This window comes from Eutrigla gurnardus, assembly GCF_963514095.1.
Source record: "Eutrigla gurnardus genome assembly, chromosome: 14".
In the NCBI taxonomy this organism is placed as follows: Eukaryota; Metazoa; Chordata; class Actinopteri; order Perciformes; family Triglidae; genus Eutrigla; species Eutrigla gurnardus.
Genome location: NC_139937.1, coordinates 1,915,827 through 2,196,479, shown reverse-complemented (window position 1 = coordinate 2,196,479; position 280,653 = coordinate 1,915,827). Strand labels below are relative to the sequence as shown.

At 43.3% G+C, this 280,653-nt stretch overlaps 24 protein-coding genes across 51 annotated transcripts in view; 14 read left to right on the top strand and 10 right to left on the bottom strand.

Annotated features, from left to right (window-relative positions):
- Positions 1-16,908, bottom strand: part of fam131bb (family with sequence similarity 131 member Bb) — a gene marked incomplete at its 3' end in the record, with an annotated part of 25,010 nt that extends 8,102 nt beyond the window's left edge. The window contains exons 1-6 of one of the 5 annotated variants that reach the window (XM_084027593.1): positions 16,727-16,908; positions 7,713-7,750; positions 5,183-5,218; positions 4,694-4,787; positions 1,859-2,083; positions 1,586-1,726 (exon numbers count right to left, since the gene is read on the bottom strand). In XM_084027593.1, coding sequence (XP_083883719.1) covers positions 1,586-1,726; positions 1,859-2,083; positions 4,694-4,787; positions 5,183-5,218; positions 7,713-7,750; positions 16,727-16,754 — 562 coding nt within the window. In that variant the 5' untranslated portion in view covers positions 16,755-16,908. Of the gene's footprint in view, positions 1-1,585; positions 1,727-1,858; positions 2,084-4,684; positions 4,788-5,182; positions 5,219-7,712; positions 7,751-16,726 lie in introns of all 5 variants that reach the window. The other 4 variants (XM_084027596.1, XM_084027592.1, XM_084027595.1 and 1 more) reach the window with 4 other exon arrangements.
- Positions 16,909-33,720: 16,812 nt separating this feature from the next.
- On the top strand, positions 33,721-50,077 carry zyx (zyxin). Its single transcript, XM_084027056.1, is given in 11 exon segments — positions 33,721-33,978; positions 40,949-41,184; positions 42,704-42,891; positions 42,893-42,967; positions 43,710-43,805; positions 44,607-45,179; positions 45,412-45,553; positions 46,539-46,708; positions 46,968-47,146; positions 47,661-47,781; positions 47,875-50,077. Coding segments are annotated over 10 exon segments (1,881 nt in total). The 5' UTR covers positions 33,721-33,978; positions 40,949-40,961; the 3' UTR covers positions 47,989-50,077.
- Positions 50,078-50,528: 451 nt separating this feature from the next.
- kel (Kell metallo-endopeptidase (Kell blood group)) lies at positions 50,529-56,801 on the top strand. 4 transcript variants are annotated; one of them, XM_084027055.1, is made up of 18 exons: positions 50,532-50,747; positions 52,101-52,401; positions 52,493-52,783; positions 52,899-53,020; positions 53,107-53,265; positions 53,369-53,440; positions 53,543-53,731; positions 53,818-53,978; positions 54,078-54,195; positions 54,283-54,378; positions 54,454-54,552; positions 54,639-54,713; positions 54,900-55,006; positions 55,080-55,169; positions 55,253-55,320; positions 55,411-55,571; positions 55,649-55,738; positions 55,817-56,801. In XM_084027055.1, the coding sequence occupies exons 1-18, from the start codon at positions 50,721-50,723 to the stop codon at positions 55,961-55,963; spliced, it is 2,373 nt and encodes a 790-aa protein (XP_083883181.1). In that variant the 5' UTR covers positions 50,532-50,720; the 3' UTR covers positions 55,964-56,801. The 4 variants fall into 4 exon arrangements, with proteins under 4 accessions (XP_083883179.1, XP_083883178.1, XP_083883181.1 ...); XM_084027054.1 differs by having other exon boundaries at positions 50,534-50,747; positions 52,095-52,401; XM_084027053.1 differs by having other exon boundaries at positions 50,529-50,747; positions 55,649-56,801.
- Positions 56,802-60,981: 4,180 nt separating this feature from the next.
- On the bottom strand, positions 60,982-62,615 carry emg1 (EMG1 N1-specific pseudouridine methyltransferase). The gene is made up of 5 exons (XM_084026901.1): positions 62,438-62,615; positions 62,216-62,317; positions 61,836-61,977; positions 61,480-61,685; positions 60,982-61,395 (listed from the first exon to the last, which is right to left on the bottom strand). The coding sequence occupies exons 1-5, from the start codon at positions 62,585-62,587 to the stop codon at positions 61,282-61,284; spliced, it is 714 nt and encodes a 237-aa protein (XP_083883027.1). The 5' UTR covers positions 62,588-62,615; the 3' UTR covers positions 60,982-61,281.
- Positions 62,616-62,850: 235 nt separating this feature from the next.
- nop2 (NOP2 nucleolar protein homolog (yeast)) lies at positions 62,851-69,816 on the top strand. Of its 3 annotated transcripts, none has more exons than XM_084027088.1 (16): positions 62,851-62,958; positions 64,009-64,136; positions 64,259-64,301; positions 64,383-64,447; positions 65,082-65,407; positions 65,867-66,077; positions 66,166-66,365; positions 66,525-66,614; positions 66,972-67,059; positions 67,648-67,788; positions 67,890-68,029; positions 68,112-68,201; positions 68,283-68,405; positions 68,659-68,756; positions 68,863-68,999; positions 69,087-69,816. In XM_084027088.1, exons 2-16 carry the CDS (start codon positions 64,031-64,033, stop codon positions 69,518-69,520), a joined length of 2,292 nt encoding a protein of 763 aa, XP_083883214.1. In that variant the 5' UTR covers positions 62,851-62,958; positions 64,009-64,030; the 3' UTR covers positions 69,521-69,816. The 3 variants fall into 3 exon arrangements, with proteins under 3 accessions (XP_083883214.1, XP_083883213.1, XP_083883212.1); XM_084027087.1 differs by having other exon boundaries at positions 65,079-65,407; positions 69,090-69,816; XM_084027086.1 differs by having other exon boundaries at positions 65,079-65,407.
- Positions 69,817-70,328: 512 nt separating this feature from the next.
- ing4 (inhibitor of growth family, member 4) lies at positions 70,329-74,937 on the top strand. The gene is made up of 8 exons (XM_084027613.1): positions 70,329-70,439; positions 70,910-70,981; positions 71,640-71,806; positions 71,927-72,041; positions 72,122-72,233; positions 72,333-72,477; positions 74,376-74,437; positions 74,554-74,937. The coding sequence occupies exons 1-8, from the start codon at positions 70,403-70,405 to the stop codon at positions 74,591-74,593; spliced, it is 750 nt and encodes a 249-aa protein (XP_083883739.1). The 5' UTR covers positions 70,329-70,402; the 3' UTR covers positions 74,594-74,937.
- A 516-nt stretch (positions 74,938-75,453) lies between these two features.
- ncapd2 (non-SMC condensin I complex, subunit D2) lies at positions 75,454-97,023 on the top strand. Its single transcript, XM_084027575.1, has 32 exons — positions 75,454-75,581; positions 75,933-76,052; positions 76,164-76,239; positions 76,340-76,398; positions 76,496-76,671; positions 77,185-77,330; positions 77,794-77,921; positions 78,042-78,165; positions 78,300-78,447; positions 79,376-79,573; positions 79,666-79,800; positions 79,874-79,961; positions 80,914-81,127; positions 81,262-81,380; positions 82,595-82,795; positions 82,904-83,078; positions 83,447-83,531; positions 83,724-83,860; positions 86,621-86,753; positions 89,489-89,564; positions 89,655-89,870; positions 89,954-90,114; positions 90,770-90,881; positions 91,132-91,255; positions 91,545-91,700; positions 93,557-93,734; positions 93,887-93,981; positions 94,148-94,228; positions 95,351-95,534; positions 95,611-95,779; positions 95,895-96,014; positions 96,723-97,023. The coding sequence occupies exons 2-32, from the start codon at positions 75,935-75,937 to the stop codon at positions 96,803-96,805; spliced, it is 4,215 nt and encodes a 1,404-aa protein (XP_083883701.1). The 5' UTR covers positions 75,454-75,581; positions 75,933-75,934; the 3' UTR covers positions 96,806-97,023.
- Positions 97,024-98,510: 1,487 nt separating this feature from the next.
- nppcl (natriuretic peptide C-like) lies at positions 98,511-100,266 on the top strand. Its single transcript, XM_084026218.1, has 3 exons — positions 98,511-98,706; positions 99,249-99,387; positions 99,600-100,266. Exons 2-3 carry the CDS (start codon positions 99,289-99,291, stop codon positions 99,891-99,893), a joined length of 393 nt encoding a protein of 130 aa, XP_083882344.1. The 5' UTR covers positions 98,511-98,706; positions 99,249-99,288; the 3' UTR covers positions 99,894-100,266.
- A 4,861-nt stretch (positions 100,267-105,127) lies between these two features.
- Positions 105,128-109,431, top strand: gapdh (glyceraldehyde-3-phosphate dehydrogenase). Its single transcript, XM_084027607.1, has 12 exons — positions 105,128-105,239; positions 105,512-105,557; positions 106,460-106,559; positions 106,736-106,842; positions 106,958-107,048; positions 107,166-107,281; positions 107,526-107,607; positions 107,755-107,906; positions 107,998-108,076; positions 108,706-108,789; positions 108,877-108,974; positions 109,061-109,431. Exons 2-12 carry the CDS (start codon positions 105,535-105,537, stop codon positions 109,128-109,130), a joined length of 1,002 nt encoding a protein of 333 aa, XP_083883733.1. The 5' UTR covers positions 105,128-105,239; positions 105,512-105,534; the 3' UTR covers positions 109,131-109,431.
- A 10,417-nt stretch (positions 109,432-119,848) lies between these two features.
- Positions 119,849-134,190, top strand: iffo1b (intermediate filament family orphan 1b). 2 transcript variants are annotated; one of them, XM_084027589.1, is made up of 9 exons: positions 119,849-121,167; positions 124,813-124,873; positions 125,825-125,920; positions 128,561-128,701; positions 129,181-129,365; positions 129,502-129,628; positions 130,530-130,622; positions 130,955-131,085; positions 131,569-134,190. In XM_084027589.1, exons 1-9 carry the CDS (start codon positions 120,176-120,178, stop codon positions 131,666-131,668), a joined length of 1,926 nt encoding a protein of 641 aa, XP_083883715.1. In that variant the 5' UTR covers positions 119,849-120,175; the 3' UTR covers positions 131,669-134,190. The 2 variants fall into 2 exon arrangements, with proteins under 2 accessions (XP_083883715.1, XP_083883716.1); XM_084027590.1 differs by having other exon boundaries at positions 119,852-121,167; positions 130,533-130,622.
- Positions 134,191-135,951: 1,761 nt separating this feature from the next.
- On the top strand, positions 135,952-142,335 carry LOC311024761 (uncharacterized protein). Of its 2 annotated transcripts, XM_084027327.1 has the most exons (11): positions 135,956-136,067; positions 136,178-136,247; positions 136,370-136,403; positions 136,715-136,825; positions 136,939-137,070; positions 139,097-139,193; positions 139,372-139,424; positions 140,263-140,379; positions 140,582-140,604; positions 140,722-140,827; positions 141,044-142,335. In XM_084027327.1, exons 2-11 carry the CDS (start codon positions 136,179-136,181, stop codon positions 141,313-141,315), a joined length of 1,014 nt encoding a protein of 337 aa, XP_083883453.1. In that variant the 5' UTR covers positions 135,956-136,067; position 136,178; the 3' UTR covers positions 141,316-142,335. The 2 variants fall into 2 exon arrangements, with proteins under 2 accessions (XP_083883454.1, XP_083883453.1); XM_084027328.1 differs by lacking the exons at positions 139,097-139,193; positions 139,372-139,424 and having other exon boundaries at positions 135,952-136,067.
- LOC311024762 (CD27 antigen) lies at positions 142,062-150,675 on the bottom strand. Of its 8 annotated transcripts, XM_084027332.1 has the most exons (9): positions 149,570-150,219; positions 149,371-149,456; positions 148,122-149,286; positions 147,658-147,799; positions 147,452-147,577; positions 143,459-143,605; positions 142,547-142,594; positions 142,342-142,446; positions 142,062-142,199 (listed from the first exon to the last, which is right to left on the bottom strand). In XM_084027332.1, exons 3-9 carry the CDS (start codon positions 148,212-148,214, stop codon positions 142,099-142,101), a joined length of 762 nt encoding a protein of 253 aa, XP_083883458.1. In that variant the 5' UTR covers positions 148,215-149,286; positions 149,371-149,456; positions 149,570-150,219; the 3' UTR covers positions 142,062-142,098. The 8 variants fall into 8 exon arrangements, with proteins under 8 accessions (XP_083883458.1, XP_083883459.1, XP_083883461.1 ...); XM_084027333.1 differs by lacking the exon at positions 149,570-150,219 and adding an exon at positions 150,544-150,675 and having other exon boundaries at positions 148,122-149,456; XM_084027335.1 differs by lacking the exons at positions 149,371-149,456; positions 149,570-150,219 and adding an exon at positions 150,544-150,670.
- Positions 150,629-158,628, top strand: tnfrsf1a (tumor necrosis factor receptor superfamily, member 1a). 3 transcript variants are annotated; one of them, XM_084027326.1, is made up of 10 exons: positions 150,629-150,770; positions 151,845-151,965; positions 152,086-152,191; positions 152,275-152,400; positions 152,506-152,661; positions 154,669-154,747; positions 155,409-155,458; positions 155,901-156,073; positions 156,572-156,689; positions 156,820-158,628. In XM_084027326.1, the coding sequence occupies exons 2-10, from the start codon at positions 151,897-151,899 to the stop codon at positions 157,116-157,118; spliced, it is 1,176 nt and encodes a 391-aa protein (XP_083883452.1). In that variant the 5' UTR covers positions 150,629-150,770; positions 151,845-151,896; the 3' UTR covers positions 157,119-158,628. The 3 variants fall into 3 exon arrangements, with proteins under 3 accessions (XP_083883452.1, XP_083883450.1, XP_083883451.1); XM_084027324.1 differs by having other exon boundaries at positions 155,889-156,073; XM_084027325.1 differs by having other exon boundaries at positions 150,633-150,770; positions 151,861-151,965; positions 155,889-156,073.
- A 526-nt stretch (positions 158,629-159,154) lies between these two features.
- Positions 159,155-174,004, top strand: plekhg6 (pleckstrin homology domain containing, family G (with RhoGef domain) member 6). The gene is made up of 16 exons (XM_084027576.1): positions 159,155-159,258; positions 162,693-162,915; positions 163,696-163,830; positions 164,302-164,439; positions 164,535-164,630; positions 164,759-164,809; positions 165,069-165,218; positions 167,168-167,278; positions 168,169-168,318; positions 168,994-169,128; positions 169,207-169,326; positions 169,444-169,576; positions 169,655-169,770; positions 170,074-171,434; positions 172,916-173,096; positions 173,654-174,004. The coding sequence occupies exons 1-15, from the start codon at positions 159,239-159,241 to the stop codon at positions 173,094-173,096; spliced, it is 3,120 nt and encodes a 1,039-aa protein (XP_083883702.1). The 5' UTR covers positions 159,155-159,238; the 3' UTR covers positions 173,654-174,004.
- rbp5 (retinol binding protein 1a, cellular) lies at positions 173,656-244,972 on the bottom strand. 2 transcript variants are annotated; one of them, XM_084027615.1, is made up of 5 exons: positions 244,672-244,972; positions 244,116-244,300; positions 243,667-243,768; positions 242,783-242,883; positions 173,656-173,668 (listed from the first exon to the last, which is right to left on the bottom strand). In XM_084027615.1, exons 1-4 carry the CDS (start codon positions 244,745-244,747, stop codon positions 242,830-242,832), a joined length of 417 nt encoding a protein of 138 aa, XP_083883741.1. In that variant the 5' UTR covers positions 244,748-244,972; the 3' UTR covers positions 173,656-173,668; positions 242,783-242,829. The 2 variants fall into 2 exon arrangements, with proteins under 2 accessions (XP_083883741.1, XP_083883740.1); XM_084027614.1 differs by lacking the exon at positions 173,656-173,668 and having other exon boundaries at positions 241,787-242,883; positions 244,672-244,970.
- Positions 174,049-176,931, bottom strand: lag3 (lymphocyte activating 3). The gene is made up of 8 exons (XM_084027591.1): positions 176,783-176,931; positions 176,572-176,695; positions 176,213-176,433; positions 175,758-176,018; positions 175,351-175,668; positions 175,014-175,271; positions 174,758-174,879; positions 174,049-174,395 (listed from the first exon to the last, which is right to left on the bottom strand). The coding sequence occupies exons 1-8, from the start codon at positions 176,829-176,831 to the stop codon at positions 174,291-174,293; spliced, it is 1,458 nt and encodes a 485-aa protein (XP_083883717.1). The 5' UTR covers positions 176,832-176,931; the 3' UTR covers positions 174,049-174,290.
- Positions 193,195-201,117, top strand: mrpl51 (mitochondrial ribosomal protein L51). Its single transcript, XM_084027381.1, has 4 exons — positions 193,195-193,371; positions 193,545-193,646; positions 200,372-200,479; positions 200,689-201,117. The coding sequence occupies exons 2-4, from the start codon at positions 193,550-193,552 to the stop codon at positions 200,883-200,885; spliced, it is 402 nt and encodes a 133-aa protein (XP_083883507.1). The 5' UTR covers positions 193,195-193,371; positions 193,545-193,549; the 3' UTR covers positions 200,886-201,117.
- Positions 201,877-206,756, top strand: vamp1b (vesicle associated membrane protein 1b). The gene is made up of 6 exons (XM_084026509.1): positions 201,877-202,495; positions 203,446-203,593; positions 203,902-204,060; positions 204,447-204,498; positions 204,879-205,704; positions 205,782-206,756. Coding segments are annotated over exons 1-5 (378 nt in total). The 5' UTR covers positions 201,877-202,493; the 3' UTR covers positions 204,896-205,704; positions 205,782-206,756.
- tapbpl (TAP binding protein like) lies at positions 211,605-217,125 on the bottom strand. The gene is made up of 8 exons (XM_084026519.1): positions 216,776-217,125; positions 215,848-216,060; positions 215,482-215,751; positions 215,181-215,381; positions 214,150-214,317; positions 213,966-214,069; positions 212,270-212,495; positions 211,605-212,157 (listed from the first exon to the last, which is right to left on the bottom strand). The coding sequence occupies exons 1-8, from the start codon at positions 216,822-216,824 to the stop codon at positions 212,090-212,092; spliced, it is 1,299 nt and encodes a 432-aa protein (XP_083882645.1). The 5' UTR covers positions 216,825-217,125; the 3' UTR covers positions 211,605-212,089.
- c1r (complement component 1, r subcomponent) lies at positions 217,947-223,429 on the bottom strand. The gene is made up of 13 exons (XM_084027585.1): positions 223,281-223,429; positions 222,739-222,952; positions 221,605-221,788; positions 221,384-221,524; positions 221,022-221,227; positions 220,380-220,527; positions 220,148-220,266; positions 219,985-220,063; positions 219,711-219,845; positions 219,257-219,331; positions 218,963-219,168; positions 218,667-218,881; positions 217,947-218,400 (listed from the first exon to the last, which is right to left on the bottom strand). The coding sequence occupies exons 1-13, from the start codon at positions 223,394-223,396 to the stop codon at positions 218,034-218,036; spliced, it is 2,205 nt and encodes a 734-aa protein (XP_083883711.1). The 5' UTR covers positions 223,397-223,429; the 3' UTR covers positions 217,947-218,033.
- Positions 224,194-229,115, bottom strand: c1s.2 (complement component 1, s subcomponent .2). The gene is made up of 11 exons (XM_084027588.1): positions 228,957-229,115; positions 228,571-228,769; positions 228,310-228,490; positions 227,586-227,711; positions 227,159-227,352; positions 226,743-226,893; positions 226,521-226,636; positions 226,345-226,426; positions 226,113-226,247; positions 225,917-225,991; positions 224,194-225,225 (listed from the first exon to the last, which is right to left on the bottom strand). Exons 1-11 carry the CDS (start codon positions 228,971-228,973, stop codon positions 224,414-224,416), a joined length of 2,088 nt encoding a protein of 695 aa, XP_083883714.1. The 5' UTR covers positions 228,974-229,115; the 3' UTR covers positions 224,194-224,413.
- On the top strand, positions 229,242-242,554 carry LOC311024971 (tumor necrosis factor receptor superfamily member 5). The gene is made up of 9 exons (XM_084027602.1): positions 229,242-229,888; positions 230,035-230,160; positions 231,831-231,977; positions 233,452-233,545; positions 233,942-234,018; positions 235,622-235,729; positions 236,991-237,041; positions 237,299-237,442; positions 240,983-242,554. Exons 1-9 carry the CDS (start codon positions 229,813-229,815, stop codon positions 241,171-241,173), a joined length of 1,014 nt encoding a protein of 337 aa, XP_083883728.1. The 5' UTR covers positions 229,242-229,812; the 3' UTR covers positions 241,174-242,554.
- A 1,998-nt stretch (positions 244,973-246,970) lies between the features above and the next one.
- ptpn6 (protein tyrosine phosphatase non-receptor type 6) lies at positions 246,971-262,269 on the bottom strand. 3 transcript variants are annotated; one of them, XM_084027961.1, is made up of 16 exons: positions 259,960-260,474; positions 259,625-259,651; positions 258,423-258,545; positions 257,087-257,281; positions 253,341-253,524; positions 252,068-252,184; positions 251,670-251,807; positions 250,925-251,021; positions 250,733-250,812; positions 250,487-250,633; positions 250,210-250,341; positions 249,957-250,111; positions 248,982-249,049; positions 248,732-248,883; positions 248,392-248,456; positions 246,971-247,349 (listed from the first exon to the last, which is right to left on the bottom strand). In XM_084027961.1, the coding sequence occupies exons 2-16, from the start codon at positions 259,630-259,632 to the stop codon at positions 247,253-247,255; spliced, it is 1,758 nt and encodes a 585-aa protein (XP_083884087.1). In that variant the 5' UTR covers positions 259,633-259,651; positions 259,960-260,474; the 3' UTR covers positions 246,971-247,252. The 3 variants fall into 3 exon arrangements, with proteins under 3 accessions (XP_083884087.1, XP_083884088.1, XP_083884086.1); XM_084027962.1 differs by having other exon boundaries at positions 259,859-259,966; XM_084027960.1 differs by lacking the exons at positions 259,625-259,651; positions 259,960-260,474 and adding an exon at positions 262,120-262,269.
- An 843-nt stretch (positions 262,270-263,112) lies between these two features.
- The window catches only part of chd4b (chromodomain helicase DNA binding protein 4b), a 22,300-nt gene continuing 4,759 nt past the window's right edge, over positions 263,113-280,653 (bottom strand). The window contains exons 11-40 of one of the 5 annotated variants that reach the window (XM_084027738.1): positions 280,085-280,330; positions 279,658-279,861; positions 279,318-279,529; positions 278,796-278,927; positions 278,602-278,701; positions 278,240-278,431; positions 277,725-277,925; positions 276,568-276,705; positions 276,272-276,393; positions 276,000-276,173; positions 275,654-275,795; positions 275,310-275,559; positions 275,081-275,205; positions 274,901-274,993; positions 274,659-274,800; positions 273,662-273,831; positions 273,321-273,498; positions 272,521-272,607; positions 271,417-271,508; positions 271,174-271,307; positions 270,319-270,463; positions 270,069-270,225; positions 268,357-268,442; positions 267,968-268,226; positions 267,834-267,890; positions 267,504-267,674; positions 267,200-267,308; positions 266,343-266,475; positions 266,054-266,249; positions 263,113-264,430 (exon numbers count right to left, since the gene is read on the bottom strand). In XM_084027738.1, the coding sequence (XP_083883864.1) occupies positions 264,234-264,430; positions 266,054-266,249; positions 266,343-266,475; positions 267,200-267,308; positions 267,504-267,674; positions 267,834-267,890; positions 267,968-268,226; positions 268,357-268,442; positions 270,069-270,225; positions 270,319-270,463; positions 271,174-271,307; positions 271,417-271,508; positions 272,521-272,607; positions 273,321-273,498; positions 273,662-273,831; positions 274,659-274,800; positions 274,901-274,993; positions 275,081-275,205; positions 275,310-275,559; positions 275,654-275,795; positions 276,000-276,173; positions 276,272-276,393; positions 276,568-276,705; positions 277,725-277,925; positions 278,240-278,431; positions 278,602-278,701; positions 278,796-278,927; positions 279,318-279,529; positions 279,658-279,861; positions 280,085-280,330 (4,644 nt within the window). In that variant the 3' untranslated portion in view covers positions 263,113-264,233. Of the gene's footprint in view, positions 264,431-266,053; positions 266,250-266,342; positions 266,476-267,199; positions 267,309-267,503; positions 267,675-267,833; positions 267,891-267,967; positions 268,227-268,356; positions 268,443-270,068; positions 270,226-270,318; positions 270,464-271,173; positions 271,308-271,416; positions 271,509-272,520; positions 272,608-273,308; positions 273,499-273,661; positions 273,832-274,658; positions 274,801-274,900; positions 274,994-275,080; positions 275,206-275,309; positions 275,560-275,653; positions 275,796-275,999; positions 276,174-276,271; positions 276,394-276,567; positions 276,706-277,724; positions 277,926-278,239; positions 278,432-278,601; positions 278,702-278,795; positions 278,928-279,317; positions 279,530-279,657; positions 279,862-280,084; positions 280,331-280,653 lie in introns of all 5 variants that reach the window. The other 4 variants (XM_084027739.1, XM_084027735.1, XM_084027737.1 and 1 more) reach the window with 4 other exon arrangements.

Below are 280,653 nucleotides of genomic sequence, written 5' to 3'. Positions count from 1 at the left end.
ATATCAGCATTTTATTTCAGCTTAAGTTGCTAAATATCCTGCCACTAATGACCGACAATTGCACAGTGCCGTGTAACCTGGTTTCAGCTGTGATCGTACAATTAAGAAGAGTTCGAAGCACTGCAGACTAAACCAGCATGTTGGCTTTGATCTGTACAGGTTTGACTGGGAGCTCAATCAAAAAGCTCACTCTGCAGAGAAAATATCCACATTGGCTGAATAAGTGTTAAGGAACTCTGTACTTGATGTTTGAATGCTGGCACAACTTCCACTTTTGATTCATCACTTCTGTAACTCTATAATGCAGACACAGCCTCTCAAGAGCAAAGGTATGCCTGGGGTCCAGGAGCAAACAGCCACACCTTTGCCATGTCCTAACTACACTCATTATAATGGTCTGCACCTCTACCTTCACGAGAAGAAGTTTGCATTTGAAGTGCTGTGAAAAAGAAGTGTCCCAAATCACTATCTATACAGATGCACAGTCTGGGTTGGCCTTCCAACAGTCCATGTTGGAAATGTGAAATGAATAATGAGCTTCCCTCCAGCCTGGCGAGACGAGGTGGAACAGTATGTTCTCATTACGAAGCAACATGACACATGCTATATACTGCAAGCTGCTTATCTGCACTCACACCAACACCCGCATTTGACAAATCTGGTTAAACTCCTCCTGGACGTTTATTAAATGTACACTATTATACATTATTTCATTAAATACATACAAAATATACTGTATGCAAGTGGGGGAAAAGTGCATTTACTCAAGCACTATGCCTAAGCACTGTGATGACGTACTTGTATCATCATTCATGTTTATGTTGGATGCTAAATACATTTCAGATATTGCACTTTTTACTTCACTACATCCATTTGACTGCTGTAGTCACAGCATTCTGCTGCACAACCAGCCTTTGAACTTTAAGTGCATTTTGTGCCAGGCAGTTATTGAAGGGACAAATCGTAATTCTTCCTCTACAACTGGTGTAAGCCACATGTTCTTTTGTTAGTCCTTTTTTAAACACCATTTAGCTTTTATGCGGCGACTGTTCTGCACAAGAAACGCTCTTTTGAGTTTGAGCTGCAGTCTTAGGCCCAGTTTACACGAGGACGCTTGCGGGTAAAAAGTGCCTTTCGTTTAGACGGTGACGGCGTTTTGGGGGCTTAAAAACGCAAAAATCTGAAACCACCCTCCAGAGTGGAAAACTTGGATACGCTCTGCCGTAGCGTTTCCGTCTACACTGCCAAGACGCAAAACTCTGCTGAGATCTGCTCACGTCGTGTATGCGTTTATGTCCCGTTTTGGTTTTCACAGCGCAAATAAGAGAAGAAGGACGATTTGACGCATGCGCTCAGACATGGCGGCGTTGTGTGATAGTGTATCACAGCACCACCTAGCCGCCTGGCATGCATACCCAATCGAATTCCACACACATTTGTGTCACCGTATGCACGCAGATTCCCTCCCGGAAACGCTTGTCTAAACGCAGAATAAAAAGTGAAGACACAACGCCACTTTTGCGTCTTCTGTTCAGACTGTCATCATGTAAACATAGCCTTATTTGTAGTTCTTTGTAGTCTTTACCTCGACTGGTGATGCTCTCCTGGTTGACCTCACTCAGATGAGCCACACTGCCCTGGTTTGAGCCAGACCGCGGGCTGTCTCCGTCCATCGATGACCAGGCCATGAGTGTCGCCTCAGAGATGGCAAACTGCTGCAGGAGGCCTGGGGTCAAGGTTCAAAGGACAAGCCAGGATCATGAGGACATGCATTCTTTTTAAATGAGCATTAACTGACATATATCCCACAAGCTGAGGTGAGAAGCGGATCATTGTTGTCTTGGTGCGTGTTTCCAACCTGCGGTGAAACGAGCCTCCTTCTCTCCGTCGCTGAGGTCACTGTAGGCGTCGTTCTCAAGCCGCCGCTCCTTCTCCCGCTCCTGGGTACTGATGCGGGGCAGCGGGACGCCGCCGGCACCCACCGTATGCATGCCCCAGTTCTGCCATTCGATCATGTGAGCGACGCGACCCTGGGCCATGGCTGTGGGCTTGGTCACTCTCTCCTTCATAGTGCGGCTCACACCTGGTGGTGGAGACATGGGAGGGAGGGGGGGAGGATGAACATCGCAAGAGTGAAGTGACAGAAGAAAGAAGTAAGAGATGGCAGGTTGACGGGGGAGAAGGTGGTGAAGCAGCGTGGTGGATGGACAAGCAGAAAGAGAGGGGAGAGACATACGATAGACATGTTACCATCAGGAGTGTTATTGTTGTTTGATCATGGATGCTGGTGTGGGAGGATGTCATTGTGTTCTCCTTAAAACATGATGCCTTTTATTTAATTATATCTTTACTGTATGCTTGATCATTACTGTAGAACCCATTGGGAATGGTTGAAGTGTATATAAATATGAATGATTATGGTTTTGTCCCATTATATATTTATGAATAACCAAATCCCTCTAGGATGTTTGGATGTTTTTATAAAAATATATTGAATATTGGCAGCTTCAAGGAAGATAAAGCAGCTTCTATTGAAATATGTGCAGTTTCATGGGGGTCTTCATGAACATGGATTATGAGAACAGCTGAATGATAAAGGGTTGCGTAGGTGACATTCATGTGTCTAATGAGACTCAGCCGTCGCCTGTACAGGCTGCGAGGAGGAGGGGATGGATGTGTCTTGTCTGACAAAGGTGCATCATGGGATGGAATAGGTTAATTAGGGTGAGGTGGCAGTGTGGCGTGAGTAATGAGAGGTTGCCTTGTTGACATAATAGCTTTCACACCTCTGTTAGCTGTGCTGGAAGAGCAGAAGACGGCTCTCGCTGTCTGTCCCAGAGCTCGTCTTCTAAAGAAGAAACTCATCTCCCGCTACCGAGACCAGCTGATATCTGCATAATGGCCGGGCTCCATATTTCATGTGACCAAAACATGACGACATACTGTAAATCCCAGCGGTTGGTTTAATTCTCTCTGATGGTGGCGAATGGAGATGAGATTCATGAATGAACTGAATAAATGACTGTCCCACGCCACACAGCGGCTGCACTGTAATACATTCCACTGCACTCAACTGCACTGCACAAAACGGCTGGTCAGACCAACAACACTGGACTCACTGGGATCTGTTTACCACATTGCTTTACACGCTCAAAACATCCAAACTAATACTTATGCAGGACAACACAGTTTCACAACCACTTAAAGGGATAATGCGGAATTTTGGACATAAGACCTATTTTCCAACTCAGCCGGTGTGTTCGAGACATCTGGAGACGTTTTCAAGAAATTTAATTCAGTTCTTCTAGTTGTCGAGTTCGCTTGTGCTATGGCTAGCGCAAGTCAATGGTTCTAGTTAGCATGACATTAAAAACACTCATACCGACTCCACAGTGCACCCGAGGCAAATCAATTAAAACACTAGACTACCGATGTACATATCCATGTTGATAGAATGTTTGAAATAAAACCAACCTTGCATTTTTAAGGATTAATGTCTCAGCAGCAGCGTGTCATACTTCCTAGTAGGCTATGGCAGCGGCGGACTGATATCACCTAGCACTTATAAGTTACCGGTTCTATAATAGTTTGTTTACCTGCTGTCATTGCTACAGACGCAGAGTAGCCTGCAGTTCTAGTTTCTTCAATCTCACAGAAATGGACACTTTTGGAGAATATACTGAAACTTTTGAAGACTCTGATGAGGAGTTTTTTTCCACGCAAACCCAACCGTACCTGTACGAGCCTGAATATACAGAGGAAGAATATGCGCGAGAGGGATGCTCAAAGGGCAGAACGTGAACGAGCGTCTGTGGAGACGGAGATAGCCCCTGCTGGAGCTGAGAACCGGGACCGAACAAACGGAGACTGGTGGTGCCAGGAGGGAATCCCCCGCAACGCGTCCGAGGGTTTACGGTTCTCCGGACGGAGCAGAGGTTCGGGTTCGCGGTGCGTAATTGTGGGTTCGTGTGCTGCCCGGTGTTTGAGTGAGCTTTTCAGACAGCCTTGGGGGCATAAGTGCCGAAAAATCGGCGGTGTTCAGGTGTGTATTTACCGGCTGGATTCCGAGCAGCGCGTCTTAGAGTTTTGAGTCCGACGGAGCAAAGTAAAATTCCGCTGCTGCTGAGAAACTAGTCCCTCAAAAAATGGATGATTCATGCGATGCGAGGTTAGTTTTGTTTCAAATATTATTCTATCAACACAGATATGTACATCGACAGTCTAGTGTTTTAATTGATTTGCCTCGGGTGCACTGTGGAGTCGGTATGAGTGTTTTTAATGTCATGCTAACTAGAACCATTGACTTGCGCTAGCCATAGCACAAGCGAACTCGGCAACTTCTTGAAAACGTCTCCAGACGTCTCGAACACGACGGCTGAGTTGGAAAATAGGTCTTATGTCCAAAATTCCGAACTATCCCTTTAACACAGAAAACTACACTTCCCACTCACTTTGTCTTCCATGCTGGATGATGATGCGCCATGTGTCTGTGTGTGCGTTTGTTGTGTTATTCAGGTGGAATTCATTCCATCAATGACTCAGGAGGAGCCATTGACGCGTGTTAGTGTAGTGTGGAGAGGGAGTGATACAGGGGAACCCGTTTCGGGTACCATGCTGACTCCAGCGCCCGCTGAGGGCTGAGCCAACATGGGGTCAGTTTACCAGTTACAGCACAGACACACACCTGACACACCTGACAGAGAAGACTTAGCCAGAGCCCCGATGCCGTAGGCGTTTGAGTTCCTCTTGAGTCGAGGCAGGATTGACGTGGTGTCTTCCATAGACAGCTGGTGGGAGAGAAAAAAGAGAGGAATGGAGGAGGGGGGAAAGCATGGAGAAAAGGGTAGTATGGGAGGTGTGACGGGGCACACAAAGACATTGAGACAGTGTGTGTTAGAGAGGGGTGAGTGGAGAGAAGTGATGGAGATGTTGGGTTAATACAAAATCTGCATTACCCAATTCCTGATTCCAAGTTTACTTTTTTTTTCTCTGCACCAATAAGTATTCTGATTGTGCTCACTACCGTGCACCACTACGGTAAACCGAAAGAGAAAGGCTGTAAGGGGGGGGGGGGGGGGGGGGGCTTGTGGCTAAAGGGTGAGTTAAATCAAACAGGCGAAATAATGAATAGATAGATAGGACAGAGAAGTAGTAGATGAAGGAATGGTGTCACAACACTTACATTGATTCCTTCCCATGAAAATTCTGAACGTCCATGCTGAGGAAGAGAAATATAGGAGGAGGGAGGGATGGGGGAAGAAGGAGCGGGAAAGAGTAAGAGAGTGACAGGACAGAGAGAACATTGACGTGCATGGGAGGGAAATGGGAGAAGATGAAGAGAGGGGGGGTTGCACGTCGGACATGCAGAGGAAGAGAAATTAAGAGAAGGGCGAACGGGAGAAGAGATTCAGAAACACAGGATTTTCCAGGGACGACGTAAGGCAAGAGTCAAGGACCGGGATGACAGGGAGAAGGGAGGGGATTAAACAGGGATCAGTATATTTGCTTAGTTTGTATAGCAGAGTGAATACGCTACGGATGAATGAGTCTCCTCTCTGGTTACATGTGCTGCCAAAAACACTAAAAGCCAGCGGAAAATCGAGTGTGAGCAAGAGAGATGTCACTGCTGTGTCGAACGGTATCTGATGCTGCAGACAGACAGGGGACTGGGGCTATTAGGAGGAAGAGGAGGGTGTGTGTGTGTGTGTGTGTGTGTGTGTGTGGTTGTGAGAGAGAGATAGAGCAGATGCTGGGGACAAAGCAGATAAGCAGCAGCCTCTGCATCACCATTGGTCTCTATCAGACACTAACTAGACTGGAGACTGGTGGGTTAGTGGCTGTGCTGAAACCTTTGAAACCTTCCTGTCCACCTTCATCGTCAAGGCTGAGCAGAAATACATGAGTACATGAGCTAAACTGGGCTGGATTAGAACTGACTGTGTTTTCACTGGATATTATATTGTATATTTCATTTGAAACCCTGCAATGTAAGCAGCAGTGATGCAAGAAGGAATCAGATCCTTTAATCAACAGAGGGAGCTTATTTACCGCCTCACTTCGGATGATACATCACTCTCCTGTGTGGGGTAAATATGAAGCTGGATCCAGCTGGTTAGCTTAGCTCAGCACAAACACCGGAAACAGCTAGCCTGACGCCGTCGTCTTTTCACCTCTGAAGCTTTCTAGTTAACATGGAATATCTTGTTTGCTGAATCCGTACTGCTCTGCCAGGCAATCAGAGACTCCAGCGAGTTTCTATGCCAAGAATAACGTTGGCATATATCACTTCAACAAACGAGATCCACTGCAGCGTTTTAATTAGTACGGTTTTGATGTGCTGGTAGCCAGGCTAACTGCTTCCCCCTGTTCCCTGCCTTTACACTACGCTAACTACACGAGAGTATGAATCTTCTCATTAAATCATCTGTGAATAAGCAAAATGTCAAACTATTCCTCTGAGCTGAAACATTGGATTTGGGTTCCATGGCTTCATTCCTTCCCTCCCTAAACACCACTGCCCCCAAAAATAGTAGTTGAACAAATGTACCTTGTTACTGATCACTGCTGCTCAACATTTCATGATCAATGGCATATTAAGGGAGCGACTAACAGGGTGGTGTTCACTATCTCCATCATGCAGCTTGTATCCAGATAGCTCATGTAAATCAATACCAGCCTCTTCCCATACGCTCCTTCTTCTTCTTGTAATTCTATTCTTTACTCCCACTTCTCTGATCTCTGACTCTCTCTCTCTCTCTCTCTCTCTCTCTCTCTCTCTCTCTCTCTCTCTCTCTCTCCCTCTCCCTCTCTCTCTCTCTCTCTCTCCCTCTCCCTCTCTCTCTCTCTCTCTCTCCCTCTCCCTCTCTCTCTCCCTCTCCCTCTCCACAGGAGTGGGTCTGATGAGAGATTTAACACACTTGAGTGGTAGAGCTGGGCCACTTAAAGCAGCTTTTCCTACTTCCAATAGCCCTGACAACGGCGATGTGTGTGCGTGTGTGTCTGTTTGTGTGTGCGTGCGTGCGCGCGCGTGTGTGTGCGTGTGTGTGCGTGTGTGTGTGAGGGAGTCTGTGTGTGTGTGGTTGTTGTTTTTCCCCCTCTGTAGGACTGAAGGGCATTCTGGGGCATGATACATAAATAAATGATGGAATCAGTCCAGAGTGCATTTGGAGAAAAAGAAGAGTTGTCTACATTTTAGTCCAAAATGGATCCCTCTCCTGTGTCCTGTCTCAGAGGGATCGGCGTTAGAGGGCGGGATCAGGAAAGCAGCAGGAGAGGAGAGGACACGAGACGAGATGAGAGGTATATAAAGGATAAAGTCATGGTGAGTAAGAAGGTGGGGAAAGAAAGAGTGATGCTTCTGCTGTTTTGCTTTGAACCAGCGCTGAAGAGTGACTGTCCGATGGACATCAAGCAACAGACGTCATAGCAACAGCAACGACCAAACCAGCGGTGCTCAGTATTCCAGCTACTCCAGGCCGTCTCATGGGCGGGCCGGCGTAGTGGAAGTTACAGCGGCTGACATTGACATGATGTGTGCGCTACTTCACTACTTTACAAACATAAGCACTGATGGCACTTTGAGGTGAGGCGAGCTGCTGCCGCTCATCATGTAACTGTTTTTGAATAAGCAGCGGTGTTGGTTCCTCGGGTGGAGGTGACACCAGTCCACCTGTCAGAGGAAGTCAACGCGAGGGTGACTGCTGAAGTCTTACCTGCTCCCCATCCTTCTGGACCGGCACGCCGTCTCCCGCTGAGAGCAGGGAAAGGGAGAGAGAGGAGAGAAGGGAAATGAATCAGTCAATCAAATCATAAAAGGACCTGATTAACTGACATAGCATTCCTAACATTCATGGAGCTTCACTTAATAATGAACTACAAAGAGTCAGTGGCAGATCCTGCACAAAGCCATCCACCCAGCTCTCTGCAGACGGGAGTCATCTCGAATATACGCTCTCTGTTGGATAAATGAACGTTATTATCCCTCCCTCTTCCTGGCCGTCCAAATCCTAATTAAAACATTGGTTTAATTAGTGAGACTGTACTGGTAATGGAGTTTAAACACAGCTTCAGTCTCTAGGTGCCTGCTCTGTATCAGAGGGTCTGTGTGTGCAACTCTCGAGGGGGCTCACTCCTGTGTCAGCACAGTGTGTGTGTGTGTGTGTGTGTGTGTGTGTGTGTGTGTGTGTGTGTGCGTTGCAGAGCCAATCACGGCTGCATTTGGCACATCAAGAGCGATTCCTCCGCCGCTGTGAGAAAACACAGCAAGTTGTTGGCTCTCTCTACATGTCCAGTGATGTCTGTGACCCAGTGACCCAGTGATTCAGAAACATCAGCTCCACTCTGTCTCTGTTGGGCTCTCAGATATTACCCTTCTCTCTGAACTCCATCCAGTCGCATCAGATCACTGTGAGGGCAGGAGACGAGGGACAGACTTCATTCCAGAAACTCACCCCTTTGCCAGACGGGGAAGGTTGTGCTTACTATAAATTGGGACCACCTTGCTTCATTTGTACTGTTGATCTAGTTGTCAAACCTGAGGATCTTCTCATTTCAGTCTGTGATCTCTCATTCATTTGTTCCAGGAGTGACTGTCTGTGGTATTTTTCCTTTTAACCCAGCTTTCTCTCGACGTATTCCTCTTACAGTGTTTTCCTAAATAACTCTGGACATATACAGAAGGCACATTAAGTTCCTGCATGTATAAATAGCTGATTGGTTTGATATTTCTTGTACCGGGGTACATTTTCCTTGAAGGGACACCAAGTGTATGTGTCAAAGTCAATTTTCTTTTTTTGCATTGCATTATTATGACCCATTAGGTCCGTACCCCCCACAGTACCTCTGCACTGACTGATGCCAAAAAAGTCAACAAGGGCAAAGTTGTGCCACCTGAAATGTTCTCAGGTAACTGTATATCTCATTTAATTTCATTACAGGCATTCATTCTATGGCATTCAAGTGAAACAGACCTCTCTGCATGTTGCATAGCCCACTGATCTATTTGACCCGGCAGAAGGAGACATAGACCGTGTTTCCATCTACAAGGCTGAGGCTGTTCGATGCTGGAGGAAGGCAAAGTCTAAATGCAGACGCTGATCACCTTAAAAAAGTATCTAAAGACATTGGAGCCATTAGGAGCATTGGTAGTAGTAGAGTGATAAGACATGCTGTCTGGTCTCAGCTTTTGTGTGGGTAGCAAGAAGTAACAAAAGCCTAGCACTGCTATGCCCAAATGCATTGTCATCTGCCTGTTTTGTTTAGGTAAAAAATGGTTCCTCGGGTTCAAGAGGTGTTTTCATCAGCTTCTCAGTGTTCGACTGATGAAGGGCAAGTCGAACAAAATATGCTTTTGCACATTGATGTAACAGTGTTTCATATTGAAAACATTTCTTCCTGTGAAATTCTATTTAGGTTGTTTCTGAAACAGAAGGTACTTCACTTAAGCAACTTTAATTTGTGACAAATTAAAATATGCCATTCAAGAACAAATCCCAGCCCAGTCCCAACGCATGCCGGCCACATTTCCAACTGACGCTTTAACCGCGCTTGAAGGTCAACGACAGCAGCTGTTAGCGGTGCTCGCGAACAGATCCACCTTTTTGCTTTCAAACTGTGAGAGACAACAAACAACGTGTTCAACCGTTCTGCATCAGGACCATTGTCAGAGAGGATGGACACATTCATATTCCAGCGTGACTTTCGCTACTAAAAATGAACTCTATGTGATCTCGGCAGGATTAGTCGGCCGTGTTTGATTTTTTTACATAGTGTGGTGTGAGGTGGTTACTTATGGGCTGATATCACTTTCAAATCTGGCCCGCAAACACAAACTGGACATGGACATACTGTACATTCACACCTATGTGTGAGCCTACAGGAACATACAGCTCTATTTAACACACAGGGACACACACACACACACACACACACACACACACACACACACACACACACACACACACACACACACACACATTGCCACTCCATCTTTTACTCGGTTTCTCTCCCTGTCTCCCCTCTGCATCCCTCAGCCTCGTTTGGCCAATTAGTAGATTAGCAGTCACTCTCCCTCCCACATGAATCACAATATGGCTCAAGAGTTTGCAGTACAAAGTACCACTGGGAAGCCCTCCAGCCAGCCACACAGCAGTGGACCAGAAACATTATAGTTCAGTGTGTGTGCGTGTGTGTGTGTGTGTGTGTGTGTGTGCCCCTCTGTATGTATGTATATATATATATATAGTGTCTGCATCTCTTATGAGATTACATCAAAGCATGTGCTATTTATGAAGTGGGCCACAATGGTTTGAATGTCTCGATCATGCTGTGATTGGACTACTTGGCTCTACCTCGCTGGTGGTTCCTCAGACCTTCATCCAAGATCTCAAGATCTCTCAATTAAACCGTGGCCGCTCTGTATCACTCGGGTCGGTGATGCTCTTGAGCTCTCAGCAGCACAGTGGGTGAATGCGTGAGTCTGCCTCGGAGATGGCTGGCAGATATCCCTGCTTGAGGAAACAGCAACAACAACGGTGCACATGACCGCAGCTGTGAGCCAGCTTTTCTTCCCCCGGCGCTGCCCCCCCGCCCCGCACACACAGCAGTGCGGCGCTCCCCCCTCCGTGGTCATAGGGGAGCCAGGCTTAACTCAGGCGAGGAGAAGGAGCGAGGAGTCGTGGGGGGGGGGGGACAACAGATCTGCAGCGGCAGTCGGCTCCAGCTCTGACTGTGGTGGTCTGACGGCTCCCATTGGGGGTGGGGGGGGGGGGGGGTGCGTTTGAGGATCATCTGTCTGTTTTGTACTCCTGGTGCCCTGCAGCAGTAGCCCTGGAGAACCAGGGGGGCTTGGTGCTTGTTTACCGTGACAGCTGCAGTAATGCAGTAAGGCTGGTTGCCGCGATGGGGCACCGACTTGGAGAGCAGACCTCTTGCAGCGAGAAGCGCAGATGTCGCCGTTACTGAGCTCCGGAGTTCAGCAGCGACACAGCCGAGGACCAGAGCCCAGATGGTTGGAAGAGTTTGGTCCAGGAAAATTGAGCTAAGTGTTTCCCGGGAGTAATCCCCCACACACACATGCAGGCACTCTAGACACGAGTTACTGCATGAACTTGGCGAATAGCTCCAAGTCTACATGCCCCTGTCATTGGCAGGCCTGACACGCCTCATTAATCTGCCCTGGCATGAATGTGGCTGCCATCCTGTGCAGATCCCCATCACTGATACGGGGTAACTAGGTTACAGCCGTCATTGGTGCACCACCTGTCTCAAAAAAATGACAGCGTGTAGCATCTTAGCACAGTAGCATCACAACCCGATCACTTCCATAAACATCCTAATGGCCCGGTAAATATATAATGAATACTTAGACCAGATATGGAAAAATGCTGTTATCCTAATCTGTTCAGATGAAGGGAAGAAAGCCTGCCGAGGCGGAGGAAATCAACCGGTTATGCTCCTTGCTATTCAAAGGAGTCTTCCCGTCTTTGAGAACATGGCCTTTCTCTTTATCAGCACTGAAGTGGTTAAAAGCTGCAGATAACACTGAGACAACCAGTGCTGGTTGCACACGAATACTGTGGAGTGCATCCACAGATGCAGATACATTCACACACACACACACACACACACACACACACACACACACACACACATCAAATTGTTGAGATGAAATTCTCTCCTTCACAGCATTATGTTTCAATTTGGTAACACACTCTGGCTGAGTCACGTTGTTTACAGAGACGCCTGTTCCCACGCACAGGCCTCCTATTTCTTATCTGCCACACACACGTACAGGCTGAAAATGGTATGTACAAGGCTGAGCACACACACACACACACACGCACACACACACACACACATATATTTTAATCAATCCCCCTCCATTAAGGATTGTAACCTGGCTGGCATCTAGTCACAAGGCAAACCATTTAGCACACGGTGGAGAATGACACAGAGGCACTCATAAATCTGTTGGTGAAGAACCTATGCTGCTATAACGTTGGAGTCCTTGGGTGTATATACGTCACACACACACAAACACACACACATGCACACACACACACACACACAAACACACACACACGCACACACACACACATACAGGTAAGGGTCATCAGGTCTTCCTTGTCTGTGAAGCACTACATCACGGAGTCATTCACCTTGAATGTGTTCATGTGTGCAAGGCTTTTCCAACCTGGACGGAAGCCAATCACTCGGCTTCCACCTCGTTGCCACGTTGCCAGTTTACGGGCAATGGTATCCGTTTTTGACTGATTGTTTGTAAAGGCACACTGTCGACGCAGGTGTTTCAAATTCAACGACGGGAGTCCTTCCCTGTAATGGGGTAGCAAAAACGGAGAGATTGGACAAAACTATGAATCACCCGCGGTGCCTATATTATATTCACACCCACATATGGACCTATACGCACATTTAAATATAGACGCAAGCACGTGCCATATGAGAGGCGGATGTAAACTCGAGGTCATTCACAGGTCCATGCATAAAAACATACATATACATCGGTACACATTCAAGCTGGGTACTTGATTTAAAAAAAAAAAAAAAGTTATGATACCAATGTGAGCCTTTTTTCCACAATATCCTGAGAAATAGCAACACAATTATCAACCAAATTGTGATTTAGCTTTTCAACACAAGCTAGTGTAGCCTCAGCTCAGGAGGTAGAGCGGGTTGACTGGTAACCGCAAGATTGCCGGTTCGATCCCCGGCTCCTCCTAGCTGAGTGCCTGGTGTCCCTGAGCAAGACACCTCACCCTAATTGCTCCTGACGAGCTGGCTGTCGCCCTGCGTGGTTGACTCCGCCGTAGGTGTGTGAATGTGTGTATGAATGGGTGAATGTCAGTCATTACTGTAAAGCGCTTTGGATAAAAGCGCTATATAAATGAGGACCATTAATAACTTTATTATATAGTCAAAATGGGCAACATGTTTAACTGATCAAATAACAAGCACACAAGATTCTGAATATGACTGTTCAGCACACAAACACCAGAACGCACACACACAGACTGGGAGTCCTATTGAATCAGTAGGTGGTTTGGCACCATGAAGCTAACTGAGAGCAGGTCAAAATAGAGTCTACTTTGAGGCAGAACTATCAGGTGTGAGCTGTCATAATCGAAATTCACTTCCATAATTCCACCACATGCAGCCTGACCTGTAGCAGGTATCTTCACCCTCCACACCCTTCCAGCACTCACAGGTATAGCCTGGTAACTAGATACAGAACAATTCTTCTGATGTGCAGCTTTTAGCACAATTATGGGTAATAGCATTATCAACACGGCTTCTAGAAATGCAATGAACATGGTGGATCTGTGGCAGAATGACTGAAACTGTGTTTGGCAGCTGTGGAGATGTACTCTCAATGAGGCATACATAAGCTGTGTACTGCTCGCACAAGCTGAGTCACTGGCTGTAGTTATTTTGCAGTCGAGCTCATTGCTTTCTCCTCGCTGATGAGGTGAAGAATGGTGTGCGCCGCCCATCGTCTGCTTCTCAAGGCCCTTCAGCTCTCCGAAGGGGTGATGGATGCAGACATCTCATCTATGGACATCCCTTTGTGTCTTCACCTGACCCGCTAACCGCCGTGGTGAGGGCCGCTTTAAAAGGGTCTGTTTCAAACCCACATAAGCATTAACACACAGTGGACTGCAATATAGGACTGTATTTTCAGTGGATCATTTGTAGACTGAACCTTTTATCTGCACTGCAGATAATTATCACCTAACAAGTGACATGTCAGTGAGACATATGGATTTGTGTTTAGACAGTTCATATTTAATACTACTTTTGGACATTACAGGGGTGGCTGTGGGTCAGAGGTAGAGTGAGTCGTCCTTCAATCAGAAGATTGGTGGTTCGAATCCCGGCTCCTTCAGTCTGCATGCCGACGTGTCCTTGGCAAGATACTGAACCCCCCAGTTGCCCCCGATGCTGCACCATTGGCATGTGAATGTGTGTGAATGAGTTAGATCCTGATGTGCAGGATGCCATCAGTGTATGAATGTGTGTGTGAATGTAGTGTAAAGTGCCTTGAGTAGCTACTTAGCTAGAAATGTGCTATATAAATTTGTGTGTGTGTCATTTACCATTATGACACACGCCACTTCCTAATACTAGTGAAACATAGCTCAAGATACGTTTTCCCAGCTAGGCCTAAATATTACAGCTTATTTCAAGAAATCCTACCAAGCAAATTTTCACTTGTTCCATTGGTGTATTTTTCTTTTTAAAAGCATTACAAGAAAGTACACCTTATATTGATTGTTTGATGTTGTTTGATTTGAAAGTAGCCTTTTCTATGGAAGTTAATGGGAACTTACTCCCACCCTCATTTTCCAACTGGGTCTGAATTAACAGCTGGAAAGTCACACACCTACAGTATGAACAACATTTGTCATGATGCTGGGGTTTTTTTGGTCTCTCTCTGCTTTAGCAAATGTAAACTGCTAGCTCCTAATGGTGAGTGATATCTCGGGTAAAGCATTGTCCCTACATGATATAATAACATTTTCTACGTTGTATTGCTACGACTGAAAAGAGGCTTATTGTTAATGATCACCCCTGTGACATCCAAAACAAAGTCAACTATGCAGCATGGACTTTCTCACCCTGCTGGCCACAGACAGTATTATACCGAGGCATGATTATTTCCACAATACTACAGCAGGGTGTGGGTACACACGGATACTGCCGTCTGACCACGGAGCACACCCCCCGTTCTGATGGAGCCGGGAGAGATAGTGTTACCGGAGGGCAGACGGATGCATCAGGGCTCCTCCCGTACAGGGACACATCCAGCCCTGCTGCTGCTCCTCCTGTTGATCTCTGCTTGGCAGCGTGGACTGCAGTTGAGAAGGCCGATCGATAGCACACACTGAAGCCATTCTCATCAGGATAAACACAACCACGCCTCTAGACTGCCGCTCATTCTGACGGCTGCAAGAGAACAACAGGCTCAGGCACACCATTTGTTTGACAGACGCCTGCTCTTCATTCTCTTGACATGCTGTTTATCTACACATTTGTGTCTGATTACAGTGCACACAGCTTGGGATTACATTTGTGTTGCCTTAAGTGGATGTACAATCTCTACTACATGTCAGTGTGCTTTGGATGTGTGCTCCTCCTCTGTCACAGCTCTTTCAGCCCTGGTCAGAAACTGCTATGACTGGAGCGTAGGTATGGAAGCCTTTCTCCGATCACTCGTATAATAACAAGCATCAGTAGTCAGCTGGATCAGATTCATGTGGCACCTTTCCAAGGCCTTCTGTCCTCTTCAATCACGACATTTGCAGCAGCTGGAAACTCTGGGCTTCGTCGGGTCTCCCATCTTGACCCGAGTGTTGACAGAGATCCTCACCTCCACTCCTGCTATGCAATGTGTCAAATACTGTAACCCGGAAAGCCTGAGCTGCTGTAACACTGTTCTTGCTGAATTCAGTTCACACCTGCCTTCCTAACTGTGTCATGCACTGCTGTGCTACTTCTTCTGCACTTGCATATATATACTTGCAGATATATTTAATCTTCTTTAATCTATTTTTCATCTTTAATCAAGAATTTACATTTCATTTAAAAAAAATAAAATAAAAAATGGGGGTGCACAAGCACACTAGAGATCCCGTCTGTAACCTGGCTTTGGCATTCATGACCCCCGGAAAGGTTATTCTCTTTTCAGAGTGACGTAAAGTACGTGTTCAGACCGATGCTTTGCCACAAATACATTTCCAGGTGTGCTAAGGGTTTCATTAATATTTAACACCAAGGAGGTCTGTGTTTATTTTTACCTTTTGAGCGTGATTCATGCTACACCCCAAGATGAGCAAGACCCCGTCTATACACTGCAACGTATTTGAACTACATTCAACTATTTATACAACCCCTCCCAGTCTCTCCTCACTTAGCAGCAGTCCTTAACATGTCATCTACGGGGTTATCCAGGAGGGTCCTCATGCAGGAGGGTCCTCACCTGAAAACTACCAGCCCGATCCCATACAATCTTGCCTGCACGTATTTCCCCCTCCCTCCCCCCCTCTCTTCACCACCATCCATCCATCTCCCCTCCTCCCTGCCTGCCTGCACTGAATGTCTTCCTCCGCTGCCCATTTCTTCATCCCCCTCTGTCCATATTACTCATGCAAACAATAACAAACTGTGCAAATGCCCCTGACAATAGCATTATCCCATGTCTCTTTTTCCTCTCTTTCTCCAAGCCATACCGCCCTATAAATAAGCCATATCACAGCGTCTCCCTCTCCCGCCTCTCTCTCCTCTCCACCCCTCTCTGCCTCCTACTCACACACATATACATACTGCCAAACAGCATCATAAATCAAAGGATGGGAGGGGGAGGGAGGGGAGCAGGGAGGCGGGGGGATGCAACCACACACACACAGTAGCACATTTGAACACATATTGCCTCTGACGTCTTGCCTGTATGCTGTGCATACAGCTCCTGTGAGCATAAGTCCACAACTTGCTTACACACTGCGCTGAAAGAGAAGCAATCACCTCTCACACACATACACACACACACACACACACACGCATAGATATACAAAGCCTGTCCATACAGTCTCCACGCAATCCCTCGCTCCTGCAAGACAGCCATCCTCCTCATCCTGCCCCCCCAAACCCCCGCCCCCACCCAAACCCCCCTCTAGTCCGCAATGACAGAGGGAAGAGAAGCGGGGCTTACTCAGTGTCCTGGAGCCGATGCATCCCATGGTGTATTCACAAAGGCCCTGGATACAAGCGTGGAAGTGTTACCCAGACACCGTGCATTCTCCCTCTTCCTCCTGCGACTCTCTCCTTCTCTCTGCTCTAGCTTCTTTTTTTTAGCTCTCCTGTGCTCTCTCTTTTTCTCTCTCTCTCTCTCTCCCTCCTGCGCTTGCTCGATCACTCTCTCTCTCCCTCCCTCTCTCTCTCTCTCTCTCTCTCTGTCTCTCTCTCCCCCCTGCTTTCTCTCCAGTGCAGTGTCTTAGAAGATAACCGGTTAGTAAGTCAGTATGCCTAAGGGAGATAGATTAGGGCAAAATAAAGATGTAAAGAGGCATTATTAGCATTATTCAAACGAAAACATGTTCTTCTTCTTCTTCTTCTTCTTCTTCTTCTTCTTCTTCTTCTTCTTCTTCTTCTTCTTTAATGATAGGTATCACTTTCACCAATAAGTTACCTCTATATGAGCTATCCAATCTCATTTGCAGTCATTTACCTAAACAATTTGATTTATTGGGACTGGCAATGACATATGATTGTGTCATTTGTAAATGAGGAAGATCAAAACAACCACTGTCATTAATCTAACGAGAGGTTAAAACAGCAATTAGATTGACTGTGTGCGTATTGGGTTGCCACTACAAGATCAATAGCACAGTGCTGAGAGTGCCAGGCTGCCATTGTTGTAGATATCTCTGCACTGCCGTAATATTGTTGAGCTAAAATGGGGGATTCTCTCTCTCTGTCTCCCTCTCCCGTGTGCACTCAGCCTAACAATGCACTGCAGCTGTTTCCTCTCCCCTCTCCTCTCTCCATCTTCCTCTCAATCACTTCCTCCCTCCCTCACCCCAAACAATATACGCACATACACCGATATTAAACAATCCTGAAAAAAAAAACAGTCGAGGGTTTTCCTTCACAGTCAAGCTGCTGCCGAGTCTCCATCTCTTTCGATGTCGTCGCTCTGTATTGATCCTCCCCTCAGTCATCTCTGCACCTATTTCTGGCTCTTCTGTTCACTCTGGATCACAGCCCGCATCTTCCACAACTCCCCCTTTCTGTGTTTGCTCCCGTTGCCTCCATGCCTTTCTCCCCCATCATGTCCCTCATTCCCTGGAGAAACAACTGAGAGTGGCTCTTTTATCTGCATCTCTCTCTCTCTCTCTCTCTCTCTCTCTCTCTCTCTCTCTCTCTCTCTCTCCCATCTGTAACACCGCCACGTCAACATCTTCCACCTTCACACTAAATCTCTCTGTTTTGCATCAGTTTCATATCAACACTCTCTTCTCTCTCATCCCTCTCTCTGCTGATTATGAATTCATGTGTGGTGTTTCTAGAAGTGTTTGCCCAACAAATGACGCAGGAGCAGTCTGGACAGTGAAGAGGTGAATGTGACTGTGGGTGGGGGGAGGCGAATCCATGTGTGGTCACTCATGTTTTGTTGACTTTGCGGGCATTTGGGTGAAGAAGAGCGAGCGGAAGAGAGTACGACAGATGGAAGGACAGAGAGACAAAGACATGGGCAGCAGGGGGGCAAAGAACAGTTGAGTCATGTGCGGGAGATGAAGCTGTGTGAAAAAATCAAATGAATTTGCACTCCAGAATGGACAGAGGTCATGGAAAACAATCTAATCAGTTTAAGAATTACATTGATGCTTAAAAGATACATGGCTTTTCTTCAAAAGAGAAGCCTGGGTGTGATATGGCAATAAAGGGTGAAGCCAGACATAACAAATCATATAATCCAGCCAATCCCTGCACTGTGGGTTTATATATAGATGCGTGTTAGCTCTCTCTGTTGGGTTCCCACTGGGGCAGAGGAGATGAGGCTATAGGCTGCTGCAGGGGTCAGCTTCACTGGGGGCTGCTGGCTCACATGTGCTCAACTTGGTCGGGAGAAAATAAAGTACCCCCCCCCCCCCCCCATAATATGCATAATTACAGAGTTTGTATTGTCTTCGACCCCCATCTGCCTCTTTGGCTCTCAATTCCCTGTGCACATGCCCATCACTGTGTGGAGGTCTCTATAATCCTTCAGTCTCCCCCAACCCTCTCTCTCTCTCTCTCCCTCCCTCTCTCTCCCTCTCTCTCTCTCTCTCTCCCTCTCTCCCTCTCTCTCTCTCTCTCCCTCTCTCTCTCCGCACGGTGTCATGGCAATTCACTTTTTTTCTGAAATTCAATGTCAACACGATTCATATTGGCTCTCGTTGTCTTTGCCCATTCCTGTGTATTACAGGTAGGATGTGTTTAACCTTGTGCACAAAAGTGGACAGATTTCTGAGACGAAACACACTCACACACCAGAGCTGCAACGCTATGCCCTATGCCCTATGCCCTATGCATTATTTGATTGACTGAAGGAATCTATATTTCGATAAAATAATAACTGCTGAGGTGTGATGCTCCAGCTCATGAAATGGGAAACTTTGCCTGCATGCTTTTCCTTCTTTTACTTCACAATCAATTGAATATCATTTGCTTTTGAACTGTTTTGAACAATACAAGACATTTTATGATGTAACCTTGATCTCTAGAAAAGCGTGATTGGTATTCTTCACAGTTTTTCCAGATATTTTACAGACAAAGCAATTCATCGATTAACTGAGGACATAAACTCCATTAATGCAAATAAACTTTAGTTGTAGGCCGACCCCACAAACACGCAAAATACACCTGTGACCTGCAATATGTGCCATCAGGTCAACTGCAGAGGGAATACATTCTTGACCTCGCCCACGGGCTATTTACAAAGATGACTGCTTCGCCATCTTTGTCTGCCTCTTTGCGACTCCTAACACATTCTCTACACCGATGATAACAAAGGGTGTACAGCGACATGAAACGCCTTGCAATACATGACACGGGCGACTTCTATCATGTTCCTATCAGCACATCTCTTCGTTTCCTACCTGGGATGCTGATGCTGTGCTGAATTCAAATGTAGCAGTCCCTGTTAATATGATCTTGGGCACCGACACACACCTCTTTCATGTAATCAGTGACTTTCATGTAGCTGTCACCGTCTGTTGGCTCCTAGCTGTGTAGTTTAGACCATGAGGATCATGAATAACTGCTTTAATACTGTCTCGCTGAAGCTGGTCTAGGCTGATGAATGGAAAGGCCTGCCTTGTTTGCAATGTCATTATAGATGTTTTAAAAAAAAAACATACTCCGAGCATCGACTGAGTTACTTTTTATATGCACATGTGATGTCAGTCAGGTTTCTGAGGAGCCGTTGTGAAGCTCACGGTGGGCGGATCCAGCCAAACTTCCTTTTGCACCGGGCTATAAACATATTTATTTATGCTGTTATGGTGGACATTTTAACTAGTGGGTCTGGAAATTGACTAATTGTTGGAGCCAGCTTCAAGTGGCCATTTGAAGAAATGCAGTTCTGGCACGTAGATCGCCATGGTAACTTACACCGCTCCGGAGCAGGTTATGTTCCTGATAAGAGATCAACATATAGAAAAGCCCCGCCCACTGACCAATCAGCTATCCTGGAAAATGGCATCAGCTTTGTAAAAGTTATTTTTTGCCCTTTTATTGCGGGAGGACAGTGTGAGAGTTAAAGGGGCAAGAGCTTTAAAACTTAACATATTGAATTAGTCAGTCAGATCTAGTAGTGCCCTTATGATGGGGCAGTGATATTATAAGACTATAAACTTACGCATTCACACAGTCGGCGAGTTTTTGCCAGCTGTCCTTTCTGCATTTGGCAGATGAAACTGTTGCCTTTTGCCTGTATTATATGTTTAACTTCTTCGTATTTCTGTAAGATTATGGTTCGCTCCTCATACGTTAAATATGCTGCTCCGCTGCCCGTAGACTGATCCATGTTTGTGATTGGTCAAATGCTGCAAACCCCGCCTCTTTTATGTGCACGCACTCATAGCTGGAAAGGGAAACCCTGGGTTGACTTACCGATGATAACCAGCGTCGTGTGACTGCTGATCTCTGATTGCCTTTGTTAGGGTTACTTAAGCTGGATCTCGGTATAGGCCCCAGGATCCATCTGGATTCTGGTGTGATGCTTTAAACAAAGTTAGCTTCATAATTTGTTTTCAACTTTACAGCTATGTGTTGAAAGCATACCCTGATATTTCATCTATTTGACTCTAAAAGGACTGTGGAAATATGAGTCGAAGCAAGGAGACCTCTGGAGATAGATGTCTTATGCAGAAATATTTATTGATGCCCGATGGCCATTGTGGGAATCAAGGTTTGAGCAGTACAACAGCTATGAACTCAACAGTGCAGTGCCAACCCCCATTCTGCCTCCCATCCCAAAAGCATAAAAGCCTAAGGTATCTTGAGGAAGCCTGTATTATGTCTAGCTTAAAGGGAAGAACTTTGTGTTCGGTCATGAGAGACACACTACTGTCTTGTTTGTGACTTTGCCTCGACACTTAATAACTCAGATTAAATGTGAACCTGACATTTTTAATCTTACACCGAGGGAATCAGGTATAGAGAAAATTCCCTCACATGGACCTAAACTTCCTAACTTCCTAAATTAACATCATGCTGGATTGAAGACTTGAAACTAGAGATTAAGACCATAAACTCATTCTCCCTCTCTCTCTCTCTGCAGATTGCTAACTGGCCTGATGATGGAAACACCATATTGTAGCTTCACCTGCCCGCCGTGTGACTGCTCAACAACTACTGCTTTTTGGTCTACGGCGACATGGTTGGGATGGATCCATCCCGGCGTGACTGTGCCTGCTGTCATGGACTACTACTGTTGATACTCATGCTATTGTTAATACTAATACTACTGTAAATACTACTGCTGCTATACTACTACCAACACCAAATGCAGATGGAGCCCAAGGGCCTGGTCTGCTGGAGATTTCTGCCTAAAAGCCTATGCGGTTTTTCCGCTTGGACCCTGGTGATGTTGGGACTTTGAAATTGTATTGACTGTGAAAATCAAGAGCGTGTTCTAGTTCTGCTCAATGTGTTGAGTGCCCTGAGATGACTTCTGTTATGATATGACACTTTCAATACAATATAATTGAAAAAAGGTTAAAGGTTAAATGCAACAGTGAAAAGGTTGAAAAGGTTGAGGGCTGCTTGGGATGGAAGACTGTTGGCAGTGCGGATCTGGCTGGGAAGGGCATTCCAGCGGGAGGGGGCGGCTGCAGCAAATGTTCTGTTGCCCCAGGTCCGGAGCCTGGTCCTGATGTGTTGGAGGAGGTTGGCATCAGTGGACCTGAGGTGACAGGTAGGGGTGTGGTAGTGGAGGAGGTCAGAGAGGTAGGGAGGGGGTAGGTTGTTGAGGGCTTTGAAGGTGATCAGTAGTATTCTGAACTCAATCCGGTATTTGATGGGGAGCCAGCGGAGGTCTTGGAGGACAGAGGTGATGTGGTCAGAGCGGTGGGTGAGAAGAGCATACAGGCAACAAAATTCAGAACATATTGAAGTTTATTGAGGATTTTGTTTGATGAGCAATAAAGGATGGAGTTACAATAGTCAAGTCGGGATGAAATGAATGCGTGGACCTTACTTTCAGCAGCTGCAAATGAAAGGGAGGGACGGAGACGAGTAATGTTCCTGAGGTGGTAAAAGGCTGTTTTATTTTATAATCTGGTTGACGTGGTGGAGGAGTGAGAGGGTGAGGTCAAGGATGATGCCTAGGTTGCGGACATGAGTGATGATGGAACCATCAATATTGAGGTAGAAATCCTGGTGGAGTGGGTGAGGGAGTTTGGGCCGATGATGAGTATTTCAGATGTATTGCAGTTGAGTTTAAGAAAGTTGTGTTGCATCCAAGTGTTGACATCAGTGAGGCAGGTTGTGAGGGTGGAATGTGTGTCTGCAGTTATGGTCCTGGTAGAGAGGTAGAGCTATGTGTCGTCAGCATAGCAGTGAAAACAGAGGCCATGTTGTCGGAGGATTTGACCGAGTGGGAAGATGTAGAGGACGGACGGAGACCAAGTACGGAGACCTGGAGGACACCGTGGATGACTGGGGAAGTCAGGGATTTGCAGTTGTTGACGGAAATGAATTGGTGTCTGTCAGAGAGATACAACTTGAACTAGGTGAGAGCAGTGCCGATGATGCCAAGTGAAGATTGGTGGCGGGAGATGAGGATGGAGTGGTTGATGGTGTCGAAGGCGGCCATGAGGTCAAGGAGGACGAGGATGGAGAGGGAACCAGAGTCAGCAGAGAGGAGAATTTCATTGGTGACCTTTAGGAGAGTTGTTTCTGTACTGTGTCTGGAGCGGAAGCCGGATTGGAAGGGTTTGTCGAGGTTATTAGGGATGTGCATTGGCACTGCCCTCACAATTCGATTCAATTACGATTCACGAGGTAACCATTCAATTCAATTCGATTCTGCGATGCATTGTGATGCATTGCGATGCATCAAAATTCTACTGCATACAACAAGGCAAATTTTTCATCAGTCATGAGGCAATACTAGCGGTCAGATATTGAACAACAGATTTTATTGGCTGCTGTGTGTATTATCACTCTCCTGTATCTTTGACATAAATGTCATTAAATAAAATAAAATTGAATGGTACAGGGTATTTGGTATGGCATTTTCAAACCTGAAAAAGAAAACATAAATCACTGCTTTCAGTGCTTTGAATGAGAAATGTTTCTCTTCTCTCTGCTTTAGAACCATTTGAAATGAATAGAGCAATAACAGCCAACTTTTTCCAGCAGTGACCTTAAAGGAGAAATCCGGTCATTTTTGACCCCATTTCCGTTGTCCTCAGGGTCATCCCGACTTATTAGAAGCAAAAAACCCGACAAAAATTGACGTTGCCTAGCCCGAGATCTGTACCTGCCTGGCAGCCTTCCAGACTCGCTCCAATGCTAACCCATTGGGGCACGTTTTATCTGCTTTCCTGGGCCCCAGAAAACAATTCCAAGACCTATGCAACACAGGTTGGGTCCGTACGAGACACCACAACGCTCGTTTAGCTCAAATAGTGTGGCAAAACGACATAAATATGTGTGTTTTTGCATGGAGTTACTCACCTCAAATCACCCTGTAGACATTAGCAGTAGATAGCCCAGCGCCTGTCGTCCCTCCCAGTCACCGCAGAAACGAAAACGTTTTCCACGTAGTTTTGATTTTGTATCCATAAAGAAACGAACGAGCAGTGCAGTCGTCCTGTCTGTACTAAATCCATGAAGCTGTTACGTCCATATGTCTGACAATGTTACAACATAGCAACGATAGCTTCAGCTAGTAACGTGCCGGGTGCTCGTCCGTCCCACTCACCGCAGAAACTAAAACGTTTTCCTCGTAGTTTTGATTTTGTATCCATAAAGAAGCGACCGAGCTATGCAGTCGTCATGTTCGTAATAAATCCATGAAGCTGTTATATCCATATGTATGACTATGTTACAACATAGCAACGACTGCTTACAGCTAAACAGCAGCCGGGAGCTGTTCCCGTCTGCCGTCCTCACTCTGGAGCTGTTTTCAAGCCAGTACAATGGTTCTAATCAAACATAAAATCACTAGTAACATAGTCAGACATATGGACGTAACAGCTTCATGGATTTAGTACAGACAGGACGACTGCACTGCTCGTTCGTTTCTTTATGGATACAAAATCAAAACTACGAGGAAAACGTTTTAGTTTCTGCGGTGAGTGGGACGGACGAGCGCCCGGCACGTTACTAGCTGAAGCTATCGTTGCTATGTTGTAACATAGTCAGACATATGGACGTAACAGCTTCATGGATTTAGTACAGACAGGACGACTGCACTGCTCGTTCGTTTCTTTATGGATACAAAATCAAAACTACGTGGAAAACGTTTTCGTTTCTGCGGTGACTGGGAGGGACGACAGGCGCTGGGCTACCTACTGCTAATGTCTACAGGGTGATTTGAGGTGAGTAACTCCATGCAAAAACACACATATTTATGTCGTTTTGCCACACTATTTGAGCTAAACGAGCGTTGTGGTGTCTCGTACGGACCCAACCTGTGTTGCATAGGTCTTGGAATTGTTTTCTGGGGCCCAGGAAAGCAGATAAAACGTGCCCCAATGGGTTAGCATTGGAGCGAGTCTGGAAGGCTGCCAGGCAGGTACAGATCTCGGGCTAGGCAACGTCAATTTTTGTCTGTTTTTTTGCTTCTAATAAGTCGGGATGACCCTGAGGACAACGGAAATGGGGTCAAAAATGACCGAATTTCTCCTTTAAGTGTTTGATTTTAGTGTTGCAGGTTTGACACACCGCGTAAGTCTTGTCTAGTTTCCCATTAACTTTGGAGAATTAACTTCGGAGAATCCGAAGTTAAATGTGTCCAGATGTCCGCTTTCCAAGCTTTGGGTGCGTTTTTAAAGTCGCAGTCGGCAACATTTTTTTGATCATATTCACTGAAACCGTCACTATGCTCCAATAGAACTAACATAAATCATCCGGTTTCAGGAAAAAAATCGCGCCTCTATGTGCACGTAGAGCCTGTTGTTTGTTTTGCAAAAATCCACAGCGCCCGTATCATCCTGTCCACTCAGCACAGTTCACAGAAAGTGAAGTAATTGAAACTTCACAACTTTATTGTCCAATCGAGGCCAGAAAATATACAGTGACATAATCGATTATAGCATGTTGCCGCATTGATGCTGAATCTTGCATCGTGAATCGTGGATCGCCGAATCGATTATTGTTGACACCACTAGAGGTTATTGCGGTCAAGGTGAGATTTTAACTGGGAGGCAACTGCTCTTATATTTTTGAAAGGAAGGGGAGGTTGGAGATGGGTCAGAAAGTGTTGAGGGTTTCAGGGTTAAGTCCAGGTTTTTTTTAGTAGAGGGTGACAGCATTGAGTTTGAGGGTGGGGGGGGTGGGGGGGGGGGGTGAGACCAGTGGACAGAGAGGAGTTTATTACCAGGGTGATCAGGGGGAAAAGTGAGGGGAGACGGGCCATGGCTAGGGTGGAAGGGAGGGGGTTCAGGATTTTTCATTCCAGTGAGAATGGTTGTTCCGTCCTCGGCATGTCTAAACGCCCTGACTGCCAGCTAAACTCTTTACCAAACACCAAGACTCTGAAGATAACTTTCTCACTTCCACAGGTTTATTGGTGTGCAAGGGAAAAGGTGAAACTGCAACACCAATAAAAAGGGCAGAGAAATCAGAGCCACGCTTTCTGAACTACACATGAATAAAGCTAATTTCCAATCCACTTTTACATGTTGCATTTCGTTTTGTACTTTTGTACAAATGAATAAACAAGGATAATTACATGTTGACAACATTATTTTTGGTCATTACTATTACCATCTTCAAAATGACACACGTGTGACCTGTGGCATTTGTATAGCCGTAATACATTCAGACCATCTTTAGAAGATACTTTACAAAACTTCACATTTCTGTCAAAATAGTGATTTACTTTCAAAGGAAATCAAAATACAAAGAATACATACCAACGATGCTATATTAAACATAAAATGAAGACAGATTTGTTTAGAATACACTGGATTAACGAGAATTGAATGAAACGCTGAAATGGCTAGACAAGAGTTTTTCCTACGGGTCACGCGATAGGCCAAAAAGAGTCATGTGATCTTAAAGTGAACACGTCCAGAATACAAACACATAAGAAATGCATATTCCTGGAACACATTAGAATTCTGCAATGCTGATGAATTGTTTTCTGAACTTTCTTACACATAAGAAAACAATGGTGAATAGGTGATTTGTGTGAAGGATGAGAGTGGATAAATGGAAGGTGTTGCGGGTTCCGGAGCAGAGATGGTGGAGTTGGCCGCTTACATTTTTGTTGTGTGAGAGAAATACGATGCATCTACTGACAGTGAAGGAGGAGGAGATGGTATTCATAGGTTTGAGAAGTATGTTAACAGTCTTAGGGTTGTTGCTCCCAGATTGTATGACGGAGGAGTACTAGGAGTGTGCGCTGTTGAGGGCATCTTTGTAGTGCTGTTGGTGTTGTTTTTAGGCATCATTGTGGACAGTGACAGTTGTATTGGCTAGCTGTTGATAGCCCTTTAAGGGGGTTGGAGATGATCAGCGTATGAGGAGGCAGAGTGAATGAAGGAAAAGAAAATGTTTGGGTTTTATTTAAATGGGAGCTAGTTACTTGAGACAGGAGGAGAGGGTGTCGTAGGCATAGCCCTGGGAAGTGGGGGTGCTGGGGGTGCTGGGGGTGCGGCAGCAGGAAAGCACGCGTATTTATGTGTCATACTACTCGCGATCAAAAATTAAATATTAAAAAAATGAATAAAAACTCTCCGTCCCCCTGTCTATTATGCACTAATAGAATGTTCAATGGATATATTATCAGCTGCCGCCGAGCAGCGTATGCCTAATGATGATGCCTGAATAGTTTAATTATTTCTCTTGGTCTTTTAATGGATTCGTTATAAATTTGTGCTGATGGTTTATATGCTCTGCGCAGTGCGCTGTGTTTTTTGTTTTTGAAAATGTATTCTAAGGCTATACTGTGCGTTTATGATGTTTTATAACATTTGTTAGGCAATAGTTTAATGTAGCCTATGAATTATGCGTTGTGTAGGCCTATGATGATTTGAGTCTGTGTGTTCTGTCTAAAATGCTGTGCGATAGGGTTGTCTTAAGCCTGTTTTGACGCCCATGTCAGAAGCGTCAATAATTAAGTTTTATTTTATTTATTTCATTTATAACAGTTTTATATTTCACGTGTTTGTTTTCACCGTCAATTTTGGTGCAAGGGTGTACAACAACATTTGTTACCTTAGCAAACAGTTACTTTGTTTGCGTTAGTATCAATCTGTGTGCGTTTTGCATTTTGTCGCCTTTTTTTTGACAGTGATGTATGTCTGTGCTGTGTGCCATGCAATGCTAGTATGCTGTCATGTTACAGAGGCGTATTAGTAATAAAATAAACCTAGTTCAAAATAATAAAATAAAATACAGTCAATTTTGTACCATTTCAAATAAAGCCTATTTTTATGGATTTCTGGCAAACTACCCCCCACTACAGCACCCCCAACCAAAACTCACTTCCCATGGCCCTGGTCGTAGGTTGTGATCGGCAAGGGAGGCATTCTGGATGAGGGCTGGATCAGGGATTGTGTCGGCCAAAAGGGAAGTGAGAGAATCGGGCTGGATGGATTGATTTGATATTCCATAAAGTTAAGGAGCATTTCTGCATGACTGGGATGGTAGGGATGAAAATATCCATGGTGATCGCCAGATGGTCAGAAATGGTGAGGTCAGATATCTAGTGGTGATACCGGAGGTGCTGACAAGGTCCAGTGTGTGTCCTTTTTTAGGGCCAGTTGTTTCCCCATCATGCCCTGGGACTTGCAGTCGGCTGAGAGCAACTGCAGTGCCTGGCTCTAAAACCTGCGGCCGCCTTGATCTTGTGAGTGTCAGGCCTGGACTTGAAGGAGGACTCAGATGCAGAGCAGGATCAGTAAAACAGGCTTTTATTTAGAAAATTCTTAGCTCTTAGAGTGACAAAGGAACAAGCTGTGAAAAATTACCTATCTAATCTCGAAATAAGGCAGGCTAAGTAATAACAAAGATTCACTCCACAGGAGGCAAAACAAAAGACTACGACCTAAACTGCACTACAATACTAATCTATGCAAATGTACAACAAAAAATCACTCCAACCGAGGAAAGCAAAAACAGCTATAAACAAAACTCCACTATCAGACTGAGCTGTGAAAATTACCAAACAAAAGATCACTCCAACGGAGAAAAAAGGCTACAAACGTATTAAAATCAAACATAAAATCACTTGTTAAGAGGCAAAAGAATACAAAGTTACCAACAAGGAAATTAAGGCTCGGTCCTAACTCCTATTCCCAACTCCTATTCCTAACTCCTACTCCTTGGCCTCTGGGGAAAAGGTCACGGGGTTAAGGAAAGGCGATAGGAGAACTCAAAAGGATTTAGGAAAAGTCGACCGCGGTGCTCAGAGAATCCGACCGGACTTTCACTAAGCTACGTCATTATAACGCGGCCGCTGATGATTGACAGCTGATGATCACCAGTGATTGACGTACGTCTGTGCTGGAGAAACTACAATAATGGACTACAAAAATGCGTCGTCCACTTCTCCACATGTTGTTGGTTTTATCAACAGCTGGTTCACTGACCGGCTTCAGGTCCAGCAGCTCCTCCTTCCTGTTTGACCGTTTGCTGTTTTTACATTTCATTTGTGGTTTTAGTTTAGTTTTTGTCAAGTTTGTAACATGATTGAAATAAATAAAAAAATACCATTCAATTATTATCACTGTCCACACACATGTATCAACATTATTCCAATGACTATATGTCTGCATGAAAGTAATTGTTAAGTATGCAAATAGGCATATCGTTTGTTTTCATGAACGGCCGAGGTGTGCGGCACTTTAAATGTTGCTCTCGCAAAGAATTGTGGGTCGGCGTGATCTCCTTTCCTTTCGCATAGGAAGGTCCGTTGCATCCTATGTTAAAGGGGCTCTGAAAGGAAGCATTGGAGCTCCTTTCCTTTGCATTTAGAGAATCCGAACGGCTCTTATCATGGCGGCCACTTGTTTACTTCCGGGTCACTTCTTCAGTTAGGAACCTTCCTAAGCAAAAACGACTATTCGACTGCATGCCATCTGCACAGAAAAGCATGCGGAGGGAGGTACCCTGGAGATCCCGCAAGTTTTTAAAGCCATGTTACATGTCGCAAAGGGAAGTTATCATCAGCATTTCTGACGCTTTTATCCCAGAATGCCTGGTTTTGCGAGGCAAATGCATGCGCATGCATGATTGGAAACACGCCTAATCAGACTGCTGACACATAAGGAAGGGCAAGTGACCTAAAACAAGAGGAGTTACTTTTCAAAATACAACAGGAAGCCACCAAACAAAACCCAGAACGAGACAACCCACAGTGACAGTGAGATTATCCTTCAAGTCGGACACAAAACTAACCGGCATGCGTTGCGCTGTGATCGCTGGCGATCGATTCTGTGCAGGCCTGGCTCATCTCCAACGAGCCTAATTTCTCATAGACTTCCATGCAATCTGACTTATTTTTGAAACAACTGGAGTCGCCCCCTGATGGCCAGTAAAGAGAATGCAAGTTTAAAATACTCCAGAATTGGCCCGGCACATTGCTTTCCATACATCCTCGTCTTTATGCCAAGCTCTGCTGGACCTCACTGCTGTTAGTGTGTGTTACTATATGTGTTAATGAGAACCACATGTTACGCCTCTGCTCTACCAAGTTAGTTAGACGAGAATGTGTGTGTGCTGAGAACGACACGGGCCGTGTGTATATCTGCCAGCCTGCCTTGGGTTTCAAATATAAAGGAGAGGAAAATATGTGTGGGGAGGGAGAAGTGAAGGGGGTGGACAGAGGGAGGAGAAAAGGATGGAAAAAGATGAAGGGGAAAGAGAAAGGTGGGGGGGATTCTCTGTTTTGTTTTTTGAGGAGGGAAGGGGTGTAGGAGAGGAGTGGGGGGGAGGGAGAGATGTAAATGTTGCTATAAAAAGCGGCAGCCTTTAAAAAGATGTTCTCTAATGACCATGCTTATGTGATTTAACCAGTGGGAGATTGAGCTTGTGTACATTATTAGATCACATTTTAATTTTTCAGCGCGCACAGTAATGTGCTTGTGTATTTGTCTGTGTGTGGCGGTCTCTGCACTCTCATGTGTGTTGCACTCTCCAACCTTGCGTACGAGGAGTTCCCAACTCTCCTCCATTATTTACATTTCTCCTCCTGCAGTCACCTTCCATTCCCTCTCACTCCAGTGCTCCTCGTCTAGACCACCACCACCACTGCACTGTTCAACCCCAGTGATGCTTCTGTGTTCAGCTTCTCCTGTGTCCTTTCTCCTCAACAAGACGATCAGTCTCTTTTACAGTCGTGACATGTCATGTGCTGTGTGTTATTAAATATCTAGCTGATGTGGATTGGCTTGCTGTCATGACATTGTGAGGGAGTCTTCTTCCCTCAGGCATTTTAGTCTGTGTAATGTATATCATGACACCTGCTGGGGGAATGGAGTACTGCAGTCTAACTCTGCTTTGACTGGGAGCCAGTTTGGCAGCTGTGAGATTTCTTCCTCTTGGTGCTGAGTGAGGAGACCATGTTCTGTCTCAAGTATGCAGGTTCTCATCCTGTCTAAAGGACGTGTGGAATTTCTACCCTAGGTTAATGGTTTTTGCTTTGTGGGCACTGCTATCTGCCTCACACCTCCATTGTTGGCTACATTTTAGTTAAGTGAGAGAGGATTTGTGCAATCTTTCTATTCCTTCATCAACTTTATCACACATCCCAAACCTAAATTATCAGAGATGATCAGCTTTGCCTTTGGAAGTGTAGAAGGCTCCTTTTGACAAAGAATTTACAAGAAAGTTTAAAAAAAAAAAAAATGTTTATACTATGTGTTTTCAAACACCCCCTTCTTTACAGCTAAATCATTTAATGAAAGGAACAGCTCAGTTCCCCTGGACAAGATGGCCTATAGTCTTACAAAGGGATATAAGATCTTATACACCCCTATATTGGTGGTGGAATTGTTATAAGAAAATGTAACTGTCTTTGTTTCAAAGCTGGGGTGGGATGGGCCTGGAACAGTCAGTATTACATGTGTTGTGTTTTGTTTAAAGCTTTAAATTAAAAATATTTGTGGGTGCAACATATATATCAACAGAGGAGACGTGGAAGCCAATATAAACAAATAATTTCTAACTGCTGAGCACAAATCAATCTCATCTGCCATGTCCATGTTCTAAAGACATACATTTGACTTGCATTTGTTGAGAGAGAGAGAGAGAGAGAGAGAGAGAGAGAGAGAGAGAGAGAGAGAGAGAGAGAGAGAGAGAGTGGTAAATGGTCCAAGGTCAGGATATGAACTAACTGAGGTATTCTGAGGCAGGTATGACTCACATGAGCAGTGGGAGGTGTAGAGGGAGGTGTGGAAATAAGGATTGGATAGGGAAATAAAAGTGCAGTGTCTGGAGGGCCGATTGAGGAATGGACTGATTGGGAGAGAGTGGTGAAAAAACATGCAGCGTGAAACAGAGAGAGAGAGAGAACTATGGCACTTTGGAGAGGGAGGGGGAAAGGAACTGTTCATTCCAAGGTTTGGCTGCATTCCAGGCTGTCTGGCTTTCATTCTGACGCTCTCCTGTTTTTCTTTTTTTTTGTCTTACCTCCAGACTGATGGGACCCCGGAGCTGCCCCCTCCCTGCCTGATCCAAACGTTCTAAAATACAGTCACCATGGCACCATCCGCTGTTTAGCAGCTGGCTGCAAACATGCAGAAGAGCGTCACACACGTGTAAGTTGAGCTTCCTCCCTCCTGTCACTGCTCGGGCACAAAGCGAGCGTGTGAAAAGGCTGGACTTTGGAACGGCAAACAAACCTTGACCTCTTCTCGCATGTCACCTGCCTGAGAGCCAGCAAGCCAGGATGAAGTGCAGTCTTTTTCTCTCTCAGCACAACAGAGTTGCTGTGGAAATGTCTGAGTGGAAATTCAACACATTTTTTTGGGTCCCTGTGGAAGTGGGGAGAGAGTGGAAACATTCCTTGTGGGACAATGGGCTATCAAAGACCCCAAACACCACTCCCTGTAGTTCAGTTAGTTAGTTCACAGACATGAGTCGGGCAGCAACAGGTTACACAAGAGCTGCTGCAGGAGTCGGCAGGGAGGAGAACCCGTCCCACGGTTTTACAACCTGAATTAAGTGCAACAATGCTGTGGCTCATCCTGAATGTCCTACAATGATTGGAAAGTTGCTGGCAATTAAACCAAAGTGCGAGAGGAGTCAGTTTAAAAAGTGCACACATTCACTGGAAAAGCGTCCACTTTGAAATGTTATTTACTGTCAAACTCACGTCAAGACACGGAAAAAAAGTTTACAATTTGGGTGAGATAACTGCAATATTTGCCAATGCTGTCACGCTTGTTCAGTATTACTATGACTATTTTCATTATCAATCATCCTGGCTATATTTTCTTGATTAACAGATAATGTTTGGTCTTTCAGGCCCTGCGATAGACTGGTGACCTGTCCAGGGTGTACCCTGCCTTCGCCCAATGACAGCTGGGATCGGCTCCAGCCCCCCCGTGACCCTGAATAAGCGGTAGACGATGGATGTTTGGTCTTTCAAATATAAGAAAATGATGTAAAATGACTTTCACTATTTCTTACAACCCCAGGTGAAGTCATGAAACTGTTTTTCCCCCCAACTGACTACAAAACCTAAAGATATTCAGTGTATTATCACGTTAAATAATAAAAAGCAGCAGAATTACAACTCTCACAACTGAGATGCTGAAATCAGCAAATCCTTTGGTATGTATTTGCTTGAAACCCTGCTTTAGTCATTGATAAAAAAATGTTGATTGTTTCTCCGTTGATTTGAAAGAAATGAAAATTTATGATGACACATTCAGCTCAAAAGGAGCGATTTCTTGTCTAGCCCCGAAAGTGATAAGACTCAAAACGTGTGGGCTTCATGAGTCATCAAAGTGTCTGACGTATGTGCATGGTTGAGGGCGATGTCAGGATAAAGAAATCTGTTTGTGAAAGAGCAGTCAAGTGTATTAATCCTGTACAGAGTGGCAATCTAAGTCTTTGCATATTTACCCAAGTGCAAAGCAAATAACGATGTGGCGGCGCACTTGGCAACAAACAAAGTAATGCCTTTACAATCTGATTCTGAGCTTTGCCTGTTGAGGCAAGTGGAAGAAAGACATAAAACCTTTTTGAACATACTTTCTTTAGCTATTGTACCTCCTGGTGTTGCAAACCCTGACCGCTTTTAGTGTCTGTATCTAATCAAGCCTCTTGCCCCATTACCCCCCCTCGCTCCCTCATTCCCTCAGTCTGACCTTACAAGGAGAGGCAACAGGGTTGATGTCATTGAATGAAGAATGCTGCAAGAATCCAGAGAGAGAAGGGAGCGGGAGGAGGGGTCTGACTGGACAGTTTATGAACACACAGGGAGAGAGAGAGAGAGAGAGAGAGAGAGAGAGAGAGAGAGAGAGAGAGAGAGAGAGAGAGAGAGAGAGAGAGAGAGATGTTTATATAGTAATACACAACTCCTGAAGTAAAACGAGAGAGGACTTGTTTGGAGGGATGGTGTCATTCCTTTTCCAGACTGAAAAGCACAAGGGGAGGGTCTAATAGCTGGAGAGGAAGAGAGAAGTTACCATTACAGTCAACTCTTACTCAGCCAGGACCAAGAGAAAAAGAAGAACAAAAGGAAGAGGGGGAAGGAAAAGAGGAGATACACATTGCATCTGTTTTAACAGGGTAAGTGACTGTATGTGTTGTGAATCAAGATAAGAGGAGCAGATGGCATGTCTTACGTTCGGTTGTTGTGTGTTTTTAGTGTGTGTATGTGTGTGTGTGTTGGGGGGGGGGGGGGGGGGGGGGTCAGACAGCCACAGGTTACCTAATAAGGTAAAGTGTTTTGTCAATGCAAGTATCATGTAAGAACACATGAAGTGATCGGTTGCACTGCAGTAAACACACCGGGGGACGGCATCTCCCTGAGGTTATCTGTACGGATCTGTCACATTGCAGCTTTTTTATATTACATATGAAAACCACTGCAGACTGGCACGGACATGCCTCCCTGTTCCGTTGTTCCCCTGGCTGAGAGGCCGTACAGTGGACATGAACGCACCGTAGGTTGCCGCACAGCTGATGATGCCAACGATAAGGAATGAGGCTATGCGGAAGCTCCAACAGGAAGTCCAGCTAGAAAGTTGAGAACGCTAGCTAGCGAGCAACGCGGCCGGTGGCTTTTATTTACCTCGGACGGGCTCCAACTTGATGACAGCACTATTGAGAGAAGCCGTCTGCTTTGCCGTGCGAGGTAAGAGGGGGGGCAGGGCGGTGTTAGCCACCGAAACAAACTGCTCAAAGCTAAAGGGGCAGTAAGTGAGCGAGCCCTAGCTAACGCGCGTCACCGTCGCGGGGGTTGACGGTCAGCCGGAGAGGTGACGCCAACGGCCGGCGGCTGCTCGGACCCGTAGGTGAGCGTCTCGTCGTTCAACCTGCATTGTGATTATCGAAAGCCGTAAATAACGGTTAATACCCGACACTGTTGCGAAACTCTGGTTTCCTCTCTCAGCCACATAGCCAGCTAGTTTATGGCTTATTCACAGCTAGCCATGTAACGTGTTTCTGTTGTATACTGCTAGGCGGTGGATTACTTAGTATTCATTAACTGGCTGTCTTCCGTGTGGCTGTGTTTGTGGCCCCTCGGCCCTTGCTGTCAACTGTCAAAGCGTTGGCTAACAGTCGTCTCGCCCTGGCTAATCAACGTTGTGCCAAGCTGGGTGGCGCCCTAGGGTGCAGTGTGTTTGACTAGGAAGTCCGTTATCAGGTGGCACGTGTTTACTGCTCAGTGTGCCGTTGTTGGGGGGCTCTTCACAATAACATGGCCTATATTCATAACCTAGTTGGATCTCATCGCGTCATGGATGACAGGATGCCGAGAGAATTAGAGCTACGTCAATTTTAGCGTTTCATTCCCAGTGTGTTATCCACACAGCTGCGCCTTGCCTCTCTCATTTGCCTTTTCATCCGATAGGAAGGCAGCCTCAACCCAAGGCCACAGTAAACTGTGTTTAAGAATAACAAGAAGCAGAGAAGGCTTTGGCTTAGCCTTGGTTTAATGTGGTGCTTCTGTTTGAAAAGACTTTGAAATTGATGAGGCAGATGACAATCTGTGAATGAAGATAATCTATGAATGGCTGTTTGCTACTCTGTATGATGGAGGTGACAATGAGTCCTTAACCGTAGCCTCCATGAGTCAAGACAAACGCTATCCAGGGCGTCTCTTTGCCCCAAATCACTGCATGTCAAGTTGATTTTTGTCTCTCAGGGTCTTGTGATTCTACTGTAATGTCAGGGCAAGCAGATGAGGCTGTTTGGGTGAGAGCTTGACGGGGAGCCCATTGGCTGACGTTATTACCAGTTTTGAAATGTTGCCCGCTCAGTCAGCCATTAACTCTAGTCTGTGTGGGAACACAACGCTGGTGCTCAATGCAAGTCCAGTGACCTGTAAGAATGGACTCAAAAAGGTTGTTTGTCCCCGCATTAGTGACACCAGGCCTAGACACGCTTTCCCAGAATCTGGGTGTGCTATTAACATCACGACAATAGAGAGTCTCATCAACAACGCACTAGACAAATGATACAGTCACGGAAGGAGTTAGTTACTGTCAGGGATTCATGTTCTCTTAATTGTTTGGGTACCTACCAGCTTTGTTAATACATAGACCTTATTCATCAGCTTCAGCTTATACATCCAGGTTAATAGTAATGCCTATGTAAATAATAAATAAGTCAATCAATGAATAAATATACAAAGGGATGCAATATTACACAAGTCCACGTACGTTTTTAAAGGGACTATTTCTCCAGCCAGGTGGCATTTCTATGCTGGGATTTCAACCTCAGAGTTGACTGATGACTGTGGGTATGAAGGGCCTCCTGAACCATTCTGTCCTGCAGCGAGATGAGCCCCCCCCCCCCCAGCCAGGATGTTGTACACAGGGTGGCTGACATTGTTCAGGATGGCCTGGACCTTAGTCCCTGTGCCCTTTTCCACCACTTTCCCCCAGCGTGTCCAGACTGTGAGTGCCAAGCACCAAACCAGCCTTTTCAACAAGCTTGCAAATGTGGAATTAACTGTCTGTCTTTACTTCAATCAGTGATGGATTTTTTTAAGGGATGTCTATGAAAACCGTTTTTTATGAAAGTGTGTGGGTACAATGGTGCTTGAAAGAAATGTATGTGAATAAATACTCTAGCTACATAATCTTGGCATTTTTTGAGTATAGGGCAAAGAAGATTTAAGTTCAGTGAGGCACCATGCTACAAGACTTCTCTATATGACCTTTTAAAAAGCAACAGCACAGTATATAAACTAACTTTAGTTACTCTATAACCTCAAAGTAATGAGCCGCTGCAGAGTTAAACATTTTTCCTTTGAAAAGTGTGGTAAACTAACTCCGCCTTAACAGCCTGTGCCTTCAGAGGAAAGCCAGTGTTCACGTGGAACTTATCAACACTGAGACAAAACACAAAGATAATAGAAAGTGTGGCACAAAAACAGCTCAATTTTGGTTTGTTTGTTTCTAAGTGCATATGGGATTTGAAGTGCAGAGGGCTGTGATTCTCCCACCATGTCGATGAGCATCATGCTAGTTTTTATATCCTTGGTGGTGGTTAAGCTGATTATTTTAGCCTCTCTGCCTTGTGTAAATGAGTCCCTGATAAGATGGAAGGAAAGCCAACTGGGCTGTAGTACCGAAACACGGGTTGATGAGAAGCAATTTTCTAGCATGTAAAAGCTGAGGGGCTATGTAGAGTTTATACAAAGTTTAAAAGCTACAGAGTACAGTGTGTGATTTATACCTGGGCCCTATCTAAAGGCAACACAATGCCATATCACAGCTGTAAAGTAAAATTGACTAAATGCAGCCTCAAGTGATGTCATTGAGTTGAAGTAAAGGAAAGCCCAGGAATAGTTGTGTTCTGCCACAGAACACCAGTCTGTATGTAGGGCTGCCCTAGTCGATCGAAAACAATCGCTTTTTTCATACTAACTTATTTCCAAGAAACATCTGAGCACATTTCTCTTTAAAATGGCACTTCTTTATAGAGAACGTCAATGTTACAGATGTGTTCAGATCAACTAATCGATTAGTCGACTTCGCATTTCTTCAGTCAACGACAGCCCTATCTGGACATCAGATTGTGAGAGTGAGCTAGAGCTTAATGCACTCCATCCTTCAGCAAAGCAGCAATGATGTATAGAAAGAGAGGCTGTTTGGATAGGAAAAAATGATGTCATTGAGCTATAGTGCCAAATATGTTCCTCAGCCGAGGGTCTCATCTCAAGGATCAGGTTGCAACATAGATTTGCAGTAGGACGTCTGGAGCTCAGTGTGGAGCTGATCTCACCGTATCAAATCCCCCAGGACCGTATCAAGGACCAGATGGAATATGACCATGAGTTATCATCACTGTTGAATAATTGAGGGGAGGGGACTATTGTATATTGCCTCTTAGGAACAAAGTAGCTTAAGTGCTGTAATGATGAAAATAGGAAATCACAGTCTATACCCACCCTTGTCAAGCACACCTTTTTAGAAAGTCATTACAAATCCAAGTGTTCCTTTAAAAGTACTTCAGACTTGCAAACCTTATTAAAAGCCAGGAGATTTATCTTCACTGTAACCAGTTAATCTGTAATGCAACCATTCAACTGGTGTAGACCTTGATAAATGAGTAGCCAGCTATTTTCTAAAACTCTGAAAAACACCTGTCCTTCTCTATTTTTTTAACCAGAACCCTTTGCATCTTCATAAGAGCCTCAACATCTTTACCTTATTGATCCATGCAGCAATTTTCTGAATTATTTATGAGGAACAGATTCAGTATTATTATGTTTTTATCACTCCACTTAACGGACAGTGATTTGAGAACAAAACAAATGCGTTGAGATCCTTTTTTTGTAGTTTTTTTTAGTTGTTGTTTTAACCACTGATTGTTGTAATGTCTTTGATGAGATGAATAGTTATAACTAGTAGTAAAACTAGTCTTATGCTAGCTGTTCTGAATCATATGATCAATCAATAATGCTGTTGTAGTCAGATGTATCATCAGAAATTATTTCTCTAGTCACTTCCACACACTAAAAACATTTGTCTAGTAAGAGTGGAAAGCTTGTTTCTAACTTGTGTTTTCTGAAAAATATATTGTCTTATTGACATGGTAAAACATACACACTGTGCATACACACTAAGAGCTCTCTGATCAAACAAATGCATACAACACATTAGCACATTCTGACAAATGCTGAAGTATCTTCCTGTATAGGTCTAGTTAAAGTGGTGTGATTATCGGATGACACATGGAAACCGTTGACAACTGTCATAAGGACATATATGGTTTTAAGTGTTCAGCGTCTATAAATACTGTTTTCATAGGAAGCTAACCCCAAATGCAGAAGAAGAAAGGTATCACTTCTTCATCAGAGAAGCTGGTAATGTCATGAGCACCAGAGATACTTTCACAAGCTCTAAGGGGTTTTTGTCTTGTCAGAACTTGAAGTGGTGCCTGCATGTCCCAATAAAGTGGAATGAGGATGGAGCTTTTAGTTAGTTAAGCTTTTACCTTTAGCAAGACCTACTCTACATAGTACTTTCAAGGCTATGTCAGGTTTGATCTTTTCCTGGAAAAGGTTGTTTTTCCAAATGCAAACCCAATTATCTATAAATGGTGTAAACAACTGATCTTGGACGGATCCAGTTTGTGCACAGGGGTTATCTTAGTGTAACAACTTTGAAAAGGAAAAGTTAGAGTCATTTTAACAAGGAGTCAATTTCAAAGCTCTAATGTAATTTGAAAAAGTGAGCATATAATTGGTACGCCTCCTGTTATTTAATTTTTTTACAATATGTGATCTTTTGGGAATTATATTTCTGTAGTGTTGAGAGGAAACCTTGGCCACACTATTAACATACCAGAACATTTCTTTTCTCTTTTCTTTTTGAGGAAAATATGGACAAATATTAAAACTAACTCAAAAAGAATGTTGACATAAATTCCACCTTGTCTGGCTGCAGACTTGATTATCAAAAACAAAACAATGAATGGACATGTATTGATGCACTTTTATATTTAGAGATGACAAAAATAGTTCCACTGTCTTCTTTTTAGTAACCAGGACATTTATGGAGGCATCAATGCTATGTAACCTTCAATGGGGCGTAGAGGATAAATGCCACACTGGAAAATGTTATCTCCAGTGGTGTCATTGTTTCCACCTGTGTGACACATTCTGTTACGGGTTATGTGTCATGATCTTTTACAACCTATTAAAGGTTGCATAAATGGTCCAAAGTTTGGATGTGTTCATCAATGCCACAGTGTATAATCTATATCACTTATTATTAGGAGTATTGCAGAACTTGACGAGATAATTTTTTGCTGAATAGCAACATAGTGTAAGCTTTAGACAGCCAGTGTGTGTACAGGTGTGTGTATGGGTTTGAACCATCCTTTTGACTAAAGTTTATATTCGGGGGAGGGGGTGGCCTTCAAGGAAATATCTTCAGAATCTCAGTAGAGACGCTGAAGTAACACCAGCATTTGTTTAACCACCAGCATGTGTGAGGTAAATATTTGAGCTTACCCTCTTTTTGACGCACCTCACATGAAAATGTTATTCTAGTTGCTATCTATCATTCCTGCTTCAAGCTGGTCTCCCTCTGACAAAACTAGCTTTCATTGTGTTTGATGTCACAGTAAACAGCCATGTGTTATATATTGTAAATTGACTCTGGCATTTGGCAGTGCCACTATGTCTGCACTGTCCACTCTGTGTACATGGCCTGAGGAAATGCCTGCACACTTTCATTCCACTGTGGGCTTTTTGCCAAAGCTTTTGTGTTAGAGTAAGAGTAATAGTGGATTTGCAGAATGCCTAGTGGTTGTTATTTTCTTTTTTACTGATATGTCACTATATCCAGACATAACATCCAAACTACATTTTAAAAAACACTGCAAGACACAATAAACCTCCATGTTAGTTGTTCTTTTGATGGAGTTTAGGGGTCCAGGCAGCTGTCTTCCAGCTATTAAGTATACAATAATTACCAATCTGCATAGCGTTCTGTTTTGGCAGTTCATGTTTTTCTACCATCAGGAAATGTATAACAATATGTACACATTCAATTCATCAAACTGCAATGTTAGGAAGCAAGTGCCGATTTTAGAGAGAAAATTGTTCTCCCAAATATTTACATTTCCTGCAGCTCTCACCTTTTTTCCTCCGTTTCCATTTTGAGGTGTAGACAGCTACCCATCAGCATCACTCTCTAACATCAAGCACATTTTCTATGCATTACGACATCTCAAGAGGGTAGTTAATTTTTGTCACTTTGTAAAGCCTAAAAGCACTACACAGTCAAAATATGGTTGCAATTAATGTGTAGTTTGGAAATGTGTCAGGCCAAATGCTTTGTTGATGTGTCACCACCACAAATTCTCCAGCAAAAGACCCAAAGCTAAATGCTGCCAAGGAATGCAAGGCTAGCCCTTTGACTTTAGTCAGCTGATAAATGTTGGTTTCCTGAGAGAGTCTGGGTCACTGTTTTATTGCTTTATGTCCTTTTATTATTATTAGCCACTCCTATCAGTTAATATTTTCCTGCACGGTGTCTTCACTGTTGACCATGTTACCTGTGTTCATCCTCAGATAAATACCCAAAATGGAGGACTCCAGCAGCAGCAAGCCGTTGATGGTGACATCCTCTCTGAACTTCAAAGTCACCACCCCGTCTTTCTACAACCAGCCAAAGAAGTTTGCCTCTGTGGCACCGCCACGGCCCAAAAGCCTGACACCTCCCTCCGCTCCATCACCAACACCAATAGGAACAGCTGTGATAGGTCGAGTGGGAGATCTGCCTCCGCCCCCCCCTTCGCTCTGTGATGGTATGTGCACTGTATATGCTATTTTGTGAACCTAGTAAAGGTTATATTAACTCACTCAGCAGCCCTTCCCTTCCCTGCCCCCCCCCCCCCCCCCCCCTTACTTTTTATGCTACAGCATGCAGAGCTTCACAGCTGAGTGTATAACAGAACAGTTGTGTGCTATTGTAGTTTTAATGAGTTCTACTTTTATTACTGTCTTTGAGACATTTTAGTCCAATGTTGAGATAGATAAGTCTCACACCAGTATTTTACTGCACAATACCGTTAATGTGAATTTGAAGATGCCTGAGCTGATCTAAATTTGGGCCAAAGTTAGACAACCTCGCCAAATTGAAGGTATGCCTTGGAGTTTTCAACCATGGGTGCCATTTTTGCCCACGGTCCTTCTTATTGTACAATCATGAAAACTGACCTTACCTGAGGCAAGTGAGGCCTGCAGTCCTTTAGATGTTATTCTGGGCCCTTCTGGGACCTCCTGGATGAGTCGCCAGTGTGCTCTTGGTGGAGTTTTGGTAGGCTGAGGTTCACCACTGTTCATGTTCTCTCCATTTGTTAATATTGGCTTTCACTGTGGTCCCAGAGCCTTAAAAAGGGGCTTTGTAACCTTTTCCAGACTTATGAATCGCATTGATATTTTTTCCTCATTTCTACTTAAGATCGCAGCATCATGTGCTGCTTTGTGAGACCTTTTAGCGTCACATTGTCAGACAGGTTCTATTGAAGTGTTCAGATTGAACAGGTCTGGCAGTAATCATTCCTGGGTGTGTCATGTAAATGGTAAATGGCCTCATTTATATAGCGCTTTTCTCCAAAGCGCTTTACAGTAATGACTGACATTCACCCATTCACTCACACATTCACACACCGACGGTGGAGTCAACCACCCAGGGCGACAGCCAGCTCATCAGGAGCTATCAGGGTGAGGTGTCTTGCTCAGGGACACCAGGCACTCAGCTAGGAGGAGCCGGGGATCGAACCAGCAATCTTGCAGTTACCAGTCAACCCGCTCTACCTCCTGAATTAAACCCAATTATCAAAGACATTTGGTAATTTGGTTGATTGAGTAACCAAGGGGTCAATTATTGTTCACACAGGGCCCTGTAGGGTTGGATCGTTTTTCCCTTCAATAAATGAATAATCATTTAACAACTGCATTTTTGGTTGTCAATGCATTTCGGTAAGAAACACATTTTTGTTGTGTACATGACTCCACAAGGCACAGTAAACATAGACAACATAGATCAGGATATGGGCAGGACTTAAAAAGCCAACACTGCAACAGCTTAAGGTTAAAAACCTCCCTAACTGGCCAAATCCTCCCCGTTTTTTGTTTTTTTTAAAGAAAATGTCTTGTCTTGTTTTTTTGTTTGTTTTTGCTCTAAACGTATATTGTGATAGATCTCAGTATATCCGCTGATTTGATTGACAGTTAAAATTGGACTGGATTATTAATACAAACTGAGAATAAAGACTATTCTGTTACAGCTTTTAACCAATAAACCCTCCTCATTTCTGTCAGACTTCCCACCCCCTCCTCCTCCTCCTCCACTGGATGATGATTTGCCAGCCCCTCCCCCCGAATGCCATACCACACCCACTGCCTGTGAGGCCCCCCCACCCGCCTTCCCTGCTCCACCTCCGGTAGCAGATGACCTGCCCCTCCCAGCTCCCCCCGAGGAGAGTGCCTGTCCGCCCTCCTTCCCGTCCCCCCCCTCCTCCCCCGCCCCCTCCACCTCCCCTTTCCAACAGTACCAGTATTCATATTGCTGCTGGAAACCCACAGGTGAGTCATAATGGTATCTTCACCAAATTGGGCTAAAGTTGCTATGCCTGTCTGCATGTAACGGCATTTGAGTATAATTAGATAATCAGTAAGGATTTAGATATTGTTGTGGAACCACAGTGTGTCATGGACTGTTGGCAGGAAATACTGTCTTTTCAGATTTTCACACAAGTGACAAGTAAATCACCGGCTTCATGCATCTAACAGGATTATTTCCCATTCATTCAAATGAGAAAATGTTTATTCAGGGACTGCAACAATTGTCAGACTATAAAGCCATCAATCGTTAAAAAAACAAAAAAAACATTGAAACTTTAAAAAAATGGCTTAGAAAGGAACTCATGTTTAAATCAGCAGTTTATGCTCAGTGCTCCTCTACAATCAAGCCAATGAATCAAAAAGTAAATAATTGAATAGTCAGTATTCCTTTTTATGGAATCAGGGAAATCAAAATGAACATTTTCTTCATTTCTTCATTGTCTTCATAAATCACACGATTAAGTTTGTTTGTTAATTATTCATTCTTTCATTCTGGGTTTTGCAAACACCAGAACATTTTCATTCTGCATTTTGGAATAGATGAAATCAAACAAGGTTATGTAAACATAACCTAGAGTCTGTAACGATTTCTCATCATCATCCATTGCTTTTTAGCTCGTCCTGACCTCATCCTCCTTGTGATCACTCGATTTGTGAAACTGTACTTGTTGTGACCGTCTCTGTTTCCGTCTTCCTCTGCCAGAAACTAACAGAGAAACAGACTAGCTTCGATAAGCAGCTTGACTCCCTCACTGACTTGCTGTCTGATATGGAGACCAGAGGACCTTTCAACCCCAAGGTACAAAGCTCTTTAACAAACATAAGACATTAGGATATGGATAGAAAGACGAGCTAAAGAACAGATGAGAGGGAAAATGTCAGCAGCTTTGGTTCACCAGAGCGGCGCTGTAGAGAATGAGAAGAGTCAGTCAGAGGGAAGAACAGACACCAAGAAAGGTAGGCAGGTCAGTGGGAATACATTGGAGAGACGCTAGGTTGGTTTCATTAGTCTGTGCTCATCTGTTCAGGTTGAAAGCTCAATGATAAATGAACTGCACATACAGCATGCCAGACTGAAAGAGAAAACAAAACCTGAGGTAACTGGTGATTCAAACTGAGGGAGACACTTGCAGAGACAGAGAGAGAGACTGAGTTGAGAGCACGAGAGTGTGATGAAGCCAGACCGTGCTGCCAGAGCCCGAGTGAGAGGGCCATAAATGGAGAGTGTTTTCATCCAACTAGGAGGTACTGGATCATGGCAGAATAATGTTGGCTCAAAACCACAAAATACATGTCAGACAGATGAAGCACTTCTGATAAACTCAAGTGTGGAACTTTGCCAAAGTTTACTTTAATCAAAGTACCTCATTCGATATAATAAAAGTGTCTACTTGCAGCATTTCAGTGTGCAATGTAACTAGATATTAACTTCCCTCTGTTGAGTAATAGTTTATAGTAAATAGAAGTTTAATGTTGCAGAACAAACCGGATGCTTGTACAGAATAACCCTTACATTGAATTATAATTTCTTCTGTGTGCTTTGAGGTAAAATAATCTGTAAAAAGATACTTTTATGTTGATGTCACTGTTTTATCTGCAGTCACCGAACCAGTATTCTTCAGCACCAGCACCAAAGCCTTCAGCTCCTCCCCCGACCGCTCCTAAACCAGCACTCTCCTTCCTCCCACCCCCTGAGATGGGAGACCGCCCACCACCAGCGCCCTGGGCTGAAGAACTCAAAGCCAGAACCAACCGCCAAGCCAATCACAACTCTGCACCAAACTCTGCTGCTCAGCCGTTTTCTAAGGCCCCGGCTGTGGCACCCAAGTCTGCTTTTGGAGGGAGAACGGCGACATCATCAGCCTCTCTGGCACAGAAACTCAACCAGAACCTGAACCTGAACAACACCCCAATCAGCGTTGCACCAAAACCTTCCCCTCCATCTGCCACCAGCTCTTTCCCTCCACCTCCTGCAGCTCCTCCTGCACAGCCTCCTCTACCATACAGCATGGCGGCTGCTCCAGCCTCTAATCACATAAAGAGTTCTCCCTTTGCCAGTCATGTGAATGCAAACCAAAACCCTCCTACTGCTGTGCCTCCTCCTCAACCCAAGATGATGGCATCTCCCCCTTCCTCTTTTAACCAGCCAATGAAAACTCCTCCCGCATCGACAGTATGTTCCAGTTCTATTTTACTTAACAGCAACAACAACACTCTTTGTATTGCATGTGCAGTAGAAAGGTACAGGAAGTACAAATTATTTAGTTTATAGAATTATGCTTTTCTGGCCCTGCAACGGTGTTTTCAAAGGTAAACTGCTCATTCGTGAATAACAACATGCTCTATAAGGCAAGTTGAAGCTATGTAAATAATGTATATGTTTTTATTAATGGCTTTGTGTGCAGCCCTCCCCCCCTGGCCCGGTTCCTATCCCAGGTGGAGGCGTTCCTCTGAATCTGAGGGAAGTGGAGGAGCTGGAGAGAATGACCAAGGACTTCATTAAAGACATGGACAAACACGCACCTGTCATAACCTCCCCCCCTACAGGTACACACACATATAAACGCGGCTGTCTAACTAACATAGAAATGGATTGCATTAGTCATCTCTAAAAAAAGAAATGGTTTGTATTGTAAGAAGCATTTTAATAGACCACGATGGAAGTCAGAGAAAGAAAAATGTTTCTGGTTTGGTGCACAAAAAAATGGAAACACATTCCCAGTTTATTCTCCAACAATTTCTGAGTAATAGGCTTTAGTTTGTCTGTGCAGTGGTTCTCTGTTCACTGCTGTTAAGTTAATCAACTGTGTAAATGTACTCATTAATTAGGGGATGAGATTGAGCGTTTCTTACACAGAGATTCCACCTTAATCAGGGAAAGAAGAGCCTCGATGTGCCGCGATCACAGTGTTTATAAAGAACATTAGTTATCGGCGTAACGCTGCAGGCCGTGACGGGTCCTGGGACAGGTTTGCGCCGACCTCTGTGTGACCTTTTAGTGCCGGAAATACAATTGGCTCTAAGTGTACAAAAACAACACTGGCAGGTGATCAAGTGCAAGTGAAGTTGCTGTGTATTACATACAGCATGTTGCTGCGTACAACAGCGGCCTCGTATGAGCAACCGGCTCTCTATCTTCTTTGGATCAATGTTCTGAGCTCGGTAAATGCTCTGGTGGCGCGTCGTGCTCGTACCATGTCTTCACAACGTCACCGTCTGTTCCGGCTTCCCGGCTCGCTCCATTCACAAAGAGGCCGGCTCGCCTCGTTTTTCCCCTGTCACGGCTCTGTGACGATCTCCGTTGGCGTAACATTCTTTCACCCCTTTCTGTTTCGCTACCTTTTACGATGACGACTGCGCGGAAAAAAGGAGTGATACTCCCACAACGAACAAGCAGTGTAACGGGCCTGTAACACGAGCAGAGTGGGTAGGAAGATGGATGTATGTGTGAATAATGCTGTTTGTACATCTCACTCTTTTCTCTCTGCCTCCCTTTCCCCCAACTCCTCCCACCTCTCGCTTCCCATGCTAGAGGTCTGTGGGAAGTGTGGCGAGGCTCTGTCCCGCACCCAGCCAGCAGTGAGGGCCATGGACAAACTCTTCCACTCAAACTGCTTCTGTTGCATGAGCTGTCATCGCCCCCTGCAGGGCATGCAGTTCTATGACAGGGATGGTGCGCCTCAGTGTGAGGACTGCTACATGGTGAGGAGACGCACATATTTAATGGTCACTGCAAACAGACCAGCTTTTATTGTTTTGACTTTCTCTGTATTTCCAACTCATTTTGGCAGTTCTGTGTGTCATTTTGTGCATTTTTCGATGTTGTAATTGACACAGTGCACACTTCAGTCTACAAACGGATGAGTAAACACCAGGAGTATGACGTGTTCAGTGCTTAAAGTGTGTAGAGTGTGCTGAACAATGTTGACACAGCAAATGTTCCATCTCTGTTCCTCCTCAGAGCTCCCTGGCAGTGTGTTCCCGGTGTGGGGAGAGGATCACAGACCGTGTGCTGAAGGCGGTGGGCCAGTGTTTCCACTCCCACTGTTTCCGCTGCAGCACCTGTTCCTGCACACTCGAGGGGGCGCCCTTCATCACTGATGACAACAACAACCCCTACTGCGTCCAAGATTACCACAGGTAGCTTCGGGCTGTCGACTCCTGAGTGGATACCAAATACTACATCTAGTCATTTTAATGAGAAGTGCTTGGTTTGCGATGTATGTAATCAAACATGAGATGTGGTAACGACTTTTAACTACTTCTATTCTCAATACAAATAAGCATGATCTGCTTCAGCATGTGTTTAGTGGACAAATCCATTTCAGCTGTGCTTGGATCTATTATATTTTAGGACATTTTCAGCATATCTATCAGGATAACTGAGACTAGTGGTGCTGAAAAAAGGAGGCAGCAACAGCAACATTGAAACTTTTTCCCATCTCCTGCTGATAAATGTTCACTCAGCATGCTAAACTGTGGCTAAAACAATCACCATGAATCCTCACTACCACTAGTTGACAGGCTCAGAAGCAGCACATCTGATTGGGTTCCATTAGAATGTATGGTTTTGGTTTTCCTTGACCTCCTATCAATGTGTGAGAATTTGCTTAATGCATCAACTCACAGCCAGCTTTCCACCCTTCTGTTTCAGGCGTTTCTCCCCTCTGTGTGTGAGCTGTAATGAACCCATTATTCCAGCCGCAGGCAGCGAGGAGACGGTCAGAGTGGTGGCTCTCGACAAGAACTTCCACCTTAAGTGTTACCGTTGTGAGGTAACACACAATCTTTTATCAAAATATACATTCAATAACCCCTAAAAAAGTGACACACTTCTAATAAAATTAATGAATGCATTTGTCCCGTAGGATTGTGCTCGCCCTCTCTCCATAGAAGCGGATGAAAATGGCTGCTATCCACTGGATGGAAAGATCCTGTGTATGAAGTGCCACACCCAGCGAGCCAAGCAAGCTGCGCAGTGATTGGCTGAAGCAGCGTTACTCAGATTAACTATGAACCAAAATCCAAAAGCACAGGATTCATTCAGCTGCCGTTTTTGCCTTTGCAACAGGGCTTTATTCCGTGTATGTGCGCAGGTATGAGTGAGAATGTGCTGTCTGAAAAGGTATGTTTGCATGCAGATACAGTGTAGTATTTCTTTGTCTTTGTTTACTTCACTTCAGGGCAGAAGTAATGTACTGCACTGAAGTAAACGCAACTTTAACTCCCATTCTCAAACACTCCAATCTCTCATCTAGTCCCCTTCGTGTAGTGGAACATGTTTTTTTGTGCCAATTCTATGTTTACGCTAAAAGAATTTCCAGCATAACTTGCACAAGAATACGTTGGGCAAAAGAGCAGTCTGATGAATATAAAGTTGCCTTTCTTTGTCTCTTGCCTCAATATTGTGAGTAGCACCCTATACTGAGATGTTTCCTCCTTAAGACTTCCACAGGCTGGTCTATATCCCGATGAGCAATGTTACTATTGATGTGAGACTGGTTGTTACCATAGGGTAAAGAGAACCAGAGATCTCCCATTTGACCACTCTGGCCCACTTTGGCTGCTGGTAGAGCATATCTATCTCACTTTGGCAGTTGTTGTGCCTGCAAGCATGCCTATAAAGTGCTTTATATCAGCCAACTCTACAGCATTTTAAAGTCGGATAGGGCTAAACGTTGACTGCAAAAAAAAAAAAAAAAGTAAAAACAGTAAATGTTGCTCCTAATTCTTTGTGATGTGAATTTGATCATTTCCAGGCATGCGTTTACTTATGTCTTATTGCTCTCTCTTCTTTGATAAGCCAGACTGTAAAAGGGCGGGAACAAAAATAAGCCGTTTTCTTCACGGAAGTAGTTAATCGCTGACTTAACATTGTATTTTCCGATGCATGCTTTTAGGATGCACACGTTATGAACAAACAGACGAGCACAGATTCCAATCTGGGATCTTCTATTTAAAACAAACAACGCGGTTATAATGTCAGCTGCATGGCTGAAACGGGACCTATCGTAATCGTTGCACAATTCCATAGTGAACTAAAATGGCCTTGTAAGTGTCGCTTTGACTCTAAAGCCCCCGCACATGATCAATTTTGTATTAGTAGACGGCATCTAGAAACGTAATAATAGTTCTTCATAAGCATTTCCCTGTAATCTCTTGCTTTAGATAATATAATTTATGGACCATTTTTTTCTCAAATAAGAGTCTAGTGTATTTAGTACTAGATGACCTCGTCCTTACAGCAGGATAATAGATAAGTAGACACATTAACTTAGAGTTTTAGGTAACAGTTTGTTTGTTAAAACATAGTGACCAAATATTTCAAAACTATTTGTAGGATTAAGGTTAATAAAACATTACATGAGGTTCAATATTTTGACTATCATGTTTTGTTTTTTTTACGTTTTCTTCTGTGTTTGAGCCCAATGTTTTGGTCTATTTTTACAGTAAATACCACTATTCTTTCCATTATCCGTTCATGTTATATACTATTTTATTCTTTCTTACTGTACTGTATTTCATTGATTAATGATTACAATTATACGGTGTCATTTTAAACCTGGAGATGTGCCTTCTCCACTATTGTATCCCATTATTCCTTTTGAAATGAGCCTGTTTTTGCAGCTACAGCAATTCAAACCACAATGAGAAGCGTTTTAACTTGTGCTTGCGTTGAGCCTGGTGCAGTATAACGCCAGAATGACTAACATGGCAATAGTTATTCAGCATTGCATGCTATCTGTGTCGGTGGTGGTGGCATTTCTTCTAGTATTATGTCTTTGTTTGCACCAGCTACACCACCTCTGTGGCCCTGCCTTTGTCATCACTATGTGATATTAAACGTATGATGATGCCTTCACTGTTGCATTTATCTTGCGTTGTGTTGTGTCATCTCCTATTGTATTACATGTGGATGCCTTGTCTTTTCATATAACTTTTTTTAATCAATTCCTGTTTGATATGTGTGAATGTGTATATGTTTAAAAACATTATTTAGCCACACCCCTCCCTCTCTGGCTGTATCAAAAGATAACAAATAAATAAATAAATAAAATGCTGAATACTAAAGGTTCTCATGTCATTTCTTAACTGTCAACAGTACCATTTTTAAGGCTCTGGACATTTCTGGACTTTGCCATGTTAGTTTTTGCCACCATGTTCTTTCTGTGGTCGGCCTCCATGTGACATCCATGAAACGTGCTTCCTCCGACACTCAACGACGCGTGCTGCGCTGTTACACCACCTCCAGCACGCCACACTGCTCTATCAGTTGTCAACAGCCATACGTTGCATTGATAATGACGACAGCGACATGAGTGCTGTGCATCTGAGAGTGTTTACTTTCCAGGAAGTGCTTGCCCTCATTGAATGCAACGTAACTAAGCCAGAGCAGTTTGTGGCCTCAACTCACCAGCCAAAGCCTTCGTTTCTCCAGCCTGTAACCCTTCAGTTCTTCTCTGGGATCCACATGCATGTCCCAGAGTAGAACCGCACTCTTTGCTTGATTATCTGGGTCCTGGAGAGGAGAGCAATACACAGCCTGCAGAGTTGTTTTTATCAGAGTGAAGTGAGTGATGAGGAGAGATAGAGGCCGAGATGACAGCTGTTTGACGGAGGGACAGCAGGAGGAGGGAGCATGTGAAACCTCAAATGTAAAAAGGCATAGGATGCAACACACAGGAAACACGGAGCAACACATCCATCTACTAGAATGAGTACATCTCCAATAGAGCTTGAGGTAGGATATCAAAAACAAAACTAAAAGCTGACTGTTGTTGTGAAGTTGTGTTTATATGTTGATGTCCATGTGGTTGTGAGTGTTTAAGTCATGGGAACTGGAGCAGGGCCATCTTTTTCCTGGGAAATGTTATTATTAGAATGATGTGGTTTGGTGAGGTCTGCAATTTGCTCAGATAGTTTCCCTAATGTTAATGTTGCAAATACAAACTGATCAAAGAGCATTTTAACTTTGGGAAAGAGTAGACAGAAGTCATGTACACGGACAAGCTGCTGGCCGGTGATATTCACATGTTGGATCATGTACTGTGTATATCAGTTGCAGTGACGTTGTTAGGCCTTAGGCCTTGTTAGGGCTGGAGCTACTCTAAAATAAGCCCCCTCAAATAATTTGGCTTTTTTTTTTTTTAGAATAATCTCATACTGATGAAAGGGAATATACTTGAGAAAGAAGCATTTCTGGAAAGCCCTTTTTTTCTACAGACATGTATCCTCATTTTGCTACAGAATTAATCCATACAAAATACAGTTATTTGTGTAAAGTTCATATTTATGTTGTCAGCTTTCACTGTGACCTTTAAACCCAGTCTTGGTTTATTCTACTGTATACTTTATGACAGAATCACGGTCTGATTGGACCAATCTACAGGACAGTAACTGGTGTAATTAAAGTCCATTCTATAGACCTGCAGTTTATCTAATGGAGAGAGTAATTAGATACGGTATCACTTTAAGACACATTTACATCATCAGGTTCTAAGCATGCAGCTTTAATGTGTCTAAAAGTTAGCATGACAGTAACGCTTGTTCAACACAAAAGAATGGAAGAAGACCATGTGTGTTGCTTTTAACTGGTTACTAGCTGGACTTCTTCATTGGTTGTAGTTCTAATACAGTACTACAAAGATGCTTCTCCTGGGGACTAAGCCCCCCTGTCTTTAAATCCTAGTGACATCCCTGAGTGGAGGTGTCTATTTAATCGGTTTGCTCGGATTAAAACTTTGGATACATGATTATTCACTCTGTAATTACGTTTATATCCGGTGCTGATGTTAGTTTGTGAACAGAATGGGCTGAAGCCAGCAGTAGTGAAAGTAGTGCTTCTTTGAGTGTTGATATGTTTTAGGTAGTAATGGATGAATAATACTTCTAATAATACAGTTCTAGTACAGATCTGTGATGGGACCAGACCATCACTCACAACACTTTTACTGAACTCAACACTTTTAATGTGCCAACTAATCATGTAAATGTTCTTCTGTTAGTGAACATTATTGGAGCAACTATTATTTCCAAAATATGTTGTGCTACTTCGGTTGACCCAGTCACATTTTTGTTTCACTCCCAGCCTCAGCTATCAGTCCAGCCATCGTCACAGCCAGAACCTGAGAGGGGGCTCAGGCCTCCGCCTCTGTTTCAGCTGCCACTCCCCACCCACGATCCCTCCGACACCCATCAACAAACCCAGCTCCAGGCCGAGCTGCAGCCGTCAGAGTCGAACCCCGAGCACCGGCACCGAGCCAATCCAGTGTGGATCAGTCTTCGGAGGCTGCTTCTCCTCTTTTTGGGGTTCTCCTTAAGCGCTTCCACTCTGGGACTTATTTACTATGTGCATCATTATCATCAAAATGGGAGCAATAAGCAGGCGGGCAACGGTGGGCCTCCAGAAAGACACAAGAAAACTACACATTAGATCAGAATCTGCCATTGTGCCTGACTGTCTCTGTCTCTCTGTCTTTCCCGTAGTGACTCCATGTCTCTCCCCGGCCTGTCGCCGGGCCTCGGCCCATCTGTCCTCGTCTGCCGATCCCTTCACGCAGCCCTGCGATTACTTCCTGTTCACGTGTGGATCTGACAGACTTTCACCAAACAGTGGGGTTCGGCACAGAGGTCATGGCATCCCTGGACATCCACAGGACCAGGAGGGAAGGGGAAAGGGGAGAGGACAGAGGAAAGAGAGAGAAGACCGAGGCCTGACAGAGGACAAAATACTAGACAGAAAAACTCTGCTGCTGCAATATCTCAGGGAGATTTTGGGTAGTAGTATGCAACCAAAATGTCCTGTAATGTACAGCACTCTGCATTGTGTTGCTTTATTTATACTTACATGTATGATATCCAATACGTTGTTTTTCTTCGTTCTGCTCGTCAGAATCAAACGACAGGCCCAGAAGTACAGCAGCACAAAAGGCCAAACGATTTTACCATTCCTGTTTGGACACCAAATCCGTGGAAACAGCCGGAGCAGAGCCCTTCCTCGCACTCATCCAGAAAGTGAGATTCTATATTTTGTTATAATGACAGCAGGATGCCGTATTGTGATTGTATATCATCTCTGTCTTCGTGACCTCTGTGTGCAGCTGGGAGGCTGGGCCGTATCAGGCAAGTGGAATCGGACGGACTTCAACTCCACCCTAAGCCTGCTGATGAGAGACTACGCCACCTTTCCATTCTTCAACCTCTACGTGGGCAGAGATCCAAATGAAATTGCCGGCGGGACAGCCAAAAGATACATCCAGGCCAGTATCCATTAGAATAATTAGTCCCGACCTCCTGGTGGGAGCACTGCCACAAGTAGACATTGTCTTATTACTTTAACCCAAGTCTCCTCTCTGTCAACAGATTGATCAGCCAGATCTGTTGATCCCGATTGAATGGAACAGCATAACCCTGAAGTCTCAAGCTAAAACTCAGGTGGAGGACTTAGCCAGACCACCATTTATCCAAGGAATGCCTTTTAATGACTAAACAATATCCATGCAGTCCTTCATCATTCCCCCGTCTCTTTTTGTCCAGACGCTACGTCCCTTCTTGGCTTCGTGTCAGAGGTACCTGGCACTGTTGGGGGCCCCGCTCAGCAGCAGCATGATCCACGTGGGCACTTTCATCTCCCTGTCCTCGAAGCTCGCCGTGGCTGCCGCGCCTCTGCACTACCGCCTGTCCAATGGACAGCTCTATCAGCGCATGACCATCAGAGAGTTACAGGTACAAGAGGATGGGCTGCGATACACACGTACTGTGTCTGAATCCGACACATATATTGATGATATTTTACGTAAATATGCCAACAGAGCCAGGCCCCTGCCATTGATTGGCTGGGCTGCCTGCAGGCTGCTTTCCACCCACTGCCCCTCGCCGAGGGCGATCACGTCCTTCTGCATAACTCGCCCTACATTGTGCAAATGTCCCACATCATTGGAAGTTGGCTGAACGAGCACGAGCTGAGCACCAGGTACTGTAAGTGACACAACATGTCCCACAATCACACGAGCATAGATCTTTTCGTTTATTTCTTTTTTGACCTTATGCTGTCACATCTGAATCCACTCAGCGGCCCCGTTCATACGTACATGGTCCTCAATTTGCTGCACACCATGATACCTGCTCTAGATTCCAGGTTTGCGGAAGCAGAGAAGAATTTGTCTCGGGCTCTGGGTAACACTGAAGGGGTGAGTCGACACAGACTTCAGTACTGACGATGACACCAGCGACTCGGTTTTGTTGACTCACATCTTCATCATGGGCCTCTTTGCCAGGTAGCCGCTCGCTGGAAATACTGCATGTTACAGACGGAGAGAGGATTTGACTTGGTCCTTACACACCTTCTCAGTGACAGGACAGCACACAGAGAGGTGAGTAGTCCCCATTTAGGACATTATTCATCAAGCAACAACTGAATTTTAAGACGGATGTGTACTGTTCAACAGGCAGAGGAGATTATACAAAATATCTTTGACTCCCTCAAATCCAAATTACGTGAACTCAAGTGGACAGAGCAGAAACATGTCCAGTTTGTCATGAAAAAGGTAATAAATGAACCAGAACTCATTATTATACACCCGGAAACATAATGTTGTGGTTCTGATATGCATAAAGGTCTGTCTTCCTCAAGGTTCAGTCTTTAATTCCAAAACTTTGGACCGCAAAAGAGATCTCTGAGGCCGAGCTCGACCTGCATTTCTCCAAGGTACATTATGGACCAGATAGCTAGAAAACGGATCAGGTGTATTAAAGACGTTGAAAATCTTAATGCTTCCCTAGTTAAACCTCTTCCCAGTGAGTTACCCACCTATTTGTCAAATGCCATTTTTATTGTATGTAACTGTTATACATTTAACGTAAAACACCTAATAACAATCTGTTTTTATTCCAGGTGACAGTCGGTGAGGACAGCTTCTTCTCCAACTACGTCCAGCTACTGTCGTTGTGGCAAAAGAGACGCCATAAACTCCTGACTGAGCCGGCTGCGGCAGCTGATGTGTACGTGTCTGTCCCTTCTCTAAAACCATAAATGTTTTGAGCATGTGTTTCATATTGTCTTGTTTGTTTTTAGTCTGTCTGTTACACCTTCTCTGCTGGGCGATGAGCTCCTCTTTCCCATGGGAATGTTTATCCCTCCTCTCTTCCATCCTACCTATCCTCGGTAAAGTGTGCACTCATTTCAAAAGTACCATTAAAGGGGTTTCCACACATTCAGCATGCTCTTCTGATTGCTTTTCTTAACAGGGCAATGAATTACGGTGTAATGGGTTTCCTCATCGCCAAAGACATCCTCCACCTGATTCTGCCCGACAGTAAGAGAAGCTCACATCTTCCATTCATGGTTTATACTCCACTTACAGACGGTGTATGGCTGTCACATCAACGTGCCTCTTGTGTTGTAGTTTACTCTCAGAGCGAGACGGTGCAGGCTGTGGGGGAGTGTGTGTGGGCTCACTACCTTACTGTGACAGAAACAGCAGGCCGGCGTGGAGGCTTTCCTCTCTCTGCAGCGCAGCAGCAGGAGGTGTGGGTGCAGTATTCTGCACTGCAGATAGCGTTGCAGGTGAGCAGCCGTCTTCGGGCTTTCGTCTCCGTGATCACGACGGCGCTGAGCTCATACGTTCACATTTCTCCCCTCAGGCTTATCATCACAGTCTGCAGAAGCATCCCAGCGACACCTCCATCTCAGGACTGTCACACACTCGCCTGTTCCTCAAGTCCTTTTCTCAGGTACAGAGGTGCGACTGTTATGAGGCTGCAATTGTCATTTCTTCTCAATCCACGTCTTTTATTGCATTCCCTTTGCAGGTTAACTGTGACTCAGACCCATACAGTGAATTCATGCCCTTGGAGCCCTCCTTTCTGATGACAGTGATGTGTGCTGAATCGTACATGTGTCCCACAAACCTGCAGTGCTCCAATAAAATCCGGCAGCATTCAATACAAACATGCTGACCCCTCCTCAGAAGTCCAACAAGTTTGTTTTTGTAGTTATTATTGATTTTCTTGCAATCACTTGGTTCTGTAGAAGTGAAGCACACTGTGGATATGTACAAACCGTTGCTGTTACAAAGATAGTTTATTATTATTATTATTAGGGACTGTTCGTTGTTTATTTTAATACCCACCGAGGGATTTTCGGACCTCTGATCATCACTTTATGCATAACCCCCCCCCCCCCCCCCCCCCGCAATCGACATGGCAGAATGAATATGACCCCCCCGCCCCCCCGGACAATTTATCAACTCAATATAACACATCACAAATATGTTAATAGTTGTATAATCTGACTGCCCCATCATAAGAGCACTATTATATCTGTTGTAAGTGTGCTGATAGCTCAGTGGTAGAGTTACCTCCTATATACTGGGGGTCCCTGCAGCGATCCCAGGTTTGAATCCGCCCTGCCCTCTTTTAAAGTATGTCGTCCCTCTCTCTCGCCCTTTTAACTCTCATGCTGTCCTTCCGCAATAAAAGGCAAAAATATAACTTAAAATGAACGTGTTGCTGAGATGTATTTTTATACTAAATTCTAAATGTTGCTGTTTTCATGACAAAAACTGAGGTACCCCCCCCTGGACTAAAAATTGTTGGGTGACCCAACCCTCAACAAAGAATAATAAGACATAAACCACCATATTTTCCTCCAGTGGTCCATTCCATAAATACCGAACGGTCCCTTACAGACATTTATGTTGAGAGTAAACCAACTTTTTTGTTTGTATCAGTAGTTGTTGTGAAGATGTGTTTGGATTTTTGCATGTTCATGTCAATAAAATAAACTCTCTCTCTCTTTGTGTTTCACAGATTCACGTTTTCTATTTATATGCCACCACTGGTAAAAAGACAAGAAAATTATTTTTTAAATTAACTTTTGTCTCTTAGGTGATGAAAACAATCGCCTCCAACAGCAACCAAAGAAGTGTTATTATTTTTAACAGACAGGTAACCAGACTATCACAGGGCTTACATGTAGAGACAGACAGGTAACCCGTCTATCACAGGGCTGACATGTAGAGACAGACAGGTAACCCGTCTATCAGTGCTGACATGTAGAGACAGACAGGTAACCAGTCTATCACAGGGCTGACATGTAGAGACAGACAGGTAACCAGTCTATCACATGGCTGACATGTAGAGACAGACAGGTAACCAGTCTATCACATGGCTGACATGTAGACAGGGCCGACATGTAGAGACAGACAGGTCCCCATCCTGCATGTCTTTGGACTGTGGGAGGAAGCCAGAGAACCCGGAGAGAACCCACGCTTTCATGGGGAGAACATGCAAACTCCACACAGAAGAAGAACCCGAACAATAAAACTTCCCAATAATCACCCTGGCTGAACTTGGCATCACTGACTCTGCTCTAACTTGGTTCACATCGTACCTGACAAATTGCACCTTTCAGGTCACATGGAATGGCTCTATGTCCAAACCCTGTTCTCTGGACACGGGTGTCCCTCATGGCTCAGTATTAGTACTGCTTCTGTTCTCACTATACACTGGATCACCAGGCCAAGGACATCACTGTATTGCCTTCCTCAACTGCGAGGAACCTGGGGGTAATCCTCGATGACCAACTATCCTGCACCCCAACATCACTGCTGTGGCCCGATCCTGCAGATTTGCCCTCTACAACATCCGCAGGATTCAGACTTTCCTCAAAGGATGCAACGCAACTACTGGTCCAAGCACTGGTCATCTCCCGCCTTGACTACTGCAACTCTCTCCTGGCCGGACTCCCGGCCTCGGCGACTAAACCATTGCAGCGCATCCAGAACGCTGCAGCACGCCTTGGCTTCAATCTACTCAAATTCTCCCATGTGACCCCCCTCCTCCGTGACCTCCACTGGCTCCCTGTTGCAGCACGCATCGAATTCAAGACGATGGCACTGGCCTTCAGGGCCATCAATGGAACGGCACCCATCTACCTCCAAACACTGGTCAAACCACACGCCCCAAAGCGAGCACTTCGCTCCTCTACCTCAGCTGGCCGGCTGGGACCACCATCGCTGAAATCAAACAAATGTTGCTCAGCAAAGTCCAGACTCTTCTCTGTTCTGGTCCTCAGTGGTGGAACGAATTCCCGACCAATGTCAGGACAGCAGAGTCATTTGCCATCTTCCGAAAAAGGCTAAAGACTCACCTGTTCAGACTTCACCTCGACTCAGCATAGCATGACTCGCATCAACACCCCCCTCCCCCACCAAAAAAAAAGCACTTCTATGTTCTTACCTATAGCACTTTGATCATAGCACTGTTGATCTTAAGGTATCCTTGCTGAACAGTAAAGTGAAGTCAAGCCAAAGAGGCCATCCACACAGGAGCAAAGGGAGAAGCTAACAGTCACATTGCAGCAGGAGAAAACACACAGTTAGCGGTGGTCAAAGGAACAGGGAGACCAGCTAGCAGACCTCCGACTGCTGAAGGCATGGAAAAGCAGGAGACAAGCTAACCGACTAAACGAGCCATCCAGGACCGGGAGGACGCCGCAAGGGATACGCTTTCTCTGCCGAGTGAGGAACGGCTAACAAGCTTCACTACCATGTATCTCATTTTAGCTAACGTAGCTAGTCAAAAGCAATCTTTATTCTTACTTAATACTGGTATGAAACTTCTTTTTTGTGTGGCAAATTAGTCTTTTTGTTAATATTTTAACTTGCTCTAGTCAACATTTAAGCTAGTTTATAGAGAAACAAAACAGGGTTTCTGGACCTTTGGAGGAGGGGCTTCCCTGGGTAGATGGGATGTTACTGGGATTTTTAAATTTCTGTGTTTATATACATTTATTAAGAAAAATAAAGAAATTAAGAAAAATACAGTGAAAGTGAAAACAATTCAAATTCAAATATAGCTATTAAATCAATTATATTTCATTCAGTGACACTGTATTTTCCTAACCTGAAGGTCAGCGCAAACGTTAACTACCACGATTAACTACCCTGAAGTCTATATTTATTTATTTAGAATTTGCCAGTGTTAAAATACAGGAATTTATAATATACTTTTATAAATTCCTCAATGGGTTGCAACACAAAACAATAAACAAGACATGATCTCACTGTCCTCAAAATAAAATGTACTATCATCAAATATATTCATACATACGTTTTTTTAAACCTATAAACCAAAGCAGCAGCAGTTTTCTTCTCTGTGTTGATAAATCCCACCTGTTCTAAACTACCATGCTGGTGCATGTTTAGGCTCATTTGCATTCAGAAACGCCTCCAATTGACCATATACTGTATGGTAGCAGGAATCCCTTTAAGAATGCGTCAATGGACTTTTTCCCTCTCTGAAATCATGGCAAAGAGAGGGAAGAAGAGGAATTTCTCCGACACAGAGATTGAGATACTTGTAGGAGAACTGGGATGGCTTTAGTGCGTCTTGTCTCTAGCTCCAACATGGGTTGCAAATCACGGCATAAATCTATTAGTATATTTTTGGTGAAGCGGTACCTGCTGAGAAGCCACTCTGTGCTCTCACTGAACAGATCAGCCCGCTTTTTGAAAACGTGCTCCCTGCGGAGCGCACGGTTCTCCAAATCCTCTAATAGTGCAAGATAAGCCATGGCACGTGCATTTCATGTTTTCTTTTCAGGGTGTCCTGTCACAGCTGTCTTTTATAACCTGTTACACCAATTATTCATATTGTCTACTAAATTACTAATTTAGAAATGTAAGTAATTAGAGGAAACAGGGAACATGTGTGAGGTTTGAAATTGCTGAACACTGTGACTCTCTGAGTGCGTTCTATTTGTAGTTTCACTGTTCTACCACTAGGTTTTGTGTGTACGCATTGTAAGAGTTGTGCTTGAATTTACACGTTCCTACGCACAAGTACAAGTTGATAAAAACCCATACTTTGCGTGGGAATGTTCTTATGCACTCATTACGCACACATCTGTGCTTACTCACGGTTGATAAATGAGGCCCCAGGAAAGTCACAGGCCCTGTTTACACAAAGGGAAAACGCAGATATTTCTACGCGGTTTGGCCTCTCATTTACACGAAAACCCTGTTTTTATCACAGAAAACGATTATTTCTAAAAACTCCGGCCAAAGTGGAGATTTCAAATAATGCCGGTTATGTGTTGTCGTGTCAACTGGGAGAAATGGCGTTTTAGGTTCTCAAGTGTGACAGGAAGTCCCACGTGTTATTCGTTGTTGTTGATTCTTAGGATTCTGATTGGCTTGCATGGCTTTATCCTTCTCCCTACACTGCCGCCCATAGGTTTGGCATAGTTATAATGGTGCTCGACGGTGGATTTATGCAGGTTGATGTAAATGACAACTTTTGAAAACGTTGTGTGCACGATTTTGAAAACGGAGGGGGGGAAATATTTGTTTCTCTAAATACCCTGCTATGTATAAACGTGGCCGTAACCCTAACCCAGAAAGACTCAAGACTCCAAACCGCAAGGAAAGACTCGCAGAACAGCACCCAAACTGCACAAACCGAGATGGAAGTCACCCAAAGCAAGAAGAAAATCACCAAAGCCAGCGAGGAAGAAACAGAGAAAGGCACCAAGGCCCTAGACGTGGACCAAAGCAAAACCACCATCCATATAAATCTTTCCAGGAAAGTCAGCAACCAAAATGTAAGATAAACACATGGCAATGTCAGGTTTCCAGGAGAAGAGATCACTGCTATTAGCATTTAGAGTAATTTATGGTGAGCAGTAATAAACCAGAACCTTTCCATCAGAAACTGTTTATTTTATTTTTGAGGCATCAGATGGCCTGGAAATTCAGCTTCTAAAGTCTTCTTTTCATTTTATACCTAGGTTCCATGTTCTCAAGGTAATCCATGTACTAGTCATATAATAGCCATCCATGATCTGTACATTCATCCTGTTCAGGGTCACTGGAGCCAATTCCCAGCTGACATTGGGCGACGGCAGTGATGTACTTTTAGATGTAGATTTTTTTCTCCACTCTTCAGTCTATATGAAAGAAAACCACTCATCATTTAGACAAATATTTTAATGTAACCGTTTTGATTGAATATCCAAAACTCGGTCATTGCTATAATTGATAATTGTATAAAAAAACTGACTTGCCGCCATACATGAATAAGAAACACTGGGTACAGAAACCTATGTATATTCCAGATGGTGGCCAAACACCACCAAACAAGTATACACATATAGTGTATAGCAGGATCCACGTGGCATCACTGATGGAATGGACATCATATCCATTCCTAGTCCATTTAAGAAAGTCCACACTACCGTCTCTGCCGGGTCAACACCAGTAGTTTATTGTTTGTCACAGGACGCCCCACACTTCCTCGAAGGCAGAGCACATCTTGGCACAGGTCAGCGCACCAGAGAGGGGGTAGTTACTGATGGACACCGTCTTCTCTGTGTAGTCCACATTCACCTAATAAAGACAGGACAGATCAGTAACACAGAGATTTGAAGTTTAAAGCAGTGACCCGACAACCGTCTAGAGCCATTTTCTCACCGCTCCATGGGCAAATGCTCCAATCACTACAGCAGCCGGTCCCTCTGGCACCAAAGACCGAGGACAGACAGCCTCTCCGGCAGAGAAGGAGGTGGCCATGCGGGGACAACCAGGAGGCAGGTGGTCAGACACTGGGTTTTTAATCATCCTCAGAAGCTTCTGAGGACCATCAGCAGCCCTCACACTCAGCTTGTGCAGCAGCTGAACTGAGATCCAAGAAGAGATGAAAGAATGATTAGGAGAGAAGGAGTATAGGACATGAAACGATCAAACAGGTGACTGTTTAGTACTTTGCCAACACAAACATCAACTTACACACATGAAGGTTATACACAGACAGTACAATAACAGTTTACCCATTAGGCCACAGAAGCGATTGAAGGTTCTTGGGATGCGGGTCTGTGGGTTGATCTCTATTAAGGCATTTTTCTCTGTGTGGATGTAAACCTGCAACAGGCCTGCCCTGTTCAGTGGACTGTCCATCAACATGAGCAGACACTGGTTATGGGAAATAAGATTTAAATTAAAAGATACAGTATGACAAGCAGATGCACCAATATGTATTTTTTTACAACATTAGTATTTTTCTTGTTTGACTTTTCATCCAGTGAAAGAGGCAAAGACAAAAACGGACTTAAGGACAATTAAACACATAAAATGGGATCGACACCACTCCACAAAGACCCTTAATCTCAACAGAATACAGTCGTGCACAATATGTAAATGAGTGATGTACCTGGTGTGTGATGTCGGGTCGTATATGCCCCGGATTCCTTCCGCTTTTAACGATCATGTTTTTGTGCTGGTCGCAGTTTAACAGCTCAAAGGTTTTGCCAACCTGGGGAATACAACAGTTACTTATTGTATTAGTTGGCCCGATTTAAAGGTATGGTTACCGACGTCACATCACTGGAAGCAGTTAGCGGCTGTATCATAACACACTACCCTGACGCTTTACCTTCACTGTTTCTAACGACGCTCCCTCCAGAACTACAACGAGTCGCCTCTCCGTCATACGGTCGTGGAGGCTGCGGAGATGTTTCGCTGGTTTTGGCTCATATTCGTCCAAATGTTCAAGACCACGCTTCTTCTCATTGGGAACCGCCATGATTACCCCTTGGCTTCTTTACCGTCGCAGAATGTGTGCGTCATGGAGGCATACGTGCGCGTTCACGCATGGGTGCCTAATAACAAACATATGGTTAATTTTCCATTTTGAGTGTGGCTATCTACACCTTTCGTACATTACCTTTCGCAGTAATGTAACAACGGTCTATTTTACATTAAAAACGACGTCTCATCGGTCTACGTGTGTGCGCGCGGCCGCAATCGGCGCCCTTCGGCTGCCGTCACCACCTTGACATCATTCCTGTGCGCCGGAAATTCTTCGACAACGTGTTGAAGAGCAGCATTCACGCGTGGGTATTTTATGTAGCACCGTACGATCAGAAGCTGGATCAGAAAGGAGACGATTTGTTGGTGAGTATGTGGAGAAATGTGATTTTAACTCGTTAGTTAAAGACTTAACTCAGTCAGTGTCAAAAACAAGTCTTAGTTTGAATTTAGCAACACGACATGCGGAGTTGGATCAACTATAGTTAATTTGCTCTATCGTTACAGATTCTTAGATAGATTCTGTCGCTACTATTAACAAAGGCGTTTGAACTAAGATTTAGTTTACGTTTAAGGTAGCTGTGTCTGCAGGAATGTAATTCGAATCCATATGAAAAACATAAAACTAGTAGGAAGTAAGAATATGCATCCACGGTGGCGTAGATGTGTGTTGTAAGGCAACTGGTGTAGATTAATTTTACTAACGGTTCTTTTAAATGAAATACCCAAAGTGTTTATCTTACAAATGATCACAAGTGACTTCACGTAGACCTATTTCCACCAGAACTCAGTCCTCAGTTTCTAGACTCCGTTTAAGGATTTTATATTGAGGTTACAGTGCTCAGGTTTTTGTCAGTTTCTCTGTTTGACAGTTTTAGGTGACTACAATGATTGTTACAGTCTTCTACCAAAGACAACACAATGTTTTCTGAAATAACCAGAGGGAAGCTCTAATATCCTGATGGGACTATTCATACAAGCTTTTTTAATTATTATTATTTTTATTATTATTTTACAAAAAACAGGTGTGTATTTGTTTCCTGCAACAGGTGTCAATTAATATGCATCTTATAAAGAAAAAAGTCACACATTTATCATTCTATCTAAACACGTACCTTCTTTTTTTGTTTGTTTTTACAATCACTTTGAATTACATTGCTTGAGATTAAGCAAAAGGCCTATAACATGCCCCCAAACTTTTGACCTGCACTGTATTTACATTTGGTCATGTTTTTGTTTTTAGCCTTAAGATAAACTGTGTTTTCTTACTATCTTACTGTATATCAATTTGTGTGCTTCAAAGCAGATGTGTCCGTTACAATACGGCACCAACAGTGGCACCTATTCATATATACTGATGTTGATATTTTGCACAGGCTTTGAAAAGATGAAATATTATTTTCTTCTGCGTTTCAGAGTGTCTGTGTAGCTTGAAGTCATGGGTCGGAAGTTGGATCCCACCAATAAGGTGAAGAGAGGGCCTGGCAAAAAATCCAGGAAGCAGAAAGGAGCCGAGACAGAGTTGGCCAAGTTCATTACTGATGGTGATTATCAGCTATTTATAAATACACAAATTAACTATGGATATTTGCACCATACAGCTGAACAACAACTCAGTTTATCTTGCTGACTGCATCATTATCAAGTGTTTCTTTTCTGTTTTCAGATGAAACGGCACCAAAACGCCTGTCAAGTCGAGGCAGGAAAAGGTAAGCATTGACTGATTATCCAACTATATGAAATAACATTACTGTGTTTACAAGTTTTTCATTCATATTGTCATTTTACAGAGCTGCAAAACGAGTCCAGAATTCAAAAAAACCTAAAGATGTTGCAAAGGAACAGCCCAAGAAAGGTAAGCACACTAGTGTCAGCTAATGTTACTGTGATGTAGGGCTGTCAAAATTGTTTAAAAATGACGTTTGAATATTCCCCTTTTAAAAAATCTATTCAAACATATTCCAATTTCCAGTTGCGCATTAGGCACGTCAGTAACGGGACAAATTAATACAACGAGACATACCGGTAACTACTTGTATAGGTAATTTATTTAAGGTTAAACATATTTAACAACATATTACCGACACAAAAATAAGTAAATGAACTAATGGCCAAGACCGCAGACCTTGGCCTCTAGCTCGCTCTCTCTTGAGCACCCACAAAGCAGACAGTTGCGCCGCTGCTGCTGTGTTTTTTTTTTTTTTTTTTTTTTTTTTTTAACATACGATTCGAATGTTAATTTTCACATTCAAAATTCTGTTTTTAACAACTATTCGAATATATATTCGAATTTAGAATATTTGTTGACAGCCCTACTGTGATTCCTTTTTTTTAGACACAAGTGCAGGTAAAGACAACCTAGCACCTCTACAGAAGGACACATTTACATGTTAAATGTGCAAGTGACTGTTGTTGCCAAAGAAGTTATTTTTAATCACAGAACATATACTGTACACGGTATTTATTGTCCATTTCTAATCCCCCAGAAGGATTCACTGATGAGAACAGTAAATGGTTGAAACCAGCCAAGCGGAAGCGCAAAATGGATGACCCCGAAAGTGAGGATGACAGTGATGAACACTGGGAGGAAACAGATGAAGAGGAGGAGGAGGGTGATCAGCAGCAGCAGCAACCAATGAACAAGGGAGGAAAGGACCAAGGAAAGAAGGGTGCCAAATTAGGAATAAAAGAATTGGAGGAGGAGGAAGACGATGACGACGACGATGATGATGATGAAGAACTGGTTGATGACTACGGTGCACTCGATAATGGCAGTGATGAGGAAGAAGAGAAAGAAGAAAGTGATGGAGAGGAAGTATGTGAAACGTTTTGCAAACCACAACTTTGTGTTTTTCTGTATTTAAGTCTGGGAATTTGTCTGAAATTGTGATTCAAATGTATTGCTCAACCACAAAATTGCTGATACGTTCTCTGATTTTTGTTAGAGTCCACATTTCTTCCCACTCCACTGTGGATGTATTAAAACTAACTGATACGACACTGATATTTGATATCGGTCTGATACTAAGTCTGATAGCTGGATCAGGTATCGAATACCATTATTTTTAATAAATAGCATTTGGATACATTTATATCTATGTATTTTCAGGTATCGCTATCGGGACTGAAGACGCTATTATTGGTGCATCCCTAATTAAAATAAATCATCCTATTAGGTGTTGCAACAAAGTGTCTTTTTAAGATGGTTATTGTGGTAAACATTATAGTAGTATGATTTAAGTGACTACCTTCCTATTTTTTGTTGCACATTTAGCTGCTTCCCATTGAGCGTGCAGCCAAGAAAGAGAAAAAGCTGAAGGAAACCATGGGTGTAGAGAGTGATGAAGATGACGACGATGATGAGGACGAAGGCAAAGAGGATAAGAAATCGGATGCAGACACAGATGAGGAAGACACCGTACAAGCCAACATCGATGAAATGGATACGTTCAGGCTTCCAGGGGCTGAGGAAACTGAGAAGGAAGGTGAGTGACTTTCAGTTCTTCCCAATAAGATTCTTCTCTTTTAAAGTAGCAAAAAAGGTCTAAATGCTTTTCTCGTCTGCATCATTAGGCATCCTGCCACTGGACTTGAAGACAATCTATCAAAGAATTAAGGACAACGTCGATGTCCTTTGCAATTTCTCAACAAAAAGGGAGGAGGGGAAAGAGAGAGCAGAGTACATCTCTCTTCTGAAGAAGGATCTCTGTACTTATTACAGCTACAACAACTTCCTCATTGAGAAGCTAATGGACCTCTTCCCTCTTTCAGAGGTGAGTGGTTTTTCTCCCCTGTAGTACCAAGGACACATGGTGGTGTTCTCATCATGATTAGAACTGGTTCATGTCCAAGTCTAATAGTTAACATGTTGCTCTTGTCTCGACCTGTTTGAGATTTTGTGTTGAGTTAAATGATTTCCTTCTTGCTTACAGTTGGTTGATTTCCTCGAGGCCAATGAAATTCATCGACCTGTCACTATTCGGACCAACACACTTAAAACGAGGAGGAGGGATCTTGCACAGGTAAATGCGTGGGGTAGGAGGGATGGATTGAATGGACAGTCTCGGATTCAAAATTCAGAATGTGCTTGATAGCATTTCTTGTAAATCAGCTTGTGAAAAAGCACAAATTAAGTAGTAATAGTTGTTTTTGCCGACTGAAGAACTCATATTTTAATGTTATTTTGTGACAAACCAATTTTGACAAAAACTTTAAATGAATATAAGATTAAAAGATACAAATGTTTATGAGTGGTTTTGAGTGTGTCATTAACCCAGAAAGCAACACTGAACACAACAAAAACCACCTCGTCAGATTCTGCCTTCAAGTGCTCATATGTTCACCTCTGTTGTCTGTGGGTTTTTTTTTCCCCCTTTCAGGCGTTGATCAACCGAGGAGTGAATCTTGATCCGCTGGGGAAATGGTCTAAAGTGGGTTTGGTCATCTATGACTCCTCAGTACCTGTGGGTAAGTTGACTGAGCTATCGATTATTTGTTATTAGAGGTGTAACGATTCATTCGATGAATCGATGAATCGATTGTCAGTCCTACCGATTCAACTAAATCGATCTGCTAAAATAAATAAATAGAATTAATCGTTTTGGCTTCACCAATAATCAATATAAATGCGTTTAATTGTATGAATCGTGATTCTTAATTATGATTAATGTTTTAATACATGTAAGACACTCTTTCCACTGCCAGCATGTAGTCTATTGAAAAATTTTCAAAATAACTGAGCATTCCATTTTTGTATTCAGCATAAATATTATGCAGGACTACTTTTTTATAGAATAAATATGTTTAATAAGTAATTCTGTGGTCTGTTTATTTTTTCACCTTTCAGAAGAATACAGATAGTCTCACTCGCATTATTGCACGTTTATTTCATGTATATAGAATTTTGGTTACAAGTTACTGAATCGAATCTAATTGAATCACTGTGAAGCCAAAGATTCACACCCCTATTTGTTATTGTGTTTTATTTCTTGAATATCAGAGGCAGACTGTAACAACACAAGCTTTAACTGTAATTGTTTCCATGTTCTTAAACAGGTGCAACCCCGGAGTATCTGTCTGGTCAGTACATGCTGCAAGGAGCCTCCAGTTTTCTGCCCGTCATGGCGCTCTCTCCACAGGAGGGAGAGTTGGTGTTGGACATGAGCTCAGCTCCAGGAGGGAAGACCACCTATATCGGTAAGATGTGCTGCACTTCTGAGTTGCAGTATCTTTTCATGTGCTTTTCTCACATGCAAGTTGAATCTATTTAATGACTCTTGTGAACGTTGCACCCGCAGCTCAGCTGATGAGAAACACCGGGATGATCGTGGCGAACGACGCCAATGCTGACAGATTGAAGAGTGTGGTGGGCAACATCCACCGTCTGGGGGTCACCAACACTGTTGTCTGCAACTACGATGGAAGGCAGTTCCCAAAGGTAACGTTCATACATCTGGGGGGTTGGGGGTCACTCTGGAGGTTAACATTGGTTGCTAACTTGTTGAAAATGTTGGCTGCAGGTGATGGGTGGGTTTGATAGAGTGCTGCTTGATGCTCCATGCTCAGGCACTGGAGTCATTGCTAAAGATCCAGTTGTGAAGACCAGTAAGGTAAAAAAACATTCTGTTTATGTATAAACCATAGAGATGGTATATCTATATTTACACTGTTTAATACATATTTCCTGACAGGATGAAGCAGACATCCAGCGCTCTGCTCACTTGCAGAAAGAACTGATTCTGTCTGCCATTGACTCCGTCAATGCCGAGTCCCCTTCAGGAGGATATCTGGTCTACTGCACGTGCTCAATAATGGTACTGTATATGCAGCTAAATCTTTCTTAGGTTTACACCTTACGGTACGATACCGTGGGAAGATACTGAACCGCTGTGTAAATGTTTGATCCTGATGGCCGTGAAGGAGAGTGTGAATGTTGACATGTAATGTAAAGTACTTTGAGTGATGAAAGAGATGAGAAATATGCTATATAAAAGCAGGTTAATTTCCCATTTACATGTTATTATTTAGCAGAAAGGTATTGATGTTGATCAAAATGTATTCCCCCAGGTGGAGGAGAATGAATGGGTGGTGGACTACGCTTTAAAGAAAAGGAACGTCAAATTAGTTCCCACTGGACTTGACTTTGGCAAGGAAGGCTTCACCAGGTAAATAAGATAACCAATGTTTGTTTTCCCTTAGTGGCTCAATTTTTGAATGGCAAGTACTCTGATCTTCAACCCGAAATATATACTATATATTCCATTCATTCAGGTTCAAAGAACGTAGATTCCATCCCACACTGCGACTCTCTCGTCGATTTTACCCTCATTCCCACAATATGGACGGGTTTTTTGTGGCCAAGCTGAAGAAATTCTCTAATGTCGTTCCAACTGCATCAGCAGGAAAAGGTAACCCTTGATGTTAGGAGCACATGCCATCTCATCGTGCTAATTACTGTTTAACATTAACTCATCCTCTGTCTGTTCTTTATGTAGAAGAAGAGAAAGACAACGACGATGCTTCTCAAGTGACGGCTGTTACAGACTCTCCTGAAGGGAAACCATCCAAGACAAAGAAGGTTGCCTCCAGCAAGACAGGCGGCTCAAAGGGAAAACCCCAAGCCAATGGAGCAGCAGCCAAGAAACCCGCAAACATCAAGCCAAAAGGCAGAAAGGACTCACCTGCTGGACCAAAAAAGGCAAAGATTGCTAAGCTGGATGGAGAGACTGTGCAAGGGGCAGGGGCCAAAAGCCCTGTGGGGAAGACGGCTAACGAAGCTAAAGCATCGAAGACTGACAAAAAGGAAGGGAGCAGATTTGAGAAAAAGCAGCCCAAAAAGAGAAAAACACCCATGAAGGCAAAGAACAGAATTGGAAAAAACAAATTCAAAAAGTTGAAACACATGCTGGGGAAAAAAGGTGGAGAGTGATGATGTGTACAGTGTGACAAAGTGTACTAGATGATGTAAAGGCTTTGAAGAACTTCCTTGCTAAAACATTGGCTGATGCTCATGTCCGAGCAGGGATACAGTACTACACTATTACTGTATGTGTCAGTCAGATAGTATTTGTAATACCTGTGTACAAATGAATTAGATGTGTTGCCAATGTTCTTGGTTAAGTTGGGTTCTCCCTTTTTATTTGTGTTCCAGAATATTAATTATGTTTTTCTGTTGATTTAATGGGGCACCATAAATCTGTGAAACATAATAAATCTTTTAAGATATCTTTCTCATCACTATGATTCATTGTTCATGAGTGGGGAGTTTTACAGTTCAGCGCACCAAGATCTTCTGGGTATTTGACAGGTAGAGCTAAATGTTCAAGCCAGTTATGGCAAACACGCATTAAATAGCTTCACTTGACAATCTCTTATTACCTATTAGACGTATACAAATGAAGTTGAATTTATTAATTCCAGTTTCAAGTAGCTACAATTACATTTTTAAACTTTAAAATGGTACTTTTGATTCTAATATCAATTTGACTTGTGAATAGTCATAATATACTAATGTACTTATTTGTGATGTTGAAAATGAAATCAGCTGCTCCATAAAATGCAGTGGTTCATTGTTTTTTAGTCAGAATTTTATTGTTAATATCTTGAATTAAAGTTTTGACTGGATCATAAGGACACTGCAGAAAAAGAGGCTTGCCATATGCTAGTAAGTATTGATTACATGTGTTCAGTTTCGACTGTAATAGAATTTGGGATGTGCTGGCATACGGTATCTGTGTTTTCAAGAGAGCGGAATTAACCAATCAGATCGGGCCGTCTCGGACCGGAAGCTGTGTTGTTTACATTTTCTAAGATGGCGGCGGGGATGTATTTGGAGCATTATTTGGACAGTAAGCTGTTATTATGCGTTACACGTTGTAAAACATTTCAAACTACGTAGCTCATGTTATACTCAGTCCATCGTGGTGTGGTGTAGCTCCTGGGTTAGCCTCTGCGGAACGGACTGAATTAACAGTTCGCTAACGGTCAGCGGGTTTAGGCTCAGTCTATTTGCTGGGACAACGCATTTTACTATAGCGAAGAAACGCTGCCGTTTGAGATTGAGCAGCACACACAAACACTAGCCGTACTGCCTTTGTTTAAATCAATTTAACAAGCAAATGTAGTTCTTTGGGCCCCGCGCCCTTTCATGCTATACGTGCGAATGTTCGTTCCAGAGCTGTTGTTAACGGCAGCTGGAGCGTCATCCGGCGGACACCATCGAGCTAGCTATCCCGCTCGCGTTAACCTCACTGTTTTCACGTTGGTCTCATTGAAAGCGGGTTTAAACAGCATGTTGTCTCCCCCTCCACAACTCCAGGCATCGAGAACTTACCCTTCGAGTTGCAGAGAAACTTCAATTTGATGAGGGATCTCGATCAGCGTACAGAGGGTGAGAACACCGAGCTGCGTGATTACTGTGGATTTTAACGCTCGATTTATATGAAAACGCATGACTGCTGTAAATGTCCAACAGACCTGTTAAAGCATACAGCGCCACTTCTATGCACTTTTATTGTTTTGAACGCTTTGATCTATGCAGTGGTTCCCAAACTAAAGGTCGGGGTCCGCAAAAGGATCCTAAGGGAAGTCTGAGGGGTCACACGGGATTAGACAATTGGGTGATAACGGTTATTACATAAAATGATGAAAATGAAACAATCTAATTGATTGGACTGCTCCCAACTAATATCACAGTAATGCCATGTAAGCGTGGGAACCGCTGATCTCCAGTATAATACCAGTACATACTCACTAAAGAGCTGCCTTGTGGTAATAATTGCCTTCTGACAATAGTATAATAAATTGTGAGTGATGTTGAATTTACAAAACCTTCTAGCCGGAGCCATCAAGTTCCTGTACTGCTCAACATGAGCTCTCTATGCAACAGGTTGCAGACACCAACTATTTAAGTATCTTGTCATTGCGATTCCTTTCCGTATTTTTGAGTATGTTTTTATTTAATTTCTACTTATTAGTTTTATCCCATTGGTGGCATTGACTTAGCAGTTGTTTTCAATGTTTTACTTGGTTTTACTCGTCTCTTCTAGATCTAAAGGGACAGATAGACTCTCTGGCTAAGGAGTACACAGCCAATGCCCGGACTTTGTCCTCTGAACAAAAGCTGTCCATACTGAGGCAGATCCAGCAGTCTTACAGTAAATGCAAGGAGTTTGGAGATGATAAGGTGCAGCTGGCCATGCAGACCTATGAGATGGTTGGTGTCTTATCTTCTAAATGAACAAAATGTTTTACATACATCTGTATGTGATCTGGAAAATGGTTGAGAGTGCCATTGTTCCACCATCAGTCTGCTGAAGCTCTGTTTTTTCTGCAGGTCGACAAACACATCAGACGTCTCGACACAGATCTGGCTCGGTTTGAGGCCGACCTGAAGGAAAAGCAGATTGAGAGCACTGACTATGATTCTACATCTAGTAAGGGGAAAAAAGGTGTGTGTGCTTAATCCCTTTTTATTGGGGACAGTCAAATCCGAACTTGATGGGGTAATAAAGTGGTTGTGTAATTCCAGTTGAAACCAGACAGAAGGAAAAGAAGATGGCCAAGACAAGGTCTAAAGTGAAGAGTTCAGATGAAGATGGCAGTCCTAAAACTGCACAGAAGAAAGTCAAACTCCTTCAGCCGTACGTTGGGATTCTCACTTCCAGCTTGTGATGACCATGCGTTTACTTCTCATCTGTGAAGTTGATCATTCTCTCTTTCAATGCTTTCCCCATCATCAGAGGAGAGTTCAACAGCCCTGCCGCCAACTTTGGAAATGTGCACCCATCTGATGTGCTGGACATGCCCGTGGACCCCAACGAGCCCACCTACTGTCTGTGTCATCAGGTCTCTTATGGCGAGATGATTGGCTGTGACAACACTGACGTGAGTTTAGTTTTCAGCCTCCTTTCTGTCTCAGTCGGGTCACATGAACTGCCTTTGGTGTTGTCATTTACCTGATTTAAAAAAAAGATAGTAGGTGTTCAGATTTAAGTTAAAAAATAATTATCCTGGGGTCATAGGAGATGTGGCGAGCTCACCTGCTGGCAAACGTCATAAGCATGTTGATGCTGTTTAATTCAGATTCAAATCATACACATTTTGAATTACTCTCAGGGGGAGACACAAGTTCCCCACTTGCTTTAAAAGTAGGTGGTATAAACGCCATGCAAAGGACTCTGACATTGCTCTGTACTTTATTTTTGTGGATAAATAATGCTTCAGTTGCACTTACAGAAGAGGAGGAGGATGAAGTGGAAAATGTTTTATCTCTGGCTGGCAGAGGAGATGGCGATGTTCACAAAAACTGTAGAAATAAGGAATAGGAACAGAAGCAAATGGAATAAAAGAGGGAACAAAAGAGGATAGAAAATTGGAGGAAATAGCTCAAAACATGGTGCTCATGGCAAATACAACAACAGAAGCCGAAAGACAATATTTAGAAACAATTGTTATTCGTAATTGTTTTGGTGTGAGTTGTCTAGTTTTGGAGTTATGAGACCTAGAGACTATATATATATATATATATATATATATATATATATATATATATATATATACAAGCATCACAAGCAGAGTACATGTAGTCCCATTATATTCAAGAGAAGGCAGCAAGCACCAAAATGATCTGCTAAATAGCACTACAGGTAAGAGGGAATGGAAAATGGACCTGCCTTTCTAGTCCCCTGAGCACTCTATGCACTTTACACTCTATGCTAGGTTTGATTTCATTTTCTTTTCATTTATTTATTTATTGAAAGGACAGTGCACATTGAGTGACATTTCTGTAAATATGCCAGTTAGCCAGCAGGCTAAACTTCAACTGTAGTCCTTTGGCAAGATGTTAAACTGACCACAAAATGACTAGAAAAATAAAAACATAATAGAAAAATACACACAGCAACAGACAACATTAGTAGAGCATGTTATCAATTGACTGACTCAATATGACATATAACCAACACTTTCTAACACACCACTATGGGTTTGACAGGACAGCTACGAGAATAAATAGCAACAGACAAACATGCAAGACAAACTTTCACCCATTCACCCTGCCAATCTTCCAAGAAGAGGGCAACCTTCCCGTCCTCTGAGCCACAGCCATATTTTCTTACTGCTGCTGTGTGGCATTCCCTATAACCATTCATATCATATAATCATGTTTCACTGGAATTTGTAAACAATGTTTCCAAAAGCCAGATACATCAGCAAAATAACGACATGTTACAGGATGAGAAAACGTGGATTTGATGAAGATGTGCGGACATGTGATTGGACATACAGCAACATAACACACAATGTATTTATTCCCTTTATGGGACGTTTAATGTGAATCGCCTTTCCAAACAACTTGTGATTCAATGTTTGTTTTTATTAAATAAAATAAACATTATATAACAAGTATCACAAAGGTCAACAACAATGTAATTGTATGTTACATGCCTGAAATTGAGGAAAAAATAGAAGTTTTAATAACGTTATATATCAATAATTGGTTATCGTACATAGAGTACATGTACATGTTTCCCTTTTATATATATTTCCTAGATGTAACCACAAATAAAGAGGCCGAGTAGTCCTACAGTCCCGTGTGCCTCTTCCTCTGTGGAAAAGGTCACACATGACAGAGCCAGTGATTAACTTGCGGATTCCTCACAAACACACTGTATGTGATGTCTCTCATTGAAAAGATTGATTTTAATCATGTGTTTCCATTTGTTTTATCCCGACTAAATGCTCCATTTGCAGAAATACATTATTGCTTTTTGTCTTTATTCCAGTGCTCCATTGAGTGGTTCCATTTTGCATGCGTTGGCCTGACAACCAAACCAAGAGGCAAATGGTAAGAACCTCAGAATTGAATGATCTGTTTCTATTTTTAATGCATGCAAGCGTGAATTGTAACTAATTCATGTCCACTATATGTTTTTTTGCCGTGTTTTAATCTTTTCTGTGCAGGTATTGTCCACGATGCTCTCAAGACAGAAAGAGAAAATAAAACACCTGGAACAAAACATGGACACCGATCAGATGACAAATGAGAAGAATATTTCTTCAGTAGTTACTAGATTTTTGTTTCTCATCTTTCTTAACATTTGGTGATTTTTCTTTTGGTTTACATTATTTGCCTGCGTGTGTGTGTGTGTGTGTGTGTGTGAGAGAGAGAGAGAGTGAGAGAGCCAAGTTGTTACAAATGTATTTAACATTGATAAAAAACAAACGGATGGTTAACATATTTTTCTTTTTCGTTACCTTTGGTGCTCTTATTGTGATTTATTTTTTTATATTTTGTTTTACGAGTGAAGAATAAACACTACAACTGCCCCTCATGGTTCAACAGTTCCAAGTTTTCCCAATGCTTTATACTATATTCACATGTCCAACTACAAAATTGAGTATTTTCTTTGAAAACAGTTAGGTCATGGATACTTTTTTCTTTTTCTTTTGGCGTATAGTTAGTTTATTGTGCTTATCCTTTGGACAATAGTTTCATGTTTTAAGTAGAGGGCAAAAGAACATGAAGAAAAATGCTGCATCCTGACAGTATCTGTGGGTAGTGAGTTAAACCATTTCATTTTAACATTTGATTGAGTGCTGTATAGAAAGTAAGACATTTTGTGAAAAGTATTGTCATTTCTGTAGCTGAAACATTTGGTACAGTGGAGAGGGGGTGATTGTGTTGTCAATCATTTGAATACAGCTACTACCTCAAAAACATGCCTTTGTGGTTCCTCGTGTGTTTTTCACCAGCCCTGGCAGCTCTAATGTCGGTCTGTAGTGTTCAGTTGGCCAGTAGGTGGCAGTGTGGCGCAAACACGTCTTGGTAACGTGTGACGTCACTGCAGTGCTTTGGCGCGATATCCAAAGGAAGTTTGAAAAGCTGCGGATTCAAACAGTTTGTGGGCGGCGGAGAGAGGACACACACCACACACACTTTTGTCTTCAGAGGGCCGTCATTGTGGCCAAAGGGACCGGTGCCGGTACAGGTGAGCTTTATCTTTCTAAGTTAGGGATTACCGAGTTGTTGGCCAAATGTAGCTGCAGTCGTTTCAGTTAAATTATAGTTAAACCCAACAAGTGAAGCGAGACAGTACGCAGCTAGTTAGCCTGCTAACTTTGCTAGCAGTGGTCGGTTGTACGGCCTAGCGAATTAACAACAAACCTGTACCCTTACTGTTTAGATAATAGAAAGACGTGTTCCCCTTTTCTGAATCGGTAAGTTATCGAGTAGTATTGGTGGGCAGGTTAGTTTGGATTGTGGATGTAGTGAAACATTCAATGCTAACGGTGCAGCTAGTTAACGGTAAAAGTAAACTCGTCTCTTTGTTTTGTTGCAGGGATGTCGTGGGACTTTTTTGTGCCTGTGTGCGTGGGTGACCTGGCGAAGACCGGGGGGATCAATCAATACGTCGTCCAGGATGTGCTGCCCCCAAAACAGCTGCCACCCTATATCAGTAGTAAGTTCAACGTTGCTCGTGAACTTGTTTAATTTCCGGGGCGGTTCGTTGTGAGCCCTTTTCATTTGGCCTAGTGTGTTTGTGACGGGTCTTTGTCTTTCTTCCACACAGAATTCAAGGCAGCTTTGAGAAGCCAGGGACCTTTGTGTATACTGGAACACTTTGACACAGGCTACAGCGTGCTACAGTAAGTCAATGATAATATGTATTATATTGGATTGGATGCTTTAGTCGTTGTTGGTGACCAATGTGTTAAGTACAAAACGGCTGTATCTGTACTTTTTAAGGCAATGCAGATCAGTGGAGCTGGGTGTGAAAGAAGATGCTCTGGAGATACTTGTGCAAGGTTAGACTGTTTACCCTCGTGTTTGAATTGTCACCGTTGCAATCATGAATGCTGGGATGATCACACATTGTCTGATATTTTCCCCCTCTCCATACAGTGGTCAGTGGCCTGGCTGCTTCCCTCCCAGCGCTCCTTGCGTCCACCTCTGTCTCAGCCGCAGAGCGCAAAGAGAACCTTAACGCCGTTAAAATGAGCGTCTACTTACTCTGCAAACTCTCTGAGACCTTTGAGAGCGACTCCTGTAGACCGAGTATTGTCACGGCACCTGGGAAGGTATGATTCTAACACACATGGTTATGGAACACTTTTTTATGACAGTGACTTGTTGCTGTGTTTAACCATTTTAAATGCCTGCATGATGATTATATGGCAAGTTTGAGGATCCAGTCAGACCAAGAGATTGTTGTCTCTAGCCTGCTGTTAGGTGGATGAACTTGGTTGTGTGATGGAGTTTTATCACACTACTTTTAGTTCCACCAACAGTTAACTTGTCACCTCCTATTACTTCTGGCCCCCCGAGATCAATGGGATGGGTCAGGTAGGAGATGTCAGACAAAGTGTGAATTTGTGTTTGTTTGTGTGTGTGTGGTGTTGTATGAATGTCTGTGTCAGCTGGCAAGAGTCTATAGTCTCAGTACAGTTGGTTTGGCAAGTATGACCTACATTCTTTGGTAACCTGAGGGCATGTATTGAATATTCATTTTAATAGTTAATATTACTGTCTTTTTTGATTAGTTGAATTAAGTATGAAGTTTAACGGATCTCTTTTTTGTCTGTCTTGCAAAGGGTGGTAAAAAAGGCAAAGGTGGCGGAGAAGGACTGCTACAGTGGGACTCTGAGAGGGAGCAGGTGCTCCAGGCCCTTGTCCAGCTCCTCCAGCTGGATATCCGTTCCCTCTGGAACCTCTCCCTGGTGGAGGAAGAGTTCATCAGGTACTTTACTGACCGGGGAGCTCTTAGCAAAGACTACAGTGTCAGGCTACCTTGATTCAGTTAGTTTGTTTAATCTCCTATTTTATTCTCTGGCTTTGCCAAACATTTAAGCTGATATGAAAATTAATTTAGCTTTTCCATTAATGATGTTGCACCAAACCTAAAAAGGCGAGATGATCGATAAACTGTTAAATTGCTTAATTTGTTTTTCCTATGTTTGTTTTTCAGCAGAAACAATATGCAGTGAATATTTTCTAGAGATTTAGTTGTGTTTAGTTCATATGTCAGTATTGGAACTACTTACTACATGAACCATGAGCAACCCCCCCCCCCCCCCCCCCAACCCAACCCAACCCTATCACCTCGCAGGTTTTTAGTAGTTAAGTTGTATTTCATGCAGGTTTTACCATGGCACAAATTGAACAAACTTTAAGAGTGTTGTCCTGTCCCTTTTTTCTCTTAGCTGTGTGACCTGCTGCTGCTATAAACTGCTTGAGAACCCAACCATCAGTCATGTCAAGAGCAAACCCACCAGAGATAGTATAATCCACCTACTGGGAGTGCTAATTAAGAAGTACAACCATCTCCTGGGTTAGTAGTCACTTGCTGAAGCTGTGAGCAAGATTTATAACTGCCAGTTTCCAGAATGTCAGATTTTAAAAAGCAACATTACGAGGCCTCTTGTTAATCACATCTCTCTAAACTTAACAGGTGCAAGTGTCAAGGTGATCCAGTTGCTGCAACACTTTGAACAGTTGTCCTCCGTGTTTGCCCAGGCAGTGTCTGTGTGGAGCACAGAATATGGAGTCAGAGCGATCATAGGAGAAATTATAAGGTCGGTAAGCATTACCTGTGTGCATTCCCAACATGTATCCCCCTTTTGTAAAGGTGTTTATGGAAATCGGATTCTTTGCCTACAGATAACCATGTCTGACCAGGTCATAATGTATTTTCCCCCCATTCCTTCAGGGAGATTGGTCAGAGGTCAAGTGAGGAGCTTTCAAGAGAGGCGTCAGGGGTCAAAGCTTTTGCTTCCTTCATTGCAGAACTCGGCACCCTGGTGCCTGAATTAATGATGCCCAACATCAGTGTGCTCATCACACACCTGGAAGGAGAGGTACTGCAAACTTGAACATGTTCATCCTGCTGAATGTGGGAAACACTAGTGTTAAATCAGTTGAAGATTGCTGCAACATTTATCTGCCATAAATGTTTTTTATGATAATGAGTGACCTTTTAATATGAATGAGAATCAATGTGATGACCTTTTGGGTGTCAGCAACATGGCTACTAATGCAAATACATATGTCCAATCCTTCTTTACCAGCGGTGCAGATGCACCTACATGCTCAAAGTTATGTAAAAATTGTGGATTTATTTGGGTCAATAAGTTCTCTTGCTCAAACAAAAAGCACAAATCAGCATTTCTTCAGAGAACCGTCCCCTCCCCTCCAACCTACACCCATACAGTTATTCTTCCTGTTCATATGATATTTTGCCCAATGATGAGACCAAGGCGAATACGAGCTCACTGAATGAGAGTTGGGTGCTTCTTTGCTTTGACTGGCAGGTAATCTTGGCAGTGTAGAGAAGCATTCCTGCTCTGCTGTAAGGGCCTGCCTACAGTGACCAGCCTCAACCCAAATTATTCCTCTAAAGTCACAGAAGAATAATTTGTGGGTTGAAGCTGACAGTTTGTTTGGTGTGTGTGTGTGTGTGTGTGTGTGGGTGTGTGTGTGTGTGTGTGTTTGTGTGTAAGAGGCAATGAGTTCACCCAGCTCTCTTTATTTTTCAGTTAGCAATGAGTAGCTTCTTTGGTAATCTGAGGGCAGAGTTCAGAAACTCAAAATAATGTGTTTGTACTGCAAAGGGTGTTGTATTTTATGTATTCAAGTAGTTAAACATAGCCCTTACTGCAAGATTTGCTGTGAGATGCTGCAATAAATAAATCCTCAAAGAGTCGATGATTGTTATAGAAACTAAAACATTACTTTGCTGACACATTTTGAATGCTGATGTATTCCCTATGTTCTGCTGTTTTCCAGAGCCACACAATGCGTGTCGCTGTGTGTGAGGTTCTGGGAGAGATTCTCGTGCGGGTCCTGTGTGGTGACGGGCTCGATGAGTCTGGTAAAGCTGACCGGGACCGCTTCTTTGACACACTGCAGGAACATCTGCATGACACGCATTCCCACGTCCGGGCGCGTGTGTTGCAGGTCTACGCACGCATAGTCAACAGCAAAGTATGTTTTTATTCATTCGTGTAAATGTATATTAATATAATTATTATTGTTATAAACGTCTCCCTTGATAATTACTGCTGCTGTGTGTTTAGGCACTGCCCCTCTGTAAGTACAGTGAGGTGATGGAGCTTGCTGTTGGGCGACTGATGGATAAATCTATTAATGCAGTAAAGAGCTCCATCCAGCTGTTGGCAGCGTTCATCGCACATAACCCGTACAGCTGCAAGGTAACTCATGAATTCACGATGATCCGGAATAGCCGACTTTTCAGATTTCACTTGAATAATGTTTCATCTTTAGCTTAGCAGTGCAGATCTGAAGAAACCGCTGGAGAAAGAGACGGCTAAACTGCGAGAGTTGAAAGAGAAACTGGAGGGGAAAGCACCAGGTGAGGATGAACCCGGAGCAGTTAATTTTCTCCCAGTGCATTGTCCCAGTGATGAGACCAAGGCGAATACGAGCTTGCTGAATGAGAGTTGGGTGCTTCTTGCCTTTACTGGCAGGTAATCTTGGTCGAGTAGAGAAGCATTCCTGCTCTGCTGTAAGGGCCTGCCTACAGTGACCAGCCTCAATGCAGATGAATCCTTTTAAAGTTACAGTGGAGTAATCACATGGAAGAAGCTGACAGTGTGTGTGTGTGTGTGTGTGTGTCTGCAGTTGTGTGCATGTGTAAGAGGCAAGGAGCTCACCCAGTTCTCTCCAATGTTCAGTCAGCTCTGAGTTGCTTCTTTGGTAATCTGAGGGGCACAGTGACGACGAGGAGTATATAAATGGCGTTTGAGCAAGAGCCTTTACTTGAAAAGTTATACACTTTTTTTGCATATACAGTGTCACCGCTCTTTGTCCGTTCAATCCAATCCGTTTCATTTGTCTGTGTGATCATTTGTTATCATTGTACATGGTTAATATTTATAATTTTATGAGGTGTCATGATTCAGTTTTAGAGCTTAAAGTCGAGCTGAACCAGCATTTCAACTAGATGTTCCGATACCATTTTTCCCCTCCCGATACCACAGCAGCACTCACTTTGTGACTATCCAGGAGAACGGTTCCAGAGCCAAGGCTTTGCGTAGACAAAACCCCACCAGATCTAACTGGTAATGCTCCACCTCCCACACAAGCTCCGGCTCCTTTCCCCACAGAGAGGTGATGTTCCACGTCCCCAGAGCCAGCCTCTGCTGCCCTGGTCTGGTCCGTCGAGGTCCCTAGCCTTCACTGCCACCTGTATGGCAACGCACCCGACCCCAGCGGTTCCTTTCTTTGTAGCTCTGACTTGAGTCATTTACATTTAGGTAATTCGCAGTGGAATGTAATTTTCCCTTCACTCTTCCTCCCGGCAGTGGCAACGATTAAAGCGTCTGAGCTGTGGGCCGCCATGGAGCCTGAGCTGCTCGTTACTGTCAGGACAGAGTTGGAGCACACAAGTGAAGCAGAGAAGGAACAGCAGCAGCAGGAGGAGGAGAACGACGACAGGGGTGTAGAGGAGGAAGAGGCAGAAGATGACAGAGCGACTGCAGTGAAGGTTGCTCAGTATCTCCGTGTCAACAAATACAGGTGATTCAAATCACTAGTATTGGCCTGGGTAACGGTCAACTCAAGTGTTGCTACCTGAAGGATTTCTTTCTCCCACACTGTCAATTAGCCATCAATTTGATGTGTGAAATGTATTTTGTCTTCCCCCTCTGCAGGAACGCTGTGCGTCTTTGTATAAGAGCCCACCAATGCTTCCCTGAATCTGAGAGGTTTGCGTCTCTGTCCACTCTCACCTCTGAGACTTTAATGGACACTTTGGCCCTGATATTCAAAGGTAGAGCCTGTGCTCAGTTCACCCACTGCATTTCTATCCAGATGTATCAAAAGTGCTCTCTAATGGGAATTTTAATGGAAGCAAGATTGAACAGAGTTTAAGATCAGTTCTTTCCATTATCTCTTAATTGGAGGAAATTCATTTCACCTTATCTCTAGTGCAGAGGTCTTCAACAGGGGGTCCGGGACCCCTAGGGTGTCCCCAGAGTTACTGCAGGAGGTCCCCGGAATTATTTGATCCTGAACTTTTTTTCTTCCAAAAATGTAAATTATCCAAAAATACACCTCAACAGGAATACAACCTATATTAAGCAAATATTAATCTTCCTATTTCTTTAATATTATGTTATGAAATTGTGATGTAGAAATGCCAAAATAGAATTAAAATATGAATCTGTCAACAATTATTTTAATGGTCACATTGTATACGTCATTACAAAGTATATAGTTATACCTGGCACTATGAACTGCACTACACATTATTATTATTATTGCCCTGGTTTAATAAGGAACACACTATAAGCCTTGGGGGTCCTTGATCTGAAAATGTTGAAGACCTCTGCTCTAGTGTCAATTCATTAAAAGCTTTCTTCTAATATTTGCCCCCTTTTTTTGGTAACAGTGAAGAGAGCAACATTACACTGCCAGATACACATGTTGAATTGCTACAAATGTCACTATCGTTACATAAATGAAATAAGCACTCTTGGCACACTGTCTTCCAGCAGTACAATGGCAATTGCATAAGTATTGAGTTGAACAACAGACGTTATAACCACGTGTCAGCTATAATAAAAGTCTCAGTGTTGAATTTCATGTGCACGGTTTTCTCGAACTGTCTAAATGTTCCCCTAGCTGATCACATCATAGGGATCAGGTGTAGATGACAAGTATACCCTTCTACATTAAAAATAAAAAAATATACATTGTTTGTGCAGTGGGCCTTTTGATAGCAGATGGCAAAAAGGAGTCTAGTGTGAAAAGGTAATCATAACATGACTTGTTCCTTTTAGTATGTCAATAATGAAAATGTGGCTGCCTTACACACTAAAAGCCTCAATGTGAAGAGAATGAAGGTAACTTAATTACTCTACACCAACTGCATTATATGTTGAGCAACTGTGAAGCAATGGAAAATGGTTTATTGCCTGAATTCCTGTGATTTCTTTTTAATCCCAACTTTGTTAACATTGTACGCCCCTGATGTTGTCTCAGGTTCTGAGGACGACAGCGCTGAGCTCAGCCAGAACTTGCCACCGACCCCACAGAAGGAGGCAGAGAAGGAGGGGGAGGACGGGGAGCTGAAGAAGCAGGAGATGTTGGTGCAGTACCTGAAGGACACAGAAACCTTCGCCTTACAAGTGGAGAGAGCTATATCTGTCATTAACACCATGCTCTACTGGAAAACCACTTCAGGTAGGGGCAAGATTCATCAGTCTTAACCTGTTCATACATACGTTTAATATAATTCATGTATTTTAAAGAAATATTTTCACATTTGACAACTGAAGTTTTTGGTTATAGTGGTCCAGGAGGCCGTGCAGTTTTGTGTGACTGTATGCGAGTTTAGCGTCGCCAACTCTGTCAGTGGGGTGAGGAAGATGTTGCCTCTGGTCTGGTCAACTGACGTTGCCATTAAAGATGCTGTGGTTCAAGCTTACCGGCGCCTGTATTTAAACCCTCACGGAGAAACAATCAGGTCCGTAAAACTGCCTCACACATATGAAGGGTCCAACATTGACAATTTAATGTGATTTCAGCTAAAACATATTCTGTCATTCCATAGATGTTGATGTTAACCTTTCCCAAAACAAATGTCACTTGTCATAACTAACATATCAGGACATGTGGTACAACCATAGCAATTTGACTGTTGGGATTCTGATTTAGTCAACTGCAGAAGTCTCTTGAAGTTTACCGTAATGTTAGGACACCTGTCTTATAATCTGTTACTATAACATATGGAATCATATGCATTATGTGTACAAAGTCAAAATAACTGGTAATATTGGTATGCAAACAAAAGATTTGTGTTGTTGTCTTAAAGTATGTCTTGTCTTTTATTAGGGTGAAAGCCAATACTCTTGTTGACAGTCTCTCAGAGCTGATGGTGGATGCATCTCTGGGAACAATCCAGTGTCTTGAGGAAATAGTGAGTAACTCTTATCATTAAAGAAAATGTGTGTGAGATGGTCAATTATAACATCACATGTTGAATTTTGAGGGACATATTGGTACCAGCTTAAATGTACACACGTTTTCTTCATATCGTGTCTTTGGATTTTATTCTTGTAATAAATACATATGGGGAGTTGTAATATGTTTTTGTTGTTGCTTTTTTCAGGTGCAGGAGTTCTTTGGCAGTGCCAGCAATCTCCAGTCCACTGTAGTGCAGGTGTTATGGGAGAGGTTTACTGGCAAACGAGAGACTTCTGGATTACACAGGCGAGCTGCAGTGTTACTGCTGGGGATGGCTGCACGGTGAGACACTAGCCACTTTCACTACGATTATCAACATCTTATACTGTGATGAGGAAAACGGGGTCATAAAAGTTTACTAAATGAGATGGTTTTCTTGCAATTGACAGGTAATTTTAGTAAAATGTCAATCTGTTTGAAAGGAGCAGGCCAAAGTGACTCAGCCCCACCCACTCTGACTGAGTAGTGAGATATGGAGTAACAGTGCATGCATGCAATTTAGTTTGGTGTTCAAGCCAAGGAAATTTAAATCTCAATCCATCTTAATAGGTTTATTAATTGATGATTAATGATCGATTACATGTTGCAAATCAAAACAAATACGTCAAGTTGTAGAATAATTAGACATTGTGATCTACACTCACCGGCCATTGTATTAGGTACACCTTGCTAGTACCGGGTTGGACCCCCTTTTGCCTTCAGAACTGCCTTAATCCTTCGTGGCATAGATTCAACAAGGTACTGGAAACATTCCTCGGAGAGTTTGGTCCATATTGACATGATAGTAGGGGTGTAACGGTACATGTATTTGTATTGAACCGTTTCGGTACGGGGTGCTCGGTTCGGAACGGAGGCGTACCGAACGAGTTTCCATACGGACATATTAAGTAGAGGACCGCATGTGTGGAGCATGCTGCAGCCGCACATGCGCAGTTGCGCACACCGCGACACAATAAACAGCAGTAGTAGCGGACGTCATGGCTAATGGCGCTAGCGTTGGCAACAAGCCAGAGTTGGAGGACCCTCCCGCGACATTAAGGTCTCCCGTTTGGGAACACTTCGGCAAAGCGGTTTGCCGACATTGTTCATGTGAGGTCGGGTATGTTTCTGGCAACACGTCAAACCTGTTGACGCATTTGAAACGGCACCACCCCCACGTGAACATCGCTACAACGAGGAGAAAGACGAGCGTAACGTTCAAACACAGCTCCCCACCGCATTTAAACAGCCTCTCCCTGCCCTGTTCAATTTTGCACATCAGATGGAGAAAAGATTTTTTTTAAAGAAACAGTCTGTTATTTGTATTTATTTTTATTTTTTAAATAAATATTTTAAATACTTGTATTTATATTTTTGAGCAGCATTCTAGCTCCAGTGCATGTTCCTACTGTTAAAAGCACAAAAGTAATAAACAACTAGCACATTATTTTGCATTTTGTTTTCTTACTGTACCGAAAATGAACCGAACCGTGACCTCAAAACCGAGGTACGTACCGAACCGAGATTTTTGTGTACCGTTACACCCCTACATGATAGCATCACGCAGTTGCTGCAGATTTGTCGGCTGCACATCCATGATGCAAATCTCCCGTTCCACCACATCCCAAAGGTGCTCTATTGGATTGAGATCTGGTGACTGTGGAGGCCATTTGAGTACAGTGAACTCATTGTCATGTTCAAGAAACCAGTCTGAGATGATTGGCGCTTTATGACATGGCGCGTTATCCTGCTGGAAGTAGCCATCAGAAGATGGGTACACTGTGGTCATAAAGGGATGGACATGGTCAGCAACAATACTCAGGTAGGCTGTGGCGTTGACACGATGCTCAATTGGTACTAATGGGCCCAAAGTGTGCCAAGAAAAAATATCCCCCACACCATTACACCACCAGCCTGAACCGTTGATACAAGGCAGGATGGATCCATGCTTTCATGTTCTTGATGCCAAATTCTGACCCTACCATCCGAATGTCGCAGCAGAAATCGAGACTCATCAGACCAGGCAATGTTTTTCCAATCTTCTCTATTGTCCAATTTTGGTGAGCCTGTGCAAATTGTAGCCTCAGTTTCCTGTTCTTAGCTGACAGGAGTGGCACCCGGTGTGGTCTTATGCTGCTGTAGCCCATCCGCCTCAAGGTTCGACGTGTTGTGCGTTCAGAGATGCTCTTCTGCATACCTCGGTTGTAATGAGTGGTTATTTGAGTTACTGTTGCCTTTCTATCAGCTCGAACCAGTCTGGCCATTCTCCTCTGACCTCTGGCATCAACAAGGCATTTGCGCCCACAGAACTGCCGCTCACTGGATATTTTCTCTTTTTCGGACCATTCTCTGTAAACCCTAGAGATGGTTGTGCGTGAAAATCCCAGTAGATCAGCAGTTTCTGAAATACTCAGACCAGCCTGTCTGGCACCAACAACCATGCCAAGTTCAAAGTCACTTAAATCACCTTTCTTCCCCATTCTGATGCTTGGTTTGAACTGCAGCAGATCGTCTTGACCATGTCTACATGCCTAAATGCATTGAGTTGCTGCCATGTGATTGGCTGATTAGACATTTGCATTAACGAGCAGTTGGACAAGTGTACCTAATAAAGTGGCCGGTGAGTGTACGGCTTGTATTTATTTTCCAATGTTGTAAAAAACACCATGAACAACCGTTGTGCAGCTCCATTCTTTTTCTTCTTTTATATATTTTTAGTTTTCCCCCTCAATCTACCTTGAAGACTGCCATACTGCTGTAGGGAAGAGCAAGCGAGCTAAGAGACTATCTGCAGTCCACCCACACTGCTGCCTCTCTTCTTCCAGCCGGCAGCATTCATAACCTATTAAATCTGTGTGCTTCTACTAACCCGTCCTCCTACACGCATTATCTGGGCGGCAGCCTAGCACTGGCAAGGCCAGCACTTGGCGGTCGGGGTGATCTAGGGCGGAGATGTTATTACCTCACTCGCATAGTCACATGATCATTTGGGAATATAAAATCTATAATTTGCCCTTCTTTTGTAAAAAAATGTGTATTCTGTGTTTTATGTTACTCCAATAGGGCAGAGAGGGAGGTGGTCCTCAGTAATCTGGACACTGTCTGTTCTGTGGCTCTGGGAGAAAAAGTGACTGAAGACTTCCTCCTGGCCAGAGATGCGGTCATCACCGTGTGCAGCATCACGAACCATGTCAGGGTAAGAAGACTTTATCATCAAATGTTTCCAAGCAGCTCTTGTTAACTAAGGGGCCGCGTTGACTTGAGCCCGTTGATTGATTCAGCGGGTCAAAAATGTTCTCTTCTACATAGAGATTTATCCATGATCTTCTAGCCTTAAACATAATCCATTGTTTTATGAGCTTCATACTAAATGTGTTACGAGCATGATTTTGATCTGATGTTTTAGAAGTTAGCTAGAGAAAATGATGCATGATATTTAGCACTATACTGAATAGTTTATTAACTTGATGTAGAAATTCTAAAGTTGTTAATTACTTAAAGAAACTGCTGTTAATGCTACTACTACTATACTACTACAAAAGGGCCAAGGGCCGAGATTTCTGCCTAAAAGCCTATTAAGGCCGTTTCTTGCCACTGTCGCTGTAACGCTTGCCCGTGGGTGACGTTGGGTCTTCGAAAATGTATTGACTCTGAAAATCATGAGCATATTCTCGTCCTGCTCGATGTGTTAAGTATCCTGAGATGACTTCTGTTGTGATATGACACTAAATAAAAATTGAATTTAAACATTTGCATGCAATAGTTCATCTTCTACCATTTCTCACTCAAAAAAAAGTTGATTTGATAAAAAAAAAATAGAATAATTAAATCAGATGAATTTCTTTATACCCTGAATACAGGATAAGCGGTAGACGATGGATGGATAGATGGAATTTCTTTATATAAATAAATTGCGGATGTTGCTCAAGATTAAAACAAAAACGTTTTCTTAAAGGGATAGTTTGGAATTTTGGACAAAGGACCAAGTCAGCCGTCGTGTTCGAGACGTCTGGAGACGTTTTCAAGACATTTCATTCAGTTCTTCTAGTTGCCGAGTTCGCTTGTGCTATGGCTAGCACAAGTCAATCGTTCTAGTTAGCATGGCATTAAAAACACTCATACTGACTCCACAGTGCACCCGAGGCAAATCAATTAAAACACTAGACTGTCGATGTACATATCTGTGTTGATAGAATAATATTTGAAACAAAACTAACCTCGCATCACATGAATCATCCATTTTGAGGGACTAGTTTCTCAGCAGCAGTGGAATTTTACTTTGCTCCGTCGGACTCAAAACTCTAAGACGCGCCGCCCGAAATACTGCCCATAAATAGGCAATCGAACCGGGCCGAACTGTCGGCACTTATACCCCCAAGGCTGTCTAAAAAGCCCTTGGAGCTCACTCAAACACCGGGCAGCCCACGGCCCCGCGAACCCACAATTACGCACCGCGAACCCGAACCTCTGCTCCGTCCGGAGAACTGTAAACCCTCGGACGCGTTGCGGAGGATTCCCTCCTGGCACCACTAATCTCCGTTTGTTCGGTCCCAGTTCTCAGCTCCAGCAGGGGCTATCTCGGTCTCCACAGACGCTCGTTCACGTTCTGCCCTTTGAGCATCCCTCTCACGCAATTCTTCCTCTGTATATTCAGGCTCGTACAGGTACGGTTGGGTTTGGGTGGAAAAAAACTCCTCAACAGAGTCTTCAAAAGTTTCAGTATATTCTCCAAAAGTGTCCATTTCTGTGAGATTGAAGAAACTAGAACTGCAGGCTACTCTGCGTCTGTAGCAATGACAGCACGTAAACAAACTATTATAGAACCGGTAACTTATAAGTGCTAGGTGATATCAGTCCGCCGCTGCCATAGCCTACTAGGAAGTATGACACGCTGCTGCTGAGACATAAATCCTTAAAAATGCAAGGTTGGTTTTATTTCAAACATTCTATCAACACACATATGTACATCGGTAGTCTGCCGTTACAATGGATTTGCCTCGGGTGCACTGTGGAGTGGGCAAGACTGTTTTTAATGCCTGTCTAACTAGAACCATTGACTTGTGCTAGCCATAGCACAAGCGAACTCGGCAACTAGAAGAACTGAATGAAATGTCTTGAAAACGTCTCCAGACGTCTCGAACACACCGGCTCACTTGGAAAATAGGTCTTATGTCCAAAATTCCGAACTATCCCTTTAAAGTCGACAGTTGACATCCCTAGTTTCAACACAATCAGTGCGGTCACATGGTAAGATCGTATTGGTTTTTCCAAGAAATACACTGCCACTCGACGGGGGGGGGGGGGGGGGGGGTGTCTCTTCTAAAATCCTTGTTCACATGCCGTTGAATAATTGCGATAATGGTCAGTGACCTGGCTGACTCCGCTTCGTTAGATGGCACTGTAGCCCTTTCTATAAGACGGTGTTAGAACTACTTGCGGTACATGGCTACTTAAAAACAATAACAAACTATCTGGCGGCATACAGACAAAGATGGTGTTCGAGGAGTTAGACAGAGTAGTGTTGGCGTACATGTTGGGCATTTTGCAGTGTTTATAAACTTGAGACTGTTCAATTCTTGCACTTGGTGAAATGAGTTGTTGATTTCTTCGAAGCCATGGTATTGTTTGACGTTTCCGGCAACAACATTACTATTTATCACGGCGTCAGCGCTTCCTTCCACTTTGGGGTGAAGTCCCCGGTGAAAATTCTTGCGCAGGACGCGAACACGATTTAATCTCGTTCACAAGGCAGCTCAAGTCAGATAAATGACGACTCAAGCCAGGGGTTGCAATCGGCTTAAAAATCCTATCCCTACACGTTTCTTATCCTGTACACATGAATTCAATACGGTGTTGATGGGTTTAAGATCGTATAAAGCTTGCCAATGTGAACGCAATTAATGATAACATGTGCTGCATTACTTCCAACAGCAATCTAAAGGTGCTCCCTTCAGACTGCCACAAGACCATCAGCTCTTCACCTGCCTCACACAGGCCATCGCTGAAGGTAAATGCAGACAAATGTGCCCCTTTTGTGAAGAACTTGTTCATCTCGGCTTTCACCCATTCACACTGGTTTCTTCTCCCGACAATCCAGGTGTGGTGATGGAAGATCCTTACTGGCAGAGCTTCATGGAACAGGCCGTCCGTCTCATCTACTTCCTGGCTGAATCCCCTGACCAGCTGTGCACCCGGCTGCTCCAGCGCAGCGCTCGCCTCTTACTAGATCAGATTGCAGAAGGTGGCGAACTAAACAAAGATGCCAGCCAAATGCAAGATGGATCTCAAGAGTCCAATGAGCAAGGTGAACAAGGTGAGCCCCTTGTTTCTGTCCTACATCAATGTAACCTGTCAAACACTCTTAAGCACATGTTCACCAGTATGCCTTTCCTGCAGTGAACTGTGTGTGCCTGGCCCAGCTGTTGGCTCTGTGTGGCTGCGTGGCTTTCTGGCAGGTGTCTCACCTGGAGCGCAGTGTGAGCACTGAGCTGCGGAGGAGGAGAGGGGAGACGGAGGAGAGGGAGGAGAAGGAAAAGGTTCCATCCAGCAAAGCTAAGGTAATGAGGCAGAATTTAATAATATCATCTCCCCATAAAATACATCACTACAGAAGCTTATCATGGTCTGACTTGTGTTTCACTGGGACTTTAATCAAGAAAATAATTCGTTTTGAGTTTTGAAAAGTACTTCTGCATATTTTGTAATGTTGCATTGAAGCCAAAACTAACTCCTGTGTGATGCAAATAATTTGACAATTAGGGTCACAGCAGGACGGCTCAACAAGATTCCATTCTGTGTAGTCGGATGAGTGATGGCTCATAATTGTTCTGCTCATCAGGGAATATTGAAATAAATTGCTCTTTAATAAGCATGAGATGTTTTCTTTTTTCTTCTTTTTTTGTGTGTCAAAAATTCACATCACAAGGGGCATGTTATCTGTAATCTCACTGCCACATGGTATACCTTTCTCTCCTTTGAAAACTTGCTTATTTAGGAAGTCTTCATACTAAAAAGCTTATAACTTGAGTGTTATTTACTGCACCGTAGAATGATTAATGTGAATTATTATGGAAAGTTCATTTTAATGACCATACCATCAGAAGAGTGTGCTTGCATGATGATGTCTATGAGTTTATGCTAAAATTGAGATGTGCCTGTTTTTGTAAAGTTTTTCATTTTTTTCTTTGTTTTTTTCCCCCCTTTTTACAACAGCAAGCAGCCAATGAGAGCACTATGGAGGAGGAGCTGGGGTTGATGGGAGCCTCTGCTGAAGACACAGAGGCCGAACTCATCAGGAAGATCTGCGAGACTGAATTACTGGCTGGTAAAGAAAACCTAAACTAGAGATCCTTCGATGCAATTTTCTTGGCAGATTATTATTCTTTCTTTCTAAGGACTACAACGGACACTACAGTGTACACAAATACATATTTTGTAACCTTTCTTTCATATATATATTTTAATTCAATTGTATATCCATACTAAAGCTGTTATTTTCCCCAAATATTATTAAGGTAGATTTTTGATAATGCAATATTTTCATATATATTTAGCATCTTCTTGTGTCTGTTTAGAGGAGAACCTGCTGTGTGCATTCCTTCCCCTGCTGGTGAGAGTCTGCAGCTCCCCGGGACGCTATTCCCACCCACAGCTCACCACTGCTGCCTGTCTTGCACTCTCTCAGTTCATGATGATAAGGTAAAAATATACTGCCTATTCCCCTTTCCATTCATTATACATTTATATCAATGAAGTTAGACTAAATAACCCCTCTGGGCAAGGCCATACATATCACATGAACATTAGAACCTTCATGGAAGTAGGATTTATAGTAGGACTGTTGTATTATACTGCATTACCTTTAAATAGGTGTGCCTAATTAACTGCTTTTTATGTAGAGCAGAAACCAATGCATTAGTTTGCATTAGTAAACAAAAACAGCTTGAGATGACTTTCATCAATCTGATTTCTTTCCCTGGTATGTCAGCCCGTCGGTGTGTGATGAAAACATCCGTCTCATGTTCACGGTGCTAGAGCGCTCAACTCTTCCTGTGGTCAGGGCGAACGCCATCATAGCCCTCGGAGATCTCACCGTCCGTTTCCCCAATCTTCTGGAGCCCTGGACACAGAATCTCTATGCCAGGTAATGTAACGACAAACCCAGGAGCTAGTTCGGATCTGAAACTCACCATAACAACAAAAACAATACAACGGTAGACCAGCAACTCCTGTGTTCTGCAAGGTGCTGCTTTTGTCAAAGTAGTCTTGTGGCTTTGAAGAGAACAATATAAATGCTCCAGAAAGGCCTGCTTGATGGCAAGGGAACGCAGTGAAATATTGTGAATACAGCGTATATTTAACATATATTTAGGTGGGCCTTTTTTCTTAGCTCACTAAATTATTTTTGTACAGCAACTTTATCTAGGTGACAAACCACCCTTTCTGATGCGGTTTTATCACTTTTTTTATGGCTACCAGACTCAGATATTTTACCTGGCACAACAAAGGAGTATACTTATAACCCAAACTCTGTTTCCATTTGAAAACCCGTGTAGATGCAACCTTTTAAACCAGCCTATTAATACAAATACATTTGTTACAGTAGCAGCTCATGCTCATCACCACTGCCACACTAATCAACTCTATTCCAATGAGATGCACATTATCATAATATCCATAGAATTGTTTTGTTTTTATCATTTAACATTATAAGGATAGCCTACGCCTGATTGCTCAGCTTAGTGGGTGTACTGTAACACACACACACACACACACACCTGAGCCATCTTCATCCATATCCCGCCACCACGTCTCGATGTGGTGTTCCTCTCAGCCACTGAAGTGCAGCTGCTGTCACAATGCTCCACTGAGCCGCATCATGGGCAAAGTTTACTCTTTCCCGTCACGACTTTTTAACAGGAGGAACAAACTCTGAGATGATCGGTGTTCGCAAACTCCGCTGATATCTTCTTTGTATCCTGACCTGCGGTCGCCATGGGAACTGGCTAGGGCTTAATGGCAAGTAGATAATCCCACCCCCACGCGTGAACTGGGGTGGAGCGCGGAGCCTTTGACCACCCCAGAGAGGGGTACTTTTAGACAACGAACAGCTTAATTACCAGTGTGTTACTCATTGTGACTAGAACCATTGACCAGTGGTTCGTAATTATAGAGAGCGGTTGGGTGAGCAGAAGGGAATAATTTGGGTTGAAGTCTAAGCTTCTACAAGGGTTTATGCTTGTAGGTGCGCCTTCATTTGAAATATATGTAATGGTCTCTGTCCCTTTAGCTAACTTGGAAGCTGCACTTTCTCTGTTTGATGAAGTGTGGTTTTAATTATAATGGTTGATAATGCTCACACCGACTGGTTTCGGACATGTAAAACATTCTGTTCTTTTTATAATGCTTCTTTGCCCTCCTTGTGTTTTCTCCCTGATAAGCATGTCATAGCGTTCCCTAATTGTCTCCCACACGCCAACACCTCCGCTGTTCTCTGGGCTTCTGCCCTGGAGCCTCCTGATAAGCGCATTAAGAATTAATTTCCCTGTTCCGTTGCAGTTGCAAGTTACTGCATTGGCTTGTGGAAGTGCCATGTGTAAGTGTGTGATCCTTTGCCAGGAGTCCTGCTCTGTGGCATAAATGAGAAACGGTTAATTAGTTTCTTTTGTTCTGTGGTTTTGGGTGAGGGTAAATCTAAATTGGTCTTGGAAAGCTATCGGATGGCCCTGCCACAGCCTGTCCGATCCCATTGTATTCAGCCGGGCTGTGACAGTCGTTTGATTTCAGTAACGCGCTGCCTAATGACCCGGTTTTCACAAGAAGCTTAATTGACTGGGAAATGACAAATGGCAGGTGGCAAGTTTTTTTTAATGAATTTTTTTTTTTTAAACCTCCCCCCATATTTTTAGTTATGGTGTTGTTTGGGTCTATATAATGGCTAACCACCATGATTTGCCAGTGATTAAAAAGCCAATGATTGCACTTCCTCTTCTCCTCTAGGCTCAGTGATGAGGTTCCTTCAGTAAGGCAGACGGCTGTGACAGTTCTTACTCAGTTGGTGCTTAAAGACGTGCTCAAGGTCAAAGGTCAAGTCAGCGAGGTGGCTGTGCTGCTAATTGACCCAGAGCCTCACATTGCCAGTCTGGCCCTGAACTTCTTCAATGAGCTGGCCTCCAAGGTACACACACACACACACACACACACACACACACACACACACACACACACACACACACACACACACACACACACACACACACTCACCTATCCAGAACACTTAATGGACCCTGAATACATGAGAAGGTTTTAACTCTTGGTGTTACCTGTCAGGACAATGCAATCTACAACCTGCTCCCAGATATCATCAGTCGCCTGTCTGACCCAGAGAGAGGCATGACCTCGGAGGACTTCAACACCATCATGAAGTGAGTTGATGGCGTGTCAGTATCCGTCTCCTGCCATTGGCTGCCCTCGTCCACTGCGAATGTGTACATTCTCAGCAGGCCCAGGAAAAACCTGACTTGTTAAGTTGACTGCTTTGCTATTTTTTGGAGTTTGTTGTTTAGGTGTTGTGTGTCTGTGTGTTTTCAGACAGCTATTTTCTTACATCACCAAGGAAAGGCAGACCGAGTCTCTTGTAGAGAAACTGTGTCAACGCTTTAGGACTGCCAAGTGAGTAAATCTCAACCTCCTCATCTTCATACCTCTCATTTCTGATTCATTTCTGATCCTGTACTATTGCATTTGTTGAAGATGCAGGGGTGGCTGCATGGCTAATTAGTGGTTATTCTCAGTGTGTGAAGCGATCGGCCACGGACCGACTGCCTTGTGCAGTTGCGCCCGCCAACACACTTTATATTTATGTTTTGATAAGTAGTAGCATGAGCAACATGCACTCAAATAATTCTCTATTATATAAATACAATTGAATTGGATAGTTTGGGGTGCGTGAGTGGCAATTTACTGCTATGAACTGTCTGACGTCTCCTTACTGTCCCTGGAGTCAAAACTAAACATTAAGAGGCAGCATTCAATTTTGTACATCCACATACCTGGAACAAACTCAAGTTTAAAAACGTAATATTTATTAAGGGTGTGACTCTTTTGAATTTGATGGCACAAAATGGCATGAAAGCAGAGTAAAGGGTGTATGAGATGGTTTAAGGCAAAAACGAACAAGGAAAGATGTTAAAGTTTTACAGAAGATGCTGCCTTTTATTTCTTAATAACCACCCAACTTTGACTTGGGGTGTAGGAAAGCTGGCCCTCATCAACACTATCTAGGTTATTTTGTGGGGGGGGGGGAATTAAAATATTTTGTTTTCCCCACCCTATTTATTCATATGTGGTACTGAGGCTTTTATTCTGTAACTTTTTTTCTTCCTTTTTATGGATTTTGATCATGTTGATTTGCCTTGTTGAAAGGTGCAAAGACGCAAACTGCTCCTTCTCAGTTCATTTATTTATCGCCTATTCTCTAATGTATGTTTTCCCATATCATCATTAAGAATGTAGATGGAACAGTGGGCCGGACCAGGCTTCAGTCTGCCTCTGAGCTCAGAGTACCGGTGAAGCATGATTCAGAGGAAGGACATTTTATATTACACAATGGCAAAGTGAATTTAGATATAAGAGGTTCCTGGAAAATGAGATTTGGTCCAAATGCCAGGTCAAAGCCATATTCATGAGTAATGAGTTTTTATGTTGAGGATCTAGAATTTCTATGCATTTCACATAGAGGGATCAAAACCAAACCTGATTAGAGGCTGACTCTCATCTGCTTCTCTCTCTCAGGACAGAGCGTCAGTGGTGTGACTTGGCCATGTCGCTGTCTCTGCTGTCCATGTGCGAGCGTGGCTTTAAGAGGCTGCAGGAATGCTGGGAGTGTTACAGCGATAAGTTAACAGAGCCTGGAGTCTACCAGCCGCTGCTCTCCATCACCGGCAAGCTGCGGCGTGGAGCCAAAGCCCAGTTCAAGGTGCAACATGGATCTCCATTTCCAAGTAGATGTGCGCGTGTGTGCTCGTTCACTGACGGTAACTTTGTTTCCCCAGGCCCAGGTGGATGAGTTTGAGAAGCGTCTGACTGCAGTTCACACTCGGGGACTGGAGAATGTGGAAAGTCCAGAGATGGACGAAGAGAACTCAAAAGAAGGAGGACCCTCTGAGAAAACGGTCATGCGTACCCCCCTTCCCACCAGAGGCCGAGCCAGGTCAAAGAGAGGTCAGTGGTCATAGGATTTCACCTTTAACCGTCCTGTTGTATGCAAATGGGCATTTTTATTTTTATTTTTATTTATTCTGTCTGTGATTTAAAAAAACAAATGTTTTTGTTGTAGGTCAAGCAAAGCCCTCCATTTCTGGGTGTGGAGATGACAGTTTTGTGACGCCTCGGAAATCTCGCAAGTCCAAAAAACCTGTGATCACCTTCAGCAGTGATGAAGAGGAGGACGAAGAGGGTGAGTGCAACCTGTAGTAAAAATAGCTTTAAGGATCTGCTGCTTATCAACTTGAGCACTATTACATATATTTAGGGATGCAACAATTTGTATTTAAAATGATGATACTTCTTAATTGCTGAGCCTAAGAAAAATTTTAATTTGCAAGAGCCCAAAAGCAATGTCTTCAAATTGCTTGTTTTGTATGACCAGTGGACCATATGCTCACATTTTAGAAGCTCAAACACTTTCTTGAAAATCACAAAAGATTAATTATCAAAAAAGGATCAAATTACTTTTCTTTTATCTACCAATCGACCTGTCGTTTCAGCTGCACAAGTCATATGCTTTGGATCAATACAACAAAGTTCAGGTGTTGTGTGTTCAGATGTGAGCTGGATTTAAGGCTGCTGCTCCTCAAAGTGAGCTGTGCATTGCTGCAGCACAAATCCAGGACCTGAGGATATCTCTTATGGGGTTTGATAGGAAACTGGGAAAAAATCAGTCTACAAATTAGAAATCGGGTTAAAATTGAGCAAGTCGCAAATCCATGTTCTTTTAGTTGTTTATATAAAGTAAGGTTTTCTAATTAATCTTGTAGTTATTCACTGTTAAAATGCTCAGACTCTGCACTTGTACCATTCTTGAGCATTTCTTTCCTGTGGCCTTTTTCTCTGAGTCCATGAGCAGTCTGGCTTTATGAACTTATAAACTTAATGTATTTTTCAGATGCTGTAATGGCGGAGAGTGAAACCCCTAAAGTGACGACACCCATCACACGCACATCCCGACGAGCGCGCCTCAGAAACTGATCTGTCTTCTGTTGTTCTTCTTTTTTCTGTCTCTTCCTTTTTAATCTATTTTTATTATTTTAATCTTTTTTCATCTGAAATGATGCATTGCATTTTTACATGTTTTAATCTTATTTTTTTTCAATATATTGGTACTTGGCACCAAACTAATGTAGTCTGATAACATAGAATCAAAATGTTTTTTAATAAACCTGGTTCTGGTTTTGATGCAAACTCTACGGCTGTCTGTCTGATTTTGAGCTGCGTCACTCATCGGCCTTTGCATGCCGAACAAACCTTCGGAGGCTGACACCTAAGAAACGTTTGAAGGGTTGGTGTCTGCTGGGTTATGTCAAGTAAATTTACACCATCATTACAAGCTGCTTTGAATGTCCGCTTGCATTATGTGTTTGGACAGCAGTTTAATGGGTTGTCACAGCTTGCCCAGACAGTATTACTACCCTACATGCTTCTCCACTTCATTTTCCACTATTTTCTTTTCCTTACTTACAGCGTGTTGGTTATCAGATTTCAGTGTTCAGGCGAGAAACACTTCTGTTCCTCACCAGTGATGTGGCTGCATGTTGTTTATTTACAATCATGTTGGTTTTTTTGGTTCAGTCTGACACATTTGCTTCGTTGGCCGCCTCTCCTCTCCTGTAATCAATCTCTTTTGTAGGTCTCCCTCTTCTGCTTGGTGCTTTTCTCCCTCCCATCCACCTCCTCCTACTCTGCCTACTTTGCCTCTCACGGCGCTCCTCTCTTCACTGACATCACATGCATGGTGGTTTAACCCTCCTCCCTCCCCTCATCGCTAATCTCTCCTCCTCGCCTACTCCTTCTCCCACACGTTGTCCTCTCCGAAAAGATGAGAGGGGTGCATTTTTGTATGTGTGATTGATGCGTTATGTAAAGACACTTGTGAAAGACGGCTACGGGTGTGATTGCAGCAGCAGTCGGTTTTATTTGAGGACAAATTTGAGTTAAATGTATTCAGCGGACGCTACGTGAAGTAAATTTGGCGCGTTTATGTTTTAGTGCTTCACAAAGCCGACGCTTGCTTGTGCAGGTTTGAAAACGCCATATAATTTGCTCACAGAAGCTGCTTTGATTTAGGAGGAAAATCTTCACTGATTGCATGTCCAGTATCTGACGTACATTTGTGACCGCTGGGGGTTTATTTACTTGAAATAATCAGAGGCTGCTGAACTTTGAGGTCGCTGTGTTGGATCGGGCAGCTCCTAGTGTTGTAATTTGGCGGCGGGGGGTACAGGGAGCAGATGGCTCTGACAGACTGTAACTTACCCAACAGAGAAGGGAGGTCAGTGCATGCTGGGAAAGACCCCGGAGACAAAGGGGAGAGGGGGGGGGGCGGCTCATATGCATGTGGCACATTGTTGCAACACAAGATATGTATAATTCAGATTATGTCATGACATTATGTGATTCTTTCCAGACGGTTCATAACTCTGGTCTCATTGATGAGGCATTAGCTGGCTGTTGCCCTCTGACCTTGCTTTGTGCAGCACAGTTTGGCTTACAGAGTGCACACAGTACACACAGTCACCTTGGCAATGATAATCACTCTCCAAGGCTATGACATCACTCCAAAGAAAAAAGGAGAGGAGGAGGAGGAAGAAGATGGGCGGGGGGAGGGGGGGTTCGTCTCGGGCTCTACAAAACCTCTGCAGCATCCCAGCTGATGCCCCAACATTCAGCTTCTACCAAGAGGATAGACGCAAGAGGAAGAGAAATCATCCTTCCAATTCCAGAGCGAGGAGTAGGAGGAGCCAGCCGAGTGAGAGAGTGATGCTCGCTGCAGGTGGCAACAAGTGAGGGAACTGACAGACGAGAAGCACAGAGATGGAGAAGAGTCTGTGAGAGCACAAGAAGATACCGGAGCTCCCAGAGAAACCAAACAGGTGAGCATGTTACAGCTTTCTTCTGAAATTGTTTTTAATACTTGTTGTTTTATAGTCAATTCATTTTAACTATCTACATTAAAATTAATTTCCATAATTCAACCTGAAATGTTGGATATAATTATAAGGTAAGAAATACATTTTTTTGAATGTTTTTTTAATAAGGTCTAAGATTTAACATGCTACCATAGAAATAACTGAAATCCTCTTCGTTATAGGATACCATCTAAAAAGTACTTTTAAAAAATGTAATTGAGAACTCTTTAGTGAAGCAGTAAGCATTCTTCAGTTTACTTTATATAAAAATGAATTTAGCAGTATTATCTAGATTTAAAAACCTAACCAGGGACTTTTGAGCTCCTGCTAGATCTGTTATGTGTATGTAACGATGTTAAACTGTATGGTTCCTGCTCAATATAAAAATATTCACCACAAATTGAGGATTGGTTTCAACGTTTCATCATTAACAAACATGTTTTTAAACTGTGTGTAATTCTGTGTTTTTGCATCGGTAATCTTCATTCATTCCTTCATCACTGCAGTGTATATTCAGTCGTGCTCCAGTTTTCCTGTCGTGCTGCCATGCTGTGTCCTGTGCTGCTGTGTGCCACTCTGCTCCTCCTGACACCTCTGGAGATCACGGAGGCTCGCGCTCTGCATCCTCCTCCTGATGCTGTGCAGGTACGGAGGGAGGGAGGAGGAAGAGGGGGGCCTCCGGGAGGAGAGAAAAGAGAGAGGGGATTGAGGAGAATTCAGAGTGGATGAAGAATATAAGAGAATAGGATGGGAGGGAGAGAAGGAAAGAATAAGTAATGAAATGTATCTCTGATTGCATTATCCTCCCTCGTACACTCCCTGACAATTAAATTGAATCTCCCCCCCCCCTTTTGTAGTTTATGGAGCAGTTTCTGGAACGTTACAATGACCTTTTGACCCTGGATGACCTGGAGAACCTGTTGAACAGCCAACCAGAGGAGCAGTCCACCTTCTCCGGTGTCAAAGCAGCAGAGTACCCCAAATGGGCAGATGCACAAACACAGGCTGAGAGCCCCTGGCTGCGCCTGCTGAAGGGGGCTGTGGCCAATCAGAAGCGAGCAGAACCTGACCGGTCACGGAGGGGATGGAACCGAGGATGCTTTGGGCTGAAACTGGATCGGATCGGGTCCATGAGTGGACTGGGCTGTTAGTGGAGAGAAAATAAAGACTGGCGCCATTCTTCTTAAAGTATAATGAGGAAAAACACATGCAGAGTTGTTCACGTGCACTGCAGGCTGTTTAGGTGTGTGTAGACTACGTGTAGTGTAAACCTTCATCCAGCGTAGACCAGCTTCACACTAGAGCAGCTGTAGACTATACCATGTGTAAGTATTGAACTAAATATTAGAATATTAACATCAAAGGATCATCTTTTATTGATGGGCTTGTTTTAGTTTTTTTCATTAAATTGATACTTTATGTATTTCTAGCATTTGTCTTCGTGCAGTAAATGTGTTTAGACAAATATATCTGAATGGGGATCGTGTGTAAAATCAGGTGTAATGGATGAAGATATAAAAAATAACACCTGCCATGCCTGCTGATTGTTATAATTGTTTACTTATGATTTGCATGAATAAATGGATTTGACTATTGTGGTTTTTCTGGGGTTTTTTCTCAGATTCACTTTTCCCTTAAGTATTTATTTCTAAGTACCTAAATCCCAGTTTATGGCATCATTTGTCCTTCAAAATGCAGCTTTAAACTATCCTAACAAATATATATTTAACTCTTGATACTTTATTCAATCTTCCAATGACTGTTAGGGGAAGTTATATTTCTTCCTGCATCATTCTGGTGTATTGGGGGGAACAAACTTAACAGCTGTATGTAGATCCTCTGCTGCCTCTGAAACGTTTTTAAAGCCTTTTATTAGCAGTGGACAGATAGGAAAGACAGGAGAGAGGGGGGGTGTGACATGCAGCAAAGGACCTCCGGCCGGGATGCCGTATGTACATGCGTACACGGCCTGCGCTATAACCACTCCTCCACCTGTGCGCCCTGAAATGGGTTTTAAACTGGCATTACAACCAAGTTCCCATCGCAGGAATCATGAATCATTCTACAGGTAAACAGAAATACATATATATTAAACCGATAATCTCATATTTCACCTGATATTTGTCATATATAAAATGTTGCAAATTTGGTGGTATTTGTACCAACAAGCAAGTGCTCAGTTTGAGATAACCCATGTAAGGAGGAGCTGCTGGACCTGAAGCCGGTCAGTGAACCAGCTGCTTATAAAACCAACAACATGGGGAGAAGTGGACCATGTGCTTTTTGTAGTCCATTATTGTAGTTTCTCCAGCAGAGACACGTCAATCACCGGTGGTCATCAGCTCTCAATCATCAACAGCATTATAATGACGTAGCTTAGTGAATGTCCGGTTTGATTCTCTGAGCACCGTGGTCGACTTTTCCTAAATTCTCCTATCGCCTTCCATTAACCCTGTGACCTTTTCCCCAGAGGTCAAGGAGTAGGAGTTAGGACCTCATTTTTTGACTATTCGCCCGCAGCCATGGACTCCACCAGACCTCTGATGGACGGCTGTGGACCTGGCACCCAGACGTTAGCAGCAGATACTTTAAGTCCTGTAGGTTGTGAGGTGGGGTCTCCATGGATTGGACTTGTTTGGCCAGCACATCCCACAGATGCTCGACTGGATTGAGATCTGGGGAGTTTAGAGGCTTGAACGCGTTGTGTTCTTCTTTGTGGTGTGTTATCCTGCTGAAAGAGGCCACTGCCATTAGGAAATACCGTCTCCATGACAGGGTCTACGTTGTTATTATAAGTTTATTGAAAAGGGGACAGTGCAATTTCATAGAACACATGATTACACATGGTTAAAAAAGCCAGAATTAGCCAGAAGGCTAGTTTTCATCTGTAGTGCCCTGGCCATGATGTAAAAAAGGCAATAAAATTAAATGTGAAAAAAGCACACAATACATGTACAATATAATACAAAATACATATGCAAACACTTACTATACAATTAAGAAAAAATACAACATAACATTTTATCATAACATCAAAACATCACAACAGGCTTATATTTTAGTGTTGGCAGCTGTAGGTGTTGATAAGCCACATTTTCATTTTTTTTTGTGAAGGCCTTGTATGTTGTGAGCAGTTTAACCTCCTCAGGTACTGAGTTCCACACACTTGCACTCCTTACTGACCAGGCCGACTTACTGAAAGTGCTCCTACGCAGAGGAATATAACAGTCACCTCTGACAGAGCCTCGAGTGACACGCTCAAGGCTGTTTCTTTGGCTGATGAACTCTGCCAGAGGATCTGGAGCCAATTTATGCAGTACTTTATAGGTCAGTTTTAAGTCTACAAATGTGTGAAGACTGTCCCAATTTAAAATACTGTATTTTTTTAAAATTGCACGGTGATGATAGTGCCTAGGTTTTTTATCCATAACTTTAATTGCTTGTTTGTACAAGATTTCCAATGTTTTATTTTTAACTCTGACCAGCCTGGGACCAGCTGGTTAGGCAATAGTTGAAGTGACTGAAAATCATCAAATGCAAGTACATTTTTGCAGCTCAGTTGACATTTCATTTCGAATTGCACGAAAATTTGCAAGATTTAACTTGATTTTTTTTTTTACACAATTTGCCAATATGGGCTTTAAAGGAAAGCTCTGAATCTATTATTATCCCAAGATATTTATATTGGCTGACAATTTGTATTTTTTCTCCATTAACATGTATGTCGGGGTCAGGTGATACTCTATTTGTTTTAGTGAAATACATGCCTACGGTTTTAGAAACGTTTAGCTGTAGACAGCACTCCTGCAACCAAGTTGTAACACAGGACATTGTTTTAATGAGTTTAGCGGCAACAGTGTCTTTGGTGTGACCATGAACAAAGAAAACCGTGTCGTCTGCATACATTCAGCATTCAGCTTCAGGACAAACAGTGGGCAAATCATTAATATAAAGACTAAATAGAAGGGGGCCTAATATTGACACCTGAGGGACTCTGGAGGTTAGCCTAAGAGAGTCAGATCTGCAGTTAACTGATACAGATTGTGTTCGATTATGCAGATATGATTCAATCCAGCTCACAGCGTTTTGAGAGAAGTTCAATTTTGAGAGCTTGGTAAGAAGAACAGAATGATTTACTGTATCAAATGCTTTCCTGGTCTGCAGCAATGCTTACCGGTATGTAGGCGGTACGTACCACCTTCTTCCATTGCTCCCTGGTCCAGTTCTGATGCTCACATGCCCATTGTAGACACTTTTAACAGGGGACAGCATGGGACCCTGACTGGTCTGTGGACAGGGGTCAGCATGGACACCCTGACTGGTCTGTGGACAGGGGTCAGCATGGGTACTGGTCAGTGGACAGGGGTCAGCGTGTGCACCCTGACTGGTCTGCGGCCCCATACACAACAAACTGCGATGTACTGTGTGTTCTGACACCTTTTATCAGAACCAACATGAACGTCTTCAGTAATTTGAGCTCCAGTAGCTCGTCTGTTGGATCGGACAATGTGGGCTAGCCTTTGCTCCCCACGTGCATCAATGAGCCTTGGCCGTGCATGACCTTTCACCGTGACCTTTCCTACCTTGGACCACTTTTGATAGGTCCTGACCCCTTCAGACCGGGAAAACCCCACAAGAGCTGCAGGTTTGGAGATGCTCTGACCCAGTCGTCTTGTCATCACAGATTGTCAGTTTTTCCTGCTTCTGACACTCAACTTTGAGGATTGTTCACTTGCAGCCCACCACTGACAGGTGCCATGGTAACAAGATAATCCGGGTTATTCACTTCACATGTCAATGGTCATAATGTTATGGCTGATCGGTGTATATGGTCTGGATATTATGTATTGATTCGAGGTTTCCATTGCAACACTAGATGGCAGTCTCCTTCCATCGGGGGTTTATTTGTTCCTCACCACAGAGTTCCCCTCTGGACTTTGCCCTGGACTTAAGTGCAGGAAACAAGTTGTATAAATGTAGTTCAAGAGGGCCTTTTATATGCACACATACTTGCACATTGATCACCTGCACTCACATGTAGTTGTTACTGCACCTTCTGATGAGGAAAACCAGAGTAGATATAACACTGATTTACATAAATGCTGCTATAAATTGCAGCCTTACGGTGACCGAAGCTAAAGTAATAATTCCCCCATATATTTTGTTACATGGCCGCTCACTGACCAGACAACATGTGATCTGTGTGAGGCAACATTTACAGTACTGAGAGTATAAAATGCACCAAGTGTTGACTCGCCAGCCAAAGTCTAATCTTAGCTTGACCTTTACTTCCCCTCTTTGACCTTAAGTTGCAAAGCAGAGGCCAAGACTGGCATGCACTCAGGGTTGGTGTAGTTCAGCTGTGCCCGGACCTCTGGACCACAGCCATGAAACACACCAGCACCGTCCCATCGTGGGACCGAGTTACACATCTGCTAGCCGGCTGCTAAATGTCCCAACAGGACCATATTATCCTGTTTGAAAACATGTTTCTGAATGTCGTCTTCGCTCCAGGTTGGGAGGGTGAGGTTTCAGTTCTCTGTCTGGACTGAGGCCTCAGTATGCCAGTTGGATGTCTCCAAAAAAGGTTCAACGTGAATGGCCTTCTGGTTTAAACTGACATTCTCATTATTGTAATTTAACATTTCACACCATCCTCTGGAGTGTTTCTTTTCAAATACGAACTCCGTCACCCAGAGTCAAATCAACCTGACATGTCCAAGCCTTTTATGTTCCATGTAAAAATGAATAGTGAAAACATTGTATTTCACAGCAGAACAATCACATTGCCAAGACCTTCAGTGCAGCACTTTTATTCCAATAAAGGAAACACAATGATAGTTTTTTTTTTCACGTTCAGATTCTTATTTGTCATTTCTAAATAACCTGACATGGACTCAAACAGACTGAGGACTCCTCTGCACATGCGTACCGATCATGTGTGTCATGTTGAGTAAGACACTCACAATGTGTGACCCCTGACCAGGAGATGGAGAGGCAGAGAAAGTGAAGGGTCGTGGTCTTTGGACATTAAATGTCACAGTCAGGAAGACAGAGATTTGATCCCTCGTGTGACTGTATTTACTGAGAAGGTCAGTGAGGGAGTCCCGTTCGGATCTGAGGACCTTAATATGCGAGTATCTATATCCAGACCTCTTAAAGTGGAGGCAGGCTGGACACACAAGAAAAGCTTCATGATACTGGAACTTCTGCAGAAATAAGGGATGAGGCACATTTAAGAAATTTGGGCAGTTAGCAGCAGGAAAGGGGTGGAGCCTCGAGGAGTTTTAACTCTGCAGTGAAGTTCAGAGGACAGCTTGCAGGTCTCTGTGCAGGCTGGCGACCTTGACATTCAGGAGGGGGCGGGGCGAGGAGCGGTGACCACCGAGTGGAGGGCGTGGCTTCAAACTCGGTCAATCATAAAACCACAGCGCTTCACCTCGCTCTTCCCCACTCACACCCGGAGTCGCAAGACAGACTGAGGCTTCTCACAAACGGTAACTACCTGCAGCAGCGCTTCATTCACATCACCTGAGGGCGATCTGCGAGGCTCACTGTGCTTTCTGCTCTTGTTTTAGCCGGAGTGCTGCTGCCTATGAGCATGTGACATTGCATTAACTTGGACTGTGGCCACACATTTTACATAAACTCGTTATTCTCAACGCACAGTAGAAACTGTCCTATGGTGTCAGAAATGTTGGATTATCAATATTTAACACGGTGCAGCATAACTCTTTATCCCACTCTTTCCTCTCATGTCTCCTTCCAGAGGACTAAGACAACCCAGGCAAAATGGTCAAAGTCGGTATCAATGGGTAAGAGCTCCTTTTCATCCACTCCTCTCGCAGAATGAACCAAATCAGTGGCACAAAGCGTGACCCACACTTAGTAGGCGCCTGTGTGCTCTGTTAGCCCAGACTCAGTGCCACACCCCTCATCTGTGCACACCATTCTGCTGACTAACTGGAATGGATGCACCACCTGTACTTCTTAAAGTCTGTTTGCACATTCAAAATCCATCTTTCTGTGATTGAATTAATTGTGACACTTGACGGCAGCCGAGGAAGGAAAACGCAGTCACCTGGCGGTTCTCATGTTGTTCTTGATCTTTGCCCCCTCGGCAGATAACAATGTGGGCAGTGGCTTCGACATGGGGGTCATTCATTGTTTTTCTGCCGTGTGAAGCTAGTATTGGAGGCCCTGAATAGCTTGAATGTTATTGAACACACGTTAGTGACGTTAAAGTCTTCCCTATCTGTGTGATTATCTCTCCGCCCCCAGCGTCTGAGGACAGAGTGTATCTGTGCCAGGATTTTGGACCCCGTGGTTAAAAAGTAACTCAGCTGCTGATCAAACAGTGCACTCGCCAGCGTGAGGACATTAGAAGTTAATTTCGACTTTAGCCCCCAGAGAAGTGTGTGAGAGCACTGCCCCTCCTCCTGAACCCTGCCCTTTGTCTGGCTGTGGTCTCAGGCCTCCTTGGGACTTTGTGTATGGCACACAAAGGGAGAGCCACGGCAGTAATGTGGAGGAGCCCATGCTTGGGCTGAACTCAATGTCAAAAAATGTATATTCGGTACAGATTATTTCAGCCTCCATGACTTCACTGTAATTCACAGACATGGACTCGGGTCACCCTGTGGCTTTGGTCAGAGTTGCATGGCATCACACCACCATCTAGAGGCCAGACTAAGAGGCAACACTGTTCACTTTTCAGATTCGGCCGCATCGGTCGTCTGGTGACCCGTGCTGCTTTCACCTCCAAGAAGGTGGAGATCGTGGCCATCAATGACCCTTTCATCGACCTGGAGTACATGGTAAGTGAAGCAGAGGGCTTGAAATCTAAGGCAGCAGGATCAACGGCAGCCTCCAGCTACATGATGTACATTTAGTTGATGGTTGCACTGCATCGAAGGCTTCTGTGGCCCGAGATAAGCTCTTCGTCTTTTTTATGGGAATGAATACCAAATATCATCTATCCTGCTTTTGCCAGGTCTACATGTTCAAGTACGACTCCACCCACGGCCGCTTCAAGGGTGAGGTCAAGATGGAGGGTGACAAGCTGGTCGTCGATGGACACAAAATCACCGTTTTCCACGAGTGCGTTCACTAACCAGACTTTTCATGTTGAAAGCATTTCACTTTACATCAAGTTCACGTTGGAAAAAGTATAGACTGGTGTGATAAGTTTTCTGTTTTTTGTTTTTCTTCTCAGGAGGGACCCCGCTAACATCAAATGGGGTGATGCTGGTGCCCAGTATGTGGTGGAGTCCACTGGTGTGTTCACCACCATTGAGAAGGCCTCTGTACGTATCTCAGTCCTTCCCAAACTCTTGATTGTATAAAACAAACAAAAAGACAGTTGATATCCAACTGGCCAAACAGGACACCTAAGAAATGTCATTTCAAAAACCACATTGCAGACTCACTTGAAGGGAGGTGCCAAGAGAGTCATCATCTCTGCACCCAGCGCTGATGCCCCCATGTTCGTCATGGGCGTCAACCACGAGAAGTACGACAAGTCCCTCAAGGTTGTCAGGTAAGAACCAGGCGGGATCTCATTGTTTTTGTCATTGTGTTTTTGAATATATAAGTGGTTTGGAAGTTTTTAAATTAGCTGTTTCTTCACTTTCATCCTATTTTGTTTCACTCATTTTACATCTGATGTGTAAAATATTTAGGTTGAGGTTTTTGTGATGAATAAACTTTTTTACTTAGCTTTTTCATTTATTTTATTTTGAAAATCCTCAGCTAACTGATTCCGTTACTTTGCCTCTCCATAGCAACGCTTCCTGCACAACCAACTGCCTGGCCCCCCTGGCCAAGGTCATCAATGACAACTTTGGGATCATTGAGGGCCTGATGGTGAGGATTTAAAAACCACAACAATGTGGCAGTGGGATGCTAAGCAGCACCTAAAACCAGATTACAACCCGCTGAACACAAAAACATGACATAAAGTAAGCCGGGGGTTTAAATTCTATATAATCCTCCTGCTGTCTGCCTCTACAGAGCACCGTTCATGCCATCACTGCCACCCAGAAGACTGTGGACGGGCCCTCCGGCAAGCTGTGGAGGGACGGCCGCGGTGCCAGCCAGAACATCATCCCTGCTTCCACTGGTGCTGCCAAAGCTGTCGGCAAGGTCATCCCCGAGCTCAACGGGTGGGTGCCAGAATCTCTCATCATAGTACATTATTGTATGAAGCAGGACTCCAGATTTAGTTCTGGCCTTCTCTTCTGTTGTATTTTACAGCAAGCTGACCGGCATGGCCTTCCGTGTCCCCACCCCCAACGTGTCCGTAGTGGACCTGACCGTCCGTCTGGAGAAACCCGTGAGTGACCTCCAAGCATTCATAATGTTTAAACTGAAATCAGTTTCTCTTTAAGACTGATACCATTTTTTTTCTTTCCGTCTACAAATTCAGTGAAAAGACCTAAACGAGAGAATTTATCAGCGCTTCATAGTATCGAGACTTTATCTCCATGTACCCGATCATAAAACAAAGTGTGTATTAATCCATGGCTGAAAATAGTCCCAACAAATGCACTTCTGCATTTTTTTATTTACTTTTTAAAATTAAAAATCCATATTTTGCATGACATCCAAACAATAGTTTATGCTACATATTTATATCTGGCACTCATTCAGTTTCCTCTGTGGGAGTCTGCTGTGTCATGTCATGACGTTGAATCACCGGTTTTCATTCGTCGTCTCCTGTTTGTGACTTTTATTATTTATTTTTATTTATTTATTTATTTATTTATTTGCATCTTCAGCAGGAACAAACTGCCTCCAGGTTTTAAGACGGGAAGTCAGAAAGTATTGAGATCGATCGTCAAATTTGGTCTTTTTGTGGAATTTGTAGACTTGAAGACTGTTGGAATAACGCCAGACTTTTGCTTTTTTTTTTTACTTTTTAAGAAATAAAAATACTTTTATATATTACATTTTTTTTTACAGGCCAAATACGATGACATCAAGAAGGTTCTGAAGGCTGCAGCTGAAGGACCCATGAAGGGCATTCTGGGATACACAGAGCACCAGGTATGCGTTTGTCTCTCCAGTAGATGATCCTGAAACAGTTTTCCGTGTGGGCGTTAACGTGCGGTCGTCCTCTTCCCTCTCCTGAAGGTCGTCTCCACAGACTTCAACGGTGACTGCCACTCCTCCATCTTCGACGCCGGCGCTGGCATCGCCCTCAACGACCACTTCGTCAAGCTGGTCTCCTGGTACGCCTCCAGCATGTTTCCCTCCACAGCCAAACATCCGGCTCCAGTGTTGCATGTTGACCCTTCTCTTTTCCTCACCTAACCAGGTACGACAACGAGTTCGCATACAGCAACCGTGTCTGCGACCTGATGGCCCACATGGCCTCCAAGGAGTAAACCGACCGCTCGCTCGTCACTGCGCCACATCACCCACATTCTGCTGATACAGAGTTGTACAATCAGCCGTTGTGTCATCTAGGATGCTAGGCTAGTTCCTTCAAGTAGTCGACCCACATCAGATGCCTGAGGAAAGTCCCACAGAGAGCAGACCAAAAAGATTTGAATTGGTGACCAATTTCTTTTTGTATTTAAGTTCCCTGATCTGTTCTTGTGAGATGGAGTGAAGGTGTGAGTATTGCTGTCTGTAGCGCTCATGTACTGCAGTCAGTGGTGGAATAAAGTCCTCTGTTTGTGAGAATCATGTCCTCTGTTCCTCTTTTGTCACTGCACAGAACATTTTGGTGTTTCCACTGGGATCAATGCTCATATCGGCAGATGGATTTTATTTTTGTCTAAACTTACTTACTACATAATTCATTCCATGGGCAGGGATTCACTGATGACTCTTAAATCGATTCTGGCACCACTACATTGCTTTTAATAAAACATTCACACACTCTGATCTTCAAATCATCCCGTAGTGCTGTTCAATATCTGCTGCATCTGGGAGAGGAGCATGGCAGAGTAACACGAAGCCCACGATCATTTGTTCCATATGAGGCTTTTTAGAATTAGAGCTGCAGGTGTTTTGCTCTAAAGTGTTCAAGTTCCTGTTATTATCCCAGATCCATCAGCAGCGGTCACTATCCACAATCATTGGAGCTGCTCGATGAGTCCATAAGTCATGAACAACACTGATTGACTTCAAAAGGAGGATTATGGATTTTATTGTTTATATAACACCACATCCATACATTTGGGATTATGCTCAATAAGAGAAAGCTTAGTGATGTTTCTCTTTCAGATGATTTTCTTGTTCAACTGTTCCAGAAAGTAGAGGTTTTGTAAATTGAAACGTTCCTGTGTGCTTGCGTTGTGACCCAACGTGTTTATTTGTAAATCCCAGTATTTGGTGATGCATCTAAGTTTGAAGATAAGATAATAAGTATGTGTGAAGGCTCCTTTTACTCCCTAACATAATCTTCTTTCATAGAAATGATTACAATGCTTTCAAAATTATTCAGACCTCTCTCTCTCTCTCTCTCTCTCTCTCTCTCTCTCTCTCTCTCTCTCTCTCTCTCTCTCTCTCTCTCTCTCTCTCTCTCTCTCTCTCTCTCTCTCTCTCTCTCTCTCTCTCTCTCTCCCCAACTTAAGTGACATCCCATTCTTAATCCATAGGGTATAATATGACTTCGGTCCACCCTTTGCAGCTATAACAGCTTCAACTCTTCTGGAAGGCTTTCCACAAGGTTTAGGAGTGTGTTTATGGGACTTTTTGACCATTCTTCCAGAAGCGTATTTGTGAGGTCACACACTGATGTTGGAGGGAAGGCCTGGCTCTCAGTCTCCACTCTTAATGGTGGAATGAGAATGATCTTTATTTAAACAGATATCAAGCCTGCGTCCGAAACCATGTGTGGCTGCACTCAGTTCTTCTGAATCCCTGGCCGAGTCCTTCCTAGAGCCTCTGCACCTCTGAAGTCCTTTCTTGCTCTTGAATCTAAGGAAATCCAACTCTCCCTATCACATGTCTGTCTTTTAAAGCCCTCTACTTCCTGATCAGCCTTCTTCTCGCGCATCCTGACACTTTAGTAAATGTATCCCTGTCCTCTCCAATGGAAGAGAGAGGTTGCCAGGCGCTCCTTCCTAAAGCTATATTTTGTACTTATAAGGTCATGTTTTGCTCAGCCATTTCGGCGGCAAAATGATAATTAGTTACTCCCTTATATGGACTTTATTTCCTATAGCTGGTGTGTAATGCACACACAAAGAGAGACATCACTAATTTATGCCTCAGGGCCTCATCTGACAGCTAAGCTTAATTTACAGCTAGGCCTCTTCTTATCTTCCTCCTAAACCTAAACATTCATTACACCTTCGCTCATGCAACATCTGGTAGTTAAATCCCAACTAGAATGTGTCGTTGTTCAACTGACCGTTGAACTGACCAGATACTTCACTTCACTCCAGAGAATGCATCTCCATTGCTCTAGAGTCCAGTGGCAGCGTGCTTTACACCACTGCATCCGACGCTTTGCATTGCACTTGCTGATGTATGGCTTGGATGCAGCTGATCGCCATGGAAACCCATTCCATGAAGCTCTCTACAATGTTCTTGATCTAATCTGAAGGCCACATGAGGTCTGTAGTGATTGACTGCAGAAAGTTGGTGACCTCTGAACACTATGTGCCTCAGCATCCGCTGACCCCGCTCTATCATTTTACGTGGTCTACTACTTCTTGGCTGAGTTGCTGTTGTTCCCAATCACTTCCACTTTGTTATAATCCCACTGACAGTTGACTGTGGAATATTTAGGAGTGAGGACATTTCATGACTGGACTTGTTGCACAGGTGGCATCCTATCACAGTACCACGCTGGAATTCACTGAGCTCCTGAGAGCGACCCATTCTTTCACACGTTTGTAGAAACAGTCTGCATGCCGAGGTGCTGCTTTTATACACCTGTGGCCATGGAAGTGATCGAACACCTGATTTCAATTATTTGGATGGGTCAGTGAATACTTTTGGCAATATAGTATATATATATATATATATATATATATATATATATATATATATATTACAATGTAATGTGTGTGTGTGTGTTTAGTTTCCACTGGTTGTCCTCAGGTTTTCACAGGCTGCTATAAATGTAGCTGCTCTCTCTCTCAATCTCTCTCTCAGTCTCTCTCTCTGTCTCTCTCTCTCAATCTCTCTCTCAGTCTCTCTCTCTGTCTCTCTCTCTCTCTCTCTCTCTCTCTCTCTCTCTCTCTCTCTCTCTCTCTCTCACTCACTCACTGGTTTCTCAGGTTCTGTGCCTCTCGCTGATTATTTCTTCTAACCCAGATTGTCAACAGTGATTTTGCCACATAGATTTACAGAGAGGGTTCAGATTAATATGATGTGAAAAAAAGAGAGAGTCTTTGCTGAGACCAGAGGAAGGGACTGCTAAGCAGACGAGGAGGAGGAAGGTGAGTGGCGGTGCCTGTTTTTATCGTGGTGTCTTCCTGCAGGTGTGTGTTTGCATGTGTATATGTTGGATGGAAGGAGTAGGGTCCAAAAAGAGTGAATAAAGACCTTTTGGAGGTCATTTTTGTTTCTTATTATCTCAGGAAATGTCTTTTCCGTTTGATCACCTCCCATGTCGTCTTCTTGTGACTGTGTTCATTCAGCTTTTTAACAGTTGATTCATGTATTTATTTGAAGTATATGAAGGTTATTCTTTCACATAAACAGACAGAATTCACACTACTACTATGGTGTGACTGACAACACTTTCCCCGAGATAACCTATAAACACTTACAATCAATAGTAAACAGTATTGTATTTGAAGAAATGTCCGATTTCTCCAATAGAGTGGAAAATGATCCTGCAGCAGAGAGGATCTGTCAGCCAGATCCTGCTCCAGTGGTCAACAGGTCATCATTATTTAGTCATTTATCATGCTTTGTCAAAGAATCACTTCTTAAGAAATCTAATAAATTAAACCTGCATGACCAGCGGCAGAAAAAAATAGACTTTGAATATGAATAATGCTGTGACTTTGACTGCACTGTAAAATGTCCTTCCCTCTCTGTCACTCCTGTTTCTCTCGCTCCTTCTTTCTTCAGCTGGATGTTTAAATGAGCCTCTGTTCTAGTGTAGTTTTTGTCTGCACATTAAAAGCAGATTCAAATTGAGTGAAAATCTTCAGATGAAACATATGCAGAAATCAGAAATTATTATACTAATGCCTTATTTCCCTCACGAGAAAATATTACTTCCACATGCTTGTGTTTGTCATAGTGTCACAGTGTTTAAATTCTTCTCGTGTTTCATCACAGTGTCACAGTATTGGTTCCAGTTGTTCTCCAGTCTCTCTGAAGCTCCAGCTCTCCTCCCTCTGTCTCTGGTTGTGGGTCAGTGCAGTACATCCATGGGAGGGAATGGCTCCCAGAGGGTCTCCTGGTTCGTCCCCTCGTCAATCCACCCACTGTTCCTCTCCCAGCTGTCCCCGTCTGCAGACCTGGTCGTCGCCGTCTTCCTCGCTTTGACAGGTCAGCTTGGTTTAAGGCACTTTCAGAGAACGCTTTTATCACGATGTCAATCTCAGCTTCGTTTGTTGTGAGGAAAGGTTATCGAGCGACATTCAATTCCTAATCTAGATACCAAATCTCCCAAAATACCAAATATATCATGCTCGTTTTCTACTGGAGATAAAGTGATGACACAAAAAATTTCTCTTTCTGTTATAATGAATCATCATAACTAATGTGTGTCTCTTTGTACAATACATCTCCAAGTGGTGCAAGCAAACATCCCAATCATGTGGTTATCATGGGGAAAAAAGATTTATCTTTGAAGTAAAGGGACGTCTTAATGGTAGTGTTGCGATACTGTACAAGACAGAAGTCCTTTGTACCATTAATATGACAATGTGTCCTGTGCAGGGACGGCACTAGAATTTAAAGACGGGGGGCTTAGCCCCCAGGAGAAGCATCTTTTTATTTCACAATAAATCGATGAAGCTACAGATAAACAGACCCCCTGGTGAACGTGTTCATCTGGGCTTCATCTGTGAGGACTTCCTGTGGTGCGGACTGCGGACGCTTAGTGTGTTATTGAGAGGACCAAACGGGTGAATAATTGGATATCGATCTGCTCGGTCACCCTCTGCTCAAGCTCATGCCATGAAATCGTGTACAACTGCAACACTTAAAGAGCTACTGAAGTCTAACTAACTCTTTCTGCAGGTGTGACATCAGTGCTGGGCAACGGCACGGTGTTGTTAGTCTACTGGAGGAAACGAAAGAAGCTCCGACATCAAGAGCTCATGACCATCAACCTGGCCCTCTGTGATTTTGGCTTCAGCCTCGTGGGAGGGCCGTTTTTCATCATTTCCAGGTACAGAATACTTTATTATCAACCAATAAGAAGCCAGGATTTCAGGGTGGCGACACTGTGAGCAAATGCAAACATCTAGACCGGCAGCCATTTACCCGAGACAGAAGGTGATGATCCATTAAGCAGGGGGACTAAGGTTTCCTCCGCCTCTTTCAGCCTCTGTCATGCCTGGGTGTTTGGGGAGACGGGGTGCTTTTGGTACGGCATTCAGGGCTTTGTGTTTGGCATCGGCTCCCTGCTCACCACATGTCTCATCTCTCTGGAACGCTGCCTGAAGATCTGCTGCTTAAGATACGGCAAGTCTGAGATCTCAATCCAAAATTGTACAATTTGCAGCATTGCTTGTCAGGATTTCACACAAACCTTACGTACACATTATTGAATTCTCTGCAGGTTTCCTTTTCTTCTAACAATGTGTTCATTTCAAGAGTTATTGATTTAAAAGACATTTATTGATTGATGGTTGCTTAGGTGACACTAAATTCAATTAAATCTGCTGACGTTGCAAGATATTGGTAAAGTAAAATGTCAAGACTTCCCATGAGGTTGAATGGCCATAAATAGTCACACCAAGTCGTTTAAGTGGTTTCATGCTTCTTGGCTCTCTAGGTCAGTGGATTGAGAGGCGCCATGTGTCTCTGTCCATTGCGCTGCTGTGGATTTACACATTGTTCTGGGCCCTGCTGCCTGCTTTTGGATTTGGAAGTTATGGACCAGAACCATATGGGACCAGCTGCACCATCGACTGGTAATCTCTGGTTTAATGTCCAGTGCTGCTTGATCCTATTGTTTATGTTCATATGTCTGTGTATTCTCTGACTTGTATTCGTCATGTGTTTGCATGTGAGCGATAACCAATCGGACTGTTTCACTATTTCCAGGTGGAGAATGAGATCGTCTCTAAATGACAGAGTCTATATTTTCCTCATCCTGACATTATGCTTTGGATTTCCTACGCTCACCATCGTCACTTCATATTTGGCCATCCTTCTGACGGTAAGCTGGGTCTGTAGTCTGTTATTATTTTTGGTCAAATGTATTAGACCCTTGTTTGAAGCAACAAGATGTAGAATATAAAAAACAGCTCTGGCTCCCCCTAGTGATAGTATGGGAAAATACACTGTCGCAGACAACAATGTATTACAGTACCACTTCCTCCTCAGGGATACAGAGGATCACCAGATGAAAAGCCCCTATTTACCCAGGTGCTCAGGGCCCCAAAGGCCCCTGATTAACTTGTGTCAGTTGGTTTCTGGTAATTTTATGAAAGTTCTTTAAGAATATGCAAATTTATAAAGTGCTAATACCAGCCTTCCATGGCAAATGGGGGCAAAAATAAAGCCTCTTAGAGCTTGGCAATGAAGTTATTTTGCATTAGCAGGTTGTTTGACAAACTTATATTTGAAAACACAAATTGCAGTGAGTGTGTATCTTTACAATAACCAATAAATATGTTGAGAGCTTGTATATAAGTTAAGCACACTGCTAATCCTGGTCCCAATGTCAATGCCAGTTTAATATTTTTGTTCCATCAACACACAACATGAGAGCCAGCTGGTCATATCTGACCACAGCCAGAACATGACGACATGGCAATAGAAGTTGTAACGCTCGCCTCAACGGCTGGCCAATCAGGGAAGACGAACAGGGACATGGTTGCATACACGTTAACAGACTTACAGGACTGAAAACAACAAAAACTCATCTTTCAGAATCATTTAAAAGATGATGGAAATGAAAAACTTGTCACATGGCCTTAATATCTACATGGGAGTTTTGAATATATGCTGTCTTTGTATACAAGGGAATACAAGGAAGTGCATGTGAACTGTGGCTGCCTGTGTCCACAAAGCGTCTTTCTCTGGAGGAAAAGTGTCCACAAAGCGCCGGGGAGGCTTCATCCAAATAGCACTCCAAGTGCTTTCTCATACCTTTCTGTTCACAGGTCTACAGATCTAATCGAACTCTGGCATCTATACCGTCTTCCTCTGTCAGTCACACCAGCAAAGACCTGAGACTTACAAAGGTAAACTCCATGAAGAGCATTTTCACATTCCTTAATGCATCTGCTGAAGGAGAAAATAAAGCCATGTGTTTATTTCAGATTGCTGCTGTGGTGTGCACCACCTTCCTCGTGGCCTGGATGCCCTATGCTGCTGTGTCTCTCATCTCTGCACTCTTTCCCAGAGAAGACCAAGAGGCATCTTCACAGACTGTGGTGGAGGAGTCCACTGATATGACCTCACACTTTCCAAAGATCCCAGACATCCCCTCATTGGTCAACTGGACTGTTACAGAATATTACAGACCAATCCACTACAATCCCGAGAACAAGTGGAGCAAGACAACACATATGACCGCGATGAATTCAGCCTCCATCACCGTCCTGAGTGATGCCATGTTCAGGTCCGCCCTGGAGAAAGATGCTGAGCCAACGACAAGGAGCTCCCAACTGTTCTCCTGTCTCCCACCTGTAGTCACTTTGATCCCTGCCATGTTTGCCAAGTCCCACTGCATGATGAACCCTTTCATCTACCAGATGATGAACAGGGAGTTCAGGGATGACGTCTACCTGATGGTGTTTGGCCATGAAAAGGCAGAGGGGAGGCGGATGCAGGGGAGAAAGGAGAGCGTGTGTGAAAGTAAGTTTCTCGGAAAAATAGTACAAGTTTACACTTTTGCAGTGCCATCTTTTCACTTTTCATTGTTTATTGTTTATTGGATCCCCATTAGTTGTCACCATGGTGACGAGTATTCTTCCTGAGGTCCCTAAAGAGCAAGACAAATAACAGTTCAAAGAAATCACAAAAAATGCTAAATACAAAATAAAATAAAGAACAAACAATTCGATTATTCCCATAAAAAAAACTTGGATCATGAAATAAAAATAAAAATACTATGACTAGGCAAATATGAGTATATGGTATATGGTTCATGGTTTCTCTTCACTGCTATTTAAGGGACAATCAGCCTCTCTGACTGCCAGAGCTGGAAGAGGAAGAGGAGCAACCCAACGTCCTTGGGAATGAATAATGGAAATCTGAAGAAAGAGAAGAACTGGGCCAGCAGGATTAGAGGAAGAACAGACTCCTGGGCAGATGGTATCTCAGTTGGGGCTGGTGCATTGGACTTCTTGGACAGTCAGGGCTGCACAGAGACACTGCAGCATCGGTGGACAGAAGACAAGGAGAGATCTGAGGGCTCCACGTCCTACACTGTCCAACAGAAATAAAAAGAAAGATAGATGTAGATAGTCACTTTACTTCCTACTTCATGTGCTGGTTTAGAATTATATGACAATTTTGAAAATAATTGCTTTTTGTCCTCGTTGTCTTGTTATTTAATGCTTATAAGCTGCCATGGTTTTAGTTTGTGGTTGCCAGATCATGCTGCTATAGGGCCCCCGATGCACCGTTGACCCCACATTGACCCCCCACAGTCCTTCACCCGATAATGTCACCTTTAAAGGTAGCTAACTCAGCTGTCTTGGGTTTAGCTATAGGTTAAAATAACCGGCTGACATCACATCTCCAGAATTTTGTTGAATAAATGTGTGTATTTTCCAAAAAGCCAAACTTGAAACTACATCTTGGCTAAAACATGAGAAGTTCAGATGATAAAGTTTGTGCTTTTTCAATCTTACATATTCCCGATCAGTTTTTCTAACGTAGCTTTTTTTAATTACAAACTGCTTACTTACAAATTGCAAACTTTATTTATTCAATACAAAATACAAATGTATACACACATCTGTGCTGAATATACAGTAAGAACAATGGACACAAGAGATAATATGATAATAATAATAATCATAATAATCAACAACAATAAGGACAAAAGGAAAAAGAAACAAAGTTAAAGGCAAAAACCAACACTAGGGGGGATAAAGTTTAAAGTAGAAACCTTTAGGGCAGTAAACGCTGTTACAGATTGAATTGCTTTATAATTAATCGAGTGTATGATTGAAAGAATGTATTGCCTGAACTCATTAGTAAAAGCAATAAAACATGGCTTCCTATTGGTGAATTTGCATTTATGGATATGGTATTTGGCCATTATAATATTCCTGATTGTTTTTCTGTATATTATTTTCTAAGAGTCCAAGCAATAAATTCTTCCAATGCAAGACCAGATTCTCGTCAATATTTTCAATAATACAAAAAACAAACAATTTCTCGATGTTTACAACAAAAAGAGAAATTAACATCAATGTCTATCTTAAATATTTTTTTTATGCATTGCTTTTAGCTGGATAGAACTCATGCATGAGTTTAAAGGAAATTTCTTTCACTTAATTAGTTATTAGATATCGATAAGGTGGAAGCCAGGCCATCTTCCATGGTATCCCATCTACAATATTCAAAGAAGACAGTTTGTGTTTATGTCCTTGTTATTCAATATGAAGTAATTATGAGGCAAAACATTGTGATTGTGCTGCACGGTGGTGTAGTGGGTAGCACTGTTGCCTCACAGCAAGAGGGTCCCGGGTTGGGTTCCTACTGTGTGGAGTTTGCATGTTTTCCCCATATGAGCGCGGGTTCTCTCAATAAATAGCGGGAGTTTTGTTCTCCTTCTTCAAGCGGTTTAGCTCGAGACCTGCAAATGCCCATTTGGCTCTTCGCCTGTACAATTCAGCTAATTTCATCTCCTCTAATAATGTATCTGGGCTTTTGAGATAAAAGGAGGATCCTTGACACTACCTTTTCCTCTTCAGCTCTTCTTGATTTGGCTTTAAGACTTAACCAACCTCAAATTTAAGAGGTTCCCAATTAACTCCAAAATGTCTTTCTTCTTAGCTTTGGATCAGAAATGTGAGATCAAACCTTTTTTTAACACCATCATTTACTAGTAATACAGAGCTATTGAGATTCCAGTAACCTGACTGAGTAGCACATTTGTCAACAGTATAGATTTATCTTTATGCATATAACTGTTAAAAGAATTTTCCCGTAAATGAATAAATTCACCCAAGGAGGAGATCGGAGACATAAGTAAAGTCGACCTCTGACTTTAATCTTGTACAAGAGGAGCAGTTACAATGCAACAACGTGTGAGGATGCTACAGAGGAAGTGCTCAAATCACTGTTGTGACTTGAGTCTTTTGAAGGCACAGGAGATAATGCGTCACTGACAGTTAACCTTCATGTAGAACAAGACATCATGACTACCAGGCCTCTGATAACATTTAGGTCAGCCATGGGGATACTAAAGTAATAAACAGTTCAACACAGAAAGCTGTAACCTGAACAAAGAAAACTTAAAGACATGAGGTTATACAATTCTTATAACAATAACCTTCTGATCTAAGAGGATATTCACATTAATATCATCCTTGGTTAAACTATCAGAAATGAACCAATCTATCCTCGATTGACTTGAGCCCGATCATTGCTCCATGTAAATCATCTGTTATTAGGACTGTTTACTCTCCATACATCTCCGAGATGAAATCTGTCCATAAAGGCTTTACAATGTGTGTTTTTCTAGCGTAGCTAATCAAATTACCAAAAACAGGCTGACGTCATGGGGCCCGCATTGTCAGGTTAGTAATCTATTTTGAAAAGGTCTGAATGAACGTGAGGAAGGGAACGACACGGTAAAACCCGCCTTGAGCGTCGCGTGCCTCAGAAAACAGACGGTTAATGAATTAGCGCGGCGCTCTATTTGAGTATTTACGGTAGCCCTGCTCGTCCAATCGCGCAGCTGCTCTCTCCGCTTGCGGTTACATCTTGTTGCCAGTTTCAGTGACGCGGTGACACTGGATTTCTGTTATTCACGCTCTGCGTCATTTCATCGTTTGATCGCGTTTGTGTCTTTGCTGAACACCTCACCGGGACTCGGTCCGGTTCCGCTGCATGCTGCATCTCTGTTCGCCGCCCGCTTCGAGACGCTTTGGATGCTTTTGTAACGGACGGTCAGAGAGCACTGATCCACCAGCCGACGTTAAGACCTCTCAGCTTTACGGATAAGAATCTTATTTAGAAACGTTATATAATCAGGTAAAAAATAAAAAATAAATACTGGCGTTTTGTGCGCACGTCCTTCTCGTTCGTTTAACACCTACTTATTATTTATCAATCATATTCTGGTGTGACAAGACAATTCCCGTCCGTGTTCATGCCAGATCTGCAGCGCTTTAGTTTTCCATACCATAGCATGAATCCTTTGTTGGGGGCCAACACGCATCTCCAACAACATCCGCAGCAGAGTCAAGCTCCCCAACACCCGGACTCTCCTTCAGGCCTCCTGGTCGACCCCGTTTTCGGTGTACCGGACCCGACGTCCTTTTTGCTGGGCGAGCATCCCGGACCAGGGCCTGGTCAGCTGGGGCCTGACTTCACTGCACCCTCGCAGACCTCACCTTACCTCCACCACAGCCACAGTCCCTACCAGCACCGAGCTGTGCCGCATCCCCCCGCAGCCATGGCTCTCAGGAACGACCTGGGATCGAACATCAGCGTCCTCAAAACCCTCAATCTGAGATTCAGATGCTTTTTGGCAAAAGTGCACGAGTTGGAGCGCAGAAATAAGATTCTAGAGAAGCAGCTGCAGCAGGCGCTGGATGCCAACAAGGGCTGTCAAGGTGGATGCTGTGACAGCAGGGGCCATACCCAGGACGCAGGCGTGCAGACTGGATTTGTTGGGACCATAGCACTCGGGCCCGGCTCCCTCCCCTTCCACAACACCAACAACTCAGCCAGGAGGCCTACAACACTGTTCACGCCACCACTCACGACAACCCTCTCACCCGCAGCTGCTGAAAGCTCCAGCTCAACCCAAATAAATGCAGCCTGCCACCCAGCCATCACCATCAGCCAGGCCTCCCCCTCTGTGGACTCCCCCGTGTCTGGCTCCAAAACCTTCTCCAGCACCAGTACAGGTCCAGGCGGCTCCACCAACCCTCCTCCACGCTTCCTCCCGGGCACTATCTGGTCATACAACCACACACGCAAGTTTGGCCCCGGTGCAGAGCGCTTGACCAGCCCAGGGGTGTCCTGGGTGCACCCTGACGGAGTCGGGGTCCAGATCGACACCATCACCCCTGAGATAAGAGCCCTGTATAATGTCCTGGCCAAAGTGAAGAGGGAGAGGGACGAGTATAAACGCAGGTAAATGGAGTGAACGCTTTTTATTGCACGTTAAACATTTCTAATGAGCATATGGCTGTGCTGTAGATCTGTGGAGTGTGTGTGTGTGTGTGTGTGTGTGTCATGCTCTACTTCTGAGCAGTGAGAAGTGTCGTAAAGCATCTGCAGACCAGCTGTCTCCAACAGAAGCAGAGTCAGCACAAACCCTCTCCATCCATCACATAGCCTGACCCCGCATCCGCTGGCGACAGGTGCTGCTGCTATAACACCCCAACAAAATGAACCTCATTATAAAGAAGTTCTGTCTGTTGCACAAATGTTCACTTCAGAGATCATGAAGCTCCCATGATGACTCACCCATGACTGGCTTAGTTTAACCCTTGTGTGGTGTTCATACTTCTGTTACACAGCCAATTTTCACGGATCTGGCGGTATTAGCTCTTAAAATCAATACAGCTATAAAAAAATAAGTAAAAATACTTAACAGATGTTTACTTTATCTCAATTACAACCAATATACAGTAGATAGCTAATATGGGAAATATTTGACATTTACCTCTGTTCAATCACATTTATAAATAAAAGTGCCAATAGTTTTTGTGGTTGAAATGTCATTTTTGAAAAAATAAATATTAGTGAAATAAACTATGTTTATCTTGAACAAATATAAATGAAACAAGGTTTTTCATCACTACTGATGTTTAGTGAACACATGTAGTGTACAGATTAACAGATTGAATATTTCCAACGATTGTGATCGATTGTGATAAGGAGCCATACATGTAAAGCTTTTATTACACACACACACACACACACACACACACACACACACACACACACACACACACACACACACACCTGCACATACTCCTGCAGAAACACACACACTCATTCACCCACTCCCACCTGCGCATGCACACACTCCTGACCACCTACACACACACTCCTGACCTCCTGGCCATACACACACACACACACACACACACACACACACACACACACTAACCCAGATAGGTGCAGGACAGAGTGAAGGTACACAGCACCTACATTTCCACTGTTTTTGCCCTCGAACACCAGATATGTATTGAAAATGTGTTCTGTTATATGTTCTTCACAGAAAATGAGCCAAGGCCAGTGAGTCTCAGGTTGAAAACATCTTTCTTTTAGCAAACATTGAAAACACCACATGAGGGTTAAAGCACTCATACTGGCTTACAGGTCATGTTGATTGTACAGCAGACATTTATTTTGTGAAATGTAAAAGATGAAACGACAAATCCTGAAGTTGGTCCAGTTCGACCGATTTGATATTGAAAGAAGCCTGATGATGCTTTAACAGCACCCATAATGATTTTACTGGGACATATGGATATTACTGATCAACAGCTGTGAACTTCACACGGAGCAGAATTATTCGTTTATTTTTCTTGCTGTTGTCCAATTTTATGCTTTTTGGTTTTGGAACAAAACATTTTAATGTCACCTTTGGCCCTTGGATAACGTAACAACTATTTTACACAATTTTATCGACAAAATGACATTGATTCATGAAGAATTATAATGAAAACATTTTTTAATTGCTGACCTATGATCATGTAACATCTCAATTATGAACTCATCAGTTAAAAACAAAACAGTTTTTTACATTAGCCCCTTTGTGACAGCCTTTTTGTCTAAAAACTACAAAGTTCTATCTAAACGCTACAAACAAAGTTCTATCTAAACGCTACAAATAAAGTTCTATCTAAACGCTACAAATAAAGTTCTATCTAAACGCTACAAATAAAGTTCTATCTAAACGCTACAAACAAATTTCTATATTCTAAACACTACAAACAAATTTCTATATTCTAAACACTACAAACAAAGTTCTATCTCCGGTTCGAAGCATACTTTGACTCGCCTTTCCGCCGTTAGGGTGGAACCGTCTGTCTAAAAGGAGCTTATGACATCACCAGATGAAATCGGGTTGCTGTGATTTCTATTTCAGGGAGGCAGCTGCCTCGTTTGCAGATCGCTGGAATAAAACACTGTGAACTTGCGTTTAGGGCAGATTGTCCCTTTGCTTTATTGGAGAAAACAACCCACATGGTTGAACTATATCGCGACAGAAGGAGCTGGGGAACGTTTTTGGATTACGTATTATCTGTTCTGGGTAAACTAGAGTAGCCCCATGTTCTAGTACATTCCTCCAATTATGTCCAAGCGAGCAGCCATGCGTTCTTCACAGAGGAGATCTGACCACAGTATAGTGGGCTCTTTGTGAGCGAGGCAGACGGATGAAACAACCCAACAACCTGTGACATAAGACACCTGCTCTGGTTGTGTGTACAGACCTGAGAAGTTGACATTTTGTTTCACTACCTGTGAATCGAGGCGTGTGAAAAGCCGTGTTGCATTTAGTCATCAAATCCGCTTCTGTTCAGGCCTCTGTAAGGGCTCTGGACTGTGGACAATGGAGGCATAAAAGCCTGTTTCTCATGTTAAACTCATGGCCATTACCTATGCAGTCAAATATTTATAATGCCGATTTAAAAAGAGAAAACACGTCTGTTGTTGTCGTTTTCATGCCTAAACCCACATGTGAATGAATTCATCTCATAGCTTATGGTGTGATTGCTTCTTTTTCCCACAATTGTTGTTTTTTTTAATGCAAGGTCAACTTCTCTTCTACCCCCTTCTGCCCCTTTACCCCCCAGTCCCTGCACCTCACTCTTCCCTCTTTGCCCACCACACTGTCATGCACTCTTCCTCACACACACTGAGCACACCTCTCCCTCTCTCTCCTGCTCTCACCCCCCCTCTCCACACTCCACCACATATCTGCAATGCAGCAGTCGCTGCTGGCTGTGACGGCTGGATGGGGCTCGGCCTGCAGAAGGAAGCACTTCTCGGCTTTCTGTTCACTCTCACCTTACTGATCAAACAAGCATCTCTACACAACAACAGTGACTCCCGTTTCATGACTCAGTTACTTTCGCATGAAGTATTCCCTTAAGGTCTTGAAAGTGCCGCAGCATTCTGCATTTCTATGAGAGTGTATGGCCGTATGAAGTCACTGAATCTGAGATACTTACGGGATCTGTGCGTATTAGAAGTACCGGTTCATGGGCGAGTCGCCACAGTAGCACACAATTCATCAAACATTTACACCTGATTGTTTCATCCAACTTGTATCCAGATTTATATCCTGATTTAACTAAACTGCATTTACATTTCACATTTACACTCAATTGAAATCCAGTTTCCATTCTTGTGCACTAAAATGCAAATCCAGCCCTTGACACTTATGTCAACAAGGATGTTTGCGTTCGGTGTTATGTTCTAGTGTATCACTGCCACCTGCAGAGCAGCAGCTTGAATCCTGGAGGGAAGCACCATGATGTTGTGCGTTGGGAGGACTTTGGTTGACATTAAGTCGAGGCGAGGCGTTTGGCGAGACAGATGCACTTAAACTTGTACAACACATGGCTAGAATACCTTTCAGCCTTTTGAAATAGTTCTGTCATTGATCCCTTTATGGACCTGCCTGTCTAAGTGGGTCTGGATGATGCATAATGAATACATGGGAAACCCATGGGCGGGATGTTCTATGTCTTTTTGTCCTCTGTGTACAATACAAGACACTACACTTTTGTTTACTCCTTCTACCTGTGTTCCTCTTAGATGGGAAGAAGAATATACTATGAGGATGGATCTGCAACAGAAGATTACCGACCTACAAGAGGTATGTGTGTGTGTGTGTGTGCGTGTGTGTGTGTGTGTGTGTGTGTGTGTGTGTGTGTCTTTACTTCACATGTGAGAGCTTTAACATCAGCCTGAGTCATTGGAACAACCAAAATAAAGTGTTGGGTGTGATACATCTGCTGCGGCTTAGCTAACCTAAAAATACCAGCAACATTATACCATGTGTGTTTCCTGGTCCGTCGACAACCATCAGTGTGTTGGTGGTTAAATACCTCTGATGAGACTTTTCCTATTAAACTGACACCATTAGTAGAAGTGTGTACACTGCAGCCGGGCAGTAATCAGTTGTAATACTCTGCAGTATGCATCCCTGCTACTCTGGTTCAAGTCCAGACTCAAACAACGCTTTTAATGACCATTAACTGATTAAACGTGCATGAATCCTTCTCATTTAAAAGTTACAGAAATCATGTATTTTTACTTTATATATATAATTTTACTTTTTGCTTTTTCATTTTTATTATATATATATATATATATATATATATAGAGAGAGAGAGAGAGAGAGAGAGAGAGAGAGAGAGAGAGTTTGATTGCCTTATTTGTGCTTCCTGCAGCTGTGTAGTACTGAGTGGGTTGTATGTGTGTGCATGTACTGTCTTTGAATGCATGTGTGCCGTTGCCAGGAAACTGTACCTGACCCCATTCAGCAGGCAGCACAAACAACAGGAAGACAACAAGCAGTAAAACACCACTTGAAACTGAAAACCTGACCTGACCAATATTGTACAACATATGAATAAGTCAACAGAGTGAAGAGATGAATCACAGACGGGTTCTTGACCCCCCAGAGGAGATTATGCATTTAGGATTCAGTGTTTTGTTCACTTTGCAGATAAAGGCTTCCAGTAAAGCGACGTGACAGGACATGTGGGCGTGGGAGTGTTTGCACTCATACGTGTGTGTTCTTTATGGTTTCCGTTGTGTGCAGGACCTGCAGGAGAGTGAAGGCTGTCAGGACGAGCTGGCTCTCAGAGTTCAGCAGCTGAAGGCAGAGCTGGTGCTCTTCAAAGGCCTCATGAGCAACGTGAGTCCATATACGGTCACATGCAGCAGTCACATAGACGCATGGCGTTGCAGCTTCCCGTGGTAACCGGTACCATGTCAGGCAACATTGGACCGTGTGAGAAACTGAAAAAATGATGAATTATAGTAAAAACGGTCGTAAAGAAAATGGGATTGATATGTGGAATTCAATTTATTGCGAACAAAAACAAATTAATACTTGATGATTTATTTAAATAAGGGTTAGTAAACTTTGCAGGATACTAACAAAGACCACCCAAACACAGCGCTACAGTGAGGGAAACAGTTCTACTATCTCTGTGCAAATCCTACAATATAAAGTGCATAGAAACTACAACCCAACATGATGCAGAATAAGTGTGAGCCCTGAGCTCGTTTCTCTGCTATGAGACGTCCCATCTCGCTGTCAAAAGCTTTCAGGCACTGATAGTCAGTAAAGTGGAAATTGGTTGGGGACCACTGCTGGAGGAGACTGTTAAGTCGCTGGGTTTAAAGGAAAACACCACCGCATTTCCATACTGCACTATGTTCTGCTCTGATCTTAGACAAGGTGATACATACCTCCCTCTCCTCTGTGCGTGCACTCAATGGCTCTTGCGCGCACTCCACGCAGCGCTAATTTGCTAGCATGTAGCTTGTCCCAGTATATTCCTTAGGATCCAAAGGGGGGTGAAGTCAGAAGCGACCAAGCACTTCCACGTTGTCCCTATTTAAATACGGTTACGTGAGTAGTTACACGACCCAAGTTTGGTTACACAAAATGAAACATGCCAATTTTTCTAAGCGGATAACAACGATAACTATATAGTATGGCGGAATAACAACTGGAAGCACTTCGACGTTGGCGCAGTAATATCATCACTCCCCTCCCCCTCTTACTTCCGTCAATAGAACCTACGTGACCTGCACGCCGTCGCCTGCACTACCTGTAGTAGTTTGTGCACAGTTGAGGAAGCATCAGGTTGTAGTAAGATAGTTTGTGAACAATCAAACATCATGGTTATATCGGCATCGTACAGGGTTGTGAAAACAAGCAGAAGGTATAGTCCCGTCATGTTTTGAGTGATGATATTACTGCGCCGACGTCGAAGTGCTTCCAGTTGTTATTCCGCCATACTATATAGTTATCCTTGTTATCCGCTTAGAAAAATTGGCATGTTTCATTTTGTGTAACCAAACTTGGGTCGTGTAACTACTCACGTAACCGTATTTAAATAGGGACAACGTGGAAGTGCTTGGTCGCTTCTAACTTCACCCCCATTTGGATCCTAAGGAATATACTGGGACAAGCTACATGCTAGCAAATTAGCGCTGCGCGGAGTGCGCGCAAGAGCCATTGAGTGCACGCACAGAGAAGAGGGAGGTATGTATCACCTCGTCTAAGATCAGAGCAGAACATAGTTCAGTATGGAAATGCGGTGGTGTTTTCCTTTAAGTAATTCAACTTTGTGAAAATCACTGCATTGTTTATTTGATCTAAAATGACGCTCAACGTTGGTTTAATTCAATGTAGAGCAGAAGATACTGGTCAGAGAACAACTTCCTAACACTCCCAGTGAGGATGAATACTGGGAGAATTTGAAAGTAAATCCTTTTATGGCGCAGCTCGTGTAAGTACGAGCCTGAAATTCATAGCCTGAGGTCTAACTTTTGGCCAATCGAACTCCATCATACTTTGGTTCCGCCCACTGAGCTGTCAATCACAACAGGGCCAAGAGATCTGAAAGTTATTACGCCTGCAAAAATGATTTGTTACGAGAACTGAATTTCCAACTCAAATTTGAGCTAGACGGAGGTTGAGCTAGACGGAGGTTAAAACTCATCTTGTCTTTAACGACAAGATGAGTTTTAACGAACCCTGACAAACATTTCCAGGTCAATGTAAACAAACAATCTCACATTATCTCAAAATAAAGCAATTTTGGTAAACATGAGGTTTATGTAAACATATGGTATGGTGCTTTTAAAGCTATATTATTACTCCACAGGGTTTTCAAAGTCAATAGGCAGTTTACTGATGCTTTAAACATGAGTAATAAGCCATTGATAAGAACAACTATGGGTTGCCATGTTTGTCTTTAAGCTAGCTCATTTATTCATGAGGAAGACCCCACGAATGGAGCGTTTGGCATCAAGGAAGCTTGAAGCACCAGAGATGTTTACAACATTCTTCTTTATCACTTACTTCTACATTAGTAATACATTCATTTACAGCAGTGATTTACATGAATAAACAAGTACATAAACAGTCGTTTATTTTCTATATTATATTATATTATATTATATTATATTATCCATCCATCCATCGTCTACCGCTTATCCTGTATTCAGGGTCGCGGGGGGGCTGGAGCCGATCCCAGCTGTCATTGGGCGAAGGCAGGGTTCACCCTGGACAGGTCGCCAGTCCATCACAGGGCCGACATGTAGAGACAGACAACCATTCACACTCACATTCACACCTACGGGCAATTTAGAGTCATCAATTGACCTATCCCCATCCTACATGTCTTTGGACCGTGGGAGGAAGCCGGAGAACCCGGAGAGAACCCACGCAATATTATATTATATTATATTATATTATATATTATTCAGTTATTTCCCTTCCCTCTGTCCTGTCTGGGTCCTGCCATCCTCTGTGTAGAACTTGTCAGAGCTGGACAGTAAGATCCAGGAGAAAGCCATGAAGGTGGACATGGACATCTGCCGTAGGATCGACATCACCGCTCGCCTCTGTGACGTCGCTCAGCAGAGGAACTGTGAAGATGTGATCCAGATGTACCAGGTACCAGGACCAGATCTGAGCAGTTAATGTCCTCATATCGGGTTCCTTTGTTCCATGTAGGGCTGGGCAATATGGCAAATCCCCATATACGATGGGGATTTGCCCATATTCGATAACGACATGTATCACATTGTAGTATTTTTTTCTTGGTAATTCAATAAATAAATAGTCCATATGCAATAACCACATGTTAAAGCCTATTTTTGTCTAAACCTGTGTAAATGAAATTCTTGACCAATGAAATTCACAGACTTATTAAATTACAGAATTTATTGCAAAATGATCATATTATCTGAGAAAGTTGGGTCAGTATGTGCTTGTTATTATAATTTTAGACTCAATTGTGTATCACACGATATAGGATTTCATCCTGATATGATTCCACCTAAAGACGATGACTCAGCGTATTTAATGACCCCCCGCCCTAGCTCCATGTGTGAAGGTTTGTCTTGTTCTGGATCCTGATTGGGTTCCTGCAGGTTCCTAACAACCATTCATCCCTAAACTGCCGGCGAAAACAAACTCCTCTGCCCTTCAACGGGAGCGAATGTGACGAACCTGTCAGCACCTCCGAAAGTGATGGGGGCGTGGCCAAGGAGGAAGAGCACTGTGCCTCCTCAGCCAATCAGATCAATGAGGAGATGCAAAGGATGCTAAACCAACTGTGAGTGATCTGACTCACTGAAATATGATATAATGTGACTGTCCTTCATTCTTGCACTTCCACTCATTATATCCCAATGTGTGTGTGTGTGTGTGTGTGTGTGTGTGTGTGTGTGTGTGTGTGTGTGAGATTGTAGGCGAGAATGTGAGTTTGAGGATGATTGCGACAGTCTAGCCTGGGAGGAGACCGAAGAGACGCTGCTTCTTTGGGAGGACTTCCCAGGATGCACTTTGCCTCCTGACCCCACCCACCCACCAGGAGAGGTAGACTGTGATTGCACGACTCATTTTACTCATAATTTATAATCTCTTATGAGACGTAACATCCAGGACTCACTTGGGATATATATATATATATACTGTATATATATATGGAGGTATATGAATACTGAGCTTATAATACATTATGTTTAACACTTTTAATACTTTATCAATCTTGTTATAAGGCTCATGCACGATTATAACATGTATAACACCTTTATAAAGCCTTATAAATACATTATAATGTGTTAGAAATGTGCTTATGATGCATTATATACATGACCTTCATAGAAAGTGTTACCACATACTTCCATAAACCATTAATGCCTGGCCTCCAGATGCAGTGAGAGCGTCCTATTCAGTATTTTCTAAGTAATTTTCTTTGGACATTGAGAAAGTAGAATTTGTGTTTGTGATGCTTTTCCCCCACTTGTCCTCCTTCAGACAGCTGCATGTGTGTCATGAAACTGTTCAGTGGTTCAGATTTCAAGGAAGCATTTAAAGTTCTGATGTGAAGTTGGTGTGCAGAGCAGCAGCGTGATATTTTGGTCTCAGGCGATGCCACTGACCTTCACTGCTCTAAACACACACACAGTGTCTGGCCTGGACCGGTGTCCAATGTGTTTGTTTCCAAGAAATGCATGTAGGTTATTTGTTTTCGTTTACCGGCTGAGTGCTGTTTGAACAATCTGCAGTCCCTTTGAATGGACGAGCTGCATTCCAGTGACATTTGAGCCGGCGGGAGCAGAACGGCAGCTGTGCTGTAATAGTCCTGTAACCTCACTCGGTGTCTGATTGTGATGATTAGCACACACACACACACGTTGAGTTTACTGCATTTTATCACACGTATATGTATTTCACGACCACAAACACACTCTCTCCCCTCTCTCTTTCCCTCCAGCAGGAGGACTGTCTGGAAAAGGTGATTAATGACACAGAATGTCTTTTCAAGTCCCGGGAGAAGGAATACCAAGAGACCATTGACCAGATTGAGGTCAGCCACTTTTTTAAAATGTAATAAATTCTCATGTCCTTATGCAGCACTCCGTCGCCTGCATATTCACACAAGATGATTTACAGAATGACTCAGCATTCAGTGTTTTTTATGTCTGAATTGATTGAATGATCTTTTAATCTTCCACATGTAATCAAGCTTCTCTTCTTTACTAGACATGACATGAAAGTCATAAAGCCATGTGAATCCTAGTCATTTGCCCAGCACCTCATCATTGTGTACTTGTTTAATGGTAAACACACACATACAGGATTTGAACTGCAACAGTTGTAATATGCCGACTGCATGTGTGTGTTTTTGTGTGACTCCAGCTGGAATTGGCCACGGCAAAGAGTGACATGAACCGACACCTCCACGAGTACATGGAGATGTGCTCCATGAAAAGAGGCCTAGATGTTCAGATGGAGACCTGCAGGAGACTCATTACACAGAGTGGAGACAGGTAACACACACACACACACACACACACACACACACACACACACACACACACACACACACACACACACACACACACACAGGGAAATGTGTATATAGTGTGTTTAAAGGCACACTTCCAATAAAGTGTTGTCTTTCCTAGAAAGAAGTATGAGATTAGGTGCTTAATATATAATATATTATATGTCAAATGGAGACAATAAAACTGTTATTTTCTTGAACTAAATGAAGCCCTGCTTAAACCTGACAAAGTTTTAATTTCTTAATATAAACCTTATTATATATGTTGAATTGTATACTTGCTTGTGTGATCAGCTGACCTGGTCTAGTTTGTCATCTGAATAATAATAATAACAATATAAGTTGCTTTTTTTTAGAAACCTTCCTAAGAATTTACAATACACATCATGTCCCTACTTGGAAAAATAAAAAAGTAATAAAAAAGTGTTATTTTCTTTTACCAAAAAACGATGTTTCTGTCTCGTAGTGACTCTGCAGCTCCTGCGTCCGCTGAAGACGGCGGGCAGAGAGAAAATGACAAGTCCTCGTCATCTCCACCTTCTTCCTCGAGTGCTGGCAGATCTTGACACTCGCTCACTCCGGCAGCAACCGGGGCTGCAGTCCCGTGACCCGCTCTGCATCCAGCTACAGCACCACACTGATGCAACACACACCTGTAACTATGGCAACACCGTGTTTACATGTGAACCTCTTCATATATGGATTCATTTAGTTAATTCTTCCTCCTGTCCAAGCTCTGGTGTGAGGAGCCTATTTAGCTGAAACTGTGCTCAAACAGAGCTGATCTGAGGGGAGAGGTCTTCTTATAGGTGGAACTTGTCATCTTTTGTTTGATAGCATTAGTTAAGAAAGGGAATCTTATAATGTCCTGTAATCATTCAGAAAGTTGAGGATCCTGAATGTATTGGAAGTAAACAGGCTAATGTCCCACCATATTGTACAGGAAACAACAGGAAAGCATAGCATGACTTATTCACTCCACACACCGTAAAAACTCATTAATAATCTGGGCATCTGAAGTTAATCAAGCAAATACATGATGCAAGGGCACGGGAACCTCGTCAAGTCCACTCTACACACATTTACTGACCTCTCATTTACCTTCCCTCACGAAACAAGCCCAAAAAACAGGGAGCATGTCAGGTCTTCATATACTGTAACAAAGGTTTTCCTTGAGTGTATTTCTGAGTTTGACTTGTCCGTTTTTATATTGATATGGATGCGTTTGAGTCTAATAAGATGTCATGATTCAGCATTTTGCTGCCTTACAGCTGCATCAGAACAGAACATCTGTGCTTCATTTAGCAAGCGAGCAAAGGAAATATCATAACATTAAAGGCTTGTCTCTGGATATTAACATGCCTCCGGATGATATGAATTAGGTATAATCCTAAAAAGAGAAAAAGACCATTGTAGCTGCCTGTCATAATTCCAGTTCACTTATTTGTCTGCTGTGATTTACCTGAAGAAACACTGGATTTTATTGGAGAAATCCACTGTGAAACAATCTAACCAAGTCCATCCATTGCTGATGTACTTTGGATTTGTTGGCTCACCTGGAGGCAATGTTTCATGGTTTTAACAGGAGCTACAAGAGTGTCAGCAGGCATCAGCATCATCATGGTGTACACACACCTCCACCACCACACCCGTCACACAGATCCATCCGAGAATAGCCACCAACATCAGTGTCAGTGGGAGATGTTGAAAATGAATAGGAGAAAAATGTTAAAGGTCATTTGCAACACTTTAGGGGAAAAAATACATCTGAAATTCATTGAATATCTGTTTGAATCTGTTATAATGGTGCTTCATAAGAAATCCAAAGTTCCAGGAGACGGCAGAGAAGAATGTTGTCGGTGTCAGAGCGATGCATGTTTGTTTCCGTTGAAACGCAGCCTCTTGAAGCTGATCTAGAATCAGCCGTTGGCTCTGTCTGACAATAAGAGAACTGTGTGATGACAGCCAGGTGTCACATAGCTGTTACTTATTAGTTTTTGTTTTCAGCAGTAATGCTTTGATTAGAGTCGGGTCATATACTGTATATTGTTGGAGCAGAGCTGCATGTTTGAGCAGAATCACTTTAGAAAGGACAACAAAGAGATGGTTGTTAAATAATGTCAGTTAACCATTGAGTGCCAAAATAAAATGGTCAGATTGTGAATCAACAGGAAATTGCTGTAAAAAAAACAACAAAAAAGAAAAAACACTAAATATAGCTGCCGGATCTATTTCACCAAGGTGCTTGATGTATATAACTAAACCTATTTTTGAGCCTGTTTGCACATAGAAAGGAAGAGCAGAGCAAAACGTTCATGAAACAATCAGCAGTAATACTTGTACAACATGTAACATAAAAATGTCGACACGCTGGAAATAGAAAACTATATTTATTGTATTTCCTCATCTTGGACTTGTTGCAGGTGATTAGTAGAATAATGAATTTAACACAAACACATGTCTCATTGTTACTTTGTTTCTGTTTGGTCTGGGAACATTTAACCATGAACTTTAAACTCAGACACGCTGCTACAGTAAAACATACATCCCTGTCAGGGGACCCTGTACTTTCTTCTGTGTGGTTATACCAGGTCGCTCATCCCAGCACTTTGTTCCAATACTAAAGATGGTAGAAGCCGGTTTGAAGCGTACAAACTCATGCATGTGTGGCACCTTAGATTCAGCTGAGTGCTGATTGTTTCCACTCAGACGGAGGATGTCAGAGATACAACTGTGCCACACTTGAAACACGCCATTTCCCTTTTTTGTATAGTTTTCCTGTGACGCACTGAGTGAGTCTCTATGTATGCATGTGCTAGTGTGTATGTTTTGGGGTGTGTTATGTCTGTATAGTGAGTACTTTTAAAAAGACTTTTACTTGGGCACATGTACAACATGAACAAGAAGGAAACATAATAAGTCCAATTTGATATTGTCTCTGTTTAGCATTTGACAATAATCACCTTAAAATGACAATGGAGTTCTTATATTGCCATTGGTACTTTTTCTTTATGAGTGTACGTGGTTGCCAAAAAAAGTCAATTTAAAAATAACTCGAGTTAAAACGACAACAAAAAAACAGAAACTACTGAAATGCAAATGCTTTAGCAAAATGACTGTACGATGGCTTTGACATTATATGGAAATATATCTTTGAATATATACTTGAGTTCAAAGACTGCAAACGAAGAATGTCCACCTGGAAAGAAACTTTGAATTAAGATACATTTATCTGATTGCTCTACTAGCTTTTCAATGGAAATGATGACGGTTAGTGAGAAAAGGGTGTTTTTGTCTCTTCTTTCACATCTTTACAGAGGAGACAGAATGATTTCATCCAATTTGAGTCGGCAAACAATTTGATGATAATCCAGAGTTTTGATCAAGTCCTCCAGATGTGTGACAATGCAGCTTTAAACATTGAGGCTGTAATTTAGGCAAAGGAATAAAAGAGCTTCACTGCAGAGCAACAGTATGTAATGTGTCAAGAGTGACTGAAAGAATAAAACATGCAAACACGCAACGGGGTTACGTGTGATTATTCATAAAGCCTTTTCCATCGCCCTGAAAATGAAAGTTACAAAAACCAAATGTTTTGTTTGTCGTACATTGACCTGTGATTACATTTAAACACGCCAACGGCAGCATGTCTTCACACAAACCGTGTCCCAGGGCTGGCCCAATCGTTTTGGGGGCCCTAAGTATTGATTGATTTGGGGCCCCCCTCCCACCACCGTGATCTTACTTGTGCTTGACGATTATTGACACAAATGTCACACTATAATGTTACATTATAAATTGTATTAATACGGTGACCGATTATGAACTATTGTCCTCCTGGGCACAGATGCATCAAGTCTCCCCCCCCCCACCAGCTGGAGAATGGCAATACCTAAATGTGTTCAGATTCATAGCAGCTGCTGAGTTGGCTTAAGTCCTATACTTCATTATGAACATCTACACAAGGAACTGCTCACACTGAGCTCTGTTTTGGAAAGAGATGTTTCCGTGGATTTCTTTCTTCTTTTTTTTAAGCACCACAATAGAAACTTCACTTTCCATTAAGAAATGTGTCTTAGTATTATTGAGGTGTATTTTCTCAAGTACAATTTTGAGATGCTTCCATTTTTTTACTCCACATTTCAGAGAAAACGTTTTTCTCCACTAGACTTATTAGACAGTTCTAGTTACTATTTACTTTCTGGCTAAGCATCCTAAATCAAAGGAGGAGCTTTTAAAATACAATCCATTGTTTAAGATTCAAGCAAGCCAACAGGGTTGAGAAAACCCCAAACCATTTGGATCTTCTTTCTTCTGCCTTTAACTGCCCCTCTGATTTATTCTCTGGTTATTGGTAACCACTGGACTAAATTACCAAACTGTACATAAAATAGGCAAGTTAAATAATGTAGCATTCTGCTGTTCAAGTTGGATTTTGAATACAGGACATCTACTTGTAGTAGGCCTACAAGTATGTTGTATTTTATTGAAGTTCTCTCTGCTTCTGCCCAGCTGATTATGTGCGTAGATACCACAAGGAATATGTGAGCGTTTGTGATGCTTTAAAAAATATAGATATTACAACGTGTATAGGAAATCTGAGTAATGTACTCAGATATGATTAAAGATATACAGTCATCAGAAATGAGAAAGTTACAGTCACTTTCAACAAATATGATCAGCTCTCTGGCTCGCTCTCCGTCGGGTTGTTGGTTCTCGGAAAGTGATGCTGCTCCTCTGATGGAGAAACGTTCGTCAGAGCGCGGATGGGTCTGCGCGTGAGAGCCGAGCGCGCTCACCGGACCGCAGCGCACTAGCAGAGATCAGTGGGCGGGAGACAGGAAGACGTCAACAGGTAAGGAAACGGTGACACAGAGGATGGGTAGATGTGAGAGAGAAAGAGAGAGAGAGACTCACACCTCAAGGAAGTTAACAATACGACAGGAGAACAAAAGACCCATCAAGGTAAAACCACTTTATTGTATATGGTTCCATTTCCATGATGTTTTAATGTCACAGCTTATTTCTGGAGATGGTTAATTGACTTTCTTGAACGTGTCTACATTCTCCTCCAGGATGGGACTTGTGCAGTGTTTGGTGGTTGTCTGGATGTCGTCTGCACAGCTGGTACTCACCTCTCCGCTGGTAACATCACACCTTCTCTTCACACATCATCTTACAGAAAACAAGTGAAATAAATAGCTGTCAAACAAGTGAAGAGTTTTCTGTTTATGTGTTTGTATCTAATTGTGTTTCTGTGTTGACAGGCAGGTGGGGGGACGTGTAAAATGTGCCCTGCAGGTAAACTCATGTGGTGTGATAATCTCTAATCTATTTTCTTCTGTCTGTTGCTTAGACTCGCTGCTTTGAATGAATGAATTAGGAATTCATATAATTATGATACATATCTGGAAATGACTATGAGCACTGAGGCGTACAGTATCTGTCTCTCTCCCCTGTCTGTCTCTCTGTTGGTTGTGATGAACAGTGATGTGCCCTGCACACGGAGTCTTGTGACCACATCCTTCATTAATATGCGGTCTCGTTGAGGGAGCAGCTTCTCTCTCTTCTCACATCCGGTTGATCTCGTTAGCTTGTCTCGGTTCTCGCAGGTGAGCATCCCAAGTCTTGTATGGAGTGTGAGTCCTGCCCCGCTGGGTACTACACAGCTGAGTGGAACCGTGAAGACTTCTGCCATCCCTGCCACGTAGACTGCAGACCAGGTGAGGAAACTATGAGTCATTGCTGCCAGTTTAACGGTTTCACTAATGCGCCCTCTAGGTTTTTCTAGTTAAACGGTTCAAATCCATAAAATATACTCTCCATTCTGTCTCAGCCTTTCACCTGAAGGTGGTTCAGAACTGCACCAGCACCTCCAATATGAAGTGCGTGTGCGAGGAGGGTTTCCAGTGCAGTCATCCGGTCCCATACTCCACCAACTGCAGATTCTGTGCCAAGACCACAACCGGTAAATACTGAGCAGACTGTACACTTCAGAAGGTTTACTGACTGAGAGAATGATTAATAATGATTCATATGAAGGCTATACATGAGTTATTTACACATGACAGTTATAAAAAGAGGCTCTGATCTGTGAAACCCCCTCCCCCATTGACTGTAAAAATCTGATTCTTTATTTAGAATGGTGATAATACAATGTAAAACCATTACTACTTAGTCCTACTTAAGTAAACATAAGCAAGTATTGTTGGTCATGGTGGGAGCCTTATAGCACCCTATAGTGTAATCATTTCCTGAAAATGTAATGTAACAATGTAATACAAAATCCTGAATGATATTGTATTAAATTTTTACTGATAATGTCATCATTACATTATTGTGAATTTATTAAATTTTCAGGGGGGTCTTTTTTCTCCAAAACTGATAAATGCAATACTTGACAGATAATGAGTTATCTAATGTGACGTGTGTGTGTGTGTGTGTGTGTGTGTGTGTGTGTGTGTGTGTGTGTGTGTGTGTGTGTGTGTGTGTGTGTGTGTGTGTGTGTGTGTGTGTGTTCATTTTCAGTCCAGAGTTCTACATTTTGTGTTTTAATAATCTAAGAATGTTATATACACTGGATTTGAAACAACAGAATGACTATTGGGTTAAATTGCAGACCTTGAGTACCATACAGCCATATGTGCAAATACTCAGGGACATGCAACTACATCCTGGTCCGACTAAGTGGGTGATGGACTTCCCTCCTTGGGAGACCAGACTTCCAGCTCAGATATAAGCTTCAGCAGCACTGGAGACCCAGGGAACTGTTCCCGAAATGTACCTCTTCATTTCACAGATTCACAACAAATCACTACCTCATGAAAACAACCACATGGTCATTTTGTATATCATTATCTGTCAAGTATTACATTATCAGTTTTGGAAAAAAAAAAAAAAAAAAAAGAACCCCCTGAAAAATTTAATAAATTCCCAATAATGTAATTGTCATGGGGGGGACTCAGAAAAAAGGAGGTAAGGACCCAAATGCAGGCAGGAGACCAAGGGGGAAGGCAAACATTTGTATTTTAACTAAATACAACAAAGTGTCGACTGAAAAGACTACAATGGCAAAAACGGCAGTCAAAGAAACACTTACGAAATTAACCAAACACAAAGGGACACGGGAGGCTGGATGCAGGAACACGAGTAATCCAAAGAACCGGGGTGGTGCAGCATGCAGCGAGCTTCATACAACAATGAACGGACAGCGAGACAGGGGAAACACACAGAGGCAGGGAGCTGACGAGGGACAGGTGAAACACATTAAGGCAGGTAGGGTAATCAACAGGAGAGGGTGGGGGAGTCAAGACAGCGGAAACAACGAGGACCAGGAAGTACAAGACAGGAAATCACACAGAGGACAAAATTACAAAATAAAACTAGAAATTAACTCAAGAGAAATACAGATCATGACAGTAATAAGGTATTACATTATCGCTAAAAATGCTATTACAATATCAGTCAGGATATTTTATTACATTATTGGTGAAGTTATTACATTATTGAGTTTTATTACATTTTTGATGGAGTTAAGTGCAAATGTTCTTACATTTTCAGGAATTATTACATTATAGGGTGCTACAAGCCTTCACCCCTAGACCACCAAGGAGCCACAGATATAATTTCCCCCAACAACAGTGATATTTTTTTCTGATTTCAAGAAGAAGAATGCAAAATGACAAGTATTTAATTAAATGTATTCAGCTAAAATGAAAACAAAACAACAAAGTACAAAGATTCCCAAAACAGATTCTTCTCAATACCTCAAAACATGAGGATGATGATGAAGGATGATGAATCCCCCCCTCACACATGATCCTTCTCCCAGATCCATCCTCGTTTTTCCATTTTGATTCGGCATACTCTCTCAAACTCCTGTCAACTCTTCTCATGCATGTCTGTAAAGCTTGATGCCATTCCAAGACATGAGTGAGATTTGATTTGGTCCTGTGTTCTGAAACCAAACCTGTGATGTTCTATTTATTCTCCAGAAGCAGCCGTTGTTACATCAGATAAAGATAAACACACGCTTTCCTCAGCTTCCTCAGCACAGAGCACCACTTCCTCCAAACCATGCCAATTTCCCAAGTAAGTCATGTCCCCTGAGATACAGAACAGAATAAATACCCGACACCTAATGCTCTCACAGTTACAGTACACTACCTTAAGATTATTTTACCGTTTGTACATTCCCGATATTACAGTCTGTAATGTTCCTGGGGTCACATATTTGAGATATTCAACCCTTCACCCTTATCTCACACAGGTGTGGCCCTCAGTCAGTCCGGCCGACAGGAAATGGCACAAATCTCAAAGGAGGTCAGTGTGAGAGAGAGTATGTGGAGACTGGACAGCATTTCCAATGGATTTCTATTGTTTTGAGGCACAAGGGTAGATTTGAAGCCATGCTAGCGCCATGAGGCATGTTGGTCATTTCAGACTGATATGCCTCACGGATTGTCATGAAATGGTGTACAGACATGCACGATCCCCAGAGGATGAATCTAGCTGACTTTGTTGATCCCCTGACTTCTCCTCTGACGACACCAGTAGTTTGGCATTCTTGGCTTGTCATTGAATATCAAGTATTGGATGGATTGCCATGGTACATCTATCCATGATGCCCAGAGGATCAATCCTGCTTACATTGGTGATTCCCTCACGTTTCCTGTAGTGTCAACAGTAGGGCAAAGTTTTTACTCATACTGTCAAACACCTCTGGGATGGATTGGTGCAACATCTTATACATGCATTAATGGTTCCCAAATGATGAATCCTACTGACTCTTTCACTGGCAGCAGGGGCGGACTGGTCATACTGAGCATTTTCCCAGTGGGCCGACGTGCGTTTTGCAACAACTTTTTTTTGTTTTTTTTGACCGGTGTCTGTCCCTGACTGGCACCACTAGAAGGTTCACATTTGAGGTTTGAGTACAATATATCTCTTGCAATGGAATCTGGCTCATCACTTAGTCAGTGATGAACCAGATTCCAAGGGATACCATCATCATATCAAAATACCTGCAAACTAATTCCATCAGCCTCATCAGTGATGACTTTGTTAGTGATGTTTTTCAGCATATTAGCATTTAGCTGTTGGACCTCACAGAGACGCTAGCATGGCCGTAGCCTCTTATTGTCTTGTTTTTCTCTCTCAGACAAGACGAGCAGTCAGCTGGCAGCCATCTTGTGTCCAGTGGTTGCCGTGGGATGCTTGGCTCTTGTGATCCTGTTCTTCGTTCATGGCCTTGGAGATGAAACATGTTTCAAGCAAGGTAAGATGGTGTTTCCATCCAGGACAGGTTCCTTTTCACTGTTGAAACAATCAAACTTTGCATTAATCCATCTCTCAAAAGCCTTCTTCCAAGTGTAGCATTAGCTCTGCACAGTTAGTTGCTTTGTAAATCCTGTATGTGTTGACTCATCAGCGAAGAAACTGACTTTCTGTTATTCATTTATTTATCTATTGTTTTTCAGCTATTGCAAAGTTGTACAGTGAGGTAAGTACCTTATTTCAAAATCCTTACTCTTTCATGTCCATATATATATAGAGAGAGAGAGATATGGCATCACTTGTCTTTGGTTTGCACCACACTGATGTACATGTTGTCCTTCAGGGAGGTAGAGAAGCAGCTCACAAGCCAAAAGAGTCAACTCATCGCTTCACCAGAGACTCATTCAGTGCGAAGCAGCAGCCGTCAGGCCTTTCAGCAGCCAATCTGGGTACTGATGAGTGAAACGAGGACTTTCATGTGAAATACTTGACTCACTCTGTGGAGTCATTTTGAAATAAAACATGAAACTGATGCAGCTGTGTTACTGTAATGATTCTGAGTCTTACTTATTTGTTGTACTCTATAAACGACATGTCAACGTACTTCTTCAGGTCAATCAGAACATTACCGTAAGTTCACCGTTTGCTTGTTTTGGTCTCCATAGGTCCAGTCCACGTCCACAATCCAGCCACGGTTATCTTTAGCTTGCTCAGTCAGTTTACAGGCCAAGTTGGTCCGACAATTGAATGTGGGAAGACGGCGGAGAGAGTTATCAGCGAGGAAGACGACGAGAGGGACTGTCCTGTGTTTCATCCCACGTCCTCTCCCGGTGTTCATCTCTCCGAGGAGGAGAGGAGCGGTGACACCGGCAGCGTTTTCTTTCCCTCCCAGGAGCAGGGGAAGGACTGCCATGTGTCCAAAGAGGAGATGCTATGATGCATCCTTAAAATCCAAGAACATTTGTGCAGAGGGTTACGACACATTCTTTGGAAGGAAGGAACTGTAAAACTGTGAACCACCGATGAGTGTGGAGCAGATCCCTCTACAAACTGTGGAGGGATGTCAGTGCTCTGCAGGGACATTTTTATTTGCCCATCCCGAGTAAACTTGTGGTCTGCCAACACCAGAAACCTTCACTCTGTCGAGAGCAGCTGGAGGGTGATCTGCTTTGTAAGTTATAATTTAAAATGTCATACTTTTTAATAAGCTCTGTCAGCTCGCTCTCAAGTATTAGTCCTGAATGTTTTTTTGTTTTTGTTTTGAACAAATATCAGGCATTTGGATTATAATACACTTTTATTTTGAATAAAGAAAACTAAGTAGAATGCATGTTAGAAGAATATGCATAATCTGAAAAGTCTATTTATACATACACCTGTAAAGATGTGAAATGTCTCGTTTGTGTACCATAGTACATACCCGCATATAGCAACATACTGCACAGTGTCTCACTCAGGCATGATCTTTGCAGCGTCACACTCGGCACTTTCATGTCATGTCTGCATGTCTGTGTTTTATACACTTTTATCATCTCAACATCACAAATGTCAAACGACACAAAAAGTCAAGTTTCCTCCCAGAAAACGACATGAGTCAAACGTTGTCAGTGGTTTGATTCATCAGCATGGGCCAAGTGATGGTTTGCCCCGATTTTGTCATCACTTTCCAAAGCAACCAGCAATGTTTTGCAGGAAATGTTTCCCTGTCAAATTCTTTAACTCATACGTCACATTTCCCACGCACTTCCTGGACAGGCGTGGATACTCCTTCATCATCGGAGGATGGCGTTACTGCAGCAGCTTCTCCAGCCAAAATGTAGCCTGAGCAACAACAGAACAGGAGCAAGTTTGGGGTTTTTTGTAAATTGGCGATAAAAAAGATGAAATGATAAAAGTACAATGCTCTGTGTGCTTCCTGTGTGTATATATATATATATCTGCTGCATAATAATCATTTACTAACCTTGTTTGGATTTGATCCAGCGCAGAAAGGGCTTGATATTTGTGACAACAACAAGTGCAAGTCCTGCAGACAGGAGGGCAATTATCACCAGGAACCAGACCGTATCTGTTAGAAGGTGAAAGAAAGACATTTTTGAAAGATTCAGATGGAGAAAGATAATAAATACGTTTTTATTTGCACAGACAGAACCGGTGGCTTACTTTACCTCCGATTGGTTGAGAAGGTGGTGTGGTGAGGACTCCAGCTTTCAGGGCTGGCGGGGAAGAGATGAAAAAAAAAATCATATCAGTAAAGTACATTTTAATAGTTCAATATTAAATATTGAACTGTTTATGGTTCAGATTAGCCAGTGAGCAACACAGTTTCTAATTAACTCATGTCACCATGTTGTTGCACCATTTTTAATCATGACATCAGCAAGGAACTCTTTCACTCGAACTTGCCAAAACATTCCGGAATGGTGTAGAGTGTGTTGCTATGGTTACAGTACTCTGTGTAGTGTTTCAGTACATGTCGCCATGGTTGCAGTAGTGAACTTCTTTAAAGCTACGATACAGGCGTGTGGCTAGGAAAACTACGTTGATGGATCTTTATGAACTATGAATCACAGGGAATTCAATGTTATGTTGCGCAAAAATGGTATTGGCAGAAATACGCCGCCTTAATCTTTAATCTTCAGTTGGTAGTGCTCCACAATGTTCACCAGCTAGTCGCTAACTTTGTCTGCAGGCATTTCCTGCTGGCCGAGCAGCAGGAGGTGAACCCACGATGATGTCACAGAAAGACGCTGGTGATAATTCTCTATGGGTTTGTCATGCAACAAGCGACTTCACTCACGTTTTTGACTCATTATTAATATAATCAGATTTTTTAGTGCAGCTTCAAATAACCAGGTGATCAATAAGTGCTGAGAGCCCTGCTTTGAGCTTTTATATACGTTATATCTTGTTCACAGCTGTCAACATGTTGTTGCACCAAATAAAACATATACGTCATTTGAACTCCTGAGTCTTTATGTTTTTCACTGATAAAAGTCGACTAGAATTTGAGTAGGTCTACCCTTCCCTTGTTAGATATGAGCTTTTCAAATGTGAAGCTGCAGCTGACACTCGGGTACCTGTAGTGGATGGAGGGAGTGTGGGTTTGGTGGTATATGGTATCGGCACACACTGTTTGCAGGATCGGTCTTTGCATCTGTAGTCGGCTTTACAACGGCACACAGCATTGTGAGTGGCGTTACAGTGTGACTGATACTCCATGTTTGCTGTAAAGAAATTAGACAAAAACTAGTCATCAACTAAGTTCAACTATAATCAGAATTCTGAGTATGTTTCAGCATGTGAGAAAGACACACACGTTGCCTGTAAAACATGACATGATGATAAACCGAAAATGTGAAATGACTCAGCAAACTGGGCACAGCAGGTAAAGATTCTGGTTCTAGGTCATAAGACGGTTAGATTATCACGTTGGATAGCTGTTCTTTTGAGACAGACACAACGGCTATTTCTCAGTCAAAGCAGAATTTGAACTTTTTTACTTTCTTGCAGAATAATGCTTTAAAGTGGCAGTCTGTAACATTTCCATCTATTTAATTGTCTTTTAAATTCCTATCTATCAAAGAGTGAGTTAAAACAATGGTGATTGATCATGTGACCCACTAATGAAAGTGCTTGTACTTGCTGCTTTGTCCAGAAATAGGGGCTGCGGTGGAATAGTCTATTTCTCTTAGGAAGGTTCCTAACTGAAGAAGTGACCCGGAAGTAAACAAGTGGCCGCCATGATAAGAGCCGTTTGAATTCTCTAAATGCAAAGGAAAGGAGCTCCAATGCTTCCTTTCAGAGCTCCTTTAGCATCTGATACAACGGACCTTCCTATACCAAAGGAAAGGAGATTACACCGACCCACAATTCTTTGCGAGAGCAACATTTAAAGTGACGCACACCTCGGCCGTTCATGAAAACCAACAATATGTGCATTTACATATTTAACAATGACTTTCATGCAGACATATAGTCATTGGAATTGTGTTGATACATGTGTGTGGACAGTGATAATAATTGAATGGTATTTTTATTTATGTCAATCATGTTGAAATGTTTGACAAAAACAAAACGAAAACCACAAATTAAATGTAAATACAGCAAACGGTCAAACAGGAAGAAGGAGCTGCTGGACCTGAAGCCGGTCAGTGAACCAGCTGTTTATAAAACCAACAACATGGGGAGAAGTGGACGACGCGTTTTTGTAGTCCATTATTGTAGTTTCTCCAGCAGACGCACGTCAATCACCGGTGATCATCAGCTGTCAATCATCAGCAGCATTATAATGACGTAGCTTAGTGAAAGGCCGGTTGGATTCTCTGAGCACCGCGGTCGACTTCTCCTAAATCCTTTTGAGTTCTCCTATCGCCTTTCCTTAACCCCGTGACCTTTTCCCCAGAGGTCAAGGAATAGGAGTTAGGAATAGGAGTTAGGACCTTATTTATTGACTATTCGACCGCAGCCATGATCTCAGTGTCTGTGGTCACATTCCCACTAAACTCTAAATGAGTTTGATCTTTTTCTGCAGTCAGCAGCGGTTGGTCTGCAGGTGGAGCTCCTCATAGAAGTATGCTGCGTTTACTTGGAATGGGAAATCGGTAACTTCCAACTGCTGAGTCAGGCTCCCTCCAGTCTAAAGTGTGACCAGGTACATTTCATTACTGCTGACTCACAATGGCAGAGAAAGAAGACCATTCAACTTCCAGTCCAAGAAAAAGAAACAACAAACTAATGGAAGTGAAGAAGGAAAGTCATCAAGAAGCAAAGTGACGCCAACGAGGGGAAACCACGGACCTCCTTTCAGTGTGGAGCATTTGAAGGCATCACACAGATGAGAGCCATTTGGGTGAAGAAGATGAGGGTTGCAGTCAAATAGTCAAAAAATAAGGTCCTAACTCCTATTCCTAACTCCTACACCTTGACCTCTGGGGAAAACGTCACGGGGTTAAGGAAAGGCGATAGGAGATCTCAAAAGGATTTAGGAAAAGACGGCCGCGGTGCTCAGAGAATCCGACCGGACTTTCAGTGGCTGTGTTTCGGATCGCATGCATTTGTGCCTATGCATGCACAAGACTTGAGAGGATCCGCCGGAACTTGTCATAAACACGTCAAGTTCCCACCACGTCAAGTCAGACACAGGTGCACTTCACGGACTTTGCACAAAGAATAGGCTTGTTTCGAATCAAGCATGCGCATGCATTTGCCTCGCAAAACAAGGCATTCTGGGAAAAAAACGTCACAAATGCTGGTGATAACTTCCCTTTGCGACATGTCACATGACTTTAAAAACTCGCGGTATCTCCAGGTACCTCCCTTCGCATGCTTTTCTCTGCAGATGGTCTGAAATAAGTGCGGACATAAGACACTCCCCTCAACCGCACTTGTTTGTTGTTTACAGCTAATTCTAATTCTTAAACACAGGCACATTTGTCCCATTTCATATATTTTATCTTCAGTGCATTCTGTTTGTAACAAGCACCATATAAATGTAATATTTAGTACAGTGAGAGAAAACTCACTCTTACTCAAGGCTTTTATGCAAGATTGAAGGGTCAACACAGCATAATACTTCACTCTAAGGAGGTCCATTGTTGTACACCTTTGGGAGAAATGTGCTTTTATTTCAAGATGCCTACACTCGATTACCATATGAGTGTAAACATAAAGGTTAGGCATGACTGCAGATACACAGTAGATTTAAGGCCATTTAAGAACTGAGCATGTTATACTGAAGGAAACTATTAGTATAAAAGCTTGAAATATGTGGCATGGTGCCCCTGTTGAAACTGATGATAAACACCCCAAATATATATTATATATACAAATAATATTGTTTTATTGCAAGTGTGAGTTTTTCTGTGTGGGTTAAATCATTTCCACCTGAATTAGTTTCCATAGCTGATAATTGCTGTAAAGCATGTGTAGGATTAAACATTTATGACATTTTGAACGCCCACCTTCACCCCCCCCCCCCCCCCCCCCTCCTCCCATTGGTATAATGTCACATTGTAAAAGGTTTTGTTTTTTAACAGCTGCACTGTAACATTAAGTCGAACTAACCGTTTGAATCTGATATGTATACGTAAAAGTCAAATCAGAAGAGTCACTTTTTTCTCATTCTGTGTTTTCCAGTGACATTTAAAAGAAGCACAACAGGCTGTTTGCTCACCTGTAGCAGAGACCTGAGTGCAGCAACAACATACATGTGACATTTGTGTACTTACTCTTTCCGATGTTCATCACTTTTGTGTTGTTGTGTGTTTTTCTTTTTTCTTTGACAAGACAGTGGTATATACGTTTTCAACCTCTTCCTGTCTGCTGTTTTGGTGGGCTGTGTTGCTCATACTGCTGTTGCTACTGCTGCAGAATCCCACCCTAATAACCTCCTGATCTAGTTCACAGCCCCCCAAATCCCCCCTCCTTTCAATCTCTCTCTGACTGTATCCCACCATGACACACAGAATGGGGAAATCCCCGTATGTGACCCTGGGTCTCAATGGGCAAACTTCTCTGAAATCGCGATCAAGATACAGAGTTGAGAAACAACTAATAGCAGCTCATCTTCATCAAGATGTTGTGCTGTACCTGGACGGGTCACAGCTCCAGAGAATGATGAATCACTCGTGTCTCATCTCGCAACATATCTTGCTCAAAAGACATGACGCACACAAACTAAGGGGGAACCACAGTGTTTCACAGATAGTATTCTATCGTAATGTTTAATCACTCCAAACCAAAACCAGTCCACACGACATCTCCTGCTCCATGTATCGGTTTCAGCATCAAGCTGTCCATCATTTTCTTCAAGCTGATAATGATACAGGCTCAAAATCATATGAAGCATTCATTTTCATTTTTTTTTATTAATTATTGTAAAAGTAAAGAAGGGTACAACTCTCCTGAATTTGCCCTGTGTGAGCTGTTGCTTTAAATGAATATACAAACTCTAATGATATCACTGCTGTCACCAAGGCTGCTTCGGTTGTAGGTCTACAAGTAGGATTTGCACACAATTCTGCTCTCGCGTATCGTGAGTGCTAAGAGAAAAAGCTGTGAAGTTTACTCACCTTCATCGCATTTTTCACAAAATTCGCAGGCCAACTCGTCATTGTAGGTATCAATGTACCGGTCACCAACGCAGGGTCCACACTCGAGTTCACACGTGGTGGAGGAACGCTTGACTATATGGTTACCTGGAACAAATGCAGGACTTCAGTTAGAACCTGCATCAAACAATGAAACGCATTGAGATGAACAGAAATCATCCACGTACCTGGTGGGCACTTGTCACAGCAAAGCTGGGAATGGACCACTGGCCAGGCATATTGTCTGTCATTGCAGCCCAAGGAAAGCACGGGGGAGAGGAGAGAGAGACTGCACATGAAAGTAAAGGCACAATAACAGAGCGGATGCATCTGGGAAGGAGATAAGAGGAGGGATGAGGAGAGAGGAGGTGGAGGGAAACAATGACTTATTTGATCAGATATATTCACACAACACACACACACAAAAAGACAAACGCCTTTTTTAGCACTTTATAGTATTCGTACAAGTCATTATCAACACCGACTTTGGCAGTGACGCTTCTGTATAAACCCTTTTCAGATAACACAGTACTGAGAGGAACAAATACAGAGTTAGCTTCACATCCTGCTGTGAGGGAGATCACAGGAAGCCTTTTATCACATGTTGCACCGGCGGCTACAGCTGAAAACGTCTGGCTTACTGTCTACTTACCACGGAGGAGAGGAGGTGAGACGAGATGCGACCTGGGACCCTCGGAGTGTGAGACTGAACAGGGGACCAGAAGTGTGTACGGGGATTATTCATGAAATGTCAGCGATGACTCATCATGAAAGGCTTACATTTGTCTTTGAAATCTCTCGGCCCAGCTCTCTCATCCTGTCTCTGCCTTTCGCTGCGACCCCCCGGCTCTGTGCACAGAAACAAGCGCTTCTCCAGCCTCCACTCTTTTTCCACAAGCACCATCGCTCTCGTTTCATCCAAATGTAGTCTTTTTTACTGCAAACAATATCTCTCACACACATCAGTCTCTTTATCTCCCTCTAAAGACTTGGATGACATGATCGTTTCAGCTCAATATCATACACCACTCATTTGACGCCGAGCAATCCTGTCGCAATGCTCTTACAGAAAGCTGTTGAGTAGATAAAACATTATTCCAAGAAATAACATCATGCTGATGCCTCATGGCACCCAGGGATGAGCAATAAGAAGAGATTTCTATCAACAAAATGTAGAGGAAATGACTTTAGTCATCGTGCATGAGAACATGATGATTTGCTCTGTGGGCCTTCAGATGTAGGGCCATGTAATGTCATGTCTGAGGTGCTCCCAAAGAGCATTGCCTGTGTATAAAACTTTCTGTGTGTGTTAGCTCAGATTATTATCTGTCCACTGTGGCTTCAACTGTCCACATGACAGAAAAATGATGCAGCCAATAAACAGAGGAATGAGTGTTTGGGGAATTCAAACGTTGTAAGTGTGAGAACATCTTGTGTCGTTACTTGATTGGTGATGACCATGATTGCAAATATAAAGTATATACATGTATTTTCTATTGATATAATATATGTAGGTACTAATCTAAACTGCTAAAGAATGTGAAATTCCCCGTCACAGGATCATCAAAGTTCATCTTATCTTTCGCAACATTTATTTATTCGCCACCGGTGTCTCTTTTTTTTAATCCCCGTCTCCACTTTGAAAACATCCTCACCTTCAAGTGACTTTGACACTAAGCTGCACGTCCACCATTCGGCTGTCATGTTGTGCTTTTCTCGGCATCATCACTTTTCAGAGACAGCAGCGCCACGACACGTGACCTCCAGTCAACTGGTTGAGGAGGCAGCATCGCAAAGGGGCTGTCTCTAAAACGAAGCTGAAACAGAGTGCAGGGATGACTGTAACAGGGATGACTGTAAGATGACGAGGCACTAAACTCATTCTGAAGTGTGGAGCAGACCTGGACATGGTTATCTCCAGGTTCCCGTGGGCTGCTGACTGACAGGATCAATGTGTTTGATTAACCTGCCAGGAACACGTTGAGGTCTGTTGTGATGAAGTAAACAGATAATAAACTAAATATATTTGTCACACTTGATTTGAAACCCCAAATTTACATGGAGACTCAGATCTGTCCTCGCAGGCCGTGTGAAACTCACCACTGTGTGACTGTTTAAGGAAAGTCCGACTTCAAGTGTCTGCACGAGGAGTGCCAGCGTAAGCACTCCACGGTTTATGAGACGGAGAAATACAGAGACACACAATTCTTTCTCTTTTTGCTCATTAAAAAGGAAGGATGTGGTTTTTCTGAAGAAGCACTTGTCTCGCTCTGCTGACTGAGTTCTTTCAGCACAGTCACGTGAGGTTGCACTCTGCTGGTCGCTGAAGGAAGTGCCACTTATGGTGCCTGTAATTACAATGCGTCATGTTATGCTTCATATTTGCATTCCATCCAGGAATGGGTCCGCAGTGAGTGGGGAATTTTCACAATTTATTTTGATCTAATTTAGTTTCTACATTGATTTAAACCCCACTGGTTTAAAAAAATACGTTTTAAATCTGTTTCACTGAAATGCCCCTGAATGAATACTGGAAAAGTTGCCTACCCAATTTGACAATTAACGGTATGAAAAATCACGTTGCTCCTCGATGTATCTTTAATGCAAAGTCTACACATCGGACTCATCATCATCACGTTTTTGAAAATACATTATTTCTTTATACTTCCCACCATGAACATTGGCACATTCCTCGGTCAATATTTTACGTTAAATTATATTATATTATATTATATACTGTAGCCTACTGTATTGCTGTTTCCAACATGAACTAAATGTTTATCTAACTATCTATCTATCTATCTATCTATCTATCTATCTATCTATCTATCTATCTATCTATCTATCTATCTATCTATCTGTCGTTTAATTGCTATATGGGAAAGAATGTGAAGTAATTATGTTGAAATGAATGTTGAAATTGTATTGAAGTTTTCATCACAACTGAGGGTTATGGATGGTAAATGAACGGATGGTGTCTGTAAAGCCTTGAGACTTTAGTACATGGCGCCACGACGCGTCTCCTACAGTGATGACTGAGTCACCTGCAGTGACTCGTCTCCCTGCAGACTCACCTGCTCTCCTTCCAGCGGCGGGTTGAGCGGCTTCAGCCCGCAGCTCGTCTTCTTGCCAAACGCTCTCGTGACGTAGCCACTTCCCGTCAGAGCCCGCCCCACCAGCTCCGCTCAGACGAGGGTCGAGTTTGCTTTTGGATTACCAATAATATAGAATATCGTTATATGGACTCAAATGTACATGAATGTCGATGTACCGGCCGTGAGTCGCGTGACTGGTCATCCAGGTAAGTCTGCGGGAAGGTGAGCGATCCGTGAGCGATCCGTGTCGGGCTTGTGGTGGGCGTCATGTGATCTGGAGCTAAACCGAAACCAGCCGAGCGAGATAAGAAAGAAGAACAATCGAAGCGTAGTGTTGTGTAGGTTTACTTCTTCCTTCCATGTCCACGTACACACGCGTCTCCAGCCTGACTTCTGGAGGTGTTACAGATTATAACGTGAACGTGTGTCAGTGCGACTCGCGAGGAGGCGAGCTGGCGAGCAGGGGCCGCAGGCTGGGCTTTCGAAACCGACTTTAGTCCCTTCATCATGCCGTTCACCCCGTAGCATGACCCGTAGTATAACCCTACATAAGTTTCTATTCAAGGGCTTATTTATGGCGGAGGAGAAACATCCATCTGGCAAATGCCCGAGTTTACTTTGAATAGAATGAAAACATTCAAATGCCCGAGTTTACTTTGAATAGAATGAAAACATTCAGCCAAATGTACAACACAAATAAATCCAGTGGCTTTTACCAGTGCCCCCCCCCCCCCCAATACAATGCTTACCAATCTATAGACCTGTGAACTCTTTTCATTTGAACTGTTTTTTATGATGGTGGTGGTGATCCTGATTTAATAATTAACACCTTGAAAGAGATTCCCTCTGCCTAAATGTTATTTATGGTCTCAGAGTCGCTGCATCTGCTGATTGGATACCATTTATGTGGAGAAAAAAAAAGTTCACCTTTTAAGTTAAACAGGTCAAGGGTCAGGAGGTATTTAATCTAGTTTGGATGTATCTATCCATGTAAATTATGCACAAAAGGCTTTTATTCCCACTGCAGAACACTTTATTAACTAATGGATGAAATGTTTAGAAGGGACAAGCTTTACATGATTGTATTAAGTTTATTTTTTAGTATTTTTTAATTAGTTGTCAACCATTTTTTTAAGGAAAAACAAAGTTTGATTCCAGCTTCTTGAAGCTGAATGTCTAGTCCCCCCCTAGTCGTTAGTTGACCGAGATTTCTTTGAAGGCTTTTTTCATGCTGGATTACTTATTTCAGAGAGCCTACAATTTACAATGTGTTTTTACAGATCGTTTTCCCTGCAGGTGGACACAGATGGATTGAGCTAAACCTGTAAGAAAATGGAGGCAGCGGCACACAGAGGAAGAGGGATGAAAAAAGCCCCTGTTGGCACAATACTGCTCCTTGTGGTGAGGAAAAACTTTGAAGTGTTGACCAAATACTTTGAACTTGCATGAGTGCATGAAAAGCTTCCTTGTGGTGGACAAAAAGCCTTCATTTGCCCAAACATTGTATATTGTGTGTTGCAGTGCATGTTCATCCCCACGCTGACATCGGCACAACCTTCAGAGGAGAAGTGTGATCATGATGAGTATCTCACTGAAAAAGGCATCTGTTGCAACAAATGCTCTGCAGGTATGGTCCGGCCTGCTGCACGCTGCACATGAGCGGGAACGCCACGCTGCAGAGTGGTAACAGGAGATGTTTGTGCCTTCCAGGTAGTAAGCTTGTAGATGTGTGTCATGCTACGGGTCAGAGAAGTAACTGCACACGATGTCCCGCTGGACAGTACACGGAACAGATGAACTTCCACCCGACCTGCTTCAGCTGCAGTCGCTGCAAAGGTAGAGCCACGTGACTTTGTCCAGGATCTGACCTCTTTGACTGAGTGTTGTCATCAGCTCATGGTTTGCTGTGTCACTCTTTCCTTTTTTTCTACGTTTCCACAGCGCGATATCACGACGAGGAGGTATCGCCATGTGAGCGTAACAAGAACGCGGTTTGTCGCTGTGCAGCGGGTTATTACAAGAAAAAAATTGACTCCGAGTCATACGATTGTCTGAAATGCACAAAATGTGGAGAGAACGAAACGGAAAAACAGACATGTGAGACAATGTACTAATACTCAGTTATGTTGATTTTTTTTTCATTCAAATTGGAGTACATTATACACTACCACATACATACATCTTTTTCTTTTTTAAAAAACAAAATACATACATACATCCATCCATCCATTTTCTACCGCTTATCCTGTATTCAGGGTCGCAGGGGGGCTGGAGCCGATCCCAGCTGTCATTGGGCGAAGGCAGGGTACACCCTGGACAGGACGCCAGTCTATCACAGGGCCAACATACATACATACAGTGGGGCAAAAAAGTATTTAGTCAGCCACCGATTGCGCAGGTTCTCCCACTTAAAATGATGACAGAGGTCTGTAATTTTCAGCATAGGTACACTTCAACTGTGAGAGACAGAATGTGAAAAAAAATCCTGGAAATCACATTGTAGGATTTTTAAAGAATTTATTTGTAAATGATGGTGGAAAATAAGTATTTGGTCACCTACAAACAAGCAAGATCTCTGGCTCTCACAGACCTGTAACTTCTTCTTTAAGAAGCTCTTCTGTCCTCCACTTGTTGCCTGTATTAATGGCACCTGTTTGAACTCGTTATCTGTATAAAAGAAACATACAAGACCATTGATAATCTCCCTCGATCTGGAGCTCCACGCAAGATCTCATCCCGTGGGGTCAAAATGATCATGAGAATGGTGAGCAAAAATCCCAGAACTACACGGGGGGACCTGGTGAATGACCTGCAGAGAGCTGGGACCAAAGTAACAAAGGTTACTATCAGTAACACACTACGCTGACAGGGAATCAAATCCTGCAGACGAGTCCCCTGCTTAAGCCAGTACATGTCCAGGCCCTTCTGAAGTTTTGAGCATATGGATGATCCAGAAGAGGATTGGGAGAATGTCAGGTGGTCAGATGAAACCAAAATAGAACTTTTTGGTACAAACTCAACTCGTCGTGTTTGGAGGAAGAAGAATGCTGAGTTGCATCCCAAGAACACCATACCTACTGTGAAGCATGGGGGTGGAAACATCATGCTTTGAGGCTGTTTTTCTGCAAAGGGGACAGGATGACTGATCCGTGTCAAGGAAAGAATGAATGGGGCCATGTATCGTGAGATTTTGAGCCAAAACCTCCTTCCATCAGTGAGAGCATGAAGATGAAACGTGGCTGGGTCTTCCAGCATGACGATGATCCCAAACAAACCGGGCAACGAAGGAGTGGCTCCGTAAGAAGCATTTGAAAGTCCTGGAGTGGACTAGCCAGTCTCCAGACCTCAACCCCATAGAAAATCTGTGGAGGGAGTTTAAAGTCTGTGTTGCCCGGCAACAGCCCCAAAAAAATCACTGCTCTAGAGGAGATCTGCATGGAGGAATGGGCCAAAATACCAGCTACAGTGTGTGCAAACCAGGGAAGACCTACATTAAACATTTGACCTCTGTCATTGCCAACAAAGGTTCTATTACAAATATTGAGTTGAACTTTTGTTATTGACCAAATACTTATTTTCCACCATAATTTACAAACAAATTATTTAAAAAATCCTACAATGTGATTTCCAGGATTTTTTGTTGAAGTGTACCTATGATGAAAATTACAGACCTCAGTCATCATTTTAAGTGGGAGAACTTGCACAATTGGTGGCTGACTAAATACTTTTTTGCCCCACTGTATATACATACACACACACACACACATATATATATATATATATATATATATATATATATATATATATATATATATATATATATATATATATACACACACACATACGTATACACACATACCACGCACACATACACACCAACATGTACACATACAAACATATACATACATACACATACAGAAATATAAATGAAAGACAATAATAAAACATTTAAAATAGGGTGAAAACAAACGGACCACAAGAACCCAAGCTGCAAATCAAATAATTTTTTGTGTAAAAACCTTTTTTTAGTTCATTCAAGCATTCCCTCGGTTTGGTCTAAATAAAACAATAGTCTTGTTTTAAACTAGTGACTTCTGTGCACAGGTACGCCGGAGAGAAACACTGTGTGTGGCTGCAAAGAGAACTACTACAGAGCCAACGGCAAGTGTAAACTCTGCACCAGGTGAGTAGCGGGATGTTTCTCCTACATTCATTGTTCCCATCCTGCTCTTTGGGACGGTTTTATTTATAACTGTTAAAGGGGAAGTTGGTTTGTTGAAATGAAACTCACAACACACGTCCGACTGTAAAATATTTCCATTAGTTGGCAACAAAAGTGAGAAGTGGCTGGCATTTTAACAGTCATCAAACAACTGGCTTGTCGGCCCGTGTATGCCCTGGTCACTGAGACAGGAGCCCGAAAATATCTTGTTCTATGGTTTTTAAATATTTATATTTAATTTACAGATGTTTGTCAAACTGTTGTAGATTTTAAACAGTGGTTAAAATCTACAAAATCACAAATACATTATTTTGGTGAGAAGGAGTTAAATTTGTCCTGATTCGACAATTGGGAAATGCTTCAATTGGCATTTAAAAAGGGAATTATTCAGGGAAATATGAAAGTCTGGATGTGTCCAGTAACTGTTGAGTACATTGTTAAGCAGGTGGACAGACACAGATTTTTGTCTCAGATAAAAGAGGAAAGTCTTAACATGCAGAAGTTTGAACTCATTTACCATTGTTTAAATAAAAACAAATAGCTGGTCTTCCTTTTAATCACTTCCTCTTAAGTGTCTACTTCCTCCTGCATGTTGTGAAACGTTCCTCCCTTCTCTTCACAGTTGTGCCGAGTGCAAACATCTCTGTACCTCACCAGCTCTGACTACAAAAGGTGAGCCAGCTGTTATACGAAGGAGTCAATGCATACGCACTAAGAATGTCTACGGTATCATGTTGTGGTTTCTATGATGTTACATGAACTACAGCTGCACTGAGTGCCATGGTAACTAGGCATTGAGCAGCAGTCAGACATGAACACATCTTTTGGACATTTCTAATTTATTGTGAAAATAAATCTCCTCAAATGATTTCATTAGAAATGATAGTTTTGAAGTAGGCTACTGTAAGAAATGGGATTATAATAAATAATTCCCTGCCATATGGTCCCTACTGGTTTCCATTGTTCTGATCATGAAAGATGTATTTCAATTTAATTCCATGTGTTATTTAATTTGCTGAAGCCTGCATCGGTGAAAGAAAGTGTTGATGAAGTTTAGACCGTTGTTTTTCTATCTTTCTGTCTTGTTCCCCTGTCTCCTCAGATCCTGATGAAGCTCCTAAACCCGATACATATTTGATCAACATAATAGTCGGAGCTGCAGTTGTTACTGTGGCGGTGATGGTGCTGATGATTCTCATCACCTATGTGACCACAAAGCGCTTGACCAAGCAGAAGTTGCTGAAACAGTCTACCCAACCACCGGAAGTCCCCCCAGACTCATGCGAGGTAACTGATCTAACAGGATGTGGTCCCCCGTGTTGCAGTAGACACCACCCAACCCGAGACCCAGTCAAGACCAAGACCAGTGCAAGTCCCTAACCCGCTGACACATGTGGATCGTGTGAATCTTATAGGCACCCCTCAGATTGATCTGGCATATCATCTTCATTCACCTCTTTTATTGCTATATAATGTGTATGTGTGTGTATGCTATAAGTGTGCTATGATAAAGGCATTGCATGGCATTCCCTCTATATTCTATGAGCAGTCACAATAGTGATGATACAAAATAGCAATTTAGTGATATCTCCACGGTTGTGGTCTTGAAATAAGATCCAGAGTCCTCATTTTCTGAGCTGGAGACAAAACTGAGACCTTTAAAAAGTGGTCTTGAGACCGGTCTGGAGAACAAGACAGGATGTCGATACTACAACACTGGTGGTTACTTTTCTCTACTGGATGCGTGTCTTCGGTCGCTAACATGAAACTGCCCTTGTCTCGTAGGAAGTCCTGATCCACAGTGAAGAACCTTCAGACGACATGACTGTGAAGGCTGTTCCCCAAAGTCCCTGTAGTGAACAGGAGCCGTCCAATCTGCCCGACTGTGTCCCCCAGGAAACGAGTGAGTGTATTTCACACAGCAGCACTTGGTCCTGACCAATAGTCTGGTGTGTTTCGGCTCGTTACAAACAGAAACCATTGTACTGACTCTTATCTCTTCCGATTAACGCCGCCTCCCCTCTCCTGTGCAGTCTCTGACCTGATCTACGCAGTGCTGGACCTGGTCCCGGGGCCGCAGGTGAAGCAGCTGATGCGCTCTCTCGGTGTGAGGGATACCGAGATCGAACAAGCTGAGACGGATAACCGATTCTGCCGCGAGGCTCACTACCAGATGCTGAGGGTGTGGGCTGAGAGAGGCTCACGTGGTGGTGGAGGAGGAGGAGGTAGAATTCTGCACTGGCCCTTGTTGCAGGAGTTGGTGGACAAACTGAGAAAGATGCACCTGGGATTGGCCGCTGAGCAGCTGGAGATACAGTACGGCATTCAGTAATTCTGCTACGCGTGCCAAGTGGAGCCAGAAGCTTATGAAACCAAGTACTGTCCTCTTTGGAGGCACACGAAGTGAGACGGTGCTACAGCCAGCAGTTTTATTTCCCAGAAAGCAGCATCCCTGAGCCTTCTGCCACTCGCCTTGCCAGTCTCACACTGAGGAGGCAGGGTCTAACTACTGAGAGCAGATCAAATGGTCCAGGGGAGCAGAGGCACCGAAAATAGCACAAATCCACTCAGCTTCCAATTTGACAGAAGAGCTTTTAGCCATGTCTATGTTTTTGTTTTGTTTTTCCAAAGGAATAATACAACATTTGTGGAATGAACTCATTGGCTCTGTTGTACAGAGTTAGATGAGAAGATTGATGCCACTTTCATTCCTGTCAGGTAAATATGAAGCTACAACCAGCAGCTTAGCAAAGCATGCAGACTGGAAAGGGGAAATAGATTAGCCTTGCTTTGTCAAACAAAATCCAACTGCCAACAGCTCACTCACTAGTTTGCATGTTATATCACGTTTGTTTGATTTGAAGTGTAAAGAGCACAACTGGCTGTATTGCATAGGGCTTATGGTCCGTCATGCTGGACTGTTTCTCACCTGGGAACGCTAACTTCCTGGAGTCTTCACTGGTTGCCCAGCACTCATCTAGCTAACTCTCTGCCCGGGAGCTAAAACGTGTCTATGAACTATTCCTCAGGGACCATCATGACTGTGCAGAGTTTCTTTTCTGTTTGCAATGAGCTCTATGTATGTAGATAGAGCTAGGCTAGCTGATTTACCCCAGTTTCCAGTCTTTATGCTAAGCTAACGAGCTCTAGCTTAGCAGTTAGCATAACATGATGACGATTCTCATCAAACTCAAGGCAAGAAAGCTGCTAAGAGTATTCCTCGAAATATCATACAGGAACAATTAATTATACAACCTCCATTCAGGATTTGAGTTTTGATGCATTTTTTTTTGTTTTACTGAATTGTGTTTAGTGAACAGCAGTTTTATCCATTGTGCCAATCCAGTATGTTTGATCATTTGTTCCTGTTTAGGAGAGGGAAGTACAAAATCTGATTCAGACTATTCATCCTGTCGACGGTTATATTGTTTAAACACAGTTGTATTTTTATTTTATGGTAACAATCACAGAAGCAGGGAAGTTTGTACCCACTGGTGCAGACAAGACCTCTGCCACTACTCACAGGCTTCTCACAGCCATGAACCTTCCTGTCAGCCCCATCATACAAGCATTATTACTGTTAGAGGGAAGAGGACACACCTCGTCTCAGTCTGCCTCAGCGTGTCAACTTCTAGAATACCAGCCTTGGCCTGCAGATTCAGATATGAATCAGCAGACACTCAGACAGACTGACACTGTGTCACTCCACAGCACTTTTGATACCTATTTTACTGTATTATAAACCAGAACAATGTATTGAATGGGCAGTACATGTTGAGCAGTATACAAATATATATTGTGTTTATAATGGGTCTTTAAATAAATATATATTTCTATTTTAATCGCTGTTTCTGAATTGTGTCTTGAATTTGCTGCCATTAACAGGCTGTGAATAATATAGTGTGTGTGTGTGTGTGTGTGTGTGTGTGTGTGTGTGTGTGTGTGTGTGTGTGTGTGTGTGTGTGTGTGTGTGTGTGTGTGTGTGTGTGTGTGTGTGTGTGTGAATCATGTATTAACCCTCCAGCTCTTCTTGCGTGCAAACGCTGCTGTGTCCCATGTTGCCTTCGTGTCATGATGCCTCTCCTTCTGTTGTGTGACGAGCAAAACAACAAGTACTGCTTAAGGCTATGTTCCCCTCCTTAAAATGATTTCCCCCCTGTTTGCTCAGAGTGATCAATGAGCCTTGATTGATGTGAAACAACAATAGATCATCTTCAAAGAAATGAGTCAACACCTCTGCTCCACTAAGCTCTCATAGCGCCGGCGCATGAACCAGCCCTGAGCAATGATTTGTTGGCTGTGGATCCAGTCGTTCCCGTCGGGCCAGTTGCAGAGAGCACGGGTGCAGGTGAAGGAAGAGAGGGAGGGACTGATCCAGGCAGAGAGAGAGAGAGGGGGAGAGAGGGAGGAGGAGAAAGCGAACAGAAACCAAAGATGACTGTGTGAAACAAAATGGATCCAACCAAGCCCAGGTACAGTCTATAATCTTTGTTAATTAAAGAAACAAAGCTGGTAGAAAAAGTGAAAATGTGCAGTACTTGGTGGAACATTGTTCTTCATGCCGAACTGCAGTCAGTGGATCCACGTTGGTGCTGCTGTGAATCCACCGACTGTCCTGCTGGCTTTTGGTTTGTTGCTTCACCAAGGCTACACATCCACGCTTATCAGTCTTTAAGGATTTTAAAGGGTTACAGCTTCAATACAATCTGCTTTTATCGTGACTGTGTTAGTGTGAGATACAGAAGGTGCTTGTTAACTGGAATGCCACCACGATGAAGGCACTCCCGACTGCTTTCATGTTTGACAGTGTAGCATAAGTGCTGTGAACGTATCTGCAGTGTTTGCTTTTAGACTTACTTCTAAAAAGCTGTACAAATATGATTGTGAATACACGTTTCAGCCGTAATCCCACTGCAGTTATGTACGTCACGTTATTCCTGTGGACACAAATGTCACCTCTCTCACGGCTAAATGAGTAAATGGAGAAATATTTCTGTGAGATACAGCTGCTTCCATAGAATGGATGCAACTCTTTGGCGTAACTGAAATCTGCAGCAGGACGTTCTCCAACTAGGGCTGATGTTGTATCAACTCATGTGAGATAAGTCCCAGAGATGCACTCTGACGGTGTAACTGGACCTGCGACCGTGTGAAACTGTTGGTGTCCTGTTAAATGAGCGTCGCTGTCTGTGAGATGCATCAGTAGTGTGCCTGGTATCCTGACTCCCGGTGTTTAAGAGACCCGAGTCACTCAGATCACTATCGGATGAGGAGAGACGTTTGCTCTCTTTGGCCCTAAACTCGACCTGACTAGTTTACTTCTTACTATTAGAGCACCCAAATCCAGCTGAGATGAGAAAGATGCCGATTGGGTGTTGGGACTTTGAAATTGTATTGACTCTGGAAATCTTGAGCGTGTTCTAGTCCTGCTCAATGTGTTAAATGTCCTGAGATGACTTCTGTTGTGATATGACACTTTAAATAAAATTGAATTGAATTGCCAAGTTCACAGTCCTTCACTTTTCTTTATTTACCTTTTTTTGTTTCTGTTTCATAAATCCTATTTTGTTGTTTGTTTCATATTGAACGGTTTTACTTGCTAAACGTGTGGCGACCCTCCTATCCAGTAGGGGTCTGTGTTCCTTGTCCTGGTCTTGGGGTCGTTAACAGCTGATGAGCCACACCTGAGCCTGATTGTGTCTCCAGGAATGAAAGCTCATCACATGGACCTGGCTCTCCACTCCTCTGTTACACGCCTGATGCTTTATTTGATCCATGGCACTTTCACACATGCATTACTGATCACTGACATTCCATGACTCTTTGGTTTTGGTTTAATATGAGAAATAAATGTCTGTTACTCTGAACTCATCTGGTACGGTTCAATTCCCATCTTGGTTCGTGTGGTTTAGATTTGCGTAGCAGTTGGTTCAGCATGTTGAGCTGAACTGGACGAGTGTGTGTGAGGAGGCTGTTTCTGGTGCGTGTGCAGCTGTAGTGATGATGGTTCTGGTTGTTTGGGACTGGATGAGTGTGTGTGAGGAGGCTGTTTCTGGTGCGTGTGCAGCTGTAGTGATGATGGTTCTGGTTGTTTGGGACTGGATGAGTGTGTGTGAGGAGGCTGTTTCTGGTGCGTGTGCAGCTGTAGTGATGATGGTTCTGGTTGTTTGGGACTGGATGAGTGTGTGTGAGGACTGAGGAGGCTGTTTCTGGTGCGTGTGCAGCTGTAGTGATGATCATTCTGGGGAGTGTTTGTGTCACTGAGCTGTTCGGCTGGTGATTTTGTGCCAGAGATGAGTGTTCCTGTACACATGGGGAGTAAATTGCTGGTTGCAGGTTTTCGGGGGGCTTTGTGAGTTCCTGGTGAGACAGTCAGAGGGACGGGCTGCAGAGATGACTGCATGTGCTGCTCTGGCTGTTGCTGTTACGCGTTGATTTGGGTGTTTGGGTAGTGAGTGTTTTTTCCCCCTCATGGCTTCTGTGGAGGAACGTTTGGAGCTTCAAGGAAGAATGGCTCCCTGTGCTGTTAATTGAGTGTCTTACATCAGCTGCTGGTCCTAAGCTGGGAGCTGTTAACACACCGATATTGAAAGTTGTATGCGTGTTGGATTTGTGGTCTGCCTGTAGTCCTGTGGGGAACAGTTTTGTATCCAAGACTTTTCCTGGTCTGCAGGACATGAACAGCTGATCTCTCGCTCTCGCTCTCTCTCTCTCTCTCTCTCTCTCTCTCTCTGCTGCTTTATTTGATTTAGACACTTTCACACATGCATTGATCACTGACCATCCACATTTTTTGGTTCAATTTGATGAATAAATATCTTCAGTTTAATAGGTTTAATGAAATTGCTGATATATCAATTCCATGACTCTTTATTTGGACAGATGTTTTTATTTCTGTTCAGGGGATCAATGCGTGAACTACTCAAACTGGACCATAACTACATAACCATATATCATTTTACACTAACAAACCGTTTTAAAGAAGCTATCACTTAATTAGTCGTGAATGATCTGCTTTGTATTGTATTATAGGTTGTTTTTTTAACGTATCTAAAAGCCAAAGTAGTGGCATTGCAAACTAGCTTATCAATGTGGTCATGCTAAGCTTGTCCCTATAAAACTAGAGCTTCGTTTGGGGTCATTCACAGCAGTAGACGCGAACTACGGGGGAGCCAGGGGGGTCTCAGCCCCCCTTAATGAGACATGAGCTCCCCTGAAAACATGATTAGTGAAATTTTGGGGGGGTCTCTAAAATATTGGCAAAATGCTGTTTTTTCCCATGCATTTCCTTTTTTTTTTTTTTTTTTTTTTTTTTGTCATAATCATGGATCATGTGTAAAATTGGGCTATTTTTAATGTATGATTTGCGCATGAGGGTGATTGATCACTATTTCACTTTAATAAAGATACCGGCCTGCATGCAATTCTTGTCCTCACCATTGAAGCGTGGGGGCGCTATGTCTTAAACGTCTTAATGCGGACTTGATTCCTTGTAACCAGACTGGCATGTTTTGATTTTGATGCGTGTGGAGGTTGGATGTGATATGTGCTTATGTGCTGGCATACAGGCTTGTAATAATGGATGTGTTTTGAGTAAGTCCTCGCTCTGAGGCACGCGCAAGCCCCCCCCCCCCCCGCCAACATAAGTGAGCCCCCCCGAAAGCCGCGGTATAGTTCGCACACTGAGTAGACACATGAAACATGTGACAAACACGCCTTATTTGAGAGGCCGACACGGTCTTAGATGGTCTTTTACAATCGGCTTGTGTTTGTTGACCCAGCATATCACACTTCAACCTTCAAGCCTGAAAAGAAAGTCTCAGTCACCTTTTAAAATAACAGTATGTCGCTGTGCTGTGTCTCCCTCTCTGCTCTGGCAGGAGTAACCCTGTGTGTTTGTCCGCAGCCTTTCCTCCAAGGCGCCGCATGGAAACAACGGTGGGGGAAATGAGTCACTGATGGAAGACGCCTCGGTGCCGTGGCGGGACGTGGTGGACGGGGAGAGGCGGAGGGACTCGGAGCCCAGAGAGCCAGATGCGGTCGATGGGACGACAGCAGCAGCAGCGATAAACCACCACCAGCAGAGGGCGTCAGCGGAGAAAAACAAGTTCAATGAGCTCAGCTATCAGGCAAGTGAGACGGGCGGAAACTTGAAACTGTGTATTTATTTCCATTTTATGCTACTTTCTACTTCATTTCTCCGACATATGTAGTCAGTACTTATTTCCCATACTGAAACTGATGCATTGTTCAGTGAATGTCTTTTCAAGTCATTATAGTCTGGAATGCAGTCTTTGAAGAGAGAGAAAAAAAATCTGCCTGTGACTAACCTTCATGATTGTAGCAACAGTAGGCTATCTCAATCTCCTTTCAAGATATGCACTCATTAATAAAACACATTTCAAACAAGTTGTTTACATTTAGGTCATTTACTTATTGTAAGTCGCTTTTGTCCAAAGCGACTTACAATAAGTACATTTGTCAAAAGAATGAAACAAAGAAACCACAACGTATCATTGCCGATAAAGTAAGAGCTAAAAATAGAACAAGACCTAACACCTGTATTTAGTTTAAAATTAAATACAGGATGAAATATTCTCACAGCATCTTTATACCATTGAGGGTTTTGCAGATTAAACAGCTCAAATATCAAAACAACAATGCTGCTTACACATGGATGCGTGATTTAAAAAATCTGATAATATATTTGACAATATGAAAGTCTCAAGTGTTAAAAGCTAGCGTGTAAAGAGGAAATGTGTTGGCACTGACGTCTACCAGACTCATACAGCAAATAGTTGAGATGAATCATTCCCGCTCTCTTATCTTTTGAATGTTTGTTGATGTAATCGGGGAAATGGTACGGCCACCTGAAATGCACAAGCTGAAATGGACTTTTCCCTCTCCAGAGGCGGACCAAGCAGAAAGTGGTGACTGACTTTGCAACAGTAAATAAGGGACCTTCTGCAGGAACCAAACCCAGAGCTGCTCTGAGACAGGTCCTGTTCAGTCAGGGGGGGTCTGAGAAGACTCCGCCGTCCGAGGTATTCTGTCGTCTCCTGCTCATCACACTACACGCTCACATTGCTTTAGATTTGTATTTCAAACATGGCAAAATGAATACAGAAAATGTCATACATAAAATAAAATATTACGCAATGCATAGAGATATATGAATAACATTTTTTTTACATGTCTAAAAAGGAGTGGGAAAAAATATACGCTTATTTTATCCCACCCCTTCTCCATAAATCATATCCTCTGTCATACGTATATATTTTATGCTTGGAAACAGATACATTTGCTCTGTGTCGCTCAAACTGAAAAAACCCCACTGCAACACGAAATGTTCTGCTCTGTTGGCATACACATTTTCTGGTTAATGTAATCTTAGTCCCTGCCGTTAACTGTTAACGATCACTTCTCAGGAATTACTGATTCCTTATGTCATCATTTTTCTCTGCCTGACATCTGTGGGTTTACTTTTCTCTTGCCTGTGCTGAACAACCCCTCAGGAACGAGGTCAGCTGGATGTGTTGAAGCAGGATCTGGGGGCCTTTGCTGTGCCGCTCAATCTGAAGTGGAGGTGGAAGGAGGAAAGTCAGGCAACGACACTGGAGAAGAACTGGACGGATATAGTCCTCTCTCATTCGGTATGAGCCCTGAAAGAAGCGGAGACCTGCTCACATTCTCGTAGCATCTGTAATAATCTTCTTTCCTCCTTCTCTGCTCTTCTGATATTAATCAGACCATGTCTAAGATGCAGAGACACCAACAGGAGGCGCTGTGGGAGTTTGTCCATACCGAGCTCACCTACATCAACAAGCTGACGATCATCAAAGACGTAACATGTCATTCTCTACCTTCTGTCACGCTCCCATTTCAAATACAGTATTTGTATTTACATACGATGTCAGAGCTGAAGGAGGGATTTTCCACAGGATGTTTACCAAAGCTGTGTCTCCTTCTCAGTTGGTTATTGGTGCTCTCGTCAACCTGCAGCAGCGTGGATTTCTCCTGGAGGTCAGTCTGCAGCGCACGCAGCTCCGTCTAGACTGGAAACACACAAGCTCTTAATCTGCAGGCCTATTTTCCACTGTTCTGCACACCATTCACATCGATCAGCACAACAAGTACATCCGCTTCTCGCTCACACAGAATACAACACTTAAGTGGAAAATGTAGCACAGCGGCAGATTTCCACTGAGAAGACGGAAAATATCACAAAGCAGGGGAGTAAAACTTTAGCACTATGATTAGTTTTGTCTTCCTCCTGTGACAGGTGACCTCCGAGCTGCTTTTCTCCAACCTTCCCTCCATCCTCAGCGCACACCAGCTCTTCTGGCAGGAGGTGATTCACCCCATGTTACAAGATGTCCGGAGCACAGGCAAGCCCTTCGACCCCATGATGTTAGAGGCCGGGTGCCTGCAGGTATGACCTCACTGTCTGCAAGACGCATTGCAAACCCATTCAGAGTTGTGTTTCTGCCCGTCAGTAGTACATGTACTCAAGCACTTTCCATGCAGACGGTATTGTGCTGAGGTATTTACATTTCAGAATCAGAATCAGCTTTATTGGCCAAGTAAGTGTAAACACATAGTAGGAATTTGACTCTGGTTTTATGTCTCTCAATGTACACACACAGAAATAGAGAAATAAATAAAACAAGGATAACAAACTGAATAAAAGGTAAACATAGCATTACTATGTACAGATATAAATACAAGTATATGTACAGCACAGGACAATGACATGTCCGGTGAGGGCAAAGGTGGAGAGTATCCTACTTTCTACTCCACTGCATTTATCTGATTTCCAAGAACATATTTAGTGCATGTAAATTATGAAATGTATGTATCCAATCCAACCCACTTAAAAGCAAACAGCAGAATCTTAAAATCAATCCTAAAATGCACAGGAAGCCGGTGGAGGGAAGCCAGTACAGGGGAAATGTGCTCTTGCGTACGAGTACCCGTTAGCAGACGAGCAGCAGCGTTCTGGACTAACAGAGGGAGGCCTGACTGACGCCAACATACAAGGCATTACAATAATCAAGACGAGAAGTCATAAAAGCATGTATAACATTTTCAAAAACACTACGAGATAAAAAAATGTTTGACCTTGGACTGCCTCCTAAGCTGGAAAAAGCTCTTTCCCACTACAACATTTATCTGTTTGTCCATCTTAAGGTCACAGTGGATTTTCACCCCTCAGATTAGTGACAGTTGGCTTCACAAACAGTTCAAGGGGACCCAAATCACCAGGAGGAGACACATGGACATTACTGGGACCAAACACCAGAACTTCGGTTTTACTGTCGTAAAGTTTAGAAAGTTTAAGGCCAGCCATGCTTTGTCATCTTCAAGACATGCTAACAAAGGTTTTATAGTTAGGATTATTTCTTTTCAAAGACGGGTCGATTTGAGTGTCATTAGAGTAGGCAGTATAGATCCTAGGGGGAGCAAATACAGCATAAGTGAAATTGGATCTATAACTCCTCCCTGTTAACACACACGGGGCTGGCTGGGCTAATTACAGTAGCGCTAGTAAAAGCAGACGAGAACTGATCAGCAGTGGAAGGGTTAAACCTACGGCAACGACGGGCCGGTGCAGATAGTTTGTCAATATAACATGGGAGAGGTACATCAAATAAAACAGGCATGTGGTCAGAGAAAAATGCATCACAAACTTCAGTATTAGAAACGGGTAAACCATATGATAGGACGAGATCAAGTGTGTGCCCGTGCTCTTGTGTGGGTCCAGTCAGACTGCACAAGACCAAATGAGTCAATAAGATTTAAAAAGTCTCTAGTCAACGGCTTAGAAGGACAACACACGTGTGTGTTCATATCACCCAGAATTAAAACGCTGTCATATTTAGGCATTATTTCAGCCAAGAAATCAGAGAAGTCAGTGATGAAGGCAAGGCAACTTTATTTGTATATCACTTTTCATACAAGGCAGACTCAAAGTGCTTCACATCTTAACATGTCATACAATAAAGTGAAAAAATAGAAGAATTAAAAGAAAATAAAGGCAAAATTAAAATGCATTACAGAAAGACGAGGAGAATAAAAACATTTGCAAAACAATGGACAATAAAAATAACAGTGCAGATGTTAAAAGACTTAGCAGAAAGCTAAGGTGAACATAAAGGTTTTCAGTCTAGGTGCTCATTATATGTTGGAGGTCGGTATATGTACAAATATGTACATGCTGTTTGTACATCAAAAGCAGCTAGTAGGCTACCAATCCATTTCAAGGAACAGTATCAGGACATCCATCCATATATGTCTCCTCATATATGTATGTAAATAAATGTAAGTGTAATGGAGGTTGTATCACATTGTGGTTAATGATCCTTTTCTTTTCGTGCACAGTTCCACGAGCGCTTCTCTGCCTATCAGCATTACTGTTGGGAGGAGGAAAACAATCTGGAGTTCACGCGCCGGCAGCTGGAGAGCAACCCACACTTCCTCCCCTACATTCAGGTAAAGGAAGCAGCAGACGGACAGTACACCCAACGTGGCCACACGCTGGTGCATGTGAGGCTAAAGGCTCATATTGGAAATACTCACACCCACAAACCTCCTTATTACCATCGAGAGCAGCTCAGTGGAATTAGATGTAATGACTAACTGTTCACTCATTAATGACACTGTGTGGTTTGTGATTTTTTTTCATGACCTTGTGGGCAACAACATTTTCTCCAAATGATTCAGTCTCAACAGCCGCTTAAAGGCCTTTTATGGGATTTGTGACTAAAAATGTCCTGCAGCAGTCTCACAAACGAGCAAAAGCAGGAATTTCATTATGATTGTTAAAACTGCTATCGCACACACTTTATTCAACACTTGCTTTTTCACTTATGTCATACCAGCACACTTGTCAACCTGAGTGGGAGGAAATGTTTTTGTAACAGACATTTTACCAGGAAACGGTACTCAGTGGGAGTTTAAAAGGGTCTGCTCATCCAAATCAAGCAAAACATCTCATTGAGCTCTGAGTCAGAGGTTTTTGTTTTTGTTTTGATAGATATGTTTTTATTTCTGACCTTCGACCGAGTTGGAGGTTAATAGCATTTTCTATCAAAGGGTGAAAACTCAACAGTGAAGATTACACATAACTGGGTCATTGCTTATGGAAAGATAAGCTGGTATTGAGTTTTTAAAGCATTACTTTCCAATGATTTGAAAAGCACAAAGTAAATATATTTCAAACATTGAAAAATAAAACCAATAGTACTGTTACTGGATACTATGTAACTATAGGATACTTTTGGGTGAACTAACACTTAATTCAGGCTACCATTTAGGATAAACTAGTTGCAATCCAAAGCACTGATTTGCGGGCGGTGGTCTCGTGTTCTTGTCCTGTCCAGTGGGTGGAGACTCATCCTCAGTGTGAGCGGATGCGGCTCGGGGACATGCAGGCCAAACCCCATCAGAGGATCACAAAGTATCCTCTGCTGCTCAAAGCGGTGCTGAAGAGCACCCAGGATCCTCACGTCCAGCACACACTCCGAGGCATGGTGAGAAACGCCAGCACTCCACATGTTCACTGCTCTTTGTTTCTATTCTGTTCCAGACTTATTGCAGTAAACCCATTTCAATATAGTAGTTTTATATATTTTATTTATTGAATATCTTACTCAACACCCTCACTACTATAAAAAAGAAAATTAAAAACATCTCTGGTAAATGTTATTTTTTTAATAACATTTCTTAAACTCTGTTTGTTCAAACAGACAATGGGAGCTGCTTCCTTCCTTCTATTATCTCAATATATTCTTTGGTATTGTTAATAAGTGTGTTTGATTAGAGAATTGGAAAAAAACTCCAAAGTAATATATTGCATCATATAACTTTTTAAAGGGTAAGGGCAGCATGTGATTTTCTGTTAAAGGCATTACATGGTCAAGCTTCTGACCAATTTCATAACCTGAAATTTCTTCATTATTGAGTACATTTTAAGGAGACGTTGCCCTGACAATGTTTTTGCTCCAGGTGTAAAATAAAATTATTAAAATTATATAATGCTATCTGAAATCTGGATCTTGATGAATTAGCTTAGTTAACATTTTCTCACTTTCTTCCTGAAATGTTTGTAAGGAATGAAATAGGGACTTTTAACACACCCACACTTTTAAATTCAGCAGCAATGTTTGTTTTCTCCCACAAAGCATCTTCTGTTTGCTCTTCTCCAGTTATCCAGTGTCAACAGCTTTTTGGAGAGCATCAACGACTACCTGAGGCTGAAAGACGAGGAACTCGCTCTCACCATCTCTGCTCAGAGGGTGGAGGGATACGAGGTTGAGGGAATAAATGAAGATATCGACAAGGTAACATCTGATTGCTTTCCTTCCCTTCCAATACTGAACATTATGGATTTTTGCTCGAATATGTTTTGCCATTGACAGCATGTCCGAGAGATCTGCCGGTTTGACCTGACGTGCCCCATCAGAGGAGTCAGTACTGGAGTCGTAAGAAAGCTGCTGCTGGAGGAGAACTTGAAGATTCGGGGGAGAAAAGACAGCAAGGTGAGCAGAGCCAGTGGACTCAGTTAATGTTTATTTACTTTACATTTACCAATTACTGTTATCACTGCTTTCCTTTTACTTTATCGTGTTTCTCTTGCACACGCTGGTGTGCTGCAGCTTGAGGTGGTGGCTCTACTGTTCTCAGACGTGCTCCTAATGACCAAAGTCCAGAAGAAAGGAGAGCGACTGAAGGTAGTTCGACCTCCGCTGGCCCTTGACGGAACGTACTGCATCTCCCTGAAAGATGGCTGTGAGTAACTCTTTGGACAAGAAGATGGCTTGTATAAGTATATTATAGATTCCATAATCGTCCCTCCTTCTCTCCCAGGTTCATTCGTTCTAGTGGAGGTCGGTGACCTTCGGAGTGCGAGGAATGTGTACGTGTTCGCAGCCAGCACCGCGGAGAGCTGCTCCACCTGGGTCTCCAACATCCACCAGGCAAAGGTATACAAACACACTTATGTCTAATTGAACTGGTTCTGTCAGTCGATTATCTCTTATTGGATGGATAACCATGAATACATGGCTCCCAGAGGATAACCCTTTGGTGAACCTGACTTTCCCTCTAGCACTACCAGGAGTTTCACGTTGGGGATTTTGTAGTGAAATGTCTGATCCAAACATTATACCTGCTGTACATCAGTGTGTTGGCACTATCATCGTGAGCATGTTAGCATCTGTAAGATGCAGAATTGCAAATATGACGGTTGGTCTTGAATTAGTTTCATGTCTACGTTACTTTGTCAGGAAACACTGTGGAACCTGAGACGGACGGAGAGCAACAGGCAACTGGAAAACTGGAAAATCCAGCATCCGGTAGCCGAAGCTAAGATGGATGGTGTGGAGGCAGGAGACCAACCTGTTATGCAATCGAGACGAGCGACTTTTGTGGATGAACTCACTGAGGAACTGATCATCCCCCGGTCAGTGAATGGGATATTGACGTCGAAAGAAGAACAGTATGCACCTCCTGACGACATGGTCAATAACAATCCTGCTTTATCGTATTGGCACTCCCAGCCCAACATCAACAACCGTAAACCTGAGCATAAGGGCTTTACTGGATGGCAAGGAGCAGTCAAAGGATATGAATGGATAGAAATGGGAGTGAGAGGGGAAGAAGTCAGGATCCAAAGGGAGGAAGAAGAGAAAAGGGAGTTCTGGAACCACAGAGCACAATCTACCCCTAATCTAGATCATCTCACATATGGGATTGCAGCTGATCCATTACGACATAACACAACTGGACCACATGCTCTCTTGTATCCAGATGTGGACTATCCAATGGACAAAGAAAGTACTTTACACCATTCTTACCAACCAGCAATATCGAGAGAGGCTCCAGAGTTTTTAAGACTGACAGAAGAGGGAGGGACCAGGAATCAGGACTTCAGGAAGAGTTCTTATGACAGCCAGTCTGGAGACATGGAGAAATCTCCAGAGGTGTGGGGTTGCTCCAAAAACTTAAGGTCACCTGGGTTGCGCAGGAGGAGGCCGAACAGTACCCATCAGGCCCACCCTTCTCAGACACCTGGGCCAATCTTCCAGGATGCACGGCAGTCAAACTCTCTTCCTTCTGCCTCAGATACCCACCGGGTGCTGAAGCTGGGCTCCCTGAAACTCAACCAAGGGATGTTTTGCAGCACACATGATAGAGTCTCTCCAGACCCCCGAACACTGTCAGAATCTGAGCTTCCCGATCTTTACATCAATGACAGAGTGAAATCCCAAAGAAGGGCCACCATTCCTAACATTGTCATTGAAGGAGGCCACGCACTTCGCCTGCACTCCAGCAGTCTGAACTTCCCCCGAGCAGAGGAAGCAGCTCCCCCCATCCCGAGAGTCCACTCTGCTCTGGAGGGACTTCTGGAAAGAGCCAAAGAGAGAGATGGATTAAAAAGAGTTAAGAATGTAAAAAAGGGCAATTTGGAGTCAAAGTATCTCCCGCCCCCGTCGCCATGCACTACGCCATCGCCGTTGGCGAGTGATGGAGACCGAGACACAGAGTGGGAGGAGGAGGTGGAGCTGATGAGACACAGAGCCCTCTCAGTGAGTAAAGGATGGAAGGAGCAGCTGGTGGATGGAGACGAGGACGACAGAAGGAACAGGTGAGTTTGACAGAGTACTTTCATAGCTTTGTTTCTTCTTGTTTGGCTCATTTACATGATTTTGAGGTATGTATGGATTTTATTTTTACAATAAATGTATCGATGAACAACAAATTACAGATGGATGACGTCCTCCCATGACAACGGACCCTTTTCGCAGCAGCCATTTTTACATGTCATGCCATGCTATAGTGTGACACTCTAATGAGCAAAGGCCACCTAAATGGAAATGGACCATGATTTAAGTTATTGATGAGTTTTGAAATGGCTGCTTTGGGGCGACAGGCTCAGCGGTAGAGTTGGCGCCCCACATAGCGAGGCTGCCTCCTCGCTGCAGCGGCCCCAGGTTCAAGTCCGATAGGCGGCCCGATAGGCCGACCTGCACGAACAAAGAATCCCATTTCCAGGAGCATTCAAGTCTTTGGAGCCATCCAAGAAATAATACAAGTGATTAGTTAATAAATGTAACATTTTCAAACAAGTGATGCACATAATCAAATAAAATAGAGTAAAAAATGCCCCCATGTCGGATAAAAAAACATGTACAACGTGACCGAGAGTGAACCATCATTTTGTCTTCCCAGTTCTGACTTTTGCAGTCTCAAAGCTTTGCTTTAGAATGGGCAAATATATAATGTAGTAGAGATAATAATAACGGTATTATTATTATTATTATTATTATTATTATTATTATTATTATTATTATTGAGGAGTTTAGCTGTCTCAGTCTTTGACTTAGAAATGTTACCAAGAATAGAGTTCTTGGATTTGTGTATTGTTGTTGTATACGTAAGATACAATCCAACAAATGCAATGCAACGATTATCTGGTGATTAATGATGATAATCTCATGTTTATTTTGTACTAACAAATGAATAAATAAATAAGTGTTACAATCCCTAGGACCTTAACCCCGCAGCTCTGTTACTGTCACACAATTTGGATGTTGTAAATTTGGATGTTGTAAATTTGGATGTTGTAAATTCACGCATGAACTTCCTTTGGTGCAGATCTTCCTAAACACAATTTAATTCATGCAATTCTAATAATAAAAGACGATGCATTATCTCAAATTTGAGGCAGCATGGCAGCCCTTGAAGGAAACGTTCCCCAGAACACACAATATTCAGTAGACGGGAGAGTACACTGGAAGAAAAGCTCTTCAGGTCTAATTCTGTGGCTGGTTGAGAATAATCACCGTCAGTGGAGAAAGAAGTTCACAGCAGAGCTGCAGAATCCTTTCTGACCAGAGTGGGACTCTAGCTGATGCTTTCTCTCTCTCAGGATATCAAGGTTAAATACTTCCTCTAATCCCAATAACAAAAGTTAACCACAATCATATCAGCAGGAAACTTGATCAGTACGAGAGAGAGGAATATTAGGATGAGATGAAGTTTAAACTGTGAGGTCCTTCATTTTCTTCTACAACATACACAGTAAATAATACATTTTGACCTGCTTCCGTCTCTCACTTTCTTCAGTGTTATCTTCATGGACGGAGTCAATGTGGACTGGTCAGGCTGGTGCTTTGATGACGATGAAGTCATGGATCATTTAGACCTTGGAGGCGAAGGCTTTCTGGAGGACGTCAGTCGATCTCTGGCCTCCTGGGATCTCCACCGACCTTCAGAGCAGGAGGACGGGGAGTACAGTCAGGTGTAGGCAGAGGCGCTGTTTGTGAACAGGCAAGGCAGGCAACTGCTTGGGGCCCCGAGTTGCCAGGGGGCCCCCGAGACTCGGCCCGAGGGCTGTTTTATGAATGTTTAAAAAATCAATTTGATGACCGCCCCCCCCCCCCCCCCGCCGCCGCTGCCGCTAAAGACCACAATGGAAGACAGAATTAAAAAAGATACTTTTTTTTTCAACCGACCTCCTCATAAAAATAAAGTGTAAATAAACAACAACAACAATGGGCGATTTGCATTGACATCTTGAAACCTCCCGAACGGGGCCCCATGTCAATCAATCCACCTCACGTCAACCTGTGGACTGCTATGGAAAAGAAGCTGATGGAAAATGAAGAGGAGTTATCCATCTGGCAGTGAGAAGAGGAAGAAAAAAAAAAGATGAAGAAAAAAGAAAGAAAGTGGTAAGTGGAGCAGATAATGATAAGCATAAGATTAACAGTAAGTATATTATTGTTATTGTTTAGTCAGAAGGGCCCCACTGAAAATTTTGCTTGGGGCCCCAACAGACTCTAGAATCGCCTCTGGGTGTAGGCCTGGAGTCCTGCACTCACTGACCCAAACGCTCCTGCCAACCAACCTTTACATTCAGCCTGTCAATGTGAACTGCAGAGGGCCAAATTAAGGATGGGAGGATTTAAAAATGAAAAGCTGATACGCACAAAAGAAGAAAACCAACGGATTTCCAGCAGTTCAGCAAACTTGCAGTTTTCCATTGAAGCAGATGTCTTTGTCTGAATTTATGGCCAGCGAGGATGTCGTAATTAATGAAAAACAACTTATTATATTTTATAGAATTATATATTAACATCAGGACAATGTTTTGTATAAATAATGAAACATTTTTTATTAATGACTTTATATATTTATGATCATATCCCCTCAGATTGTATATAATGTAAAAAGAAAATAAATAATAATAAACCAGATTTACTTTTGTTAAATCTACTTCATTTGTAAAACATTTTATTTTTCATACATATTTACAGAAACATATCTTCCTTCAGTCGATAATTGAAAACCGATACAACTCAACAGGATAACACACATTTAAATTCATCAACAATACTGCTACAACGTCTGCTGTGAAAATACTGTAGTTCCAACACGTATGCAAGAAAAGTCTCCCAACATATTGCAGACCTGAAGAAGATAATCTCACTCAGGTTGTTTAATGTCTTTCCTTTTGCACTTGGTTCTGTTCTCTCCTCTCCCGCTCGTTGGACACGGTGTGAACGATCGTCTCCAGCGCAGGATACTGAAAGATCCTTTTCCTCTGTGGGACAAAGATATGCAATTCAATTTTGTCTGATGTATGAGGGCGCACAACACGATGTATTGCAATACAACAAACTATTAATACTTTTAATTCATTTTCAATACTTAATTTCCATAATGCTGTAATACGAGTGATCCGTTAATGAGAGATTCTGGAATCAAGTGACTTTTCTTAAAACAAGGACAAGCATTTCAAGATTTTGTTTCTCTCTCACACACACACACACACACCACACACACACACACACACACACACACACCACACACACCACACACACACACACACACACACACACACACACACACACACACACACACACACTCACTACAGTTTGTTGAACAGTATCTGTTGGTCTTTACCCGTTGGTGGTTCTTGTACATCTGAGCCAGAATCAACAGCAGAATGAGGAGGAGAAAGCTGAGACCGACTGTGGCAGCAGTGCTGTGTGAGACGCCTGCAGGTTTCTGTCCACTCAGACCACCTGTGGGGAAGAAACGGTCACATAATGGCACAATGTGACATTTTGCATGGGCATCAACCTATGTAGATTATTTCGAGTATCGAGTATCACACAGCAGAAATAAATCAAATAATAAAAACCCTTTAAGAACTTACTCATCATTTGAATGTGGTATGTTACATTTCCCAAAAGGCCGTCTTTCCCGAAGAAGCGACACACCCACTCGCCTCGGTTCTCCTCGGACACCTTGCTTAAACTCAAAGTCTTCCCTTTCTGGGGGGACTCCACCGACTTGGTGCCGTTGAGGTCGCCGACCACACGAACCCACTCATAGCTGGTGACCTCCCTCGTGTCGCTCAGTTGGCAGGTCAGCGTCACAGAGCCTGTGTTCTCTGACGGGATGCTGCTGTCAACTGACAGAGAAAACAACGGTCAGATGTATTGTTGGCAACAACAAGAAATCAGTGGATTAAACTCAAACTGCAAACATACTTTTGGCAACTACGAGCTGCATGTTTCGAGTCAACTGTTGTCCTTCTATGGCGCCAGAGCATCTGTACCTGCCCTCATCCTCAAACCCGACTTCTTTCAAACTGGCAGATTTGTCAGAGGAGAGCTGAGAGAGTGGCAAAGATGGAGAGAAAGAGGCAGGAAGGCGACCGGGAGTGGGTTTAAAAAGAAACCCAGGTTTCAGTTTCTCCCAGGCTGGATGAGAGGGGATCAAGCCAGAGGAGAAGACGCAGGGCAGCGTGACTGCAGATCCCACAGCAGCGTACACCTTAGTGCCGTCTCTGGACGGCCGGATGATTCCTGCCAGACAAAGGGAGGGAAACGATGAACCAAACTTCATTTCTGAACACAATTCAGTTTTTTCTCTCTCTTTTGGATCAGGATCTTACCCATCACTCTGACAGCTGCCGACCCTCGCCCCTCTTTGCCATTGTGAGCCACAACACAGGTCCAGTTCCCTGTCAGTCTCGCTGTTGCCTTTTCCCTCAGGACACTCCCGGCGGTGTGTGTGTTTAAGGCGGCGCCAGTCTGAGGCACGAATGGGCTGCTGTTCAACGTCCACTGCACAGAGGCTCCGCGAGGCCAAGGGGTCACGCCACAGCTGATGGAAACGTCACTGCCCCATACCGGGACCGATGAGGAAACGGACACTGTAGAGGAAACAGGCCAGGAGGAGATTAATGACATGCATTTTTGATTAAGAGCAGCTAAAAAATGCAAGTTAATGTGAGTTTGGGCTCATTGCTTTCTCAATGTCTTTATGAAGTTGAATCTTGGGCTCTGCTTTAACAAATTCAAAAATGCCACTCAAGTATAGAGAGTGAACATAACTGGGGTTTCTTACCTTCAATGATTCTCAGTATGACCACATTCGTGTCAACCTGGTCTCTATTTTCCACCCTGCAGGAGTAAACTCCTCCGTCCTCCTCCCTCACGTTGTTGATCTGCAGGCTGAAGTCACCAGTGTCAAACTGGGAGTGGGGGCATCGCACGCGCTGGCTGCCTTTTGCTGACCAGTTAGCACCCCAGTACTGCAGACCACTTCTTTGCTTTCTCCAAACGGTGCTGTGGAAGGAAGGTGTCACAAACGGTCCAGATTCATCAGCATGCAGATACAAGCTTTTGAAGTTGAAGGGATGGCAGAGCATTGGAGCGGAGGGACATGATGGGTGTTTGGAGCTGAACAGATAAAAGATGTCTTACCCTTTGTTGGCTTTACTCCAGATGATGGCAGGGATATCGGAGGAGGGAGAAGGGCTACATCTACAGGGAAGTATGGCCTGAGAGCCGGCTTCAGCAAACACCTCCGTTTCCTCACACTGAGCCCCTGAGAAAGAAAATAAAAGGTCCATTTCATCTACATTTCATCACCAAAGTCTAACAGACAATGTGGTTTAAAAAATAATATATTTACCTGCCATAAGATAGGTAATCACCCCGAAGATGAAATGCTCCAACAGCATCTTTTTGTTGCGTTTGTTTTTGATTTGTTTGTAAAATAAAGTGTTGAGTTCTCTCTTTCCACCTGCTTGAGTCTCTATCTGCTTTCCACTTCCTCCAGTTTTGATGTGCTCTCTGACACGTTCTCGTGAGTTGGGTCGATATTTATATATGTAGGTAGTTTCTCTGCTGGTCATGTGACTTCAGCTGCAAGCCGGGGTTTGATGTGGTCTGACTTGTCAGCCTTGAAACTAAGACAGAGATGTAAACAGGGAGACCCACTTCCCTCCCACGGATTCTCTTCTTCATTTCCTCCTTCACGTCAAATCAATTGTGTATTCATATAATACATCTTTCAAATCCCAATCCAAAGCTTGCACAAAACACAAGCACAGTGTCGGGCCACGCACAGCAGCATGTGGAGGAAGACACACTGTATTTGGAATAAACTTTTTAGGAATGCTTTAATAAGCTGTAAATGACTAACACTTATTCGGCACACTTGCGGGGAATGTTACTTGTTTACAAATCCCTTCGGTGGCATTCACGGAAGCTCCAGTTGTTGCCTTGAAACCGAAATAGCAGAGTTGCAAACACCAAACCGCCCCATCGCTCCACCTTCGTCACTGCCAGTCACTTGCACTGACAACGACTGGTTAACTCGAGGCTCTCGTCACAACCATCATCATCACCAGCATCAGCAGCAGCGTTATGAGAACCAGGCTCTCTCAGTTATATGGTATTCTGATCTGATGAATATTCGTGAAAGTGAATCATCGCCTCCATTCTCGCTTCTTTGTTTTCCTTTTCGTCAGTTCTTATACTACAGGCCTCCGCTGCCGGTCAGAGTTTGTTTGATAGCTTAGATTTGATTATAATCATTAATGTAGCTCATTATAATTATTTTAAGTAGACAAAATAAAGGCAAACTTCTGTTTTTCAACTGGTAACTTTAGTTCAGTACATTAAAGTGGTTAAAGTCTCCAACCGTCCATCCTTTCATCCCTATCTCGCCCATAATGAAGCACTTATTACAGGTCTTGTAAGAATGTGAGATTAACAGATAATTCAAGACAAAGATTTGTATTATTATTATTATTATTATTATTATTATTATTATTATTATTATTAAACACAAACCAGATAAAAGAAAAGTTGGTCTTTTCTGTGACAAATAAAAGATCTCTTTTCAGTCAAAAAGTGGAAAGTAAAAGAAGTTCACTGGTATATAGCAAGCATCCCATTCTCAGAGTGTGCATTTTTCAATGAAGAATGTTGTATAAACTGTAAAAACAAAATTAAAAGAGATTTGGAAAAGCTTCTGTTGCTCAAAGCAGACACATGAAGCTACGGATACACAGAATATGTGGGTGAAACCACAGAGCTGTGTTTCCTCGTAACAGCCATGTGACTGCCGGGTGAGAGAAGTCTCAAATCTCTTCTCATCCACCCAGAACTTCCTCCTCACGCCAAACACATTTGAATCGGTGTCATGTACATGTGAACAGTCTGCATTGGTGAGGTTTTGGGGGCATGTGTGCGTCACTCATGGTGAGGTGGTCTTTCCTACAGCTGATGTTTGTCACCTCCACGGTATCTGAATATGAGGGGAAGGTGCAGTGAAGGAAAATGCCCCTCACATGGAAACAATGGAGATTTGTGCTCGAGGGAATAGAGATAATGTATGTTAATAGGATGAGTTGGAAAATAGTCAAATCAGATTGCTTCTGTTGAAATTCAGAAAAATGAGTCGTTTGTTCCTGTGTCAAGATTTGCAGATGTAGTTTTTATTTCTAATTGGAATCAACATTCATCTTTTAATCTTTAAACACTGAGGCTTCAGCCGTCCTGGTTTATTGTAAACACAGCTATGATTGTATCACGGATGTGAAAATATAATGTTCCATTGCATTTTACTGGCAGAGGAAGCAAAACAGATTAAAAAAATGCTGCTCTGCTTTTTAAATAGTGTCAAGTCAGCACTTTGTTCAGCAGTGTGAAGTTGAAGATGGAAACCTGCATCTGTGATGCAAAAACTAAGAGCATGAAAAATGTTACTTTCACCTATTGTTTTATTAACTCTTCAACAGATGCTTTATCTTCTGCACAAAATTTTGTTTATGTGCACGTCATCATTGGCGCCTTTTTTTCTACTGTGGATCCAAATGATTGCAGCGCTGGATTTTTGCAAATGTAAAAGAAAGTAAAAAAATCACATTTTTAAATTAAAGGTGCAAACAAACAGTAAGACTCTTCTCTGTACAGCCGATTGCAGTGTGGTTATGTTAAAGTTAAATGGAATCTAATGTTTAATTTAGCCTGATTTAAATTTCCACACATTCACTGACGCCTTAGTAATAATGAAAATAAGATCAGACAAAGATCAGTTTTGCTGCACTTGTTTATTTGAAAAAGTCAAAATATTCCACCCACCTCTATCAGTAAGACTGAAAGTGTGTGTGTGTGTGTGTGTGTGTGTGTGTGTGTGTGTGTGTGTGTGTGTGTGTGTCTGTGTGTGTGTGTGTGTGTGTGTGTGTGTTTCTGCAGCTAGTGATTAAAACTGATCAATACGATGCTGATTTTGAAAGGTCCAACTCACTCTTAAATACATAGATGTTTTTTTAAACATCTCGTCTGGTTATAATGTATTTTTTATCCTACATAAATGTTACAATAGTGTATGTACCTTTCTCAGACTAAAACATGATATAAAAAATCATATTGGATCTCATCACCTCATCAAAAAGGGTATAACATCATCCTTTAGGTATACAATTGTCCAAATCAGACCTGAACACAACAGAGAAGCCATATTGAATTTGATCAACCTATGCTACCTGAAGAGCTTCTGTGATTTTATCCATCCATCCATCGTCTACCGCTTATCCTGTATTCAGGGTCGCGGGGGGGCTGGAGCCGATCCCAGCTGTCATTGGGCGAAGGCAGGGTACACCCTGGACAGGACGCCAGTCCATCACAGGGCCGACATGTAGAGACAGACAACTGCTCACATTCACACCTACGGGCAATTTAGAGTCATCAATGAACCTATCCCCATCCTGCATGTCTTTGGACTGTGGGAGGAAGCCAGAGAACCCGGAGAGAACCCACGCTTACACGGGAGAACATGCAAAACTCCACACAGCTGTGAGGCGACAGTGCTACCCACTACACCACCGTGCAGCCCTGTGATTTCATATGAAGCAAAAAAAGGAGTATTAAAGTTTTTAGAGAGAAAAAAGTCTGAATTATATTTTGTCATTTACTCTGTAGTGTGTGTCGTGTGTGTGAAACACATCTGTGTGAATGTTCCAGTGTGCCTTGGATGGCTGCGGGGTTAGTTTTTCATTTGTTCATTGTCCACACAATGATAAAAGGAATTGAGGGAAACAGGAATGTGAGAGTTTGAAAATGAGTTGTGCCCGCCATCATTTAGCAATCAGAAAAAAACTGTAAAATGTTCAGCATTTGCAGTTTTCAACGTTGTGTTCAAATCGAAAGGGAAAAACTGCTATAAGAAGCTGTCGATTTGTTTACTCTCACATTGTAATTTCATACTGAAAAGAAGTTATTTCCCATGATGCTCCATGTTTTATGGTTTGTGCTCTGTGCTTAGAGCCAGATATGGTCAGAGATTTGGAGATGACTGGCAACCAGTAAGGTGTTTTTACAGCCTAAGTTTTTGACCTGCTAACTGTCACACGTCACACGTTTAAAAAACTCTAACACAGTTTCAGTTCATGTGGACCAAACTCTAGCTCCTTTTTCATTGTTGGAACACAGTTTTCAAAACTCTCCACACTTCTGTGCTGGAAGTCTATAAGTAGCAGACCCCAAAGTTGTTCTTTATACAAATTACAGTCAGAAGCCAATTTACTTCAGAGACAGTTGTGGTGATGGAAAGTGCACAGAGCAACTACCAGAACAACAAGAACAACGAGGTTCAGCGCGACACAGAGATGGAAGATATTGAACGTGACACTCAAATGAACTTCTATCTCAGTTCATTGGAGGAACAAATACGATCTTTGGACGACGAAGCAATACTCACCTCCAGCAAAATAGAAGGGAGAGTTCTTCTTGAAGTTGATGAAGACGTGCTGCAGCTTTTCCTTGATCAGCACCAAGATGACAACAATGACAGACAGGTGCAAATGGAGATAAGTGACTTGAAAGCCAAGCTGAATACAGCTCTGGCTCAAAAGGGCCCCCCTCCATCTGCATGGTTGGAAAAAGTTCAGAGAGATCTGCAGAAGCAGATCTCCATCAACAAGACCAGCATGCTGAGATGCAGAAGATGAAGGCAGAGAAAGAGGCCCTTCTACAGCAGCTCAGTGCTGAACGGCAGTTCCTTGCAGTTGCTAAAACCAACGTGACCATTGAGAGGGCTCAAACTCAGAAGTTACAACAGGAGTTGAGCAAGGTGGAGGGAGCTCTCCATCATCAGGTTGAGGAGACTAAGAAGGCCCTGGAGAAACCAGGCTTCCCTTCAAAGTCCACACACAACCAGCACCGACAAGGACATGAAGCTGGTCAGAGACTTCTCTCAGGGAATCATCGGCGACCACGACGAGAACATCAAAAATCTCACGGATGCTCTGCAGAAAGCGGAGCAGGAGCTGAACTCCGAACGTGTCCTGTGGCAGCAGGAGACATCGTTCCTCACTAGCTGCAGACACACACACACACACACACACAGACACACACACACACACACACACACACACACAGAGACACACAGACACACACAGATACACACACACACACACACACACACAGACACACACACACACACACACACACACACACACACACACACACACACACACACACACACACACACACACACACACACAGACACACACACACACACACAGACACACACACACACACACACACACACACACACAGAGACACACACACACAGATACACACACACACACACAGACACACAGACACACACACACACACACAGAGACACACACACACAGATACACACACACACACACACACAGAGACACACACACACAGATACACACACAGGCACACAGACACACACACAGACACACAGACACACACACACAGATACACACACACACACACAGAGACACACACACACAGATACACACACAGGCACACAGACACACACACACACACACAGAGACACACACACACAGATACACACACACACACACACACAGACACACACACACACACACACACACAGAGACACACACACACAGACACACACACAGAGACACACACACACACACGCACACACACACGCACACACACACAGCCGGCCAATACCATCTTTTCCATGTCAACGTCATTGCTTCTCTGCAAAAACAAGAGTTTGAGGTGAGGCAGACACTGGAAAGATACCAGGCAGAGACCGGCCGGTTGGCAGAGGCCCTGAAAGAGGCACAAAGTCATCAAAAACGCCCCAGCGAAGAGGACATGGGGTCTCTCAGAGATTTCTGTATGGCCAAAATCAATGAACACAAAAAGACCGAACGTCTCCAGTGGTTTGAGGAGAGATCCTCCCTCACAGCCTGGATTGATGTCCAGGCAGCAGAGACCAGCAGGATCGCAGAGGCCCTGAAAAAGTCAAAAGAGCTGCTGGAGACTGAGCGTCTCCACTCTGAGATGGAGAAAGAGGAGAAGAAGAAATCTCAGCAGGATCTGAAGACCGAACGCCTCCAGATGGAGGAGGAGAGATCATCCCTCACTGCAACGCTGAAAGAAGCACAGGACAAGTACCACGCCCAGCTGAAGATCGTAGCCTCTCTTCAAACACAACAGGAGGAGACTACAAAGATCCACCAAGCCCAGCTGGAGCATCAGAAAGTGGAGACCAGCAGGATCGCAGCAGATCTGAAAGAATCCAAAGATCTGCTTGAAACTCAGAGTCTCTGCTTTCAGGAGAAGTCATTGCTCCTCCAACAGCTGGAACAACAACCATCTGGCCCAGTTTAAGATGCAGGACGAAGATCACAACAACCTTGTGGCTGCTCTTCAGAAAAACTTTGAAGAACAGTTGGCGAGTGACCGCCTGGTATGGTGGCAGGAGAGAGCCTCCCTGGTGAAGCAGAACCTGAGAGACAAAGCTTCCTGTCAGGCTCAGCTCGACAAGCAGGAGCAGAGGAAGAAACTCATTGTGGCTGCTATAGCAAAGGCCGAGCAGCAGCACAAGAGTGATCAGGAGGAGAAGTTATCTCTCCTTCAGGCCACTGAGAGCCTCAGACAGGCTCTCGTAGAAAAAGAAGAAGAGTTTAAGACCACAGAAAGCTTCTTGAGGTCCCAGCTGGATGGGGTCAGTTCAGTCTCATTAATAATGAATGCACAGAGAAGGATTCACAAATATATTTTGTGATTTATATATAAATGACTCTCTTTTCACAAATACATTTCGTTTTAAATAAATGTAATATAAATTTATAAATATATTAATTAAAAAAATATTTGCAATTTTCATCAAAAATGTATTTGTATGTTGTTACATTTATATACAAACTGTTAACTTGAATTTAAAAGACGCTTTTCATTTCTGAACTTGTTTGCATTTATTCGTGAACTGGTCTGCATTTATTTGTGGATTTTTGAGACTCTCCTGACGTGGCTGGATTCACAAATGCATTTTTTTCAACAAGGAACTCTCTGTAGCCAATCAGATGCCTCCCTCGTTTTCAGCCAATCACAAATGCGCAAAATGCGCAGAGAAAAAGCTGTGCTCGGGGGTGCAGTCGAATAGTCAAAAAATAAGGTCCTAACTCCTATTCCTAACTCCTATTCCTAACTCCTATTCCTAACTCCTATTCCTTGACCTCTGGGGAAAACGTCACGGGGTTAAGGAAAGGCGATAGGAGAACACAAAGGATTTAGGAAAAGTCGACCGCGGTGCTCAGAGAATCCGACCAGACTGTCACTAAGCTACATCATTATAACGCGGCCGCTGATGATTGACAGCTGATGATCGGCACCTGCGATTGACGTACGTCTGTGCTGGAGAAACTACAATAATGGACTACAAAAAGCGCATCGTCCACTTCTCCCCATGTTGTTGGTTTTATCAACAGCTGGTTCACTGACCGGCTTCAGGTCCAGCAGCTCCTCCTTCCTGTTTGACCGTTTGCTGTATTTACATTTCTTTTGTAGTTTTAGTTTCGTTTTTGTCAAGTTTGTAACATGATTGAAATACATAAAAAATACCATTCAATTATTATCACTGTCCACACACATGTATCAACACAATTCCAATGACTATATGTCTGCATGAAAGTAATTGTTAAGTATGCAAATAGGCATATCGTTTGAACGGCCGAGGTGTGCGGCACTTTAAATGTTGCTCTCGCAAAGAATTGTGGGTCGGCATAATCTCCTTTCCTTTCGTATAGGAAGGTCCGTTGCATCCTATGCTAAAGGAGCTCTGAAAGGAAGCATTGGAGCTCCTTTCCTTTGCATTTAGAGAATCCGAACGGCTCTTATCATGGCGGCTACTTGTTTACTTCCGGGTCACTTCTTCAGTTAGGAACCTTCCTAAGCAAAAACGACTATTCGACTGCACCCCTGGCCATGGTGAGTTACCCCTCGTGGGAATGCAGTCATGTGATTGGCTGAAAACGAGGGAGGCATCTGATTGGCTACAGAGAGTTTATTGTTGAAAAAAATATGCAGTTGTGTATCCAGTCAATCAGAGGGGTATTCCATCAAACTCGCTAAGCGCAAAGCCGGGCTAATTTCGATAAGCCTTGCTACCTTTAGCGAGAGTTGCGTTCCATCAACGTGACTTGAGGCACTCTCCGCTAAGTAACCATGGGAATTTATCCGACCACACTAGCCTGCTCCGGGGCAGGCTAACCATCAGGCTTACTTTAGCGGGGGTTTCAGAGAAGTCCGTCTGTCGGAAACAACTGTACCAGCAGAAGGTTCCGCCAAGCCTAGTCCTCGTGATTTCGTCACGTGAAAGACCAAAAATTACCAAAATTACATATATGAAGTACAAACAGACTATATTTTCATCAAGCGTCTAAAAATACATGCTTGCAATTAAAAAAATATGAATAAATCGTTTATTTTGTTTAAGACCGACTGGCCATATGATTATTTAAAGCCCCCAGTTGGGGGAGTGGTGATGCACCTGCCCTCGAAGTTGGGCACCGCAGGTTCACATCCCGCTGAGGACATCTCATTTGTGTGTTTTTTTTTTTTTTTTTGCCTGTCTTTAGATCAGAGAATTAGACCAACATTTTACCTTAACTATAAACCTTACCTATAAATATATCATACAATTTCCCGAGAACCCAAATATAACTTGCAAAAACATGATAGGCATAAAGATGTTATTATTAATACATTACATTTACATTTAGGTCATTTAGCAGACGCTTTTGTCCAAAGCGACTTACAATAAGTACATTTGTCAAAAGAAGGAAACAAAGAAACCACGACGTATCATTGCCGATGCAGTAAGAGCTAAAAATAGAACAAGTGTTAGGTCCTCATCTGAGTAAAGTAGTACTTCAAGAGTAACAGTGCTACGATCCGAGTTTTTTTTTTTTTTTTTTTTTTTTTGCGGGGGGGGGGGGGGGGGGGGGGTGTCGAGGGAGGGTGTTAGTGGGTCATGCTATGTAGAGTCGAGGTGAAGTCTGAACAGGTGAGTCTTGAGCCTTTTTCGGAAGATGGCAAATGACTCAGCTGTCCTGACATTAGTCGGGAGTTCGTTCCACCACTGAGGCGCCAGAACAGAGAAGAGTCTGGACTTTGCTGAGCGACATTTGTTTGATTTCAGCGATGGTGGTACCAGCCGGCCAGCTGAAGTAGAGGAGCGGAGTGCTCGCTTCGGGGCATGAGGTTTGACCAGTGTTTGAAGGTAGGCAGGTGCCGTTCCATTGATGGCCCTGAAGGCCAGTGTCATCGTCTTGAATTGGATGCGTGCTGCAACAGGGAGCCAGTGGAGGTCACGGAGGAGGGGGGTCACGTGGAGAGAATTTGTAAATGTAAATGTTAATAGCATGTTATAGATCCCAATGACAAAGGCATTGCTGCATGCAATTTTCAGCCACATAAATTCCTTTCAGGTGAGTTCATTAATAGATTCATTGAATGTGTTCATTGAATTGTTGAGATAAATGAGTTGGTCAATGTAGATGCATTTACTAGGCCTATCTAAAATAAGACAGAAAGAGAGAGAGAGAGAGAGAGAGAGAGAGAGAGAGAGAGAGAGAGAGAGTTCCAGCCAAAGAAATACGTTTCCCAAAGTTCCGTAGTCGGGAATTGAACCGTGGCCGGCCGCGTGCAAAGCCTGCGCGTTACCTCTACACTATCCTCACGTTCAAGAACTCTTTGTCAGTGTTATATTAGAGCATGTTACTCTTAACGGTACTTCCATTTTTAATCGCTCTGCAATTCTTGCCCAAGCAGCCTCGCGATTTTTATTTATCACTACAGTATTCCCTTTATTGGTTATGATGAGTTTGTACTCCTCGTACAGTTCCATCAATAATTTTTGCTCTGGTCTTTTCTGCCATTTTCTCGATGATTCGACATTCACGATTCTGGTCTGGCTTCATATCCCGTGAACGTGCGTAACACACGACAACTTTAACCTGGCTTGAATTAGCCTCAACAAGGCGCGGCTGAAATGCGTTAATGGCATGGGTTTAGCTGCAAGTGGAAGTTGGCGTTAGTTCTAACCAGGCTTAATCAGGTAAGCGCCGCTTTAATTAGCGAGTTTGGTGGAATACCCCTCAGGAGAGTCTCAAAAGTCCAGACACAAATACAGACCAGTTCAAGCACAAATGCTATCAAGTTCACAAATGAAAAGCGTCTTGTAAATTCAAGTTTAACAGTTTGTATATAAATGTAACAACATCCAAATACATTTTTGATGAAAATTGCAAATTAGGTATAGGCATTAAGTATTTTTTTTGCAAAACTCTACAACCATAAAGTAAATTAGGAGTAAATTATGGTCCATTTAGAGTCAAGGGGATCCTTTAGATGCGGAGCTACCTGCTGATTGACAGGTCCCTACCATGCTACCAATGCAGTTAGCTAGTAGGATGACTTTAACATTTAGCTGTAAAGTTGACCTTGAATTATGAAGCTAACTTTGTTAACAACTTCACACCAGAATCCAGATGGATCCAGATCCAGTAAGGTTCCTGCTTGGGGAGCTGCTCTGCTGCTTGTGTTCATCAGATCCACCCGTCGCTCCTCTACACTCTTAGAAATAAAAGTGCTAAGTAGAACCATATAAGGTTCTTCGGCTTGTCTCATAGGAGAACCCTTTTTGGCTCCAGGTAGAACCTTTTATAAAGGTTCCACCTGGAACCCTTTTGGAAGGTTCTACCGAGAACCCCACATAAAGGGTTATACCTATAACTGTGTGTGTAAGGTTCCATCCAGAACCCCCCATGAGAGGTTCTACAAAGAACCCATACTGGGGGTTCCACCAAGAACCCTTTCATTTTCCAAGGGTTTCATCTAGAACCCAAACAGGATTCGTGTAATCTCCAGCAACGGTGACATGGCAGAAAGGGGAGACAAAAAAGAGTTTTAGTTCCATCAATCCAAGGTGTATTTACTGTGCCTTATTGTAAGCTATCTACAAACAATAAAATAATGCATGGTCCAATGAAAGGAATCAGAGTACATACTGTATGTAGTTATCGTGACAGTGGAACAGAATCGTGAGAAAGTGAGGGAACCCCACAAAGTTTTCACATTGATTTAAATAATGTTAAAATACTTTTCAGTGTTATGTTACAAGTACTCAAAATGTTACATATTGTAACAATAATGGAAATCTCAGCAAAACCCTCTTTTTCAAGCCAATGGCACACACTGTGGCTTACACAGCTTGGCTTTCGTCCAAGCTGTGTAAGTCATTTCTACAAGAAAACAAACAAACAAGCAAAAGACAAAACATAACAAGAAACAAATGCTTAGTCCAACTTTCATCATCAAAGTCCTCAGCTAGGGTCGAGCATGCTGAAATAAGATATTACATTTAGCTCACCTTGATTCTCTGAAGTTTCTTCTGGTCTCTCTCTCTTCTGTTCTTCTTTGGTCTGTTCTGTTCGCAGTAATCACTATTGGTATGTCACACCTGGTTTGTAGAGGGTGAAGACCAGACTATATGGTGCAATCCATGGGGCAACCAGTTCTTAACTCACACATGACAGCCACCATGGGGCCAGCTCCCAGGCCCAACACACCAAACCTCGCCCCTTTCCCCTGGGAGATCAAGGTTCAATTCCTGGCATCAACAAACCCTGATGTAGTAGCCCCAAAGTCAGTGTTACAATATGATTTTTTCATCAGTTAAGGCTTGGCCTCTGACATCAAAGACCTTTCTTTATCACTGAACTTTTGTGCAGCTTCACAACTTGACTAAGCCAGTAAGCAGGGTACAGCAGCCATGGGATGAGGCTGATCATGGAAAAGTATGAGGAGGAGACAAATACATGAGTAAAATTGTCTGTAAAATAAGTGTTTAATTGTCTGTCACTAATCCACACATCACCTCAGTAGGCATTAACATGGTCACTCTGCATCAACCAGGCCTTGAACTCACAACTTCAAACTGTATCTCTAGATCACGTGACTTTGTAACAAACTTTCAAAAGCCTTTGTCCAGTGAGTAGTATAGCTCACTTAGATGCCCCAGAAAGAGGGGTTATATCCTTGCTGTAGGGACCCAGGGTTCAATTCCCCTGGCTGCTTCTTTGCTGTGTGTCAATTTCCTCCTGAAGAAGGAAAATCTGTTTTTTTGGGATAAAAATTCTGATATGTTTTTGTCAAACATCATCTACCATGACTCTTGTACGAATTTTGTACATTTGTTACACAAAGACTACCAGGTATTTTGACGTATTACCATTATCACCCTTTCTGGGGCTTGAACCCACATCGTCTGGCACCAAGAACCAGCTCCTAGCCAACTGAGCTAATTGTCTGGAAGTGCAGTCAGCAAGGTATGATATCTGTCAACATGGGAATTGAACCTGTGACCTAAAAGCAGAAGTCACAGTTTGTACAGACAGAGCTAAACAGACACATCAGCTCCCTCTGTCTGACCACTGACATGAAGGACAACCTGGCTGTGTGAGTGAGTGTGGCGAGTCAGAGGAGGCCCTGATCTACACATTCTGCTGGATAGCTCAGTGGGTAATGGTACAGACTTTAGATTTGGAGGGTGGGGGTTAAAATCCCAGTCACAGCTAATCTTTGCCTGGGTCAACAAGATTGGCTGATGAAGGTCTTGCTTTCTTATAATTAATGGTTGTGAAAATAAATTGGTAACAGAACATTTCAGTTATGGGACTACCATTATTTGTATGTCTGATCAGAATGTGTAAGGTGATAGACTAGTATGGTGGACCTGATGACTCCACCCAGCTAGCAGGTTAGCTCAGTCACTACTGCCAGTGACTTTAGACTGGGAGGCAGGTGTTCAAATCCCAAGATGGGCAATTATGTTGCAGTTTGATCAACAGGATCTGGAGAAGAACAAATAAACAAAAAAATGGATATGAAAAGTATTTGTATCAGTAGTCACAAGGAATTGTATTTTGCACCATTAAGTGTTATCAGGAAGTATGCCCCTGGTGACACAGGATCTTATACCCATGCTTTCAACAATCCCTGAAGAACTCTTTCTTCCAAAAACGGTTCTCTGGATCAAAATAGTTCTTACTGGAACCCTTAGCATTACCAAGAACCCTTAAAAACCTTTTATTCAGGAAAGGGGTTTTAAAGGGTTCTCTCGATCAAAATGGTTCTTACTGGAACCATTAGTGTTACCAAGAACCCTTGAAAAACCCTTTCTTCGGGAAAGGGTTTTTCAGAAGCAAATGGTTCCAGGTAGAACCTCAGCCCTTGTGAAAGAACCCTATTGGAACCCTTATTTCTAAGAGTGTACAGTCCAAATATGGTCACTTCCTTCACTGGTTGGAAAATTCAAAGATGGCGTCAAAATGCCAAACCCGATGCTTTGAAACCACAGTCCACAAACTAACGGGTCACGTGATCATGACCACTTCTTATATTGGCCATATCATTTTGCTAAAAGTGTATTATTAACTTGCAAAATGAGTGTAAAGAGTGTGCATTTACTCTGGCACACGGCTGAAAGTGAATGGCTTGAGAGAAAATGCTTCAAGAATCAGGATTAGTGTTCAAGCATTCAGAAAACACTGTAATGATCTTCCCCAAGTTTGTCCAACACAAATGTGTGCCAACAACTCTGATGAAAGAAGAAATGAAATGCACCAGTTTTGACAACGTCCTTTCCTCTGATGTGTATGCCTGATGGTAATTTGGTTTTGACACAGAAGACCTCTAAGATCTGGGCCACCAGGTCCATAGAGATCAACGAAATTATTGAGAATCAGTGACTCTGCTCACCAATCATTTCTGTTTCTTTAAAAGAGCAATAGAAAAGGTACAATGTGTGAAGGGATAAAAAAATAAAATAAAAAACAAACAGCATTTGAAATTGAATTCCCTGTGGGCAATAAGGGGTGAATAGCAATAGTGCATTTTTGAACAATGTTGCCGAGTATAATTATTTGCACAACTATTTGTTAGCCTACAGCCTTCATACATCTCACCAACACAAAAGAGCAGAATATGCTTAAAATCAAAGATAGGATTACAGAATATACTTATTAACATGGCAAAATGTGTAAACTATGGTTTCTTCATGAAAGGGAGTTACAGATAAACATTTCAACCCTACATGGTTTTCATCATGTAGTGATCGTTTCATCGTGTGTACGCTTCATCAGCATTTTTGGAACATATATATATATAATAAATAAATAAATATAAAATATACCAATTCAACAGGACTTAAATTCACATCTATCGAATGTATTGCTATATATTTTTTCACCTCCATTTATCTATTTTGTGTCTATTTGTTAATGAGCAGGAGGTCCTAATATCTGTGTGTCTTGACAAAACAGCCTCGAGACCTTGGCTGGGATCCAGTCAAGAGGACAGGCTATGATCAGTAGAAAGCTGGAATCTGTTTTGACTGATACACAGCACGCCTGAATAAATCACTCATCCCTAGTTATGGTGCAGCTTCATCAGCCGTTTCAGAACAAATGAGCAGACCTTGTTAAGACTAGAATCCTAGTGACGTCCCTGCCTAATAGAAAGCTTAGTCTCTAAAGACTTTTTAACTATTACCATTTGTAGAAGCACTTTTTGATTTGGTATTATGTGAGCCCCTTCATACCATTGGATCCTTATTAGTACCCTTAGTTGCCCCCAAGCAACTTGTACTTCTTAAGAGAGTTGAAGAAATTTGGATTACCCACCAAACATCCTGACAAACGCCATCACGGTGTGGCATGGGAACTGCACTACACAGGACAAGGCCACCAACAGGTGATTAAAACGGCACAACCCATCTGTGGAACCTCCTTCCCATCACTTCAGGACACCCAGGCCATAAAGAGGGCACACATCACCATGGACACCCCCAGCACACACTGTTCACATGCTACCGTCTGGCAGCCACTACAGGAGTGTGAGAGCCAGAACAACAAGACTCAGGAACAGTTTCTATCCACAAGCCATCAGGCTGCTGAATGACAGTGCCACACACAAACCAACTCTGTGCATCTTGAACTGTATATTTGCACATTTGCACCATTGCACCATGCTAAATGCACTTTGTTGAATTGCACTCTATTGGTACCTTCATATACACCATTCCTATACAAAAATCGCTGCTAAACTGCACAAACTGTAAATATATTTTGTTCTTTTGTAGGCTACATATTTTTCTATGTTTTAAACATTTATACCTTTAGCTCTTAGTGGATATTTTTTCTATCCTATTTTCTATTTGAGGTGACTTTGTGAAGGGAAACTGCAAAATAAGAATTTCATTCAACAAAACATTTGAATATGAGCCTGAGTAGAGCGCAAAGAACACGCCTGTGTCGGGTCAATTCAACATATTTCTTCCTCCTACCCATACCTCCCTCTACTGGTTGAAAATGAGGTTAAGTATATATGAAGTCGACGCCATCAAACTATCGTTTTTGCACTGCTCTAACAACAACAGAAGCCTAAATAAAATACATTGTTATTGTGGTTTCACCACTGAAAACCTGAAGAGCTGGCAGATCATTAATTAGAACTGAAATATTCCTTACACTGTACAGGATGGAGAGCTCGATGGCTCCAAGGACGAAATTTTGATTTCAAAGGTGGGGGGGGGACACAAGTATTTTTAATAAAACTCTAACTCTTTCAGTTCACTGTGTTTTCTAGTAGTTCTTCTAGTTTTCTATTGCTACTTTTAAGTCTACTATTCCCTTTTTTGGTTTGACTGGTTGTAAATCATGTAGCAAAACATTATCACCCAATTCTAATCCAATAGTTATAATAACAACAATAATAATAATAATTTTATTGATCAGATTATTGAGAGCTTTGTAGATGATGAGGAGGATCTTGAAGTGGATATGCTGCTTTATTGGGAGCCAGTGAAGGTGTTGCAGGATGGGTGTAACGCATTTCTATGAGTAACTTACACTTTTCTTTTTTTAGACACCCTGGCTGCGTCTAATTACCAAACACACATACACACGCACGCGCGCACATACGCACGGACACCGATTCAAACGTTAATGTAAATAAAACCTCTGATATTACAATCCTTCTAGCTGACGTGAATTAACTTCCAGTAGCGGACTCCTGTAGGACTCCTGACCGCAGACTAGCAGACCGTCGGTGTGCAAGATGGAGTGACAGCGGGGACAGCCAATCACACAAGAAACGGCAGAGCCAATCGAGGAGCTTGTGGGCGGTCTAAACTAAGGGAAACAGGCTTCAGCTTGAGCGGACGTTTTCCGCTTGGTCCTAGTGCTTGACGCGTCTCTGTTTAATATAGTGTAACATTTGTTTTTGGACGGTAAAAAGTGCAGGGGACAAAAACGGCCTTTTGAAAAAGTGCAGGGGACATGTCCCCTGTGTCCCCCCTCCAAAATTACGTCCGTGGATGGCTCCATGTTTTCATTGGCCTACTGCCCACGTTGAGTGAAGGAAATGAGCCCTGGATATTGTGACTAAAGGAACACTCAGAATTAAGCGTGTAGATTCCATGATGCAAAGCTGAGACCATTATAGGGTTCATTATAGGGAGGCAGAATAGCATTTTTCTTTTCATCGTCATCGGGAAAACAGCAGGTTGGATATACCGCAATATTGTTTCTGAAAGAAAACGAATTAGTTCAAATACTTAGTATTTTTTATTTTACTGCATGTCGTGGTCCATACTCCAGTCCAGTTGGTGGCGCTAACGAGCCTCTAAGCTGGTTTGCTAACTGTCATACTAACGAAGGAAAACTCGACGGCGCTGTGCATTGTGGGGGCCCGGCGATAAGTAACAGAAAGGTGGCTGCTAAGAGCACGTTGACGGCTCACTAACGGATAAACATACATATATTTAAGTGTTATATCACCACACACGGCAGCAGTTTAAACACAACGACAGACTCGAGTGGCACACGGTCGTATCCGGACGGACCGGCGGTAATGTTTTTAATACTGTATACGATGTTAGCTAACGTACTAGCTACAGCTAAGGGTCAGTGTAAAGATACTTGGAAAAACTAACATGGTGTTTGATAGACACGTTGGAAACAGTGGCGACGTTAGTAGCCTGAATACATGTCGTGAAGTTCACCGTTCTCGTGTTTTTGTAGAAACCATGTCCGTACTGGGAGGACTGGCGAACGTTGGAGCGTCCTTCCGTCGCTTTGCCGGGAGGCTGCTAACGTTTCACACGGCCAGGGACATCTCTACTGGTGAGTAGTACTGGTTTGTTATTGTGTCTGTAGTGTAGCACATAGGGGACACTGTGCGTGCATGTAAATTATTTTTGATGTCCATGCGTTAAAGCGATGCTTGACCCGTTTTTGCATGAAACTTTGTATTGTTAGCGACCCGGTAGTGTTTGAACGGTCGTGCATCATTCCCTCATTTCCCAGAGACGGAGATCTCCAGGTTTCTATTCTGAAAAAGAGCCTCTGATGACATATATAGTCTGTTGCGTCATTGGAGGCTCCTTTTAGAAGGTCAGTGGTGGGACTCACTGGGGCTACAGACCTATTACTGACCAGTGGTGGGACCCACTGAGACTAGAGACCTGTTGCAGACCAGTGGTGGGACCCACTGAGACTACAGACCTATTACTGACCAGTGGTGGGACCCACTGAGACTACAGACCTGTTGCAGACCAGTGGTGGGACCCACTGAGACTACAGACCTATTACTGACCAGTGGTGGGACCCACTGAGACTACAGACCTGTTGCAGACCAGTTGTGGGATCCACTGAGACTACAGACCATGGTTTATTGCCAAATACGTCACATATAAGGAATTTGTCTTGGTCTTCAGTGCACATGAAGTTTACAAACAATAAACAATAGGCAAGTACCGCAGTGAAAGAACATTAGTCAAGGTGAAAAAAAAAGACAATTTCCAAAAATAATGATTCAAATAAAGATATACACTGTTCAAAAAAATAAAGGGAACACTAAAACAACCTAATGTAACTGTTAGTTAATCATATTTCTGAGATATCAGCCTGTCCAATTAGGAAGCAGCACTGATTGGGAATCAATTTCACCTGCTGTTGTGCAAATGGAACAGACCACAGGTGGAAACAGTTGGACAGGTGTACCTAATAAAGTGGCTGAAAAAGAGAAAATATCCAGTGAGCAGCAGTTCTGTGGGCGCAAATGCCTTGTTGATGCCAGAGGTCAGAGGAGAATGGCCAGACTGGTTCGAGCTGATAGAAAGGCAACAGTAACTCAAATAACCACTCGTTACAACCGAGGTATGCAGAAGAGCATCTCTGAACGCACAACACGTCGAACCTTGAGGCGGATGGGCTACAGCAGCATAAGACCACACCGGGTGCCACTCCTGTCAGCTATGAACAGGAAACTGAGGCTACAATTCGCACAGGCTCACCAAAATTGGACAATAGAAGATTGGAAAAGCGTTGTCTGGTCTGATGAGTCTCGATTTCTGCTGCGACATTCGGATGGTAGGGTCAGCAGTGTTTCCCCTGCCATTGTACAGGCCTGGCGGCTCGCCAGGCCAAGGAGACCTGCCGCCAGGCCAAAAAAAAAATCAATATACCAAAAATAAGCCACCTATCAATTCATTCATAAATCAATAATCATTTACATTAGGAGCGCCTCCGCGCAGCACAGCAGACTTGCTCCGCAAGACGCGCGGCCGCAACAATCCTCGCCGCGCGCTCCCGCTACTTTTTTTCTTCGTGTACTTTACGCGCTTGATGTTGTTCTGATGCCGTTCCGCCTCGTTAAACCACCACGATGTCGCTTTCTACTTTGAAAACACGGAACGTTGACACTGTATTTTGATAAGCTGTTGCACTCTTCAGACTCGTGGTGTGAGCGGAACCGGTCCATAGGGTCCATAATATTTATTTTATTACATTACATTATTATTTATTTTTACATAATAAAAATGCCGCTGTGTGTCTCCGTCCAAAACCCGCTGCGCTCGCGCTGTCTGCTCGCACAGATCCGCTCGTGCGCACATGCGCTGATGCAGGTCGAGTGGCCGGTTGTGACGTATGTACAACCGGCCAAAGCCCGTTTGCCCCCCCTCCCCGGGGGGGGGGGGGGGGGGGGGGAGGATTGTTTTTGATAAGATGTGGAACTTTGAGTTAACTGCTGTTGAGTAAACCTATAACTTATATTTTACTTGATAAAATAAGACAATATATGCACTCATATGTCATTGTAGTGTTTTACAGTATCTGTAGCTATTAATGTGATGCTCATCATTTTCCAGCCATATTTTTCTGGACCCTGATCATTTCCATCAACCAGCACCTTAATAAGTCACTCTCTCCTTGTGATCTTGAATACACTCTGGTTGAACAAAAATGTTGAATGCAAATATAATAATTGCAGAATTGCAGACTGCTTGCTGTGCCACCTGACTTAATCCAACTGCACCAATACACCATCCCACGCGTCTCGTCTGTTTAGGGTTTTTTCGGTGGGTACCACCGGGCCTGAAAAAAATTCTAGGGGAAACACTGGTCAGAATTTGGCGTCAACAACATGAAAGCATGGATCCATCCTGCCTTGTATCAACGGTTCAGGCTGGTGGTGGTGGTGTAAGGGTGTGGGGGATATTTTCTTGGCACACTTTGGGCCCATTAGTACCAATTGAGCATCGTGTCAACGCCACAGCCTACCTGAGTATTGTTGCTGACCATGTCCATCCCTTTATGACCACAGTGTACCCATCTTCTGATGGCTACTTCCAGCAGGATAACGCACCATGTCATAAAGTGAGAATCATCTCAGACTGGTTTCTTGAACAGGACAATGAGTTCACTGTACTCAAATGGCCTCCAGTCACCAGATCTCAATCCAATAGAGCAACTTTGGGATGTGGTGGAACGGGAGATTTGCATCATGGATGTGCAGCCGACAAATCTGCAGCAACTGCGTGATGCTATTAGGGATGCAAATTATCAAGTAATTAATTAATCGATAGTTGTTCCATCTTATCGTTCGATTAATTGATAAGCGGCAATTCTTCAGAGAAGCTGAATTTCCCTCTGAATAGGTTCTATCTATACGCAACATAAAATGCTATCTTCCTTATGATATAAAGAAAATGCAAATCATATTTTGAATAATTTCATTTTAATGCATCAATTTGGTGAATTTTGAGAACCAAAATATGACATATCAATTACTGACCAATTTCTTACAAACTGCTGGTTCTGATACAAATATTGACATACTAAATAGGGTTGAGGAGTTTAAGCATTCAAGAAAAGATGAAAACAAAAATGACTAAAACACAGTGCTGAGCCTTTAAACTATTAGTCTATTATAACTTATTATTAATATAAGTGGGTGACTATTCCTCAGCCTTCCTTGGTGTTTTGGTTTAGACTGAAGCCTCGTTCACATACGTCTCCACTCGCCCACAACTGTCATTGAATGTGAATGTGTTCGCGAGTGAAGCGAGTACCAATCGGAATGTAGAATAGAGATGATTGACAGTTGACGTCAACAGAGAGTTCCACAGAGTGTTGTCGCTTGAACTAGCCGCTGGCGGCAGTGAATTTGTTTTGCCAGCAAGTAGAATTCAGCGAGAAAGCGAGTGTCGGGGCGGGTAGCGACGTATGTGAACGGGGCTATACGCGCCGTCCATCTCGCCAGCTGAGGGGGGGGGTCAGCGCGGGGGACGCCTTGCCATGGCGACGGGGGAAAACGGAACGTTGATAAGCCAAACCAGCCGTGAGGATTTCCCCTTATAATAAGTGCTGCTGCCCCCTGTTTCGGCCTATTATTAGAGCCGCTAGTTAAATCCATTTGCCTTGATAAAATGATTTTGGGCGAACATCGACACTATGGCGGCCTAAATTAGACGATGGCGGTGCACCATAGTCTCGGCAATGTGTGGGAAACACCACTTCACGTTTGTCTTGTTGTTGTCGTCAGAGCCCTGCTTCGCTTGTGTTCGCGCATGTGCGTCAAGTACGTCTGGCGTCAAGCGCGCCCTCGCGTGAATTACGGGTTCAAAATGCAATTAATTGCAATTAATTTATTTTAATCGAGTAATTTCTTATCGACAATTAATCGATAATCGATTAATTGTTTGCATCCCTAGATGCTATCATGTCGATACAGACTAAACTCTCTGAGGAATGTTTCCAGTACCTTGTTGAATCTATGCCACGAAGGATTAAGGCAGTTCTGAAGGCAAAAGGGGGTCCAACCCGGGACTAGCAAGGTGTACCTAATAAAGTGGCCGGTGAGTGTGTGTGTGTGTGTGTGTGTGTGTGTATATATATATATATATATATATATATATATATATTAGGGTTGCACATCTCTCTGTGATAAACGATTCGATATGCATCTAGATACACAGGTTAAGATTCAATTAAAAAACGATATCCTTTTATTACAGACCGATTCGAATCGATTCCATACAGTGTAAGAACGATACGATTTGATTTGTTGTAGATAGTTTATAAAATAAAGAAGCCAATTCTATGAAAGTGACAGTACAATAGTTTCTTTTCAAACATGTAAAATACCACATATCCCTAAGCATTGTGGCTGTATGGCACTGGAAAAAACAAAACAAAAACGGAACAACAAAATCACATGTCAATGTATTCATTATTAGACATGGCTGAATCGTTGGATGGCGGTCACAGGATAGTGTCGTGGACGCTACCCATGCGTTTTCAGGCCCCGAAAACGCTGGATCTGTATGGATCGACCGGCCAAAACCCACAAGACTTGTACGTTTACCCACAAAAAAGTGTTTCTGTGTGGACGGCCTCTAAAGGCGAGTCCACACCGGAAGAACTGCCCGACTCGCGTCGGTAAATTAAGTCGGGCTACTTAATATGGCCGACTCGAGCAACGACATGGGCGGTTCATACCTACGGAATTACAGCCGACGCCATACGTTCCGCGCTTGCGCGAGATGTAAGGTCTCCAAAACAACAGGCGGCGCTAATCTGTATTCTGGGCCAAAAAACACGAAAACCGGAAGTAGCCGGTCCTCTCTAGACCATAAACACAGAGCACGCTGTCCTCACCAGTCACTGTTGTCAGCAGAGTGAGGTTGTAGACTGTAGTTGTGATTACTCTCTGAACGGAAAAATCTAAAATGTAACATGTAACCCGATTCCACTGTTTATCTGGTATGTTTACCATCGTCACTTCCGGGCTTCACTGATTCGCTAGTCAAGCTGCTAGCCTCCACCAATCAGAATGGTAAAAGAATGACCGACTCGAATGGCGGATTATACATTTGAATCGGCTGAAATGAACGCCGACGTGGGCCGATTCGTGCGACCACACCAAGTAGTAGGGCTGCAGCTATCGATTCTTTTTGTAATCGATTAATTTAGCACTTTATCGATCGATTAATCGAGGAATCGGATAAAAAAAAATTGCGTTTTTAAACAACCAAAACAAATAATGCATAACGAAAATGATGTGGCTGTAAAATGATCAAGCATTTCTAAAAAAAATAAACAGAGGTATTCATTCCAACTCCAAAATATATGTATTTAGCTTTCTCTATCACTACAGTAACTGTTTGACCATTCTTTTCTCTGCTTTGAACGCCTCCGTGTCTCCCGTTTGGGCAAACACAACAACTTACGGCCAAGCGTAAATCAGGCTTTCCGATTGGCTGTAAAAGCTGCTACAGGAGCCAATACGAGCGTCCGATGCATAAACGTAACTCTATACGTCACTCGCAAGATGGCGGATGAGAAGTGATCGATATACATAAACCTTTGTTAAACTCTGCTCTGAGCATTCCACCAGAGCCTTAAGATCTGTCTCAAGTGGAGATTGTAACATCCCTAAGCGTAGCTCTGCCTTTGCTCAATCTGCCTTCTCTTTTAAATCTGTCAAATCATGGAACAATCTTCCAACTAATCTGAAACTTTGTACAGACTTCAATGTTTTCTCCCGGGAAGTCAAACAATGGATCCTAAGAAATCAGACATGTCAGCATTAATCATGAGCCTAAATTATTCTTAACCTTGGCAAAGTGTGAAGTATTTTAATAACTGTATGTTTTGTTAACTGATATGAAATAGGACTATGTCCTGAGTGTTTGTGATGTGTGAGAGGGTGTATATGCATGTGTATGGATGTTTATAATGCTATGTAAATTGATAATTCTTATATTTCTATTGTTCTTATTCACCTGCCCAGGGACTACGGATGGAAAGTAGCTAGTAAGCTAAATCCGGTACAAGGCATCTCGTCTCATTTCGAGACTAATGTTATTTTGTACATTGTCCCTGATACAAATAAACTTATTAAACTAAACTAAAACAAAACGGAGAAATGCGCCACGGAGACGAGGAGACATCTAGTCACACATTTTACTACTTTACGCATTCGTTTTGTTGTCAGAAATAAATCGCTCACATGGGCAAGCAGGATACCGTTGTTTAGCCCCATTTCTCTAGTTTAAGAGGGGGGAAAAACGCATGTTTCTAGCGAAAAATTCAGAATGAATGACCGTGTATGACGCGCTGGTGTGCTTCCTGAACAACGGTCCGTGTGGAACAATCAGATCCCTGCACATAGGCGCGTCATAGGAATTTAACGAGGCTTCGAGGCAGATGTTTTGCCTCGAGGAATTTTCATAATCGAGTTAATCGAGTAACTCGATGAATCGTTGCAGCCCTACCAAGTAGACACATGTCACGGACGCCGACTCTCTCAAAGACGCCGATTTCGGTCCGGTGTGGACTCGCCTTAACAGTAGTTCTGTAATTAATTCGCGCGCCAGTTTTATTTATTTTTATAGCGTGTAAATCCACGCACCGAACCGTACCGTTTCGGTTCAATAGGAATACATGTATTGTTACACCCCTATTATTGACTAATCAATGAATATGGTAATTGCAGCAGAACTGAATGTGCTGTATGTGCAAAAGGTACAGAATACTGACGTGACTCAATATACATCCTTCAGGTACGTGCTGTCAGATCCGGATGCATGCCATCCCTCAGCTGAAGAAGGTGGACAGGTGGACCGAGAAGAGGAGCATGTATGGAGTTTATGACAACATAGGCATCTTAGGTAACTGTCCTCAACCAATTCAAGCCTATTTGAGACACTCACATTTTAATGTCTTGTTTTTGTTGAATAAAGAATTGTTTGTTTGTGTAGTTTTTTTAAGTTTGTGTTTGCTTGTTAGTTTAGAAGAACCACAGGACCAAAGGCATGTGTAATGAGTGCTCAGATGATACCTTGAGGAGTTGTCTGACCTCCTCACTTTGTGTCTGCAGGAGACTTTAAAGCTCATCCCAAAGACCTCATCGTGGCTCCCTGTTGGCTGAAGGCTTTCAAAGGTAACGAAATGCAGCGTCTAATTATGAAAAAAAAGATGGTGGGGGACAGAATGATGACACTGGACAGACACAACTTGGAGAAGAGGATCCGCTTCCTCTACAGACGCTACAACCGCACTGGCAAACACCGCTAATGCTGAACAAATATACTGGGAAGTACATCTGATCAGCCATGAAGGACTGCTGGAGTCTAGCTGTGTGATTCCATCCTTTGCTGTATGTTACCATTTCTTCTAAGTTATCATTCATGTAAAGAGAACATGCGTTTCTTCCTTTACTTTTGTTTATTGATTGTTTGATAACATGGATCAATCTGAGTGGTCATGAGATGATTGAAAAATAAAGAGATATATGTATGTATTATTATTCTTTCTCTCATCTTATTTTTTGTGACTTATATTCAATTTATTTAGAAATGTTATGTTTTGAAAGGCTGATTATTACCTCTTCTGGCCTTGTACCAACACATGCAACCTGAGGAAAACTGAACAATGATGGCTGAGTAGGTTTGCATAAGGCTAAACTAATAGCCACATTTTCTCTCTGAAACACTTCACAGATATCATAGCTCGATAGCGCCTAAGATCACATTTTATTATCTTAAATAATAATAACATGGTAAAATTACATTTGAACTTATTCCAAGACTGAGGTGGTTTGTTAGCTTCCCACTAATAAGGCTGCTGCAGAAGGAACTATATGTACATTTTATGTTTTCAGTTTTGCCTCAAACGCAAAACCTCTTAAGATGATGTAAAGTAGAGCGCTCAACAAACACTATTCTGACGCACTCCATGCCACACCTGCATACATCTGTGCACTATGTGGGCCACCCCAGTCCAAAAGAAAGTGTGGTCACGCCACTGCACTCGTCGCCATCCGCTGTACCGCAGTGTCGTCCTGCGCCCTATCCGGTACAGAGATGCAGCACTGCAAAGTGTGGAGGGGGAGGGGGAGGGGAGCCGCACTGTCGTTAGGAGTCCAAGTAGAGGCAGGAGGAGAGACGCATTATTGCAGTAGCCTACAGCGGAACTACCGCACTTCTCTCAGGACGCACATCCGTCCCCGCAGAGAGAGAGAGAGAGAGAGAGAGAGAGAGAGAGAGAGAGAGAGAGAGAGAGAGGTGGGGGTGACATAAATCCAAGACAGAAAACTGATTTCTCATGACTGGACTTTTTTTTCCCTGTCTCCCCCTTTATCATTTCGAAATTGCATTTGCCGGTAGCTTTTAAGAAGAGGCAAGTCAACAAGCAGCCAATTAGGTGCTGCGTCTCAGCATCCAGCAGCAGCTCCCCCGCAGGACTCCGCAGGACCCCGCAGGACCCCGCATCACTCGGAGGAGCTGCATGCAGCCCCGCAGGACTCCCAGCAGCACTCGCGGATTCTCCTGAATGGATTATAACCGAGAAGTTGCTCCCCCTCGCCTCCCGCTCTCTCGTCCAGCCGCACGGTGAACGATCGCATATTGCGGTACTTTGCTGACGACTTGCAGTATTGAATGCGCCGCTAGAAGACCGGCTCACTGCGCAAAACACCCGCCGCCTGTCTCCCGTCACCGTGAACCACTTAGCTCACTGAATATTTGGACTTGTTTGGACCAGAGCCTCCGCATCCTTGTCTTGTTTTTGTTTCTCCTGTGATCTTGCTGGTTTTTTTCTTCGTCTTGTACTTGAGACCCTCCCTCCCCCTCGCAGCCCTCCCCCTCCGCTGCCTGTGAGTCAGTTCAAACAGCTGCATAGAAGATGTGAGTATTAATGCGGCTTTTCTGCCGCGCTCTTTCTTTCACAATAGCAACATATCATTTGAAATGTCTCTTAAAGTGCTGTGGATGAATACGCTCGAACGGTCGAAGCAGTTTGTTTCCTTGTGTGCGAGTCTGATTTCTTTCAGCTTGATGGATTTTGCTGACGCAAGTGAATTTTCTCCATCACTAAATGATGTATTCAGGGGTCGACTGCTGCCGCTGTAAACCCGTAGCTGCAGTTGAATAGAGTTGGTAGTGATCATTGTGTTTAAAAAGAAAACGCATTAGTCGCTCAGGTTGTCGTGTGAGAAGGTTTGCGGGTTTGAGGTCATCACCTGTCAAAGGAATGATGGGTGATGAGCTTCAGACAGTCTTCTGCCTTTTGTGCTAAATAATGTGTTTTTGTGTCTGCGATGATGATGATGTGATTTGCATGAAAACTGTCCATCAGGTTGAGTGAGCGGCTGCCACCCTGAGGTGCTTGTTTGCTCAGTTTGAAGCCTCCTGTACCTCCTCTCCCCCTGTTGGATTACCCCTCCCCCCCTTTCCGCAAACCTCTCCACTTTATCCTTTCTTCTCATCACAAGAATGCCCTTCTTCTCCTCTCCCACTATCCATCCAGAACTTTCTGTTTCTTGCCTCCCATCTGTGGCCTATATTTGATTTCCTCCCGTTGCATCTTTCTAATTCTTAACCCTCCATCCATCTCTGCATTCCTCACCCTACATATCCACTCTCCCCTGCATCGTGTTCTCCCTGTGCTGTGGGAGTCGTATCCCTCCTCGGTGACTGACCCTGGTTTGCTCCCTCAAAAGAGAATCTTTTTTCTCAGCTTAAGGATTACAATGAAGTGCTCTCTACGTGCCATTAACGCGCATCAGTTAAGAAAAACCGAATGGCTCCCTTTACCCCAACTTCAATTCTTCTTCCTCCTCCGTGCTTCTCGTCAGGTCTGCCCCAGATGCTGCTGCCCCAGGAGGAGCCCCGGGTGCTCCAGGAGCCCCTGGCGCTGATGGAGCCCCAGGTGGCGCACCTCCTGGCCCACCCAACACCTCCAGCAACCGCAGGCTACAGCAGACGCAGGCCCAAGTGGAAGAGGTGAGCCGGACTAGGCCAGACTAGGATCCTGGGCCGGAGTTTGATGTTACATACAATGCATGCATATTAAAGCAGGTTTACCGTACAGGCACAGTGCTTATACTGCACCAGATACACAGGCACTTTAAAATGCTTCTCTGCTGCTCGTGTGTTATCTGGAAAGGTCTGGTCATTGCTACTTAACTGCGACTATGTATTTACTCTCATTTATGCTATTTAACTTCCTTTCCTTAACCTCCCTTGTCATCATCTTGTTTCTCCTCTCCACTTCTGCCAACTGCTGTCTCATCCTCGCCGCTGTGGCCTAGGTGGTGGATATCATGCGGGTGAATGTGGACAAGGTTTTGGAAAGGGACCAGAAGCTTTCAGAGCTGGATGACAGAGCGGACGCTCTCCAAGCTGGAGCCTCCCAGTTCGAAAGCTGCGCAGCTAAGCTAAAGAACAAGTACTGGTGGAAGAACTGCAAGGTGGGCACATTAGCGTGGCTCCATTAAACAGATTGTTCTTACTGAAAGCAGCTGTGTGTCATTTCACAATGTGCCTATTTGCATGTGGTCCGTAGAGGTATTATAATGTATTGTGTTACATTGTTCATGTATATATAACTGGTAGTGTGTGTAAGATCCTCAGCTCTGTTCATGCCTGGAGCCAACACACTCTGTCTGTTAATGAGCTGCTGTGGAAGAGTGGCCAGATGCTGCGGGGGAAATGGGTTATCTGTTATTGTAGTTTTTTTCACGACAGACTCGTTGTTCGGGTGCATTCCTTTGTGTTTGCAGTCGTTTAACCCCAGACGTAGTTACAGTGTGGCTGAGTTGCTTTGTTGTTGTAATGTAATGTTTTCTCCTTTCAGATGATGATCATGATGGGCATCATTGGAGTCATTGTGGTTGGAATAATATTCTGTAAGTAGCATCTTGACACTGATACAGAATTGATTGATTGGTTGACCAAATCAGATGAAGTGTTTCCCCCTCAGCAGCAAAAATATGATCCTCTGCAAATTGCTCATATGATGTTTGTCCGTCAGTGTGGTAGTTGTGCTGTTGGATTGACAACACTGATGTATTTGTATTTCTGCCCTAACAAGCCCATATCTGGCCCGCTTGCTAACCCTAGCCCATCTAATTACAGTCAATAATGGGTTTAATACTAACTGAAAACATGTTTTTTACCTGTAAACACGATTTAAAACCAGAGCTCAGCTGACTCTTCTCTCCTTGTTCTGTTTGAAACGATGTGTTGCCAGATCCATTAGACTAATGGCTTCCTCCTTCTTTCGCAGTGTACTTCTTCTACTGAGCTCAGCCCATCAACACAGATGGATATGGACTTGAGAATGATACGAGAGGGAAGAGGGAAAAAAAAGATACTCAAGCGCCACTCCTCCCCTTTTATCCGTCCTCTCTTCACACAGTCTTCCATTAAACCATCTTGCACTTACACATGACAGTAGTGTTTATAGGTGTCTCTCTCTCCGTCTCCCCTCTCCTTCCCTTCTCGCTTTCTTCCACTGTTTTGCCATTTCATCTCGCTCTCTCTCCCGTCTCTACGCCTCCGTGTTTTATTGCAGGACGCGGCAGGCGGAGTGAAAGAGGGAGAAAGGGAGGGGAGGAGGGAGAGAGAGCCCTCTGCATGGAGCTGTGGTGGGGGGTACGATGTACAGATGGTGAATGTGTGCAGGGAGATTGAACGAGACCCCAGATACGCCAAAGCTTCTTCATATGACCTTCTTTTGAGACTCCTACATTTGTAAGTTGATACGGACATACCTAACTAACGCACTCCTTCACCCGCGACCTTCATTGCTACTAACACAAGGTCACGATAGATTAATATTAGGAACATTTTTGTTTGTATGTGCGTGTGTGTGTGTGTATTTGTGATCCAAAGCATTGTAGCCAATAGCTTTTTCCAAGTTTAGCTGACAGGCTTTTATTAGTAACGTTTTCCGTTTCCTCTCCTGCCTAACTTTCTGCTGCTTTCACTAACAACCACGAGAGAAAGACATTTGGAAAAGAGACTGTGTGAGAGTATAAGGAAAGGAAGAAGTGATTCAGGGAAGAGTAGTTAGTGTGTGTGTGTGTGTGTGTGTGTGTGTGTGTGTGTGTGTGTGTGTGTGTGTGTGTGTGTGTGTGTGTGTGTGTGTGTGTGTGTGTGTGTGTGTGTGTCCCCCTGTATAAATAAGAAAAAACTTCTGGATAAAGTAGTTAACTGACTCTAGTGCAACTATGCTTCATTTTACCTTTAAGGCATAGTAGTGGTGTTATGCTTAGTGGCAGAGTGATATGCACAGTGAGAGAGACAGACAAGCAGCCACTAAAAGACAATCTCCTGTAGCCCCCCCCCCCCCAGAGGAAGGTCTCTCCGAGTAACAGCCATAGAGTGTTTGTTTGACCCGATCTTGAAAAAAGCAGGAAAGTGAGAGAAAGGACAGGATTTAGAAACCCAGAACCCCCCCCCCCCCCCCCCCCCCCCTCACATAAAGAGACTCACCTGCAGTAAATGCAAAATGAGTTTTGTTTCTAACTTGCATGGCGATTGCGTGTCCATAGTTTTGCCTATTTGTGTGATCTGTGTATCTGCCATTTCTGAATCTAACTGCCGACTGTACATTTTCTTTTGTTAGTTGTTTAAAACGACTTGTGTATAATGTCTTTCTGATCTGATAATTACTGCTTATGCAATGCAATGATGCTCAAGAGTTTGCCAGATTTGATTAATTTCACTTCCTTTTGAGAGAGAAAAATTATATTCAGAGACTGCAAACAACTGCTACTATAGTGAACTGTTAAAATATGTAGTATTGTGTGGATAGAAGAAGAATTCACATATGCCAGATCATGTTCCCAAAAATGCGTTTATTTATTAATTATTTCAGGGTTTTTTTTTTTAGGGGGGGGGGGGGGGAGGGGGGGTAATAGCTAATTTTACTTTCTCCAGACTGATTTTGAGTGTTGATCAAATTAAGATGCATAATTGTAGCAGTTAGGTAATTATCTGATGATATTGTGCAGCAATATTATTAGGTCATTACCACATGAGATATGAGAACATGTTTTGTGATTTACAAACTGAAAATGCAGTCAGATGATGCAACCGGATTTGCGAAAATGCATGCTTACCACTTTTGCTGATGCCAATAAATAAATTATCAACAGAACCTTTGTTATATTTTCGTGACATTTTAGTGTTTTACCACAATCTCCACTTCATGTGATGTCAGCTTTCTCGTTAGTATTCGAATAAATGCGGGTTTGTCCTTTTGCAGGAAAATACTGCCAGTGTCAGAGCCTTTAAATGATCACACAACGGGATACAAAAAGGCAATCATTATTAAATCATCACAAGTTAATTATAAAAGCTAGTCATAACAGGACAGCCAACACACGCTTCATTTATGTGAAGAACCACTACACACAGGGCTAGACTCTAGCTCAGGGTTCCCCAATTAGTTTTCACTGAGGGCCAAATTATGTCCAGGTTGCCAAGTCGAGGGCCAAATTGTCTGTTTTTTTTCATTGGATCACTAAACATTGTTTTATGTGCAAATGTTATTATTGTTGCTGCTATTATTAGAAGTATTATTATTGTAAGGATTAGTACTACCAGTGGTAGTTGGTTGTAGTAGCAGATATAGCCTGTGTTGAGGGACAGATAAAAAAAATCACACTTGAAAGAAAATAAGTCCAATATCAACGATTTATTTATTTGAATGCCCCTGGAGAATATTTTGATCAACAAAATATGACCAGTTTGATCAACAACAAAAAACAATAGCACTACAGCAAGTGGTGCACAAGAGGAAAAAAGATTGTACAACAGTGGAGTTATTGATTTTTGTTTGCAGCGTCTTGCTTTTGTCTTGCAGTTTGCAGACGGTCCCTGCGCACTCGCCCGGCTGCCAGCTGGCATAGAGATCAATGTTCTCGGTTCAGCTCGGAGGACAGCTTATTTTTGTAAAGAATCAGGGTTTTGGTCCTTAGCTCGTAGTCTATGATATTACGGTGGCACAGAGGCATCATTTGTGTTTGGAAAACGTTTCACTTCAGATTTATTGATCCAACTTTACCGAACACTTTATTTCACCTTATGGCAGGTTATTGCATCGTGTCACTGGGTCCGCACGGGCCCGACACTTTGCTCTTGCGGCCCAGATTTGGTCTGCGTGCCGCTAATTGGGACGGCTGGTCTATAGCATATTCATATCAGTTTATTGTACATTCTTTATTTATCCTATATAACTTTTCATTCCATAGTTATTCCGTACAATACTCTGCACTTAACTGACTTTTGCACTTCTGGTTAGATGCTAAGCTGCACTACGTTGTCTCCGTCCATGTTCTCTGTTCAATGACAATAAAGCTGAATCCATTATTCACTTCTTGTGAATATTTATGCTTTGTGATCATAGAAACAAGAGATTAATTCATACACACCTAAATGTATTCTATTGCTTACCATCTCCTTCCCAAAAAAAGTATGTTGCTTCCCACCACAACTTCCTTACCTGTCCTGCAGGTGTCACTGATGAGGCATTTTAATCACGGATTAAAGAGAGAATCTACACTCACCGGCCACTTTATTAGGTACACCTTGCTAGTACCGAGTTGGACCCTCTTTTGCCTTCAGAACTGCCTTAATCCTTCGTGGCATAGATTCAACAAGGTACTGGAAACATTCCTCAGAGAGTTTGGTCCATATTGACATGATAGCATCACGCAGTTGCTGCAGATTTGTCGGCTGCACATCCATGATGCGAATCTTCCGTTCCACCACATCCTAAAGGTGCTCTATTGGATTGAGATCTGGTGACTGTGGAGGCCGTTTGAGTACAGTGAACTCATTGTCATGTTCAAGAAACCAGTCTGAGATGATTCTCACTTTATGACATGGCGTGTTATCCTGCTGGAAGTAGCCATCAGAAGATGGGTACACTGGTCATAAAGGGATGGACATGGTCAGCAACAATACTCAGGTAGGCTGTGGCGTTGACAAGATGCTCAATTGATACTAATGGGCCCAAAGTGTGCCAAGAAAATATCCCCCACACCATTACACCACCACCACCAGCCTGAACCAGAAATCGAGACTCATCAGACCAGGCAACGTTTTTCCAATCTTCTATTGTCCAATTTTGGTGAGCCTGTGCAAATTGTAGCCTCAGTTTCCTGTTCTTAGCTGACAGGAGTGGCACCCGGTGTGGTCTTATGCTGCTGTAGCCCATCCGCCTCAAGGTTCGACGTGTTGTGCGTTCAGAGATGCTCTTCTGCATACCTCGGTTGTAATGAGTGGTTATTTGAGTTACTGTTGCCTTTCTATCAGCTCGAACCAGTCTGGCCATTCTCCTCTGACCTCTGGCATCAACAAGGCATTTGCGCCCACAGAACTGCCACTCACTGGATATTTTCTCTTTTTCGGACCAATCTCTGTAAACCCTAGAGAAAATCCCAGTAGATCAGCAGTTCCTAAAATACTCAGACCAGCCCGTCTGGCACCAACAACCATGCCACGTTCAAAGTCACTTAAATCACCTTTCTTCCCCATTCTGATGCTCGGTTTGAACTGCAGCAGATCGTCTTGACCATGTCTACATGCCTAAATGCATTGAGTTGCTGCCATGTGATTGGCTGATTAGAAATGTGCGTTAACGAGCAGTTGGACAAGTGTACCTAATAAAGTGGCCGGTGAGTGTATTTTATGAATGATAGAGATTTGTAATAGTTTATTTTACTTGTATTGTACATCATTGCTTCTTTTCTTTAAGTAAAGATGTGCGTACTTCCACAACTATATGTTAATATTGGCGTACTGAAATATTAAAAAGGGTTTCCTTTCACTCACTCTCAATCTGCTGTCCGTCTGTCCCTTATAACATGGAGACCTTTCATCAGATCATAAAGAAGCCTGCTGTTGTTTGTTTTATTCACAGAATTAATTTAAAACTCACAAACAGTCAAGTTCATGATTATTATGGCTTTAAATACAAGTCTGGAATGATGCCAACAGATCAGAATCAGCACAACTCAATTTGTGTATGGATTTTACATAATTCACTCAAAAAAGGTCTGATGAGTTTCTGATCATTCCTCAAACATTTAGGAAGGAGACATAAAGCCTTGATCTGTGATCTGATGAGGTTTTATTGAACATAAGTGACAAGCTGAAATTCTACTGTAAAGACAGCCCTGTGGCAGACAAAGTGTAAGTGTAAATCTATCTGTATCAGGAGAGTATCCATCAGCTTTTAATAAAGTTCAGTTCCGTTGGGTTCCCGCATCTTTGACCTTCAACCAGACTGCTGTACCTGAGCTCATCCATGACTCGGCAACAAAGCAAATCCCACTTTGACACAGCACTATTATTACTATGCCATTACTATGGCAACAGTGCCCGGCTCCTTGCGCTCCACTCGGACATGGAAGAGGGCCTCATGCTCATAGGGATCAAACTTCTGGCCGTCTGGATTGAGCTTGATGAGGCCATGCTTAGTGAAGACCTTCTGGATCTGGACCTCTGTCATCCCCAGGCCGTCATACAGGTTCTTCAGGTGAGGGTTCTGGCTTGTCACCTCCTCCGATTGATACCAAAATTGGATATATGGTTAGAAGGGCCTTAAGGACAAAAAGTTATCCAAAGATGTTCCAAAAGTTTAGGGGCGTGGCCAGGGCGATGCCGTGACTGCGCTACTATTTTGAACCTTTGCCAAAAGCATCAAAGCTGTTATAACTGCAGCGATTCTTCTCCGATCTGCTCCAAAAAATTTGTACTTGATAAGATTCCCATCCTGAACACATCTGCACTGCAATATTGACTCACAGTCAGAGCGCCACCTAATGGCGACATGAAATGTGATTGATTTTATGCCCTTTTTCTGAGTAACAGCCCCCCCTCTAGGTTGGAAAAAAAATTTAATTAAATTAAAATTAATATTTTTTCCGAGATAGACCATGTGGAGATGTATAAAAAAGCCTCTTGGACCCATCGCCTAAAGTCAACAGGAAGTGGGCAAAAAATGTTTTCAACTACATGCTTATTTCACTAATTAGGGCCCAAGCACCGACAACGTCGGGCAGTGAAGGCATCAGCATTAAAAAAACCCCCATAAAAATTGATGTGCACATGCAGCCTGGTGTAAAATTTAAAAATTTGGAGGTTTCGTATTGGGTCACAAAAAAGTGGCTCACTAGCGCCACCTAGCCCCAGCCCCGCCACGCCGTAACTCCGATTGACATTACATTTTGCACACATGTGCGCAAAATCCTCTTGGAGTAGCAAAGTCCACCTTCCGAAATTTTCCGCCATCTTGGAGATTATGAAAAAACAGATTTTGCTAATTTCTCCGACACCGTTGCGGAGTCAACAGTTAGTGGGCAAAAATTAAAAAAAACACTCTAACCACTCATTCTTACACTCACTCCTCACTACAGAGGGGACAGACAGGGATGGGGGCCAAAGGGAGGGGAGCAGCAACCACTAGGGGGAGGCAGAGATCTATCAGTGAGATATGGAGAAGGCTGTCAGCTCTGAGGGGAAGGAGCCTCTGGTTGCAGTTGAATAGTCAAAAAATAAGGTCCTAACTCCTATTCCTTGACCTCTGGAGAAAAAGTCACGGTATATATATATATATATATATATATATATATATATATATATATATATATATATATGCCCAGTCTTTTATCTCATTGCAATCTTCCTCCCGCCCGCACTCACACACACCTGTATTCAAGTTCATCAACACGCGAGTAATGCTCATGACGTCACTTTGTGTCCAATTCACATCACAGTATAAACAGATTCTTGATCTGTCTTCAAGAGAGCTTCAATCAGTTTCAAGATGCAATACAAGAAATCTACCGATATGTATTATCTATATCACACTCAAACACACGCAATAAAAACAGCTGTGTTAAATAAAGGAAAGGCCTTTTACCCGTTAACCTTTCAGATCTTGCCAAACTTGAGAAACTTGAAACATAAGTAAACAAAAAATACTCATACGCAAATCGACGAAGCAAACGTTTTATACAGCTTGACAGTAAAATACAGTTTTTTGCAAAAGTTGCACTCTTTGGTTCAGTAGGAGTCGAGAATAATTGTAGAATAAAAGCCGGCGACAGCTGAACTCAGTAATAACTTACACACTCACAAATGACACAAGACAAGTCTCTCGGCTCAGTTTGAAGCAGACTGATCTCATGAATCGGCGTATGTATGACACGCCAACTCGTATGCCATTATGGCGTGTTATCACTATGCACAATCGCCTTTTCGCGTGTTTATCAACGCCGAACCCTTACCCTAACCCTTACCTTAAAGGGCGTTTATATACACACGGATGTGATGGGTCATTTCGCTCAGAACGTACACATACACGCGGATAGCTCGAATTGCGTACAGATAACACGCCACAGGCAGTGGCGTGTATATTTACGAAAAGTCATGATGCCACTTTGGTTTGAAGTCAAGGATTATTCTACTGCAACATATCGTTTATCTCATGAGCTGGTAGAAGAAAAGTACAGTGATGATCAGGAAACCCAGAACCCACCAATAGGATCCTGTAGAGTGAAAGACACAGAGACCAGGATTAAGAGAGTACACAATACTGTATACGGTATGTAGAGCATGTGAACACGCTTGAGACATACAGTCAAATGTTGAAGTTAATACCTGGTTCTGGACTTTCTACCACCACGCTGACAGAGAGAGGAGCGTCCAGGGCTGGGTGGGACACCCTGCAGGTGATTTGAGTCCCAGGGGGGACGCTAGAGGGCACAGAGAGGTGAGATGACAGGGAGTAAGTCCCGTCACCATGCTGTCGATGGCTGGACAGAGAGCCCTGGTCTGGAAGCACTGTGGCCTCTGTGTCTGTCGGAGAGAGGGATAACCACTCCATCTGAAAGGAAGACCAAGCAATGTCCTTACAATCAATTCAAATTTCAATGTATTCAGTGTTCAGTTGTACTTAGCTCCACCGATGTCCCTTCTGTTTCCAAAGAGCCAAGATGGCAACAGCCAAAGCATCAAACTTGAGGCTTCAAAACCGGAGTCCACAAACTAATGGGGGACGTCACGTTGACCACATCCACTTCTTATATGCAGTCTGAGTCTAATCCACCCACATTAAAATCTCATCAAATATGTTGAGATATTTATTTCTTTGTTATTTCATTAATAATTATTAATATTTGTTTTGAGTGTTGCTATAGATATTTGCTTCATTTTATATGTTGTATTTTCTTTTGGTCGTTATTTATTCAGTTTGCTTGGTTTTGCTAGAAATGTATTTTTTTATTTTAATTTTAAAATATTGGGCTGTACAGATAGACAGGTCTTTTTTTTTTTACAAGAGCAAGCGAGGAAGCAGGAGCCATTATTTCTTCTCTTCTCCTGCACATTACATCCCTAAGATGCATCAGTGACTTTTTGATTATGGACAATCCATTACACTTAAAGGAGCAGTGTGTAGGGTTTAGTGACATCTAGTGGTGAAATCTCAGACTGCATCCAACTGAATACACCGCCGCTCACCCCTCACTTTCCAAGCGCATCTCATAGGAGTTCCAACATTCTCCTCTGCCTTCTACTTCTCATCCTGCTCTCCTTGTTTAGACCAGTAATGACGTTTGATGTTTTCATATCAGGAACGTAGCATTTCCACTGAACTCCACAACAAAACACTGTCCATCTTTGTTGAAACAGTGTGTGTTCCCAGCCCACCTTTCTTTTCTGCTGGGAAAGACACATCTTTAAAAGACACGTCCTTTGTCAAGGACATGCAGCACCACGACCTCTGACCTTTGACATTGTATTGCATAAACAAATACTTTTTATTTCACTTTTTTAAACAAATAATTGGGTTTTATTACAAGGGGTAGTTTAAATTGATATGAAATAACTATAAAATAATAAAATAATTTAACGTAAAATCGTAAAAATATTTTTGACATCCGTAGTGGGCCGGATGGAGAGGGGGATGGGCCAGATGTGGCCCGCGGGCCGCCAGTTTGAGACCCCTATGCTAAGGTGTTTGGTTTGTCCATTCTGGGCTTCTGTAGAAAAACGGAGTTGCAACATCTATGAAGAAGACCTGCTTCCTAATGGCAACAATAACACAACAATCAGGTTGTTTATGAATATTATTATTTCCAATTTCCCTAAATCCTACACACCCTTTCTTTAAGCTCAATGTCTGGTGGCCATCGTCAGCCAGGTTGAAGTATTTCCTATCTCTACATGTATGATCCACTCAGGCTTTGTGGTGTTATCAATAAATGAATTGCTAGAGTATCCTTGGATTTAATGTCATGCCAAGTTGCCAAGTTCAGTGGCAGAAAAGTGTGTTGATAAACAGCTAGTTACAGACCTGAGCATCCAATGGATAGTATTTATTACAGTGGCAGCTCAGGGTCTGGGGGGACTTTGTCTTCAAAACCAATTTCTCCTCTGAGAGGGAAACATGAGGCGGTTCTGAAACAAAGAGAAACGGAGGATGAAATGAAAGACATTCAGTGGACTTTATTGAATTGAGAGATCAGGGTGTAACTTACGAATAACCTTGAGATGAGTGAGCTGCTGGGCGTGGAAGAGACCAACTCTGACGGTGCAGATGTAGGTCCCCTCGTCCAAAACCTTCAGCTTGGTCAGCGTCACAGAGGCGTTGCCCTCGCTAACAACCTGGGAGGCATCCATGCTGGATCCCATCCTTTCTGCGTGCACTGAAAGCAAAGGACACAGGAATAGACAACTGAATCTCATGATCATCATACTTGCTTGTTCTGGAACTTTTGACCAAGAGAGCCTTTCATTTGTCACAATGATATGAGAGATACTTAGATACTGCACTAGCTGTTTATCACCATGATGTATCATGTGAAAAGGAATTCATTCATAAAGTTATTGATAAAGTTACTGATAAGATGAGACTAGAAATAGTAAATACTAGTAACTCTAGTTGTCTCGGTTACCTCATCAGTTAGGTCTTGTGATGTGACAGCTGGTTTTGTGATGTATTATCATGATAATTCATGTAAAATATTTGAAACTACAGAATTTGAAATGTTTTTTTCTCATTCTGATGCATTGACTCAGTGTTAGACCAATGGTTGGCATGTCTGTATACTATGAGTATGTAAACTTGAAGCCGGGACGGACTGAGACCAAAAATCGGCCCTGGTATTTTGGCCAGACCAGCCCACCACATAAGATCACAAATACCACCCGTCTTTGCGCTCCCCTGAATATGTATACCATCTCCTACTTGACTAAAGGGTTTTGGACCAGCCCAGTGTCAATTGAAAAAACAAAGGGCCATAGGCCTAGCACTTCTATGGGCCGGTTCATGGACTAGACAAAAAACCAAAAAGGTGTTGACGGTTGGCCCTAAAAGCACGTCGGCCAGATGGCCAAACCTGACTTGAAGTGTATTTCTGTTTGATGCCAGAACAGACTCATTCAGAGTCTATTTGCGCTTATTTATTCATGAACGTCCGCGCTGCTGAAGCCACTAATGCACCACCTGCAACATTCTCAGTGCCGTCACTCTCAGAGCCACAAGCAGTGACAAACCCTGGACACTTACCCACTGTGCTGCCTTCTGCATCTTCCAGATGTGTGTTCATTTCGAACACTTTCCACCCTTTCCCCCTGTGCTGCAGACGCCATTCAACGCCTACTTCCTGCGCCAAAGGTATCTCCTGCTGCTTGAAGCCACAGTTGAGGAGGACATCGCCTCTCAGTGGGGCGGATACAGACTTTATGTGGGAAAACACCAGGAATATCACTGAGGGACAGAAAGCAAGACAACAGCAGAGAAAAGGAAGTGAGAATAGGAACGATAGGAACAATTTCAATGAGAAGATGACGTAGGATGTTAAACTCACCCTCCGTCAGAAGGGTTCCTGACGGGCCAAGAGGCAGACCCAGTTTGTTTTGCATGAGGGTCGACTGCTCCTTCTCCACCGCCAAAGTCTGCAGAATCAACGCCGTGCTGAACTCAGCTCCCTCCACATTAAGGCACACCATGAAGTAAGCTGGTTCTGAACTTTCCTGGGATGCATGAGGAGAGTAACGGCTTATTTCACACATCACTTCCTGCTCATTGCAGTCGGCGTGGAGCAACACATGGGCATTGGGGATCTCAGGTGATGACACTGTCACAGAGGGATGATAGGAGAAGTTCAACAGAATCAACACAAGCATGTGACTTCTATTACACCAAACAATATACACAGAGGAGGCGGGGAAACCTTTGGCTTCGAACAGGATGGCGTCTGGGTCCGGGACTGAAGGCGGGACAAAAGGAGTGAGTGTTTCCAGTGATTCGTCGGGAGGCATGGCGACATCTCTTAAGACAAGCGTGGCTGGAGTGCGTGTGAGGTGTGTGCCGCCTCCCATTTCACCAAATCTGACTCCCTCCTCCACCAGGGTGCAGGAAAGGACCACATCTGCAACCCCATCAGCTGGGACACAAGAGGACACAGTCAGAGAACTTACTGAAAACCTTTGTTTCCAACACAATGGGGTAAACCAATACCATAAGCCTGCTAGAAACATAATCAATCAATGGATCCATGTTATTGAATGTACAGAATCATCATGCAGCCATGGTGCATTTTCCTGCAGTTATTTGTTACAAATGATAAGAAAGAGGGGCTGCACGGTGGTGTAGTGGGTAGCACTGTAGCCTCACAGCGAGAGGGTACCCCCCCCCCCCCCCCCTGAATACAGGATAAGCGGTAGACAATGGATGGATAAGAAAGAGTTTTTCTGACAGAGACTTGACTGAGAATTAAACAAACGGCCCCTTAAATATTAATTCACGATTCATGTATGATTAAACGGCTTTCTTTTATAATCGTTTCATGACTGTTTAGTCTCTAAATTTCGTATTTGTGCGTTCGGCGGAGCTGCCATGCAGAAGTATTCCGGTCCAACTCCCGTAGATGGACAGTTCATTTGAGTCCATTCATGGGAAGTGTAGGCGGCACCAGGAACACGGCAGCTGCCTCTAACTAGTGGCCATGACACGGCTCTTTGCAGGAAACTTTCCAGGAGTTCACCGAGTAAAATGAGCTCGATATATCGCCGTGAACGCGTCTCTAACGCGGAGCTCCACATTCTGACGGTCCGTTCATGATGGAGTACTGCGTCATGTGTCGATGTTCATTTCCTTACCACACACGCGCGTCAGGAAGGATCCCAACAAGATCACCTCGATCATCATCGTGGCGTCTCGTTTCAGGCTTTTCTAAAGCACAGTGTTTCAGGCGACGTCGTCCGTCAGTACAACACAGGACTCATCAAATGGACTCCCGAGGACACAAACGCTCCGCCGCACTTTCACTTTTCATTTCATAAACTCACAACAGCTCATTGCATCGCCTGGATTTCGTAGTCACTTTCTTCATCCCATCTATCATGGACAATAGCAATAAGACTGATAATCATAATACTAATACAATAGTTTAATATGAAGGTAGACAGAACGCGCTTTATCGGTTTATCATGCGCGTAATGCAGAGAAGTGAAAGTGAGCAGGTCGTCCAATGAGAGAGTCGCAGAGAGCGCGTCATGTGTCACCATGGGAAAAAGTAGCAACGTCCGCCTTTCATTGTAATTAGTTTACAAAAAGAGACATTTTAACTATGGGCCTACATCATGTGTAATGTATCACAGCCTATGACTGTGTGACTATGATTGTCTGGGCTGTTAGTGAACGAGGGCAGGTGTGTTCCATTTACCTCTTTCACTCCCCCTCCGCCCTCTTTCCCTCCGCCCTCGAAGTGGCCTCCGTGTGACGTCATAGCAAGGGCTGAGGGCAAGTGAGCAAGGGCGACTCAAACTGTTTTTGGAACGCAGCCCAGGCACTCAGCTAGGAGGAGCCGGGGATTGCGGTTTGCCAGCCAACCCGCTCTACCTCTCTTGAGCTAAACCCCCCCTTACCTGTGGTGGACGTCCAGTGTTGCAGTGCAATATGAGCACTTTAGTCACATTCGTTTGTGTTTGTTGTGTGTCTAGTTGTCAGCTGATGCTATAGGCTACGACATAGTAATGGAAGGCTACCACAAATAAACCAATAAAAACATGGCAACATGAATCACTATCTTGCAGGAGGAGTTATGGCTTCTCACACACATTTGAAGTATCAACCTCATCACCTGAAAGAATACTGGTGAAGTGGTGTTGGACGACATGTTGTCATAGCTTCTTGATACATAACGGCTACCGGAGTTACAACAAACCTAGAGAACACTTTTCATCTGAATGCAAAACACAATTTCACCACTAGATGGGAGTAATTCCTACACACTGTCTTTAATGAGTCAATAAATGCATTAACACAGCACAAAGTCTATCTCTTTTATTGTATGTGCTTGTTTTGACTTTTTCCCTCTACACCTTCACATCATGTTGTAATGAATTACTGTACATTTCAGTTCTCATGCAAAGTCGTGTTGATCCAGTCCACATAGTTGTTGACTCTGGTGTAGACCCCATACATCCCCTGCCGTCCACAGTCAACCCCCCAGCTGATAATCCCAGCAGCCCAGAACCGACCGTTGTCTACCAAGGCGTAGGGTCCGCCGCTGTCCCCCTGGCAGGAGTCCTTCCCGCCTTCAGGCACTCCCGCACAGAACATGTTGTTTGTCAGAATTGGTATGTTGCCCCTTTGCCTCCTCAGAATAGTGATTGAATTACTGCACACCTCCTGATCCACCACAGGGAGCTGCACGTACTTCAACGTATTAGTTAAAATCCGTCGGTTGTGACTTTCTGTTACGCCAAAACCTGACACCAGTCTGAAAAATATGCAGAAGACACAGTAACGGTGAACTAGAAAGCAAAGCAGTCTAGCAGCTGGACAAGATTCATATGTTCCACGGTGACGGCCTCTTCCCTGGACCAGACCCATCACACACACACACACACACACACACACACACATTCACAATGAAAACAATGGCATCGCAGCCGTGGCTGGTAATTGCTGATTTCATAAATTATAAAAGGAAATAACATCAAATGGAATATGGCATTGTATAATGAAACCCTGCAGTTCTATTACCCCATTGTGCCAGTGTCGTACATGGCGCCCCCTGCTGGCAGACATATTGGCATAATAGATGAGTTGAATGTGACACGGTCTTGTATTTTGATCAAGGCGATGTCGTGGTCGAAGTCTGCATGGTTGGGGTTACTGTATAGAGGGTGAACGTGGATGGAGGCAGCGCCCATAGAAGCGCCCAGCGAGGGTTGAATGGCTGTCAGTCCCATGTAGATCTATAAATGAACAGTACAGAAGGAAATGAACATCAATTCAAAGTCGGAGGCGAGGCAGGTAACACCTAGCAGCATACTTACCCGTAAACTCTCGTTTGCTACAGGATTTCCATTCTGTATGACATTATGGGCTGCAGTCATTATCCAGCGGTCTCCAATCACCATGCCTCCTGCTCTTTGGCCGTCCACACTCAGCATCACTTGCCAGGGGATGGAATTCTCTGGAGCCTCGCTGCCTCCAATGATCCTCTGATAGGCGGAGATGAGCTTTGTGGGCTTGCCACAAACTGAATGGAATACAGTTTCACACAAGTTCATAGTGAAGTTGGTGTTACCATTATAAGATATATATGAATTCTGCAGGGTTTCATTTACCTGGGATGCATGTTGGACTGACCACAAAATCGTTGTTGGATCTCCACTTCCTGTCGGCCTCACAGGTGAAGACAACTGCATGGAAGGGAGTGTGACGTTAATCTTAAACTTGAGTACTGGAAGAGTGCCCTCCAGGGTGTGTCAGTGCTCTGTGACATCACTGGTGGGTGTGTCTACAGGAAGCACACTTCTGAACACAATCATCGGGCAGTGAAACGCTGTTTGTACATTACACCACAGCCAACCATTTTCATAATACCGTGCCTTAGAAATGTATGCATGTTAACATGTTTGAAATATGTTTTGTATTTAATGTACTGCCAGGCTTCCATCGGTTTCCATTCAACTGCATTACCACGCGATGAGAGACTACTAATGGAAACCAATGGCTGGTGGGAATGGTAGGGAAAATCTGAAACAGAACATCATAGAACAATATATGTTCATATCTCACCATTTAGGCCCCCAAAGAGAGAGTAAAAGGGCTCATTACAGTGATACTCAACCACAGAACCATACTGATTCTGAAAGCCAGACAGGAAGGTCACCCCTCCATTCAGCAATGCTTCAGGTTCTCCACAATCGATTACTGTAGAAGAACAAAAACCAGCACAAATATTTTGCCAGTGACACAGGAAATCATCAAGAAAGCTTGGCTTGCAGTTGATCACAATAAAGTGTCAGTTTGTTTTAGAATAGGTGTTTAGTCCAAGCTTTAATGTACATACTGTGGCATTCTGGCAGAGAGAGGTGCCACTGAGCATTGCTTTGGCACATGGTAGAGAACCCCTCCACCTCCTCACCGCCCTGACACACACACACACACAAGGAACTGATGAGACACCAGCAAACACATTGACACACATTGTAAGAAATAAAGTTTCCTCCAACCATCATCAGCTTGTATCCTTGGTCACAGCGCACAAAGATGTAGTCTCTGTAGAAGTAATCGGTCAAGATGGGGGTGACCCTGCCTTTAGCCACATTACCAGGAAACGGACACTTCACTCCTGGAAACACCACGGACAAGCAGACGCGTGACATCAGCCGCAGTCATATATACATATATATAGTTACCAAACTGGTAGTTGCTTATCTCTCCTCTCATTCCTCTCTCCCTCACTGTATGTGCTGTAGTCAAGGCTCCAGCCTTTGCTCAGGCCTTCATCATCAGTGTGGTAGTCCAGTCTGACAGTGTTGGAGTTTGTGGCTATCAGACCTGGACTCTCTCCACCACACAGCTTTATGGGCTCTCTGTCTGGAATGGTCACCTGTAAATACAAGAGTTGTGCACAGCTCATTAAATGGTAAATGGACCTGCATTTATATAGTGCTTTTCTAGCTACCTACTCAAGGCACTTTACACTACATTCAGTCACTTTTTTACCCGTTCACACACACATTCATACACTGATTGCAGAGGAGCCGCCTGCTCATCAGGATCTACCTCATTCATACACATTCACATAATGATGGCACAACAATTTGGGGGTTCAGTCTGGAGAAGCCTGGATTCAATCGCCAATCTTCTGATTGGAGGACGACTCGCTCTACCTCTGAGCCACAGCCACCCCACAATTTATTATTATATTATATATATATAATATATAGATAGATAGATAGATAGATAGATAGATAGATAGATAGATAGATAGATAGATAGATAGATAGATAGATAGATAGATAGATAGATAGATAGATAGATAGATAGATAGATAGATATTATATATATATATATAGAGAGAGAGAGATAGCTGCTTGTTACCTGCAACCAATGATGGAGACAGTTTGGACCGTGCTCAGTGTCCACACTCTCGATGTGGAAGTCGTCCGTGAAGTTCAGAGCGACAGTAAAGCCAGACTCTACAGAGATAATGTACTGACAGGACACAGCATGAGACGGGGGGCTAGGGAATCCTGGACTGAACAGATGTCCCTCTGGCTCATCAAATATCCCACCGCCGCAGGATACTGGGATTATATCGGTACAGGAACATTCAGGTTCAACTCAATCAGGTGCTTCTTTCATGCTTCATCATTGTCAGCTGCTTAGCTACAAGCTAACTAGTAACACCCACCCCTTTCATAGCAGTAGTACGTGCAAGTGTGTATCTGTACAATACTCACACACACAGCTGCGCTGGTCTGGGCGGAGCTCATAGCCATGGTGACAGGAGCAGAGGTATGAGCCAAGGGTGTTGAGGCAGATCTGAGAGCAGAGTGGACCTGAGCCATCTTCAGGTTCTGGCGCAGAACACTCATCTATGTCTGATATTGAGTGGCATGTTGGGTTAGTGGGAGGTCATTCAGTAGTGGAAGAGTGAAGTGCCAGAAGATAAATATGTCACCTATTGCCTGGTAGTGAGCAGAGAAGCCCACATTCTGATGGCGCTCTGGGTTGCTGTCGTCTGTCTTGAATATGAGGGTGAGTCTGTTGCCTGGAGACAGGATGGGCTGGTTGCCTGGGTGATGCCCATCAGCAGAGTTCTCATGGCCACAAAACTTCCCCAGGATCTTTGCATCATAGAGAACCTGCAGGGTCACAGAGGGGAGACAACCTTCATCATGATGAGGGAGAATGTCTGGGGAGGGTGTAATACACAGTGCAGCACAATTTCATGGCAGTGTTCCAGTGAAGTCACCAAAGCTTGAGCCAAACTCTATCTTTGAGTTTGTGTGTCATGTCAAGCTGAAATAATCAATATTGTCATAATAACCATGGAATAGATGCCTATGTGTATGAAAGTGGTCAGTCATATTGACAAACCCAGAGAGGCTATCCCCCGACTCTGCACTTCCCCTCAGCTCCGTGGAGGTTTTTAGCATCTTTCAGCTTTTAATTTTTGGTTTACCCTCTGGGTTCATTCTCACTGCTCGGATCAATGGATGGACTGCAGCAGCAGCTCTGGTAACCCATTGTACGCTATGGACCAAGAGGCAGATACTTCCATCAGGAGACCAAAACAATGAAAAGTAGATTGAATATTGGACTAACATGCATCGGGTCTGACGGCCAGAAGCACAACTAATTTAGCACTGTTGTGTTTACAACTCATTACACTGCCTCCAAGTGGCTGAGTTACCGATATGACTCCACCAAGGAACTATTTCTCCCAAGAAGACTGAGCATGTGTTGCTGAGCCTCCATGTGAGACACTGGTGGCCAAGCAAGACAAAACCTCCAAAAATAACACTCGGCAGCCTCCATGGCAGATTACTACCAAGTGGAGAACACTGCAAGGAGGAAAAACTGAGGTATTTTGCAATAGCCACTAGTTATAGTGGGATATAAAAAAAAGCACATTTTGGCAATAACCACGGAACATGGAGATGTATACGTAGTGGGAAGAGAATGTGTTCTAGGCAAAGTCATCAACATTCAAGCCAGAGTCTGGTTTTCAAAACTCAAGTCACAGAACTCAAACGGTGCAACACTGGTTCTTTTGTTTGGGATTTCACATGTGTTGAATTAAGGCTCTGACTGTGAGGGCGTCGTAATAGCAGCCTGCAGAAGCCTCAATGTCCAGGTGCGTGAAGCTGATTCGGATGTGGTAGCCCTCAGGCACAGCCAGGTCCCACTGCTCCTGCAGGTTGGAGGAGTAAGGCTGAGGATACTGGGGAGACTGGACCGACCCGTGCATCTGGGGCTCTGGATCGGGCAGCCACCGGCACTCGTACATGGACACAAACAGAAACCTGGAAAGGTGCAGACAGAGAGAGTTCGATCTGTTTATCAGTCTGTGGTCATCTGAGCTGCTGGTCCAAAGTCAATGCAAACAGAGAAAGGACAGACACAGTGACACAATCAACAGTTGCAGCCACGTAATATATATTTGAGGCTTTAGTTTATGGCAGCATATAGAGCTAAATCACAGTCAGCAGTCCTCGCCATCCATATTAGTATTTGAACAGAAGACTCCACACTTGTAAGGCATCTCTGTGAATTAAGGAATCAAGCTAAACATGCATGACAAAACCAGTTTAATTCCAACAGGTAATGTGTTTTAAAGTTCATCAAACTTACAAGATGATACGATTCCACCCCATCTCTGGATTAAACGATATAGCCGTGAGTGAACAGATCCACTGCTGCAACTGTCTCACATTCAAGTGGAACATTAATGTCACAATCCTTGTCATTTCCAGCGTTTAGCAACTCACCGCGTTAATGCCAGGAATGAGTCTTGTTTGTCTTGGCAAAATAAATTGAGCTCTTGACTTTGAAATGCAGAAAAACAATTTCCTCTAAAAACGAGAATGATCTGGTTAACTAGACACCTCCAATGAAACGCTGACTCAGGTTTTATTTTAAGATTATCTTTTGAGAATAGTTTCAGAAAAACCTTTTATTTATTTATTTTAGCCCTAAGGTTCCATATTTTCTCCTTCGCCTATTATCCTCATTCTATCACTAGAGGGCGCTATTAGACCTTTTCAGCATGAATGGATGAAAACAGGGATGAAAACATTGACTGAAGCAGCTGATTGTTGCTTGCCAGGCCATGACACTGCATATTGTGGAGTTATTTGAGTATGTTGTACTTTTTTGCCATCAAATTGATTACAAAGAGGTTTAAAAATCATGGTCCCGCCTCATAATTATAGTCAAAACATACATAAACATTGGAATAATTCCTGAAACAAAAAAAATACAAGGCAAATAAGTAAAACTAGAGAAAATGAACTGATTTTCTTTTTAAACAGAACATGAGTAAATGAACGTCTTGTTTTGCATGCAAGATCACATTTCTTCTGATGAAATATATCTGAAAAACAGTTTGATTTTTAGTGCAGTGTAAAATGCAAATATATACATTATGAAATAATAACGTATCCCAATGTAGAGGGCCCTGAAAGAAAACATGGTTCTGTGTGTATCTGATGATAAACAGAAACAATACAGTGTAATATTAAGTTAAAACACACATTCTCTGCTGTTGATTTGGACATTTCTTTAATACAAAAGTGGAGTATGAAGTCATTATGTGATCACAGCTTAATGTTATTAATGTTGGTACATTTGATTACAAGTTTATCGTCTTTATTTTCATAAACATTTTTACTTAAGAGATTCCTGAAATTGATGATGATAATGATGATGATGAAGACAGTATTTTGGTTAGTTGAAAAGTATTTTTTCCTTCAACTCTCCTCTTTCTAAGACTTTTCTATTGACTCTATCGTCTCCCTAATCCAGTCTACATAGCGCTCCACCTTGGTGTAATAACCCTTGTACTGCCTCTGTTGACAGGGCGGTCCCCATGACACAATGCCGCTCAAGTAATATGGCCCTCTGCCTTCAGCCAGCATAGGCAAAACAAATGGACTCCCACTGTCTTTCTGGCAGCTGTCCTTCCCGTCGGCTCCAGCACAGAACATGTTGTCAGTGAACGTCATGCGTTTGTTAGGTGTAGGTGTGTGAGGTGTATCCTCACACTCTGTCTGCGAGTAGACCCCGATATGTGCGTATTTTAAAGTGGCAGACGTGACGAAATTACCCTTTTTTGATTGTGTTATCCCCCAGCCTGAAACTGTGCCTTGCTCATTTTCCAACATGCCCCTGTTTACCTCTGGCAGACAAATGGGAAGCAGGTTCGGACCTAAATTCACCCTGGAAGCTAATCGAATAAGAGCAATGTCATTGTCAAAATTTGTGCGTTCTGCAAGAGGAATGCCTCTCATGTAGTTGGGATGAATGATGATCCTTTCACTGTCCATGACAGCAACATTAGACAACCTGTTTGATATTGTTCTTCCGTTAACCAGTCCACCATACAGGCTCAAAGACGTTTCCTCTGCACTTTCCACCACGTGAGCAGCCGTGACCGCCCAGCGGTCATTGATCAGTGATGCTCCTCCTCTACTTGGCTCTCTAATCAAGAGAATCCAAGGGATCTCTCCCATGTTTGCATCCTTACCTCCCAAAATTCTCCCTGCACTTGCAGGATGATTTTCAGGCTTCCCACACACTGAAAGGCACAAACAAAGTCATCAATAGATTCATACGATTCAAATGAGGAAAACATACGAAATACATATAAAGTGGCAGTCCGTAACATGTACATCTATTTAATTGTCTTTTAAGTTCCTATCTATCAAAGAGTGAGTTAAACACTGAATGAAAGTGCTTGTTGCTGCTTTGTCCAGAAATAGGATCTCCGTGTCTGTGGTCACATTCCCACTAAACTCTAAATGAGTTTGATCTTTTTCTGCAGTCAGCAGCGGTTGGTCTGCAGGTGGAGCTCCTCATAGAAGTATGCTGCGTTTACTTGGAATGGGAAATCAGTAACTTCCAACTGTTGAGTCAGGCTCCCTCTAGTCTAAAGTGTGACCAGGTACATTTCATTACTGCTGACTCACAATGGAGGATCAACAGCCAGAGAAAGAAGACCATTCAACTTCCAGTCCAAGAAAAAGAAACAACAAACTAATGGAAGTGAAGAAGGAAAGTCATCAAGAAGCAAAGTGACGCCAACGAGGGGAAACCAGGGACCTCCTTTCAGTGTGGAGCATTTGAAGGCATCACACAGATGAGAGACAGTCACACTGTTGGTGAGGGAGATGAGTCCCAGAGGCTCACCTGCAGTTCTATCTACTGCCAGAATGGGCCGCTAGAAGCAACAATCTCAAATCTTACGGACTGACACTTTAAAACCATACCTTCAATGCATTGTGGCATCGCTGTCTTCCCGCTGCCTGACACCCAGTCACCAGTGGCGCTACAAGTGTAAGTGTCTGAAAGATTGAAAAAAGAATATTGGTGAAAAATATAAAAGATCGATAAATCCAGAAAAGGTTGCATTTTTAAAAGCTAGTTTAGGAAAGGAGTGGAAAAAACAAAGCTCTTTATAATCACCATCTCCTTCCAGTGTGTAGTACTTTGAGCTGCAGTTAAACTGGATCTGGTCTTTGTATTGAGTGGGTGGGTTATCTGAGCCCACCAGCTGAAGGATGCCATCTTCTGGGACATTAGGAACACCGCAATCCACAGCTTCACAAGAAACATAGTTAAAGACGGTGTTTAAAAAAAAGGAACTAAGACATTCATGACAATTTTTCAGAAGAAAAATGGTTGCAATGTGACTCACGTTCACAGAAATAACTGGGAGTCCATATGCCTGTATTCTGGCATGTTGACCCATACTGTGATGACATGGTCTGGGTGCCTTGCTACTTGGTAAATGGATAATGTAATTAGCTTAACAGTAGATTAAATACATCAATTATGAATCTTTAAAAAAGTTTTGGTTTTCTGTACACTCACAGTATTTGCAACATAGCCAAGATCACAAGTGACTGTCACTGCTTCACCCTGATGATATTCTGCTTGCTGAGGAGTCGCCGTGGAGTGGGAGGTCACCGCTGCTGGACAGACCTTGGCTGTAATTAGCAGGTGAAAAGAACAATTCTGAGCTTTTGTGAGCGGTTTCCAACGAATGACAAATATTCTTTTCACATGGAGCTGCGTGTGAGGAGGCTGCGGTACCTGTGGTGCTGAAGTGGAGAGTAAAGCCTTTGTTTGTACCAAAGCTATCAGAGGTGAAGCGGATTTGGACATGATGTGAGTGAGTGAGAAGGGGAGATGGGGGAGGGGCGGGGCCACAGAACGGCCCCAGAGTCCCAGAGGGAGTCTCAATCTGCAAACAAAGCAACATCAGTAATGACAAGCTGCTTTTTCCCCCCTGTAGATCAGCATCAAAAATAGCATATTAATATAATTTGATTAAATGTTGTCAGATAATAAAACTTTAAGAGAAAGCCTATAAAATGGTCAAACTAGAATGTGTACTATTTGTATTGTGGTAACAATGCTTTGGCTGAGCTTCCTCTTTGTTTCCTGCTTTGTAAAGTTAGAAGATTTGGAAAAAATGTGGTATTCACATATTTGACCTCATCACCTACCGTCAGTGCGTCGATGCATGGGCCATCAGGGCTTTGCTCCACATCGAAGTCTTTAGAGAAGTGCAGCTCCAGCTGCAGAGTGGCCTCCACAGACAGGGTGTACTGACAGTTGGCATTCTCTGCATATGCAGCAGGCCAAGAGGGACTGGATATGTCTCCTCTGTTCAGCCCCGACAGATCCTTTGCACAACTCACTGTGTTGAACAGATAATAAAACATCAGAATCATATACATTACTCAATCAGGCTCTTCCTCCTGTTATTCTCCTCTTTCCCCTCCTTTCCCCCGGTTCCCCTACTTCCTCGTTTCGCTCATTTTCACTTCATGTTTTAGTATTAGTTCACCTTCCTCGATTTCTCTGCCTCTGTCTAAGTTGAATTTCTCAGTCTGTACACTTTTTACTGACCCTAATCATGAGAGTATTTACCGGTGCAGGTGTGTTTGTCCGCATCCAGGTAGTAACCATGGCGACAGGAGCAGTGATAGCCTCCAATGTAGTTGTGACAGAACTGTGTGCATCCGTTGTCGGGGTCGTCCTCACATTCGTCAAAGTCTGAGGGAGAAAATGGATTAATAAAGGTCAACAATGAAAAGGACTCGTTGGCAGAGGCACCTTAATGCACGGGCTTACCTGGGGCCTCGACCAATCAGGGACCTCTTCATAATACTAATTAATAAAACGATGATAATCATCTGGAGGTACTACAAAATCATTGAGCACATCACTCTGCACCCCCCCCCCCCCCCCCCCCCCCCCGTCTTATCTAGTATAACAAAAGTAAATTACATTTCCAACGGTCACAGAGGAGGAGTGAGACGGTCGGAGGAGCGTTGAGAAAGATAAAGCATTCACATCCAAGCGGAGCTCAGACAAGGGAAAAAAGGGGGGGGGGGGGGCTCAAAAATCTCCATAGCCCAGGGGCCTCAAGTGCTATTAAGGCGACCCTGCTCGTTGGGCATCTTTTCTTTTAGTGGTGATGATTCATTTAAAGCTGCTTTGTCATTAACCAGCAGGCATGCACACATCTCTTAAAGTAACAGAACATGTGGGGGATACGCTTATTCTTTATATGCAGCTCGACACCACTCTCACATCTTCACCGTAAAGACGTTGTTGTTTGTTTCATGTGTCTCCCTCCTCTATGTCTCACCTTGATCGGTATAAAAGCCTCTAAAGCCGCTGTGCCTCTCGGTGTTTGAGTAGTCTGAGTAGAATGTGAAAGAGAGGCAGCCCCCTGGGGAGGAGACCAGTGAGGGATTTACGGTGGACTGAAGCTCCTCAAATCCCTTTTTGCCACACAGAACCGCAATCAGGTTTCCATTTGAAAAGACCTGGAAGAAATGACTGAGATTATTAGTAAGTTTGACTTCTTCAAGTACAACCATTTAAAGTTTATCTTGACCCCCCTGACCGTCACTCCATCGTTTTCACAGTCTTGGCTGTCCTCCAGGTCCAGGTGGATGAGCTTGATGGAGAGGGTATGACCTTTGTGGGCACACCTACTCCAGTTTAGACTTGCATGGGGCAAGTACCCAGTGGGATACCCTGGAGACTTCACCCATCCCAGAAGCATCGAGGAGGCCAAGCGGGAAAGCAGGAGAAGGAGGAGACTGAGGGGAAGATATGGAAGAACATTTCATTGTAAAGAAAAGGAGGGGGAAGTGGAGAAAAAGCCAAAACCACGAGGTTAAGAGAGAAAAGAAAGTCCAGTTAAACAGAAATAACTCTACACATCTATTGCCTTTACAGTGTGGTTATCTGTCTTATTATAATAAATTGCAAAAAATTCAAACCCACCTTAATCTTGACATCATGATCCGATCAAATCTCTTCCCAAATAAAGTACATCCACATCTCTGCTTCTCCTTTTCTCTTTCTCTCTAGTTTACTTTCCATTTCTCGCTCTTCCTGTCTCTCTCACTCGTATTTTGCAAATGCACGCATTTTATGAATCTATTTGTGGATTGTTTTTGTATGATTGCAGTAACGAGGGAGTGACTGCTGGTAAATGGGCTGACAAGAAGTCAGACTGAGCCAAGAAGCGCATCAGATCAACTGTTACTACAAAATCACTTTTGCAGTTTTACACCGTGCCAGGACCAAAGGTCCAGTGAATACAATGGAGATGCATTGAAAGGAAAGGGTGTAGTGAAGGGGAGGAAATGCCTCACTGTGCTGCTTTGCTGTGTGCAGTTCGAGTGGCCTTGTTTCCTGTAGCTACACGGAAACACACACACAGCTTACTGCGCAGCAAGAGGGCTCGGGCAGGAAGGAAATGAGGAGAGTCAGACACAGAGAAAGAGAGCCAGAGAGACACATGGAGGGGAAAACAGCAGATTAGAGTCACTGGGGTTTTCCACTGTGTAGGATTAGAAAAGACGTGAGAACTAGGCTGAGCAGACTGGGGAGGGGAAGCACATCTGTAGTCACAGAGAGTTCAGACAGCAGAGAGAGAGCAGATAGTCTGAAAAGAAGAAAGGGAAAAGAAACTGCAACTTGAGTGATGCTCTTTCAGCCCAGAAGAAGGAAATGGCTTAATAGTCATTTATAATGTTCTGAGCAGGTTTAGAGGAAGCGTGTAGAGGGAGATTTGTTGTTGACTCTATTAAGCGTGGATATTTTACACATAGGTCCATAATCGAATGGGCAACACATGGCTAATATGAACTGCACAAATGAGGATAAGTTCACCCGTAAAGATGGGATCTGCTGTGATCGCTGCGCTGCAGGTCAGTCACTGTCTTCATGTTTCACTTACTAACATCTCTTCTCTGTGGATGACAAGCTTCTCCACAGGGCCGAGGAACCACGCCACACTATTTATCTGTTGTGTGTAATCATCTAATGCTTGGGTCCATGTGTTTTCTCTCATCAGGACAGTACATGCTCACTGAGTGTGATCACAATAAGACCACCAAGTGTGCCGAATGTGGACGTGGGTTATACACGGCCACAAAAAATCACATGAATAGATGTCAAGTCTGCAAGGAATGCATTTCCAGTAAGTCACACACACGTACTTCTGCTGTTCTGCAAACACAAACACGGTTCCTTCCTCATCTACCCCTTGCTTCCTTTTTATATAGAGAAGAGATGTTTCTCAATTGTGCACATCATCGCAAATACGCTTCTGTAACATATTCTACTTTTCATTTTCAACCCGTTCCACCTCACTAACCTACCAGTGGGTTCAACCGTCGCTGCTGTGCAGCCAAACTGTTGTAAAAATGAATAGAGAACCCAAACTTTTGAAATATAAGTATGTATGTACAAGTATTTTGGGCTGGAAAAACCTTGAGTCTTTGATTTATATAATATTTCGCTCAGTGTTAACATCATATAGTTTAAGCTTGAACAAGCCAATAAATATAACTATGATAGTCAGTGTGGATTTGGATAATTTGAACAGCCTTGAAAGTACGATCTCCCTTACAACATACTGAGTGGAGCCTCATGTGATTTCATTTTCACTGACTCTGGTACAAGCTGTGAACTCAGGTTTAGTCAACATCACTAACTTTTGCACTGAAAAGTATCTGGATTCATTTTCAATTCCAGTTCTGTTAACTCACATTTCAAAGGCAGAGAGAGAGTTTACGGTTTTAAAGTGAACCAGCCTCAATGCATGAGACAAAAACGAACACAGACAAATAGAGCAATGGAAATTGACTACAAAGAGACACCAAACAACCACAGAGATACAAATCAACTACAGTTGAGTGCGTCTTGTCTCTGCTAATGACTGATGAGGCCTGTTACATGTCTGCACATGCTCTTTCTCAGTGGTGGAAGGCAAGTACATTTAATACTGTACTTAAATACATAGTTGAGGTACTACATGTATGCTTCTTTGTACTTCGACCTTATTACAATGTGGAAGACTGTACTGTATTATATAATCCATCCTACAGATGCATATTCTAATAGAAAAATAGAAATTATGATAATGTAATGGCTGGGATTGGCTCCAGCCCCCCCGCGACCCTGAATACAGGATAAGCGGTAGACAATGGATGGATGGATGGATGATAATGTAATGGTGTGGATTAAGCTGCCCAGTAAAGTGGGGTGGCTCAGAGGTAGAGCGAGTCATCCTCCAATCGAAGATTCTACATCTACATGCTGAAGTATCTTGGGCAAGATACTGAACCCCAAATTGCCCCCGGGTGTGAATGTGTGTGAGTTAGATCCTGATGTGCAGGTGGCTGCTCTGCCATCAGTGAATCATGAACGTGTGTTTTAACGGGTAAAAGTGACTGAATGTGTGAAGCACCTTGAGTAGCTAGTTAGATAGAAAGGCGCTGTATAAATGCAGGTATATTCACCATAAAGTAGCTGAAATTAACCCAGTGGCATTACCAGCTTTACCAGCCTGAATGTTAGTGATGCTTACACATCCATTCATCATTAATTATCATTCCAGTGATATGATATTATTCTGAAATGGGCAATCTGCATAATGACCACTTTAAATGTATTTGACGCTAATACTTGTACTTAAGTAACATTTTGAATGCAAGACTTATACTTGTACTTGTGGTGTACTTGTGGAATTGGTTGAGTACTTCTGCGGCTACTGCTCTTTCCTGAACATGGACACAAAATAAAATACAGAAGATGGATGCCTCTTCCAGGACAGACTATTGATACATGTGGTTCTGCCTCTTTCAGATAACAACCAGAGGACAGTAAAGGACTGTACTTCTCAGGAGGACACGTTGTGCGAGTGTGTGTCTGGTTTCTACTGCAGTAATATGATCTGTGACCACTGCCGGCCGGTGACCCACTGCCGTCTGGGTGAAGGGGTCAAGGTTCGAGGTAAGCTTCCATTGTAAAATGCAATGACGTAGTTAGGCCTAATTTAGGGGGACTGGAGCTACCCTAAATTGTTCCCAACCCCCAAAATAATTTGGCTTTTTATTTATTTTTTTATTTTATTAAAAAAAAAAAATGAGTCTTTATTTTCAGAATAATCTCATACTGATGAAAGGGTATACATAGAGTTTTAGGATTATAGCACTATAGTCTGTAGGAAGCATTTCTGTAAAACCTATTTGTATTTTTGTTTTTTATTTTTATTTTTTTTTACAGTCAGCTGGAATAAATATAGAATAAATCCATACAAAATTTGTGTAAAGTTCATATTTATGTTGTCAGCTTTCACTGTGACCTTTAAACCCAGTCTTGGTTTATTCTACTGTATACTTTATGACAGAATCACGGTCTGATTGGACCAATCTACAGGACAGTAACTGGTGTAATTAAAGTCCATTCTATAGACCTGCAGTTTATCTAATGGAGAGAGTAATTAGATACGGTATCACTTTAAGACTCATTTACATCATCAGGTTCTAAGCATGCAGCTTTAATGTGTCTAAAAGTTAACATGACAGTAACGCTTGTTCAACACAAAAGAATGGAAGAAGACCATGGGCCCTAGTTTCGTAGACCAGGCGCAGTCAGCTCTCAGCGCACCTGCGCCACGCCGACAGTGCCGATATTATAAAAAACAGGAGAGAGAGAGGGAGATGTTTTGGTCCGAGAGGCTGAGTTTCCGTTACGCGTGCCATCCGCCTTTGATCTGACGTCAGATGTGACGGGACAATCTATATAGATATACATTCATGTGTTGATTCAATTAGTTGCATTAAATAGTGTTTGTTGTGATTATTTATTGCATTTAAATGTGCCTGGAACTGTGGAAACCTGCCTGTGAGGTCTCGGTGACGTGTGCGCACTGCGCGCAGTCAGCCAAACTTCCACTCCGCCAGCTGTGATTCGCATTGAATGAATGGACTTTATTTACGCCTTGCGCCTTGCGCCGAGAGTAGACCAGGTTGGAGCTGGCGGGCTTTCAGCGCAGTCTCGGCGAGGCTTTTTGCCACGAAACTTCCGCTACGCCAAGCTGAATCTGTGACGCCTCCCCCTGCTGCGCCGCCACACCCATCTTGGCGCAGGCGATCCACCAAACTGCCAAACTGACCGTGCAAGGCTGCGCGGGTCGAAACTTGCATTGCGCCGGCTCCGCCACCCTGCGCCGCCCTGCGCTGCGCCACGAAACTAGGGCCCCATGTGTGTTGCTTTTAACTGGTTAACTTGCTACTAGACTTCTTCACTGGTGGTAGTTCTATACAGTACTAAAAAGATTCTTCTCCTGGGGGCTAAGCCCCCATCTTTAAATCCTAGTGACGCCCCTGGTAAAATGCAAAATAAAAGACAGCAAACATTCACATTTTAGCTAAATGCAGTTCAACCTGACCACTGAACAGACTCCTGTCATCCCTTTTTGCAGCCTCTAGCAGAAACAACACAGTGTGTGCTCCGTGTGGAGGCGGGACCTACAGCAACGTTACGGACTTCAACTCACCATGTCTCACACATACCAGGTCAGATTGGGATTATTATCCTCCGTAAAGTTGAAGGAGGAAGTCCATCTATGTGATGTGATGTGCATCATTCATTACTCATCCATCGAGACACAGCACAACTGGATAGTGTTGTTTTGGTTGACATCATCAGTTAAACATCTTCTGTGACTATGTTTCCTCCACGTTGTAGGAACGGTTTCTTCAGCTGCTCGGAAACTTTTATCATTTCAGTAGGTTGTACTGGGACAAACGTGAAATAATCCCAGTGATCCCCCCTCCAAAATAACTAAATGACTAAATTCCCAAACTTCACTTCCCATGGATAATTATAAAAATAGTTCATAATTTTACTAATTGTAGATATATAATACAATATTTGGATATTTATTATTTGTCTTTGTATATTGTTCTCAGATGTGAAGACTTGGGGAGAATGTTAAAAACTAAAGGAACCCCGACAACTGATGCCATCTGTGGCGACTTCAAATCACGTGAGTCAACATTTTCAACTTCAGGCTGTTGGGACAAATTTGAATCATCTCTTTAGATCTTAAAATCTCTCAGTTTGAAAAACTGTGCATCTATGCTGTTATCCTGCTTGATTCGGTGAGTTCCTGTTGGCCTTCGGTTCCCATGTGTATTATGAGGGAGAGGAAGTAAAGATGGAAAAGTCATTCCTACAAGGGGTCACTGTTAGAGATCGGACATTAAAGCTGAAGGAACGGACACATCGCAGCTAATCTAAACAATGCAGATACATCTTAACTCTCCCGGACGGGTGAATCGTCTGAGGATGTCCATGTTCATTTTCACCAGAGGTTTAAATGTAAACATGATCTACAGTATTTTACTGACATATATGGCCATTGGCAGTGACGTGGTTAGGCCTATTTTAGGGGGGCTGAAGCTAGCCTAAATTGTTCCAAAGCCCCCCCCCCCCAAATAATTTGCCTTTTTTTTCTTCTTTATTTTCAGAATAATCTCATACTGATGAAAGGGTATACATATAGTTTTAGGATAATAGCATCTCAATGTCTTTTTTTCTCTTCAGACATTGTATCCTCATTTTGCTGGAATAAAAACAGAATAAATAAGTGCAAAGATTGTGTACGCTTCTCCTGGGGCTAAGCCCCCCTTGTCTTTAAATCCTAGTGACACCCCTGGCCATTGGATTGAATCCAATTTTAGAATATTGATTGAAGTTTGTCCCCAATCAATTAAAAAACATTCATTTTGAAAAACCTTTGACATTTTCCAACATTTTCATGCTTGCGTGCTGTCAATCTCTACACTCAAGTTCCCCGTTTTCATTTGTGACATCAGAGACTGACTGAAACTGAAATGTACCTGTGACACGTCTTTACCTAGAGACAAAACATTTTCATAACACAAAAGGAAAAGATCTGTTCCAACCACAGGTGCTGATGAGTAAACGGTAACACTCACATAATAGTTCAAAACACACTATAATGTGGCGTTAACAGATATAAGGACTTTTTTCTCACTTTTAACGTTCATTCCTTTAAACTATGAGTTATTGATTAAAAAAACATGGTAAAATTAGATTTATATGTTAATCGCATTAAGACCGTTTTACACCTACATGTGAATATTTGTATGTGTGTTTTATTCAAATAACCACTGTATATGACAAGGATAACATTTTGTTTTGTCCAATTGTCCAAATCCATGTTGCTTTTACTTTTTTATAGGCCTACATTTTCAATTTCGGCTACCGATGAAATATTTTACTTGCACCGTACAAAATTATATAATAGTGTGTTATAAACCAATTCTGCTTACCACTTATAAATGTTGAATAGTGTTACTTTACTTGTTCCTTATATGCCTTGACATAATTTCATGTGAAATTTATTTCGATTGAAAAATATTTATTAACGGTTATGTCTTTTACAAAGCCTTTCCTCATTTCTTTCAATACTGTACAATATTATATATTGATGAAACGAGAGGAGTATTCGGTAATCACTCACTCCCACTTTCATTTCCCAGAAGTTACATCATAGAAGCAGGAGACCAACCTAATTAAAATGCATTGAGGTGCCTCTGAAATCCCCTGTCTCTGTTTACCAGACTGTCGCTGGATATTACCCGCAGGCCTGTGGTCAGGACTCGTGTTGACGGCACTCGTCCTGTTCGCTCTCATCTGCTGGAGGGCAAAACGCAAGTCATACAAAGCAGGTGAGTACAGCGTGTGACATGTGTAGGTGGGATTCATCACTGTTTTTCACAGCGTTTTGACACATTCAGTTGAAGGTTATCTCTTTGTTATCTTGAGCACAAATACCCATCCATGGTTTCCTTTACGGTCAATTTATCTCAGTAAGCTCGAATTCAATTACATATTCAATTTTCTTGTTGATTAGAATGAATTATAAGGTGGTCTGGAATTCATTTAAGTCAAAAGTCTAACACAAGCAGATCATTAAGGAGTCAGTAGAATCCACAATGGTTAAGTAAGAAGCCTTTATCGTGATGTGAAGCAAACTCGGCCTGCGTGACAACCTGCTTGGGGAAACCACATCCTGTACGTATTGAACCTGACATAATTATTTGGTATAGTGTGACGCACAATTCACAGGCAGCCACTCATTCTGAGAAATAAATCCCACGCATGTGACACAGTCCCATAACTGATCGTATCGGCTGACGATGTGTTGTATTTCATTGACATACTGTATTTCCAGTGAAGCAATGTGCTGATACTGGAATTTACAGTTCATCGAGAGAAGGTTGGGCTTCACAACTAGTTTGAAAGTCCAGTATGCCACTTGCTGTGATGGGGAAAACCTTAAACCTCTGTACACGCACCCTGAGAATAGGCTTTTCAGTTTAATTTAGAATAATAGATAAATACTTTTGTTAATTTTCACTTTTATGTCTTAAAACATTCCTGTGGCTCTTTAAATGAGTTATCCCTCATGCTTATGGTGGATGGATAAACCCATTAGTGGGCAAAACATTATTTTATTTAACTAAATTATTGTCCACGGGGGGGGATTATAGTAAAATTAGCTACGTTAATTCAGATTCTGATTCAACTTTATTATCAACTTTATAAGCTTACCCCATACTCAGTCACACAAACAACATCAACATGTCAAAACGCACAGGTCAACAAACAACATCAGGGTCGGTGACATATGCTACCATATAAAAGGCACAATGCATATAACATATAACAATAAATGCCTGTTGCTGTGGGTTCCTGCTTGTTGTAATTCAATTGGACCCAAATGTATTTAGGAGCATGAAGACATTTGTCACGGGGCTCCTCTAAGGCCGCGGTGCATTTAGCAGTAATTATGCATTGTGAACAGCGGAGAAATGAATTATGCTGCACTGACACATTATTTTGAAAGTTGATGATTTTTTTTCACCTTAAAAACGTGACAGAATTTGTAACTGCTGTGAGTCAAATCGGACTCTTTTTTTCCGACAGACAAAAGGGAAACTACGAGATTCTTACAGCCTGTCTTCACGTCTCTGGAAGGTGAGTGTTTCAGGAGGAGGAGCACTTTAACGCTGCGTCACACTGAGCTGTGATACATTTCATATTACAGGCGGATTCATGTGTGAATGAAGGAGAATGATGAATAATATACTTTTATCTTGAGTATAAATAACCAGTCCTATAAACCATATATATATATATATGTATATACAGTCCTGTTTCAAATGAAATAAACAAATCAATGTGGAACTGAATCATCTCATATTTGACCCTTTGATCTCTTCTGTGTGTGACAGCCGGCTCCAGTGTTCCCATTACTGTGGTTGAAATGGTCCCAGCAGCAGCAGCAGCAAAGTTTACTCAACCGGAAGTGTCTTTACCGTTCACGGAGCTAAACGGTCACTGCCAGGAGAGCTGCAAATTACCACTTTTTAACACAGGTGATACACCTTGCATACAGACACATTAGTTACACCATTTTTAATAAGAGATTCTGATAGTTATTTGGGCATGCACATTGATGTTTTGAGAAATTGCGCTGATTTAATTTTGAGCGCAAGGTATGTCTGGCTCAGAGGTAAAAGTAACAAATAGTAGTCACCTTACTGTAGTTCCTTGGTGTAGTTGAACTAATTACACTAACATTTACATTCCTTACTGAGTAAATTACTTATTCTTGTTTAAAAAAATATCAATTGACCAGATAATCAAATGCATCCAAAAGCAGAAACACCAGCAGAGCGAGAGAAAGAGAGAGAGAGAGAGAGAGAGAGAGAGAGAGAGAGAGAGAGAGAGAGAAAGAGAGAGAGAGAGAGAAAGAGAGAGAGAGAGAGAGAGAGAGAGACAGAGAGAGAAAGAGAGAGAGAGAGGAGAGAGAGAGAGAGAGAGAGAGAGAGAGAGATAATAGATATATTACATAATATATACTGTTTGTATAATTAATATAAATCAGTGTAAATATATATTTGTTAAAAGAATTTGTCCATAAATGAATAAATTCACCCAATGAGGAGATCAGAGACAGAAGTAAAGTCGACGTCTGACTTTAATCTTGTACAAGAGGAGCAGTTACAGTGCAACAACGTGTGAGGATGCTACAGAGGAAGTGCTCAAATCAGTGCTGTGACTTGAGTCTTTTTAAAGGGTTCAGGAGATGATGCGTCATTGAAAGTAAACCTTCGTGTAGACCAAGACATCATGTGCACAAAGTCCCTGACAAAAATTAGGCATACCTAAGACATGAGGTTATTCATACCTAAGACACAAGGTTATACAAAATTCTTAAATTCTTATAACAGTAGTCATCGTCACGTAGTCCTTGTCTGTGTAGTCATCACAAAATTCTTATAACAATATTACTGTTTATTGTGTCCAATATTTGGACATATAGGGCCCTAGTTTGGTAGACCAGGCGCAGTCAGCCTGCGTCACGCCGACAGGGTGTGTCCGCCTGGACTTTGCAAGTTTCGTGCACCACGCAGGCTAGCGCAGGCACACCTCCCGTCACTCCCACCCGCGCAAGTGGGAAAGAGGGAGGAGAAGAAGGCGTGAGTGGGAGACGAGGAGGAGACGAGGCGTGGACTGGGATTAATACAGCCGATTCAGATCTTCACCAATCAAATGAGCTCCTCTCCTCACCTTTAATGCGTTAGGGGAGGTTCAGTGCAAGTTCCGTCACTTGACAACCCAATGGAAAGGTGTGTGTCCACAGGCAGCGGTGTTTCCCCGCGTCCCATTCAATGGGCGCGTTTGGGATCGCATGCATTTGCGCCGATGCATGCACGAGACTTGAGAGGATCCGCCGGAACTCGTCATAAACACGCCAAGTTCTCACTACGTCCAGTCGGACACAGGTGCACTTCACGGACCTTTTTTTTTTTTTTTTTAATTTAAACTTTATTAATAATTGTATACATAACAAAAACTATCGCGCCAGGGGAAACTTCACGGACTTTGCACAAAGAATATGGCCTGCCCAGTGGCGCTGGCTTTCTTCGTCGCTGACGAACTCGAGCCGAAGCATTTGAAGTCCCGTTGTTGACGGAGGCTGAGGAATTTTCTCACGTGGGAAATACCACGTGATAATTCTAACCAACTAGGGCAACGTTGAGGGGAGTGTCTTATGTCCGCACTTATTTCAGACCATCTGCAGAGAAAAGCATGCGAAGGGAGGTACCTGGAGATACCGCGAGTTTTTAAAGTCATGTGACATGTCGCAAAGGGAAGTTATCACCAGCATTTGTGACGTTTTTTTCCCAGAATGCCTTGTTTTGCGAGGCAAATGCATGCGCATGCTTGATTCCAAACAAGCCTATTGTCTATGTGAAAAGCTGTGCAATGCATTCTGGTAGCGTCGCGGCGAATGTCGAGAGACGGCGCGCGAGTTGGCCGCTCCTCATTTGCCTAAAGTTGATGTCGAATCTACTTTATGCTAATCAGAGGCGCAGGGCTCGACTCGCCGCCTCGGGAACGCTCGCGAACGCTCCGCAAAATGTGTTGTTTAAAGGAGAGCGCCTGTCAATCATCCTCTAGTGGCAGCCACCCAAGCGTGCAATACTGGGGAAGCGGCGCGTCCACACGCGTTTAAAATCGCCCCTGTGGACACGCACCTGAAGAAGCAGCGCCGCTCCCACCACGCGCATCACGCGCTGTGCGTGCGTATAGTCATAATAATTATAATGCCGATATTATATCACAATAGAAATTGTAGTCACATTTTAGGCATGTCTATCACAAAGCAGGGTCAGGGCGCACAGCAGTAGACATAATAGCAAGACGGCCGGGCCATTCATCATCATCATCACCGTCTTCATCATCTGCGCTCCACAGCTGCACCGGATTCCCCGTCCAACACCAGAACGGCGGGACACCGGGACCTCGCATGTCGCTCAGCCCTCAACTCCGGTTCCAGCTCGCGGCAAAGTTGCGTGTTTCTGGTCCAAGTTTCAGCTGTGTTAATTCAGTCAGGCTATGTTTCCATTACGCGTGCCATCCGCCTTTGATCTGACGTCAGATGTGACGGGACAATCTATATATATATAAATTCACGTGTTGATTCAATTAGTTGCATTAAATAGTGTTTGTTGTGATTATTTATTGCATTTAAATGTGCCTGGAACTGTGGAAACCTGCCTGTGAGGTCTCGGTGACGTGTGCGCACTGCGCGCCGGTCAGCAAACTGCCACTCCGCCAGCTTGTGATTCTCCTTACGCCAAGAGTAGACCAGGTTGGAGCTGGCGGGCTTTCGGCGCAGTCTCGGCAAGGCTGCCGCCACACCGATCTTGGCGCTAGGCGATCCACCAAACTGCCAAACTGACCTTGCGCAAGACTGGGCTGATCGAAACTTGCATTACGCCAGCTCCGCCACTCTGCGCAGGCCCTGCCCTGCCCTGCGCCCAGGGCCGGCTCTACCTGCGCACTGCGCGCCGGTCAGCCAAACTGCCACTCCGCCAGCTGTGATTCTCCTTACGCCAAGAGTAGACCAGGTTGGAGCTGGCGGGCTTTCGGCGCAGTCTCGGCAAGGCTGCCGCCACACCGATCTTGGCGCAGGCGATCCACCAAACTGCCAAACTGACCTTGCGCAAGACTGGGCTGATCGAAACTTGCATTACGCCAGCTCCGCCACTCTGCGCAGCCCTGCCCTGCGCCCAGGGCCGGCTCTACCTAATTTTGTGCCCTAGGCGAGATTGCTCTCCGGTGCCCCCCCCCCCCCCCCACACACACACACACACACACACACACACACACGCACACACACACGAATTACACCAGCCAAATGAACAATCACACACCCTAACCCTATTTATTATTTTCAAGAGAGAACACACAAATGAGGGCGACTGGGAATAGAAAATCATTTTTATTTTCATTGTTTTAAAATTTGTTTGGAGCATTAAGATTTTATTTTTCCGTGTTTAGATAGAACTGCAAGAAGTTGAAGGATGGTCACATGGACATTGATTTTATGATTTCCCCTGCAGGTGATATGGTGGTCAGCTGCGACACACAAGATGGCGTGGACGGCGTGGACGGCAGTCTGCCCATAACGCAGTGGAAGGCTTCGGTTTCATTCACTGAATCCAACCCCATCAATGGAAGTGCCGGCTGCTGCAACGGCAACTTCCTCCGGACCTACTCGGAGCCGCAGGAGGACGAGTGGTGTGGGACATGATCAAGTAAATGTTGTGTGAGTCGCTCTCCGACTCTGGGATGCTGCAACTCGTTTCTCAAACTTTGAACTGGACCCGTTTCTACCAACAAGAGGAGGGTTTTTTCTTTAGGCTTGAAGGTGGCTGACAGTTTGCTGCCCTCTGCTGGACTTCAAGAAGTTGTGCTATTTCTGTGATGCATTAACTATCAAGACACAAGTTAAGACATGTTTTTAAATCCCTGCATGCAGCTCTCTACTTGAGTTGATGTGAATTATTCTCAGATAGGCTTTTATCTCTCAATGGTGTCTCTGATAAAGGGTCTGTTCATATTCTGTATATTTACTACATCAGTTAAATCCCATGGAAAGGCCAAAAATAACAATGTATGCATCCTCATATTAAGTATGTTTGTGTGGTCAAAGCCTGCTTGTTCCTCTTAGCCATCAAGCTCCATTGTCCACTATTTCAAAACGCCCATGGAGTCACACTGTTGCCCTGGGTAACATGAACATGGCCGCTGTCGCTCATTGTGCTTCTGTAAACATGACTGTTAATTCATATCAAGTCACAGCAGAGAAGTCCTGCCACCGTGCTCCATTTACTGCTGTTTGAGTGGCTGTTGTTGTTTCAGCACATTTACCCATGGTTGGGTCTTTACAGTCAGTAAGAAACATATCTAAATGATTTCTTGGCTTGACTGTTAATGTAAATGATGTAATTATAATTTAAAGAATATATAATTTAACTTATATTGTTCAAACCCCGCCCACTCATTCAGGTTGAGAATTGTACAACAAAATATCTTATTTTAAAGTACAGTGTCATGCAAGTATTGACCACTGAATTTCAGTATTTATAAAACTAGAAGACAACTTTAAAGATATGCAGCAGCAATAACACACACATGCACACACACATGCACACACACGTACACACACGATCGCACACACAAACAAAGACCTACACACAGGCGTTTCTTGCTATAAGCGAACTATGTGGGTGCATAGGCACACTGCAGCCACTAGGGGGCCCCCAAGCTGCACGGTTTTTTAAAACATTTTTCATGAAAATGCTGCGTCTGTTGCATATATTGTGCCTCATTGTTTCTACTTTTTCATTTTATTTTCATTTCTGTATGTTTAACTTGCTTGGGTCAACTTGAGATGTTTCTTAAGAGAGATTTTCACAAATATAGGCTGTTTTCCTCTTAATGTGTAACGGATGCATCTCCACAGATCATGGTTTGGGATCCCCCCATCTTAGTTTGACAAAATAGGGGCCCTAAAACAGAATCTAGGGCTCCCCAAAGGCAAGAACACACTGCACACACACACTCATGCTACTAACATTTACAACTTGGAGAATGTTGTGATGAAATAAAGATGCAGCAGCGACGTCTGACAGATGTGCGATTGTTTATAACGTGAAGACAAATGTGCAATACAAGGAAGCATGTTGGGAAGGTCGTTCTGCTCCGCCCTCTCGTCTCAGTTCGTACCATCAGACAGACAATTTAAACGTACAAATCACTATTTTTCACACACATTGTTGTGGTTTTTCAAAATAATGTCGATTGTAATTTGTTTTTAAACTATAAACATTATTAAAATATTGTACCGAGTCCTTAACTATATCCAAATTAAGAGTACATTCACTAAAACGTCTTTGCAGTTACTTCAAACATCCCTCTTGAAGAGTTGCTTGGCAACGATGCCTTGAACTCTCATCTCCTGCAGAGAGGAAAAGACCATCGGGGGGGGGGGGGGGGGGGGGGGGCAGAAGAAAGAGAAGGAGGGGGAGGGGAGGCGTAAATGAGAATCAACAAGACAGTTTGTCACATCCGAAGAGATTAGAATGAGTGATATACACTCCCAACCCCCCACCAGCCCTCATCCTCTGACCTTGTAATCCGTCTTCCACTCTTTCACCTTTTTCTTACCTCCTCCTTTCACCCCTTCTTCCCCCTCACCCTTATTATTCTCTCGCCGCTCCCTTCTCCCGCTTTAACCTTTCAAATCCACCGTTTCAGAGCCTGATCCTCGCTGGCATTTCTTTCCCAACTCTGCTGAATCTCAACAACATGTTGCTTTGTCCCTGCCGTAATTAGAAAGCCTGAGAGCCGTTTAGTGAGACAATACCGATTGTTTGAAATCTTAGTCATGCATTGACAGATTATCCTATAGGCTCAAACTCTAGCAATGTGAGAAGAACCACTTCTCTCGCTGGGTCCGGAGTAATCAAAGCACTTTATAAAGATGTCATTTCAGGAGCTTTCGGCCTCGTTTGTGTTTGCCTTCCTCTCGTTCTACTTCCCCCACTTCCCCCACAAAACTCCACCAGCCTTTTCTCTCCCCACAAAGACAGTGTGGTGCAACGGAAGAAGGCAATGACAACTTTTAAAGCCTACCTTATTAGCATATTAAGCAAATCAATTTTAGCATATCTTCTGTTCTGTACCTTGTTGTTCTGTACCCCCCCCCCCCCCCCCCCCCCCTCCATCCATCCAGCCTTACCAAATGCAGCTTGTCCCCCTCCAGCCAGTGTGTCCAGCCTCGGCCTTCCTTCTCCCCTTGCTGTACACAAAGCAGTGTGTCTCCTTCCCAGCTCACTGTCGTCTGCATGAACAGAGAGATGTTGTGTTACTGCGAGCGATTCATATGTAAAGCAGCGCCTTTGTGAGTTGCAAAGGGGTTTTTTTCTTGTCTTTTGCTTCTGTTTTTTGACAAAATGTAAGCTAGTGCTGCCAATTCTGACTCTTTAATACGTTGGCAACACTTTTGTAATTATTTCTTTATTACCGCTTTCTCACACACTTCACTCATTGCAGCACAAACACACAGCAGTAGGCGGGTCGACTCTCCACAGACAATCCAAATGAAAACACACCAAGCAGATGCGTGCTACGAGTTTTATGATACAATGCAAGTGAACAAACAAAATGTGCACAGTCATAGAAGCCCACCTGACAGGTCCGACCGTCCACTGGCCCCAGGTCCTCGGTGAACTCTTCTCCGATGGTGAAGTCCATGTTGAAGTTCTTGAAGGTGGTGATGGTGCGGATCTTCATGGCCCCCGTGGCCGGGTCATGTCTGATCTCTTTGCTGGGCTTCAGCAGACACACGATCTTCCTCAGGGCAAAGTTAATATCTGAGAGAAGATCATCCAGGTTCATAGACGATTAGACACTTTACTCTTTATCATAAAGGGGAGCTTTGTCCTGTCACACAGTGGATACACCCCTCTGAGTGTGTGTGTGTGTGTGTGTGTGTGTGTGTGTGTGTCCGGGGGTCACTGAAAGGACAAGGCGATGATTTCATTTCATTAAAGTGCAGCTGCAAATGGAGATGATCCGCGTTATGAAATCAACGATTAAAACGATTCACTCAAAGCAACACAGTAATAACAAAGTCATAACAAGTCATAACAATGCGCACGTACAGGGCAACATAAGTGGGGTACGTAGGAGGCTTTCACTAGTGTCCAGGGTGTGTGAGTGTGAAAGCAGGCTACCGTCTTACCCAGAGCTGCGAGGTAGGCGTCCATATTCTCCTGCTCCACCATGCTGAACGTCCCGGAGTAATTCGGTTTCGACATGTTCCCCTCCAGACTCCGCGGAGTTGCTTTTCTCTTCTCTCTCCCTCTCGGCTCAGATCTGGATCCGGAGAAGACGTCTGGGATCACTTTCACTTTGCGCAACGGGTTTGTACAATGCCTGGATCCGCGGCCGCGTAAAACGAGACTGTTGCTCGGCGAGTGTGTGTGTGTGTGTGTGTGCGTGTGTGAGCGACCTCCCGGGAGGAAACACTGGATTGTAGTGAACTCGCTCCAATCCAGACCCGGACCCGGAGGGCTCCTTGTCAGAGGCGGTGCTTGGTGGTGGTGGGTGGGGTGTCTGCTGTATACTGGCAGTATGGGAGGCATGTTCTCATCATGTAGACCCATTACACAATTCCATGTGTGGGGCTTGATCCATGTTGCAGCTGCTGGGCTTATTTGTCACGTGATCAATCAATAACTCATCAATTATGAGTTTATTATATGTTGTATTAGTACAATACTTCAATTCAATTGATTGTTGTGGACTGGAGTGCAAGTATAAAGTGGCATCAAGCAAAGTACAAGTACCTCAACACTGTACTTAAGTATAGTGAATGAGTACATTTACTTTCAGTACGATCCTGTCGCCTGCAACAGAAATGGACGTAGGAAATAGAAATGACCGTAAATAAGTGTTGTATATAATATATAATAGTGTTAGTATTGTTCTTGAGTGATCGATGCCGTGTTTACATCCTGTTCATCAATTGTTTGGATCTGAATCCTCCCATGTTTTTTGTAGTTTTGTATAGTGTATTGATCGTATATTATCTGTGAATATGGACAAAGACATGTCAAGGATGAGATCACCAGGGAGAGAAAAGTCCGCTGCAGATTTGTGGGTGATGATGAACAGGAGGAAGGACCGTCTTCATCTCAAGTAATAGTGTTTGTTAACAGTGGATATTTATTCATAACGTTATTACAATAATCCTTTTCAACATATAGTGTAGTTTTTTTTTCTTGTTGGCTTTGTTTCAAACTGCTGTAATGCTTTCAATTCAGGTAGCAAAGTATAAAGTTATTTCTCAGGTGATTATTTCCTAAATGTCTGCATGCTGAAACACAAGGACTTTCTTTTGTCTAAATCTTATGACATATCTTTATATCTTTAGAGATTCCATCAGTACCAGCAGTGGTACAGGGCAGGACGGGGTCGGATCCGAGCAGAGGAGGTGCTGCTGCTGCTGGTGATGCTCCTCCTGGCCGGTCAGCGTATCACCAAGAGGCCTGGAGTTTTTGATACTAGTGCACTCTCTGCCATAGAATCACCCTGGATGTGTGACAGGACCTGTTTCATAGAAAAGTCTAACAGCCTGTAACATGGACACTCAAAGCTCTTGGCAAACACAACTGTGAGTAGATGTAAAACAGCTTAAATTTCATTTCTGTGATCTCAAAACTGTTCATTGTGTACATTTACAATGGTTCATAAAGAGAAACCTGATGAAAATTCAAATATGTTTTTACCTTTTTTGTTTTTACAGTTTTAAGCATTTATAACATAATTATGACAAAAACTTGCAGTTTTTTGAAAGCTACACTTCTCTTGAAAAAAGGAGCAAAGTAATTTGCAAAAAGGCCACTTTATGACACATTTACTGCAACAGAAAGACAAATCGGACCAGACGGACTGTTACAATTATAGGACTTAAATGAATTACTTTCATATTTAGGGGACCCACTCCTGTTCAAAGCCGGGAAAATACATGAAGCCTAAATATTGCATCACCAAACTTAACGGTTAAACGTCCATTCTGTAGTTTTATTATGATGATTGTAGGTTCTGGTTTGTAAACAACAAAGTAGCTGCAATATTGAATGGATGAGTTTAATCTCTAGATGACTGTTTGTGTTGACGACATCACCAGTTCAAACATCCAGTTGGATCTGTGTACTTAAGAATTCAAATGCAGAAGTTCAAAGGTCGTTGATCTTGGAAAGAGCAGTTGACGATACACTGATGGGACTAAAATCACCGTCTGAAAACGAATCAATCCTTTAACAGCATCAGACTGTGGTGTTTACAGTGAAAGGCCTTGTCATCGATGTGTGAATGAGAGCCGGTGAGTCCTTCTGTGTTCATCGGGACACGTTGACATTTGAGAAAGGTGCATATTTCCATATGAAAGCAGTCGTATAGTTCAGGTGAGGGAGAGAGAAGAGGTGAATTCAAATTGGTCTGAGAGGGGAAAAAAATAGCAAAAATGGACAAGTAACTAGTAAAACACATTTTTTATTAGTGGCACACACATAAACAGAAGTAACCCCACAAATATGATGTGGATTTTGCTCAAATAACTGAAAAAAGACAATTACACAACAAAGCACATGTTCTGACTTATTCTCAACAAATGCAAACGGCCATTTATGTTGTGACACATCAGATGTCAGACCAGTTCTCCTGTCTCCGATTCATTTAATTTGGTCTCCATTAGAATACTCACCCTTGAACAAAAGAGCCTGCATAAATATGACATACATGTGAAAACAAAAGTTCTTCTATCTTTTCCTCACGGAGCCACTTTTCTTGTCCGACTTTGGCTTCTTCACATCTTTCTTTGCTTTTGACAGATTCTCATAAACGTCTTCCTTGTTTCTGGGGAAAAGGAAAAAGAAAAAGCCGAGCAGTGATTTCTTCAGATTCATACCGGCTAACATCGGTTCGACACAGCTTTGTTTGCAGTGAATCAAAGATGCTGGAGGTTAATTGACGGGGGGCTGCTGCAGGAGAACTATTTAAACTGACCACTCAACCATGAATCAATCACTCAAAGCTGGCAGGCAACTGTTCAGAGCTCCAAGTGGGTCAGAGTTTGCGGTGCTCTGGGCTGATATGTTCAATGTGCTGTTTGATTTCCTCCCTAATTGGATAATTAGAGTGCAATTTAGTTAATAGTGGTGTCACCGAAACACGCCGTCATGCTTACGTCGGTCCTTTATTAAAGGTGCACTCCACCCTTTTCATACATGAAGTCAGTTCACTCATGGCAAGAAGCCAAATCAGTTATACAATGTATTTTATGAAGAATGAAACAATAATGGCAACTGCACATGTTGCAAGTTGCATTGTGGGAATTGTAGGATCCCAGCAGTTGTTGGGCCATATACTAGAAATAAAATTCATGATGTCTTCATCACTGTTGCTTTCATTTTTGATCTTTCTGTTTTAAATCTGTCTCTTGTGAGTCATCCATGTGTATGGTAGTGTAGCACTCATTCACCCGAGGTTCCTGCTCACAGCTGATGGACAGACAGACAGACAGAAGACAGACAGAGAGACAGACAGAGAGACAGACAGACAGACAGACAGACAGACAGACAGACAGACAGACAGACAGACAGACAGACAGACAGACAGACAGACGGATGCAATGTGCAAAAGGCTCTATGGATCTCAGATGAATAAGGTTAATAATTGGAGCTGTGTTTCCTGTCTTTAGCATCAGTAGTCCAATGGTTAAAAGCTGATCAAACTGAGAAGGAGCTGCAACTACAATGCATCCTCTCTTCACTCACAGCTCCTCCTGTCTGCTGACGTAAGGCTGCAGAAAGTAGGGCGGCAGTGTGAGGTTTAGAGGAGCAACACACACACACACACACACACACGTTTTCATACGCAGAGTCAGGTGGCCACTCACTTGGACACCTTTCTGCTTGCTGGTTGGTGTTTGAGTTGCAGATTTCCATACTCGGTCTCGGTTTCCTGGAGACGAGACACACAGAGACGTTGAATGAAAACATGGTGAGAGGTTGTGGTGGTTGATTGTCTTCTGTCTCTGGGTCAAAGTTCATCACTCTCTGATAACATATCATTCTGCGAAACAGTTGGCTGTGGCAGCCAAAAGTACAAAGGCCTATTGACATACATATCTCTGTTTTATTTTTCTTTAAATGTGTTCCTGTTTCGCCTCTCCATCAATCTCTATCTCAGCCAGAAGAAAAGACTCATCCCTTGGTCTCCCTGCTTGTCATGCTCACCATGGAGGCACAGTCTTTGGCCTTGGTGGTCTGTATGTGCTCCGATACAGACAGGTAGATGAACTTGTACTGGGCGTCGGTCTGCACCATGCCGGAGCGCTGCTCTCGCACCATCTGGATGTATTTGGGGATGTCGAGATCACAGTCCAGGCCTACGAGACATGAAAGCATGGGATGGAGGCAGCGTGAATGAAAATGCTTTTGTTTGACTCACACAATACATATCTCAAGAACTAAAACAAAAAGTTACCGATGGTGTCGATGGTCTCAATGATCATGTCGATCACCACAATGGTGCCTGTTCGGCCGATCCCAGCACTGCACAGATTCACAGAGCAAAGTACATCGCAACATCATCAACTCTACTCACCAAGGCGGTCCCACATGAGGGAGTGTGTTGGAACGGTGGTGTTCAGGGGAAGTTTGGGACGGAGAAGCATGTAAACAACATGTTTTAAAACAAGTGGCCTCACGTCACACAGGGGAATTCCACGAGGATAAACTGTCAGTTGACTCAAAACCTTTTGTTCAGCCGCTCCTAATCTTAATCCTGAAAATGTAATCATGTTATTCTTAAACCTCGAAGTGTTATCACCTCACTCAGTACAGAATGTACAGATGTCTTCCACAAGTTCCACATTTTCAGTTTGAGCGACTCTCATTTGGTAAAAACTAACCTGGGAAACACATTGTCTGCTCTGCACTGTCTAACTGATCATTTTAACAATGAATCCCTCAATCAAAAGAAAATGCTATTGAAAGGCAATTCATTGTTGAGATCATTTATCAAGAAAAAAGTGAATCATTCCAGCCTCCGAAAAGGGAGGATTTACTGATTTTCTTTATATTATGTTATGCCATTTTAAATAATGTAAGCTAGACTTTATCATCCATCACTCATTCAAACAGTGAACTAAATGTGCACTAAGAGAGAAGCAGCTTCATCAACATAGAATCAACATCAAAATCATCATCATCATCAACACAAAGACTGATTCTGATTCTGAAATGTAGTGAGACAAAGTTTGAAGATCAATGTTGTTGATTATTCAGTGTTTCAGAAAATGTTCAACAAATGAATCTATGAAAAGTATCATGAGTTGCAGCCCTAATATTGCAGCAAATGCTCTAATGAAGCTAGTCTGCTCCTGGCATTGCTGCAGCGGCGCCGCTACTCATTTGGTAACAACATCTGAACACCGGGCACCGGGAAGCCGCCTCCTACCTGCAGTGGATGATCATGGGTCCAGCATCAGGGTAATCGGCCTGTTTGGAGTTCACTTGACTGAGGAAGCTGAGGACGCCACCCGGCTCCTGCGGGACGCCGTGGTCGGGCCAGCTCATGTACTGGTAGTGCCAGATGGTACGAGAGTGGTTTGGCTGGGGAGGGAGAAACACATAGGATTATAACAACAACACAGCACACACACAGTGATGAGTGAGTGCAGTGAGGTCAGAGGTCAGCGTTTGGAGGGTACCTTGTCCACAAGAGCGATCTCCAAAACTCGGACTTTGTAATCAGCCGCTTCTCTCTCTGAGTTAGAGGTCACCACATAGCGACCCACCTCCTTGGAGCTCTGAGGCTCAGGCCAGTAGGGAACACATTTATTCTGCAAAGATCAAAACTTTATCTGCAAGGAACCACGTTTGTCTTCATAAGTATTTGTAATATTTTTCTTATTTTAACTTATTAACTTATTTAGGTTCATTTGACCTCCGAATTGGACCTGTATTTGACCCCATTTTGATACTGACCCGCCCCTTCTCGACCTCCCTCGTCGTCATGACGATCACCCTTGTGTTCTCCTGCCACACCATGTGCCAGAAATCGTTGATAGTTGTTGCTAGGCACCCCTGGGTGGCGATGTAAACTTTCTGATCTCCAGACTCCCACAGGTTGTTCTAGAAACACAGAGAACCCCGAACGCTGCTCAACAAACAAACTATCTTCTGTTTTTGTCATTTTGTGTAACTATGAGGCCGGACACTTTGGAGACTTACTCTCACGTAGTTGGCGTTGATGTAATCTGATCCCACGACATCGGGGTCGCTGTCCTGCAGGATGACTCTGGTGTCATTGACTTGAGAACAGGAACGTTTGGTTTATGTTAGGACCGTCAAAATGTTTCAAAGTTTGGTTGATTGTTTAAACAAAAAGAAGAAAGAATGACGCTGCAAGGATTCCAGACTCACAGGGAAGAATATTCTTGTATCTGTTTTTGCTCTTGTTTTCAGGCCTCTGGCCCTCCTCTCGGCTCTTTTTCACCTTTGCCTCATACTTTTGAAGAGCCTGACGGGAGAGAGAGACCACCCACATGTATACTACTCACAGATACTTAACAGTATGTTATATACTAATTGTGACAGTGTAAACTGTAATTATTTCAATAACTGATTTATAATATAAGACATTCTTTGAAGTGAAAAGCCAAATGTTGACCAGTTCCAGCTTCCAGTAAGGGTTTGTTGCTTTCCTATGTTATACATCATTAACTGAATATCTAATAATAATAACTGCAGGACAACTTTATTGCATTTTTTTTAGACAATTGAGGAAATAATCATGCAATCATGCAATTAATTTGGGTTGAATTCGCTTGTCTATTTCATTTCACTCAAAAGTCAAGTATGATTTGAAGTGTTAGAGAGTGTTTTAAGTCAAATGAATATGTCACATTCCAGTGCACATATATACATACGAACTCAAATCCTGCTGCTAGTCATTATGTAATATGGCACTGGGACCACAAGGTGGTGCTATATCGCCCCTCGTTCTGCCTACAGGCAGGAAGTGTTGAGTCACTTGATAATAAGACATCAGATGAATGAATAATTGACTCGTTGCCACGCCAGGACAACCCAGTGGTTATTAGGCCTACACCCAAAGTGCTGTGAGAAGAGTCATTGCAAGCCTAACTGAGTCCGGGTCAGATCTTACATCAAACTCCTCCCAGAAGCCCGCCTTGCTCTTCTCTCCCTCGCCCTGCTGCTGCTGCTGCTGCTGCTGCGTGGTCTGATCCAGCTGCTTCACTCTGCTGTCAATGTCTGCTGCATTCACCCTGGTGGAATAATACGGCTGCCGAGGGCCGAGGGAGGGAGGGGAGAAAGGTCTCAGAACAGAGATGAAAGATGAGCCAATGAACGCAGTAGGCAACAGTCATCATAATCAGCAAAGCCATATTAACACTTCCTATCCGTGGGCCGTCCTACTTGTCTTTTACAAGAATTCATGAAGACTGTTTATGCATTTCACTGACGTTCACATCGTTGATCTGTGGTACAAACATGAATCCGTCATGTCACGACTGGCTTTGGATGTGAGGCGGTCCAGCTCACCTGTTTGAGATGAACCCAGTTCCCAGAGATCTCCTCGATGCCTTTGCGTTTGTAGTAGTCCACCAGGTCTGTGAGCGTGTCGAACATCTCGCAGCCTCCCACTGTGTACCTGTCGTTCTGCAGACGCACAGAAACACCGTCAGTTTGGGATCAACAGCAAATACATATCACACAAATACAGAGAGGTCTGCTGTGAAAATGAAATACAATACAAAATAAAAGAATGACCTTTCAGAGGAAAATAAATCACGCACAAAATGTAACACAACAATGTGTGCATGTCCTTTAATCAAAATGGAAATTAATAGAATAATCATAGAGAAGAATATAATATTCACCAAAGAGTAGCCTTTTGGTGTCTTTCAGCTAATACTCAAAGTATGATGAACAAATTGTGTTGTTTTTCTCACAGCTGACTGCTTTCCAACATGTCAATCAAATAAGTACAATTAATGTCCTTCATGTAGAACATGTGAATGTATACTGGTGTGTTCACTGGGACCAGCAGCAGGTGACAGTACGATCTGGAAACTGACCTAATCGGCCTCCCCGCTCATGAAAAGGCCTTTGTGACCCTTCCACTAATCTCACGTTAATCTCTGGCACCCCAGCGGTGCACAAAAACAACGGCTTCCATTTAAACCACCCGGGGCCACGGTCCTGGAGGAGGTAAACCGCCACTGAAAATAAAATGCAAAAAGCCCTGATGACCACAGAAAGACGCACGCAACTATGAAAATGAGTTTGAGAGGACGGCGGTGCAACCAGCAGCCATTCACAGTGTTTCAACACCAGGATGCAGTTTGTACAGTTTACTCAGATATTAAACTGGGCCCAACATTCATGACCAGCAGCTGAGTTGAAATATGAGCAACAGTCTTTTATTGCCTAAGAGAGGGGAAATGAGACTGAAAACCTATTTGCAAAGTGCATTACACAACCGTGGGAATGCCTCTCGGCAGGAACTCCTAATTCTGTATATTCACACCATAAGTCAGGTGTGTCAAACTGATCCAGTAAAGGGCCGCTGTGGCTGCAGGTTTTCATTCCAACCAAGCAAGAACACACCTGATCCAACCAATCAAGGTGTGAAGGCAAATCAGGTAGGTGAATAAGTCGAGTCAGGTGTGTTCTTGCTTGGTTGGAATGAAAACCTGCAGCCACAGCGGCCCTTTACTGGATCAGTTTGACACACCTGCCATAAGATGAACTAAAAGCCACACACACACACATACATGGTCACGCACTGATACACACAAGGACGCCCGCCCACCTGACACATGATCTTGATGTGGGAGACCCTCTTTCCTCCGGTCTTGCTCTTCTCGTCGGTGAGAACGGACAGAACAAAGTCTCCAGGTTTGGACAGCGACACTCGGACCAGGAAGGTCCCCGACTCCTCCCGTGTGCACAGCATCTTCTCTGCGTTGGGCCCTGACAGGTGGCCATGGTACCACCTGACACACAAAGGCCTGGTTCATTTTGTGCACACATTTCTAAAGAAACACCATGTACTGTTGGTTTAACAGGTCGTATTTCTGTTCAACACTTTACTGTGTGTGTGTGTGTGTGTGTGTGTGTGTGTGTGTGTGTGTGTGTGTGTGTGTGCGTGTGCGTGTGTGTGTGTGTGTGTGTGTGTGTGTGTGTGTGTGTGTGCGTGTGTGTGTGTGCGTGTGTGTGTGTGTGTGTGAGAGAGAGAATTAGTGAAGGCTCGGTTGCCTTGAGGTTGAGGCTTAATTTTAGTCGCTGTTCTCGATTTCTTCTACTAAACTTCCTGCTTTGCGGTCGGAAAATTTCTGATGACAGATTTCGTGGCCAAAGAGGACAGATATTTATAGCTTGCACCCCCCCCCCCCCCCCCCCCCCCAAGCCGCACATACACACCATACACACTATACACACACCTCCCCGCCCCTCCCCTGTCACTGCTCTCTTTACTCCTTTTTGCCCGTGCTTTAATCATTATTTGAGTCACTAAACTTTTCGAATCACAGTGTATGCTTTTACAGACACTAAAATGAGAGGAAGCAAGTAGCCGTGCTGTTTTGCAGAAGCTACAGAACAGCCACTGTTGATACTGACATGCTGGTAGCCGGACATGTCCAACAACTCCACCATGCACGTCCCATGAACACAGCATCAACTACCAATCACCTAGAAGCCCGATCAATGCCAACGTCTTCATGGCCTGAACATCTTTATCCTCTTTTCTGAGAAGAGATAAGCTGCCAGATGCATGAGACGTGTGTGTGTGTCTGTGTGTGTGTGTGTGTGTGTGTGTGTGTGTGTGTGTGTGTGTGTGTGTGTGTGTGTGTGTGTGTGTGTGTAATCAGGCTTGATGAGAGACGAGAGATTGGGTGCGATGAGGAAGACGGTGAGTGAGCAATAACACGATGGAGTGTGCAATAGAGGAAGACGTGCAGGGTCTGGCCATTGCTTTCAAAAGTGTCAAAACTTAAAGTTTCCAACCGCAGCAACAAAAGGGAAGTTAGACAACTGACAGAGAGAAGAGGACAGGGGGGGGCAGAGCTCTCTCACACACACACACACACACACACACACACACACATAGAAAGTAATGTCCTCCTTGACTCATAAAGGCAATGAGACTGCATGAGTTTAGTTAGTTGGACAGAAACGCATCAAAAATCAAACAGCATCATAAGAAATGTCATGGGAGTTGATTGTACAATGTCAGCACATGAGAATAAAAGCACTAATTCAAAGTCCTAGAACATACCTGTGCAGCTATATTTAGCTTTATGCTTTATGTTTGTGGCTGATTGACAGCTACTGTCAGCAGAACTAACAGTTCATGAAGCAGCAACGCCGCATGCACTGCTTTAAGCATATTTTTAGGTGCAATAAGAGTATTTAAAAGTACCTTGTTTAGAATTCTTTTGTCAGTTACTGCTGTTGAGAAAGCAGCTGTGTATTCTGGGAAGTGTAACGCCTCCTGAATGTTTTATTAACCTCTATACTGATTAAAGTTTTTTTGTGTGTCAAAAACAAGAAGCAAGACTGTTCCTGTAGTTTAACATAACAGAAATAGAATAGTTTTCCCAACAAAATGATATTGACATTGAGGTTATCTCATTTTGGATGTAAAATCTTAATTTGTAATGCAACCAGTCCTGTCCAGGGTGAACCCTGCCTTCGCCCTATGATAGCTGGGATCGGCTCCAGCCCCCCCGTGACCCTGAATACAGGATAAGCGGTAGACAATGGATGGATGGATGGATGGATGGATGGATGGATGGATGGATGTAACGCAACCGGTGGATTCTGCCAACAGACACAGAAAACGCATGGCAGCACAACGTTCCCCCCGAGGAGCAGCGCAGCACTCTGAACTGATGCAAGTGTACAACAGAAGCAGGCGCTTCATTGGACGTGAAAACGCTCTTTTGTCTCTCGTCTGTTTTGGACATGAGTAATCTAAAGTTGTGGCCAGTAGTTGCATGAATCTATTCCAACCAATCTTCAGTGTTTATGGTGAGACCGGTGTGTGGGATCACCAGCCACGAGCAAACATGAACTACAGACATCGTTCCATTAGATGAGTCCCAACGACTAATGATGACTAAGGGAACTTCAATGTTGTTTAGTCATATTTATTTCAATTAATACAAGGAAGGAAGTATATATCCATCCATCGTATATATATATATAAATATTCAATTTAATATTCATGTTGAATTTAATTTCAGTATCAGAATTTGCTTGTTTTTGTTCAATTATTATCTGTTTCAATTATTCTTTTACGTGTTGCAAGAGTTAAACGTTGAAAATGACCTTGAAACATTTGCAGTGTTGATTTCTGAGTTTTCAATGAGAGAGAAAGAGAACCTGTAATAAACTGACCAGACAGTGATTATCATTCTATGCAGATTATTTGATGTGTTTTAAACGTGTCTAGAGGAGATGTTTAATTTCATCAAGGAAAAAAAGACATAAAAGAATTATAGAAGTTTTCCATCTGGAATGCAGCACAGCAAAAGTATAAAGCCTGACAAATATACTTAATTAAACTACGAGAGTAGATGTACTTTTCTGCTTCCCGACCCTGATCGGCAGCAGCAGCGAGGAGGCAGCGAGGAGCAAGGGAGTAGGTTGGATTTTGAGATTGGTGGGGACACAGAAGTGCTCCAAGGCAGCACTCCTGAAAGTTGACGTTTTTTGTATTAGCAATCATAATTTCACGTCATGAAGATGTTATAGGTTTGATTACTTAATATGAATTAATTATATTTTATAATTATAAAATCACATGATCATCTAGAATCTGAGGTTTTATTGTATTTCCACCACAAATTTTCTTTTTTTGTGTTTTTAAACCGTTGCTCTCTTCTACACAAATACATGGAAATAAGAATTAAAAATAACTTTAAAAAGATGGATCTCTTTGGCATTAAATATTCTCTTTTATTCAATATCTGTATTGTTGAGCCTCTACCTATACACCCTTGAAGGAACTTACACTTTGACTCCTAAAGAAGTCTCTTATATCTACTTTTCTTTTCTTCACGCACACAAGTACACGCACGCAAACAGACACAAACACAAATGTAAATGACACCACTGATATTAAAATCCTTCTAGCTGACGTGACCCAGGAAGAACAAATGATGAACATGTTGACAATTTACACTCGCAGTTACAGATAACATGCACTGCCTCTCGTCCGGTCCAACTACCACTAGTAGGAATGCAGTATGAACAGTTGCAAGCTCTTTTTGTCTGTGTTAGAGTGGGTGTTATTTTCACTGACTCACATTGTGACAAAGATGCTATTACAAAATTTATTTTTCAAAAGCTTCACAGGCTTCAATTAAAACACCCTCTCCCCACAGGACAATATTAAAACCCTTGGAATATGAGACCTAGAATTGACACTTATTATCACCAAGAGAAGAAGGAAATCATGCTGGTCATGGTTGATTGTGTCGCTGATTGAACTACCAAACACTGAACCAGAGCGTGGGCCACATGAAGGGTTCAACAGCGCGGAGCACCAACCTCTCTGTTGTGGGGTCGGAGCAGTTGAGGGGGTATTTGAGCTCGATGCTGGTGCCGTCCTTGTCCTGCAGGATGCCGTTCTCAGCCGTGTAGTACTCCACCAGCTCTGACAGGGTGGCAAACTTCTCCCCGCCGTACAGGTCGTAGTAGTCCCCGGTGTTCTGGATCCGGATGTGGGTCACCAGCTCGCTCACCCTGAGGACAGAACAGTCAGGTCACCCCGAGCGTCAAAGCCGTTCCTCCACAAACACACACCCGTCTTGATGACAGAAAAGAGAACATCTCTGTCTCGGGACGGAAGTTTAACCTGCACAATAATGTTTCTTCAACATCAAAACGACAAGAAATGTTTCAGGTCAGCTTCACAGATTGTACTACTGTAAGGAACTTTGTGCTCCACATATAGTAACTATGTTACTATGACACACACTCATACACAACTCTATCAACTGGCAAACACATTATCTGGTTGTTAATAACAGTTTGAACTGGAGTTTCTTCCATATTTTAATGTCTGTAGAATGTTAAAAAAAACATACTTTGGAGAAATGTCACTACCAAGACCTCACATTAATGTGGTTTAAAGGCTGCAATTTAAAATCTGCAATTTAATTTCAACGTTTACTAAAAAAATGAAGACTGCTGCATCGTGATCAATAATGCTGATCTCATACATTCAAGTGTTCAGAGTTAGCACATCGAGCGTTACGCTGTTGCCTGTCTGAACAGAAATATTAACACAGGAACAGCACTTCTCACTGACTGCTATAAAACATCTTGCAATAATGACATGTGAAAACACGCTGACAGCCAAATCAAATGAGCAAAGGATGTTGACTCTACATTATCACATTTAACAATTTTATGTCCTGTTTTTAGCAACAAACTGATCTATTATTCTGTATGAATTCTATTGTTTAGCATTCAAATGTAATTTCACATTGAATAAATACTATATCGACTAAATAGCAGAGCTAAATTAATAATAAAAAAGGTTTAAAGCCTCAACATTTATCTGTACTGACATGTTAGAGGTGCAAGGTGTGATTTGATCATACACACAAAGTGCAGTGGAAAGTTTGATTCCCATCTACATAGAGTTTCTATATTCTCATATCCAACCCATCACCCAGAAGAGGAAGTTAGGCGGTTGATAAAAAAAGCAGCAACGATAAGAGTCCAGCGGCTCCTAAACTGACATATCAATGTGTATCAATCAGCTTCTATTGAAGGTATTTCTTGTTGTTTATGTGCTTACTTTCTGTAAGTTGGTCAAGTGGAGGAGAGTAGGACTGTTAGGTGGAGAGGACACCGTGGCAGAGAGACGGAGACTTACCTGACGGACAGGGAGAAATCTCCCACGTTCTTCTTGCTGGGTCGAGCCAAAAAACTGCCATGAATGCCTCGAGTCTTTAGCATCTCCTCGGCCTGCAGGCCCGAGATGTCTCTGTGAAACCACCTGCAGCAACACACACACATGCAAAGTACAAATATACACAATATCAACAGCAGCACACACACAGATACGGCCGGTATGTGATAAATATAAACCTATATACAACATTCAGCATGTACTGGACGCATTTCTGCTTCTTCTTTCTTCTCTAATAGCAGTTTGTTACTATAGTAAATGGGATGAAAGCATGAACTTGTTATTCTTCCATTTACACAGAGATTACAATTCTTATGATCTGATATAATATAAATAGTTTGCTGGCCTTTTTAATGTAAATATTTCCTTTCCTTTTTCTATGTTTCAAAAGAGTGTATTAACAAGTAATAACACCTGAATCAGCACTATTACCAGCGGCCCAATGAAGACACGCATTTCTGACCAGAATATCTCAATGACATAACGGATGTCTCATCCTATCAGGCCAAACATCCAGTAAAGCTCCGACACCGTGGACTTCAGTTACTCAATGTAGCATCGTTTCATCACTTCTGACCAAATATCTAGTATTGTAGCATTTCCTGGAGTGTAAGAATCGGTTTGTGGTTCCCCAACCTGTTTAAAACCAACACACAAAATAACCCAAAGACCCGTTTTTGAACGTCTGCTTCGACACTCAAAGGCGCCACCAACAAAATATTCTCAAAATGTTCAGTTCGGGTCACATTTCTCATTGGGATACTTTCCCTGAAAGCTGACCTGCTGCTTTCAAATGTAGTTGTTAAAAAATTTCAATTCTTTTTTTCAGTTTCAGGGTTAAAACGTACAATAAAAAGCTGGAAAGTACGCAGGACACAACTTGTACGTGATTGTTTCCCCATCAGCTGAAGGAGCGCGTTAACACATCACACGGCTTTCATCACATCAGCTTTAAAGAGCTTCAACGTCGAGGACACCAAATAAAAGTGTTAGTGTCTTCATTTACACGACTCTGAACAGAACACCACGCATCAGAAATCACATGATAGAGGAAGAGAGCAGGACGAGTCAACAGCTGGGGAGAGACAGAAGGAGGAATGGAAACAGAGAAGTTGTCCTCACGCCTCGAACACAAGCCGACTAACAGACATGACAGCGGGACTCACCGGACCATGGCGACCTCTTCACTTCGTCTGGAAACAAAGAAGGAGAGCGATGTGAGAGACAACCTGCACACTCACAAAGGATGGATCTCTCGTTGAAGAAAGAAACAACCGGTTCTGCAATACTTCCTCACTATGCAGCAGCACACTGGACTCACTTTCATCTCTCTCTCTCTCTCACACACACGCTCTAACATCAAACATGTAGACTATCTCTCTGTATCATACTTCACTCACAAAACAAGCCTCAAACTTCCCGCTCTATTCCTCCTCCTCTCCTCTTCCTTCTGTCCCTCCACTGTCCCAATAAGAAAGCAGGAAAGCAGGCAAACACTTACTCTTCTCAGCTTCCTCCGAAAACAACTGACACTTGCAGAGATGAGCCTGGACTGTATAGTCTCTCTCTCCCCTCCTCCTCTCGCTCTCTTTTTCTGGCTGTCTCTCTCTCTCGCTCTCTCCTTCCTTCCTTTTTACATCTCCTTTCACAAAATAGTGAAAGCAAGACAGGAACCAAAATAGCTGACAGGCCGGAATTCCTCCAACAGATAAGAGACGTGTTTTTAAAAATTAAAAATATTCCAGACAAACCAAACAAAAACTCATCATAAACAGCAAAACAGGTTGAACCTCTGGAAACTTGCTGATGCTGCAAACTTAGCTTTGTGTGCCGAGCTTGGCGAAGAATGCAGAAAGGCTGTTTTAAACTGTTCCATTCGTGGGTGAATCATGAGCCAGTGCACGTGCCTGTCCAGTAATTCCACCTTTGTTAAAGGAATGTTAAAAAAAATCCACTAAATAAAGAAAAGAGTTCTTTTGCTTCTCTGTTCTTTGCCTCCGTGAACAAGCTCACACTCTCTCACAGTCTCTCAGTCTCTCTTCCTGTCTGTGTGCCCACCTGTCTGCTGCCACTGTTGTCTGTTTGCTCTCTGTACTTCCAGGTGTGTGTGTGTGTCTGTGTGTGTGTGTGTGTGTGTGTGTGTGTGTGTGTGTGTGTGTGTGTGTGTGTGTGTGTGTGTGTGTGTAACGCACAAAGGTCAGAGTGACGGAGCACTTCCTTATTTGCAATACAACCCCCCCTCTCTCTGTATAAATGTGTGTGTGTGTGTGTGTGTGTGTGTGTGTGTGTGTGTGTGTGTGTGTGTGTGTGTGTGTGTGTGTGTGTGTGATGATATTCAGCCTTGTGTTAACCCCTGATGACACAAAAAGCATGTGGATACTTTGTAAGAGACTTTAGTTCCCCCATAATGCAACACCAGCCCAGTGCAGCAGGTTAACGTGAGCCACAAACACATGAAGGAACTTGTGGAACATAAAAGGACAAACAACATTTAACTTGCAAATCATAGTGACCTTCGTGCAAACATGGAAACCTGACCACAACCATGTGTTGCCCTGAGAATAAAAGGCAGAGCCTACAGTGAAGTAGACTGTATCCCCGCCCACCACACACACACACACACACACACACACACACACAGTGCAGGTGTTGTTAGTCGTGGTTAACGCCAGCCATTGCAGTTTGCAGCCCCCTCCTCACAGATCCTCATCTGAAGCAGTTGGAGCTGGTCTGAAGCAAACCTTCAACCAAACCTTAGATCCTGTTGGGTGAACCCATTCCACCACCGCATGATCCAACAGTGTGTTCAGAGTACCCGATGTTGTTCCCTGACCATATTATCACATTAACACTGATGAAACAATTCATCATTAAATCCTCATGTTCACTGCTTCTTCAATGTGAGGTTTGTTAAAATGAAACATCAGCAATTTTGAAAAAAATGGTAATTTTCCATTTATTTCTTGCATTTGGGTTGCACTTCTCCCACATGTTGCTTTGAGGTTGTTTAAAGGCAGAGTAAGTGTTTGGAAAAACCACAGAGATTGTGACTTTGAACGCACACAATCAGGAAGTAAGCATTGACAGACAGGCAGGCCGTCCAATGATTTTCTCCAGCCCAACTTCTTTGATTGGACGGGGTTTTTACAGTCCTGCCACGGCCACAGATGACATTTAAAAAATTGTTTTATGTCATTTAATGTATTGTAAGAGGATTTCAAGTCATATAACAAAGTGTTTCTGAATAGAATCACCTACCCCGCCTTTAAGGGTCGGCCGTGAGACTTTTACAATGTGTCTACCATCAGAAGTCATCCTAGTAGCTCTCCCATTAATATTCTAACAATGCAGATGGCTGTTTAATGGCATTATTGGATATGACCGTTTGTTTGACTTTTTCCCCTAGAAATGTAATATATCATGATAAATAGCAAAAGCTACAATAGAGGATTTTATTTATGTAACCCAGTCCTTGACTCCGAGGTGGTGTGCAAATAGAAATTGTTTGTAAATATTAAACCTGAATACATGTATTCAAAAAAATACATGTATTCACCCTTCAAATCACGACCAAAACATTAATAAAGACTGGAGGCAAGAGTTGGAAAAGGAAGGTCACAGAACGTTTGAGCAAATACACAAAGAGATAAAAGCCTCTCACCTAAAAGGCATGGCGGGGAGCCTTCAGTCCGACTCACTGGCCAGGCCGGGTCGAGTCCATTCTCTCCTGTGTGCTGTTGTCTGGGATGAACACAGAAACTCAGTCAGGTTACATAGACAGTCCAGGTTTGCTTCCTTTGTGCTTCGTCTGTGTTCTCGTACTAACTTATAACTCGTCTTTGGCCTCCAACTCTCTCTCTCATGATAAGAAATCAAGCATCATTACTCGCCCAGCCAATCCTCCCGCCCTGTAATCTCCTCTCATTTTCTTAGTTATCCAACTATAATCTACAGGAGGAAAATGTGCCTGTTCCTGTTGCCCCCCCCCCCCTCTTCCTCTCACAACCTCCTCTATGTGCAATGGCTCTCCTGCTTCTCCATCCTGCATGTAAATTTTCCTTTGAGGTTTGCATGCATCATTTCTGCATCCAGTTTGCATGCTCTTCATGCTCATCATTGGTTTTGGTTTTTTTAAACAGTTACCAAACCGCCCTGAACTGTATCAGCAAGCTAAACCAACAAACCAAAGAATTGAGTGGATACATTAACAAATGCAAAGTCGCTGACTGGTTTCATGAGTAATGTGTGTGTGGATCATGCCAGGGTTGGATCCAGGTAAAGGGGAGAGATGAGGGCCGATGTTTCAGACTCATTCAAACGGAGGAAACATCGTCGGGCAGAGCTCACGGCTCCCAGAAGAAGCTGCTAATGGACACAGTCTGTTCAACTTTCATCTGGTGTGACTTTCAGACGTCTGCAGACATGCTAGCAGGCTGTACTTTTGGCAGGTTTACTGTTCAACATCTTAGCATGCCAACATTAGCCTACTTGCACTAAATACCAGGATTGTTGACAGTTCTGCAGTTATTTGGTCATTAAGTTAAGTGTTGAACAAATTACATTTTTTACCTGTTGGTGGCATGAGGCGAAAATGACTTCATCACCAAAGTGATAGGAACTTTTCTAAAAAATGGACGAAAAAACCTTGAAAAAAAACTGTTGACTTTTTATTGTAGTTCGTAAAAACAAACAGCAATGATAGAAACAACAAGGTGGTAACCATAATAATAATAATCAATAATGTAAAACAACATAACAATATACAGTAAGAAATTAAATTAATTGTTCTCAAAACCATCCCATGTACCTAAAAGCTGTGGAGCTATTGCATGTCCGTATTTGGGGAAAAGGAGGGAGGAGTTTAGGAATGTCGAGGTGCTGGTTGGGGCCATGAGCAGAGCCCATCCTGGATCGGGTCACCTGACAAGAGGGGTGGAGGTTTAGGATGGAGGGTACGGACGCAGGAAGAGGTAACACATGGGAGTGACTGATAGAAAAGTGACGGTAACAGTCTCTCAGCATCGGGGCCATTCTGCAGTAGAGGTGCACATTAACATGCCCTGTTTCTCACACACACACACACACACACACACACACACACACACACACACACACACACACACACACACACACACACACACACACACACACACACACACACACACACACACACACACACACACACACACACACACACACACACACACACACACACACACACACACACACACACACACACACACACACACACACACACACACACACACACAAGGACATTAATGACTTAAAAAAAAATCACCATTTTCTAAAGGCGAAAATGAGCACAATAAAATCCCTTCAATGCTTCAATAATCCAAAAATGACTACAAAGCACCTGTATACTCCGAGCATGCTGCTTTGTCTCCAGTCTAGCTTCTTCATCTTCATTACATAGTTACATACACATGTTTGACCCTGCTATAAAGACAGAATAGGACCGGTCGGTGGAGCTGCCCGCAGTTCAGTCCAGCGTTCAGGTTACATAAGTTACATCTGAATCCCAGTGGAGGACGAAGACCATTTGCTCTCATCCGACATCTGCAGGTCCAGTATTCTCACATCAAAGTCCAGCAGCGCGGCTGATTATTCTCCGAGTCCGAGATGGGTTGTGGGTGCAGAAGGAGAAGGACAAACCTGACGGTGCTGTACATGGCGGTTGAGGGGGAGGATGTCTGCTACATGGCGGTGAGGTGAGGGCGACTAGCCTCAGTCAGAGAGCAAAGGAGCGAGGCGAGGTCAGCGTGGCACCTGCATCTGCTGTGAGGTCTGGTTCTGAACGGTAACCTCGGGGCCGCGGCTGGCCAAGCGGCTGAGGATGTTCCTCTCGGACATTTGCAGCCGCACGGCTACAGGGGGTATCCTGGCGATGGTTGCCGGGAGACGTGTGACATCAGCCTTCATGTCGCTCAGCAGTTCCTCCAGCTGTTTGAGAACTGGAAATACAACACGTATTAAAACGTCAAACTTTATTACAGTAAAAGAGCGCCACCGTGATAATCTTAGTGAAGGACCTTGTTTTTGAGGCAGTTTGGTGATAATCAAGGATTCAACATTACCATATTTCAGCATTACCCTGTAGTCAGACCAGATTGCGCCTGACAAAATGTACTAAAAGAGGCAGGAGGAAATAGCATGGGTAGGGCTGTAAACATGGGAGGCAACGTGACCAGCAGATAACATCAGCAGTGCACAAAGCAAATGTAAATGATACAACTTCTAACAACCATGTGGTCATTGTTCTTACACTCACTACAGCCAAACTGCCTCTCTCCATCTCTACTGCTTGTTTTATTTATCAGCAACTGTTCAGACAACTGATTGATTGTTATCATTTTTCAAGCAAAAATTACAAACATTTGGTGAATTCAGCTGCCCACAAGTAAGGATTAGAGGGGTTTTTTCAGTTTTGTTGCTTTAATAAAAGTGTTTCTTAGACTCTGGGATACTATTTATCACGGGCATTCTTACGTTTTAAAGGTCACATATTATACTGCTTTCATCAATTTCACACAGCTGTCAGAGGTCCAACAACACTGTACTCGATATGCATTGCCCCAAACCCATCTGTGGTCCTGAATTTCAGCTGTCTAAAAGTTGCTCAAATGAGCTCTACTGAGAACATGCTGCTTCTGTGTCTGCACCTTTAAATGCTAATGAGCTCTGTCTGTCAGCCTACTCGGAGAGGAGACATGCCGCTTACGCTAGCGGCAGCATGTGGCAATGTTTACGTGGATGTATCGCTATGGCTCGCCTATGTGTCTCAGGTGAAGTTGCTGGGGCCCGTATTGTGTGGACAGATCCTTTTACGAGGGTCAGTGTCGAGGCAAAGCCAGCTTTGTACTGACCCTCGTTACTGAAGCAGCCCGATGTGAAAAGGTTAGCACACACATAGAAGCTAACACGGACCGTAGCCGGCACATTGTCATTAAAAATGAAACGCAAGAGACCAGATCTCGGACCGCCGTGCACGGTGCTCTGTCGGACACACGCCCCCGGGTTCCGTCCGACCGGAGGCAGCAGAAGACGCACCAGAGCGCGTGAGACAGAGGGAGGATTGTCTCCAGCTTCACCTGCAAGGATTTATTCACGGAGCACCAGCCGGATCAAATAAGCTGCTATGCTACCGCACCGTAGACGAGTATGAAAAAGTTTCGCTGAGTTTTTATAAATGCTTGTATTATCAGGTCAACACATTTTTATAAATGCTTGTATTTATCAGGTCAACACATTTTTAAAAATGCTTGTATTATCAGGTCAACAAGTGTTGACAAGTGTTGACCTGATAATACAAGCATTTATAAACATTTAGCGAAACTTTTTCATACTCTGGCGTGAAACTCAGCTGAACTTAGTTACTTCTCATTCAAGGGTGAAGAGGATTCTTTATTCTTTAGTCCATTCTTCTAACGTTGATGTAATGTCAGTTGGTATAATAGCAGAATGGCGGACAGCACCTGACTTTGTAAAAAAAAAAAAAGCGTGTGCAGTGTATTTATTTTCCAGGAACACAAGAACCCTCCCTATATCCATCTGTTCTGATCGTCCATATGTTTTACCTTTATGCAGGACTGCATTGGCAGGCTTGTTTCCAGACATGGACTCCTTGCTGAGGTGCTGGTGGGACTCTGCAAGACACTCCACCTCACTGAAGCGAGTGTTGAGGGCCATGGAGGGGTGGGCCGGGTCCTCCGTCATGTTCAAGTAAGCCGCCCTGCGCAGCTGCTCCTCGATCACTAACGCCTGCTCCAACAACTATACAGGCACAGAGATAGACGCCAGTCAGACGGACAGGAACAGTCTCACACACGGGGAAACACGTGACACAAGTGAGCGTGCTCAGTTCACCTTGAACCTGCGGGCGAGAAACTTGTTCTTGATCTCCAGGAAGTTTCCTCTGCTCATCTCCCCTTTGAAGGGCTCATTGAGGATGGCGAACCTCACATCGTTCTGCACATCCTGCCACCGAGCGTAGCCGTGTCTGAGAAACGCCGAGGTCAAGTGTAACAACATCGTTTCCTTCTGAGAGTCATATTATCATATGCCTGTTTTTTCTCAAGCAAGTTTGAAGGACAATAAATAAGCAATTATCGGTCACAGATCATTTTACACTTGGACGAGCTGTAAATGTAGAACTTCAAATCAACTTTCTTCTCTTCTTTTGAAAAGGCTCCTCGCTGCACAACCTGCTTTGAATGCTTGGTCCAATATGCTTTGATTGGATCAATAGACGCCTAAATCATTCTTAATCCACACAAACACCTTACACTCATAACCGAAAGGTTTGAAAGACAAAACAAAGGGCTGAGAATGCAGTATGACCATAAATACTAGGTGCTGTGCAGAAGAACATGCACACTAGATAATGCTCCTATGAACATTACTTACCAACCAGTGATGTTTCAAGATTCTACCACCTAGAATATTCTTAAAATTTTATTATATTGCTAATCTGATGAAATTTCCCTTGAATGACCCTGTTAATTTGCTCTTTTTGTCTAGTCAGCAGAAAGAAAACTTTTTTTGTAACAGCTATTATATTATACGAAAATATTCATATATGAGAAGTCAAAACCAGATTCTCAAAACAGTCGAGATATTTTCTGGCAGTGATTAATCAATTTATCATTTCAGCTGTAATGAGACAACAAAACAGCAAACATGACATGAGAATTCAATGAGAAATTGGCCATTTGAAAGGATACTGTATGATTCCTGCCAGCAGCCAGTAGTCATGGCGACGGTGCCAAATCTCAAAGGTCTTTTTGGTGACAGTGGCCGCCCGCTCTTCATTCTGCCACAGAGAATGAAGCTCTGGAGAGGAGGACAGAAAGGTCAAAAGACACGAAAGCCAAAAAGTAAAGTGTGCGTGCGTGTGTGTGTATGTGCGTGTGTGTGTGTGTGCGTGCATGTGTGTGTGTGCGTGCGTGCGTGTGTGTGTGCGTGCGTGTGTGTGTGTGTGCGTGTGCGTGTGCGTGCATGTGTGTGTGTGTGTGTGTGCGTGTCCACCTGTGAATCCTCCATCAGCGATGTTGAACATGAACCTCTGCTTGGTGGCTTTTTTCTTCTCCTCGCCGACGTTAACCACCGCTGCAGCTGTTGCTCCATCTTTGTTGCTCTCTCCGTTCTGCAGTTTGCCAGACTCATCTGTTTTCACAGCGTCCTTGTCCTCTTTTTGCTCTGTGACAAAACAACATGTCGCCAAGCAACGCTGTTTAAACTCCACACGGGACATGGATGACATGAAATGATGGTACCAGCAGCATAACTGTACATTTAGCTTATAAATGTATTGAGGATGTGTGTAATGACATTTATGTTGTGTGTGCTGACATGTACCTTTCTTCTCCTCCTTTGGTGAACCGGTGTCCATCTTCTCCTCTTTTCCCTCCCCAGCTATAACAACAGAAGCAATGTTAGAATGATAAAAAAGGGAAACAAGGAAACATCACAGAGTGGAACGGTTGCCTCACCTTTAGACTTGTCCTCCTCTGAATCCATCTTGCCCTCTGCACCTTCACCCTTGACCTCGGCAGGAGCGTCCTTCTCCATCTCTGAAGTCTTGTCCTTCTCTTCTTTCTCCTTGATTGCGTCATCCACTTCCTTTTCCTTGCCCTCATCTCCATTCCCCGTCTCCTTCTCTTTCTCCTCCTTCCCCAAAGCAGAAGCTACCTCCTCCTCTTTCTTTTCGAGGACAGGGGATTTTTCAGACTCATCTGGGATTTCAATAATCTACGAGAGAGGAAGTCAGTTTCAAATGAGATCATATCAGCAGACTCCAAGTACAATGTTGCTGCCCAAAACATATGAGACTGTAGTGAAAACAAAACATGGATGATGTGGATATTCAAGCAGAACCTACCTCTGGGTCATCGCTCTTTTTGACTCCTTTGCCATCCTCACCTTCCTTCTTCAGGTCTTCCTTGTCCTCCAATTTTGCCAAATCTTCTGACAAGGAACAGAAGCCACAGGTCAATGGCGAGTATGCAAAAAATGCAATTTATCCTGTCATGTTATAGCAGTCAATAAAATAAATTACATTTTTAGGCTTAATATTTGAAGAAGAAAAAGGTTAATCTTGTGGCCATTTGTTTCATGTTGTCTTGTATGCAGGGTGTTGGAATCTGAATAAAGACTAAATTATTTAAAAAAATCTTCTCCCACCTTCCAGCGTGATGACTTGGATTTAAATGTAAAGTACACCTAGTTTATTGGTTTATTTGAACAGGGACAGTGCACATTAATGAGCATTACTGTAAATGTGCCAGAATTAGCCAAAAAGCTACTTTTCATCTGCAGTCAGGACAGATGTTACGAAAGTCAACCCAAAAAACAATACAAGCAGTAACACAGTCTAAAAAGGAGTGATAGCAAAAAAGGTCAAATATTAAATACATGATTAGACATTGAATAAAAGCAAAGACAAATAAAACATGTATTGAGCATGAGGGCGGACCAGACATGTAACATAACAACAAGGCAATGGCAGCTGGCACAGATAACCAGATGAGCACAGAGATGCATGCAGGAAGGCTGCATGAAGGCAAAGTGGCAATGGTAGGACAGCAAACACTCACATTGAGTTTTGGTCAGGGTCAACATCGTCTTGCAATATCAGACAAACAGAGATCTCCACCTACTGAATGTCTGGGGGATTTCTAAATGCAAAGTTGTTGCTAGAATGGTGGCGAGAATAGTCACAAACAAACCATCCCGTTTCAGCGACAAAACCACAGATATTGTCTTCAGGCTCTTGTTGAACAAAACGTTCAGTGTAGGGCTGAAACGATTCCTCGAGTTACATTTACATTTAGGTCATTTAGCAGACACTTTTGTCACATTAGTCAAAAGAAGGAAACAAAGAAACCACAACATATCATTGCCGATAAAGTAAGAGCTAAAAATAGAACAAGTGTTAGGTCCTCGTCTGAGTAAAGTAGCTATTCAGCAAACATACCTTAAGAACAACAGTGCTATGATCAAAGTGCTATAGGTAAGCTTTTTTCTTTTTTTTGGGGGGGGGGCGGGGTGTTAGTGGGTCATGCTATGCAGAGTCAAGGTAAAGTCTGAACAGGTGAGTCTTATTATTCGAGTAACTTGATTCCAAAAAATGCTCGAGGCAAGAAGCTTCGTTGAATTCCTATCTTGCACATTATGCGGCCTGCTCAGCGCAATTATTGTTCCACACGGACCGTTTTTGAGGAAGCCAGGGCTCCACCATTTAGGGCGCACATGCAAGTGCGGCTAAATATATTCCTTGGTCCCAACATTTAGCGGGTCTGTTTATGTGTGTAGCATATTGTTTTTTTCTCCACAGCATACAGAGATGAATCGCCTCTAGTTCAGTTATCGACTTGTGAGTCTCGGTGAAAAGTAAACCATGCGGTGTTGAGGTTTGGGCAACGAAGGAATTGAAATGCATGTCATTATTCAAATAATATCCATAAGAACAGCGCTACAACATACAGTGTATTTGTCTGTGATGTCTAACTACAGTATTGTGATTCATGAAGCTGACCTAACCTGTCTGCAGTGATCATTTCCACATGTGTGTGTGTGTGTGTGTGTGTGTACCTGGGACAGGAGTGTTGGGCTGCGTGTCTGCAGGGGTCCCAGTAGAAGGAGTCTTAGGGTCTTCACCTGCAGCCAAAGCTGCAGCCATTTTGTTCTCCTCCAGCTCTGCCATCCAGGGCATCGACCACTGACCGTTCACATGCTCAAACTCCTGCACCTGTTTGTTTCATTTCATTGTTAGAACTTGAATTATCTACACTTACTATGGAGTGCTACTTTTCTAACTGGTAAAGTCACTGGTAAACCGTACCTTTTTCCTTATGAGTGACATCACACCAATACGGGTGAGCACATGCTGCCTCGACAGACCCTCACGTGGGACTCCGTCTGCAAAGGTCTCCGCTCCATCGGCCCCCGGCTCACAAAGGTGACGCATGAACAGAGACACATAGGCCCTAAGAACAATGGAGGAGAAGGAGAAGAAGACGTTGTCGTCGTCATTTGGAATATTTTGCACATTTCACATAATTGCACAAAGAAAATACATTGCAAATCAAACAAAATGATAGATACCGTAAATCCTCTAATACTGGCCTGTATTCTATTACCGGTACTGGCCGGTCTCTAACATTAGCCGGTCTCGCTGTCGGCGGAGGTAAATAACGGCCGGTCTCTAATGGAGGCCGGGGCAAGTGTCCACAGGCAGCGTTATTTACACGCTTCCCATTCATTGTCAGCCGTGCAATGCATCCCGTCGCAGAGATTTTGGCTGAAGCTATATTAGAGGATTTACAGTATGTAAGAAGCCCTGCAATGCATTTGGCTCACGGCAAATGTCAAGAGACGGTGCGCCACCGCCTCCTGCAAGCTCTCGAAAATCTTTTAAACTGACCGTTGTCGATCTAAAATAATAACAGATTCAACAACTGCATAGCTTATTTCTCACATAAAATGTTTTCAGAAACACATTTCGGTGAACTATTGTCGTAAAATAAGAGAAAGTTTCCAAACGAACCGCCATGTTGGTCGGTTTGAAATCTGGGAGCAGAAAGCAAAAACCCAGCCAAGTGAGCCGTAACAATACATGGCTAGGTATTGTTTCCATTCTATTGCCAACACATGAAAGAATAGGACAAGCAGAAAAACATCTCATTGAGAGACTCACTTGAATTCTTTCTCAGACTTCCCTCGGAGGTCCCTGACCAGCCACTGGTTGGTGAAAGCATCCTGTGGAGGCATCCCATAACGCATCACTGCATTCAGGAAAGCCTTCCTCTGCCGTGCATTGAAGCCCAACACCTGGCGGGTAGTAATGAAGTCAAGTTTAAACTAAAATTAACCAGAGAGTCACTTTGAGGGAGTTATCACGTTCCGTCTTTGTGCTGGTTTTTCACCAGCAGGAACTCACCTCGATGTTCCCCCCTACTCGGGCCAAGAGCGGAGGCAGAGGTTTGTCCCGGTCGTTCCTCAGCCCTTTCCGGCTTGGTCTGCGGGCATTAGCTGAAGCGAAACGAACAGTTAGTCCAGAGATTGAGTGCACATTCCAGGTAGTAACGTCTCACTGAGGCCATTCAATGTTAAAGTGAAAAATCAAACTGAATTTTGAAGTATCATCGTGTGTGTTCTTAACTCTTAAAGTTGCTCTGTGAAGATACTCCACTTACGGCTCATCAAGGCAAATTCTGATCTTGCTGAAGCTGTCCCTCCACACAATCTCTCGGCACTTCTACATTAAATGCTTCTTCTCGAGGCAACAAGCTTATAGAACATTTACAACTCAAAGCAGTGTCAGGTGGTCTATATTTTATCTCAATCGAAGAAACAGAGCCATAATTAAATAAAACAGAAATACAATCGATTATAAACATGTACACGCTTTTGTACAAAATCAACTGCCAAAATAACAACTTGCAGAAACTTTATAAATACAAGGGAACAATTTGATCTGAAACAGTAGTGACAGTGCCTTTTTTAAACAAAGTGCATTTCAAGATATCTTAAATATCATCTTAATATGAACAGCAACAATCCCTATAAAGGGCAAGCAGACTCTTCAGCTGGCTGAGGAACCATTGAGTTGCATTTTCTTTCCCTGTTTCTTTGCTTTTTTTCTTCTCTTTCGTTCCTTTTCCTTTCTGTCATTCCTTGCCTCTCTACGCTCAACGCAGACGATGCAGTGGCAAGTGGCTTTCTGGGAGTTGTTGGAGAGGTTGTCAATGAGGATATCATAGCTGTCGTCTGATTCTGAATAAACATCTGTAGAGGTAGTTCCAAGGATGTTAGTGGCTGAAAGAACTAGAGCTGGAACATGAAGGCCTACCTCCAGGTCACAAGCATTGCTGGGACCAAATCTGAACTCAAATTCATCTTAATGGCCAACTTCAAACCACTTTAATGGAACCTCTATATCTTCACACACACACACACACACACACACACACACACGCACACACACACGCACACACGCACACACACACGCACACGCACACGCACACGCACACGCACGCCTCACCTTCAGCCCGTTCATCAAAGTCTTCGTCGCCTTCCTCCGATGCCACCGAGTAATCAGACTGGTTGTCAGACTGATCCTCCTGCCAGTCTAAATGAAGAGTGTTGAATAGGGAGAAGAAAAGAAGCATGTTATTGATCGTCGAGATAAAGTACCTCCCAACTCCTCGTGGAGCTTCAGTCCCAATTAGTTACCCTGCTTTTTAGCCAGGAGGGGGAGCTACTGCTTTTCAGTTCCTATAAATACATATTTTAGTAAATATGTTTTCATTGGTTTGTTGTAATTATTAGTTCATCAAAGTACTGGCAAGTCTGCTGCCACAGTTGTTGTTTTCCTGTATTCACTTTGCTCAAATAGGTCTGTATCAAGTGGACCAAATGGGTGAGACTGCAAGATGACAAAGGTATCTGAATAACTGCACTGAGAACTGCTCTTTAAGAATCACTGTGCTTCAGATTTTAAAATAACTTTGTAATGTTGCTTCATGAGACCATCCCCTGGATTCAAATACATTGTTTTCAACATGCTTTGTTTGAGAAGAAAGAAATGATCAAATTCTCAACCAATCTAATAATACTAATAAAAATTCCTGCGATGCGCTCACTGGCTCTCCTAGCATGTTACACCAACGACACACACACTCACACTCACACTCACACTCACACTCACACTCACACTCACACACACACACACACACACACACACACACACACACACACACACACACACACACACACACACACACACACACACACACACAAAGAGAGGTTGCATTATATATTGTTCTGTACCCTGTCTTATACCTCGGTCCTCCTGGGAGCCGTCATTGTAGTTGACTGGCTTTCGAGTTCTTTTGCCTTTGCCCAAATTTCGGGCGAGGTCTTCCTGCTGCTGCTCGTAGTGGTGACGAAGCAGTTTCTCCCAGTAGTCAGGGTCAACACTTTCCTCCTGCTTGATCACTTCTCTTTCCACCTCCTCCTCCTCGCAGAAAGCAAAGAGGATTAATAATAATAATAATAATAATAATAATAATAAGTTAGACTAAAATGCATGTTTTTTTTCTGTGGTTATGATCTACAATTTCAGGACATTTTGAGACAATTCAAACTACAGACACTCGCGACACACATTTAGATGCTCATACCTCATCGTCTTCATCTTTGACCACATACTGGGCCACTTTAAAGGAGCTGAGGTATTCGTTCATGCTCTGGAGCTCAGTGTCATCTGTGGCATCCTGGTTCCTGTCTAGCAAACGGTCAATTGCGCGGTCATCGTAGTGGATCACACTGCTGTCATCCTCCTTGTTGTCCCCTAAAAGTCAATTAAAAAAGGGAAGGAGCCAGAAACAACATTTACTTCCCATAACACGAGTCAGATCAGACTGGCATCCCAGTGGAGTGATATTTTGAAAATGAGACCCCGTGTCTCAATGAGACAAACTTAATCAATAAAAGGTTAAATAAATTGAAATCCCGACTCCAACCCAGTGTTGGTATCTTGCTTATCTGCCCAACACAAGCATGACAATAAGCAGAACAATGAAGTCAGTCAAGCCTTTTCGAGTTAGGTCACATGTTACAAACAACTGAATATCTGTCCAATGACAAAAAAAGTGTACATTACAGGAACACGCAAACAATACAAAATAATGTTAATTATCCTCACAAAGATTTCAGCTGCCTTCATTTTAAAGGAAAAAGTTCCTGACCTGCTTGTTGCCATCTCATAACAACGTTACAGATCATTTTTTACTACTGATGTGACCGCTAATGTAGAAGTATCAGAATGGCTCAAAAAGCTTAATATAGACAACAATCACAACTTGCTGTAATCTGACCTACTACAGATCTCTGATTTTCTCAGGACAAACTAGTTGTATCACCTCTTGCTTTTGTGTTGTAAAAATGTTGCAATTTGTGAAATTACTTAATTGCTATATTAATTGGAACTGCACACTACTTGTCACAAAGTAAGAAGATCCAAGCAAGATTGAAAAGTTGCCAATTAAAAATGGCCAGCGTTACCTTTTGCTCTATGATGCATAGCACCGTTCTGATGTGGTTATAATTAATCTCTCTAAATAGTAAAACACAGATAACATGAAAGCAAAACTCTGGATCTTAAATCAGGCGACTCGCCTTCCCCAAGTTCATCCTTAAACAACTCTTCAGTTCCAAACTTGAGGATGTCATCGAGCTCCTGCTTGGACATGGAGCCCGTCTTGGAGCCGAGACCGGGTCGCACCACCAGATGAGTGAGCATCATCTTCTTCTTTGCCACCTGGCAGTGGGAGGGTGGACACACAACTGGTGAGCAGGTGATAACAGAATGCTGACATCGTATACAACTGTAGTTTTTTGTGGTGTTCCTTTTCACAGACCTGTGTGATCCTCTCCTCCACAGAGGCTTTGGTGACGAAGCGATAAATCATCACTTTCCTGTTCTGGCCAATACGGTGAGCTCTGCTGAACGCCTACAAAGCAGAGGCATGAACCCGATGTCAGAAAGGCCTGTCATCCAAAGGGACACAACACTGGTGTGGACGTAGGCGTTTGCATACCTGGATGTCGTTGTGGGGGTTCCAGTCAGAGTCGTAGATGACAACGGTGTCAGCAGAGGCAAGATTAATGCCCAAGCCACCCGCTCTGGTAGAAAGGAGGAAAGCAAACTGGGGAGCACCGGGAGCTGTTGAGATTTAAGACAGAACATGAAAACCCAGAAAGAAAGACAATTAGAAGACTGATAGCACCAGAGCAGCTGCTTTTAGGCAATACAAGCAGCACATGTACCATTAAAGCGGTCAATGGCCTCCTGTCTCAAGCTGCCGGTGACTCCTCCATCAATTCTCTCATATTTGTATCCCTCGTTCTCCAGGAAGTCTTCCAGCAGGTCCAACATTTTGGTCATCTGGGAGAAGACCAGAACCCTGTGGCCTCCCTCCTTAAGCTTCTTCATCATCTTCTGGAGAAGCGTCAGCTTTCCTGAAGACTTGGTCAGAGCATTGCCCTCATACATGCCATTTGGAAGTTTTGGTGCCTCCTACATTAAAATGAATTAAAACGTTTCAACACACAGACGTAGTTCACCCCCAGAAGGAACCGTGTGTTCCCTTGTAATGGTGTGAGGATCATACCATGGCAGCTGCAGGAAAGAGGTAGGGGTGATTGCAGCACTTTTTCAGGTCCATCACCACGTTGAGCAGGGACACTTGGTTTCCTCCTCCACGAGTGTTCAGGGCGTCGAAGTTACGCGTTAGGATGAACTTGTAGTATTTCCTTTGTTACAAAGAAAAAAAGGTGAAAAATATCACGAGAAAAGAGACTACAGAGATTAGACAAAGTAAAAGATTTTGCACCCTATTATGAGTAATAACAGAAAAATGACCATCCAGTGTTCAATATATAGACTGTTGTCATTTTCATGACATTTTCATAATTTATCTGTTAAAACATATAGCTAAAGATCTTCTTTCAACATACTTCTGCATGGGGCTCAGCTCCACTCGAACAATAAGCTCAGTCTTTGAAGGCATGTGTTTGAAAACGTCAGCCTTCAGTCTTCTGAGCATGTGTGGTCCCAACATGTCGTGGAGCTTCTTGATCTGGTCCTCTTTGGCAATATCTGCAAACTCTTCCAGGAAGCCTTCCAGGTTGCTGCAGAGAGAGAGATGAAAAAAAACAGCGGGGGTGAGTGTCCTGATTGTATCTGCAATATAGCTGCATACGCTGTAGCCACATGTGGGGCTACTGACTTGAATCTCTCTGGCGTCAGGAAGTTCAGCAAGTGGAAGAGCTCCTCCAGGTTGTTCTGAAGAGGAGTGCCAGTTAGCAGTAGCTTGTGTTGCAGCGGGTAGTTGTTCAAAATGCGGAAGAACTAACAGGCAGAGAGAAAAAGACATTTTGGCCATTGAACTTAATAATGAAACACACATCGTAGTTGGTATTTTCAGTGTAATACAGCAGTGATATAGGTACTGTAAATTGCCAATTCTTTTCAATTCAACAAACGCAGGCTAAAGAAACACCTGCATGTTCTCTGTGTTATTACCTTGGACTGGTTGTTTTTGAGCCTGTGAGCCTCGTCCACAACCAGACAGGCCCATTCAATGGAGCCCAACACAGCTTGGTCAATGGTAATCAACTCATAGGACGTCAGCAGGACATGGAACTTGACTGTTGAGTCTTTCTGTAAAGCACAGAGAGAAGAGAGATATTAGTTTAGCTGCAGAGGAGGGAAATAAGAAGAATCTGCAAACAAGTGTCTGGTAATAGAGGGACACAAGCTAAAACTGCTGGTAGAAGCTTTGTATAATTTGGCTGCAGGTATATTTTTGTACTGTAAAATCCAATCAGTGTAACTTTTAATACAATACAGGACATCACGGGTTAGTATGCAGTAGGGATGTCCCGATCCGATATTTGGATATTAGCAACATTCGCCGTCCACACGGAAACGTTTTGTGTGTGTAAACGCAGTCTTTAAAAAGGTAGTAAAAGTCTTGAACGTTTGGGCCGCTGGATCGTGCTGCAGCAGATATTCTGCTCCTCTGTACGACGGCGTATCAGGGCCACTGTATGAAAACAAACGGAGCCGAGAGAGGGGGGCAATATTCAGAGAAAAAAGTTGCAGATATGCTACTTTATTACGACGCTAACAAACAACCGGCATTTATGCTAGCGTCCCATGAATGTACGTACATTTATTTAATATTGCGCACCTCTCTCGGCTCCATTTATTTTTTTTAACTACAGTGGCCCTAATACGCCATCGCACCTCTGCCCCTTCGCTGAGGGATTACGAACAGCTTGTATACGGCGCGCAAGCGGCACGGAGGCCAAAACGGAGGAGTTGGTCCCTAAAAAGAATTCACTATTTATAGTGTTGTTTTACCTTTTAAAATTCTTGCTGAATGTTCATACTTTGCAGAATTGCAAATTTGATTCAAATCTGTTCAAAAAGGTACTTTGGCCATAATGGTCTGTTATTCTTTCAGTTTTGTTACCTTGTAGGGCTATATTTTTTTAAATAGGGAAATTAGTTTGGTTGTACTGTTCAGTAACTTGCAAAACGGTCTTGCAAACCAACATGAAAAAGAATCATGATAAGATCGTAATCCTGCCTGAAAAGAATTGTGATATGATATTTTTGCCATATCGCCCACCCCTACACGGCACCGATTCAAACCGATGTACTTTCTTTCTTACCTTCATCTTCGATGCTTTTTTCCCACCTCGGATGGCGTTTCCCTCAAAAGAGAACTCGTTCTCCCTGATGACAGCCCTGCTGTCCTTGTCCCCTACGTAGGTCACCACATACATGTCAGGGGCCCACATCTCGAACTCTCTCTCCCAGTTAATGATGGTGGACAAGGGAGCACTAACCAGGAAGGGACCTTTGGAGTGACCCTGTAAACACACACACACACACACACACACACACACACACACACACACACACACACACAGTTTATAGTTTATCCATAAACAACACTTGTAACTCTGGGATGTCCATGTCTTCTCCCTCCCAGGTCGACTAGTATTTGTCTTGCCCTGCCTTTAGGATAGAGGTCCTTACTTAAAGCTTATCCCCTTTCATCGGACACATGTGTACTGTGTGTCACATGTCTGAAACCCTACCCACTAACATTGATCGACAGGGGAGGGCAGACTGGACAAAACGGCATCAGGACAACACAAAAACAATCATGTACTGTTCCTACCTCCTTGTACAATGAGTAGAGGAAGACAGCAGTCTGTACGGTCTTTCCTAGTCCCATCTCATCTGCCAGGATTGTGTCTGTGGCCTGAGCCCAGGAGAACCTCAGCCAGTTCAGCCCCTCCAGCTGGTAGGGATGCAGGGTGCCTCCTGTGCTGTCCAGGTAGTCAGGCTGCCGATCAAACTTGATGGTGGGCTGAAAGGAAGAAACCAAGAAGTATATCAATGCACATCTGTCCTGACTCCAGCTGCTTTTATTCTGCCAAGGGAACCCACAATGACAGCAAGGCTTTATTTTATAATTAAGGCAGTTTAAAAATAAAAAAATAAAAAAAGTTTTTGCTTTGTTTGCTTCAAGGTACTTACATCTACAACTGGATTGGCAGGTGGACGCTCTGCCTTCTTGACTTTGACCGTCTTCTTCAGCTTCTTAACAGGTTTGCCCTCTTCACCCATCATCAACTCTCTTAAAGAGAAGGGATAAAAAAAACATATTTTCAACTGCATTTATGAGGACCACGAGAGAAGTATTATCCAACATTCTCCAAGTCTCTGCATACCTGTGATTCCAGTATGTCTGTTTGTAGGTGTCAAACTCTGGGATGTCCATGTCTTCTCCCTCCCAGGTCGACTGGTCATAGGCCAGATCTCTCCATTTGATCAAGTAATGTACATTGTTCTTTTTATCAACACTAACATAAAAAAACATATGAGAAAGATGGAGTTATTCTTTTTCTGTGTTTGCTCTCCAGGTGTGCATAACTGTGCAGTTCATGTAAGATTAGAAGACGTTAATTTTAGTCTTTATGAGTCTTAAGTACTGCCTGTCAGCATGATATTCTTGCTCGTCATTCTCATGGAGTGAAAATATATTGCAATACTAAGCTTTTTGCATTTATACTATTGCAGTTTTTTATGAGTTATTAGTAATAAAACAAACGTTTAAGCCGGTAACTATCACAATACAAATTAAAGCAATAGTAATTCAGTCTGATGGGGCCAAACCTTCAGAGCAATCTATAAGCGTACCGCATGCTGCTTTTTTTTACAGGTGAACTGTGTGTTTCACATGAGTGTCTTACCTGTGGTTGAGGATGCGGTGGATCATCAACCACTCCATCTTAACTCCATAGCGATAAAACTCCTGCTCCATGTGGATGAAAAGAGGATCCTTGTTCTTTCTCTTGGTGCTTTTGTTTTCATCACCCTCACCTCCAAAATCCACAGGCGGCGGTTCATCCATGTCGGTCTTTCTCTGGTAGTTACGGAACATCACCTGGCAGTTCAGCTCCAACTGGGGGCGAGCGACAGTGAGGTGGAGAGAGGGACCACTGGGTTTGTGTGTGTCTTGTGCCTTTGAGTGCGTTAAGTGCAAGGAAGAAACATTCTCAACTACATTTTCATCAAGTGTGTGTGTGTTACCTGTAGCTCAAACACCCAAGAGCAGTGCCAGTAGGACATGTTGCACCATTTGACAAAGAACTCCCTCTCCCTGCGGCCTGCCAGCGGCGGGGGATCATTAGCATCAGCAGGGAGGTCAGCAGGCCGGGGGACAGGCGTGGGGGCTGGTGGCTCCCCCCATCGCCATGTTATAACCTTCTGGACTTTGCCCTTCATCTGTGGACACTGTTAGAAAGAGGAGTACATCATTTAGAAAATATGGTGTTTGTCAATAAACAGAATTGCTTTCCCACTGATAATAAATTCTATTTTTAAGAATAATGGGAAGGGTGAAAAGCTGCCATGGTTTAACTAAAGTACTATAGACATGCAAAAGATATAATCTGCACTTGCACGAACACCCACATGAGCACACGCAGACTCACATGCACCAGTGCACAGCGCTCACCTTGCAGCGGGGGCAGATCCATTCCCCATTGGGGATTTCAGGGAGAGGAGGATTGAGGCAGTGGATGTGGTAGGAGGAGGGGCAGGTGTCACAGCAAAGCAGCTCCCCTCCATCCTTGCACACCCTGCAGAACTCAATGTGGTGGTCGTCTTCTTCCTCCACCCCTTCGTCCCTCCTGTCCTCCTCATCCTCCGCTTCGGCCTCAGAGAGCTCATCCCTGGCCTCCCACTGGATCCCTTCCTTCTCCTGGTGGCAGAATTTCAGACAGAGGGAGGTGGTGTGAGAGGGAGGGGGGGAGGGGGGCAGACAGGCAAGGAAGGTATGCGGAACAGAGTGAAAGGAAAAGGGGAGGGGTGTGGGGTGATTTTTCAAGAGCGGCGGGGGTGGGGTGTGTGTGTGTGTGCATCGCGTGCGAGCGCGTGTGCATGTTTGCGTGTGGAGCCATAGTGGAGGGAGACGGAGGGGAGGGACAAGAAGAGGAAATGGAGGATGGGGGTGGTGGTGAGACATGTGGTGGGAAATAGGAGAGGATAGATGGGAACATGAGCAGAAGATGGGGGGGGGGGGGG

Coding starts and splice junctions, on each gene's coding strand:
- kel (XM_084027052.1), top strand. CDS start 50,721: ATGAGTACATCTCCAATAGAGCTTGAG. Junction 54,196..54,282: donor CTCTGGGTAACACTGAAGGG/GTGAGTCGACAC, acceptor CCTCTTTGCCAG/GTAGCCGCTCGCTGGAAATA. Junction 55,321..55,410: donor CCACCTGATTCTGCCCGACA/GTAAGAGAAGCT, acceptor CTTGTGTTGTAG/TTTACTCTCAGAGCGAGACG.
- emg1 (XM_084026901.1), bottom strand. CDS start 62,587: ATGGCGGTTCCCAATGAGAAGAAGCGTGGTCTTGAACATTTGGACGAA. Junction 62,318..62,437: donor CGTCGTTAGAAACAGTGAAG/GTAAAGCGTCAG, acceptor TGTATTCCCCAG/GTTGGCAAAACCTTTGAGCT. Junction 61,396..61,479: donor GAGCATTTGCCCATGGAGCG/GTGAGAAAATGG, acceptor TGTCTTTATTAG/GTGAATGTGGACTACACAGA.
- nop2 (XM_084027086.1), top strand. CDS start 64,031: ATGGGTCGGAAGTTGGATCCCACCAATAAGGTGAAGAGAGGGCCTGGC. Junction 64,137..64,258: donor GGCCAAGTTCATTACTGATG/GTGATTATCAGC, acceptor TTCTGTTTTCAG/ATGAAACGGCACCAAAACGC. Junction 65,408..65,866: donor AAGAAAGTGATGGAGAGGAA/GTATGTGAAACG, acceptor TTGCACATTTAG/CTGCTTCCCATTGAGCGTGC.
- ing4 (XM_084027613.1), top strand. CDS start 70,403: ATGGCGGCGGGGATGTATTTGGAGCATTATTTGGACA. Junction 70,982..71,639: donor TCTCGATCAGCGTACAGAGG/GTGAGAACACCG, acceptor CGTCTCTTCTAG/ATCTAAAGGGACAGATAGAC. Junction 72,234..72,332: donor AAAGTCAAACTCCTTCAGCC/GTACGTTGGGAT, acceptor CCCCATCATCAG/AGGAGAGTTCAACAGCCCTG.
- ncapd2 (XM_084027575.1), top strand. CDS start 75,935: ATGTCGTGGGACTTTTTTGTGCCTGTGTGCGTGGGTGACCTGGCGAAG. Junction 93,982..94,147: donor GACTTCAACACCATCATGAA/GTGAGTTGATGG, acceptor GTGTGTTTTCAG/ACAGCTATTTTCTTACATCA. Junction 95,780..95,894: donor CCGAGCCAGGTCAAAGAGAG/GTCAGTGGTCAT, acceptor TTTTTGTTGTAG/GTCAAGCAAAGCCCTCCATT.
- nppcl (XM_084026218.1), top strand. CDS start 99,289: ATGCTGTGTCCTGTGCTGCTGTGTGCCACTCTGCTCCTCCTGACACCT. Junction 99,388..99,599: donor CTCCTCCTGATGCTGTGCAG/GTACGGAGGGAG, acceptor CCCCTTTTGTAG/TTTATGGAGCAGTTTCTGGA.
- gapdh (XM_084027607.1), top strand. CDS start 105,535: ATGGTCAAAGTCGGTATCAATGG. Junction 106,843..106,957: donor AAAATCACCGTTTTCCACGA/GTGCGTTCACTA, acceptor TTTTCTTCTCAG/GAGGGACCCCGCTAACATCA. Junction 107,282..107,525: donor AAGTCCCTCAAGGTTGTCAG/GTAAGAACCAGG, acceptor GCCTCTCCATAG/CAACGCTTCCTGCACAACCA.
- iffo1b (XM_084027589.1), top strand. CDS start 120,176: ATGCCAGATCTGCAGCGCTTTAGTTTTCCATACCATAGCATGAATCCT. Junction 121,168..124,812: donor AGGGACGAGTATAAACGCAG/GTAAATGGAGTG, acceptor TGTTCCTCTTAG/ATGGGAAGAAGAATATACTA. Junction 125,921..128,560: donor TCAAAGGCCTCATGAGCAAC/GTGAGTCCATAT, acceptor TCCTCTGTGTAG/AACTTGTCAGAGCTGGACAG.
- LOC311024761 (XM_084027327.1), top strand. CDS start 136,179: ATGGGACTTGTGCAGTGTTTGGTGGTTGTCTGGATGTCGTCTGCACAG. Junction 136,826..136,938: donor CCACGTAGACTGCAGACCAG/GTGAGGAAACTA, acceptor ATTCTGTCTCAG/CCTTTCACCTGAAGGTGGTT. Junction 140,380..140,581: donor TGAAACATGTTTCAAGCAAG/GTAAGATGGTGT, acceptor ATTGTTTTTCAG/CTATTGCAAAGTTGTACAGT.
- LOC311024762 (XM_084027333.1), bottom strand. CDS start 148,214: ATGAATAATCCCCGTACACACTTCTGGTCCCCTGTTCAGTCTCACACT. Junction 147,800..148,121: donor CTCACCTCCTCTCCTCCGTG/GTAAGTAGACAG, acceptor TCTCCTTCCCAG/ATGCATCCGCTCTGTTATTG. Junction 142,200..142,341: donor CTGGATCAAATCCAAACAAG/GTTAGTAAATGA, acceptor GTTGTTGCTCAG/GCTACATTTTGGCTGGAGAA.
- tnfrsf1a (XM_084027324.1), top strand. CDS start 151,897: ATGGAGGCAGCGGCACACAGAGGAAGAGGGATGAAAAAAGCCCCTGTT. Junction 152,401..152,505: donor CAGCTGCAGTCGCTGCAAAG/GTAGAGCCACGT, acceptor ACGTTTCCACAG/CGCGATATCACGACGAGGAG. Junction 156,690..156,819: donor CTGTGTCCCCCAGGAAACGA/GTGAGTGTATTT, acceptor TCTCCTGTGCAG/TCTCTGACCTGATCTACGCA.
- plekhg6 (XM_084027576.1), top strand. CDS start 159,239: ATGGATCCAACCAAGCCCAG. Junction 164,631..164,758: donor AGCTGACGATCATCAAAGAC/GTAACATGTCAT, acceptor TCTCCTTCTCAG/TTGGTTATTGGTGCTCTCGT. Junction 169,129..169,206: donor TAAATGAAGATATCGACAAG/GTAACATCTGAT, acceptor TGCCATTGACAG/CATGTCCGAGAGATCTGCCG.
- lag3 (XM_084027591.1), bottom strand. CDS start 176,831: ATGCTGTTGGAGCATTTCATCTTCGGGGTGATTACCTATCTTATGGCA. Junction 176,434..176,571: donor TGGAGTAAAGCCAACAAAGG/GTAAGACATCTT, acceptor TTCCTTCCACAG/CACCGTTTGGAGAAAGCAAA. Junction 176,019..176,212: donor CATACTGAGAATCATTGAAG/GTAAGAAACCCC, acceptor TTTCCTCTACAG/TGTCCGTTTCCTCATCGGTC.
- mrpl51 (XM_084027381.1), top strand. CDS start 193,550: ATGTCCGTACTGGGAGGACTGGCGAACGTTGGAGCGTCCTTCCGTCGC. Junction 193,647..200,371: donor GGCCAGGGACATCTCTACTG/GTGAGTAGTACT, acceptor TACATCCTTCAG/GTACGTGCTGTCAGATCCGG. Junction 200,480..200,688: donor TGACAACATAGGCATCTTAG/GTAACTGTCCTC, acceptor TTGTGTCTGCAG/GAGACTTTAAAGCTCATCCC.
- vamp1b (XM_084026509.1), top strand. Junction 203,594..203,901: donor CGCAGGCCCAAGTGGAAGAG/GTGAGCCGGACT, acceptor GCTGTGGCCTAG/GTGGTGGATATCATGCGGGT. Junction 204,061..204,446: donor ACTGGTGGAAGAACTGCAAG/GTGGGCACATTA, acceptor TTCTCCTTTCAG/ATGATGATCATGATGGGCAT.
- tapbpl (XM_084026519.1), bottom strand. CDS start 216,824: ATGATGATCGAGGTGATCTTGTTGGGATCCTTCCTGACGCGCGTGTGT. Junction 215,752..215,847: donor CATCCTGTTCGAAGCCAAAG/GTTTCCCCGCCT, acceptor CCTCTGTGACAG/TGTCATCACCTGAGATCCCC. Junction 212,496..213,965: donor ACTATCCATTGGATGCTCAG/GTCTGTAACTAG, acceptor TCTTCCTTTCAG/ATGGAGTGGTTATCCCTCTC.
- c1r (XM_084027585.1), bottom strand. CDS start 223,396: ATGACAAGGATTGTGACATTAATGTTCCACTTGAATGTGAGACAGTTG. Junction 221,228..221,383: donor AGACCAGCGCAGCTGTGTGT/GTGAGTATTGTA, acceptor ATATAATCCCAG/TATCCTGCGGCGGTGGGATA. Junction 220,064..220,147: donor AAGGATACAAGCTGATGATG/GTTGGAGGAAAC, acceptor TGTGTGTGTCAG/GGCGGTGAGGAGGTGGAGGG.
- c1s.2 (XM_084027588.1), bottom strand. Junction 227,353..227,585: donor GGACAAACACACCTGCACCG/GTAAATACTCTC, acceptor TGTTCAACACAG/TGAGTTGTGCAAAGGATCTG. Junction 226,427..226,520: donor TTGGCTATGTTGCAAATACT/GTGAGTGTACAG, acceptor TTTACCAAGTAG/CAAGGCACCCAGACCATGTC.
- LOC311024971 (XM_084027602.1), top strand. CDS start 229,813: ATGGCTAATATGAACTGCACAAATGAGGATAAGTTCACCCGTAAAGAT. Junction 229,889..230,034: donor CTGTGATCGCTGCGCTGCAG/GTCAGTCACTGT, acceptor TTCTCTCATCAG/GACAGTACATGCTCACTGAG. Junction 231,978..233,451: donor TGAAGGGGTCAAGGTTCGAG/GTAAGCTTCCAT, acceptor CCCTTTTTGCAG/CCTCTAGCAGAAACAACACA.
- rbp5 (XM_084027615.1), bottom strand. CDS start 244,747: ATGTCGAAACCGAATTACTCCGGGACGTTCAGCATGGTGGAGCAGGAG. Junction 244,301..244,671: donor CGCCTACCTCGCAGCTCTGG/GTAAGACGGTAG, acceptor ATCTTCTCTCAG/ATATTAACTTTGCCCTGAGG. Junction 243,769..244,115: donor TGGACGGTCGGACCTGTCAG/GTGGGCTTCTAT, acceptor CTGTTCATGCAG/ACGACAGTGAGCTGGGAAGG.
- ptpn6 (XM_084027960.1), bottom strand. Junction 250,112..250,209: donor AGATCGCTCTTGTGGACAAG/GTACCCTCCAAA, acceptor CTCCCTCCCCAG/CCAAACCACTCTCGTACCAT. Junction 247,350..248,391: donor GCAAGCAGAAAGGTGTCCAA/GTGAGTGGCCAC, acceptor CCTTTTCCCCAG/AAACAAGGAAGACGTTTATG.